Below are 288,358 nucleotides of genomic sequence, written 5' to 3'. Positions count from 1 at the left end.
CTGAGTACTAATTCCCTTTAGTACTCACCAGAGTGCGCTACCCTGACCAATACTCTACACCAACCACAGTGCCCCCCAAGCACCAATGACCGATACACTACAATGACTACAGTGACCTTTCCCAACACTAATGACCATTAACCACTGCTGTCTGCACAATCACCCTTGAGCACACTGACCAATCATCCCACAACCTTACATTAACCATGCTGACAAGGCTGACCGTGGTACCATACTGACCTTAGACCACTACCCTATACTGGTCTGACCACTCTCACCACACCGACCACTAACCTATACTGATCTGACCGCTCTCACCACACCGACCACTACCCTATACTGATCTGACCACTCTCACCGCACTGACCACTACCCTATACTGGTCTGACCACTCTCACCACACTGACCACTACCCTATACTGGTTTGACCACTCTCACCGCACCAACCACTACCCTATACTGGTCTGACCACTCTCACCATACCGACCACTACCCTATACTGGTCTGACCACTCTCACCACACCGACCACTAACCTATACTGGTTTGACCACTCTCACCGCACCGACCACTACCCTATACTGGTCTGACCACTCTCACCGTACTGACCACTACCCTATACTGGTCTGACCACTCTCATCACACCGACCACTACCCTATACTGGTCTGACCACTCTCACCATACCGACCACTACCCTATACTGGTCTGACCACTCTCACCACACTGACCACTAACCTATACTGGTCTGACCACTCTCACCGTACCGACCACTACCCTATACTGGTCTGACCACTCTCACCACACCGACCACTAACCTATACTGATCTGACCACTCTCACCACACCGACCACTACCCTATACTGATCTGACCACCACCATTACAGTGACATTGGTGGGAGGAGTCAGTGATCTAGCAGAAAGACCACGATCGCATTCATCTCCAGCTCCAAAAGGCAGCAGTGTGGCGGTAAGCAGGAGGGCTGCTAATTCATCCTTCTGCTAAAATATTTACCTCTTTCTAAATGACTCCCTCTCACCTCAATTACTGCAGCGTCTGCCTCAGATCCTCCTCAGATCCTCTCAGAAACAACCACCCCCCCTCACCGCCGTTCATCCCGGCCATTCCGCCACCACCCCAGTCGATAACGATCTCCGCCAGACGGGGCTGTAATTGCCTTTCGAATAAGATGCAAAGATTGAGACCTAAAAAAAGGAACCAACACAAAAATATGTGGGGCGGGGGGGGGGGGGGGGGAATAGGGGGCTGATTTCAAGATTTGGCGGCCTATTTCTGAACGAAGTGATCCATCTGGGACCACTAACCACCCCCTCCCCCACGACAGAGCTGGGGTGGCTGGGCACCTGGATGGTCCAATGGGAGGCAGCCTCCCTGATGCCCCCCCCCCCCCCCCCCCCATGCCTTGGTTCCTGCATCAGTGCCGTCTACCGTGATAAAAATCAAATTAGCCGGAAAGTACCAACCGGAAGCCTTTATATCTCAGGTGTTCTGGGGGAGCAGAGCCCCTCAGGAGTGCAGTCTCTGGACCCCCACCCCCGGTGTCCTTGCCAGGTGTCGGCGGAGCTGTGAGAATATTAATGTGAGGTTTGAACACCACGAGCTCAGCCCACTTTGGAGAGCGCCCCCTCCTGGGGATTAGCTATTAGCAACAGCGCCCAACCCCACCCCGCCCCACTCCCAGGGGTAGATGTGGGGCGACAGCGTAGCCTGGACCTCAGGAGTTACTTCCCTCTTGTTTACATCAGGGTGATCTACTTAATGAGACGCTTCAGACACAGGCTGCTCGGAACGTTCCGGGTGACACAGAATACGGACACCAGCCTGTTCCTAATATAACCTTCAAAGTGATTCACTGAGGAGTCTCCTGTGTGCCAACCCCTTTCAGAGCACCTTAGAGAATCAGCCAGGGGGGTTTGAGGGGGTGCCAGTGTTCCTGCTTACCCAAATCAATCTCCTGCGTAACTCATTGAACCCCCCTCCGTTGATGGGTGTCAGGAAGCAGGACATGGGGTGCATACTTCAGAGATCAGCATTTTTGCATAATTTAGGGGTTTTAGGCACATTGTACATACAGATGTCGCATCTCCACAGACAAACGACCACTTAGAGGGCCCCACGCGGTGGTCGCCATGGCGATAAAAACAAGGAACGGTGCCATTAGCCGCAACAGTCCGGAGATGGAGGAGGGAGTAGGACGCGTGCAGGCAGCTCATTGGGAAGTTCACTGAGCCACGTGGCATAATGGTGGGAATACAACTGATTGCGTTAGTACAAAGAAAGACGAAACAGAATCTAATACAGGGGGATGGCAAGGCATCGACGAAAAAACGCACACGAGGAATATGCGGAGGAAGAGTTTTGTTGAACACACTCTCGGGATGCTGAGGTGAGAAACTCGAAGGTGTCGAGCTGAGGTATTTCTGTGCACCAAGCACACAGGCGCTGTGCAGGTTACACCTCATATCACACCCACGCCCTCTAAAAGGTGTGTCTCATTGTATCACACACACATTTGCAAGTTCTAGACCTGGAGATATGGAGGTTTCAGTGGAGGATGTGGCAAAGCTAGAGAAAGATCGCTCTGTGGCACAGTACCTGGGTTCTAGGTTTCACACAGTACAAGGTTCCTGTGCTGTGACCTGAGCAGACACAGGTTTTAAGACCTGAGGTATCATACACACACAGCATGACATGAATGAGAGGCGACACCTGCGTCTTCAAGGTACATTCTGAGACAGCCATGTAGCTGCAGCCTGTCACAACGTCTATTATTTACATGTCAGATTTTAAACAATGTTTTGATTTATTTCATCATCTGTACCCATTTGCTAGGAGCCTGTGTGTGTGTGTGTGTGTGTGTGTATTTTTCTTACTAACGTAATGTCTTCAAGTTGACTTGAGACATAATAACTTGAAACCGGCATCACTCCTGATTATCTGCTGTGAAGGCTGTTAAATTGATTAAACGGGTAAAAATGCAGCTGTTTCCTACATCACCGCAAACTCCCGAATGCAGCTTGACAACGAGAAAAGTGACAACATGGAGAAATAGGAGACAGGGAGATGTATATGCCATTTTACACGGTGTCTTCGTGAAGAAACGCACACAGCGGAACATTATATCTACTGGAAAAAAATTATACGTGGTTTAAGAATTGTACAAATGTTGATGTTAACTGGAAATGAAACGGCAATCTGCGAAATCTCTGTAACGCCAACTAACTTAAGACGACATACTGTGGGATTAATATGTCTGCTCGTGTTATTGGCTGTAGACATCTGATATTAGTTTTTTCTGCCATGATTGTGATTGATGCTAATGCGATAGTCATCATTGACGTACTTGGTCTCTCTTTCTCTCTCTCTCTTTCTCTCCATCATACGGAGCCTCACTCTCACCTCCTTTTACCAAAGTCATTTTTAGACACTCAGCACCACCTCCTGAGTCATCATTGCTTTAAAAATGCTGGCCACCTCGTCCTAGATGCAGGGACCCGAGAGGACCCTGTGGATCCCCTCACACAGAGAAATGCACCCAGGGACTCATACTGTGTCATTTGAAGGGTCATGTTGGCTTGTCTGGGCATTGATTGGCTGGCATATCTCTCAGCCAGCCACTGCCATTTAATCCAGGGCAGAATTAGCTCCTCCCCCAATATGGCTCTCAACGCAGACCTGTGCCAATCCTACGCTCACAGCGAAGCCTTAAATTAACATACATTGCAGCAATCCTAGCAGGCTGATTAATAAGCCTAAGATGATTGGCTGAGTGGCTACGGTTGCCGCTTTCAATGTTATATCTTAATTTGCCACATTGCTGCCAGAGTGAGTTAATGACTGACATGTTGAAACATTCCCTGTACTTGTATGTTCCCTTTGTTCAGGCAGTCATTAACACTTATAACAAGAATGCATGGGATCACAGGGCAGGCAGGAGCAGTTTAATAACTCAGCAGACTGGCTAACAGGCCTTGGTGGTTAATGTTTGCTGAGAATGTACCACTGAGAGAAGAGCAACCAATGAAACTCATACATCCAGCATTCCCTTGTCAAAAATGATTTGACTGGGCAAAGTTACGGCTGTCGTGGGCGCGACTAACACAAATAACAAACGGCACCAAAAAAAGAATGAAATCCTGGGACATTTCTTTGACAACCCAGAAATAAATTCTCCTCTTTTTCTCTCCCCTCCAGGACCATACACCACACTCCCGAACAATTCCTGAAAAATCCAACACGGGCAGCGACCCAAACTCTCGCTCTCCTGCGCCTGGCAGGCAGCGACGTGAAAGAAAACATGGCGGAGTGTGGATGAGCCGACATGCTGGGCGGGAAACAAGCCGAGCGAGAACGGGGGGCTGTTTTCATTTCGTTTTTATATCGGCGGCGGAACAGAAACTGATGATAACGAGAGACAGGAAGAAGCAAAAATAAATACAGCAAGTATTTCCAGGTCGGTGAAAATGAGAGAAACAAAAATAGGAATAAATTTAAATTCAAAGGTGTTTTATTGAGAGGGAAAGAATTGTGTTTTCCGAGAACAATACAAATGTTAAATTTGTCACATATGGGTGGTATTATAATATACTGACAGAAGGGAAAAATGCTAATTATACAGCAGCAGCCAACCAAAGACAGGAAATGAGATGGTTTCTGGTTGTGTGGCACAGGTGCTTGTTTTAACAATCGCTGTTCAGGATTTTACGAAAAAATCCTGCAGATCATTTCAATAAAAATGATCATGATTCCATCCATCCTCCATACAGTACAAGGCGCTGTGCCAGGAAGCAGGGGGTATGAGATAGGAGATGCCCTATATGGCGTGCCAGTCTTTCGCCGGGCACACACGCACATACTGTACACACACACGCGCATACACACACACGCACATACACACACACGCACATACACACACACGCACATACCAAGGTGTAAGTTCACCTAACTGGACTTTTTTTTCCAGCTGTGGGAGGCAATCCATGCAAACAAAGAACATGCAAACAGAGGTGGGGAGGGAAGTGGGCCCCCAACTGTGGGGGTGTGAGGTGACAGTGCGATCCACTGGGCCACCGGGTCACCCAACAATGCTGCCCATCCTGTGCATTGTTACATATACCCCATTGTAGGGGTGAACCTAGGATTTTTTAAGGTGGGGTTCATAAGACGGGCCATTATTTATGCAGAGGGTCCAATGATATATTTTGAATTGGTGAGTGACAGGGGAGGGGGACAATCAGTTTTCAGCTGAAACCAGTGTCTCTGTGGCCCCACCCCTGTATACGCCCCTGTCCCACTGCAATCCATCATAAAATATACAACATGTGCAGTTAACGTTAATTGCCTTCTATTGTAATGATAAATTCCGCTCCGGTTTAGAATACAGGAAGGAAAAGGAATGAGAGGATGTGAGCAGAAGGAGGGAGGGATTCAGGGGCGGCAGGAAGAGAAAGTTTGAGACCAGTGTGGGAGTCAGTGGCCGCACACCAGGGATGAAAGGGGGTGCAACAGATCTTGCTGCTCTCTGCGTGACTCACTCGGCAATAACAAGACTCTTGTTTGAAAGTAGACTCGGTGCGGAGAGCGTATGCAGCCGCCCCGTACAGATCGACGGCCGTTAACAAGAGCCCCCGATGGGAACGGTGCGGATGGGTGTGGATCGTCATCAGAGGCTGGACCGGCCCGCCCCGGGTACCATTCAGCCAGCCTCTACCGTCGCCTAGGCAGCCAAGCAGCTTCTCGTCGTTAAGGTTACCACCACCCCCACATCAAGGGCCCTCCCGATTTGTAAAGAAGACAAACCACTAATGGCTGTTGGTCAGGCCTCTGCGTGCTGTGAGATATTAACGTGCCCATAACCATGAAAGATTCTCATGTATAGTTCATTTTACATTTATGCACATTTCACAAGCTTTCTGAGAATGTTAAGATGCTGTGTATGTAATAGAAATAGAGTTTGATAATAGTGGGGGGGGCAGGCACGACTTAAGAATTTACCTATGCATGATAAATGCCTGAATTCTTCATCTATTTCAGTTTACATTATCAGGATCCGTCAGTTAGGGTGCTTTGAAGTGAACTTCTTTTTCGGAAAAAAGAATTTTTCCGAAAAATCGGAAAAATCACGGGATCATTCTACCAAACCTCTGCAAAATGTTCTTCAAATAATCTTTTTGAAACTAATACAGTTAAAGCTTTTGTTTGGAAAGGAATCAGGAAGTGAAATGAGTGTGTGTAGGCATGTGTTGTGGAGGCGTATGTGCACTTTGACGTCTGCATGTGCGTTTGTGTGTGCGTTTGTGTGTGCGTATGTGTGTGCGTATGTGTGTGCGTATGCATGTGTGTGCTGCCAGATGTGGGGGTGACACCGGCAAAGCTCCAGTGACGCCTTTCAGATGAGGACTGGGAGGATTAATACCTGCGGTGGTATCGGCACGTGCGCGACCTCGTCCTCGACCGGGACAACACCCAGAGAGCAGATGCTGCCCCTCTGCCAAGCCAGGCTGCGCCAGGGAAACAGGCAGGAGCCAGGGGTGGAATTAAATTAGACAGAACTACCTAGGACAAGCTCTGCAAGCCTGTACTGTATGTACGTATATATGGATGGATGGATGGATGGATGGATGGAAGGAAGGATGGAAGACTGGATGGATGGACTGACAAATGGAAGAATGGATGATATCTTCCAAGCACTTATCCTGGTGAGGAAGCATGGATATACCTAAAAAAAAATAGCAGCCCCTTTAGCCAAATTTAATGGCCTTAATTATCATTAAAAAGTGACTGATTTTAAAAATGTCGGTGCATCTGGGCACTTCTTAGTAGGGATACTTTATCCAACTTATAAAAAGTCCCTCAAATTTTTAGAATAGTCATCACATAAACTGTTATAAACATGGGATTTGTATATATCTAAATCTTTGTACCAGGATCATATACAGTATCTAACATAAATCTGTAATTACGTAATCTCCCCGCAGATTAGTTCCTTACAAAATGTTAGTAAATTTGTTGTTTCATTTTGATATTTTCAAAAGGGTGGGGATATATACATTCGGCCAGAGGTTAAAGGTGACAGGTTGATAACCAAGGTGAGACACAGCTGATTCAGAAGCACAACAGTAAACATGCCCCTCGCAGTTTATCAGAATTTACCGGATTGCCAGGATAGAGCTTTGCGTATGGTATTGGCTTCAAACAGTATGAATTAATCATATTAGTATTTTTCGTGATTTCACATAGAACACAATCAAGAAGGTTAGATTTTGTATAGTGAGTATGACATAATTACATAGCAGTGAAGATCAATACACCAGCCTAATTTAGCCTAGACAACACAAGCTATGTTTACTGTTACATTATTTAGATTCTCGCCCAGCCCTTTCATCTCTAATGACTTGCGTAATGTACTATTTCACTCTTTTACTCGTTTATTCAGTTGGTTATTAAAAGGGAATTCCACCCCAAAATTATATTGTCTGCTTTTTTTATCCCAAGCTTTCCAACATATCCTAAGAAAATTGTATTACATGCATCGGAGAATGGGCTGCTGGATTTAAGATGGATTTTCTCTCGTTTTAATGACATTGGAGTATTTCCCTCCAGTTTTTGTTAGAATTCATCCTGCTCTGCTGTCATTGCTGGGTAGACCTGCCGCATTATAAAACTCACAAGTACGAGCGACGTTGATCTTTAATGTCCTCCGCTGATAAATGAGCTCACTATTGAAGTATCGCGATATTTAGATTGCTTTACTAGTTCACTGTGGATAACTTCTGTATTTGACACTACAGGAATGTAAAGAAAAAAAAAATCAACCAGTTTCTTTCTTCCAAGGACAGAATCAGCCTGATTTGGTGTTAATTTCTGCCGCAGTTTTACTTGTTTTACTAACAAGCAAAAAGCAAGGCGTGTCAGTCAAATTTTTGCATGGACACGGTGCCTGGGGTCAGTCTGTGTTTTCATCCACTTAAACCTTAAAATAAAACTCTGTTGATACTCATCTGGAAGACACTGTTCTCCAAAGACATGGGGATGTCACAGCAGATAACAGAAGTGAGATTTGAAGTTGCATTCGGAACAGACAAAATCATTCCTCTGACTACCTTAATGAGGCAATCTGACCCTTTTAACACTTGCTTTTAACACTACAGTACTCTGTCATTTGTTTACCATGATTCTCCCCTTCTGAAAATATTCACATTTCAGAGAATATTTTCCACTAAAGGCCCAGTAATCACATCCTGTTCCATTCACGTTTGTTTCGCGTAGCGAGGCAGCATCCAGAAAGGGAACCTAAAGCCGGACAGGTGTCTAAGCCGGTTTTCTTCAGGTTATCCACTCTGAAAATGGGCAATAGATGGAGCACGGGCAGAATCTTAAAAAAAAAACACTGGGGGGGATGGGGGAGGAGGTTGCCAGATGTGAAAAGCACGATGCATGCATCTGCGGAGTGCAGTGACCACACTTGGGCTGTAGAAGGCAGAATGGACAGGCTGCGATGCGACTTGGCCACCAACAGAGGGGGAGCAGAGGATACCCCAAAGCACGGGATCCCATGACCCGACAGAACCTGGAACGGGCTTTGTGAACCAGATGGCTGGCGGTGCGTTCTGAGAGGGCAGCTCTGTGCTGCATACTGTAATTTCCTGGACCTGGCAGGAGCGATCCTGCAGGTTCTCAAAAGAAAAGACCTTTTTTTTGCATCAGGCTTGGGCTGCAGTGTGGGAAGCTGTGTCAGATGCATGGAAAATGCCAGACTTCTGAACGCAGGTGGCCAGGAGACTCTGGACACCCGCAGCAGGTGTGACAGGTCCGCACGTAACGCTCCGCGGCCCGAATGTCTGTGGGGACCAGCTCTCTGCGCTGTGGTAGCCGTACGGAGAAGGAGGGACCGGCAGAGAATGCTATTTCTGCTGGAATATCATGTCAGTTTTGTTTCATTTCAAATTGGGCGCCAACATCCAGTGATGACAAATCAATAAGAAAAGGACGTGGAATTTTGTTATGAGGAAATGTCTCACATATATTCTATCACAAGATGCGTACAGTAGCTCTAATTTGTGATTTCCAACTTTATTTCTATTTTCAAAATAAATGAAGTTTTTCATTCTGAGCTACATGTTCAATGTAAATTATCATAGAGAGGAAATAGACCCCCGTCAGTGGTTCTGGGGGTGGGTGAAGTTACTGGGTGGCTTGCCCTGTTTGCATGTCACCTCTTCTTGGTTCCCAGCACAACCCCATAATCACAGGATCAACAGCCGCCACCAAGGCCCTGGAATCACACAACCCCCCTCAAAAAAAATCTTTCCCAGTCGTACGAAGGGGCACACACCCGCACGTGAAATCGCACGGGGACGGGCCTACGCCCACAGTGGCACACCAGCCCAATTTCCGTGGTGAAAAGTAGCAGACAGAGATGATGGCAGGTCAGATTTACGAGTCTGGAAAAAACACACAAGGAACGCAATAGGACCCCGAGGAACGATGCGAGACGCCGGTGCAGGGCCGCGGACCACTCACAGAGATGCCCGTGTGGTGATTAATGAACCCCGAATGTCCTGAGAGCGGAACCACTTCTGTCAGCAGCCATCAGAGCGTTTTCCATTGAAAAACCCCAGTGGTGTCATCACAGATGTTTAAAACTACACCTTTCACAGGAAAGGGGCCTCCTCTCTCCTGGAACATTCCGGAATTTAATTAGGCGCCTTTTGATATTAAAACTCGACTCAGTTGAGTTTTTGCTGTTGCCTCCCCTCCTTCCATCTCGCGTAAACACCAGAGCCAGCAAGGCCCAGAAAGGGTGGGGGGAGGGGGGGGGCGGTTTACACCCCTGCTTACTTTCACTTCATGCTCGCCTCAGGCTACGTGCTGCACATGATACCTGAGCACCGGGGTCAGCGAAGATGGCCCTGCAGAGCTTTGCTGTTTGTTTTGTTTCCGGAAAAAATGAAAAAGCAAAAATAAAATCCAGGAAGTAGGTAACTGTATCATTCAGTTTGGCGTTGTTTTGCCAGCACTGTCCACCAGGGCCAGATGTGATACTGCGTGTGATCTGGGTAATTTAAGCAGGACCGTGCAGGAAAAGGAGATTCACCTACAAGAATGCAGGATCCAGAGTATCCACTATTTGTGCCTCCCAGTGGTCACATGGGGTCATGTGGGAAAGCTGATTGGCTGATTGGAGCAGCAGCCGGCAGCCAGCCGACAGACCGATATGAGATGCCAGTGTGGCGGACAGCCCATATCCTCCTTAGTGATTCAAACCCTCATTCCAGCACTTGGAGGAGGGATTTAATCGGCCTTTATTAGCAGACCTGGCCGGATATCACCGTGTTTTTGTGATTTGGCAATGAAGAGATAGGGTCACTGTGGCCATGAGGCAGATGAGGAAGCTCGGGGATCAGGCCCTGCGTGGGATGCAGGGTCTGGGGGGGGGGGGGGGGGCTGGCAACACAGGGGCCCTGTCAGCAGGTGTCTCCCCCGCGACTGGGGCTGTGAGCAAGGGGGCAGCTCTGAGGACAGACGAGATGATTAATGTGGAGGTGTGCCATCACGGCGTGATTAATGTCCCCTGGAGCATGGGCGGAAAGGAGGGGGGAAAAACCCACATTGGAAGAGAATATCTATGCAGATGTGGCTTGGAGAGGCTGCCCTAGGGGCCTGCTAGAGTGCATCAGTATTGTCATGCCCTTTTATCTGGCTAGCAAGGAGTCACATGCATGGCGTGTACAGCCCATGTCACCAGAAAGGTAAAACAATCTGTTCTATATGTCATGTAGCTGCAAATTTGATTAAGAGTGTTAACCACTGTGCCCCTTGTGGCCAGATGTTTGTGGATCCTGCTGGGGTGAGGGACTGGGCTTTAATTGGAGCCGGCCAATCTCAGTGCCAGGGTAGCTGGACACTGTAGACAGCCTCCCTGATTATTCCCATTGGCATAAAACATGTTGAGCTGCAGCAGAAGTACGGTGAACATCTTACAGTGGCAGGAAAACCCAAAGCAACGCTTTTCTCTTGATGGTTTCCCCGGATGGAGTTGGGCTTGATGAAGTTGGTTATCCGTGACTTACATATTGTGTGCCTCGTGGGGGGGGGGGGGAAGCCCCGCCCCCAGAGGCTTTTCCAAGGGAGACAGAGGAATCCACAGCAGCAGCCTGTTCCAGGATCCTCCATCCTGCAGACCCTCAAAATCCAGCCCCCAACCCCACCCCCAGTCACTCATATGTGCTTCCCTGCTGTCGTCTATCATTATCTGCTCATATCTGGTCAATTTCATCCCTTATTGCTTTACTGGCTGACGGGAGGACTGAGTTACAGCGCGATCCACCTGTGTGTAGGACCTCCTAACATCAGCCTCCATCAGTGCCCCGTTCCCTACAGCCTGACAACAAGCTACACCTGATTCCAGGCCACTGTCGGATCCACCTATGAGTTGACCTTCCCTCCATTAGACACCACCAGTGCCTACTACCTATCCTCTAGGTGTGTTAGCATTTTGGCTAGCAGACATGCATGCAAATAAGAGTTAACTGCTGCGTAGCTTCTGTAGCATCAGCACCAATACTCATAATTACTCATGAGAAATGCTAGCCTTGTAGTATTTCTCATGTACCTCCATGGACTTCATGCCCTTGGTATGGTTTTGTGTGTTAATTTATTTTTCAGAATAATGACGTGATACTCTTTTACTGCCTTCTAGTTAACTAGAAACAATCCTGTACGTTAACACGATTTTAAAGTTTGACTTTAAATTATATTGGTCCCCACAATATAATATTAACATAATTCACGCACACACACACACACACACTCCCTCTCTCTCAATGGCCGCATTATTAGGTACCCCAACCACCATAGTTGCACTGTTGTTATTTTTGCACCTGTGGTTCTCCTGTTAGTTCTAACGAATCTGGCCGTTCTCCTCTGACCGCTCTCATTAACAAGGTGTTTTCAGCTGCAGAACTTCCGCTGACTGTATGTTTTTTGTTTATCGCACCATTTTCTGTAGACGTTGTAGTATGTGAGAATCTCAGGAAGGTGCCTGTGATGCTGTAACCACAAGATTTATATTTAAAATCACTTTATTCAGGCACCTTAACTGACCTAATGCTTATCCTCAGAGTAGCTCATTCCATCGATGAAAACAAGACAGTAACATACAGTTAGTAAAATTAATATATGTTGGCAGACCTATGACAAAACGTACATTCTTCAACGCAAAAAAAACTAAATGAAACTGTCAAGAAGTGACAAATTTGAAACGGATCCAATCAGAAGTAGCATCTTTAGTTAGTGTTGATTGTACTTGTGCATGATTATGTAATGTTGATCTAACCATCTTCAATCTCATAAACATCCATCTGACAAGCAGGAGCCATGCGGGTTTGTCAGTAAAGTCTGTCTGTAAACACTTTTGCAATTATATTTATGCCACAGTGGGTTTAAGGTAGGGAAAAACGTACCGACATATGGATACGTTTCACGTTGGATGCGAAAGAAGACAAGCCTCAGTGAAGTGGCAGTAAAGGGTGAAAACAGAACAAAACAGAAAAGTGCATTTCTGACGTGAATAGGAGCAAATACAGCTCTAGAAGAAATTGAGACTACTCCATATTTTTAAAAAAAATCTGCATTGTTAAGTCCGGGTTTAATCCCGGTTCTGCTGGCAGAAGGCTATGCGGAGCAGCAGGTTGCTTCCAGGCTCAAAGTTTCTAAGACAGCAGTTCACAAGAACAAAGTGAAGCAGGGGATACTGGCAATAACAAAAACCAGTCAGAAAGAGGGCAGAAGCAACTTCCTAATGGCAGAGATGACAGTCAACTTATCCGGAGGTGCCTCATAAATCAGAGGACGACCTCAAGTGACTTTCAAAAAGAATGGGAAACATTAAGTGGTGTGAAGTGCTCTGCTAGGACAGTTCATAACAGGCTCCTAAAAGCATAGACCCATAAAGCAAGGAAGAAGCCCTTCATCAATGGGAAACAGAGAATGGCCAAGTTGGAGCACAAAATCTGTATATTTGACACTGAAGCATACCCATTAATTAAGAAATGAGTGAAACAAAAACATTATTCTGTAGTCTCTTCATTTTTTCCAGAGCTGTAGTTCTGAAACAAATAGTTGTCTGAAAAGTTCACTGCCATTGAAATTCACTGTCAAGGATTGAACTAGGTGTAGAAATAATCACAACCCAGTTGGTTTTCACTAGTTGTTTTACAGAGCGGACACTTTAACTTTATTCAAGCTCTAGGCACTGGTGTTATTTCTTTTAATATGAATGAAGGTGCAAGTATTTTGTTTAAGACTACAGTTTAATTTTATTTATGTTTTATTTAATGGTGAATAAAGTCCATTTGCAGCTATTTTAGAATTAGTTCCACATTCCATATTACAGCCTTCACAGTTCAATGCATGTTTAGACCTAATGCCATAATAACATTATGCATTACAGATGTTTCCTTCAGGAATCTGTAGAGAGGATACAGGGAAACTAACCTTTGAGTGTGTATGATTCATTATATATACCAAGTGTCCCCACAATATGATAAAAACCTGTTATTCTCACGTTGTGAGGACCACGTTTTCAATGTTTTGCAGTATTTTGTTTGGTTACTTATGGCTAAAGTTTGGGCTGGGTGGGGGTCAAATCTGTCATTGCTGGGATTAGGGTTTTTCCCTTATTGATGATCCCCACAAACATGGGTGTGTGTGTTGAGGGTGGGGCATGAAAATGTCTTTTGCAAAACGGACACATGGCAAAGAAAATTGGGGAACCTCTGCCCCATAATACTCATTTGCAGCCACATGAGGAGCATTAATGAGCAGCTGTACCCAATAAAGTAGACAATGAGTCCATAGATACATATCGTCAGCTTGCTAGAAATTATGATTTTTCAATGAGCAGTATTCTCAATGAGGCCGCTGTCGTTGTTTCAGATGCCACTTATTTTTCCAACCTAAACATTGTAAATTTCCCCAGAGGCTTGTCTCCTACATACACAGATATATAAATATGTGCAGTATAATCTCAGTTCTGAATCCCCAGGAGCAAATCTAGCCAATTTACCTGCCGTCTTTTATTCTGCCTTATTTAGGCACTCTCCTTTCCCAGGGGGGGTCCATTACTCCAACCAGGAGGGATAATTGAATGAAGAATTGATTTTTACTGCTGGTAATAAAAAGTGGCTGTTATATTTACAAATGACTCGTAATTACAGTCATCTGGAAAGCATCTTGTGGGGTTGGGTGTATGTGTGTGTGTGTGTGGTGGGGGGCGGGGGTGCCTTTAATTAGTGCCCTAACTTAACACACCAGTGGCCGCCGCAATATTCTTGCTCAGCCAAACGTATTGCTTTTGCCGCAATTTGTGACATTGGTGCAACACTTCTGAACTTTCGATAATAATCAATAATCGTCCAATGATACTGTGTTTTCCTTTTATGACTCCATAGTGTAATCTCCTATCAGGCTGCGTTTTGCTTACGTCCCTCCTTTATGTAATCCACCTATCAGGCTGTGCTTTGCTACGTCCCTCCTTGATGTAATCCACCTATCAGGCTGCATTTTGCTTACATGCCCCCTCAGTGTATTCCACCTATCAGGCTGCGTTTTACTTAAATGCCTCCTTGGTGTATTCCACCTATCAGGCTGCATTCTGCTCATACACGTTCTGGCCCTCCCTGGCCTGTGAGCCACGTGTTACCTGTTTGTTTCCTCGTCAGAGACGCGGGCTACGCAGTGCCGCCTGGAGCATACTGATTCAATCTGCTTCCCCCTTTCCCTGACCCATGTGTCACAACCCACCCACCCCCCACCCCACCATTGCAGACAACCAATTATTTTTAATGCATTACCCACACGCAGAGACACAGTCAGGAGCCTAATTATTATTTCTTTAAGGGGGCTGCAAGATTCGGTGATAAAGATAAATAAATTGGTGGATGAATATCCAATGTTTATGTATATGGGTGAAGGCTGTGTGAGTACCACTGTTGGACATGCCATTAGACAAAGACATTGCAGGATGACCTAATGATGTCCCTGAAACTGCACACCGGTCATATTGGAGAGAGGGTTCTTGTTCAGTGATAAATAGCATGACCTTTTTCACTCCACTTACTGCTGTAGATGTAACTTTGGCACAAAGGTGGTTATTTGTTCCTGATGGGGAGCAGGAAAGATAGAGAGAGACATACACACACAGAGACATGCAGCAGGAGAGGGCTGTGCAGCCTGCCCCTCTGTGCTCAGTGCATGCTGGGAAGCCACAGTCACCTGACACGGTTCTATATGCCTCCTCTCTGTCGTCACCCTGCCAGACCAGCTTTAACTTAAAAAGTGAAATCGTCAAACATCGACAATGAGTTTATGCAAATTGCACATGGTAATTTTGCTCCTCGGAATTCAGTGTCTGCCCTTCCCCTGTATTTTAGAAATTACTGTCTAACCAAAATGCTAAATATTTTACCTTATTTCTCCTAATTGGGAAAGATTAGAATTGTAAATATTGGACTGTCTCACAAAGCAATTTCTTCATTCAACATTTTTAGACCGGTTTCTCTTTTTTTCAGAATGAAGCATGTATAATTTGAGTAGATATGTAGAGCAAATCTCTGTGCTGCCTCAAATTTAGGTTTTTCCTAAATCGGTACTTCAGTGGATTGTTAAAAAGTCAAATTTGAAATGGGAGATGTGGTGTTCATGTATAGGGTTACATTTTTATTACTAATAATGGCAGCATTTGTAAGAGAAAAGGCTGTGCTTGTTGTATAGATGGTCATATGGATGACACTGATTAAGGCGGGGTTCCTAGAGACGAGGGCCACTGCCCCTCCCCTTTTACCCAAGCTGCCCCTGAACAATGGCAATCTGATTGGACATGGAAAAACACATGTGATACCTCGAGAGGCCATGCCCAGTCAAGGCCTAGGAAGTTAAACAGTGCAGCCACATGCTACAGCGTAGCCAATGGCGTAACCAGGAATTTCCGAGGGGGGGGGGGGGCACATACCGTGCATGTCCAGCCTTTCTCCTCCTAGTTCCCAGTGCAGCCACAGCAGCATGGCCCAATCTATTCTTGTGTTTCTTAAGAACAGGTTTTTAACAATAAACTGTATATATTTTAAATGGCATAACCACAAACATTTCGGCTAATTTGTTGTGATTACAGTGATTTTATTTTTAATTGCAGAAAACTGAACTTCAGCATGATGTTGAAATTGAAAATACAGTAAACTGATGGTCTATTTGCTGTGCGATTTTTAATTCCTTACAGTACATGGGAACAATTAGTTGTCACCCATGTGCGTGAAACAGCAACAAACCATTACTAACTGTCTCAAGATGTATAAATGAGTAAGTAGGCTCCTAATCATGAGGGGAGGATGCATTTTAATTACTCACGGGATTTCACAATGATGGGGAACACTGCTCATAAACGTAGATATTTCAGAATTTTTCCTACAAAAAGTGTTACATTTTCGTGAGGGGGGGGGGTGTGTACGCACCTCACGCACCATATACTGTATGACTACACCACTGAGCAAGGTGCATTAAGCTATGAAAATTATAACCATTTTGACTGGCTGCTTTTTTGCTGAGCCCTACAATGTAGAGTGGGGTCAGTCATCAGTCTGGAGATATTTATTGTGGACAGTGAAGCACAAAAATCAAATACTGTAAATAGGGCAGAAACAGGAGTAAGGACGGTGTGGCAGATTGGTGGGGAGTTGTGTGATTCGAATACAGCCCAGAAGCTGCGTGTAGAGTTTGCATGCTCTCCCATGAGCCTGTTTGGTGGTTTTCCTCCTACCATTGATGAAGAAACTGGTCCAATTCACGCCTACATGCTGCCATTTCTTTCCCGAGCATTTCAGCAAATAGAACGGACTTGAAACTTGAGGAATCCCGGGAAAACATCATCGCTCTACTCAAAGTATCCAGCTAATATTTAAAAACCAAACTCTACAAACAAAAATATAAGATGACTGTACTTAAATGTCTGGAAATAGTACCATAGTTGGTTTGTTTTGACACGTTATTGACAACAGAAACCTTTGTTACAGAAACTATATTAATAATAAATTAACAGAAGGCCAAAATTTAAGGATGGCAGGCTGATTTTCCTGAGATAAAGACTTCAGGCAAATGCCCTCTGGATTCCTCCCGGCTTGGTTTTATATCTTAGTAAAAATGCATTATCAGCCTAGAGAAAAATAGATCAATATGCTATGGAGAACCTCTCATGAGATCCCAAGCTCTCTGAAGGCTGCTAATTTATAGCCTAGGCTTATTGTTACAAGCAAATATGGGCAGGAAACAGATGGTTCCATGTCCCATTTTCCGGGATTGGCTTAAATCAGGTTTTACAACTGCCCCCCCAGGCTTCTACTGTGATGGGTCACTGAGGAACCACAGGACAGCACGATAACTCATCCCTCTTTCCCTCAACCCTTCATCTCAACAACTGCAAAACAAACCAGGAACTTGAGGTTCCCTTATTCTGTTAGTGAACCGTCAAACACGAGGCACTAAGTCCAAACAATCTGTGCTTCCCTTCCTGCCTGAAGCAGCCATTTCTCCTTGTTACATCTTACGCAGGATTCCGGAATCTTCTCAGGTGCACCTTCAGCATGACAAGTGACTGGTATCTAATGTAGGAGAAAAAATAATTTGTATAACATTATGTCACGTTCTAACACTTTTAAACTTTTTTTTCAACTCATGTAATGCTAGATCTTTGCCAGTCGTCTTTAGACATTAAAAGAATATTCTTTTCACACGCTTCTGTGAACAAAGAATTACAATGGATGTACGGCGGAGAGCCACAGTGAACAGATGGACATGTGAAACCACTTGAAATCCCACCCGGTTCTGCCTGGCTGGCTGGCAGACTCGATCACGCTCTTTATGCTTGTTGGTGTTCATAGTGTGAAAGAATGAATTGCATCGAGTGGTCCTTCCAGCGTGTGTGCATGTGTTTGTATGTTTGGGATTGACTACATGCGAGTTCAGATTGTTACGAATGGGGGCACCTTTGTTTGGGTGTGTACGACACCTGACGGGGGCCTTGTAGGCCAGGGCTGCACCATGCTGGAGGAAATCTATAACCTTTGACCCCAAGCCCTAATGATCACTGGGAATCCCTGGAGTATCAATCAGCTTACTTAATCAATATGTACACAGAGAAAACAACACTTCTGTCATCAGCCTTCCCGCAATTCCATCTCTGTTTTCTTTATTCTGGTTGGGAGATTAAGTGTGGGGGGGTGAGGGGTCAAGTAATTAAATATTCATGTCGAGGAAGGCCCAGACCTAGTCCTCCAGAGTGCAGAGAGGGAGTACAAAGCAAACATTAATGTTTAGTTAATAACCTTTTCTCTGTGGGGCCTGGCTGTAGCAGAGGTGGTTGTGGTACAGAGTGTGTGTTCTCCTGGAAATGCCAGGCTAATTTTGCCTTTATTACTTGTGGGACCAGGAGACGAAACACCACAGTCCTGGAGCAGGGAGAGTTTGGCTCTGCTTTTCTATAGTCACGAGCCGTTTATCAGCTAACCAGTAGCCGCTGTAGACCAGGAGTAAGTACCGGATGTAGGATGTTCATACAGAGACCATTTAAGTCCGAACAGCTAAACACTGTTAAAATATGTCCTTAGCCTTGGAAATGAACAGAGGTGGAGATTTCAGGTCTAGAGAGTACAAATTCAGACCAAGATTTTGTTTCAACCAATCAGTTGAGTATAAAGAGTCACAGTCACAGAGTACTCAACTGGTTGGTTGAAACAAAATCTTGGTCTGGACTTGTAATCTCTGGACCTGAAATCTCCACCTCTGGAAATTAGTGTTTTTGGATCATTAGCCAGACATAATGTTAATTTTTGTTACGCCTGCTTAGGTTTGGATGAACTCATCTGCAGTGGTTTGTTTTGGACTCATTCACAGAGGGTTCTTTAACCTGCATCTGTGTTAACATCTATGGCCCAAACTACCAGAACCCTCTTCACACCTGTGACTCACAGTGATTCCGGGTCGGACTTCACGTCTTGTGAAAGGGAACTTTGGTCATCCAAGATGTATCTGAATTTATGGTCCTCTGGTTTAAACATAAAAATTCTTCGGTTTACTCACATTAATCTGAAGAGCCTTGAGATACTTGCCCAATGGCAATATGGAGAGCACTTTACATGGTCAGAATTATTTTGTCATGTCTTTTGACAGTCTGTAAACAGTAAATTTCATGAGGCTTAACCATCTGTAAAATTCATATATACTTCAGAAGGTTGAGTGTCCTCTTAATGTTCTGCATGTCTGTTTACAATAAATATGAATGAATGTGTTACAGTAGAAACGTTCATTTTTTTGCACAAAAATGCATATTTTCATTCACTTTTAGACATCTCAGGGGTGACTGATACCCATGAGTAGCATGCATAAGGATTAGTTCTCCTCATTGACAGCTTTCCACACGATATCGCTGTGAATTACCGAGGTGGGAGTTTGATATCAGTGACAGTCCGTCTGGCAGGAGCACAGGCAGACCAACCTACCGCTGCACCTGGGACCGCTGGACAAAGCAGATGCCAGACAGCGAGGCCCCAGGAACGGGGCTTGGGCGACCCGGAAGCGGGAGCCATCAATGGAGAAAGCGGCGCTTAATACACAGAAGTCAGGGAGGACGTGTCAGATTGACTGGCGAGTTCTCTGGTATTGACCAGCTGAAACGATTTTTGTTTCTAATGAGCATTTTCTTCAGACAGGAACATGAACTTTTCCTGCGGATCTTATTAAAATAGACTATTGACTGGTTTTAATGATTTATTTTTTGGCACCTCCGTTGCTGACATAGTTATTAACTTAAACATTTAATATTATTAAAATGTATTGTTATCCCTGCAGGGGAAAGGGGAATAAAGAAGATTAGTCTGGTTTTTGTCTTTATCTGACATTATAGTGATGAACCCTTCCTTCAAGATAAGTAATTACTGAGGAAAGCCACCAGAATCTTTTTTTTTTTTTTGCATTTGGGTGTTAGCTTTGTAGTCATGGTTACACAGGGAGTCTGTCGTTTCTAAGCTGTCCATCACACTGGCTATGCAATAATGCTGCCGCTGCCCCCCTCCCCCCCCCAGAACGGACTATAGATGTGTGAGTCTTATATACATAAAGCCCAGCTGTTTATCTCCGTGTCACCAATATAACTCTTCACAAATCCCTTCGCTGTGTTCCTTTTTCACTTCATTGATTTTTTTTCTACGGCAATGATATTTAAACTAACTCAACCAAAGTCAATTCGATTGAAAAATAGGAAGAATTACAAAACGAGAAGAGGCCTTTCACCGTGTCTCATTAATTTGTGTAATTAATAAAGGTATGTGGAGTTTTACTTAGTTCTGAATTTAAAGCTATTGTCTCCTCCACATTATTTTAATAGAGAGGTTTTAATAGAGCTATTTGCTCTGGACTTTGCTGGCTCTCAGCAGTTTCCATTAGTGTCTTTGAGTTTCAAAAATTGGTATTTATATGTAAATTGCCCTCAGGGTTGACCTTACCCTTGTGTGTGTGTGTGTGTGTGTGTGTGTGTGTGTGTGTGTGCGCGTGCGAGCGGGTATGCCTTACCTTGTGGGGACACAATGTCCCCACAATGTGATGAATACCCGTTTTTTTTCCAGGAAACTGGTCCCCATGAGGGAAAACTCAATTTAATAAAAATCTGTGACTGCAATGAAAAACTAAAAATGCAAAATCTCTTGTATTTTCCTTGGATACTTATGGTTATGGTTAGGGCTGGGTAGGGGTTAAGGTTGTCATAGTTAGCGTTAGCATTTTTCCCATAGGAATGTATGAGCGGTCCCCATAAGGATAGGTATATGTGTGTGTGTGTGTGCCTGTTCTCTGTTACATGGACTTTGTTCTCTGTTACATTGACATATTTCGTGAGCCTAAGATATCCTTTTATGATCAGGCACCATTTTGGTTACTCCTCACTGAACTTGCTTTAATAGTGTTAAATAACACATGACCTGCGTGGACCTGTGGTAGAGCACTCAGCATAGCTAAGAATAGAATTATTTCCCCTGCTGAAGGCCAGACGTATGCATGGACTAACCTGGGCTGTAGCCTGGGGCGCCAAGGTGTGGGGGGACAAAAATAACCAAAATGTATGAATTAATGTTCAAAAGCAGGGATCAACATAACTGGTATGCATCCGCAGTATGGAAAGTTAAAATGTGTGGTAATTTCTTATAACAGTACACATGCATTCTATTACCACAGTTTTTTTTTATTATTATAAAAAAACTATTGTTGTAACAGCACAAATGCACATAAAAGATATTCATCTGCAGTTTTGATATTACTGATCTGATCAAGGCCTTTGCAACAAAGACATTGAGAAAAACAACATTTTGAAAAAAATGCATATTTGACCCTATATAACGTTACAGGCTTTCTTTTGTAGGTGATAAAGTCATACTGTTAGTACTATGCATAGCAAAGTTAGTGGTTATTGAGGGTATGTGTTTGAAGGCCACATAGAATCGTTGAAGCTTTTCAGAATTTCGTATGGTGTGCTTTAGTTGCTACCCAGTACAGTAGGCTGGGCTGTATTTTAAAGCTTGACACTGTATAGTACTCTATGTCCTTTGCTTCAGCGGTGAGACTACATCGCGGTATCAATGGAGCCGATGTCTATAGCAATAATGCTCAATGATGTGCTTTCATTGGTCCTCTCATATTTGCCCTGGGGCTTCATGTTTTTTTTTCCATTTTCAGGTTGTTACAGCAACATTTTATGCTTTAAATAGGGTCCCAACAACGACTTTAGCCCTGCCGCTGATCTTATTGTTACAAGCTGAAATAAGTCAAATTGAAGCAGCTGGCTCTCCCTGGCCCCAGCCAGCGGTCGGCCCTTATTTCTGGTCACATGGGGGAGACATGTCCTTATTTGGTCCTTATTTGTGGTCACATGGGACAGACATGTCCTTATTTGGTCCTTATTTGTGGTCACATGGGACAGACAGGTTGAGAACTAAACTGACAGCCACTGCCGTGTAAACATCTGCGTGCTGGTGGATCTCCTGCTCTTAGACAAAGAACAACCTCTTCTTATTGCCTCAACTTCTCAGAGTCTGTTTAAAAACCCGGTAACATTCATCCAATATTAACGGATGTGTGTGAAAGTGGCTCCCGATGAAGTGGTGTAACTGGGAGTCTGAGAACTTCAGCACAAGAGCCTTGATGTTACAAAATCAAATGAGTAATTCTTTTGTAGAGTCTATTATGGGAGCAATGTTAAACCAAAATGCGTTTCATTATTAATGGCCTGTTTCAGTGTTTTATTTTTCAACTTCATTTATGCCTCCATGCTTGTCAGACATGATCAGCTTGTAAGGAGTTTCCTTATGTTTTGTTGACACAAGTTGGAGCATTACGTGCAGACAGAGAAAAATTTAAATTCTAAACAAAGGATCCTAAGCAGGTTGCTAGTTCTCGTGAAATGGGACCAGAACAAGGTGGATGGGAAACAACAATGTTTTGGATCTGTTTGGGAGGCACTAACGAACACTGAGACATGGCTTCCTCAGATGGTAGGCTGATGGAGACGAAGCGATCATCGCTGGCGTCTCTCCAGACAATCATTCAGAAGGTTTATTTGATGGATGCGGAAGAGGGAATTTCATGCTACATCGTTAGATGGAGATGATCTCAGGAAAATAGATTAATGTGCTTCAGTCCCTCTTGGCTCTAATGGAAGAACTGGGAGAAATCCGCGGTAGAACAATCGACCCCACACCGCTGTGGAAGCTCCGGAACCTTCTGTTGCGGGAAGCAGATCGTTGGAAGCATAAATACAGTATTTCCTAAGGCGAACAAAATTGAGGTGGTGCGTTGTCAGTGTACGAAGGGCCTAGTGGGACTGGCTGGCAGAACAAAAGATAAAGACATAACCGAGGGAGAGAGGAGAAAGAGGGTGTGTGCATGTGTGAGCATGTTTGGTTCTGTGATTCTGTGTGAGAGAGCGAGACCTCCCACATACATGTTTGTGTATGTGTGTGCATGTTTGGTTCTGTGATTCTGTGTGAGAGAGCGAGACCTCCCACATACATGTTTGTGTATGTGTGTGCATGTTTGGTTCTGTGATTCTGTGTGAGAGAGCGAGACCTCCCACATACATGTTTGTGTATGTGTGTGCATGTTTGGTTCTGTGTTTTTCTGTGAGAGAGTGAGACCTCCCACATACATGTTTGTGTATGTGTGCGCATGTTTGGTTCTGTGATTCTGTGTGAGAGAGTGAGACCTCCCACATACATGTTTGTGTATGTGTGCGCATGTTTGGTTCTGTGTTTTTTTGTGAGAGAGTGAGACCTCCCACATACATGTTTGTGTATGTGTGCGCATGTTTGGTTCTGTGATTCTGTGTGATAGAGTGAGACCTCCCGCATACATGTATGTGTATGTGTGCGCATGTTTGGTTCTGTGATTCTGTGTGAGAGAGTGAGACCTCCCACATACATGTTTGTGTATGTGTGCGCATGTTTGGTTCTGTGATTCTGTGTGAGAGAGTGAGACCTCCCACATACATGTTTGTGTATGTGTGCGCATGTTTGGTTCTGTGTTTTTTTGTGAGAGAGTGAGACCTCCCACATACATGTTTGTGTATGTGTGCGCATGTTTGGTTCTGTGATTCTGTGTGAGAGAGTGAGACCTCCCGCATACATGTATGTGTATGTGTGCGCATGTTTGGTTCTGTGATTCTGTGTGAGAGAGTGAGACCTCCCGCATACATGTATGTGTATGTGTGCGCATGTTTGGTTCTGTGATTCTGTGTGAGAGAGTGAGACCTCCCACATACATGTTTGTGTATGTGTGCGCATGTTTGGTTCTGTGTGTTTTTGTGAGAGAGTGAGACCTCCCACATACATGTTTGTGTATGTGTGCGCATGTTTGGTACTGTGTTTTTGTGTGAGAGAGTGAGACCTCCCACATACATGTTTGTGTATGTGTGCGCATGTTTGGTTCTGTGTTTTCGTGTGAAAGAGTGAGACCTCCCGCATACATGTATGTGTATGTGTGCGCATGTTTGGTTCTGTGTTTTTGTGTGAAGGAGTGAGACCTCCCGTGTACATGTTTGTGTATGTGTGAGCATGTTTGGTTCTGTGATTCTGTGTGAGAGAGTGAGACCTCCCACATACATGTATGTGTGCGCATGTTTGGTTCTGTGTTTTTGTGTGAGAGAGTGAGACCTCCCACATACATGTATGTGTGCGCATGTTTGGTTCTGTGTTTTTGTGTGAGAGAGTGAGACCTCCCACATACATGTTTGTGTATGTGTGCACATGTTTTGTTCTGTGATTCTGTGTGAGAGAGTGAGACCTCCCACATACATGTTTGTGTATGTGTGCGCATGTTTGGTTCTGTGATTCTGTGTGAGAGAGTGAGACCTCCCGCATACATGTATGTGTATGTGTGCGCATGTTTGGTTCTGTGATTCTGTGTGAGAGAGTGAGACCTCCCACACACATGTTTGTGTATGTGTGCGCATGTTTGGTTCTGTGTGAGAGAGTGAGACCTCCCGCATACATGTTTGTGTATGTGTGCGCATGTTTGGTTCTGTGTTTTTGTGTGAAGGAGTGAGACCTCCCATGTACATGTATGTGTGCGCATGTTTGGTTCTGTGTTTTTGTGTGAGAGAGTGAGACCTCCCACATACATGTATGTGTGCGCATGTTTGGTTCTGTGTTTTTGTGAGAGAGTGAGACCTCCCACATACATGTTTGTGTATGTGTGCGCATGTTTGGTTCTGTGTTTTCGTGTGAAAGAGTGAGACCTCCCGCATACATGTATGTGTATGTGTGCGCATGTTTGGTTCTGTGTTTTTGTGTGAAGGAGTGAGACCTCCCGTGTACATGTTTGTGTATGTGTGAGCATGTTTGGTTCTGTGATTCTGTGTGAGAGAGTGAGACCTCCCACATACATGTATGTGTGCGCATGTTTGGTTCTGTGTTTTTGTGTGAGAGAGTGAGACCTCCCACATACATGTATGTGTGCGCATGTTTGGTTCTGTGTTTTTGTGTGAGAGAGTGAGACCTCCCGTGTACATGTTTGTGTATGTGTGCGCATGTTTGGTTCTGTGTTTTTGTGTGAGATAGTGAGACCTCCCACATACATGTTTGTGTATGTGTGCGCATGTTTGGTTCTGTGTTTTTGTGAGAGAGTGAGACCTCCCACATACATGTTTGTGTATGTGTGCGCATGTTTGGTTCTGTGTTTTCGTGTGAAAGAGTGAGACCTCCCGCATACATGTATGTGTATGTGTGCGCATGTTTGGTTCTGTGTTTTTGTGTGAAGGAGTGAGACCTCCCGTGTACATGTTTGTGTATGTGTGAGCATGTTTGGTTCTGTGATTCTGTGTGAGAGAGTGAGACCTCCCACATACATGTATGTGTGCGCATGTTTGGTTCTGTGTTTTTGTGTGAGAGAGTGAGACCTCCCACATACATGTATGTGTGCGCATGTTTGGTTCTGTGTTTTTGTGTGAGAGAGTGAGACCTCCCACATACATGTTTGTGTATGTGTGCACATGTTTTGTTCTGTGATTCTGTGTGAAGGAGTGAGACCTCCCGTGTACATGTTTGTGTATGTGTGAGCATGTTTGGTTCTGTGATTCTGTGTGAGAGAGTGAGACCTCCCACATACATGTATGTGTGCGCATGTTTGGTTCTGTGTTTTTGTGTGAGAGAGTGAGACCTCCTGTGTACATGTTTGGTTCTGTGGCTGTGTGAGAGATTGCCACATCTTGTACCTGCTGCTGACGGCCGGAACAATGAGTCGATCAAGCAGATTATATATGAACATTGTGATTAAGATTATGTTTACAATGGGAGTGGAAATATACCATTTGTCAGGCAATTTCAGCCTGTAATTGGAGTCTAAACAGGTATTATGGTAATTCGAAATGGAAAATGGTTAATAGATTAAAATTTCAATACATTTCAAGCCTTGGGGCAAAGCCATTAGCATGGTCTAAATTCTTTCCCCTAACTTGCCTGCTTAAATAAAGGTTAGATTGATAAAACTGATAAATATGCTCAAGAAAACAAATCAAGATATGAAATGTCAAGAACAGAATCACTTTCTTCCAGTTACTGTCCTCAGTCTCGAAGTTTACGAGATGATTGTTGTATAATACAGGGTAATTAACTCTGTAGCGATAACATCTTCTCTAAGCTACAACACGCAGACCTATGTAAAAACAAATGTTGATGTTAGTGGCCAAGTAATCATGCATAATTACATAATAATTACATGCGTAGAGAGAGCAATTATTGCCTATGTAAATGCAAACTGTGCAACCAAATGATAAAACATATTGAATATTAGCAAGGGTGACATTTATGGAGTATGACTGTGAAAATGATAACTTTCACTGTTATTGTTATAAGTTGTTGTGTTGCGGTCTCTTGATCCCCGGAGAGTGTCTGATCAGAACAGAATTTTAAAACGTGTAGATGTGTAGAACCTAGTTTAAAGAATGAATTATTAATGCCCATTTAAATATTCTTAATTGAATCCCATCATAAAAATGGTGCTATACCAATATTGATTTTATATATTTTTTTTAAACGAAAGCCAAAAAAGATTACTTTGAAATGGAGCAACTTTTTATCTTCAAAATCCCGCAGTGGAGTGTTTCTGCCAAAAATGACACAGTGTGGTCTTGTTGAGGATGGTTTAATACATAATGGGTTTTATTCAGAAACTGAGATTGGAGGACAGTTTCACTGAGGCAAGAATGAGCTCCACAGGTCTGGGGACTGGGGCGAGTACACCTTGGTGAAGTGTTAAGTATCATGAAACGCACCAATGACCAATGAGATCGCTTTCATCCCACCATGTGACAACCAGGAGTTTAGCAGCACTGATTCTTAGTGCACACTGGGCACTTCTGTGAAACTCTAGTCTGTCTGCTATCCAAATTGGCAAGGGCACAAATATTCAGATAGGGAAGATATCGATGCAAATAGGTATGGTCACATGATTGAAATCTGGGCCAGCAGATGTGAGGTACAAGCCACGCCATGACAAGGATAACATGTCTCGAGCTAACTCCACTTTGTCTTGATTACCCAGAATGCTCTCTTGGAATGGTTGAGCTCCCATAACTGCCTCTCTCGTCATTTGTGACATCTGTCATTCTCTTTCCCAACATCTGCCGCTCCTTCACAGGCTGGTGGCTTTAAGCAGGGTCTGTCCGTGTCATTGTGCGTAGAAAGAAAGGACAATATCCACACAACACCCCCTCTGTTCACTCGGTGCGCGGCGCTGGCGCAGCCAGAAGCACTTACCGTCTGCCGTCCCTTAATTCCCGCTGTCATTTTCCGGCGGCGCAATAGACGTCTCCCTGACAAAGACGGGCCTCGTCCCAAGGCCATTAGGATTCAACGTGCGAGCCCCTCGGAGGCACTCCAGCTGGTGGGTGGCCGACCGGCAGCCCCCCCCCCCCCCCCCCAGATGAGTCAGGAGCACCACCTTGCCGAGCGATAAGCTCCCAGCCTGCTGGAATGAGACTAGCTCGCAGTTTCCGTGGCCCCACCGGCGATACTCCCACTCGAGATTAACGATCGCAATCGGCCAGAGGAGGAAGATGAGTGTAACGGTCAGAGCACACCATGTGCACTCTGTTATCTGGTGGGGGGACCCCAAGCTGGGGACTTATCCCTCCCTCATCTGCCAGGCCACATCTGAACCCTCTGGGTGTGAAATTGATATGTTAATGATGATCCGGCCATACACTTTGTATGAACATAAATCGGAAGCCATGTGACTATTGTAAACTGCCCCATACCTGCTTTAATTGCTGCTACATTTAGCTTCAGTAATCCAATTTAAACAAGGGCCACATTAAACATGAAATGGCCAGTATTTTATGAAAAATATTCGGTGCTCCATCCAGACTAGGTATCACCTAGAGACCAAATGGGAGATAACGAGTATTACAGAATGTTCCATATTCCCCTTAGAATATGTAATCAGTATTTACTGCCACCATTATTCCGTGTGTATGAAGGAATTGTATGTCTTACGTAGTGCTCGTTATGTAGAATGGATAATTCCCCATGCGGGTTAGACTTCCTCCCCCGCCATCGTTCTCACGGCCAGCCATGTCTCTGGGAAGGAGATTACCAGATACACCAATGGGTAACACAGCACCTGATGGAGGGTCAGTCTCCAGCACACCAAACACATCAGGAGCCTGGGGCACTGGGGGCTGTAGCCCCGAACCAATCTGAACAAGCCCCAATTTATTTGTTTAGATCTGATGTTTTAACCACCATACTCCCAGTTTGACACCCCTCGGATAGACAAGGTCTCTGGGCTAAGCCTTTGTTGTTTTAAGATCCTAGTGCCCCCCCCAGTGTACACCCATGTTGAGGCCGCGGCCTGGGACTGAGCAGTAGTCTGGTGATGGAGGATGTCTCACCTTCATGAAGGTATCATCCATGTCAATGAAAATTCAAACTTAAGATTCCTACTGTGGTTATTCAGTTTAAAGCATAGGTCACAAATATTTCTAAACCAAAACAAATATATATATTTTTTCTTACGTCTTTAATTAATTACTTGGCTTTATGGGACACCCATTTTCAGCCTAGGTGGAGAAATGTGCCCCATCAACCTTTTTTAGTATCCGAACTATTCAATATTTCATGTAAAAGTTTTTTTCTCCATAGTCCAAATGAACTCCTTTCCTGCTTATTCACTACGAGTTCAAATCCCACAACTGACAGCTTGACACTGGCAGAAAGCAGAAAAAAACCAGTCAATTCAGCAGCCTGAAGATGGAATGGAAACGTCTGATAGGAAGTGCTCGAGGGCCTGAGCCCTTTGAGCGAATGACACCACGCCTCAGTTCAGACCCTCCTAATGAGGGTAGGAAATCCAAGGGAACTTACTGGAACAACCCCCCCCCTCATCATAAGCAGCTCACAAGAAAACCTGTACTTCATCACAAAGCAACCCCCGCCCCACCGCCCCACTAAATCAAAGCTGTTCCTCTGTATAGACATCAGATATCTAAAAAAGACACATGAAAACATAACTGGATTGCACACAGATGTAATGCGGGTGAAATGGTGGCAAGTGAGAGTGACGAGGGGCGACGTGGGTGTAGCAGATGCCTAACACCCTTGGGTCAGCTCCATGAGCAGGGATGCATTAACGTGCTAGGCTATCATTGACCTGGAGGCTTATGACAACAGGCCAATTTAGCCACCACTCTTCGGGTTAACCGACGCTCCCAGATTGTGGGCTTAGTTTAGCGGTATTATGAAATTACAAGTGAATTAATAGTACATATCCATGCTGTCGAATTTTTCATGGATCAGTGACTTTCTCTGATTCTGAGGGATACCTAGATCAGGGGAACCAAGCAAGCAAATAATGGGTCATCACCTTGACCATGGCAAGTCGAGATCAACCAGCTATTTCAGTGTTTAATCTGAACTATACATCTATCTATTTCCCTGCCTATGATTCGTAAAGCAGAGACCAGCGCATTTGCTAAGTTTCTCAGTTCATAAATAAGCAACGACATTATAAAACGAGAGTAATATATTTGCATTTATGGATCCACTTCAAGGAACGATTTCACTGATTTAATCATCATTTTTCACTATCCTTGTTCCAAGATGGGCCGCACAATTCCTTCCCTTTTAGCTGATCTGAAAATTTTCCAAATGACGAGTTTATTAGCAGGGTTTATGTTGGCTCCGCGCCGGTCTCCCGTGAATGCCGTCATCGCTGTCCTTGCCTCGCCGATCCGCCGAGTGCCTGCGCTGCTGGGGAGCAGACCAGAACGGCCCAGAAAAAGTCTCCCATCAGCCCCCACAGTGTCATCTTATTGGATGCACTAGAATGCACATAGTCTCCGTCTGGACCGGGAATGGGATCCACCTTGAAATGAATCCAAACTGACAGCCATCACTGTACAGGGGTATAGTGCCCTCTTTGCAGAATATCCCTGTACAAATGTAATGTCGACTGAATGATGAATTCTAGCGTGAAGTGGGTGCCAGGCTGCCAGGCGTTTTCTACGCACATTAACGTTTTGTTACGCCTCCACCTTCAGCTTTGGTGCACAATCAAATTCCTCGTCGCTGAATTAAATTCCAGATGCACGGGAATCAACGTGTGCCATTCTGGGAACATACACGCTTCAAGTGTGCCAAATGTGAAATGTAGTTAACAAGACAATAAAAATGAGAGCTACAACACAGGAGTCCGTCCACGTACCATTTTACTAACAAGGACACGTAGTCATAATGTGTTTATGACAGTTTTATAGAGGTGAAACAATGGGCAGTCAATTGTTAAGTGTAACAAATGCTTTTAACAGCAAGCTCAATGTATGTACATTTGAAATGCTGTCATTTGTGAATAATTCACTTACAACCATAGAAACTTCTCCAAATCAATGGGACGCAACAAATATATTTACAAATGCCTGGTTTTCTCCTTGGAAATGATAGCTTATGTTTAGCTTGATTTGTGCTACAGTATATGAAAGGAGATTGGTGATACATCATTTGAGTAGGCGTAATTGAACTTGCCAAAGATTTGTGCAAGCAAACGCAGCAGTAAAAGAAATCTGTCTGCGGAGCAGTTGATAGACTTTAAAGCATTTTTTTATGATTATTTTTAAAATAACTCAACTGTTAGTTTAAAGAATCATCAGTGCCGATAGGAGGCAGCCTAATTGATACTAACTATTGGACATTGTTATGTTAAAAATCCAGAAATGTGAATAATTGAGTTAGAATAAAAGTACATTTTAAATTAAATTGCACAACTTAGTGCATTAATGGTGACAGTTCTCATAATTAGTCTGCCTCATTCTGCCAGAGTGCTTTGGTTTAAAGGCACACTCGACAGCAAGTAGCCAAACTTAACACATTACAAATGGAGGGGGAAATGCTGCTTAAATTATCGTTTTCATTTTTCCTGTGAAATAAATTTGAGCTGGTTTTAACCGAGTCAGAGGTTTCCATGGCTACCAGGACGCGTGTGTTTTGCTGTGGCTGCATCTGAATTGGCCTCTATTAGCAGCTGAAACGCTTCCTCGTCTGACTTTGTGATTCATTACTGGGGGATTCAGGTCCGATTTGTTAGAATTTATCTTGAGTAGTCTATTTTTAAAATCAGGAAAACACTTTGCACGTAGCCATGGCAACGCTAAGCGGCAAAATGGGATTTTTGGGCACATACAAACAGCGGATTTTCACGCGAAAAGGTGCATATCGGGCATGTGAGATGTAAGCGACGGGACCCTGGGAAGGATCCACTGAGGCTGTAGTGGAGTTGGCTTGAGAAACGTTCCAGCATGTAAAATCATCGCCCCAACCGACCCAGTTTGAATAAAATGAGCACAACAGGATGTTAAGAGCAGACCATAATGCCGCACAACTGGGTATGAAATATCACTCTTAAACGCACTCATTATCAGCCTCATTATCATATATATTCCATGCATTTTGTACATATGCAATACACCGATCCAAATTTCGTAATACCAGCATCCCACTGGGCAAAATTTCATAATTTCCATTTCAATAGCTGTATTAAGAAGTAAATGCAGTCAGCTCCAGAATATGAAATATGAGTCTGCTTTGAAATATCGAGTGAGGGTGGTTTCCTACATAAGAACTTAAGGAAGGCAGGGCGAGTCCCGTGTTTACCCAACGTTAATACTTTTTTTCAGCATGGAGCATTGATTTGTTTCCGTTGGGATCCTGGATGGGATGTTCAAACTGACACTGAGGGCTATCTCCGTGAAGGACTGAGATTAGTTTCTGTCTCTTTAAATAGCCTTAAAGGTGCAGAGAAGTGCCTGGACTGTATTCCTTGCTATCACTGCAAACTAGAATAATATTATCAGAGACATGGTTGTATTTTGGATTTAAGGCTCATCGAGCACATGGGCCTTCCTGAGGTCTAGAAAGCAGGCATTACCTTATTTTACCTCTTTTGGCAGTCAAAAGGAATTCGGTGAGCAGACTAAAAGTCTATTTGGTGCTGTTCCGGTTTGAGTGACTGCCCCGTGACAGCCAGTGTGTCTGTTCAAGCTCTCTAGCATGGGAGGAACCCAAATTAGTGTCTCGGACCTTGGAAATCACTCTTTCCTGGATGATGGGGGACGACCCATGAAATTTTAAGAAATGAGCATGAAGACGTTCAGGACATTGTATTTTTCATGCATTGTTGCTGAAGCTTGGGAGGCATGGGGGACATGGGTTATCATTTCCCAGTAAAACCAGCATGTAAACTGGAAAATACAAGGATGTCAATGTAAACCCAAGCAGTCTGCTATTTTTCTTCATTTCCTAATGTTGGGTGCTGTAATTAAAGAGTCACTGCAAAGATCCTCACGGGAATATTTTGATTCTCATTCTCATTTAGAGTCCTTGGTCGACGGCGGTGGCAGGCATGGGTGCAGGGGTGCAGGTAATTGGCTTATGTATTGTTAAGGATATCCCAGAATTACTAGCTCCCTCAGTTTTGTCGCACAATGGCCCGTGTTATTACGGAAGACAATGGCCTCGGAATTCCAGCGGTACAGGAGAACGCACGGCACTCTAATTGCAGTCGGTGGGAAGATTCTCCCAACACGAGCGGGTATTGTTAATCGGGGGCATCTGACAGTTTTAATTGGTGGTTGTCCCACGTTGGCACATGGCGCCGTCCCTTGCTAACGCGCAATTGTGTCGTCTTATGTCAAACACCTTTCTCTGTACCATCTGCTTGCATAACAGCTACAGCAGAAGGTTACTCCAGCCCTGCTCTGTAACACCTGTCTGTGTGTGTGTGTGTGTGTGGGGGGGGGGGGGGGGTCAATATTTAGCATTCACATAAAACATTTATTTCATACTGGTATTAAAAAAGAAACATAAGGAATTTAATGTTAAAATCTCTGGGAAAGTTCCACCATGAGCAGAGGTGGGTGAGCGCTTGGTCTGTCCGATCGATGGGGCCGGTCGGGAGTGCACTCTCTCAAAGAGAAAGCATCAAGCTCACAGAGACGCCATTCCTGTGGCTTTTAAAACTGCTCCAGCACTGGGCTCCGAGTTTCCGCCCCCGTCTCTGAGTTGAGTCGCATCAACAACAAAAGATTAAAAAAAAAAAACAACAGAAAAGTAGAATAAAAACGAAACCAGTGATTGTACTGGCTTTCGAAACATGTGGTGCAGGTCTCGGGTGACGTTTTTTACAGTATTGCTAAATGCTAAATGAATCAGCTAGTTAAAGTTGGGGGGGTTGGGTTTATACATGTAGCAGCTCTGGCTCGACGTTGTGCGAAATGGGCGAGACACACTGTACCCGGTCGTCTGGCCGTGAGGAAGCCCATTAGAGACGAAAGCGGAACAGGCCACCATGCCAGGAGGCTTTTTTCCCGGCCGATGACCGTGTTAACCCCCGTACGACGAGGCGCCTGACAAAATGATTCCATGAATTATTGAAGTTGAACTCGTGAAGTGGATTAGTTCGATATTAACCTCAAAGGGGGGAAAAGGGGGAAAAAAACGGAGATGATGAGAATCACCCCCCGGCCATTTACTCGCTTTAATTAAATCTAAAATGGGAGAGCAGGGCCTCAGCTTTGCGGAGAGCTCGGCTGTAAACTAATGAGCAGACCTTTGATATGCTGCTCACACCGCGCTGGCCCTGGTGACCAGCATCTCCATGAAAAGAAAAAGATGGAGAGATAAATTAGTTCCTTTTTTTCCTTTGAACCTGTGAGTCCGGTGCCAAATCTACTGGACCGAACGGTGGCGGAAAACTTTTGCAATTTCTGGGGGGGAAAAAAAGCAGGTGGAACATTGTTTCTTCTGGATCAGTCAGCACGACACTCCAGAAAGAGCCATTTTAAAATGATAGTGTTTCCATTTAATCAACGAGGGGAGAGTATAGGCATGGGGCCATGTTGCACCAGTACAGTTATGTAAGCTACTTTTGGGAGAAAAAAAACAGGCGAGCAAATGAGTGCCTGTATCGTAGGCGCGCGGAAACCGGGCCCCCGGGGGCCACGGGCCCCCGGTCCAGGGTGGCGGGTAAATCCTGCCACCGAAAGCTGAGGGCAACACTTCTCATAAAACAGCAAACGGGGAGTCGATTAGGGGAACACTGTCACCCGTCTGTTTAGGGACCATAGGCGGGTGGAGGGGGTGCTGGCAGGATGAACAGGCATCTTCGCTACCTGGGGAGGAATTTTAAGGTTGGAGATTGAGGAAATATTGCTGATATCACTAAGGCCAGCCTGCTTCCTTATTGTAAAGCAGCGTTCTTTCAAGTATTATTATTATGAAAAAGTGATGTTCATAAACGTCATCAAATGACTTGTCAATGAAGTGTTTTGTTCTTTCTTCCAGTGATTATATGAGCTTCTGCATTTTGCACTTGACTCGATGTTAGCCCATTAAGATGGGGTGTTAGAGCCGTGGAGGAGAGCGGTGGGCAGGGCGCTCAGGCCGGCCTGAAAAAGGCCCCAGCGAGCCTGGGGAGCACATTATGTGCGATGGCCGTGGGTGTGAGCCGTCCTCTTCTGGCATCTAACACCACACCCAAGATCTAAACAGAAGCAGTTCTAATATTTACTTTCTGTATCATTATTGTGAATTATGGATGCATTATTTAGTTATTATGATGCTCTCTGAGGTAATAACTGCTTTCAGGCATGTTTATGTTCGTTAACTCCGAGGATCTCCACAGACTTCGAGCTGGGAAATTTGGAAAAGTTGTCAGGTGTGACCTCGCAGGGTCAGGTGCAGATGTAACAGACAGCTGCATGGTAACCTGGGTGCTGGTTCTGAAGGTTCCCGGGAGGAATCTCCTAACGTTTGCCAGCTGTTGAATGATTTATAGCTTCATTTGTACCTTGAAAAGGAGCGCAATCCCCAAACAAAGTGTTCTGATGACTGTTCGCCAAAGACTCAAATGGTTCCTGCCCCGGTCCGCTGGAAGAGGGACGATATGCTGACAGTATCCGATAATTAATCCCAGACGTTTGGTCGTTCATTTGGAAATACACAGTGGTGCTGGGAGAATGGGGGAATGAGGAAGATGATGCATCAGAGCCAAGCTTTTCTGGCATTTCATTGATCTGGTAGCTGCACTCACAGACAGGGGGGGGGGGGTCTGGAACAATTTTAAGGACCCCAGTGTAACACTGTGGCCCTAACATAATTGGATTGGTTTGGGGGCCCAATACAATAAGCATTCATGGGGCCCAAAATCTTTAGATTGTTTACACTCATCTTGCACATAGAAGGTCTAAGCCAAGGTCTTGGACCTTGAATTAAGCTGTCTTCCCATGATGCCCCAGTAATAGACAAGCACAGGCACACGAACCCGGATGGCATTCCGGAACTGGAGATGAGTGAGGTCAGCCGGCCGTGAGGTCAGCCGGCCGTGAGGCAGCGATTGCCTCAATCTCATTGTTGTGATTAGGACACTAGTCTGGCGCAGTGGCAGTGCAAACCGCTCGATGCATTGACCCAGGAACAAATCAATGTCTAGCAGGGAAGTTTAATTAGACTGAGAAGAGCATTAAGTATAGGAACACAGCAGTAGGAGAGGTGATGGAACTCCATCTTAACCACAGCCTGTCTCGACATGCGAAATCCCCTCTGTGCAGATCTATTCTTTCTGAAATGACACATGGCTTCCTCCTTCTCCGATGTAATGAGTCAACTGTCATAACGGATATTACTATGGGTAATGAAATTGAAGTGCAAATTTCCAAAACTTAGTCCGTCCACAGGATACATCTTCAAGAAAAGTTCAATTTTGTACAATTGTACAATTTTTGGAAATTTTGTACAATTGAACAATTTTGAAAATCTAACAAAAGCTCTTGGTGTGGTTACATGAGGCGTGAGTGAGTTTTGTTTCCCAATATTGTAACGCATGATGTGGAAGCCTGACCTGAGGTCATTGGTGGTGTCATCCCAAAAAACATCAAATGGACTGAGTTTTGGAAGTCTGCTCTTCAAGTTTTCTGTTTTTCCCCATCCATCTTCTAACTTTTAATCTAGTACAGGGTCAGGGTGAGCCTGGAGTTTATCCCAGTCAGTCCAGAGCCCAAGGCTGGGGAACACTCTCCATCACAGGTCACAGACAGTCATACACCACTGGTAATTTAGAGAGACTAGTTGACCCACCTGCATGTCGTTGGGTTAAAGAAAAGAGATTACCCAGAGAAAGGTTGTGCAACACGAGGAGACCATACACAGCAGGAACCCCCAAAGCAGGAAAAAGAGTAATTCATGATTGAACTTTAGGACTGTAATCAACAGAATCAGAAAGAAGTTGTTTTCCCTTACTTCCTATTGGCTGCGATGGGTAGGCCCCCAATGGATGGATGGATGGATGGATGGATGGATGGATGGATGGATGAATACATTCCCAGTATAATCATCAAATTGTGGCTCGATGACAAGCTAGCCATTCTGAATATATATATATATGTGTGTGTGTGTGTGTGTGTGTGTATATATATATATTTATACACGCACATTCCATACACTGTACAATAGCAATGAGTATTTATCACTGTATAGAAAATAATTATATATATGTATATATGTGCTTGTGTGTGTGTGTGTGCGTGTGTGTGCATATGCATAAATCTGACTATTGTGCAATAGCAATGAGCACTGCATCCAAGTAAAATAAAGAGCGACAGGCATGTGCTTTCACATCGCCGTCCTTCCATGGCCTTTCGGAAATGAAAGACCTCCACAGCAAAACTCGCAGCGCCAGTTTCGAGATGCAAATGAGGCGGATCGATGTGGCTTTCAAGGAAAATCCTGCAGTTGCATCGATGCACAGCGGATTAGGCTTCTCTCTGCCACCCCGGAGCAGAGCAATCATGGAAGCGGCAGATGATGGAGGGGGGGACCGCATCCCGGGGCCACCATATGTGGCCAGTTTTCAGAGAGCAAGCCACAGACACAGTTCAGATTTCCACTGTTTACTTGTGGGGTTTCTGTAAGACTAAAAGTGTTATTTTGCTATTGCTGGCCATTACCGCCTTTTGATCCCCCTATTGTAGGTCGCGGGTGTAACAGTGTTGTTAACAAAACACCTTCACGCCTGGTTTTCAGGAAATCTGACCGATTCCCCTGGGGAGAATCGGCTTTCTAGAAAACCAGTTGCATTAACAGCTGCTAATTCAGAAGCTGGGACCACACAGCTCGATCATTATTGATTATTGTTGCTTGTCCAGTTATAAATCTCACTGCTCCCATGACATAAAATGTAGTATATCAGTTTAGGATAGCAGTGAAGGTTATCTTTCCAGTATACCGGCTTAACTAACGGCGCTTCAACTCCAGGAAGTAAACAAGGGGAGTTACGCTCGTGGGAGGTACATTTTATGGCTCTAGTTTATCCGTCTGGACAAATCAACACGAGCAGGCTGTAAGAGATGTTGATACAGGGAGGGAAAGTAGCAGTGTGAGAGCCGGCAGAATGATAACCGTAAAGTGACGAGGCAGATAACAGCCTGTCAAATATCCGTCGCCTAACGTCAGAGATAGCCAGCACAAGCTACTTTTTAATTAGGTTTTTAAGCAAGATTTAGTGTTTCAGGGGCCGCATAAGTGTGCAAATCGTGCCCCAATATTGACGCGACGCCACCTGTTTGGGAATTATTTACCCCCGCGGGGGGAATTTCCTGAAATGTACTTTGCCAAAATGACTTCCTTCGGCTGATAACATCATTTGAGGGGGGGTGGGGGGTGGATTTGCGACAAACCCATATCAATCACCAACCTGGGAATCTCTCCCACATCTAAAATACACTCTGAGCACTGCTATCCATTTGGAGAGCGTTTATTTCGCAATGAGATCATAATCTGGGATTGACTGAAAATGCCACGGCTATCACTCCGATACGCAGAACATCATTTTCTTGTCACACGGGACACATTTCTACAGCGTGACACGGTGTTCTTATCAGATGGGTATTGAGCTGTTGACAGGCTCTCCTGTCGACAAGGTAAATAAACCCTCTAATAGTGACTGATACGCATATTGCAGAGTTCGGGCTGCATAACGCAATTTATTTGTGCTGAAAATAATGAGTTTCACCCCCCATAGATATTGCTTCTGCCATTATTGCATCTGAAAAACAGTACTGTGCGTATTCGCAGCTTTATAACCAGCGAATGAACAAGTCTGTTTTCTTTCTCATGCCTATAATTTACCTCACTGAGAAATTGATTTGCTTTTTTTTATATATTTGCTTTTTTCCCCCCGAAAGTAGCTAAGAGGAAGTTTAACGCAATATTGAAGAGCTTTGTGTATCTGTGCCCATTATATGGATGTGATCTCATACTTATATTTCCCTTTCTGCACATTCCCACAAGACACACACACACACAGGTTTGTAATTCTATCTTTGTAGTGACTCTCCATTCATTTCTATGGGAAAAACTGTAATCCCAACATGATGTCCTTAACCCTTACCCAGCCCTAACATTAGCCATAATGTTTTTTAATTGCTAAAAGTTACAGATTTTTATAAAATTGCCCCCCCCCCCCCCGATAAAATGGTCCCCACAACTTCAAAATAACACCTTTTATTAAATTGGGGACATTTGTTCCCCACAATGTAATATATACATCGTGCGCGCGTGCACACACACACACACACACACACAATGGGGACTCTCCATTATTTTCTCTGGGGAAAACTCTTATCCCAACAACTTTAACTCCTACCCAGCCCAGTCATTCCTATCACCATTGTTATAGAATTTCTTAATATAAACTTCTACTTAAACCTAAGTCTTTTTCACAAGAAGCAATTCATTAAAGAGATTTACGAAGTGTACCTTGCGTACATTTTGTATGAAGCTATAGCGATATCTTTCCCATATCATTACGAGGCTGACTGTGAAGCTCAGCGCACCCATTAAAGTCAGCCTTGTTAGAGCCAAGTGTTTAATACCTATTATTTATTTGGTTCTTCGGCTCTGCAGCTCGAGGAGGGGTATTTAAGAGGCTTTAACCCCGTTCCAGTGAAAAGGGCACCAAATCTCATCAAACTCCCTTTCAATGGGCCGGGTGACACAATCTCGCCGCGGCTGGAAGCCGTTCTAAACCCCTATTCATTTCGTGCCATTTCTCCAGAACAATGGAGCACACCGGACATTGTGCCTCGCTGTCACCTAAATATAGATGATTAACAGCCCCCCATCTCCAAGACGCCTGCAGAACCCCCCGCAAAACCGGCTCACTGCCATTCTCAGACCTGTTACCGAAATGTCAATTTGCTTAAATGATCTGCTTGTTTTTTTTTTTTTTTTTTTTTTAATCTGAGCCACGGATGAGAACTGTTGAGCATCGTTGGGATAATTAATTGCTTTCTGAGAGACATTCTTTTGTTCTGACTTAAAGGCCAGCGGCCAAACGGCAATCGACAGGCCTCGAGTCGGTACTCAAAGAGGTGCCCGTCTTAGTGTCAGTTTCTCACGGCTTCTCCGCTGGTCCTCAGTCATCGTCTGTCTTTTCTCATCTGCACCTCACGTACCCTAAAGTAACCTCTCTGTACCTCACCTGCCCTGAAGTAACCCCAGTATCTGTTCACCTGTGTCCCTTCCCTTGGCTTACTGGTTTTTAATTTGGTTTTTTCCACCCTTCAACCACACATTTGCACAGGCCCCCCAAGGTTTGGGTAGGCCTTGTTGGCCACTAATAAATAAATAAGCCCCTTCCTTATATAGGAGACGCTGAAGCAGCATGTTCTGATAGTGAGCTAGCTAGCTGCAATCTTCTAAATGTACTCGTAAGCTATTGATTTAGCTTTTGAAACATGGGTGGGGGGGGGAGGTTGCTTCTGAAACAACAAGCCTGCTCCTGTTTACTGCCCCTCAGCTATCCTATTCAAACTTCTCACATGCTTAATTCACCTGCTCCCCGGACCTCCCCTGCCTTTGTCTAATGGCCCTACGCCTCATCCATCTCATGGTACGCACTCCATATGGCTCGGTCTCCTTCACCTCATTCCACGTTTCCTATTCTACCCATTCCAGCCTCTCCATACCCACCTGTGTGCTCACAGCCTCGCCCAACTCCACCACAACGCAGTGTTTCCACAGATCCAGACTACCATCCCCCCTCCCTGAAAGGAGTGGGGGGGTGGGGGGGACTGACAGAAGCTGTGAGATAAGCCACAGAATCGGAGGGGGCCTCGGATCGATACCAGTATGAGTGATAAATTGGACAGATGAAAGGGCGGCATTAGCAAGCGCCTTTTCGGAGGACGAAGCTGGAATTAGCCGAAGCCCTTCAATACCGCATGGCCGCCGCTAACACCTGCCACCTGTTGCATCACCGGGTTCTCGTTCCGCACCTGCTACCATGGCGGAACCAGCTCCATCCGAGGTGCCGTCAGCCAAGTTCCCACCCGCCGCAGACGGGCCCAACCTCACCTTCCCTGAGAAGAGTTTGCCGCATCCACGGCCACGCCCCTCCATTCCAGTCATGTGACCCACTCCCAGTCCATCGTGGTGTCCTGTGGCATTTCAATGTGCCCCACATTTGGGCTTTTCAGTCAGGCATGAGGTGTGAAAAGCAGATGGATGCCTAAACTGCAGCCAAAACAGTTGTGTGTATGGAGGACCGGTCATCTGGTCCGCACATGATGATTAGCGTACAGCTCAGAGCTATTTTATAAAGCTGTAATTTGTCCATCATAAGGCCCCACAAGCTTGGAGCCAGTCCAAGGAAGCTCCAGGCAGGGCTGACATGGACACGATGCCACTTCTTCACACAGAGACTCACACCATGTCAGTTTAAATTAAAAATCACTGGCCACTCACTGGAAGCTCAGCCTAGCAGCACTTGTACCTGAGTTGGCTCCTTGACAGCTGTGTGCTTGTGATGTATCATCTGCCTCAGTTTGAACAAAAGTGTCTGCGATATAAGTAAATGTAATGAAGACGTAAAGGCTTTGGATCATGGTGAAACGACGTGCAAGCAGGGGGAGAACAGGCCGACTCCACATATGTGAAGCAGGGGAGCAAAACAAATTCACTTCATAAATCTATTCACATACAGCTCAGAATGCTTCCAAGTTTCTTTCACTGATCTACACAGTATACTCTACTCTTTCTGATAGTAGAGGTACAGATGGTAGGCATGGTGCTGGTGGTATAGATTATGCTGATGGCACTGAGATGGTAGAGATACTGATGGTGTTGAAGGTACTGGCACTATTGATGGTGCTGATGGTATTGGTACAAGTGATGATGATGGTAAAGATGACAGAGATGGTACAGATGGTACTGATGCTGCAGATTTCTGTGTGTTAGCAAGACCCAGGCAGATGTGCAGATGCCTGTAGTGTGGAAGACAGTAGTCAGTTCTGCATGATTAAAGCTCTAAGTTATGCGGACTTAGTTAAATAGTTCCTGTCTTAAACAGTGCCAGCAGCATCCAAAAGGGTTGGAAAGCATGTCTTAGAAACAAGCAGACTCACAGCGGTCACCTTTGCTAAATGTTCTAAGGAAAAAAAAGTCTTCATTTCACCACTTTATATATGTGTCTGTTTGTTTCTCTGAGCCCGCAGTCAGTCGTTTTTCTTTTTTCTCATACTAACTGGAAGCCTGTTTTTCCCTTGCTGATGTTTTTAATCTGGATCATATTGAGTGTCGAATGTTTCCCTCAGACTTTAAAAGGGCCCTTTCATCTTTCTCCGAATGCCTGTGATATGTTTTGTTCCCGACTTTGAAACTCCCTGCATGCTCTTCCTGCTTTGTGAAATAAGCTACACCGTGTATGTATAAAACATAGAAAAGCACCCTACCGCATGCGACCCACTCTATTAATAATGGATGCCTATTTTAGGGGATATAAATATAATTGTGCTTTTCCAGTGTAAGTAATGGCCTACAACAGCCCTGTGATAGTTAATGATTCTATCCATTTTCAATAATTGCTTATCCAATTAAAGTGGCAGCGAGAAGGGCTGGGTACTGAACCAGGGACAGGGGCAGGCACAGAGCTGGGTACAGGGTTGGGTACAGGGCCAGTTACAGAGCCAGGGATGGGTCTGGGTACTGAACCAGGGACAGAGCCGGGTACAGGGCTGGGTACTGAGCCAGGGACAGGGGCAGGCACAGAGCTGGGTACAGGGTTGGGTACAGGGCCAGTTACAGAGCCAGGGATGGGTCTGGGTACTGAACCAGGGACAGAGCCGGGTACAGGGCTGGGTACTGAGCCAGGGACAGGGGCAGGCACAGAGCTGGGTACAGGGTTGGGTACAGGGCCAGTTACAGAGCCAGGGATGGGTCTGGGTACTGAGCCAGGGACAGAGCCGGGTACAGGGTTGGGAAAAGGGTCTGGTATAGGGATGTTTACAAAGTCAGGGACAGGACCGGTTACAGGGCTGGGTACTGAGCCAGGGACAGGCACAGAGCTGGGTACAGGGCTGGTTACAAAGCCAGGTATAGGGCCAGGCACAGAGCCAAGAACAGGATCGGGAAAAGGGCTAGGTATACGGCTAGTTTCAAAGTCAGGGACAGGACCGGTTACAGGGCTTGGTACTGAGCTGGGCACAAGGCCGGACACAGAGCTGGGTACAGGGTTGGGTACAGAACCAGTAACAAATTCAGGTACAGGGCAGGGCACAGAGCCAAGTACAAAGTCGGGAAAATGGTCAGGTATAGGGCTGGTTACAAAGCCAGGTACAGGACCGGTTACAGGGCTGGGTACTGAGCTGGTGACAAGGCTGGGCACAGAGTCAGGTAAAGGGTTGCATATAGGGTTGGGTACAAGGTCAGGTATAGGGCTTGTTACAAAGCCAGGTACAGGACCGGTTATAGGGCTGGGTACTGAGCTGGGTACAGGGTAGGGTACAGGACTGGTTACAAAGCCAGGTACAGGACCAGGTACAGGGCTGGGTACAGAGTTGTGGACAGGAGGAGACACAGAGATGGATACAGGGTCAGGTATATTGTTGGTTACAAAGCCAGATACAGGGCTGGGTACTGAGCTGGGCACAAGGCCAGGCACAGAGTTTGGTACAAGGTTTTGGTACAGGGCTGGTTACAAAGCTAGGTACAGGACCGGTTACAGTGCTGGGTACTGAGGTGGGGACAAGGCTGGGCACAGAGCTGGGTACAGGGTCGGGTACAGGGCTGGTTACAAAGCCAGATACAGGGCTGGGTACTGAGCTGGGCACAAGGCCAGGCACAGATTTTGGTACAAGGTTTTGGTACAGGGCTGGTTACAAAGCTAGGTACAGGACCGGTTACAGTGCTGGGTACTGAGGTGGGGACAAGGCTGGGCACAGAGCTGGGTACAGGGTCGGGTACAGGGCTGGTTACAAAGCCAGATACAGGGCTGGGTACTGAGCTGGGCACAAGGCCAGGCACAGAGTTTGGTACAAGGTTTTGGTACAGGGCTGGTTACAAAGCTAGGTACAGGGTCGGGTACAGGGCTGGTTACAAAGCCAGATACAGGGCTGGGTACTGAGCTGGGCACAAGGCCAGGCACAGAGTTTGGTACAAGGTTTTGGTACAGGGCTGGTTACAAAGCCAGATACAGGGCTGGGTACTGAGCTGGGCACAAGGCCAGGCACAGAGTTTGGTACAAGGTTTTGGTACAGGGCTGGTTACAAAGCTAGGTACAGGACCGGTTACAGTGCTGGGTACTGAGGTGGGGACAAGGCTGGGCACAGAGCTGGGTACAGGGTCGGGTACAGGGCTGGTTACAAAGCCAGATACAGGGCTGGGTACTGAGCTGGGCACAAGGCCAGGCACAGAGTTTGGTACAAGGTTTTGGTACAGGGCTGGTTACAAAGCTAGGTACAGGACCGGTTACAGGGCTGGGTACTGAGGTGGGGACAAGGCTGGGCACAGAGCTGGGTACAGGGTCGGGTCCAGGGCCGATTACAAAGCCATGTACAGGGCTAGGCACAGAGCCACGTAGAGGGTCAGGAAAAGGGTCTGGTATAGGGCTGGTTACAAAGCCAGGTACAGGACTAGGTACAGAGTTGGGTACTGAGCTGGGTACAGAGTCAGGTATAGGGCGGATTACAAAGCCAGGTACAGGACTGGGTACTGGGCCAAAAATAAGGCCGGGCACAGAGCTGGGTATGGGGTCAGGTACAGGGCTGGCTACAGATATAGGGCTGATTATAAAGCTAGGTACAGGACCAGGTACAGAGCTGGATACTGAGCTGGGTACTGAGCCAGGTACTAGGCTGGGTATAGCCTGGAGATGGCATCATACCTACACACACAGGGGGCACAAGCAATTGCTCTAAGATTACAGTCAATGTATCAATGTAAATTAATTATATTTGCGATTAAATGTGTAATCTATCTTACTAATTGCTATACAGCGCTGATTGTTTCACGGGAATTGCTTTTTTACAACATATACCTTAATTTTCCATTTGAAGCAAGGATAAATAGAGCTCAAAGACATGCATTGATGCAGTCTATGTTTTAGACCCGCCTGAAAGCCAGGTCTCTGCACGGTGATTGGGAGCCATCTCATCAAGACAGGATAAACTACCAATAACATTAATGCTTATGACTGACAAGTTTTACATGTGGCCAGAGGTGGCTCATAATATTCATTCATTCTGTTGCATGCAGGGGTACGGAAGCATTTTGTTAACAGAAGCATTTTGTTAACCCAAAGTGACAATTTATCATTTTGTATGTCATTTTTCACCACTGCCAGTTGTACATATTGTAAAGTCATTATTATGGAGTTTTTGAGTTTGACCATGTGTTTAATTTTCAGTGAAAGTTCAGTGATTTTTAGTGGACTAAGCTAACTAAGCTGTCTGTTCAAAATAGTCCAACCGCTTGACGCTTGATAAGGAGTCATACTGGTATGACAGGATAATAGATAATTTCTTGCAAAAAGAAAGGAGAGTAGAATTTACATATAAGTAGCTGACTGGTTAAAAAAAAACACACACACACACCATTCTAAACATTCCCTTACTGTCAGTGTGTTTTTTTTAATCCCCCTGCATTTACACTGTCTTCTCTGTACTTTATGTAGCACCACACTCCAACGGAACGTTATTTTGCATCACTGTATGCAGTGTACTGAATACGTCAGTGTGACGATAAAGGCCCACTTGACTTGATTTGACTTGAACTGCCTCCCCCATCTGCAGCACCGTCAGGGCACCCAGACAAATGCACGAGGTCGCAGGAGGACCTTGCAAGCTCCTAGTGGCTCAGCCGGAGGATGCTGAGAGACCCATAACCTTGGTGCGCGCGGCATTAACCACACTGAGGGAGCCACTTCGGAGACTTTGGAGTCTGCACTGGTGAAATTGTTAATCATGTGGACAGCTGTTGCCCTTGTCCCCTCCCCCCTACACTCCCTACACACCTGATTCTGTTGATGCAGTCCACCTACAGTACAACCAATGAGGTGGCGTTTGTTTTTGTTTTTTTGTTAAAAACCTGTCACGTTGGACTTGCCTGCTGCCTACCCCTACCGCTCTCACTGTTTACATTGCTTACTATGTTTACACTGCATTACATGTTACATTACACTGTGTCTACATATTTGTAGCGATAATTTTATTTAGTGTGTTGCTGCATGCGCATTATTCTGTACTTCTGATCTGTGTTTTGGTTTAAGGTGTGTTGAGTGGAAGGACATGTAAAGTAGGATTTTTCAATGCACAGTGGAACTGACAAATCTTAAATCTGTGTATTATACTTTAGCCCTGGGGAGGCATGGTGCCACAGTGGTTAGTACTGTTGTCTTGACATTATTGGAACCAGGATTTCAGTTGCCATCATGGCTCCGTGTGTGGAGCTTGCATGTTTTCCCCGTGTTGTTGTGGGGTTTCTTCCAGGTATTCCAGGTTCCCTCACAGTCCAAACATGGTAAGGTAACTGGAGTTACCAAACTGTCCATAGGTATGAATGGTGTAAATTCTATGTCATGGATTGGTACCACATCCTGGGTTATTCCCTGCCATACATCCATAGATTTCAGGCCTGCCTATAGACCCCCATGACTCTAAATAAGACAAGTGGGTGCAGAAGACGAATGGATGGATGCATATTTTAACCCACACATAATTTAAATGTAAGAAAATATGACTCCAAATTACTGCCCTCCTTTCAGTATAACACACGGACAGGTGCCAGTTGCAGTGGTACTCTGGACAGCTCTCCACCCAGCTGAATGGTGGTGTGGTGGTTAGCACTGTTGCCTCACACCTCTGGGATGTGGGTTCGAGTCTCTGCCTGGGTCAAATGTGTGTGGAGTTTGCATATTCTCCCCATGTCATCTTGGGGTTTCCTCTGGGTTCTCCGGTTTCCCCCCACAGTCCAAAGACATGCTGAGGCTAATTGGAGTTACTAAATCGTGAATGGTGTGTGAGTGTGCCCTGCGATGGGCTGGCCCCCAGTCCTGTGTTGTGCCCGTAGCTTCTGGGATATGCTCTGGACCCCCTGCAACCCAGAAGGATAAGTGGGTTGGAAAATGGATGGATGAAATATGACTCAATACCCGGCTATAGAACAATACTATACAATTCAATTTGTGCTACAGTATATGATTTGGTGAACTAAATTAACCAGTTAGACATATTTGTTAATTGCTACTGAAATCAAAATTTAAAATACTTGCTAATTTTATTTGGGTCGATATGTCCCTTTGTTTGGTTTAGCACTGGTGGAGAAATTAAAGCAAGTCTTTCATTAAGGTGTCTGGTTTAACACGTTTGAAGTCTAAATCTTAAAAAAAGTAAACAATTTTTTCAATCAGTAACTTACTTAGGCGCAATTAATTTGGAGCTCAACAGGTCCAAAAACCAACAGATTGCATATGTCACAAAGACCAGCACTGGGATATTCTCCCCTTAAATGTTCATGGAAAACTGCATTCCGGGTCTAATCTAAACTGCTTAATTACTGGGCTTTTATTAAGGTAAATGTACATTCTGTGTCTTCAGGTGCTCATTTTACCCATCCATCCATTTTTTGTACCATTTTCCTGGAGGCTACAGGCACAAGGTGGGGATCAACCCATGATGGGGCACCAACCCATCACAGGGCACACTCACACACCATACACTCACACACCATTCACTCACACACCTACAGGCTATTTGGTAAGTCCAATTAACCTCAGCATGTTTTGGGACTGTGGGGGGAAACTGGAGTACCTGGAGCAAACCCCACGATGACACGGGGAGAACATGCAAACTCTGCACATGGAGCCATGGCAAAGACTCAAACCCAGGTCCCAGAGGCGTGAGGCAACAGTGCTAACCACCGTGCTGCCCCCCTGATTGGACCCATTTGTACTAATGCAGTTAATTAAAGGTACCACATGGATTGCTTCTGGAAACGAGCCACAATGTTCCAGAACAACGAGAGCAGCATTCATGTGGCTAAGAATGGGATCCCCAAAGAACAAGACGGAAACTACTGACTTGCCCTCGAGTTCTTATTTGAATGGCATCAGTTTACATGCAGTTATATAGGCAGACTGAATCATGAAGTTTTCGGGCTAATGATGTGTCGGCGTGGATACAGACATACGTTTACGGAATAAATAGCAAAATTGCGTAGCTGTTCCTAAGTCTTCAGAGATTTCTATTGGTTCTCTGATGGGGGATGTCATGTGATTGGTCCTCACAGGTCATATGCAGACGCAGAAATATGGAGAACTACAGTATTAGCCTCCGAAGAACAGGAAGTCTTAGCCTCAGCTGGAAGAGCCTCCGGCTGTCCTGAAGGGCGGCGCAGTCCATCAGTATGCGTCAGGTCATTGATGGAATTGCTCGAATTTACACTCACGAAACTACGTGACACACATGGTCACATTTTGGTCTGATGGAAGCTCTTTTGAATCGAACAAAATGGACCGATATGTGCTCACCATTCAGTTCAACCCAAAAGATATTTCATCATATTCACTTGTGGTTTTAGTGGCACTGATTTTTGCAAATTTTTGGTGAAGGGCAACAAGAGAAGGTGGCACTGAGGCAATATGTATCTCTGACTGTTAGAATCTCACACAGAAGCGCTACTTTGCAGTTATACAGCCTGCATTTATGTAACACATCCTTTTGAACTAATGGCATCACTGTATAGATCACTTTATATAACTGCTATTTTATTCCCAATCCTCTTTTTTGCACACTTTTTTTTTTTTGGTTGGGTCATGATTGCCAAAATCTTAACATCCTATTTAACTCTGCACCCGTGCCAACAAGAAGATGCCGTAGAAACGGTCTCCATGGTGACTGGCAGCATCTCCCGTCGTTTGGCTCGGGGAAGGCATTCTGAAACTATTTTCCTCCTTCCAGTTTTCTTCAGTTTTGCTACTTCAGTATAAAAAAACTCCTTTCTGCTGCTTTGTGTTTCTCGTCAGACCCAGATCACAATACCCAGGCTTGGCGGTTTTTAAAGTGGGGTTATGGGGACAGAAGTTTGTCAGACACACCTCAGACAGCAGCCTGGAGTGGGCAGCTCTGACATACAGCAGTTACTCAGGCCTATGTGCAGAGAGAAGCACTCTGTGGATCGAATTGTTTAAATGTTGGTATTAGGTAAGCACTAAATGTGTGTAAATTCCATCTTTTCTGATCAACAAGAGCTCACTGGACTCAGAGGCATAATGACCGGACCGGCGGGACGGGCAATGGCCTGGGGCCCTGAGTTGGGAGGGGGGCCCCCCAAGGCGGCCGATTACATAGTGCAATGACAAAGCTGCTCTATTTGTGTATTCTGTTTTTCACAAAAAGTGAAAATAAAGGTCTTGTATTTATTAAATTCTCTTTGTTGATATTATTAATTTGCACTTCCCAGTAAAATAAAGTAAAATAGCAAATAAATTTTACTACGTCATGGGAGGGGCAATTGTAGGGCCGCATGGGGCTTTTTGCCTGGGGCCCTCAGACTCCCTAGAATCGCCTCTGACTGGACTTCTCTAGATCCCATCGCCATTGAAGGAACTGAATGTGGTTCCGCTGAGGATGTCTCGAGCAGAAAAGTTCAGACAAACGCCATTGAAAAAAAGCATGTGTAAGATCACAGCCCGCACTGGGCTCCAGAGGTCTGGGGTGAGGGGGAGATTGTTCTGTAAAGATGTTTCTGCACCTTTCACACAGTTAATTTTGTTTTCCTGGTTCGTTCTTTATTGAATCACACTCAATCCCATGGAAGAGTCGCCTGGCCAATATTTGGTTCATATGAAGTGTTATTGATTGACCGTTGTATGTGGGGTTCCTAGTGAAAGACACTAAAACAGAAGGGTCATTCAGTCACGATGGGCCAGCAGAATAGATGACAGAAGGAAAAATTATTGGTTCAAATAGCTAACCAATGACATTGTAGAGGAGGTGGGTCCAAGCTATTAGAGGAGGCGGGAACAACCAATCAGATATCTTGGTCCCGCCTCCTTCAGTTGCTTGGACCCACCTCCTCTACAATCTGATTAGTTATCTCTCTGAACCTTCTGCCCTCAGAACAATTTTATGCACAGAAAACTCCCACAAGCATTCCATATGGGGAATTAGAACTAAGTTGTTTGTTGTACTGCTCCCCCTACAGGAATGTCAGGCATCTGCAGATTGCCAATGGTTATCAGTGACTGATCTTTTATGGGATGCTATTGGCTCACCTGCTGAGTGATGTCAGACCCGCAGCCCTATAGCAGACAAAAGCTCAGGAGCCTTTATGCTGCTTTGTGTAGCTTGTAGTGCAGCCACAGAGAGGTTTTTACTCCTTCCATGTCCCCCAGCCTGCTGTCTCTCTGCCACAGAAACAAGGGCAGAGAAGGTGAGATGAAAGCAAAGACATAAAAGCTTAATGACATTTAAAGGACGCAGAGCTGCCAGCCAGACCCAGATACACTGTGTCCATATGATGAATCAATTAACATGTCGGCATTGTCAGTTTGCTGTTATCTGGCCGGCGGACTGTTCTCAGCGGGTGATGAACTGGAAAAGAAGTACAGGACAGAATCAGACGAGATACTAATGTAATAGAAATGATGTCAAAGAGAGATACAGTGTGAGGCCGCAGCGACGGGAAATGCTGTGTTCTGCATCCATCTGAGCCAGGACTGCGTCACGGTGAGCCTGGGGCATGGGGCAAGGGGCATGGGGCAAGGGGCATGAGACTCCCTGCATGGGTACCAGTTCATACAGACAAAAATACAGTATATACACACGTGCAAAATGCAGCAATTTGCTGAGGAACATCACTGAAGAAAGTACCTAGGAACAAGTAACATTAATATTGACCTGGGTAACATTAATATTGAGACAATCCCTAAACAGAAAGCCGTTCAAGCAATATAGCAGAGAAATGGCTCGTCTACTCAACATCCCAGCTTCCTCGGTCTTCAATTTTATATATAAAGGAAGACAATTAGATGCAATGTGTTTAAATGTGAAATAACCAAGAGAGACACAAAAGCAATTAATGTAATGGGGGTTAAATCGTGGACGATGAGCTGATGGGCCTGTGAGACGTTGCGTGTTTGTTTTGTGTCAGCGGGAGGAGGCAGAGTGCGGCCCCGGGTTTGAGTGGGGGGGCTGCATTCTGGCCCATTCTCAGCAGCAGGCTGATCGGCTTTAATTACCTTTTGATCTGCGTTAAAGGAGGTGTGGTGCTCGCCTGTAATTAACCATCATGCCGAGATCATCTCATGCCGAATGTCTCACGAAACCCCTCACTCAGGCCTCAGAAGGGTCACCCGTGCAGCAACCCGATTTGGGGGAAGCTCCAGAATGTTCTCCACCATGGTCAGCTGGTCTATAGGCATTTAGGAATCACGTGTGTAGAAATTATTAGTTCAGGTAATTTTTAATATTCTCCACCAATATGTTTGAAATTAATTAAAGTTTAATTAATTATTATTTAATGCTGATTATTAACCGATTGTTATGCCGAATGGTCGGCTCTTCCAAACTCAATTGAAGTATCCCCGTAAGTCTGTTAATGTGAGACTTAAACGGGATTGACTAATTACCAATATCACTTATAACCTAGGTTAGAAGGCTCGTCCAGCGAGCTGCATCATCAGGTAATGTAAACAATTGGTAGCGAAGCTCCCCTCAAGGCCGATGAGAGAGAGTCTCGCGATGTTTCAGGCGAGTTTGAGGTTCAGAGCGTGTAGCAAGATCGCACAGAAGCAGGGACTTAGTGTGGGACACTCAATGACGGAGGCTGAAGTTGTGTAAAAGACATGCATTTATTCCTAACTAACACTACAACTAACATAAGACAGACATTACACCTAACACAAACAACAAACACGAAATAACGGAATAGAACAAACGATGTAATTATGAAAATGCAATGACCGGATTTAAATGAGTAACCTTAAATGGGAAATACTGTTCTGCAAAGCAAGCACAGTTTGTGGAAACACGACCCTAAAGTCTTATAGCAGGTTAACAGAACAGCTTAAGTTGTTAGAATGAAAGGAAGTTGGTTTACTTGGTTGAAGAGTGGGGGGGGGGGGGTCTTGGCAGTTGATGGCAGAGCTGCTGAGCCGATGGCACTCAGGAAGGCGCGGCGTTTGAAGCAGTGGAGTGGAGCCCCTTTGGATTCTCTCTCCTGGTGAAGCTTTGTCTTGGGTGCTGTTCTCTGTTCAGCTGGGCCTTCACCGGAGGGTTTCTTGTGGGCTTCTCGTCTCCCGGGCTGATGTTCTCCTTCGGGCTGATGGTTGTTCTCTGCCCACCTTTGTTCTGAGGTCCAGGTTTTTATGGTCTAAAGTTCATGAATAGGGATGACCAGGAATTCGACTCCTGGCCCAATGGCGGGCTTTCGGAAGGGGGTCTGTATCAGTCCTTTTGGGATTTATGGCCCGACTGATTCTCCCTTTATTGATGATTTTCATTAAGCTGTTATAACTTTTGATACATCCACTTTTATGGTAATCACTGACCAGATTTGGAATCAGGAGTGATTAACAATCAGTTTGATACCAAACATGCCATACCAGCTTCACAGGTACATACCTCATACCATCTGCATTAATTGATTAAACAATTAATTATTTTATCTATGTGACTGATTCACATCAGTATAGGATACAGGGGTTTTGGGTTGCACCTCAACAGATGTTACACTTTGTGCGGATATTACATCAAATATTCATATTACAAACAGCATATCTTATCCATAGATAGGCGTGGCCGTTAGTTTGTGGTAATATCAATATAAGTTGCACATCTGGAAAGAACATATTTTGTTTGGTGTGGCTTATGCCAATTCATCTTCTCCAGAATGGATAAGATACACCTTAATTCAGTTCTTTTAACATAGCATGGTAGAAACAAAGAAACTTGGTGATTGTCCACCAAGATCAGATAAGGACCACAAAGGAATGTTGGAAGAGAAGGGGGGGGGGGGGGGTTTAACAAAGCAGACTCTCTAAAAGTTAGGACACATTGGTTACACTAATTTTCCAGATTCTTCTGGTATACCATGAGAACATATATACAATGGTAGCTATACCTATCTATTTATTTAAATTTATATGTGTTCAAGTGCAAAGGGGTGAAATAGGTGATACTCCGTGAACATGGTTATAAGGGTGGCACACAAAACACTAAGATTGTCTAAGGACACATACAAACATAACCTATCTGTATATTGAGACTAGTAGTCGTGAGTAAATCAATATACAGGGTATACAAAAGCCAAACTTAAATGAAATTTCCTTTAGGGTGTTTGTCTGTTGGGTGAGTGATATGTAAGGCAGAATGTATGGGGAGGGGGTAGTGTGCCAAGTCGAGGGACCCCTGTCCATTAGGTCCACTCTGCTTGTCTGTAGGTCCCTAAATCTTTGGGCAATAAAAGTTGGAGTGCTGGCCTCCCTTGTTATCTGTGTGTGTTTGTGTGTGTTTATGTGTGTAACCCCCCTTTGGTGCCTCTCGTACCAGGCTCGGCCTTGTCTCAGGCCACCTGGAATTTAGGCCCTGTGATATGTGCATGTGTGATCCTACACGTGAGAAGCAGAACAACCCACCATGATCCCGCCCCCGCACCCACCCAGGACCTATTCACAAATGACTTTTAACAACTTAAAGTGATTTAATATTTAATATCACTGCATATAGTTCTTTTAATCTGGCATTCGCTGAGAAGCCTATGTTGCGTTTCCCTGTGTTAGATGCATTCCGGAATTTCTGAGCCACCAGCTGCATTTCTTCTTTCTGACGTGACGGGTCATGTGTGGCTGCTCCAAGGCACTTAATACTCTTACTCCAGCCCTGCGGGTCAGTCGCCTTTTTCTCGGATGACTGCCGAAATGTGGGCAGGTAGCTGAAAGCCTAGATAGCCTTGTAATTCGCTTATGGCTCGCCGCCTCGGCAACGGCGCGGTCACACACTCTGGCGGCATTCAGCCGCCGACGTGCCTGCTGAAGGACGCGGGCCCTTACTCCTGATTTCCGTGACAGAGTGCATGTAAACACAGCGTCATCTGGGCGAGTCGAAATGGGTCCCCAGGTGACACAAGCGGCCTTGACCTGCGATGATGGGCAAGGGAGAGAGAGGCGGGGGGTACGGGACGGTGACAGCGCTGCCACCAGTGAGGCAACCCGCTATTGCGCATCCTCTTGATGGATTTGGGGGGGGGGGGGGGGTCGCTTCGAGTGGGATCTCGAGTATTCGGCTCCGAAAAATTAATTAAGCTTCAGGATAGAGTGATAGACACACCTCAGCGAAAAGAGGCAGGTTTTAAGTCAAATTTTCTTGTCTTATCATAGTATGCAGGCATTCAATGAAACTAAACAGTGTTTGTCCAAGACTTTAAAAACTGCTTTACATATAAGACAACAGGGGCGGCATGGTGATTAACACTGCTGCTTCACGCCTCTGGGATTGGAGTTTCAGTCTCTGCCCTCTCCCTGTGTCATCATGGATTTTCTTCTGGTTTCCCCTCATAGTCCAAACACATGCTATTATAAATTACTGCTGCCAAGGTGTGCGTGTGCACGTGTGCCATGCAATTGATTGACACCCCATCCTGCATTGTTCCCTGCCTTGACCACATAGCATCCGGGATAGGCTCCAGAACCCTGCGATGCTGAAAGCAGGTACAGAAATAGGACGGAACAGAGGCAAGTTATTAATGAAGAAATAAAGATGCTGAACAAATGAGTCAAATTTGACTTTGATTATAATCAGCGTACAGTAGAATACCAGCAGTTTAAAAATAATGTGAAAGGTTTAAATGTCAGAATCTAAAAAAAAAGAGTCAGGTCACAACAGCCAGCACAACCCACACAACCCTGGCAAGAGACAAGCAGTCACTTGCTTACACCATTAGGCGTTGGGAGATCAGCCTAGCATCAACATTATTTAGGGACTGGGGGGAGGGGGGGCACACACTGACCTCCTATAAACTGTACTTCAGGAGGACATAGTACTCAGTGTGCTCCAAACACCAGGGGCGTGTAAGCTGTAAAGGATAACAAGAGGATGTTTGGGAAGAGGAGGCAGCTGCATTGGGTAAGGGGTGGATGTCTGGGAAGAGGAGGGAGCTGCACGGGGTAAGGGGTGGATGTCTGGGAAGAGGAGGGAGCTGCACGGGGTAAGGGGTGGATGTCTGGGAAGAGGAGGCAGCTGCACAGGGTAAGGGGTGGATGTCTGGGAAGAGGAGGGAGCTGCACGGGGTAAGGGGTGGATGTCTGGGAAGAGGAGGGAGCTGCACGGGGTAAGGGGTGGATGTCTGGGAAGAGGAGGGAGCTGCACGGGGTAAGGGGTGGATGTCTGGGAAGAGGAGGGAGCTGCACGGGGTAAGGGGTGGATGTCTGGGAGGAGGAGGCAGCTGCACGGGGTAAGGGGTGGATGTCTGGGAAGAGGAGGCAGCTGCACGGGGTAAGGGGTGGATGTCTGGGAAGAGGAGGGAGCTGCACGGGGTAAGGGGTGGATGTCTGGGAAGAGGAGGGAGCTGCACGGGGTAAGGGGTGGATGTCTGGGAAGAGGAGGGAGCTGCACGGGGTAAGGGGTGGATGTCTGGGAAGAGGAGGGAGCTGCACGGGGTAAGGGGTGGATGTCTGGGAAGAGGAGGGAGCTGCATGGGGTAAGGGGTGGATGTCTGGGAAGAGGAGGCAGCTGCACGGGGTAAGGGGTGGATGTCTGGGAAGAGGAGGGAGCTGCATGGGGTAAGGGGTGGATGTCTGGGAGGAGGAGGCAGCTGTGTAGAGTAACGGATGGATGTTCAGGAAGAGGAGGGAGCTTTGCAAACTTCCCCAAGGTGTAAAAATTACAGCCACTATCAGTTGGTGGGGGGGGGCGGGTATACAGCAAGGATCACATTTATCACCAAAGCCGTGGGTTTGAATCAAAACCAAGGAGCAAAATGTTAAATTTCTCAATGTTCTCTGCTATCAATCGAGTCAAATGAAGTGACTGTTCCGGCAAGGGTGCTTTTAAGGTGACGTGTTTCTTTTTGTTATTTAGTTGGAGTTATTTTAGGGTTCCGTCTTATAATGTCAGTGCTATCAATACATTTATTTCTCATGTTTCTGGACTTTGGATATTAATACAATGAGTGTTTTTCTCATCACTGACTTTTAAAAATGGCCTGCATATAATTACCCTTATGTGATGTTGTCCCCCAGCCCTCTCTAATCAACATGTAATGTTGCTTCTGAATCCTCCGCGTGAATATTAATCGAATATTTCACATAGGAGCCTTGAGCCAAGCTCTATTTTGAGACGCAACCTCCACTCGCCCCCACCATTGCCCCCCCCAGGGAAAAACCAGCCCCAGCATGATAAAGGCAAACCCTGCCCAAACCTCACCTAGTTAATTGCAGAAGAGATAGCATCCTGTTTGCTGGGATGACACACCCAGGTGGCCGGCCTTATTGCACCATGTTGCAGCATCAACGGCCCAATTTGCTCGACATGGCGAGTAAATTGATTTATTTCGACTTAAATCGAGGATTAACAGGTACCAGGGGCACATTTTCCCCCCATTTCATTCATACGTCGCTCAGCTAGAAGTCCGAGGAACAGGGGGATTGTGAGTCCCTGTCGGCCATGGGAGAGCCGAGTCTCACTTGGGTTCCCCATAAAGGTTGCTCATCATCGGCCACCTTCTTCTGTCCTCTGGCTTCCACATGCTGCCATAGCAGAATTGTGCATGTCAGGAGAAGGGGACATGTGATTTATTGACGCTGCCCCTTTAGATACAGGATGATGGAGTCCCCAGTGGGGTGAAGGAGCAGACTGGGAACCTAGTTCCACCATTAGCCTATCCGTATTGGGCACTGGGAGAAGGCCGGGATTAACATCTCAAGGAAGAAGGTCCCAAGTCAGGAGGTGGAGTGTCAGTCAAACGAGACCCCCCGGGCCGTCGCTTTGGATGCATGGATGACAGATTTGAGGCAAAGGAGGAGGATGAGAAGGAGGAGCTATATCTTTCATCCACCTTCTGCCAAAATTAAAACCTTTCCAGTGTCTGTCGTGTGGGAGTGCGATTGAGTGGACAGGGTGGTGTGAATGGATTTCTGTGTCTGTGTGTGAGTCGACGGGTGGACATGGATGGGTGTGAGCAAGTGTGCGCGAGTGTGAGTATGGGTGGGTGCGTATTTCCGAATGCGTTCCTGGTGTGTGTGAGTATTGGTGGGTGCGTATTTCCGAATGCGTTCCCGGTGTGTGCGAGTATGGGTGGGTGCGTATTTCCGAATGCGTTCCCGGTGTGTGCAAATGCGAACGTGAGTGGGTGCCTTTCCCTGGGCGCATACCGGTGGGTGTGTGTGTGGGCAGACCCACATCTGCCAGTGTGTGTGTGTGTGTGTGAACATGTTTCCGGATGTGCGTCTGTGTCTCTTCTCATGTCGTTTGAAATCCTGCTGCCTTTCTAACAACCAAATAAGCCCAATGAGGAGGTGAACAGGAAGTGACAACTATCGACACATCGCGTCAAGCTGTGGCACTCGCTGCTTCTCCTGGGGAACCCTGTGTCACACAGGCTTACAAAGGAAAAGCACAGACGGAGAAACTGACCTTCCTGTCCTCCAGGGACACCAGGGTAGGAAAGCCAATTGTAGTCCAGGACATGAACACTGATCACCATTACAGAGGAACAATACCAACAACACAGCACAGTAAAAATACCAGCAGCCACACACACACACACACACACCCTGCTTCTGTTGTTAGCGTTAACGACTGGTGACAAAACCTTTTTCATGGATGTCAACCAATTTAAGAGGCAATGGTGCACAAACCAATCAGCAGGCGTCCGGGGGGGGGCGAAACAGAGTACTGTCACATTGCGTCTGTGTCCTGGGGGGGGGTGTTTTTGAGTGATGGCCGTGCAAGGCTGACGGCGGCCCAGAATTAGCGGGATGTTTCTCGCCAAAGAAGCTCCCACTGATTTCGTCGCTTGCGGTGGTTTTCGGGGACGTGGAGCTCGCCGTCCCTACGTCCACCCCCTCTGTCACCGCCGCCAGCAGCAATGCCAGCTGGGTACCCACGTCGGATACGGTTTAAGGCCGTGGTCACAGACGGAACACACGAGTAAGCATGCAGACTCCAGTACTGACGCTAACATGCTAACGTAAGCCATTTCCCACAACCATTCACTGATATATTGGTGAACTTTGTGCATTCAGACTGAAGCCAGTCTTTTTAAAAAACAGCATGTACGTGTGCGAATTGTGGATGACCAGATAGATTTTTTTGTTCCTATAATTCGGGAGACCCCCGATGCTGACCCAGTGTCATGGTAAACCAGCAGCTTATCCCAGGAAGTACGATGCTGGGGACGCCCTGTATGGGACATATAGACAGAGGTGGACATTTCAGGTCTAGAAAGTAAAAATCCAAACCAGGATTTTGTTTCAACCAGCCAGTTGAATATAAAGAGTCATAGTCACAGAGTACTCAACTGGTTAGTTGAAACAAAATTTTGGTCTGGATTTTTATTTTCCGGACATGAAATGTCCACCTCTGCATACAGAGGGCAGTTCAGAGACAGCGAGTCTCCTGACCACATGTCTACAGACAGTGGGAGACAGGCAAACACAGCAAGAACAGACAGATCCCACAAAACAGCCCGTCATGGTCCCACAATCCTCCATACCCAAACCAAAACCAGACAAAACTCATAACAAAGCATTTTTCCCACTATTGGCTTTCATTAAGCAACTGGAGTTATTTATTCCATCCCTGCCTTTAAAACTTTTCACCTTTTCACATGCTCCATTATGTCAAATGACTTCCTGCACCTGATTTTGCCTGCATGAAAACGCATCACATGGTTTTTTTCCACTATGAAAGGCTTGTGATGGTCTCTGTAACACCGTCAGGTCTGGCTTGGGCCCCATAATGTAAGGTAATTGCTATTCGGGGACTCTACATACATGGAGATCGGTACAATGACTGTAATTTGCAGAGGAGAGCAGCAGCTGCATGGCGGTCATCAGCGGCTCCTCCGCTCGCGGTAAGGAGCAAAGTGGCCACGTTTGAAAGGTGTCATTTTCCACTGAGAGCATCTGCGTCCTGGTTGGTCTGCAACGCGGAATTCACACGAGGCCTGTAATCACCTAAAGGAGCGTCTCTCGGCCCCGGGGCCCGCGGGGCCAGGGCAAGCTTTTTTGCCTGCCCGGGCGTTTAAGCACTCAGCATTTTAAGGGGAAAATTCCCATAATCCCCTCAACGATTGGCCTACCTGCAGTCATCTGATTGGAGGTACACTCAGCCCATGTGGGTGGGGCCGATTAAGGCCCCCATGCAAGGTTCAGGTGTTAAGTGAGACATGGGATGTAATTATAAGGTACCAACTGAACCAGCAAACACAATGAGGGAACTGGTCAAGGGAGGCAGTACTTACAGTATACCTAACCAGTGACCTAGGTCTCCTGATTACTCAGCGAGGGGATGGCTTAATTACTGCCATGCTTTGTGTTTCATCGCTCCCATTTTGGCAGTTTATGGCGCTGCAATTTTAACGTGTCTCTCGTAACTGACTGAATGCTGTCTTAATAATCCATCCGTCCTCTACGCTGCAGTTGCACTCCGGCATTAATACAGATATGACACGTTTATTAGCCGACCGGAGTCGAGGTTGGTAACGTTATTGCGATCTCTGTTCGCCTAGTTATTTTGCTAGATGGAAATTAAATTATACTGTGCGCCTCACATGTGTGTTACAGTAATGAGTAGAGTGATTTCTCACACAGTAATAAAGGAATTATTAACATCAAACGCGGTGATTACAGAGTCAGCGCTGCTAACGTTGAACATAGCAGCAATAAACTAATGCACCCAGCCTGCCCAGTGTCATGGTTACCGGAGGAATCACTGTCAATTATCATCCTGAAATCAGCTATAAACAACAGCATTGTGGTGTTAGCATTAGCGTAGCACGCGGCGGCTATAAATGGAAGCGGTCGGCTAGCTGATGTCACGTTTCTTGCTAACGAGCCGACGAGGCTGCCATCAGCGGCGCCGTGCCTGCCAGTGACAAGCCGAGGGAGTCGGCGTCCTCACTGTGACACGTGACCGCCGCGGGCCGGCATCGTTAGTGGCACGTGCTGTGGTAGCGGTACCCCGGCCTTACGCCACTGTGGCTGATCGGGGACGACAGTCAGCGTCAGAGCCGCTCTCCCTCAGACAGAATGCATATTTTAAATTTAATATTTCTCATCCTGAGTAGAAGGTGATAGGAGGGAGCGCAAGGAATGAAGAGAAGCTGCTCAGAGTGGAAGGTCGGGAGACGAGTATTTAAACCTCCCCAAGAAAGGCTTCCCGCTTTTTTTGTCCTTTAGGGTCTCTACCTCCAACTCGTTTGCTACAAGATAAATGTGTCCTGCCTTCATGCTTGGTGTGTGAAGCTCATGGGAGTTGAATGGAGATAACCAATTTGAATGGTTATCTCTCAGAACCAATCATTGTTCCTTCTGCCCTCAGAACATTTTTGTGTAAGCAAAACTCCCGGGAGCATGTGTGAAGCAGCTGGACCTCGGCAATAGGTCGCCTCAAAAGCCCCGTCCTCCAAAAGCTCAACCTTTCATGCCCTTTAGTAATAATACATAAGTGTCAAGTCTCACGGTCAGTTTACCCGTGAGGCTCATGATGCTATCTCCAAAATCCAGTTGGCAAGTTTCACTGTCACCCCCCCCCCCCCACCCCAGCTTAAGGAGATTCTCTACTTTTTATGATAATGCCTGCAGAAAACTTGTGGTTCCCATCAGGCACATGTAGTCAGATGCAGGAGATGTTGCCGGCATTCACGTAGACAGCAACACGGGGGGATCCTGGTAGGACCTCAGATATGCTCTCTGTCTCCTCTGACCCCCTCAGTGTAACACACATGAAAGAGAGAAGATGCACTTATTTAGCTCAGACTTGATATGGGCCAATCCAGGCCTTAACCAGTATTATATACAATAAATAATGCTGACATGCATAAATGCTAATCATTAGAACTGTAATCATTGCCTCAAGACCGGGACACTTTCTGGTAAACTTGTCTATAGGTAGACAGCATTCTCAGCTCATAGGAGTTGGGCTTAATTAACATTGTGCAATTAAGCAGTAAGGCATGATGCGGAAAAACACCCTACAGGTCTGCATAGCAAAGAAAATTATACTGTATGGGGTGTCGACTACAGAGAGCACTAACCGGGCCAGGACACAAACAGGCTCCAGCATGGCCCATGGTACTGCGAAGATAAGGAGGCTGTACAGAGTGTAAAAATCTACATCCCTAGGAAAACAACACAACACAAAGCATTCAAAAGAATATGTTACCTGTCAGGGTCGGTGCTCGTTCATCCCTGCCCTGCGCTGGTCACCCTGCTTTCCCCCTCTGTTGTGTAGCTCTAGTCCCTAGTGTGCTTGCCCTGTTCCCAGGGCTGCTGTGTAGCTCAATGTTTTGAGTGTGTATTTCCGAGGTTATAATCCACCAGTCAGGGGTTCTAGACTGGCCAGCAATCACTCCTAACTGTTTCTTTTGGTTTTGGTCTAAGTCTTTCAGCCTCTGTGTTATGTTTCCTAGTTTATTGTGCTGTGTGGTTAATATTTCCCCGTTTTGGTGTTAGAGTTCTCTTGTTCAGTGCTCATTTATTGTAGTTTATTCCATCTGTTGCCTGATGCCCTGCTTCTTTGTTGATTGGTTGATATTGTGATCATCCTACCTGCCCTTTGATAGTCCTGGTTACCTATACCTATACCTGTAGCGCTGGTGAGATCTGGGCATCATGGCATACCTCGAGAGCGCTTCCATAGTCCCGTGTATGTCAGTGTAAATAGCCCTTATATTGTTGTTGTATTGTTATAGTTAATACTTGTATTTCCAGATTGTGGCTTGTATGTTTGCCCGTGTCCTATGTGATCCCTGTCCAATCCTCGTGTGGCCTTAGCTTGTATCTCCCACTGTGTGCGTACATTACGGTTCGGCGTCCGGCCACCTTGTGTTTCCGCTGTGCGTATTTGGGGTTCGGTGCTTGTTAGATGCTGTCACGACTAGCACAGGGAAGCAGGCGAAGGGAGCTGTGGAAACGAACGAAACGGGATTTATTGTGGGCTAACACACTCAAAAACAACATGCAACGTTAATGACCGGACTGGGGAAACAAACTGAAACGCGGACTAAATACATTGAACTAATGACAGCAACAGGAAACAGCTGGTGAACATGGGAAATCCACACGGGGTAGATGAGGGGGCGTGGCACACGGTAGGGTAGGACGAGTGGGGCATGACAGGTGCCTGTTACAGTCCTGTTCAAGACTAAAACAAAGAGTGTGTTCTACCCTGGCAAGCAAGTCTCCTCATCCTTCGTTGCTCTCGTGATGCCTTGGTCCACCTGGCGCTGCAGTATTTAAGTGCTTGCTCTCTTTCTGTTCTTTGCTGTGTCATTGTATAGGTTAGGTTTGTAGTTACCTGAAGTCTGTTCCTGTTACCATGTGTTCTCTTGTGTATTTATTTTGTGATTTCTTTAGTTCAGTTCTGATTGCTCCCATCTTGTTTTTAACCCCATGTGGTCCTTTTTATTTGTACGTTTCCTCATCGTGTTGTCTTTATAATAAACCTCTTTTGTACTGGAGCCAGACCGTGGATCATCCGCTGGTTTTCTGCCTGTGTCATGCCCTGCCATAACAGTTACCCATACATAAAGAAGCCACCAAAATTCAGTATTACATCAAGAATCTGCTGGCATTGTATGTGATTCAGAATCTGGAGACTTCCAAATAGAGATTTCAGTGTTACCAGGGTGGTTCGCTCCACCAAATGTCAATTATCGGATCCTTGATAACACACGACCTCTGTTAGTAGGGCTTGCAGCCTCTGCTTTTAAGGACATGTGGGCATTATGTAGACTCTGCTTTATGGGTTATTAGCTGGAAGGGAGAAGGGTCCCATTAATGTGAACATCACAGCGGGTTGCTACAGTACCAGCTATGAGAAGATGGAGCGTTCCTGTACCAGCGGGCACTGAAAGAGGCCCACAGAGTGGACAAATTCTACTCTGCTAACCGAATCGTGTTCCTAGCAACATTTTGAAATAAATAGCATTTTTTGGCAAATAGAGAGACAATTCTGTGATTACATGTAATTCAGCCCTAATAGATGTTTATGAGTAAAATTCCAGTTTTCAGTCTTATGTCTGTGACAGTTCATTTAATATTGATGGAGTGCCATAAAGATGGCCATAGTTACCACCTGACTGCTAGGGCCTCAGTCAGGTACGAAACAGGGACATCTGCTCTTGTGGAGGTGGGTTAAATCTTGAATAATGGAAGCGGGGCGTGTCGTTCATGCAGGTCCCATCTGCTCACCACTGTACCCGAGCCACCGATTCATGTGGGGCCGCTGAGTTCCATTAGCGCCCCCCTGAATGGGCCCGTTTGCTCGGCGCCGGTCCGCTCCATACCTGCCCGCTAATCCAGTGCTGCCGAATGGCTGTGAAGTGCATCCGGCTCTCTCACCGCTACTCGGTGGAGATCAGACGTGGCGTTCCGGCCTAATCACAAACGGCCGGATGTCAGTAAATTCGGAGGGGTAACAGTGCACTTTGATTCAGGATGGAGTTCTGGGGGGGGGGGAGGGGGGTTTGAAGGAAGGAGAGAGCAAAGATGAGTTGAGGGTATCTCACCTTTTAGGGGACCTCAGTGAGTTAGGCCTCTGTGCCTGTGATTGGACAAGTGCAAGGTCAAATTGTGTCCCCACTGCCCCCAGAAACAGGGTTTTCACACCTCCCTGTCCAAACGCTGCTATCAGCCTAGAATGCTATATCCTGTACTAATTTAGCTTTTATAGCGTCCTAAGCTGATACCAGTGTTCGGACAAGGAGGTGTGAAAACCCTGCTTTTGGGAACAGTGGGTTCTCTTTCTCTGGTGGGATCTTAACCACCCCCCCCCCCCCCAAAATGATCCAGAGGTGCTGAATCTATCACTGATCCTACATTCATACCCCAAGCGTCACTCTAACCTGTATATAATCTGTATGGACAAAAATATTTGGCAAACACCTCATAGTCATTGAATTCAGGCATTTCATTCAGACCCATTGCCACAGGTGTATAAAATCAAGCACCCAGCCATGCAGTCAGGTTTACAAGCATTTGTGGAAGAATGTGTCATTCTGAAGAGGTCAGTGAATTCAAGCATGGTACTGTCATAGGATGCTAGTTTTGCAACAAATCAGTTTGTGAAATTTCTTCACTGCTAGATATTCCACGGTCAAATGTAAGTGGGATTACAGCAAAGTGGTAGCATTTAGGAACAACAGAAACTCAGCCATAAAATGGCAGACCATGTAAAGTAACAGAGCAGGGTCACCAAGTGCTGAGATTTTGGACAATTCTATACTCCCGACTTTGTGGGAATAGTTTGGAGAAGGCCCTTTTCTGTTCCAGCATGACTGTGCCCCAGTGCAAAGTCCATGAAGACATGGTTGGATGAGTTTGGTGTGGAAGAGCTTGACTAGCCTGCACAGAGTCCTGACCTCAACCTCATCAAACACCTTTGGGATGAACTAGAATGGAGACTGCGAGCCAGGCCTTCACTTCCAACATCAGAGCTCGACCTCACAAAAGCTCTTCTGGATAAATGGGCAAAAATTCCCACAGACACACTCCAAAATCTTGCGGAAAGCTTTCTCAGAAGAATGGCAGCTTTTATATTTATTTACCTGTATTTGTGTAAATGGCAAATAAAGCAGCGTTCCATTTTTCAATATTTCATTTAATGTTTTTAAAACTCGGCTTGGTTATACTGGTCAATGATTGGTCTCCTGATGATGGTTAGGGAGAAACAACATGGAATGTCATGTAAACTGACACACTCAGTCTGCCCTTTGTCATGGTTACACTGAGATGTTTTTGTATGGATTGGTTCTCTGAGTCTGTTTGTGTGTGTACTGTATACGATTGACTAAATGTCCTCTTTTTCCTGGACTTATTCTCTTTACTGGGACCTGAAAATTACCTGAATTTTGCTTTTTCTCCACGTTGACATTGGCTTCCTACAGTCGGAAAACTCTATGTGGAAATTTGTGCTGCTTCTCTGCCTCCCATTATGTCCAGTCCTCAATGCCCTTATCAAAAGACGGTCACCATATCTTAAGGGGACATCAGTAGATTCTGAAAAATATACCCTGTTGCCCTCGTTTTAAATTTAATGCCGATTTTTAAAAAAATAAATAAGCTGAAACTGCCAAAACCCTGTTTGTTGGGTATGTTTCCATATGTCTCTGTGTGTTGGCAGGTTTTGCTGGGGTAGATATAATGTCTACTATATGTGTCACATTAAAATGACAGCCAGAGTCCATGAAAATCCGTGAGTAAACAAACACGTATGTGCCGGTGTGTGGGGGTGGGGGGGGGTTATGGAGCATCAGCCATCTCAGTTAGAAGAAGCGAGATTTTAGCAAAACATTCTGTCAAAATACATCTAAAGCAAACTCACTGGGGCTGTCCCTGGTAATCGAGGGTAGGGGGGGGGTTTCTGTGTGGAGACACTGTGCCTGTACTAGACGGTGTCTTGGGGGTAGAAGGTCAGGAACCATCAGCCTGACTGGCATCTCTTAGGTTTAGAGTTGCATGAGCTGTGATCTGTCCGTTACTTTTACCTCTTAGAGCGATTCCCACCAGTGGTTTAAATCAATACGGTCATCATTATTTTAGAGATCCTTTCGTTTCCTTTCAGAACCACCACGAACTGTCCTGTCGACTGCCATGTCCAGGTCAGAGTGGATTTTCCATGTGGATTTTTGTGCCAACCTTTCACTAGGGGCCCCTGAGGCAGCAGCTCAGAGCCAACAGTGTCATTAAACTCACCCAGCACAGTGAGAGTCCAGACCAGAGTTGCTTTTCTACTCTAATTAATGTATATTCCCCTCGAGCCTCCCATACCACCTAGAGAACTTTCCAGCATGACCCGGAAACATAACTGAGCAATTTCCTCAAAACATTTTTTGATGGGACCTACAACGACTTGTTCTCTACATTTGGCTTTTGTTGAGGCCTAGTCTCTCATTCTTGTGATACAGCATGTCACTCAACTTCATGATGCACCATCTCAGTGTTCAAGCCTTGTGACAGTAATTGACGGTCATGTTTCTATAATTTATGTCATTTAATTAATCTCTAGTGCAAAAGCCCAGAAAATCAAAAGATTTTTTGGCCCTCAGTAACTTTTTTTTTAAGCTAAAGCTAATGGTTCTCATGTTCATTTAATATGTGTTGAAGAGCTGATTGTTGACCACTGGGACTGGTAGTGGTACCTCCTATCCAGAGGAGGCAGTGTTACATTCCAGCGACTCCAGAAAGATGCACTCTGGACTTATGGGAAAAGGGGGCTGCCAACCTGAGGGAAGTAATGATGCAGACAATTACCATGCTGATTATTTACACTATATTAGCCTGGTAATCGCTATGTAATTGTACAGAGATACAACACAGAGCCTTGTTAATTCAACAGGTGGCTTACTCTTCACCGTTTAAGCCCACAAAACTATTGGGTTAAGTGGTGTGTTTTGATCTTGCCTGTGACGTTTATTATGAACAGGAAAATGACGAATCTGCTCCTGTTTCCATTGAGCAAGTTAGGGGACCCACAGATAGTCCACATTTTTGCATGGGAGCAAAAATGTGGACGATCTGTAGGTCCCCTAACTGCCTGAAAGGGAGCTCGGAAAAAACACGGACCGGCTGTGAGTCCCCAAGGACCGTACTGGGAAACGCTGAGGTAAACGATTTAGGCTGATACCGGTGTTCAGATGGAGCTGTGGGGAGTGAAAACACTGCTTCTGGGGAAACTGGGCCCCCTTTCATAAATTTGCCTCTTATGCTGCAAGCAACCCATTTAAGAAAGGACAGCAGCAATATCCTGACAACAGAATGTGTGTAGGAAATGCTCTCCAGTGAAATTAACAACTGATTTGGGATCAGGTAACCCTTCTCAAAGTCTGAGTATTCATGAGTCATTAAAACATTAGGAAAGGCTCAGGATCAGTTCCAAAAGGCTTAGTGTATCCACAGTTATCTAATAATCTATTTTTATGTTGAGGCTCCTCTCTCTATATCTTCCTAATGGTCATAACAATTTGGGTACAGTTATGGGTTTTTTTGAAAGCATAAAAAAGTAGTTGTGTTAAGTAAATCACTGATAAAGTGTTAGATAAATGAGTATATTTCAATAATATCTAAGGACAGCTTATGCATGAGATTTGTTGAATGATTATATAGCAGTTTAAGCATAACTTCTTATTTAATGTGGGGTTGACATGAAGCAGGTGACACCCAGGGCAGGATGCTATGACATCACTCGAACACAATAACAGGCTAAGGGCAATTCGGGGTCACCAGTTCACATAACTGCATGTTTTTGGATTACGAGAGGAAACTGGGTTCCGAGAGTCAATCCACACAACACGGGGAGATCATAGAGACTCCACCCAGGCAGACATGATGTGGGATTCAAACCTCCAACGCCAGAGGTATGTGAGGCTACAGCCATACCAACTGAACCACCATGTTATTTCCAGTTTGCGTATATCGACCAACAATCTATTTTTCAGACTACAGTTCAAGAAATTGCATCAAGTAATCTGTTACACCTAAAAATTGTTCACTGATGTTCTGTACAACTACAGTGAACAAACTAGAAGCATAAAACAAAATATACCAGAAAACTTAGCTGCATTAATTTAGCTTTTATATTTAATCTGATTATTAATATATGCATATCGCAGCAATGCTATGGCAGTGATCATATTAAAATGATATACTGTGGGCTTGTTGTTTTATCACTATTATTATGCTCTCCTGGATAAAAGCCCATATTACAGGTAGGAGGAAAAAAAAGCACAAGACGAATGAGTTACTTTATGGCTTTATGATTATAATATTCTTTAAGGCAGCAGGAGCGATTCAACATATTAAAGTATACAGAGGAGCCCCAAATGATGTATACTGCCGAATTTATGTTCAAGAAAGGTCATTTTTCATTAAATCATATGCCGGCTCTTTTGTTGAAGTGATTTATGCATTTTTAAAGATCGAGCTCGGTGTGATGTACTCCGGGTTCTGACAAAATGCTGAGTCTAATACGGGTATCTGGGCTTGGAGATAAGGTCTCAGTCAGAGATCACCTCGCTGGGCCCTTATTCACGATGGCGTTTATGAACCGTTTTGCAGAGAGTCTCCATAAGCCTTGCAGAGCTTGTAGAGGGAGCCACATTAACTGTAAATCAATGTCCCTCCTCGTCCATGTCGGGGTTGAGATAAAAATTAAAGGTCATTTCCATTTGGAATATCGCCTCTTAATGTCACAGCGCTTTTACGGGCCCCATGCGACCGCTTCCGAAAAACCAATAAGGTCGGCATCAGTCAAACGTGCAAGCAGGCTCGGGCAGCCATTCCAGAGGCAAGGAGACCCAGGGAACCTTCCAGAACCCGGCCGCGTTCCACTCCAATCAGAACATTCCAGGCTTCTGACAGCTCTGTGTATGAATAGGTGTACAGTGGGGCAAGATATTAAAGGTGATTGTGCTTCTGGGGGGGAGGAGCCATGAAGTTTAATGAGAGGCTTCTGTATCCACTCCCCTAAAGGGGCCTCTTGGGAATTGTGGAATTATATGTGTGTGGGGGGGGGGGTGTTCCTGAGTGGGGCTCTTTTAGCAAAGCTTAGCCCAGGTTTTGTTATGGGGGGGTTACTAAGAGAGTCATCAAGTGAAGGCGGTGTCCCAATACACAGGGAGGGGTGTGTCCCAAAGTGAAGGGAAGGTGTGTCCCACAGTGCAAGGAGGGGTGTGTCCCAAAGTGAAGGGAAGGTGTGTCCAACAGTACAAGGAGGGGTGTGTCCCAAAGTGAAGGGAAGGTGTGTCCCACAGTGCAAGGAGGGGTGTGTCCCAAAGTGAAGGGAAGGTGTGTCCCACAGTACAGGGAGGGGTGTGTCCCAAAGTGAAGGGAAGGTGTGTCCCACAGTACAGGGAGGGGTGTGTCCCAAAGTGAAGGGAAGGTGTGTCCCACAGTGCAGGGAGGGGTGTGTCCCAAAGTGATGGGAAGGTGTGTCCCACAGTACAGGGAGGGGTGTGTCCCAAAGTGAAGGGAAGGTGTGTCCCACAGTACAGGGAGGGGTGTGTCCCAAAGTGAAGGGAAGGTGTGTCCCACAGTACAGGGAATTTCAAATTTCTGAGCATAACTATATTTCTATAATTGCCTTGTGTATAGGAATGATGCATTCATAAAGCATTATAAACATGGCTACAAATATTTATAAAAAGGCATAACGCATTATAACCATGTTTATTATGCATTATGAATGCTTTATTGGAGCTCTCATCTATAATGTGCTACAGATACGTTCATAATGCAGTACAATGCATCTTTAATTCTTATACCGACCATTATGATGCATTATGAAGATATCTATAGTGCACTATATATGAGAGCTTCACTGGAGTTTATGAGGTATTACAATCAACAGTATAATGCCTTATGACTGTCGATAGATGATGCTGGGATGCTTTAATAATTATTATACCGACCATTATAATGCATTATGAAGGTGTCCATAATGCATTCTAGGTGACAGCTTCATGTAAAGTGTCCCAGAGCACTTAATGCTCTCACTCCAGCCCTGCCCACAGTGGTGGTTAGTGTTTCATGCTAATGGAACAGTCCCAGTCCCAGTTGCTAGAGGTCCAGGTCCTAAGAGATGTGGGTTTGATCTCTGGAGGATGAGCTCTTCAGCGATAGCGATCTGTGTCGTTCGCTTTTGTCTGAATGGGTTACATGTGGCTGTTGACATTACATGGGACACGGCTTTCAGCCGGAATATCTCAGACTGGTCATGTGTCCTCGGAAAACAGATCCTGGGAGAAAACATCAGAGAGCGCTAGCTGTTCGGAGCTCTCCAGAAACGTTATTGTTATTAATGGAATTATAAACAATGATCTATTTAGAATTAACATCCAATCGATGTAAGCAATACAAAACAGGTGTTTTTTCACCATCGTCTGAATGTTAATTAAAACAGACCCTTGATGCGGCGAGCATCTGGGCGCTTTGGATCATAATCCTTTTTTAATTATTTGTTTTTCCATAAAGTTCTGGGCTTTACAGTGATGATTACCAGGATATTAAATTCAGTAGAAAGGCTGTGTGTAATTATGTCCTCGCCAAAGTGTCCCACAAAAGGATGACACTGTACTTTTGTAAAATTAAAGAGTTTTTATTATTATCCTTTTTTTGCTGCCTGGGAAGTCCGCAAGGGGGGCTTGGATTAATTTCTGCCACGAGAGGGGACAGCAGTGATGGAGGGAATAGTAGAATCAGGTGCAAAAAAACGTCACTTTGCAGACGCTCCCTCGTGCTGGCTTGCCGCTCCTCAGGTCTGAAATCCAGGCCTGAGAGGGCCTGTCTGTCTTTAATGGCTGCACATCCAGAGATCTCGTTCCTGGAGGTGGGAGGAAATCCCCCTCTCTGCTGGAGCAGTACCTCTGCCCCTTCTGGGATTTCGCTCACTGGTGTTTGCCTTCAGGCTCAAACCCCCCTCACACCTGACGCCCCAGCAGTACAGTACCCTTGGTAACTGCGTTCATCTGACTCCTGCCCAGTGTGGAGAGAATCAAGGTTCAACCTTGCAGAGCCAGTGCTCTGGTGCCCTTGCTGCTTGTCTTGTGTAACATCACACAGAGGCATGCTAACACACCCCACTGTAAACCAACAGCCACTAGGGGCGCAAAAGAGCATCATGGCCCTAAATGACCAGCAGCCTACAGCTCATTAAATACAGTCAATATGCAGGACAAAGACTGAATATTCTATAATTTAAGAATCATTTTATGGGCAAATCATAGAGGAACCCTTTCTGTTGTCTTTGCTATATGTTAAAAATTTATGCACTTCCATTACCTATTAAATTTTACTCACACCAGGAAAGTGGTGTTTGTAAGCACTTTAGCAGATGTTTTTGTACAAAGCAAAATACAAAAGAGCAGGGTCAGTGTCGCTGGAGTAATTTAGGTTGAGAACCCTGCTTAAAGGCCCAATGGTGATAAGATTACTCTGCTGGGCATGGAAATTGACCCCATAACCTTTCGGAAAAAGGCATAGACCCACTAAGCTATACACTGCCCCCTAATTAGATACATAGGAGTCCTGTTTAGAGTGTCCCCTGCCTCATGCCCGATACTTCTTAAGAGTCTAGATTTATATAAGCATTCGGAAGATGGATGGATGGATAAATAGTCTGTATAGAAGAGCAATTCAAAACTATGACTAGCTTGACAATTTCTCATTAGAGGTTTCATCGCATGCCAAACCTATTTCACAGTCACCTCAAGCAGCATATCACCGGTGAATGACCAGGCTCTGTGTACAGGCACACCCTGAAATTGATGACGGGAAAGGTAGCTGTATTCTAATGCTTTAACAAAGTCAGTACCTGAGCTAAAAAGGACAGTGTCTGTTGTTCCAGTAGAAATCGGTTAGAGAGACCAAAAAGTTTAAAGTTCTGACGTTCAATGGGGCTTAAATGACCACCATGATCCCCATGAGCGAGTGCTTAAGGTCTGGTGTTAAACCGAAGCCGTTTAGATCAAAGCTCCACTGTCCCCATTCTGGTTGGCGATTCCAGTGAATGAGAGCCCACGTAGTCCCAGTGCGCAGTGTCTCCGGGCCCATTGCGGCAGGGGGCTCTCTCCCATACCCTGGCTGATGACACAGTCCCCCACGCGGTGACGCCTCGTGGATCCAGTCAGGTCTCTACTTTAATTATCCTGAAGCACGGCGGTGGTCCACAAGCGTTCATTAACACGCACTTGTGCGGCTCTTTTGGTTTACATTCAGATCACAACCAATATGCGTGAGGGAGGTGGCTGTCTGTCACTCACTCAGAGGCAGAGACGTGTCCCGGGTTTGAATATTCATGGGCGGAGCCGTCGAGAGTCCAGTCTCGCCCGTCCTCAGGCAGAGTTTAACGAGGTGGGGAGCATTCTGCCGGCAGATGACAGTGTGATGGCGGGTGGCAAGTAATTCACAGTGAAGACGGCTCACTTAATGAGCCAAAGACCCCCTGTAGGTGCAGAGTGGACACGTTACTTTATTGACAGTAAATAGGGTCATTTTACAGGTAGCTTATTGTTTAATCTGCCTGAGTTTCTTCAGGGGCAGGTTTGTGCTTCTGGGACCTCAACCCTCCCACAGTGTAGTGTCTATTCCTGACCAACAGGGGGCCCCCCAAACCTCAAGAACCCCATGCAAATGCCCCTGTTAGGGTTTCTTTAACTATGAGAGCTCTTTGAGTTGATCTCTTCACATTGGAGTCTAGATAGTAAAAAGAGTCTTTGTGTGTCTGAACCCAGCTGTCCTGTGAGTGTCTCTGCCCCACCCAGTCGGCTGACCTCCACCCCACAACCTGCTGCCGGAACATTCTACTCTACGTTAGCCAATACAAAGCTTTCGATCTTACTGGAAAGAACCCCAGTGTTGACAAACGTACATTTGTGATGAAGGGAGGTGCACATTTAAATATTCATCAGCTGTTTCTTCACCACTGATGCTAATTACCGTCGTTTTTTTTGACGTTTCCAGTCAAAGAGCTCCAGTCTTGATAGTTCATGAATATTCATAGGCGTGACCTTCAGGAAAACTCATGGAGGCAGAAGAAAACAAAAGTAATCTGTTTTCAGAGGTCACATGGTCCTGCCCACCACTTAAATACCGCCTTTGAAGTTGTCATGTGACTGAGCCCATTGGTATTCCTCCAAGCGGGTCATGTGACCCAACCCACAGTCAAATGTATTTTAGTTTATCCAGTTCCATCTCAGGGTACTAAACACACCAGAGAGCCTTTAGCCGCAACATCCGGACATTCACAAATGCACATTTTTAACTCCCATTCCAACAATAATAATGTGATCTTGTATATCTGCGCATTTTTATACTGGACCTGCAATGGGTAGAGTACATGTATTTAACACGCAGCCAGTAGAATATTAATGCTAGAACTGCAGTGTGTAGAGTACTAAAACTGAACTTACAGTGAGTAGAGTACATGTATTAAACACGCAGTAAGTAGAGCATTTATGCTGGAGCTATAATGTATAGAGTATTAGTACTGGACCTGCAGTGGTTAGTGTATTACTACTGGACCAGCAGTAAGTAGAGTATACGTATTAGACACAGATTGAATAAAATTTCTGTATTTAATCTTCAGTGGATAGAATATCTGTCCCAGACCAGCAGTGGGCAGAGCATCTGAACTCTGTCGATAGGCACAGCCTTCCTGTCCGCCCAGATAGGATGATGGCAAACCGAATGAAAGAGGCCACTGAGGTCCGCACTCAATATGTTTCAGGGGCCTTGAATGAAGTGCTTGTTGCCCCATTGCTTTGGTGAAGGCCCCCTTTGTCAAACTCCATTTTCTTTGTCGCTGTTGTTTTCGTTTTTTCGGAATTCTGCTTTTGCAGTTTTCTTCTGTCGTTTTTTTTTGTTTTGTTTTGTTTTGTTTTGTTTTAATCATGAATCCCTCATCTTGCTCTTTCTGACCGAAGGACTTGTAGGTATTTTATGATATCTTCGGGTGATGGCTTGGGCAAATTTCAGGGCAGCCGTTTATGGAGGACCCACACGCCTCCCACCTGAACCGCCTCGGGTTTAACAGCAGGGTTGAGAACAAGATTTTACCTGAGTGGCAGCTGTAATGAAAACAGGTTATCGTAGTCACAGGATCCTTGAAAGAAAGTGTAATCCATCTTCAAAAAAAGACCCATACAAGGGTTTTACTGAAAAACTACAATTTCAGTTAAACAATTACCTTCCTTGACTCTGACGACATTGACTTCTGTTCACACTCAGATGAGACACTTCCCTACCAAACAAATCCTTTTCTAACTTCAGATGGTAAATGCTGGCATATTCTTCAGAGACAATGGGATCTTTCAGTCGACCGGGGAACCCAGCCTCTTTTGACCATCGGCACAGAGGTTTTGAACAAAGGCTCTTGTTTGGCCCAGTCAGCTAACGATGCACACGGTCACATGGCTGCCGTCGCATGGTCCATGATATCCGTTGCCAGGGCGGGTTACTGGGGGCGGCATAGCCCTGACTGTGGCCACGCCCACCCTCAGTGCTCCCCTCCCCCGAGCCCCACTGTGCTGTGCCAATCCCCACAAAGATGGGGAGCAAAGATGGGGAGATGAAGGGAGCACAGACAGGGGCGTAGGAATGGAGGGGGGTGTACCGTCCAGTATTTAATTTGAATTCACTCACCCTCACCAATGAATAGACCTTTGTATTCAAATTAACAAGTTGTGCTCCCCCCCTCCCCCCACCCAATAACAAACTCTGTCCTATGACACTGAGGACAGATCTGACAAAAAATTGGATCCCACCGCATCTCCTGCCAGTGGCTGGGCTAATATATGAGCCCCTTCTGCAAATCCAGTTATTTTCATTCATTTGGCTGTTTTTCCACCTGCTTTTGGGCGAATGTGTCCCATTGGTCAGTCTCCTACTGGTCAGCCTCCCATTGGTCAGTGTCCACTGCATTAACCCCCACCCATTTCCTATGCAGCTGCCATACAGCGGAAAAACCCCTAGATTCCTCATTAGCCAGAACACCCTCCCCCCCCGCATGAGCAGAGGGGCCAGGTACCTGAGGAGGCCCTCAAAACGGCCTGGATGAAGCACCACAAGCCAGAATCTTGCTGTTACAGCTCCCCCAGGAAAGCCTAAAGCACGCCAAGCCTGCCGCCAGACCCATTGCATTGTTTCGCTGCATCGCTTGCAGGCGATCTGTGCCCCGCCGTCCCCCCGGTCTCCTCCAGCTTGGCAGACCTTGCAAACTCGAGCATCATCGCAGGAGGTCTCCGTGCTTAAAAATAAAAAAAGGACGCTGACTTTAATAATAGCAGAACATCGGCTGACATCAGGAGATGAATGCGGGCTGGCTCTGATGCTGTCACCGCGGGATGCGGACCCGAACCTGGCAGAACGCCGCTCGTCCGTTTCAAAGGGTATTGACGTGTGGGTCACTGCTGTCTCCGAGGCGTCTCGGTACACGGCCCCACCTTTGATGTGTACGGCTGAGAAATATATTCCATTGCCTGGAGGCTGCAGTTGATCTCAGTTATCCGTCCTTGTTCGTCATTGTGAGCAGAGTATGTGTAGGAACATTTTAATGCAAATTTTGGTATTCATCCCCTTTTTTTTACTAACAATGGAAGTGGCGTATTCGTTTTTTGTTATAGCTCGGTGCAAGAAATCGTCCAGCAAAAAGGATTCTTTTTAACAAACAAGAACATGCCAAGTCGTCCAGCTGCTTCTCCGGTACTCGGTCCTAGGGAGCCAGGAGTCTGTCCTAAGCGGCACAGGCAAGGCGGGGAACGCTGGGTACACACACTTTCAGTTTAGTGACAAAAGTCTACCTTATACCATATATTTGGACTGAGGGAAGAAATCTGTGCAACACAGGCAGAAAATGCAGCAGTATCTGTTTTAAAAAAGAGTATCAAGTCCAATTAACAAGATGGGAGTTCTACAAGAAAATCCTTCCATTGCAACTCCATGAGTTGTATGCCCCGCGGTCGACAAAAGAGAGAACGCCCCATCTAAGATTCAGTTGTCCTAAAGTTCTCCACGTGCTGAGATGTGGAGAAAGTAAACAAGGTCTTCACGAGGCCGTCAATCGCGCAGAGATCGTCCGTGATAGAGATGCGCATGGGTTCACCTTGGATGGGTGCTTCCTCCCTGGGCTGTCATTAAAACACAGAACATTTTACGCACTGAAACCCTGCTGGCCTGCTCTGTGGGATTCAGGAATTTATTTCTGTACCACTAAAGACTGACAAGCTCACCCCATTCATTTGGCAATAATCAGGATTTATTACAGTGCACAGCTATATGCCATTGGACTTCACTGGTAAATGAGTAACTAGTGCATTTGTAGAGCAAGCAGGCCTGTCAGGCACCTATAATGGTCTTTCCCTAACAACCTGGTGTGGCTACGAGATATCATCCATCCATCCATCCATCCATCCATTTTCTGAAACCGCTTGTCTTATTCAGGATCATGGGGGTCCGGAGCCTATCCCTGAACCTATGGGCGCAAGGCAGGGAACAACCAAGGATGGGGTGCCAACCCATCACAAGGCACACACAGGATATCAATAAGGAATAAATTAATCAGCACCAGCATGGAACCTGTAAATGGGCCAATACATTGTTCAGAGCTAGACATCTAATAGCAAAATAATCACAATATTACCATTAATCACACTTTAATTTAATCTACCTCCACCTCACCCCCCCGCCCAGGTTCTCCCTAATGGTTCAGTCTGAGTGAGATATTTGTTATAACGTGGTATTTCACCACAATGTCCCACGCAGGTGACATAACCTAGGAGACACAACCATGTCAGACACGTCCCATTGCAGGACCTTGCCTTTTTATGCTGGCTTATTTCCGAAGGGATCCATCCCGATGGGATTTAGGAGTCTGGCTGCTGTTCCTGAGCGGACACAGGGAGGTATTTAGGGATGTATAGCATTTGGGAGAGGCAGCATGCAGCACTGCAACCTCGCCAGCGCAGTCCCTTATTTATAGATCCACTGCCATAAACGGAGATTAGATGGCTTCAGATGTGTTTTATTGTTTTTGGAGAGTGTTTTATATGGTGTGATTTTTAAAAAGCTGGGTGATATTTTAAAGTCCAGTAAAGTTTTATTTTGTACTGTGACTTTCTTGTCCACTTTTATTTCTTTTTTTTTTGTTTGTTTTCTCAATAAAGCAGCATCTGAAGTATGTCTGTCGCAGTCTGGACTATCACACGCAAGATCTATTTCACACACCCTGCCCTGCCAATTTGGGTGATCACAATAAGTGTCTCACTCCCCCCCCTTTCTCTCTCTTTCTCTCTCTCTCTCTAAAAATCTGGAATATCTTTTTTGTTGACGGAAATAAACTGTTTGCTGCTGAGCATCGAAATGCGTTCCAATGATTAAAGACACAGCCGTCTTTCGAAGATGTGACGCAAACAGACACTGAGAAGAACAAGGACATGAATGAATGAAATGAGGTGAATGCTGGCGGGGCATGCAAAGATAGTGGGAAGGGTTAATACCAGAGGCAGCCTGGCTTCCTGTCTTTGCAGGCGAACCGTCTACCCATGATGCCTCGAAAAAAACATAAACCACGTGTGAGCGACTTGCGATCGTTCTCAGGGTAAGGCCATGCCGGCAAATATAAATGGAAATGCATTCTTGGATGTGGCACGAAAATTCTACCTTGGCTTCCAGCACGCTTTCCTTGCTAATGAGACAGGTGACATCGCAAGTTGAGCTTATGCAATAACTGTGGGCCGGGCTTCGATCCCGAGGCTCCTTTCGGAGACCCACTGGTGATGTAGCTAGGCCTCGGTGGGCCATAAGAGAGACAAGGGGTTTGATGTCCTCGTGTCGGCCAACTGGCTGCCTGGGGGATGAGGGCGGGGCTTTGAGGTGGGCACCGCCCCTCTGGATGATTAACAGCATTCAGCCCCAATGGTGCATGAGATATACTTAGGCTCAGGAAACACCTTTCCTGCCCAATCTGCCTTTTTACTAGCCTAGCCAGGCCTACACACATACACACACACACACAAACACAGGATTGCTCAGTACATTTGTCCACAAAAACAGCTGGTAGCAACTGAAATCACAAGGTGGATTCCCAGAAAGGCAGCTGTGGATGCATCATCCAGAGAGGCGCTTAACCTGAACTCTGCAACGCCTTGATTAGAAGCACAGCTGGCTAAACCAGCTTAAACCTATCTAAGAATATTCCTGGGACAGGATCACATTCCCCCATTGACGTTTACAGACGGGTGACTCTTGTGAAATGCAATGCAGTGCAAATGTAGCCAGTTAATTCCATCATCAACGATGTTTTTTAATCTTTGTGTGGACGAACAGGGCGTGAGATATTCTTATCGCATTAATTCCCTGCCCGTCTCCATTGGAGTGCCACGCGAATAACAGCTTAGCGCTAAAGCAGGTCTGCGAATGCGGTATCTGATATCCCTTAGGGGCCTCTGGGAGAACCTTCTAGAAGAGTAGGGTAGGTGGGGCCCTCAGGCGGCGCGTGGGCGGCACGGTTCGGAGCGGGGGTATGGGGGGGGCCATGCCACCAGGGACCAGGAAGCGGCAATGCCCCGACGTGGGTCACAGGCACAGTAAGGGAGCGAGCGGTGAGAAAGACAAGCGAATAAACAAGCGAGGCAGCGGGAGTAAGAATGCGGATCATCCCGGGATCGGCTCACGGCCCCCGCTATTTAGGCTTCCCCGGTTCAGCCCTCCCCCCAGCTACCTTTAATCACCACTTTTCATCACTCCCTCTACTTCTCTCTCGCATCCTTTTATCTTTTCCCTGCTCAGAAGCTCCACCAGAATATCACCTGGCACTGCTGTTGTCCAGTGAATTATGCGTTGGACCCCCCCGACCAGACTACATCTCATCTTCACCTGGGAGTTCAAACCCCAAACTTTGGGTGACCCCTAACCTTAAACGTGCCCCGAGCTCAGCTGTGATGTTGTGATACCCCTACTCAGCACACCCTGGGCTGGGAGTTTCAATCCCCCAACTACACCTCGGAGACCCCAACAGGAGCCTTGATACGGTAGGGGTCACGCGAGCGGGTCGTTATTTCTGGGACGGTTATTAGTGGCACTCCACGATGCAAGGCATGATGGGCCGGGCCCCAACCTCGTTTCAAAAGGGAAACTGATGCCATGACCTTCAGCACTATGGCTGAGTGACACTGATATGCTTCTCTTTACTGAAAACTTCTAAATTAAAAGATACTCAGGATATTGGCTCAGCTAAACAAACAAATAATAGCAAATTAAAATTCCAACGAGTTATACAGTATGGGATTATGGAGGACATGTAGCCTAACCCAGGGTATGGGGCAGGGGTGGAGGAGATGCCCGTCTATCACACACAATCATTCACTACAGATAACTGAGTGACACCATTGTTATTATTATTTTATTTCTTTTGTTCATTCTTTTTTATAACCTTGGGTAAGCTATTTAGGAAAATTGGTGGATTATTATTATTATTATTATTATTATTATTATTATTATTATTATTATTATTATTATTGTTGTTGTTGTTGCTGCTGCTGCTGCTGCTACTGTTGCTGCTGTTGTGGTTTCTATTGTTGTTGCTGCTGTTGTTGTTACTGCTGCTGTTGTTATCTTGACAGCTTTCCGCCGGTATTAAGGCCCTTTTCCAGTGCACTTGGGCCCTGCTAGAGGGGATCACTTCAGTCTTCAGTCCGACGGGCGGCAGCTCAGGAGCAGGGCGGCCATGGGGTCCAGCAGAGTAAGAGCTAAAGGGGACTTTCTGCTTTCAGCAGCTGCATTAACTATGGATACTGTAGGTGTTTCCGAGCTGCCTGAGGTCAAACTCCATTACTGTTATTACTGATGCCACCTCAGTGTTACGCTGATGTTCCTGCTTCCCGTTTAGCTCCCTGTGTATTCTGCCACTGGAATGAGGTCATGTTTCTCAGCGACAGTGTCACAAGGGCAGCGGCTTTATCTGGGGGAAGCCCCCCCCCCCCCCCACCTCACCCCCGGGCCGGATCTCAGAGCTATTTACTACTCGCCACAACAGATGTTCTGAGCAAATAAGCCCTTTTCATTCTTGTTTAACTTCTAATCCTCTTCCAGAAGGCCCTAGGTAGCACTTGGGGCAGGGGGTGCAGATATGTCACTTGTCTCCATGTCCCTGTTTCTGTGGCACTACCATATAACACAGACACAAAATGGCCTGGAACCTTCCTCCCCCTTACATAACCATGACATAAGAGGATATAATATATCTCTGATGCCCCTTTCTTACCATCATTGTCCGATGCTAATAAACTCACTTTACTTTTGTAGGCAAAAGCTTCTATAGACCTCATATATACCCACTTCACATCATAAAATATACATAAACAACTAACAAAACCATAACACTTTTCTGCATCAGAACAACACTTGCACTGCACTGTCTGCATTTAATATATTCTTCACATCCAGTTTACATCAAGTTTGCACCATCATATCTTGTCTTTGTGTCCCTTTTTCTGCACTTTATGTTGTGCAGTATGTGGTTTGTGACGTATATTGTACGATCAAAGTGTATATGTTAGTAAATGTATGTAAAATTATTTAGTAAATTCAGCATCACGGATCTCTGGGAAATCATATTTTATCCCAAACGTACACATATGGACAGAGGGGCTGACAATAAAGATCCCTTGAACCTTGAATCTTGAAAAATCACTAAGCTAATTGCCATGCTAGCAAGCTTCTAGAACATTCTGGAATCCAGTGCCATGAATCTCAGCGAGAGAGGTGAGGTAGCTATTGGACATCCTAGATTTAATAATCTCTGTGGCTGGGTCCCACCATGAGGCCAGTGACCCTCATGGTGGGAATGAGCACATGACCTGCAGTAGCGAGTCACCATGCAGGGGCTATATTAAAGCTTCTCCGCGAGGATGCTTCTCAGAGGAGAACACGCCGGTGTTTGTTTTCTGAATGGAGACTGGAAGCCCGTCCCTGAGTCGCAATGCCGTTGCCCATGGCGCGACACGTCTCCCGGGCGACGAGGGAGAGACACACGTCGTCCTCCGCGGCCGACAGCAGAAAGCGTCCCGTCAGAAGAGCGTTGGCTGCGGTGCCCTCGAATTATGTGAATAATGAATAATCACCTACATAATGAATGCCGGTCGTTTAATAATAATGTCACTTTCATCTGCGCGAGGCCTTTGAAGTGAGCAGCCCAGCTTATCTGTAAAGCGTCCGGAAGTTTCCGCACCTGCCATCAGAGGCACAAACACATCAATGAGATCAATGTGCCGGAGAAACCCTGAAGCGTCTTGGGGCTCCGGAGAAGTCCGGGGGGGGGGGGAGTTGCTGGCTTGGTGGGTGGCTGGGGGAGGGAGGGGGAGGGGGGTCACGCTTCCTGACAAAGCTGTGGGCGGATTACGGCATGTAGCAGGAAAAAAGACATATATCGAGTAAGCGTGTTAAAATCGATTCTGGCAGGATGACCGAGGGATGTGGGGGCTGGGGGAGTTTTAACACAGAGATTTACCGCGTCGCGGCACTGCCAGCCGGCAACGCACCCGCTTTACCGACCACACAATTTCTAGCTCGACATTTGTGGCGGTTTTCCGGCAGGCTCATCAGCTTCACCATATTGACCCAGCAACGATGTGGCGTCACTTTTTAAGCTTGCATCCCAAGGCCGCTAGACCGCATCACTGTGTTCACGGCTCCTTCTCCACAACGGAACGGGTGATTCAGGGACAACAAAACGCCAGTCCTGTTGTGAAAGCCAGTTGCTGCCAAACATAATCCCACATCTTTAGGTTGTAGATTCATAGCTAAGGCAATACTGCTTATTATTGCATGAATTCTGCTTATTATCACATCCAGCAACAGGTTTTTACATAGACCGATAAGGAGTCGATGCTTTCATTCTCCACTGTGATTTGCCTGGCCGGCACTACATATGCGGTTATAGGAAATGAATCAACACTCTTTTGGCCAATCTGATTTGAGAATTCAATAGCGCTTTGGTGTAATATATGTATACTTTACTATGCGTAGTGTACATTTTATTTAGATGCTTTTGTTCAAAGCAATGCAAATCCTATAGAGGCAGCCGGGTCAATCAGTTCCTGGAGCAACTGAGAGGTTCAGGGTCAATGGTGAAATTAACTCTACTGACCTGGGGATTTGAATTGGTGACCTTCTGATGAGCAGCCTGGGGCATCATAGCTGTATGGATAGCCTGACAGAAACAGGGGGCCCAGCACTTGTAGGGGCCCCAAAAATTACCATGGCACATCATGATGAAAAACACATCTACCGAGGGCCTCCCACCCGCTTCTCAGAAAATTTTATGTACGTATGTATATTCAGTGACAAAAAAAGTTAAACACCCAGACGAAGTGGGAAATTAGATGAATCTGCATGTGTTGAAAGGTCATGTTACTGTATCGAAATGATTATAATGTCAGATCAAACGGACAACAGAGTTGGCAGCATGGGCACACTGCTGGTCCTATATCAGTAGGGTGTGGCACCCATAACCCCCCCCCCCTCCCCCTCGGGCTTGGATACATGCGGCTATACGGTGTGGAAGGGAGTCGTACAGCTGTTGTATCCTTTCCTGTGGCAAGTAGGCCCACAGCTGTGATAACTGGCCTGCAGATTGGCACTGGGATGTCCAAGCTGATCCCACATGTTAAACTGTGGAAAGATGGGGGGACCTGGCTGGCCATGGGAGGACCTCAGCGTGACGCAGGCAGTCCATAGACACACGTACCATGTGTGGATGGGCGTTGTCTTGTTGAAAGACTGTACCAGGGTGCTGTCTCAGGAGGGGAAGACATGCAGACGCAGGATGTCACTGACTGTGCTGTCAGGGTCCCACGAATCACTACCAGAGATGACATCTGCATGCCAGGGAATTGCATGATACGACCCCCCCGGCCTCATGCAAGCCCACAATGTGACCCCTATTAAACTCCAGCAAGTGCAGTCTGGAGTCTGGACATGCCAACTCCTTGCAGATCAAAATTCGAAAATACATATAACCATAAATCTTAACTTCTAATCTAAACTTAACTAAAACTAATCATATTCAGGGCAGTGTCCTTAAAATGTCAAGATCACAGGTGTGCACCCTGTGAGGGACTGGCATCCCATCTGCACAGCATGGACGGTAGATGGACGGATTATCGCAAAAACTTAAACATGTCTTTGAGGGAGAAAAAGGGAACACAAGGAAACTCTTTGTTTTGAGGGTGAATCATTTCTGAATCGGCATCTTAAGTGGCTACATTAATAGCCTCTGTAGACTGCCTGCATTGATACAGGGCTGACAGAGAGGGATTCATGGCAGGTTGGACTGTTATAGCTGATGAAGGCCTTAACCAGCCAGTGCTGAAACGGGGACCGACAGAGTGTGATAAAGTGCTGTTTGTATGACCAGGGGACGGTGCTGGGGCCCATAGGGCCTTGCAGGCTCCAGAAGACCCATAGCTCAAGCTAAGCAGCTTCAGCAATCAGCCAGTGCCAGCCAATCGAAACGCTCCTCTTCCGTGGACTCAACAGCGGTCAGCAGGACCGCTACAAGGCTACGGGCACCTTAGGCAAGCTTCACCGCCAGTGCCCCCCCCCTTTTGAGATAAAGTGAAATAAGCTTGCTGGGTCCCCCCCTCTCTCGCAGAAGATGGCACCCCAGACACTGAAAATTCTGGATAAGGGTACCCTATTCTGCTGTGCTGAGATGGGAGTGCAAACCAGCTGTCACAAAGTGTGCATTATTATCCGCAGGCACTCATTCATACAAGAGGAGATGCTTTATTTATTTGTACGAGGTGCAGTGGAATCCATTGGTTTTCATATGTATTGTTCATGGTTTGGGGGCCAGAGCAGAGGGCCAGTCATCGTGTAGAGCCCCCAGAGCAGTTGGGGTTAGGGGCATTGCTCAAGATCCCAATGGCGGTAGGATTACCCTACAAGACACCAAGATGAGAACCCATAACCATCTGGACACCCAGCATCCCTAACCTGACAAAGATCGTAACTGAAAGCCTTTTAAAAGTTATGTAACTCCTGTAAAGCCCCAAGTTTCCTTTCTGCTCTTGGAAACTTCAAAGGATTAAGTCCCATTACTCGGTGAAGTCATCGTGCTGCTCTTCGCTCCAGCGGAATTACGTTAGGCCCTTTTTGCTCTCATCTGCTCCTTGGCTCCATGGTAACCCCAGTGTTTTCTGGGATATCTGCCCAAGGTGGAGGATGTGCATGTTTAAAGGGGAAGAACAACGACCTGAAGCGGACGCGTTACAGGCGGCCAGCTCAGGGAACGGACACTTTCAGTCATGAGACCTTTCCCATGGACTCCATACTGCCCCTCAAAGGCAAAACACAGTAACTACGCCAACACTGAAATTGAGGAAAAGGATATTTTGCTTCGGTTTTAGTGCGGATTTTGTAGTTACTGTAACTTTCACATTTTTTTTCAAAACTGAGCATAGCAGAAATAAGATTTTTTTGTCATGAGCTAAAACAGAGCTTAAGAGACCCGATTTTGATCATTACTCAATTTTGGTAATACATGCAGTTACTGTGTTCTGCCTTCATAGGGCAGTATGGTTCCTGAATATATATTCCAGAATTATAGGTAAAATTTCGTTTGATCCAAAAAAAAACCCCATTACTATATCAGCATTTAAATACCTGTCACTTGATTGCTCTTTTGTGTGTAATAGGCAGGCAGCAGGATGGGCGGCACTGTGGCCTCACTCCAGAGTTGGGGTCATATCCCACCCCAGATTAATGTGTGTGTGGGCTCCACTCCCTCCTTGTACTTGCTCGGGGTTCCTGAAGGTGTTGCTGTTTTGTGCGAGAGTCCAAAGCTACACCGGTAGGATATTCATATCTCTAATTTGCTTTTGTGGTGTGACTGTAGGCCATGCATTGGACTGGAACCCCTGTCCACTGGCTCCCTGCCTCGTACCCTGAGTCCTGTGCCCTTGGCTCAACGCTCCCCGTGACACTGTTTCGGATAAGAGCTGCAGAGGACAGATGTTACGAACATGTGAGCGGTTGCATGTGCGTGACTGATCTGCGGAAGTTGCTTGGCCCCGGGTCTTATCTCGCAAATTTAAATTTACGACGTGGCCGCCCGCCGACCTGCAAGGCACAAGACTCCCACCGCGCACGTCTGAGAGTTTCCCAAAAATCGCTGGACACCTTCAGGATCGTCCTCTAAGGGTCTCACCACGTTTTTTTATGGCACGGCGGATTCTTTCCCAGACGCGTTCAAAACACACTGATAAAATAAAGCAAGAGCCCTCGGAAAAACTGACGGATTTCATGGCCGTGATCCGGGTGTCGCGGGGTTCTGCTGGCCACGCTTGGAATGCCATTCTTCCTGTGATGCCATTTAATTTCCCGTGTGGCTGACAGGGACCTGGAGTGGGGGGGGGGGGGGGTGGTTTCCATTTATCTGAACGGACACGGATGAAGTGGTCCTCTGTTGTTGTATGACAGAGATGGCCAAGTTCAGTAAGGAGCCACCTGTATGGACACCCCTTGCCATCCTCCAAGGCAGTGGGGGTGGGGGTGGGGGGTGGAATACAGGAAGAGAGAGCATATTCCTAAGAAATGCAAAACAGATGCCGGTTATCTCTCGTTTTGCATGTTGCTAGCACGGAGGTATGTGAGTTTCTGTTTCTACTCCATGTTACCATGCCCCCCATTTACACCCACCCTGACTAATTTGTTCCTTTATTTTCCACAATGCTGAGGATCAGTGGGAATTGGGAGGGGGGGGGGGGTCATGTTCCCGCTGGCCACATTGCCAGCAAATCTGCTCCCAATAAAATATCTGGCTGCCAGTGAGAAGCCGCAAGGGTCATGGGATGCCTCAGCTGGGCCCATCAAATTCCCTCCTCCCTCCCTCTGTGTGGGGGAGGGAGGAGAGGGCCAGCGCCTTGGGCTGGGGGGGTCGGAAGAGGCCTCAAGAGGACGGTGACATAGTGGACTCCACACCCTGTATCTCCGCACCAATTCCTCTCTTCTGCGTGTGTAGAGACAGGGTCAAACTGTGGGCGATGCTGCTGTGGGTAGCCTGCTTTTTACGGGGGGGCTCCAGTGAAGCCCTCCAGAAGGACACAGAAACTGTGTCACGTAATATAAATATCTAGGATCCTAGATGAGGAAATTGTCATGTAAATATAGTTCAGACTGTTCACATAGTGAAATAGTGGGTTTGAACCCCAACCCCCCCCCCCCCAGATTTTTCATTTCCAATCAGGTACATAGTCCGGTAGTCAATGAGTTTGAACCCTGCTTTACATATGCACATTAATTTGTCCTTGTTTTGTTGAGAGAACTGTCCATTCCCGAGGGGCTTACGAGTCACGTGACGGGGTGGCGTACACAATGGCGGGGGCAGGCGGTCACCATCCCGAAGCCGGGCGGCCCCTCGGTGTGACGAGCGTGACCGAGCCCTGAGTCACAGTGCAGCCTGTCAGACGGCCTGTCGAGCGGCACGCAGCGGGAACACGCTGCTCCTGCTCACGACGTGCTGTTTCCCTGAGAGCCCCTGGGAGCGACAAACGGGGCCCCGGAACGTTCTGTCCATCAGGGCCAGGCAGAAATCAACCCAGGCCATTTGTATGCGAGAGGAGCGCTGAAGGAGCCTGGGGGGCCGTGGCCCACCCCCCTGCATGGGTTATGCCTAATTTCCCATCAATCCCAGTGGTGAGCTACAGGCGTATGCGGGTCTCCCTCCCGGGGGGTTTCACTGAGATTGCAAGGCGAGGTATCTGAGAGACCCCTAGGCTGACCTCTGGCTGTAGCGCCCCCCCAAAGGGCAATAGAAGAGAACCCAGTTTACTTGATTTGTTTTGATCCCCCCACCAGGGAATGAGGCCTCAGCAGCAGACGTTTAATGAGCGCGTCTTCACGAAGCGGGAAAACAAGGGGCACGGCGGCAAGTCTCCTATGGGTTATTTATAGCCCCCCACCCCCCCTCTGTGGCTCACAGCCTACCCCTCTCAGTTATGAGGAAAAAAAACGTCTATTAACATAACCGGTGTGTGCAGCAGTGTCATATGTGTGCGATTTGCTGGGGGAAAACACTCTAATTCATTTTCTCATTTGCTACAACAGCAAGACATCTTTGTATTTTAGGTTAGTGATCAGTGTATCATCTACTTAATTGGCTGCTCATTGATCACAGGCTGTAACGGTCTCCAGTTAAATATTGGTGGAAATCTGGACCTTTGTGGGGTCAAACTCTGCCACACACCCCGAATCACCTTTCATCCGAGTCACCCTGCTTGCAGTTCCTCTGCACCATTTTTTGTTACCTACTGGTGTCACCAAGGCTGCCCCCCAAATGAGACACTAACTTAGGTTCATGATGTACTGTGGATCTTAAAAGCCCCCCAACTCTACCAGAAAGGGTGTGAGCCAAATACCCATTCAGTAACCCAAGGTTCCCCAATTATCCAACATTGTACTAATTGTCTAATTGTTCATCCATCTTCCGTAACTGCTTCTCAAGTCCTGGCTCGTGGTGATCTTGGAGCCCGTCCCAGGAAGCACAAGGCACAGGAAGAGGACCATGAAGAGGGTGCCAGTCCATCATGAGGTACATTCTCACACACAATGGCGCAGTCTGGGAGATTTAGAGAACCCATTATACCTGGCCATGTGTGTTTGGGCTGCGGGGGGTAATAGGATGCCAAGACGAGCCCTACGCACCCAAACGTGCAGAGCCACGCCACACAGAGCCTGGGATCCAGCCCCCAACATGGGAGGCATTTGGTGGTCTGTAGCTCAGCAGGTGGGGGGTCTGGGACTATTGGTGCTTTTCCACTGGGATACAGGAAGCGAGCTGCACCTAAGCTGTACGCCGAAGAGACCAGTTACAGCACGGTTTCAGCTCACTTCGGTTTTCCACTGCAAACACGTCGGCTCAGTAAAGGCAATGCCGGGCTTGGAAAGCGACAGTGACGAATAGCAGTGTGCGAAATCCAGGGGGGTCCGACATCCCCGAATAACCCATGAGACCCCCTGAACGCCTCAAAACAAAATTTTAAGGGGGCCTCAAGATCAGTATTGCATAACAATAGGGAGATTGGGACCCCCCCCCCCCCCGAATACTGACAGGTATTTCACTCACTGCCGAAGAGATGCTTATTTAATGTTCACACGGTGTACATCATGATTTACTGTGTGCTCATTTCCGCTAGCACATCTGTGAGAATCTCTGTCTTATGTTATCATCAAACACTAGTGGAATTAGCATTAACTTGCGTAAATTTGCATTACGAATTCATTCTGTTCAGCCATTCTCTAGGACTAGGAGTAGGAGGTTGGAAATGTTCAAGTTCCGAGTTACTGGGCATGGATCAATACATCACAATGTGCGATACTACTAATTCATGCATATTGATGCAGATCGCCAGTTCTTTCTTATCTCCATGTATTTCGACCAATCAGATGCTGGCGACGCAGCCAGCTTGGTTTGGTCATGCATTCATGTCACAGTGGGTACAGCTCGGGTACAGCTGGCTTAATTTATGATGGAAATCCTCTTCGTGGTTTGGCTTGGGAATGGATTGATATTTGGTGGAAGTGGAAAAGCATTATATGTCCAGATAGTTGTGGGTTTGAATCCCACAGTTGCAGGAGTAACCCCAACAGCTGCAGGGTCCCTGGCTGATCCTGCTCTCTGACCCTCAGCTTCCCTCACTTGTTGCCAGCACTTCGGACAAAAGTAGCTGTGATACCGACACAGTGTAAATGTTTGAGGCGGTCGCTGCGCTGCCCTCCATTATTAATGCCCGTTTGCCTCTTCACAGGAACGCAGGCAGCCGAATACAATATAGTAATACAAACCTGCCATTTGCTGTCGTTGCCAAAACGCCTTTGCAGCTCTGCTGCACCGGGGACCTTAAAAGCACATTCAGCTGCTCATTTAAATAAAAAGGGAAGGTTTACAGAGACCCAGCTACTGTGTAAGAAAAGGTAAATTATAGAAAAGGCAAAAATAGAAAAAAAAAAGTAAAATCACTAATTTAGAGTGAGCTTGTTCTCCTTCTTATGTATTCCAACTCTCGTTTTGGGGTGTAGAGTTTGTGTGGGTTTGTTTTTAGCAAATGCCCCCAAAATGTGGTAAAACCTGTTACTTTTTACCTTGTGGGGACATTTATAATAATGAATGGAGAGTCCCAACAGTAATAGTGGGTTATGCATAATACAATGTACGTGCAAATGTGTGCTTAAATATGAACGTATGAACATACACGTACATATGTGTGTGTGTATTCCAAAGTGCTTACATGCAAATCCTGCAGCCTGAGGACCCCTGCTGACTGTGAGCGCGACTCAAAAACACACGTGGGCGGAGCTATGCCATGCTGATCCCTCCCCCCGCAACTTGATTGGCTAGGGATGGGCGGCTCCCATCTGCCAGGTGAGAGAAGCAGACTCTCTAGTGGAAACCAAGCCCACTAATCCCACCCGAAGCCCACACCACTGCTTTGGTCACAAGCTGGTACTCAGTGGATCTGGCTGCCTCACGATGGATAAGCTGGTCAGCTAAAGGCCTGAGTAACCTAAGATGAAGTAACGCTAGGAGGTAAGAGTGAAGCTGCCGTCGTTCTTCACCTGTCAGTGACTATTCAGCTTCAACAACCAAAATAAGGAGGCTACAGCGGGTCATGGAGAAACACGGACCCCAGGCATCGCCGGACAACCTGCTTTGATTTGCTACCAGCCATTTTTAATGGCCACACGTGAAAACCACTTACAAAACGTTAATAACATAAGAGCTGGCTGGGAAGTGAAGGGGTGTGGGGTGGGGGCTTTAGTGCTGCCAAGCTAACGCTCTGAGGAGGGTGACTGACCGATGCCCCACGACAGAGAGAGAGGGAAAGAGAGAGAGAGAAGAGAGAGTGCAGAGAGGGCAGCAGAGAGTGGGGAAGTCAGGGAAGAGAGACAAGAGGGCAACGCGGAGGGGCTGCATGCATGCGGCAGGCTGTGGGACGAGCAGGGCGGCTGGGACGCGATGGCAGGAAGTGAGGGCGAGCGATACCCACCGCCCGCACCCTCCCCAACAGCCGCGTGGCTGCAGACACACGCTGGGTGTTCTCTGCGGAACTGCCAGGAGGCAACAGCGAAAGAGAGTGCGAGAGAGGGAGAGAAAGAAGGGGAGAGAGAAGGTGAGAGAGAGAGGAGGAGAGAGAGGGAGCAAGGCAGAGAGAAGGAGAACAGGAGAGGGAAGTGAGAAAGTGAGAGAGAGACAGGGAGAGGGAAGAGAGTGAGGGATGGTGAGAACAAGGAAGGAAAGAAAGAGGAAGGCGAGAGAGGGAAGAGGAGAGCGAGAAAAAGTGAGCCGAGCAGAGCGATTTCTCGCACTTGATCACACGAGTCTCTACAGCCCACACGTTTTCACCAGACACAGCCCGCTGCATCACTTCCCCCCACTGATGCTCCTACCCGGAACGTGTTGCACGTGGACAGACTGGCGAGGCGCCCGCTAGCTGCCCTGTTACCCCTGATAGCAGGCGATAGCCCCTCGCTGGCTGCGGGTGCAGCTTCTGTTTCTCTTCCTGAACAGCCCTTCCCTAGTAGCCCCGCCCCCTCACCCTTTCACTCTTCCCGTACTGTCTCTGGTACTTGACTCCCCTGCCCAGCCCCCCCATCCCTCGGAAGGCCACACCTCCTGATCAGCCACACACTCATCTCTCCGGCCACCTCTCTTTCCAATTTAAATTCTGAAAAAAACAGAATATGCCCATCGGACAAGCCGGAGCAGCGAGTCACAGGGAAGGGTTCTGTCACAATGGCTCACTAATTCTACATTAGTACCACCTTTGTGTGTCATTAAACCCCGTGCATCAGTGTCATGGTCACCATGAGCCTCGAGCCGGTACCTAAAGTCACAGGGCACCAGACAGTGGACACCATGGAAGGAATACCGGTCCATCAGAGGTGGAATGTTGAGGTCCAGAAAGTCCAAATCCAGTTTTGTTTCAACCAATCAGTTGAGTATAAAGAGTCACATTCACAGAATACTCAACTGGTTGGTAGATGCAAAATCTTGGTCTGGATTATTTACTTTCTGAACCTGAACTTTCCACCTCTGCGGTCCATCTAATGACAGGAGGAAACACACACACACACACACATACACACACAGCACATTATAAATTTCTACACATGCAAAGTAAATAACACACATAATCCCTAAAGGTTGCTTATGGATAGAGTATAAAATCAAATGAAACTAATGTGTTGTTGTTAGTTCCGTGGATACTGCAGTAACCTCTCCCGTTCATGGTTATGGGTTTGAATCCCACCTCTGATGTGTATGTGGGCCTGTCTACTTATTCTCTCTGCATGCATTCTATGTGTTTTGGGGTGTGTGTCTATGCGTCATGCACATATTACCCTGTGGGGACCAAATGTCCCCACAATGTGATAGAAACATGCTATTTTGATGTTGTGATGTTGGGGGGACCACCTTTTCAGTCCCCACAAGGGGAAACTCAATTTTATAAAAATCTGTGACTGCAATCAAAAAACTCAAAATGCCAAAATTCTTGTGTTTTGTTTTGTTATTTATGGTTAAGGTTAGGGCTGGGTAGGAGTTAAGGCTATCATTGTTAGAATTAGGTTTTTTCTCATAGAAATGAATGGATGGTACCCAGAAAGATTTGCATACAAATGTGTGTATGTGTGTTTCTGTGTGCATCCTTGTAGATTTGTCTTATATGGATTTCCTCCTGCAGACCCTGCAGTTGGGCTGAGTGAGTGCTGTGTCTAAAGGGCTGCTGTGTGTGTGTGCTGTGATGGACAGGCATTGCATCCATGGTTTACCCCAGCTTTCAGCCCAGGGCTGCCTCCGATTGGCTGTAGGTTTCCTGTGACCCTGTCAGGAATTGTGGCTGAACAGATGCCTATTGTAATGTATTTCATAGTATTTAGTACCGATAAACACACACACACACACACACACACACATATAGCTACCAACCTGTTTGTGATCACCAGTGATTCTGCACCCCCACCTCCCCCCCGGGTAATGTGTGTGAGTCACAGATGTATAGTACAGCAGTCCTAACCCCCCCCACCACCTCAAGTTGGCCAGACAGAGGGCTCAATTTGCCGCACTGATATTCCCACAGGGAGACTGTCCGTCACAGCAGTGCAGACCAACCATGGCCGACAACAAGAGGAGGACAGGCCCATGTGACTCTCAATGCTTGACCAATCGTGGACAGCTTTGGGTCCATGGGCAGCACATCCGTGATGACAAGCAGGTTATCAATCCCTAAGCAAGCCAGTAACCCTACAAGACATGCCAATAATATTTCTCTGTTTCTGGGTTCTGACCATGCATGAATGCCCCATACTGACCATGTTTTATCTTCCTTCCCTTGTCCCGCCCCCCCCCCCACAAAAGAAGACCTGACAGTCAGATTTATTCCACCAGCTCAGCCCCCACGATGGAATCCAGGTCCTGATTTTTCTTCATGTAACACAAAGTAATCTGGAACATTCTCCCAACACATTCAAGCCAGACTCACTCCAGCCGTGAACACTGCTTACATTGTCTTCAAGATACTGACTTATGTTACTGACAGTGGTTAGACCTTCACATTCAATGTGCTTTTAAAGTATAAATTCAGTTTCTGTTTTGGCATTTTTGCCATAAACCCGACTAATGTCAGGTCTTAACGTAAACCAGCCTAACATATTGTGATGTTAGCGGCCTTCTTGACAGGGCCACCTTTGGTTGGTTGTCAGATGAAATTCAAAAAAACATCTCATTGGTCTTATATGGTCTTACATGCAGGTGTGAAGATCTAGGCTACATTCAAGGAATCAAACTTCGCAGGGATAATGAAGACAGGGAGGTTTGTCATGACAGAAGCTAGCTCTATATTTATACTGTAGGCACAGTCTGTCACATCTCTCATCAGATCTAGTTTGGGGAAAAAGGGAAACTAGATTGTCCAGGAGCCAGTGATGTGCAAGTGGCCATCTTTTCATCTAGTATATTGGTTCATTAAGAACATCTCCTGAGCTTCCAAGGGGTAGAATAGCTTGCTAATATGATCACGTATGAGCATGTCACAGATACCCAAAAGGACCAAACCTAGCACAGCTGAGCAGAATGCATTGTCTGTTCTGAAAAAAAGCCTGATTCTGCCAGAATGTCTTGTTCTTTTTTTAAACTGAAACAATTTTATTCCTACATACCGTTGGATCATTCCTGCCATTTCTTAAGGATATAACGGCTTGAATCCCTTGGAACTTTAATTTCAAATTTCCTAGGAACAGAAGACACATCAACAAATACAACCTCATAGATCTGTGTTTCACTATGTGCGTAGCATGATAAGGTTAGTGTATGATTATCAGTGAAAATGGGCCGACTATATGTGTAACAGGGATAATTAATGTACAATTTCATGTGTAACAGGCTGATTAGTTTAAAATTGGTCTCATTTATGTACAATTACATGTGTAACTAGGCTGATTCGCATGAAACCTGGCTCATTTATTTATGATCATAAGTGTAACTGGGCTGATTAATTAAAAATGGAGCTAATATATGCAGTTATAGCTATAGTAATTAAAAAATATTGTATGTAACGGGGCTGGTTTGTTTATACATTTATGTGTAACATTTTGCATCCATTATAGGCGGAACAGGACAGACTGAATTATGGGTATGTATGTAACTGGGATGATTCATTTAAATATTTATTGGTAGCCGTGTTTATTTATGACTGTTTTTGAAATGGGTCAATTGGTTCACATTAAATGTAACCAGCACTGATTTATTTTTGATAGTTTGTGCAACTGGGTTGAGTTATTTATATGTGTGAGGGTGCTGGTGTGTTTAAACCTGCCCGGTGTGTGGGTAGATTGTGTAGAGGTATGTAACCGCCCATATCGGTTTGTGTGTCGACGCAAGGGCAACATGGATGAGTTATGTTGGGGTATTGAGTTAAGTATAATGAATATTTATACAAAAGGTCAGGTCAGTATATAAATGCATGTGCATCAAATGATACTCCCTGTAATGAACAAATTTATGATAATGAATGAATCGGTAATAGGCTATATATATTTACATATGTAACATTCCTGGCTTGCACATAATGACATTGAAAACAGGGATGGTTTGCACACCATTTCACATAAAACAAATTGGGTGAGTGTGTGAGGCTCAGCAGATTAAGCCTGTGTGTGTGATCAGAAGGTTGTTGGTTTGAATTCCATCTCTGGCCCTTAACAACCCCCAAAATGCTCCAGAAGTGCTGCACTTTCAACTGTGTGTGTGTGTGTGTGTTAAAGGAGAGTAAGACGGGAATATGTGAAAAGGAGCATTCCAGGGTACCTGCACTTATGCAAACCAAGCATTGTTCCAGATGACATCGATGTTTGTGGAGGTTGTGCTGTAGCCTCACACCTCCAGGTTGTAGGTTCCATTCCAGCCCTGTGTGCAGTTTGCACACGCTCCTCTGTGTCCTGCTTCCCTCCCACATCGTTGCCTGTGGTGTGTATGCCCTTCCGACAGACTGGGAGCCCATCCCACGATCTGTATAGAACAACGCCCCCCCCACTCTGTGTGTGGAGCTTGGAACCTGGAGCTCCACCATGCACACGTAGACTTCCTCCAGGAGTTCTGGTTTACTCCTGCGGGTCAAAAACATGCCTTTTAGCTGAATCTGTGTCTTAGACTTAACCTTAATGTGGGGCTGTGTGTAGGTGGGTGTCACAAGGTGGACTGGCATCCCATCCAGGGTGTCCTCTGCTTTGGTCCCCTGTGCCGCCTGGATGGGCTTCGGGCTCCTGGATCACCGTGACCCTGCACTAAATAAACAGTTATGGAGAATGGATACAATGGGAAATGAATGTACAGGACACACAGTAAAAGCAACAACCTCCCATCGCCGCACTCCTGAAACACAAACGAAGCCGACATGCATATGATATCGCTTTTAGGCTGGTTTGTGGATGATCACGCAGTAAATGCAATGCCTGACATCTCCAGCTATTATGTCAGAGCAGAAGGGATGTTACCTATATCTGCATGCGTGTTACACATGTGCTTTTGTATCACATGTGCCAGTTAGTGTATTATTCTGCGTGGGACACAGCTGGATTATATAAATGATGGAAGGAGACTTGAGTGCTGCAGTTGTCCTCAGGCGTTACTGTCCTGTGTTTTTAGGACACGTGACACGCACAGTCAAGGCCAGATTTATGCATGGGAGTTGAGCCCTGGGAATTTGTTTTCTAGTTGTTACTGTGGCATTTTATGCTGCAGCTAGGGCCCCAACCATGACTAAAATCACACCCCTCTAAATCCAGCCCTGGACATTGTCATAAATTAGTTATTGTTTTCCTGAGATCGAGGTCCTTTTCAGATTTGTGTGGCTATTAGCATATACGCACTGCATTGGTGTGAAGTCTGTTCGGTGGAGCCCTCTGTGTTAATGTCACGTGAATGGGCATGGGGGGGGGAGTGACCAAGCGCCGAAGCGAAAGTCATCTACGGCAAATGCGTGGCCAAGAAAAGAGCAGGTGAGTGAGAAAAACTGTCAACAGGATGTGGTCACTGTCACTAACAGGAAGTTTAAGCTGACAGTGAAGAGACCCAATGGGAACTGTGTTAAAATGTCTGAAGACAGTTCATAGCCACTGACTTTGTTTGTTACATTATTTAATCCCTTCAAGGATAATTAAATAATCACTTTATAAAATACCCATGGACAAATGAAAATTGTGAGTGATTAAAGGGGAGTTATGGACTTTAGAATCACTTTGTGATTCTGAAATTACTGTGTTAACCAAGTGAACATTAATATTGATATTAAACTGATTTCTAACCCAACCACACACACACACACACACACACACACACACTTTAAGATCTGAGAAGCTATTATCTGAATGCTTTCGCCCGATAAGCAGGAATGCCGTGTTATTAACCAAAGGACACAAACAGCCAAATGAAGATATATAGTACATAAATAGAGAAATATAAAATAAATAAAAGAAATAAGTACACAACTTTGCTTTGATATCTAAGAAAAAACTGACTTGGGGCGATTAATAATGATTATAAAAGGGGACAAGCAGCAAGAAAATAAGGAAATTTAGGGTGGGGGAGGGGGCTAAAGGCTACGCAATTAGCATTAATACATGTCAGTCGGCGGATGCTAAAAACTGGCGTTGTCGCTTCATTCGGGGAGGGGAGACTGTGTACGAAGGGTTGCGTATGTTTCTTAAAAAACGGATAAGGAGGCGCCGTTGTTAATAGCTGAGCTTAATGACGACGCTCCGGATAAAAGATATAGAAAAAATATATATGTTTCAGTTGTAATTGTAATGCAGTGTGTCAGGTTAGGGGACTGAACGGCGCTTTAAAAGCATGGTGGACAACGTATAATATATAGGTGCGGTTAGGGAGCAGTATAGCGCAAGGTTTATTCTGGGGGAGGGGGGAGGCGGAGGGAAGGCTGTGACAAGCGCTTATCAGCCGGAGAAGTAGGACGACTCGCATCGGAGCGCCACTGTCATCTGCAGACGCTTTGGAAGACGCTGTCGCAGCCCTAGCACCGGCTCACAATGGTATCTATAATTTCAGATCTGGATCCCCTGAAAAGCTGGAACGTTTTAAGGTAGGGGGGCTACCCCCAACGTCGACATGCATCTTTTTTATTTTTTGATTTTTTTTTTTTTTATTGCATTTTATTGTTGTTTTGATCTCGATGCGGGCTGCATTGCAGGCGGAAGGGTGATAGTGGAAGTTGTGCGAGAAAGGCGGCGCGATGAAGGGAGGTTTTCTTGCGGGTTGATCGTATTTCTGCGCCCCTAGTTAATCGGGTGGTGGTGGTTCGGGGACGTGTGTGCGGTGGTAACTTAATGATAATATTTTAGGGGTATAATTATGTCGGATCGGGCTTTGGTTGACCCTGATGGAAACAGCATGCCTCACTTCCCCGTGCCCGACATGCAGGCTCGGCGATCTGATTAACACCATCCTCCCCTGAACCTTTTTTGCCCGGTCCGTCGGTGCTCGTTCTGGATGGGTTTCGGGTGGCCGATGAGAAATAACTTCCGCAACTATTACGCGAACCTACCAGTCGGGATCTGCGCAGGGCTTTCAAAGCGGAGCGCCATGCACCGTTCTCGCTATATTAAGGAAGTGATCGGTTATACCACGTATTATTTTTAATATTAGATTTTAAGGCTTTTATTAGGCGTGGCGCTCCAGTGGATATATGCAGAAACGCTCGTTTGCATATGGTAAAATGAATATGTAATTTTTGATCATCCGGAAATGACTTGCCTCTTTAAATATCCTGCCTGTGGAAGGGTGCAGGACTTGAACTTCTGCATTTAGTTGTCTTGCTGTGTTGCACAAAAAGCTGAGTCCCTTTTTAACTGCACGAGGAAGTAGAGTTTCGGCGGCGCATGATTCAACTTCCCGTTATCTCTTCGTGGACGCTGACAGCTGGTCTTCTCTAAAATCAGCTGAGCGCTTTAGATTGATTTAAACCGGAATGCTAATCAACTTTAGTGGGATGAGTAGAATAGACTGACTTTTTATATCTTTCTACGCACCCAGACTTGGCATCTAGGTGATTTCTTTTCCTTTTTCTTTTTGGAAAGCTCCGATAATCCAGTTTTATGGAGATGGCTATCATAGGTAAAGAAACAGATTGGGTGTGGGGAGTAGGTGTTAAAGATTAGTTGCTTTCTCCTTACTTTAAGCCTGTTGGTACATTTCAGATACGGCACCACATTATGACAACCGGGGATGATTCTGGGGCATTTTCTGACCCTGCAATCCCATCGAATCGTCCCCGGCAAGAAATCACCAGAGATCCATTTGGGAAGATGATACGGAGTCATAGATCCGCCGTAATTACAGCTTCTCCTCCTCAGAGGTTCCTCGGAGTTTGGTCATTTCCGTGTGAAAGTGTCCGCCGGATTGAACACGCCGGTGGGAGCAGCGTGTAAGCCCCCGGACGGCACCCCCAGATTCATTTCCAGACGAGCGGTTGTGTAATTTGGCTTCTACGCACCTGTCCCCTGTGATGTGTCACATCGTATCACTATAAGGTTCATTAGGGGGGCCGCTGTCTGACAGCCCATTCGAGTCTGTGCGCTGTAATCTGCTGTTGGGGGGCATTAATAGAAAAGGATATTGGAAGTTGGGGGAAGGAGGTTGTGGGTGGTGAGGGTGGTTGAGGGGGGTGGCTCACTTTCTTTTATTAAACCTCTGAAAACAGGGATTAGTGGGGGGTGGGGGGGACAGGGGGATGGTAATGAAGGAGCAGCTTTGCCCGTTCCCCGATGGTCCCAGACTCTCCGAGCCCCTAGTACTTTCCAGATCGTCGTCTTGCCCCGATTTTGAGCTGCAGTTTCTCCCCGACGTACCACGCGACTCCGTCCTTAATAAGAAATTAATCCGCACACCTATGAGACGACTCCATGCCCCTCGATCTCCCCGCTCCACTTTCCCGCTCCCTCAACCCCGACCAGCGACACCGAGAACCACCCCCCCACAGCAGAATCGGAGCCCCTCCATACTGTTTCTGGGTGTGTGTTAATTATATTACATTTATTTATTTAGTGGATGCTTTTGTCCGAAGTGCCGTACCAGCCAGGCAGATAGTACATTACTGTTCTTTTTAAGAAAAGCCTTTTGGGTGACTCTTATTTCATTTCAATAGCTGTGAAATCAAGCAGAATTAACCCAGATCCATTCGCGATTTTTGTTAATCTCACTTCAGAGGACTTCTGCTTCTGTGTATAATTTCCTCTATGAACTGAAAGACAGGATCTCGGGGTTTTATTAGTGCCGTTGTTATGAGTAACGGCTTGTGTGGCAGTTAATTATTCAGCAGTTAAATGTCGTTACTGCATTGAAATTCCTTCACATCCCCTGTGGTTCCTATCGGATGAGACGTCAAGGCATTCTGTCACTTTTTTTTTTTCTAAAATGCTTCACTAGATTTGATGTCATTTAAGGCAGTTGACAACCGCACACCATACTGCATGTCTGTCGGACTAATCAGTCCGCCGTCTGTAATAATCAGATTTATCACCATTGTGCCTCTCCTCAGAATGATGGATTCACTGCTACTGACGTTACCATCCTCATCCTCCTGTTGTCCGAGGGTGATCCTGTTAGCCATGAGAATTTTGCTCTGGGCGCTTGCATGTTAAGTCGTGATCTTCCCTTTTATCCCAAACCTGTCACTTGTTTATCTGCCGTTTTCTTTGTCACTGGGATCCTGTACCCTTTTTTTTTTTCTGGACAGAATCGGCTGGGACAGGATGCGTTTTGTCGTGTCGCTTTGAAGCCTGTCTTGCACCCGGGGCCGGGCCGTTCACGTTGGGAGGTTCGGAGCCTGCGGTCTTGCCGGGCTGGTGCCGTCGCAGGCAGGCAAAACGGGGATGCTGGACCAGGGAGGCAAGCGAGACCCAGAAATAGAAAATCTGCTCAGTAACACCCCCCGAAGACCTGCGTCGTCCACACGGCAGCTAACTGAACCTCGAGCCTGCCGCTAAGGCAGAATGGCTCATTAATTAATTACGGCAGGATCGGCGTGGAGCTGTACAACGCATTGCAATAACGCACTTTTGAACCGTCCGTTTGTCGTAAACGGGAGGCTGTCTTTTATCTCCTGGAACGATCGGGACAGAATGGAGAATCCACCATGAGCCCCTTCGGGGATAATTAGGCGGCAAATTGGGGGCCGGAGTGTGTCGCAGAATCACAGCGACGCCTCCGAAGCGGCGTTCGCCGGAATGGCGCCCCCTACTGTGTAACAGCATCGGCAGTTGCGGGCACAGGAATGAGAGGTTAAAACACTGAATCCAGCAGAGCCTTGGACCCAGAAGCTAATTAATCCCGTTTAATTAACCCCGCTAATGGACGTGCTCGCTGCCGCCACCAGCGTGGGACTGCAGGTGTGCGGGCGAGGTGGAGGTGGGCCCCTCTGATCTCCCTAATTGTCGGGATGAGATGATAAGCGTCCGTCTACGCGCTGCGGTTCCGTGGGATTACACGCACTCTAATCTGCCGGCACGCTCCTCCAGCTGCCCTGCTAAAAACGGCGTTTGTCAACAGATGCATCTGTCACTCGGCCCTGAAAGGGCTTTTATTTATATTTAGAAATTCAGTTCATTCCTTTTTTTAAAAAAGAATTCCTTGTGGCCTCCTGACCTTTGGAGTGAATCTTTCTAAACCTGGATGCAGTTTGGCATTAAAGTTGAGCCTGAACCTGCACCTACACGTACAGAATTTCTGAAGTTTAAAGTTTAAACGGAGTGTTTTTGCAGGTCTTTGCATGCCAGGACTGAGAGGGGGGCCGGGGGCCGGAATCCGGAGGGCAGCCGTAATGGTTGACAGCACGTGGCAGTAAGGGACGTGAAAGTGTGTTACTTTCAGCTTCGTTTTTTTTTTTGGATTTTTCAACTTGAAAGGAAGGAGTGAGGGATGCTACTGGGAGGGAGGAGACAATTAACACCTATTTAAGTGTGTCAGAGCTGCCGATGAGTCCCAGCCAGGAGAGGGAGGAGGGAAAGCGAGAACTTGCTTTCTGTCGGAGGGTGACGAGGCGTGTGACAGGTCCGCCGGTGCTGTTTTGACTGCGACCCGCATCGAGCGACAGTGGGGAGATCGATTTTGAGACAGAGGTGGATCCTGAAGAGGAGAGGTGGAGATGAAAGGCTAGAAGAATTTGCCCGGTTTACCCTCGCCGCCTTGGTGGGACGGATCGGCCTGGGACCAATCGCTGCGCATTGTGCCCAGAAGCACGGTGACGAGCGTGCGATTTGGCCAATCCCCAATTAGTGTCTGTCGGCGGAACCAAAGCCTCTTACTCTTGAATTCCTTTACCCCCCCCCCATGCCGCACTCTAACAGCCCTTGACTCTTCAGGACCCCCCCTCCTCCCCAGGCGGAATGATAATCTTCCGGGGTGAAATCGGGTGGCAGACGACAGAGGGAGACCGTGAAAGGAGAGAGGAGACACAGGGCACAAAAGTAGAGAGGGATGGAGGTGGAGAAAGAGAGAGATGCTGCGAGGAGAACCAGGAGCCATGGACTCGATTGTCCCTCGCAGTTGCCGTCGCCCCCGGCGACGAGCTTATGGGTCTCGCCACCACTGCCAATCAGGCATTGTTCTGAGTGACACCGGCGGAGCCCCCCCCCCACCGCACCACCACCACCACTTCTTCCAGGTGGGGGTGAGACATTCCGGAGACCTTTCAAATGGAAATCATTACAGACAAATAGCGCTTATGAGGCTGCTGGAGAACATTGCCTTCCTGTGAGGAGGAACATGGCGGTGTCCGGTCTGTCTTTCCCTCTGTTTTGGTCTTGCACTGTGGCCGTGTTTCCTGGGGTCTCTGAGCGACCGGAGGGGCTGCGTCCCACCGGGCGCCTCGCTTTCCCAAGAAGGGTGTAGTGTTGCTGGACGGGGAACAAAGGAAGGCTGACGTCATAGTTTTGGGGGAAAGCTTCGACATGCCGTTCCGTGCTGATCCCCGGGGAAGGCGGGGGGGGGGGCGTTACGTGAACACAGTCTGAGGATACACCCCCCCCCCCCCCCCAAAGGGAGAGTGTGGGGTCTGTTTAATGATGTGCAGCTGGGTTTGGGAGGGGACTGAGCAAGGCTCTTTGGGGTCTTATTTCAGTGCAGGGTTTTAATGAGCTGGGGATTGTCAGATGGTGACCACCCCCCTCATCCCAAACCCAACACACTCCGTAGTTTACGAGGTAGCAAAGACAGCTCGCGTACATGAGTGGGAATTTCAGGTAAAACCAGCAGAGTCCCATTAACTGGCTTTTGGATCGCCAGCCTCATCTCCCCATTAAATCCAGCCGGTGCCGGTGTGCTCCGTCCCTCAAAAACAAGATCCGTCGGGGAGAAGCAGAGCGGCCCAGGTGAAATTACCCAGATTTCCACTCGACCTTCGACTCGGCGTTCGGATTCTGGGAATAAGGACGGGAGAGGGCGGGGTCGCAGGAAGCGGGGAGGGGGGAGGAAAAGCGGAGCCTCATTTGGTGACGCGTGACAGGGACACTGTGCTCTCCGCTTTCGAGAGGGAGAGTAAACATTCGCTTCTCCATCCGCGGCTTCGATTTCCAGCGAGAGCGAGGATGCTGGTAATAAGTGCAGCTGATTAATCCGGAGAAACGTGTGGGCAGCGGCCAAGAAGCTGTCTCCTGCATGCTACCGGTCCTGTCCTCGTGCGGCGTCGGCCTGGCCTGCTTATTATGGGATGTTATCGGCCATAAGGGTTTTGCTGTGATTCGTCGGCACATCTTTGAGAATGTTTGTCGGTTTGGTGTGTGGCTCTGCCTGTGTGCGTGCGTGTGTGTGTGTGCGTGTGTGCATTTTTTTCCCAAGCCCCTCATCTTCAGGGAGGGGCTGAGCCCCCCCAGGACCCCGTGTGCCGGCTACGTGCCCCAGCAACACGCCCTGTCTCGTCATGCTGCCCCCTGGAGGACAATGCTGCAAGCGAACGTGACGTGGCCCTGTCGCTGGAGCACCTCAGGCTCATACTGGTGTCCTGCCACGTTCCTGAGCCCACCCTGACCCCCCATGGAGGACGGAGGGGTGAAGGCGGGATGGAGAAGAAAATAATGGGGACGAGAGAATAGAATGAGGGCAGGGTGAGAGGGGATGGAACGAGATAGGGTGGGGGATGGAAGGATGAGGGAGGGGTTCGTGGTGAAAACAGTGAGGGCTGGATGAGGACAGAATGGAGGACCTAAGGAGGAGGACTGGAGATCAAAAGGAGGGAGACGGCGTGAAGAGAACAGGAAAGAAGGATGATGGCAGGATGGAGAATGAGAACTAGATGGAGGAGAGACAGGAGGGACGATGAGGACTTGATGGGGACTATATGGAGGAGAGAAAGGAGGATGAGGACAGGATGGAGGAAAGAGGGAAGGATGACTGGATGCCCTCCATGATATTCTAACAAGAATGGTTTTCTGTCTCCTGGGATGCTCACGTCAAATGAGACCATTTCCCACCCCCAAAACACCACCACCCCCTACTCAAACATGCCCTGTAAAGGAACAGAAAAAAACTCATTAAGCAGATAAATGTTCACACTCCCAAAGCGACTTGGGCCCACAGGAGAGAGTGAGTGTGGAAGTGGTTAAAATTTATGTCCCTATTCCTTTTCTCCGCACGTAAGCTATGACAGGCGAACTCAGCGCCGTGTGAGACGGCTTAATAAGCGGAGGGGGCCCGCTCCCCCCCGTCGTGGAGTGGAGTGCGACTGGGATCGGGGTGGCAGCTACGAGGCACCGGGGAACACAGCTGCCGCTCCACCGTTACTGATGCTCGTTGAGGGTGAGGGGTTTTCTTCCTCGGTGGGAGATGGAACACGGGGAGTTTTACTTCCATCAAACAGGTCTTTGCCCCCCCACTCTCAGTATATTTTTTTAGTTGGGGGTTGGGGGGTGTTTCTCACCTTTATTCCCTCCCTTCTGACTTAAACTGTCTGTTGCTGTAGTTACTGAGGCCTGGTTCCGCATGGATGTGAATGTATGAGCGTCACAATGGCTATTGTGAGATGTAGCTGATAGGTTTCCCTGATTGTCCATCCACATTGTGGTTAAATGCTTTAAAAAATGCATCTATCCATCCATTTTCTGTAACCGCTTATCCTGTTTAGGGTCCTGGGGGGTTCAGAGCCTGTCCTGCAGGGAATAACCCAGGATGGGGCACCAGCCCATCACAGGCGACACTCACACACCGTCCACACACACATGCACTCCTATGGGCAATCTGTAACTCCAATTAGCCTGGGCATGTTTTGGGACTGTGGGGGGGATACCGGAGTACCCGCAGGAAACCCCACGACGACACGGGGGGAACATGCAAACTCCACACACGGAGCCATGGGGGAAACTCGAACCCGGGCCCCAGAGGTGACAGTACTAAGCGCCACACTGCCCCTATAACAAAAAGCCATTTTCGTTATTTAACAAGCCTGTTGGTTTGCCTGTATTTATTGCTAAATGGTCTTTTGACCAGCTGCATTATCATTAAACTGGCCCAGGCGTTTGGTGGGGTTGGGGTCTGGTTTTTCAAGGTCTGTGACCTCATTAATCCCTCAGGTGTCCTCCAGCCCCCTGACCCTCTTCACCCCCATGGGATTCGCCTTTGCACTGCGACCTGTGGGTCACGCTCTGCTCCGCTGTGATTGGGCTCAGGGCGATGTGACTTCCTGGTCATCCCGGCATGTGTGTGAATGAGTGAGAGTTCTCTGGATCACAGGGTTAATCCTCTCTCAGGGGGGGGGGAACACAGTGCACTCGGACACTGATTACCAGCAATCCATCATATCACACTCTTGTGTGCCTTTGTGTTTCTGTATGTGCTTTGTGTGTGATCTGCATACAAATCCTGGGTCTATGTCAGTCTCAGGGGAGGGGCTGTTTGTACGTCATCAGCTCACACGCGCATCGAATAATGTGGGTGTCTCTGGGGGGGTGAGTCCCATACCCCACCCTCGCTGACAGCTCAGGGCTTGAGACCCAGCCAGTGCGTTAATATAGCAGCGTTTGTCCTGATGTTGCCAGGATACCTCTGTTGTAAATTGTACTCTGTCCCTCTGGTTTTCGTTAGACAAGGGAAACATGGTGAGTAGGTACTCAGCGAGTCCTCACCTAAATAATTCACTAATCTTACTCTGAGAGCCATCAATGAATAGTTAGAATAGTTAGTTGGGAAGTTTTTCTTGCTCTGTTTGGCTTGATCCTGCAAACGGTAGATCGGACTGCAGGCTTGTGAGGTTGGATTAGTGTTGTGTCCCTGTGATTGGCCCCATGGCAGTGTCACTGGGGGGTGGGGGTGGGGCCCCCCAGCTTCACTTCAGATCCTCGTCCTCATTAATCCAGCCTCTCACGGGCTGGATGGCTTTACGTAACCGTCCTCCTGGCTGACCCGCCGTTTCGGGGTCCGCGTCGCGAGTGCCGGAGATTGCTGGTTTCCCCGGGAGCGCGGAGCGCTTCAAGGGCCCTAGAGGCCAGCACCGGCTGTGGATGGCGGCCGCCTCCGTGGGGCATGCCGCGTGCCCCCACCCACGCTCGCCGCTGAGGCGCCATGGCTGAAACGCTCCTCGCCAGTGCTGCGCTAACCGCTAATTGCTAACCCACCACGGGTAGACTCCCGCGTTGCGGCAGACGGCTCTCCACTGGCGTACCTGCCCCTAGTGCTCTGCACCCTCTCCTGCTCGCTACTGACACACTGCGGTGCATGTGGTCACCATGTGTCCCCCTCCCTGGCCGTCACACAAGTGTCATTTCTGACATTCCAAAGCTCCATTGCTGTGATCATTACTGATGTCATGCACTGAAAAAACACCAAACATGCATAGAGCCACACGCACAAAAAACTGCATACATGATCCTAACACATACCATAGCTGTTAGAATTGTGAGAATATAGCATGTTATATAGGAGCTCCGGAATTCAGCCCAGGGAATAAATCAGGAATGTCTCCTATCTGTAAAAAGCTTCCGAATACATATAAACGATGTCTGAATGCGATTAACAGGTAGCATTAATCAGCCAGCGCCAGCTTAAATTAGCCGTTTAATTTGATCTTAAATGTGAAATTAGCCCTTTGAAATGAGGTAATGTGTGAAGCGCAGGTGACCCCCCCCCCCCCCCCACTCATCCTGGGTGGATGCAGTCTACCAGGCTTTTCCTGAAGCTTTTTGGGGGGGGGGGGTGGGTGGGGGGGGGTGGCTGTTCACAATCTACAACAATACTAACGAGAGCATATAGAGTGTGAGGAGGAACATAATGGTATCTATCCATACGTGACAGCGGTAGGTGATCATGTGACCTGGTTTATACGGAGGCGGAGAAGAGACCCAGAGCCCCCTCCCCTCACTGCAGTTAAGTACGACCAGAAGAGTCAGTGAGGCATGATGGGAGAGTGAAGTAGGGCAGTACAAGCAGAGCATTGTGTGGATTAATAATTAAAAGATTACTAAGCATGTGGGGTATCTGGGCTGGGCCCGGGCCCAAAGGGATGCCTTTTATTAAATGGGGCAGTAATATTACTCCCTCCGTTACCGACACGCTTCTGTGCTCCTCACTGCATGACCCCCCCCACCCCCGCCTTTGTGTTCAGAAACAAAGGCATGATTAATTTTTCTGTTTTTTAACTCTTTCACTCTTTTTCATTTTGATGTGTGCCCACCTTGTCCTACAGGGCGGCGCTCTTCAGTCTATGCAGTGTCCTTTGGTTCGTGTTAGGATGTAGACGTCCACTGTTCTCTCCCTTAATGATGCGAAAGGGGGAGGGAGTATGCAGCAATTAAGGGGGGGGGGGGTGGTGGTGGGAGTTGCGTGTTAATTGTGTCGTTCTGAGACTCACCAAAAGGAGGCCGCACCAAATGCCCAGAAGTGTGTGCTGGGGGGGGGTGACGTCACAGATCTAGCAGCAGGTGACGTGTCTCGGCTTGCGTGCCTTGTGGGGTGATCCCGCCGTGTTACCTTGCTAATTACTCTGCTTTGACGACGTTTACGTCCCGGACGTTTAAACCTGTCCTTTGTGCTCTCTACTAATCTGCTTATTGTCAATATTCTGAATATATGACATTAACAAACAAGCATAGCAATGACTTCTCAGTCATGTGACGTTTTTGGCATATCGCAAGGTTTGTGTGCAGCCCCCCCCCCCCCCCCCCACCGGGGATTTGGTGAGGCTGATGGCATTCCTCTGAAGCTGAGGACGGCTTGCTTCTGGAAGGATCCACCGTGCTGCACTCTGAGGAGGCAGAGTGGGGGCTTAGAAAGGGGAGGGAAGAGTTTAAGCCGCTTGTTAATATGTATGTAAATTTTACCGAGTCGCACATCATTCGTCATGGATGCAGCGATGCTGACATTTACGGGCTTATTGTGGGGGGGGGGGTGAGGGAGTGAAATTCATCTCACTCTGTGTTTTATTAATTTATGTTCATTTATACATTTGGGTATTTATTTATTTTTTTGTTCCTGCCGTGCCACAGTGAACGACAGAGGGCGAGCATGGATTCACTCCCCCCCCACCCCCCCCCCCCCCCCACTTGTGCGACAAGTTTAAAGTGAAACTGCAAAAAAGGGGATTATTATGGGGGAGTTGTCTGAAAAGTTTATATATCAGGCTGGATGAGGAAGGATGAAGGTAAACAGACGTGTGGAATCACAGCGACACGGAGACTGCACTGGTTAGTTTCTCACAGATACATGCATGTACACATGCATGCATACACACAGACACATACACACAAAATCGCTGCCTTGGCAAGAATGAATCGACTGTCCAGGGTTAACTGTGATGCCCATTGTTACCATCTTCTCTGTTGAGTATAGATGCATGTGAATGTGAATGGAATGGAAATATGCAGTTTGGTGTCAGTGCTTCGTCGGTTGTCTTCCAGGGGTACGTGACCACTTCCTGTGTGCCAGTTGAGGGCTGGAGGGCGCTGTTGTCCCGTCCAGGGGTGGGGGCAGCCGCGGCAGCCCCATGTCCTCTCTTCTGTTCCTGTCTTTCTCCGGTCGTGCGTGTCGTCTGGCTTTCAGCAGACGCGATGAGATTGTTCAGTCCTGTCTTTGAGGTTTCACGGAAAGGCAATGTGACGTTTACAACCATAAAGGGCTCCACCATCATGACTCGCTGGTCAGCTTGTCAAGGCCTCGGAGCAGTCCTGGACTGGGATTCAAAATCAGCACTGGACTTTTGCCCAGATAAGACCATCAGACATACATATCCACAATACAACTGTATACACGATACAATTTTCCCGTTGGCCCACAGGGGAAAATGCCCAGTTTTTCAGATGGATAGTCTGGGCCTGGAACCTACACCCTCCAGGTGCATAGTGGAGTCACAAGCCAACTCTGAATATTGGGAAATTTTGGAGGGTTATAGACCCCACATGTCATCAGTGGCTCTTGCGTGCTCCTATTTTTCTGGAGTAAACCATACAGGTGTGCTTGGACACTCGGTCTTGGACACCCCAATAGCTTGGTCTAATTCTGCTGCTTCTGGCTGGATTGGAGGCGGCGTGTGGTTCTGTGGACTGTGCCCCCATCCAAAAAGTCTCTGGCTGGAATCCCAAGGCTGGCAGCGTAATCCTTTCACAGTTGGGCCCTTAAGTAAGGCCCTTAACCTGGAAAAACCTCAGGGGTGCCAGATAAATGGCCCGACCCCAAGCTTTACCCTCATTGGACGGGAAGGTGAGTCATGAAGGTGACTGATACAGCATTCCTGTGTAATGGTGAATAAAGTGTCATTATTATAAGAATTGCCACTGCGTCTCAGGCATAAGATGGCTGGGGTTGTGATTCCATGTGGTCTTCACCTTATTTTTCTTTTGGGGGGGGGGGGGGGATTTTGGTTTCCTACAGTGGTTTTCTCAAACCAGAAATGAGTACAGTAAGGGAAGAAAAATCATGCAAGCTGCCCAGTGTGGCTCTGAAATGCGTACAGCGTTGGCCTCGGGGCCGGTACAGCGGGCTTTTCGGGGCTTTCTCTCTCCTTCCGGTGAGTTTAGGCGTTACGGTTTGGGGCGGATGCCGGAATGTGGCCGTTTCCAGCTGCCGTCAAGCGGCTCCTCCTGCGGGTCGGGGAGGGTGGACAGGTTGCTGGGTGAGTAGAATGTTCAAGTAATTATCAAAATCTGGGTTACATCCTAAAAAAAGACCAGGTTGACGCACCAATTAATTTTACGATCTTAAGCTGTAGTCTCCCAGCACATCATCTTCTGCCATCATTTATTTAAAATAGAACATCTCCCCCATCCCCCCTCCTAAAGATGAATGCCCACTCTGGAAAGTTTTAAGGGGTACTATGTCGATCTGACACCGTTTCTCCTGCACCCCCTCCCCCCATGCCATCACCCCAACCATATTCCATTACTATTACTACCAGGTGTCCGTGGTGAATTTGATCATTTGGGGGTGGGTGCTGTGCAGTTTTCCGCTCCAGGTCACTTTATTGCCCCTCAGTACTCTTTCTGCCATCGGAGGTCTCAGCTTCTTTATCCCGCGCAACTCAAACTTGACATCAAGCGAATGACCCCAGAAATAACAGAATAGTTTCTTTAAACACTTAGTGTCTGCTTACATACATAAATTTCTGTTCACAGGAAGCATCGGTAAGGAAAATTAAACTGTTATGTTCCCTTAAAAACTGCCAAAAATCTGTCTGTGAGTTGAGATAATTATCACTGTTGTTCTGTCTTTGCGAGGCTCTCAGCGAGGGAGCTGGCTGCCTCGTTGCAGCCTAATGAGAATGTTTGTTTCCTAACTTGGGCTGACTTTCGTCCTGGGGACCTCGGGGCCCGATGGGGGGGGGCGGGGGGGAGGTTGACATCTATGTGGGGGCAGTCCTGGTGATTGTTATTCTTGAAAAGGGGAGGGTCATCTACCTCTGTGGTGGTCATCTGTGAAGTCGAAAGGTTTTTTTTGGGATTTTACAAATAATCTCTCCATCCATCCATCCATCCATTTTCCATGTCTGCTGTGTCCTGAAGAATGTGGCATGAGCCTGCCGCTTACCCCAGGAATCACAGGGCGCTGGGCAGGGGGACACTCTGGATAGGGTGCCAGTATTTCCCAGATGGTTTCTGTAATTTGTATATATATAAAAGGATGTTTGCTTTCTATTCCAAACAGAAGCTATCGATCATGACCAGGGCCAGAGCAGAGCATGATGGGTAATAAAAGGTCCGATTCCCCGATCGAATCTCCAGCCGGGGCAAATGCCCTTATCTGGGGCTTCAGTTTAGGGAAGCAGCTCAGGAAACTTGATCCGGCGTGGATATGGCCGGCCGGCCGCTCTCCCGGGACCAACCGCGCCTGTCAATGATGTCGGCACGCCTGGATCTCAGCCACACAAAGTCGGATCACTTTAGTTTTTCAGTCGCTTTCGTATTAACCTTTTGTTTATTTTTTATTCTGGCTGTTTACTTTTTGCCCACATCGCCGCCCCAAAGCACGTGAAGAAGAAAACAATTAGGAGTGGATTAAAAGCACAAGCCGTCTCCTCCTGAGACTCCTCTGCCGGCTCCCTAATTGGCTGCCTGCATTTTTCCATCAAATCCACCAGAGAGGGATACAAGACGGGGGGGGTCCCAGGGGAGAGATCCAGGCTGTGACTGAAGTGACTTTTCTGGCAGCCGCCGCCCACGTGGCCCTGCTCCGGCTCGCACAGAGCCTCTTGTCTTCTCGTCCGCCTGCCGTTCTTTCTTGCACGAGTGTCGTTAGTCTTCTTTCGCTCGCGGCTGCTTAGTGGGGCCCTGAATCCAGCCCCTGCTTGTCCTGCCAGTGAACGTGCCCGAGCCAGGAAGGTGTGGCGTGCACAGACACACGCATTGAAACCGAAGCACACACACACACACACACACACAGAGGTTTGTTGTATACCTTTGTGGGGACTCTCCATTCATTTCTATGGACAAAACTCAACATGGCGACCTTAACCCCTACCCAGCCTTAACCATAAGTAACCATGGTCTTTGTTTTTTGATTGCAGTCACAGATTTTTTTAAAACTGAGTTTCCCCATGTGGGGATTGAAAAGGTGGTCCCCACAATGTCAGAATAACAGGTTTATATCACATTGTCGGGGCATTTAGTCCCCACAGTGTAATCTATGCATGTACCCCCCCCACCACACACACACTCCTCGAAACGCACATGCCCGCAAGCTGACAGTGTGTGTTCCACGGGCTGTAACGCCCTCACACGTTCACACATGACCCCCTGTGCTCTGGGCACCCCCACCCGGCGTTGGCCATTACGGCAGTGTGAATGGACACGAAATACAAGCGGACGCTGTAATGTAACCTCTCCCCCCTGAACTCCTCCACACTGTCAGCCCCATTCAGCACATTCCTCCTCTCTGGGAATTCATCACCAACAGGAAGAATCGGGCCCTTTGTGCGGCGCAGTCCACCGATTCGTTACCTAGGAGACAAATTGGTACATCGCCAGGGCATCTCTGTCACCGGGACGCGCACAGTCCGTCCCCGTGCCATGAGGACAGACGGGGGGAGAGGGACGCCACCTTCCTGCACAGTAGTGGGGGGGGGACAGATGTCGGGGGTCACTTGTAGGTAGCGTCGGGCATGTAAAATGAAGGGGTGAGGTGTTGGGGTGAGGATGGGGCTGGATCTTTCCACCTGCAGGTGTAACGGGATCACATTCCACCCCCCCCCCCCAGAGAGCACAGTCGCGTTTCATCCTGGGGGGGTGCTGCTGGACTTCCGGCCCTAAATGATCACACGATGGCAGACCTGCTCCATATTTATTGCCCACCACACCTCCCCTTCAGCTCTGACGCAGATGTTTCACAGACGGGCTGCACCCACCCACCCATCCCCCCCCCCATCCCCCGGCACGATATAATTTTCCCAAAATGGGATGTTTCTTATGAAATCTCGTCATCCTGGCAGATGTGTGATCTTATTACCTCCAGAGGATTCGGCATATATTGCAATGTATATTCTGTCCTCCCCTGTCACCAGGTGAGCCTTTCCGGCATGGGGGGGGGGGGTTTGGGTGCTGCATGGTACTGTGGTATAATTCCATTAGGGCTTACTGCTGTCGCTCATGTGACGGGGGCGGGGGTTAACTCACGAAGTAGCAGCCACCTGACATATTTGAGCGTTAATGTGTTTATGGTGTTGGGGGTTTTTGCACTGGGGGGTTCTCTGTCCCTGAGGATCCACTGCCCACCTTTTCCTACTCACTCCCATGACCCATTCTCGTGAGTCCACAGCACTGCAGAACGGTATTCATCGCAGCAACAGAACAACCACAATATACAAATTAAAATAAACATTATTTACAACTCTTTCTGCTTAAAAATAATTCCGTTTTTTTAACTCAGTTTTTGTTTATCAGATTTCATCATTTTTGAGCCCTCCTGTGCATGCGCTCTCACACTTGCTGTGGCCTCTGTGTCACTCTCGCTGTTTCGCTCCTCTGTGTGTGCGTTTCACCATCCTGCGTCCACAGTGTCATAATTGCCCCCCTTCTCCCCCAGGAGAGTCACTCAGCCATCCCTAAGAGTCTCATAGCAGTGGGGTGGCTCTGTGACCCTTCTCGGGTCATAAATAGCTCACGGTACCTACATGGGGAAGCGTGGTAATTCTTTAAATAAGCAAAAGGCAAAGAGATACCCCCCCCCCCCCCCCACAGACTCCTCTCGTCTGGGGGAGCTTGCCAGGTCAGGGCTGCCGGTCCAGGATGTGTTTCATATACCCCACCATTTTGAACCCTGAACAGCAGCTCCCCCTCTCAGCACGTGACTTCAGAAAAAAAAAAACCAGCCCTTCACAAATCTGGCCCACTGTACGCCTCCAGAGATTATTATGATTTATTGAATCAGGAACATTGTATTATGTGGAACGTGAAAGACACTATTCAGTATGGACAATTAGAAAACGCTGGGACTGGCGGCGGATGGTGACAGCTGACTGCTTTTTATGGGACATAAAGAGGCGATACATCTAGAAATCAACAAGGCGTGAAATGAGAGAGAGAAAGACCACGTCTCGCAGTTAAAATATTTAAGAACAGGGCAATTAGGCAGGTATCCTAACAGGACATCACGGGCAGACGTTGGTGCACGGATGTGTTGGCGGTGGTGATGGGGACCAGCTCAAGGTCCAGCTGGCGAGGGCCATAACCACAATGAAATGTAAATGTAGCACTAAAAGAGATGTGGCTGCCTGAATTAAAACAAATCAGGCTTCCTGCCTGCCTGTAGGGGGCGACGGAGACAGCTGTTCTGTTCTGCCTTCATTCCTTTGGGTGTCAATAGGATAATTAGGTCAGTTAATGGGGCTCCTCTGACAATTAATCTCCGTGGTAGCAGTACAATACGCTCTTTTGTTGTATTATCTTCCTGCTGTATTTCATGGCAAACCACTTTACAATGCCCTGCAGTAATAAAATCTTGTTACCTATTACAATAAAACAAAAGAGGGAAAAAATATATATATTTCGCCAATTTGTCATTAGGATTAAATGAAAGTCGATCGCGCTCACTAAACAGAAGGCTCTCGCTGCTGATTGTCTTCCTGCCTGTGAAGGCTTCCAGGCTTCTGGCTCTCCTATTATCGTAGTGCGGATGCTTTGGAACTCATGCCGCCGTTTGGCCCCCGCTGCCAATGGGGCACCTGCCCCACCTACCCCCCCACAAAGTGAGGCCTGATTGCCCCCTCACCAAATGCTAATGAGCGTCATCTAATAATATCTCAGTATTCTGATTGCTTCAGAATTCCCCCCCTTTCCTTTCTTTCATCCAATTATATTGCTTGAATTTGCCCCTTTCCTTACTTTCGTCCAGTTAGATTGCTGGAATCCTCCCCCTTTACCTTGCTCGCATCCAATTACATTGCGTTTGTAGACAGATGAATCATTTTTTTATTATCCCATCTGCCTTTAGAATTCCCATGATGCCAGTTGCCTTTTGTTCTTCCTCTTTAGTTGGATTCTCACCCCCCCCCCCCCCCCCCCCCACCACCCTTGAACATTTAGACTTCAGTGTTTCTGTGTTCAGTGTTTCTTTCTGTTACATTCAAACCACAGGCAGATGTAAGGGCTTCCTCACCCTGCAGGTTCGAGCCATTAAAAGACGAAAAGAGACCTATGCTGCTTGCTCCCCCCCCCCCCCCCCCACCACACTGCCCTAATTGTCATTGATTTAGTAATGTACTTCCCAGTGATTTAAAGAAACTGTATGTGCACCATCACTGCCCTGAGCTCTGTAATAGAAGCTGGCAACATCGCTAATCTATAAATGATTCTGTGACTTTTTGGGTTTGCACAAAAAACACCAGGTCAGGTGACCAACAATCCTCTGTCCACGGAGACCTAAGGCTTCCCGTTCGGATATGCTGATGACGTTCGTTTGAGGGTTCTGCGTGTCACGGTGTATCAAGGCTGACGCGAGTCACCGCAGCAGTGATGTCATATCACCGCAACCGACGGAGACCCAATATCCCTTTGACTCCAAAGCTGCACATTTCTCGGTGACGTCAGGCCTTTTCATCATCAATTTTCAGGTTTCAAGTTTTGTCGCGTGTTGGGAGTGAAAATCTCATGCCACAATTGCAGGATGCGAGACAGGTGCATAGGGGCATAATAGGATGGAACGCTGAGCAATTAGGGACAAAACAGCAGGATACTGAAAGACATGACAATGCAGGACAGAAGCCAGTACAATACGGGGAGTGAAACAATAAAAATACAATAAGTAGGTGGTGCATCTGGGAAGGATGTATAGATACCCACCAATAAAGTGCAATATTGATAATGGTGTGTGCAATATAATACAATTCAGCAATGACAGATTCAGGTCACTTGTTATTCTGCAAAAATGGCTTTATGAGTCTTGAAATCTTTTATTTTATTATTATCATTTTAAAATCAGCCAGCTGTTTCGTCAACTGGTAAGCAGCGCGCCGGTCTTTCTGGTCCTGCTACTCAGTTTTGACAGGACGGAGCACCCGTTCCCGGCCCCGGCTTCCAGAAACTTAAATGAAAGGAATTACCTTCCAATAATTTCACACAATGTTCAGGAATGAGTTATTTGATCATTGCCTGACATTTACATATCAATTTATTTTCTCCTTATTTTCTCTCGTAGTGTAAAGGTAAATATCACTGTTATTGACGTTTCTTGGGCTGAGACATACTGTCTAATTCACCTGATATTTTTTATCTTATCAGAGTATCTTAATTTTGACAAAGTTCAAAATGAAGCCCCTGTCTTTTGGCCTTCGCGTAATAACTGTGAGATCGGAGGAGGGCAAACGGAATATCACAGAGACGCCCCGTCTGCCTCTGGTTGCTTTCCTCGGTTTGCCGTGAGGGGGTCAGATTGCGCATGTGGCTCCATTTACGCTCAAACAAGAGTGCTGCTCATTATGCCGCAGTGTAATTGCACGTAATTACACGCATGTGACCCACCGGGGCTTGGTGAGCATGTTACTGCAGAGTGTGAAAGATGGTCTGGACATACATACTGTGAGCAATGCTAACCATGGTGCACTCTGTTTCCATCCGGCCACGCCCACCTTTCCTGGCCCCTCCCACCTATAATCAGGATCAGATCCTTATCTAGCCAATCAGCTGTGTCCATGCCAGTGAGCTAAAATCACAATGGCTGAACGAAATGGTCTGAGTCTCTAATTTGTGGTGATGAAAAAAACGACAGCACGTTACGGATGCCCCCCCCCCCCCCCACCAGCGCCTCGTTTTCACCCGTCCTGGCCTATAGGAGTTTCGCTAGCGGCCAGAGACCCTGAAACAGGGGCTGCTGAACTGGAGGTCCAGAAGAAGATTGTGACAGGCACTCTCGCACCAGGACGTGTGGGGAAAAGTGCGCATTATCTTACGGAGTTGTGGTGCGTTCTGTCACTCGCCAGCTGTGTCTTCCCAGAGCTGAACCCCCCACTAATGAGGCCTTGCTGCAGAGCTGCACTTGCATCTAATGAGGTCTCCAGTCCTTTTTTAGGACACGTGCCCCCCCACACTGCTGAATGGGAGTGTCTCAGTCCTGAGGCAGATCCCCCTCCCCCTCCCCACACACACACCGCTTTGCCAGAGGTTTAGCCATATAGGATATGTGATCAGAGCGCCCACATCAAGCCCAGGCCCCCCCAACCCGCTTTGCATCAGGTTTACACCAGCCACGGTAAGCAGGTGAATGTATAGTAAGCAGGAAATGAACAGGAAGTGGCGACTTGTCATTTCCTGTGTGACATCTGTTTGGGAAGCATGTTCACCAGCACTAATAAGAGCTTTAACAAGGGCCGAGTTCCTTAGTGGCACCCAGAAGGATGCTTAGGGTGCTTTTCCGCCACACCAAGTACCCTACTATTCATATGGTCCTTCTGGTAGTTTCCCTTTCCTATTGACTTCTGGTCGAGTACCAGTACCAAATGTGCCGAACCAGCTGGGGTACTTTTTTGGTACTTTGGGGTGCGAAACGCTTTCTTTGTCGATTGATAATGCAAGTAGCTTGCCTCTGAAACACAATACAAACGGCATCTTGAAAACGGGTAGAAAAGTGCCCTTAGAAAGTGCATAAATTGGTGACGGTGAGCTGTCATGTAGGAAGAAAGGGGGTGGGAGAGAAGGCTTAGGGGGCATGGAATGAGGAGCTTTGGGGGGGGGGGGTTCCTTTTTGAGATGTACCCACCAAAGAACAGTGTAAGGTTATAGGTGTTTAAGGCGATGAAATCCAGTGACGGACAAAAAGGCCCGAGTTTGCAAGTATTCAATGACCTATTTAACTGCCCGATTGTTTGTTTTCTTGCCTATGAGGAAGGGGGGGGGGGGGGGTCGCTCAGAAAATAACCTTCTGCGCCTTGGCTTGGGGTGTGATAAGTCTGCACCTGCTCCAGTCGTCCCTGCCCTCCCCCCCCCAAGGCTAATGGGCTTCCTGGGGGCACTGGTAGTAAGCGGGGATCAGCAGCAGATCTCCGCCTCATTGTCTGCTCATTTCAGCGGGGGGGGGGCACACACGCACTCACACTCCTACTACTGACTAGGTCTGGATGATGTAAAGGGGGCGGGGCCGGTCCTTTGACAGACAAGGGCACGGACCTACCAATGACCCCAATTGACTCCCACACTCCCATTAAGTCTAATGTGTCTGAGTTGCACATTAGCCCCCCTGCTCGCAGTGTTAGTGCCCCCGCTTGTCAGGGCTGTGAAATGGCTGTTGGTAGCAGTACAGTCTAACAATATCAGAAATCAGCCCCATTGGCCACGTCTCAGAGGGAGTGATAGACGCAGATGAAAGGATTGCTGCATTTGTCTGTGCAAGCAGCGCCGGTGAGAGGGTGGCGCAGCTCACACGTGCGAAAGTGTAGGTGGACGAGCTCACAAACGCTGTGTCCGTGTCTCTCTCTGCCTAGTCTCACTCATCACTCCTAAAATGATAAATCCTTTATTTGTCATTTGCACAAGTATGAGTATTGGTGAATTGGAATTTTTCTTTTTACCTGTCCCATCTTGCTCTCCATAGCTTGGGTGTCAGTGTGCAGGGTCAGCCAGTGTGCAGGGTCAGCCAGTGTGCAGGGTCAGCCAGTGTGCAGTGCCCCTGTGATTGGGGTTCAGTGGCCTTGCTCAAGGGCCCACAGACTGTTCTGCTGAGGCCAGGACTCAAACCGGCGATCTTCTGATCACGGGCACAGAGACACACAGCCCGCTGAGCCACTCATCCCCCCTCCTCAACCCTCCTTTCTTTTCCTTCACTCTTTCAGCTCTCCCTCCCTCTGCCCTGTTTCGCATCTCTCCTTTCCCTCCTCCTTTCCTCTCTTTCGCTCTGTCTCAGCTTCCCCTCTCTGCCCCATCTTACTCATCCCTCCTTTCCTTCCCTCTTTCTTTTTCTTCACTCTTTCAGCTCCCCCTCCCTCTGCCCTGTTTCGCATCTCTCCTTTCGCTCCTCCTTTCCTCTCTTTCGCTCTGTCTCAGCTTCCCCTCTCTGCCCCATCTTACTCATCCCTCCTTTCCCTCCCTCCCTCTTCCCTCTTTTCCTTCAGTGTGAATAACATCCGCCTCATTCCCCATTGCATGACTCCCTGCTTTAAACATGGCAGTCTCCGACAGTGAGATTGATGTAAATCAGTAGATCGCGGTGTAACAGTGACAGTGTCTTCTCTCCCGACGTCCTGACATTTGCCTGCGTAATTTAAATACGTTTGAGAAGCAAAAATATGGTTTTCCCATAATCCCCCTCAACATGTCTCCCCCAGAATGGATGGATGATGGAGTGGGCAGCCATTTCAACAATTTTTTTTTTTTTCTCCTTCTACGTGACATGTCCAGATCAGCTCTGGTGCATTCTGCAACGCCAAGCGGTTTGGGACATGAACCCAAAAACCCCCAGGGCAGACTCCTGGCCCTCTGCCATTGGCTGGGTCGACTCCATGAGGAGATGAGTGCAGGGCTGCTGAAGAATCTTCTCCAGCATGATCGTGATCGATTTGGGAGCTGAATATCTGCTCCATCTGGCCGAGACTGGAACCGTTAGCATTCTGGCGGGTCACACAGCAGACGGGGTGCAAAGCCCGGGCTGTAATGGGCCACCTGGCTGCTGGAGAACAGGGAGCAAGAGGGGGAAGGAGCAGAGGGAAGTGTGTGTGTGTGTGTGTGTGTGTGTGTGTGTGATGAGAGAGACACACTGTGTGTGTCCGTCAAAGACAGAGGGGAGTATATTCTGCGTTGGGTCATCTGTTCTTTACCATTTTCCTGTTTTTCCATCAAACATTAGGTATATTGTGTTCTTTTTTTATATAGTGTAATGTTTATTAATGTGCTTTGGCAATGCAAATTGTTTGACTTGCCAATAAAGCTTGAGGGATTGAAATGGGGGTACGTGCAAACAGAAAGAGAGGAAGAGCACTGCCCATTTAAACGTAGCCTTCATACTCCCTGACACACGGCCCCTGATGATCCTCGCTGGAATATCCTCAGATTCTGGGTCAGAACTGTAGCATTTGCATGCCGCTTTGGAGCCCATGGTTCTGAGGAGTCCCTGTCCAAATATGGGATTTTTGAGTAGTGAAAATGATCGGATCTGACCGACTGCTCCGGAATGCCTCATTGAATTGCTAATAGCCCCAATAATTGATTTTAAATATATATTACACACACAAACACACACAGACCTTTTGGCTTAGTTGTGACTGTTTAAGATCTGGGATTGATTAAGCAGGTCTTAGTTGGGGAGCTACAGGCCTTGTCAGCTGAGCATGAGCCACAATCCACGTGCTCAGTAACGCAGCCCCAAACGGCCTTTGCTTTGGTGATATAACTTGTGATGGCTAGGAGGGCTTAGACGGCACAGAGCCGCTCTCACAGTGGGGCGTCAGAAGGGCTGTCGTGTCTCAAAATCACCAGGCTTCAAAAGTCCCTGCTCGTTGCTGGTCCTTGACAGAGAAGCCTATGAATGATAGAGAGACCCAAGCGCTGTTGTGTGTCCCCCCCCCTCAGTGTGCCGGCGACCTGCCCCCAGTCTGGAGCTGCTTTTCGGTGCTGCCGGGGCCCTGGAGGGGTGCCAGAGGCCCTCGGAGCTGCTGCATCGACTCGTTTTGTTATGAATGCTCCGTTTGTCCTGCGCTCCCCGGCAGCCGGCTGCGGATAATGCAGTGGCTTCTCAGAACCCGCTTCTGTCTGAGCCGCTGTCATGTGGCAGCGGCTGCCCTCACATCACAAGGCCTCCAGCAGGGGGCCCCCTGCCATTTCGCGTATTTCTGCGAGGGGGGGCTCTGCTTATTGGTTGCATTTGTTACTGACGCTTTTGTTTTTTCACGCTTCAGGGTAAATTTTTATGTGTATGTAGGTTTGCTTAGATCACATTTGGGGACCAAAACGTCCTGAAACTTCTTTACTTTTGGGGACATTTTTCAGGTTGCCTGTTGGATGACCTGACCTTTGTGAATGCAATAAAAAACGTAAAATGCCAAAAGTCTTGTACTTTGTTTGGTTACTTATGGTTAAGGTTAGGGTTAGGGTTGTGTAGTGGTTACGGGTGTCATTGTTGGGATTAGGGATTTTCCCTGGACGGTTCCCACAAAGGCGTGTGTGTGTGTGTGTGTGTGTGTGTGTGTGTGTGTGTGTGTGTACGTCATAGCAGGATGTTGCTTTGGGGATACTACCCCTCTTTTTTGATCTCTACAGTTCTTAGGTTCCGTAAACAAAATGCTTCAGCTTTCTAAAAGCCACTCTCTACCGTTCTGACTGCTTCACTTCTGCAAGTGGGCACGCCAACATCCCGCTTGTCCCTCAAACCAGTTAATGTTTACACGACAAAGTGTTGTGGAACCTTCCGGCACCTTCCATACATCACTCCATAGCTCTGTTCTGATTTAATTCCTCTTACACTGATCTGCCTTTGGTGAAATACCACTCTATCTCACCCGCCGTCGACAGCGTTTGTCCTGGGATCCACATTGCGACGTTTGGGCGTGGGGGAGGTGTGTAGTTAGGGACGAGGGCATAGGGGAGCTCTCCAAAAGGGTGGCACTCTAAGCGCTCACCTTCACCAAGAAAACGTATGAAAGGGATTCTGGAAGGGCTCATTGGTACCTGAGGTGCTGAGGTATCTTGACAGTTCCCACCTTTTGTTTAGTCGTATTTCTGACTGTCACCATTCTCTCTCTCCCCCTTAGGCAGGACACCAGTGAGCTCACCGGAAGCCTACAGAGGTAAGCCTGCTCCAGCCGCCTCTCCCCCAGACCTGCCCCCGGGATGTGAGCCTCACCATGTCTGTGCCTGGAAGCCCTTTCTCATATGCCTGCCACCTGCTGTGGCTCGCTCTGGCCCATAGCTGCTCGGCTACAGGATTTCACAAGGCACTGTGGGTACCGTGTGGTCCATTGGGTTAAACAACTGTACTGGGACCCGGAAAGGTATCGCCTCACATACAGACCCTGCTGGCCAATCTCTGTTAGCCATTACTCACCCCGGAGCATGATGACGTCAGTCGAGAGCAGTGTTTTATTCATGGGCCAGTGGAGCTGCTGAGGACTGTGAGTCTGTATGGGGTGTGTGTACGTGCACTGCCTGCGTGATGCATGTAAGCATCATGTGAATACATTACGTCACGTATCGCTATAGCTAAGAGGCTTGATCCTCATTGGTGCAGAGTGCATTGTTACAGGAAAAGACTGATCAGAGAAAAAGCTATTGATTGGAGAATGGATTGTGCGTTAGCTTTCGTCCAGAGCTGCTATTCACACTGAGGCTCTGTTTAGTCCTATTACACACGCAGAGGGATCAATCACGGCTGTTTACCCTTAATAGCCAACTGTCCATTTGTGAACTGCTGACCGCCATGTGAGGACCGCATTTTCTGAGGCTGTTCAGTGCGGTGCTTCAATTGTGAGCTGCTTTTAGAGCCCACTCCCACAGTGAGCCTTTGTGGAGAAAAAGCCTCATTGATGGTGGTTGTCTAAAAGTCATTTGAGTCATTTAAGGAGGGGGGCACCCTTGAGTAAGTAAGCCCGGGGTGCTTCAGTACCCCCAGCACTTCATAATGGTCCGGAAAGGTCTGAGGGGCAGGACAAGGAACCGGTAGTAAGGTCAAGCAAGCGCAGGATGGAGCTGGAGGAGACGACAGAAAGCACTACTGCAGGAATAGGAAGTAAGGGACCAGAGGGGCAGGCAGTGGGCAAGGTCAGCGGCTGTAGCGAGAGAGAGATGTCTCCTTAGGAAGTGCTAAGTACATGAAGCAATGAACAAGACTCAACACAGTTCATTTTTTGTGTCCTTAAACAATTCCCAAATGCCCATTTAAGGTAGCAGATTCCTTCTCAGGTGCTGATTAAATACAAAGCTGCCCTCTAGTGGACTGGAGGACTCATTGCAAAACCTGTAAACCAGTTCCAGCCTTTCTCATCCACTGTGTATTAGAGTAGTAGGCTCCACTGCTTCTATTTTGCTTCAATACTTCTATAAGAAAGGTTTCGCTCCCCGCAAGTCAGCAAACCTGCACTGTGGCGGCGATAATCTGTGAGCATGGAGGGCCGGGTGTTTACCTTCCCAGAAAATCCTGAACGGTTTGATCTCAGCAAATCCATCAACTGAAAGTGACACAGGAGAGCTGGATGTGGGTCCAAGGGACAGAGACAGAGATGGAAGACTTGAGTGGGGGGTTGACTAATTGCTTCTTTCCATGGCAATGATGTTCTCACAGAGACTAGTGCTCATATTATCAAAGCAGTGTCACTTTGTGGGGACGGCGTTTGTAACTGCTGGAGCTCCTCCAGCTGACACCTTTTATTACGCTTTTACTGACTGGCATTTGCTCAGAGAGCTGATTGATCTGTTCCCGCCCCTGAAGTGAGGTCCAAACCTCCAAAATGCCCCTTGAGCCAAACATGGGCATAAGCGGAAAGGGCGATGGTCTGCCATTTGGCGGAAAAATTCTAGAATGAGACAGTAGGTGTTTGTAATATCCTGTTTGTGGCACTTTGTCAATTTGGACAAAAGGGTCTGCTAAATAAAATCAATGTAAATGCAAGATCGGGAAACTCGTGGATTTGCTTCTGGAATGAACCTCGCCTGGGCACGTTCCTTCCCTCCAACGCACTCTGAATAGTAGGCGAGACGTTAACGTCAAAGCTGCCGAGACGTCGTCACTGGCCAGCAGGGGGGGCTATGTCACACGCCGGTTACTCACCACCTGTGGGTTGGGCCTGTCTGGGCCTCGCTTGTGTGGACACACGATCCGACAGCACTTTTGATGTCATGGGGACCGGGCCGCCCACTCGTCCGCCCGCCAGCCGTGGCGACGCTAAGCTCCTCTCGTCGTTGATTGCGCGTCGCCCCCCAACCGTCCACACCGGGGCCCCCTATGTGGGCGAGAATGCGGGCATCCTGCCGTGAGCGCTTACTCAGGCTCCGCCCACCTCCGCTCCTGCTGGGAGACTGAGGATTTATGATTATGGTCAAGTCGCTGTGAGGATCTCATACTGAACTCTCAGTACCCTGGTGCCCTGGGATAAGGGTCTTGTTCTGTGCAGGCTTCTCCTGAAGGGGGTGTACTTGAGCTTCAGCCTTTCCTTGCCAGAGACTTTTGTGATCGAAAGGCTTAGTTTTTTTTGGGTCTTCTGGGAAAACCAGTGCTTTTTAATGATTGTCTACTTTTATCTACTTTTGATTCAGGAGCATCCCATAATTCTCACCATCAGTTAAACTCTTGTTCCAGAAGAGCCCTGATATCCAGGAAGCTAACAGTGAGCAACAGCCATGGAGTTTCCTGTGATCCTACTGGCTAACTGATGAGACAGGAAGTGATGTCGCCGCTGCCTCCCCTTATTTGTAAACATCCACTGCTGGTAGAGCAGTGGATTTCGGAAGATTGCATTTCATTTCTTTTTCAAGTGACGGGACGACGGGCAAAAGAAAAGCGGTGCGTTTCAGCTTTTCTCCAAAGCATGAGGGAAATGGTGGTCTTTGTTCCCCATCAGCACAGAGTCTGGCTCCCATTCAGTCTTTGCTCTACCCTCCTCCTGCTAGGCTGTCCCTCTCCACGACGCTGGAGGATATGGGACCAGCTTCATACAACATTCACGAGCGGCATTGGCCCGTAATTGGAGCGGGGCCCCAGGTGGCCCCAGGTGGCCCCTAGACTGCTGTCTTGCCAGGAGCTTCATCTGAATGCACATCAGTCACCCCCACCAGCTGACGATTATGCCCCAATACACAGAGCCACTCCTGTGATTGGCTCTCCTGGCAATGGGGTGGGACCATGCATCTGGAACAGGCGACACCTCCTGAGCAGCCTCCCTGCCTCCTCCTCTCGCCTCCTTGTCTGGTCTCATCTTGTTCTCCCATCTCCTGTATCATGCTCCTGTCTCGTCCAGACTTGCTTTTCATTACGAAATGTCCTCCCATCTTGTCTCCCGGAGTTACTGCCGAGGCCTCCCTTGTGGGGCTCCCAGGGGAAGAGTGTCTGGAACTGGGTCCAGACACAGGCTGCGTCATGAAGAGTCAAGGTTTAAGGAAGGAGAATTAGTCATCGGATCAGTACCCTGACATCCTGTCGCCTGCTGCATGGATCACATGGTACAGCAAGGGGGCGCCATTCCACAGATGTATCTCGAGCTCTTTGTCGCCCCCTTGGGGAAGTGCAGCTGGGACCATCTTCTGTGTGACAGCAGCAGCGCTGGGCCGGGCCAAGGCATCTCGGGAACGAGCCTGCATGGGCTGAACATCTGCATACGATCGAGTCTGACGGCTCCCACATCTGCAACATTTCACGTTTATAGAGTCAAGAACATGAGAATTTCTGTCGCCTGCTTCAGTTCTCTCCCATCGTGGTCTCACATGCGGGCCAGCTGGCTTATTTTTGCACGTGTTCCCCTGTGTAGGCGTCAGTCCTGTGGTTATGGCACAGCTAGCCAGGCAGCATTAGCAAATCCCACAGTGGAAATGGGAAGAATTTACATACTGCGCCACCTGTGGTGGCCAGAGGTACTGGGAGTGTTTCTTCATCTTTGGGGACATCTTTCACTCCGTTCCCTTAGGTATCTGACTTATAAATTCATTTCATTTACAAGTTTAACAGAAAATTTATTGTGTGGATTGAAAATAATGAATGTTAATGATGGCCAACAGCTGCAAAATTTTGAACATGAGAAACCAGCCATGAGAAAGAGAGAGTACCACAGAGTGAAGCCAATTGGTCATCATTGGCTCATTAATACGGCCAGCTGCTATTGACTGCTTAGCATAGCTATATGTTATTGGCTGCTTAACATGGCCAGCTGTTATTGGCTCCCTAAGTTGGGCAACTGTTTTTGGTGGCCTAACATGACCAACTGCTATTGGCTCACCTGCAGTAACTTAGAGACATCGTAGCTATCTTCTGTAACTGTTAGCGGAGCCAGTGTATAAAAAAATGCGATGTGGGATACTGCCCCCTTTCTGTGTATTGGGGTCCAGCGGAGCGATCGGGGACAAACAAGGGCAGTCGTTTTCCCAAACAACGGGCTGGCTGAGTGCTCTGCCGGATTTATGCAAATGAGTTCCCAGGAGGTGTGGGGGGGGGAACTATTAAGCCAGAAGAAGGTACGATGTACGGACAGGGGGAGCGGCGGGTGCTAAGCTTGTGGGGGGGGGGGTGGGGGGGATGTTCTCTGTGAACATGCAGAGGAGGCTAATCAAGCTCGCGGCGAAGCCCGGCACTCGCGTCGCAGAGATAAACCGCCACCGCCGCGCAAAGCCGGCCGCGGGGGAACGAGCATCTGCTGGCGCCGAGTGGCGGGCCCGTCATTATCGCCCTCTAAATGTCTGCTCTGCTGCTCTAATCGTTCCTCCGGAGAAGAAAGGGGAACGGAGAGCGGGCCGGCGCAGATCCGAGCAGGCCTGGCGCAGTTCGGCGTGAACGCGAACGGCCCGTATCGCGCTTAAACAACTGCCTGGACGTAACCTTACATCTCCCCTCCTCTCTTCTCAGTATATAAAACAGTCACATACAAAAGAGCTAATATACAAAACTCAATGGGGCGGCTAAAGGGCTTCTGCTGAATAAGTGTCTGGCTGGCTGGCTGGCTGGCTGGTGGTCTCTGGGCTGCGACACACTACGGGGGACCGGAGCACACGCTGCTGTCTCCTTACTTTACGCTCACGGGGCAGGAGGTCACCACGTACATCAGGAGCACAGGATCGCGCCATTGTTGTGTTTTAATTCCGGAGCAGGGACATGTTCTATGTTTATTCATGGGCCACGTTTTTGATGAAGATATTATTCATGGAAAACAGCTAATTACAGGGCCTGTGCCAAAATTAAACTTCCTGCCGCGGCTTAGAAGGAGGTTACCTACTTAGGGTGGCGGCAGGACGGGGGGAGGGAGAAAGCCAGCGGTACTGGGCCAGTCATCAGATGGGGGAGGGGGCAGCTGTGTTAATAAGGCACTGGTGTGGGGGGGGGGGGGGGGGGAAGCCGGGAAGCTGAAGAAAGCGGGGAGGAGATAAGGAGAGGAAGACAAAGGGAAAAGGAGGGAAACTGGCTGTCAGCGTCCAGGAAAATCTGGTGTGTTGAGCATGAGAGAAGTCTTTTTTCAGTTCAATTAGATTATTATCCATCCATCCATCCATCCAGCTCATCCCCTATAGAATTACAGTGAGCTTGGAACCTATGCCAGGAAGAACCTGAACTGTGTTATATGAATAATGGGTTTAATTTATCCATCCATCCATGCCCTCTCATCCAGCACAGCACCGCTGTGAGCCTGGATCCCATCCCGGGGCTGCCGCATGGTCATCCTGCTCCTCACACCTCGCTCAGTGTCACACCATCAGCCAATCATGTGACTCCTTACATATAGTAACATGGATTAAAGGCGGTCAGGCACACAGACACACACAAATGCAGAATTGTGCAATTCTGGCTGTGCAGTTCTGCAGATATTATGACGGATAGTTTGCATTTTCTTTGTTCCCTCTTGACTGAAGTGCGGCACAGTGGAATCCTGGTAGGCGCTGCATCTGGAGACCTGATTACTGTGTCCTCAGTGTGCCTACATTGGTGGTGTCTTTTTTTTTTCCCCCCAGAGTACCAGTGTTGATGCTCAGTGTTAATGAGCTTTACTGTTTATATGGACCTGTAAGAGTGTGTGTATGTTTGTGCTGGTGTGCTTATACCAGGGGTGGCCGATTTCTGAGGGAGGACTGGCCCTCTTTGATTTAATAGCGAACACAACCGGTGCCATCAACAAATGCTTTTAACTAGTGAAAGGTGGCCTCACTGAGTGGAACGACCCTGTCCTTCTCAACATCAGGAGAGAAGTCCGCTTGCCGGATCTCTGCTCCCTCCATCTTTGTCTCACATGTCGTCCCGCGGGTTGATTTGAATGCAAAGGGATTCAGTGACCACTGGGAAACCGTTATTCTCGCAGTGCTAACACTAACCCCAGTGTGGTAGTCTGAATGAGCTCTCAGACTGTTCCGTGTGTGTGTGTGTGTGTGTGTGTGTGTGTGTGTGTGTGTGTGTGTGTGTGCGTGTGCGAATGGCCGGGGGGTGGACGGACATGCAGAATTCCTCCTCCTTCCTGAAATGCATCCCATTCGCTTCAGCTGCATGTTTACAGCCTACCAGGGAATTAAGCAGTTTATATAATCCACACTGGGGTTTTTTTTTATTACAGTACAATTGGGGATGTGGAGTAGGGGTGGGAAGAGGAGTATTCAGTGGGGTGGGGGGGCAGGACCAAACCCAGGCGCCTGAAATGAGTCTCACGTAACCCCAGGTCTCCTCCTCTGGTTCCTCCCGGTGAGCCAGCAGTTGGCTCCAGCAAACCGAGTATAAAGAATAGCAGATGCTGCGAGGACAGGTGGGCCAATTACCGCATTTCCCATCATGCAATGCTCCGCTAAAGCTGTTCAGTCCGGTAACGCAGAGTTTTAGTTGTTGTCACTATTGCATTTTAATACTTTAATGTGTGAAGAAGATGATGGTGAGGATGATGAAATGAGGGGGGGGGGGGTGATTCTGATTATTGCCCATGGATTTGAGTTTGTTCCCCCTTGAAGAGCTTTTTGAAGAGCAGGACATTTTTTCTCCTTAAACTTTTACTTAATATGTGAGTATTTTCGAATCTCGAAGCTGGAGAGTAATGTTGTGAATTGTGCATACCATGTTAATGGCCAAGCAGGATTCCCATATCTCCGAGCCAAACCTGTACCCGGATCTCTCACAAGCTCGTGGTGTAATCCCTCATCATGTGCTTCCACCAGAATCCCATTTCCCTCCAGCCTTCTGCCAAACCACCCCCCCCCCCCAGTCAGATGTAATACCCCTAATGAAGCCCCACCTCATAAAATGTCATTATCAAGTGCATTGTGGGTGTTCCTCCCCTCTACCTTTGTTCACTTATTGCCCCATAGTTTTATTTGAATGAAATATAGACTGCATATGTAATGCTAACTAAAGAGTGTCATCCTGTAATTTTTGAACATTCCAAATATTCCCGACATTCCGAGAGAAAATTCCGAGGTAACATTCGAAGAGAACATTGGGGGAAAATTTTGAGAGAACATTCTGAGAAAACATTGCTGGTGCTGAACGGGCTACCCTCTAAGCTCAGACCTTAAGCCAACCCTCCTGTTTCACACGTTTAACAATCCTTTTCCCTCCGGTCTTCCCGCAGAATAGTCTATAGGCGGCCTGGACAACTGACAAGGAACCCTTTGTAGCTCCTCGTCTAAAAGAGAGACCCATGAATTTACATAAAATGCAAATTTTTTTTCTTTTTCTGGAAAGGGGAATATTCTGCATGGGTTAATCCCCTGCAGGGACAGTCATTGTTTGTACGAAGTCCTTCACCCAGTTTCCTGGGCTCCGCTTAAAGCATTCTGTCGTCTCTCTGACCCCCTCAGTGCTGGATAGGACCGTTCAGACCTTGCTAAAGCAGCCAGTCAGGTGTCGCTTTTCTCTCTTACTCTAAGCTCCAGTTTTGGGGACCTTTTACAGAGAAAGAGCAGTAGCTTCAAGAGAAATGCAGCGTTTTTTCACACAGAAAACTTTCCTGCCAATTATGTACAAGCCTCGCCGACATAAGCAGGCGTGACGGAGGCGTGACGCAGGCGTGTGTCCGTATCGGAGTGTCACCCGCAGGCTGTGAGCATTTGGCCGATTCCCGCTTGCACGCCACCGCCTCTTAATGAGCCATGCTGGGGGAAGTGTCGAGAATCCGGCATTTGCGATTGGCTCTGACACTGTGGGCTGAGCCGAAGCTGCTCTGTGCCGCTCTGCGCTCGGGCACCGCCGATCTCTTTGGGAATACAACTGGGCCGACATCCCGACTCCCTCGGGGTCCAGCTTGGTTGCCGGAACGTTGGCGGAATGTTCACGGCCTCTGTATCTGCAGGCTGCTCGGCATTCCGCGGCAAACTGATTGCCAATCGTTATGCGTCCGTTTGAAGTCCTCTAGTGCAGAGGCGTGCGGTTGAAAAGATGGGTCCTGTGCATAAAGCGCAGCTGATTTCAGAAAAAAAGAAAACCCTTAAATAATTTATCTGTGTTTTGGTGCATTTCTCTAACAAAAAAAAAGAAAACCGCAGAGGAGATCTGGGCTGGGGGGCTGGGGGGCGGTGTGCTCGCTCCTGTGATGGGTGCAGTGGCATACAGATACGGCAGGAGAGGCAGCACCCTGGAACTGAACTTAAACTTGATATGATTACAGCCAATTACTTAATAACTGTAATGATGTCATAATCTTAGTATTATATGAGTATAAAACTTCACTTAGAATGATAACAGCTGATACTGAATACAGATAAAACTATGAAAAACTGTATCATTCTAATTCTAGTATTATCATTAAGATTCAATTCTTTGTCATTGTACATGACAGTACAGCAAGCGATGCGAAACAAAGCGCAAAATTTAACAATTACAAAAAAATGAGAAAATTATTGCCAAATGCAAAAATATGAATATCAAATAAATATCAATTACAATGTACTAATGTGCATGGTGGGCATAGTGCACAAGGTCGACTGTCTGTCACTGAGCGCTTGGATTGAATTAGCGGGAGTTTGTGTGTATCGACTGTGTATCGGGCAGGATCCACTTCGGATGCTCCGGAAAGATGCTCTGTGTCCTCGTTCCGGACAGTGGTGGGGGGTTGGTGTTGTTTTACCAGTGCTCTGTTTAAACAGGACAGTGTGGCAGCCATTGTGCTTCCGTATTGATCTGTAAATCGCCGCCGTTTACGGCCATCGGGCTTCAGATGTCGTTAAAGGAAGATGATGCTTTATGTTGTAAGCCGGTCTTATAGGCAGTCAGAGTGGAAACTGAAGGACCCCATTCGCGGAAAGCCTTGCTTTCAAAGTGTAGCTTTGTTTTTCAGATATAAAGCAATTTCTTTCAAAATCCTTATTTGTTCATAGCGGTAACAGGAAGAGTGGAGGTCACCGAGTTTTGTGTTGTGTTGCCGTAGATATGATCAGCGTAGGACGTTCACTTGTAATGTAAAGAGAGCCCCTCAACATCAAATGCTTTTCCAGTCTCGAAAAGGGCAGCCTGCATAGCTGCATAAAACATGGGTTATCCCCCCCCCCCCCGTCACTCGCCTGTTTTTCAGGTGCCTGGGTGCTTGTGCAGCCCCCCCCCCCCCCCCCACTGGGCCTATCCCTGTCCCCAACTGGTACGCGTGCCCTCCGTGCGAATGAATGCAGCAGGCCTGCCTGACTTCCGCCGCCTTCGGAAATGCAGAAGCGGCAGGATTTCGCTCCTTTCATCCGCACAGCTGCCCCTGAATAAAAGATGGCGGCGGGCAGAGAGAGGCCCCGCGTGACAGCCGTGGCTTTCACAGGGCATGCTGGGAGATTCTCACCATTGTTCTCCACTACCCCGGGGCCACATGCCTGCGAGAAGCTCCGGCCCGCGGGTGACGAAAGACTTCCGACGCAGCAGCCAATGAAATGGCCGACCCCTCCCTCCGCCAACCCCCGCCACCGCACCATCACCGCCCCCCTCCCCTTTCCCTCTACTAGCTAAGAGCCCGCCATGGACTGGGGATCTTGTTTTGCTCCCAGGTTGAAGCAAAGCTTCAGGGGTTACCATGACGACCCCCCCACCACACACACACACACACACACACACACACACACAATGGACAGTAGGGAGAGGTAGGAGAGGGAGCGATGGGATAGATGAGGGTTGCAGTGCTTATCTAGGTCATTCTGGTGAAACATAAACAATGAAATGGGAATTAAAACTGTTTGTTCATCATGGGAGGGTCAGAGAAGTGTTACCCCTCTTTACCGATCTGGTCTGTGGTTGATATTAATGCTGAGCCTGTTTTTAAATGGCAGTCACAATCAAAGCATCTTCGGGGGATGATGTGCTGTATTATGTGTCGGGATATTAAAACAACTGCTGCATCGTACCAGGGAACATCGCACAAGGAGAGGGTGCAATTTAATGGAGTGTAGTGATGCCTTATCGTAAGCTTGAGGAATGAGAGTGAGCTTAACTGAATAAAAATAAATAAATTATTATATGAGCGCAATAAAATACAGCGTGCCTCTTCGAGTCTTTGTTAGCAAGAGCTCAGCTCGACATGGTCAAGAAGTTCTGAAAGGCTGTGGGGTGCGGGGAGGTGCAGAACTGGTTGGTCATGTTCTCTGAAGTGCGTCCCAGCGGCCATGCGGCCCAGCAGCTCGCGGTCTTCAGTCTGGACCCGCTTGCTCCCGTCACTCGGTGACGCTGCTCGCAGATGCTGATCCCGTTCTTTGGCAGAAAACGTGGACGTGCTCCTACATCTCGACATAAATACGCCTCCATAGTTAAAGTAACGTCGGCTGTTGGCTTTTGTACGGTACATTTCTTGCATGTTTTCGCTGCTGTAGGCATGTCTTTATCCTGGGATCTAGATGTATTCATTTGGTGGTTTAAGTGATTTCTGAGTTAATCCGGCTGTATTCCATATCTGCCTATCTGATGCGGGGTCATGGTGATTCTGGAGCAGGTCCCAGGAAAAACAGGACACAGAGCAACGGAGAACAAGGACGGGATGCCAGTCCGTCGCAGGGCACATGCATGCGCACACACACACACACACGCACCCACACATAACTGGGACAGGAACTGCCGCCGCAGCGCCACCCAGTGACTTATTCTCTACAATTTTAAAGAAATATTTGTTTTATATTCTCGAAACAAATATTCACAAATTATGAAAATAACTAAAAAAAAAAAGAGGTTCACGGTATACATTGTGGTGTGGATTTTCACTCATAATATGAATCACAATACCTGGCATCCCATTGAGGGTGTACCCTGCCTTGTGCCCTGTGCATTCTGGGAAAGGCTCCAAGCCCCCTTGTGACCCTGTACTGGGTAAGTGGTTATGGAAAATGGATGGATGAATCATGGCGTGAGAGGAGTGTAGGTTGCCAGTTGCGTCACATAACAGGATATTCGAAAAAATAGATTTTCTCTTATATGTTAACCGCTAATACCAGCTGTGATTTGAGGGAATAAATGTAATTCAGTTAGAATAGTGGATGAAAATATATTGTCCATACTGCTGGTCTGGTGATCATTAGACTGCCTACCCCAGTGCGCAAGTACCAGTGGAGACCTGTCGGGTGAACCTGGGCTGAGCATTTAGGCAGCTATGGGACATAGTGGTTAGAGAGCTTGACTTCGGATGCTACAGAGCTACGGAAGATGTGGCCGCATTCCGCCAAAGTCCGTCCGCGCGTGGGAGTCGTCAGTCCCGATAATGAATTTCACGTGAGTCGCCGCCGCTGCAGCTTCGCACCATTCTGGTCAGAAACGGTGGTTCTTGGAATTATTACGGTGCATTATGGCAAGTCGGCCTGTGAAATGCCCCAGGATGCGCTGAGCAAACACGTTCATCATGGTGAGGGTGCAGACCCTCTCACATCCCGGGGCTGGCGGGTCTGAATGGCCCCCGGCGTGTGAGAATAGGGTCAGGTCACACGGCGTCGCTTGGGCCCGCTCTCCCTCCCTCAGTGCGCTCAGTTCGCCGCTGTTTGCCTTTACAGCACCGCTCTATGCCTGGTTGTCTCCGTAAAAGTCTGCTGGCCCCTTTCCATCTGCTTCTCACCCTGGTCAGCCTTCTGGCCTCTCTGTTCGAGGTCACTGCCACATTTATGCGTTAGCATCCTTGCCTGGAGACAGAGTGGCGATTAGGATTATCTGTCCGTGGCAATTTATGAGACGCGCTTTAAACCCAAGAGGCGTTTTGGGTTATGATGGGCGGCAGATGGCTTTCATACTGGTAAACAAACCGTTTTGTTGAGGGTCGCAAACAACATTTAATTACTACAACCTGGCAGGGAAGACATCTCTACACCAACTGAGGGAGTGTAGCCACACCTACACGCAAAATACGTGTGTATGTGAGTTAACATACAGTCACACTCAGTCCTGGAGACTTGCTATTGATTCCCGTTTTCATATAATTTAACCAAAACCAGCAAAACTTAAGTACAGGTGAACATTCAGAACAAGCAAAACCTTCTAGATGTGTTCAGTTATTAAGTTAAAAAGACGGTTAGAAAAGTGTGGTGTTTCTCTTGTGGGATTGTCACCACAACAGCAGATGTGCTCAACAGATCAACGGATCCACACACACAAAGATCCTATCACATTTTTGAAAAATGATTTTATCGAGAACTCTAACGGCATAAAGATGGAGGGAAGGCTTGTCCTTTTCTCTTTTTGAAGAGTCAGCCTTCCTGATCTCATCAGTAGAGCCGATCTCTACTCCAGTTTTTGGACTGATGGTGATTCAAAAACAGCATAAAAACAGACCGACTTCCCATGTTTTGTTGAAATCGCCTGCAGTAAATCATAACTCCAAGCCCATCCCCTCACTGTACTATCCATCTGAGCGTAAGGGTGTAAATGAACGGCGTATCCCATCCCCTCACTGTACTATCCATCTGAGCGTAAGGGTGTAAATAAACGGCGTATCCCATCCCCTTGCTTTGTTTCGGCAGAATTAAACCATGTCCTGCCTCCTTCCTCTCATTTTGGAGTTAGTCCCATTCTGTTAGTCTATGCCTGTAAACCATCCTCTTCAATTTTGTGTTTTAGTCTGGCAATAAGATAAAAAATAAGATAAAAAAACTTCTATTGTTTTGCTTATTTCTATCAATAAATATAAATTTCCCACCATTTCATTTCCCATGTTTAAGTCTAAAAATAATATAAATTGCCCATTTGACATATTTTTATCTAACAATAAAAATCAATTCAAAAAATAGTATTCTAACGATAAATGTAAAGTCTGCACTGCTCGATTTGCCGTGTTTAAGTCCAGCGGTATAAATAAACCAGTTTTCTGCTTCTAAAAATAGTGGCAGGCTGTAGCCCATCCCGCGGTTCTGCAGACACGGTGACCGCTCTGTTCCCGGAGCCCGAAGCACAGGCTAGGCGGCACGGAGCTTTAGCGTAGGATCTGCCCCGGACAACGTGAGCTGTCAGAGGGGATTATTTCAGCTGGTTGAGTCAGAAGGGGCCCAGTGCTGAGCAGCTTCACACCGAGGGGGGGGAGAGAGAGGGAGGGAGGGACAGGGTGGGTGTGGGGTGTTGGGGGGGGTGGGGGAGCGACAGGGGAAGGTGCAAGAGGAGGGAGAGAGAGAGAGGGAGGGGGAGAGAGGCTGACTGCACGAGAGGGCGGAAGAGCGGCTGTTTGCTGGGAGGTATGAGCGCAGCGGCAATGTTGGAACACTGCAGCCCCTCGGAGCTGGGCTTTGTGCAGGCAGGTCGCGGGGAAGCCGTGCACTGTCCCGCCTCTGTCGCCATCGCCGGGAGGACCGAGGAGCTGGCTCTGAGGTACGCCGCCACCGCTAGCCAGGGCCATCGCCGCCGGGCCCGGGACCGCTGGGTGGGGACGGGATGCAGGGGTGTTTACGGAGTGCCCGGGCCAGCTTGAGCATCACTGCACCTCGCTGTCCTGTTCCAGGGACCCCCCCCCCTCCCCACACCAGCAAACATGCAGCCCACAAAACAGCAACAACAACAAAGGGATGCTGGGGGGCCGCAAAGTGTCGGGCGGGGGGGCGTGGAGTTCACCTTTGGGGCCCCGTATCTGTCGGTGAGACTTACTGTAATACATGTATAACAAAGGTGCTGGAGATGGGGGGGGGGCTCTATATTAGGCCTAAGAGGCACAGACCACAACCCCCGCCCCCCCGACTGTAATCCGCTCTCGTTCCGCATAAACGTGCCGTACCTTTAACAGACGGCCAAACGTGCAAAATGGGCGCCCTACTACCCGAGAGATGTCTGCTTTTGTTTTGATTCTGGTTCCCAGGCGCTTGGGGCGTGCGTGTGTGGGGGGAGGGGGGGCGGGAACTGGGATGCTGAATGCCTCCTCGCTCCCACAATGGGACAGGCCAACAATAGCGCTGTCGGACACCCCGGCGCTGCCGCTCACCTCAGCTGCCTTCTCTCGCTCCTGCCCCCTCCATACCCATAACCCCCCCCCCCCCCCCCCCCCCGTTAGCGATTATGGAAATGAAGCGCTTTTGTGTATCGTTAAGACCATTTCACCGGATTTGTTTTTATGTAGCCCGTGATAAACAAAACGTTAACGCCTCCTGCTTATCACACCATCCGCTTAATATGTCATCCGAAATATCACAGATTAAGTCTGCTGCTTTAAATCTCAGATTTCCGGCTGGTTTTACTATATTCATTTCTTATTAAAGCTTCACACTTATTGTAAACCTCACCATTTCTTCATTACTGTGGCACTGTATCCACCATACCTTCTGTCGGTGCACTTCCTTTGATTAAATTACAAAAAACTGAATTAAACTTATGTTGGTCTAACATCAGGACAACGTCACAAGTCAGTGAGCCTTAATATGTTTGTACTTCTCCTGAATTACACTTTTTAAACCTGTAAAAAACCCTTAAATTCGGTCACTTCATCGTACAGTCACATATGATGTAATATAGCGCTTCACAGTTGCATTGTTAAGCTTTAAGTCTGCATTATGGGCAGGACGTCCCTCTCGCTCATTCTTACATGTATGTAGCTGCCAGTAATGACCTATAAACTGGAGGTGGTGAATATTAGGTATACAAACAGCGTTATCAACATTCATGATCTGCGTCTGCATGCCTGCTTGAGCAATTTCTGCTTATAAATTAAGTCTCTTCTCTTAGGGCTAATTTAAGTATCTCATGTCTGGTTATGTGGTCCTACAGACTGGTAATGTGATACTAATCCGTTTTGTGTTCCTTTATTCCATTTATCTTATATAACCAGTTCATTTGTCCTGCTTGCCAGAATTTGTTTTATACACACACACACACACACACACACACATATATTCTATTGTATATGCTAAATTTCTGCTCATTGTTTTTGTATACATATGTTGAGCTTCTGTTCAAAATACAAATGTGTGTATTTCTATATTTTTCTGTAGTGTGTATTTCTGTGTATTTGTATACACGTTCCTCTTTGCTCTTTGTGTATATATAAGTTTACGGTCACCGTAGGTCTGTGCATATACATGTTTATGTTACATTTCTGTTCACTCTGCATTTGTGTATTTCTATCTTTGACCTGTAGGAGGTGAGACGGTTAATAGCCTGAGCCAGGAGATTGTAGGTTCCTACTCCAGTCGGTAATCCCAGCAAAACTCTTCTGCAAACACAAAACTACATAAAGTGGTACGAGTTCAGGAGTGGTGAACTTACAAGTCACACTGGGTAACAGCGCCACCCTGGTGAACCAAAAATATAAAGTCACTTTGGTTCAATCTACTGCTATACACGGTCCTGTCCCAATAACTGCTTTTCGAGTAGATTTAGCAAAACGCTTACAGGATGACTGATTGGAAAGCAGCGAAGTGTTCACAAGTGGGACAGTAACTAACGCTGTACGCCGTTAAGTGATAGCATGAAAAATAAAGTGATAACTAGTGTTAAAAATAATCTGTATCGTGTCTAGGAGTGATGATTTATGAAAGGTAACGCTTAGCATGGCAGTTAAGGAATTGAATTTGTGACAGGGTTAGATCAGAGCGCTGGCCTTGATCTCATACCGTCAGAAAGGGCACTTCACCTAAATTGCTTCTGTTAGATAAAAATATGAAATCATGAGGTACAGAGGTTTCGGCGGGTAAGATACTTCCGCTAAGTAACCATGCGATGATGGCAGCTTGTACTGCCAATGGCGGTATCGCCAGGCTCGATCGCCGGCTTTTATCTCGACTCCCCGCTGTCTCCGGGTCCTTGTTGTTAAGTAGAGACCACCGTGGGAGAACTCTGAGGACTGATCTGGGATCAGGTGAGGGAGTGGCGAGAGGAGCTGGATGATAGCCTTCCCCGGGAGCCCACTTGATGAAGATGAGGTCTTAATCCACTCGCCATTTTTGCACTCTGGGAACTGGGAGAGGCCAGGAGCCTTGGACAAACGCCGGGTGTCCTTCTGGGAGCTCTCCACAATTTGCAGGCTGTAATTAGTGCCTGAGATGGATTGTCGCCGTGATGAAGTGTGTGAGTTGGCGTGGTGGTGGTTGGGGGGGGGGGGGGGGGCTGAGTTTCACCCCTGAAACTCCAGTGTGTCATATCTGAAAATGGGCCATTAAAGCCCCATCCCACAGGGTAGTTTGTCTGCATTTCTGGCTGAGCGGTAGACCGGAAGTAGGACATGGATCCCACTTCTGCTGAAGCGCACACCGTCGACTGGGAAGAGGGGTTTTTGGAATCATGGCACGTACATTTAACATTAATTTATTTGGCAAATGCTTGCATCCAAAATGATGTACAGCTGAGAAAGCAGAGTCAGATGGTTCCTGGAGGGATTGGGGTTAAGGACCTTACCGGACACGGGAATTGAACTGGCAACCTTCCGATTTCAGGCTTAGCATCCTAACCCACTGTGCCACACACACACCAGCATCCCAGGCTGCTCTTCCGTCCTCTCAGTAGTGGCTCGACACTAATTTCCCAACCTGGGGAGGTTAATTAGCGGCCGTGGGGTGCAAGTTGTGAGCCGTCTCCAGCATCCTGCTATCTTAGGTTGGGTAACCTGGGAATTCTCGGGGGGTGGGGGTGGGGGGTTGGAAGGAGGATGCAGGGGATCATAATTTGTGGAATTTGAAATGGAAATGTGCCAGAGGGGGCAGGGACAGCCACTGAAATGAGAAAAAGGTACGGCTGGAAAGGGAGTACGTTTTTAAAAGTCCCCTTTTAACGGACGGGCAGCAAACAGAACAGGAAGTGATGTTCCCTTGGCCCTAAGTCAGAGTGCGTGTGATGGGGTCAGGCTCCCTAAAAGGGCTGAAATCCCCCCCAGTGTACACAAACCTTCTGGCTTAAGGCAGCATTGCCGATATAGACGTTGCATCTTGTGTGCTCGCACCCTGGAAGGCGGCGGAGCGATTAAGCTGACACAGGCTTGTGACCGCGTTTTAAACTGATAAGTGAAATATTTTATCATGCTTCTATCAAGCAACTGGCCAGATACGATCTCTATGTTGTTTCCTAAAATATGGGAAACTGCTGCTTTAATTCTGACCCATAACCACATATTCCATGCAGGTTGGAACACCGAGCCTGTCCTGCAACGTAGGAAACTGCATGTTGTTAGTAAACACACCCACACACACAGATTAGGGATGTGTATCTTTGTGGGGACTCTCCAATCATTTCTATGGGCATAACCCCAATCCCAACATGACGACCGTAACCCCTACCTAACCTTAACCACAGGTAACCGAACAAAATACAAGACTTTAGGCATTTATAGTTTTTTGATTGTGGTCACAGATTTTTATAAAATTGAGTTTCTTGTTGTGGGGACTGAGAAAATGTCTCCATGTCGCCATACAGGTTTTATCACATTACAGGACATGTATCTGTGTTATCGTAATGCTAGCTGCAGATAAATTAATGAATAAATAAATAGATGAATACATTTTTAAATAAGTGCATGAGAAAGGTTAAGTTCCTCCAGGATATATTTTGTACCCTTTTCTAAAAGCATGCAATTCAATTAGCTTATCTCTGACTTTCCTATAATGCTAATTAGTCTTAATTTTAACTTCTGTTAGTTGTCTTTTTTGTTACAAGCCAATGATGTAACACCAATGTCAAAAACACCAATCACAAATTCCCGTAAAAGATGCATTTTCCGACAGTATACTCAAGCACATAGCAGTCATTAATCACACTAAATTCAATATACCATTAAATACTTTTTTGTTAAACATTATTCTACAATAAAAATAAAATCGTATAACACCAATGACACAGTTAAATGAACTGTGTGAAAAAAACTAACTCAAATGCAAGTTTGTAACTTATAGAATGTGGCGATACTATGTCGTCATTTCAACAGCCTTTCTAACTGTGAACTATGACCTAGGAAGTACTTCTCCACAACTTTTTATACTTTTAAAACACCTTTTTTTTATCCGAACATCCTTGACCTGAAATTAAAGGACAAACATTATTTTGAAATAATTTATAACTATTTTATTTACATATTCGATAGACCTTGTATCTAGCATATTTTAAACCTGAGAAAATAAGTGAAAGATATTTTAATAACTGTAAATGTCACTGAGGCAATATATATGAAGTAGGGGTGTTTATGAAGCCCTTGGCAATTTCAAATAAATTCTGAAAAAAATGTGCAAGTCAATATATAGTCAAACCCTTATACATAATTGGGCAAAAAGTTAATTATGTCTGTTATATGGGCATTCTTATAAAATAAAGATTTCACATAACCGAAAATTCAAGCGACATGTTTGTCACCAGACTTTGTATGTAGAAAAGCTCCATTGCAAAGCGGAAATCACGCTAAAAATAAAATCCCGCAACATACGTTGGGGGAAAAAGGCGTTTCAGGTTCGGTAGTGTCAGGTTTAAGTTCACGTGGTTCGCACCAAGCTGCCACAGTCCCTGCTCTAACATCGTGGGGACACCTTCCTAGATCCCCCCTCCCCATCCCGTCTCACAGTATCAGCAGCGTGATCCGTGACCCGGACAGGAACCCCACTTTACAGCAGAGATCATGGAGTCAGAGCGACGCCTCTCTGCTTTATTTAATCACCGTCACGGTGGGAAAAGGAAAATTCTAGTATCCCTTCCACTCCAACGATTCATTTAACACTTTCTGACAGATAGGGGCCGGGGCGCCTGGGTAGGGCTCCTGTATTGTTCTCACACAGGTTTTATATTGAATAACTAATAATTATCTTCTGCTGAGAATATCCTTATGGTTATCCTTAATTTTTTGCGAGAGAAATTGTGGGAATACACGAAGGGGAAGTGATCAGGATGATGCATAATCACTACAGTAATTATAAGAAGATCGGGGAGAGTGAACACTAGCGAGAGAAGCTTGTTTATCGGTGCAGTTTATTTTAAAAGGAATTTAAAACTTCGGAAATGCCGACGTGGCAAAGCGTGACTTATACAATTACACACAATAACGACCAGCATGTCCACGAATAACCCTTTCGCTGAAATGTAATATTCATCCATTTATTCGACGTTAACCAGATACTTACTAACTCCAACTAATGGAAAACAAAAAGGGGGCTCTGCTCGAAAGCCTTTTGAATGTACTTAGGATCAATTGCCTATAACTCAAGCGACTCTCGAAGCGTGAAAATAAACGTGATCAGTTATGAAGGAGCCTCGGGTCTTCGGGGAACATGACGCCCGGCCGGGCCCCGATGGCAGCGCCTTCTCCCGGACACCTGTATGTAAGCGATCGCGAAGAATTACAGCCCCCAGATGGTGGCAAGGCGTTAAAGGTTACTGTGGCTATTAAGGGGGTGTTACTAAAAGTATCTGGCCGTAATCACGGGTTACAAGAGGGCTGTAAATTTAAGGGATTAACGGCAGAAGACGTTAGATCTAAGGGATCCGGTGCTGAAACCTTACCATATCTGATTTTTTTTTTTTGCTTGCAATTTGAATTAATAGGCATTTCAATATTATTGCAATGTAGAATTTTGCGATATTATTGGTGCTGTTATTCATATTTTTTGTGTTTCTTTTTGGAATACTCTCCCTTAGTCGCCCTTGCAGTTAAGGTCACTTTAAGGTGTGATTGGGCTATGTTTCTGAAACGCAATTCTGTACACACCCGATTCATTCTCGCTGACCCACTCCCACGCTATTTGACCGCCATACCCCTGAAAACATTAGAAACTCGAGTGCGATTTGTTTTGGGGATGTTTTGGGACGGCTTAGGCCGTCAAAATTATTCTTTCCCAGTCTATTATTTTATGCTATTAAAACCAAATGTAAACGCTCTGGGGACATTTAACAATATGCACACAAGCATTATCTGGGAAAGCTCCGTGCACACGTACGTTGTAAAATCATACACGTTATATTTAGTATTAATGTCTGCGCAGCAATTTATGGTGTTTTACACAGATAGCATCCAGCCATCATTATCTGAAAGAAAAAAAAAACAATTCTGCAGGAAGTATAATGGACTCGTTAAAATCATAATCATCATATTCATCATCTAATCATCTCCGTGATCGCGTCTATACGCGACGTCAGTTTTAATTTCTGCAGGCGCGGTGCTGAGCGTTATATTAAAATATGGTGAGATGCCGGCCACGCTCACTGCTCTTCGCGGTGCTTTCTGCTGAGATTTGAAGGGGGGGTCTTGAATATGGCAAATTTATTTTAGCGACCACAGGATCGTGGTGCTCCACGGTTTGGGAGGGGGGGTGTCTTTGCACCTGTTCGCCTCCGTCTTTGCGGCAGCTGTGCCTGACTTGGGGCGCATGTTGCGTGGCGCACGGAGGAGCAACATGAGTGCTTCTTACCGCATGGATTTCCTGCCCGATTTGATGATCGACAGCAGTTTGTTAGTTTCTGCCGACGGGATGTAAGTATATTCATCCCCCACTGTGTTTTCGGGATTAGTGCGAAACTGGTGCATGTGATTGTAATTTGTGTAAACTGGACTCGGTAACATGTCGGATAAGAGTGCCGTAACGGAGACTATAGGGCAGTGTGGGGCAGATCCATAAATTGAAGAAATGGATGTTTTCGGAACATTTAGGAGGACGCTTCAGTTGTGACCGTGGTAAAGTTCCGCGATGGCTGCGGGATTTGCCGTCTGTATTCGGATCAGTCATGTAAAAATGGATGTTTTTCATGCCGTATCTCTTTTTGTGCAACTCGGGTAAATGAGACACCGGCAAAGAGGTTTGCACCGTCACTTAACGTCGGTCCTGGACAAATCGGCTCCTGTCCCGCTGTTTATATTTCCATCCATCGGTCTTGACGGGTTTCTGTTACACTTAATTCCAGATAGATTTTGAACGATTTTATGGACCTTGCCCTGTTTTGTGTGTATGTCTCACGCACTAATCGCAGTAAATCGGGTATTATTACCGTGCGCTAGTTGGTTAGTGTTGCATATGTAACGCCATGCAGAAGCTGCACCCAATTTGTATTTTGAGTATTTTGGTCAATAATTACGTCCTTAGTTGACTAAATTAAGGTTTCCGCTCTGGCATGTATCGCACGTGCCGCTTTAGTTAACCGCAGCAGAATGAGCTTTTGTAGCCGACTAGCAGAATGCGAGTTATACCCGAAATCGGCTCATGCGCATGCGCAGCTCGACATCAACCCAACTTCTTGCGCCAATTGAAACTTCATTACATGATAATGAAACTGTATTTTCAAGAAAAGAAAAACTTGGAGAAGCTTTTCATATAAACTGAGTTTTATACGTTGTATGTTCTGTGCATGGTTGGTAGCCTCTGATCCTGTCTTGCACTTGTTAATGCTCAATCAGCCCAGCGGCGCTTACACGTAATTTGGCTCCCTGACAGCTTCATGATACCCAGCAGTATTATCTACCTTACTTATGTGTCGTTTTGAGCAAAAGAATCTGCCATATAGATAAATTCGTATGTTGTGTGTTTCTAGGCTGCATACATTTGTGTGCTTGTCGTTCTGTAGATAAAATAAGACAGACGTGTTTGTAATCCGTCGTTACTGTGCAGTATTTCAGCACTAAGGATACTTTGCATTATACTTTTCCAGGTCAGAAGACTTAGGAAAATTTCAAGAATTGGCGATTCATTATTATATTCATTCAATTAGAGTGTTAATGAATTTGAATGATGCGATATAATCCCTGCGACCGTTTAAATGTCAAAGTAACCAAAAGGAGGCCTGGGGGTGTTTTCAAAGCAGTTCTTATTTAAACAGGCCTAATATTAATTTTGCCCAGCTTTCACATCGATTACACATCGCCATGCGACGTTCGCAGAAAGGAGCGAGTCAAAAAAATAACAACGTCCCACCGGTGTTCACTCTATGACTGAGAGATGATTCTCCTGTAGTTGTGTGTTTGGTCCCCTGAGGCTAAAAAAATCAATAAAACACCCCACTTGCAATGTCGTCGACCAGTATGTTGATGTGTTGTTGGATGATGATTTTTGGAACTAAATTCCTGCACTCTTTCTTGTGCCATCTGCATGCTGGATCACTGTAAAAATATTACCGGCGTTAGCAGGTTGGACCCCAAGCGCCACCCCCCCCCCAGCTGTTGTGGGTGTGCGGGGGTTATTCCGGCGTGTTCGCATCTGTGTCAACATGGATCCGCATCAGTGCAGAGGCCTTTTAAACCGGATGCTTTAGTGTGTAATCCTTAACACCTGGAGGTGTAGACCCCCCCCCCCCCCCCGATAAGCAACTGAGTTCTGGGCCACTCTCTGCTTTTTTTCTCCCATGATGCAGGGTTTCTGTATAATAATTAAAACAAGGAAGTCCTAATAGTTCGGTGTATTATGGTCCTTTTCTCTATACTTGCATATCGTCGCTGTCCAATGAAATCCGCTTATGTCCACTTTTTACGATCAATGGAATACGCCCATTCTCCTCTGTCTACTGAAAGCATTTGACATCTAATTGACCAATTAAAAGATGTTTTATGAAGTCAGCTATTTATCTAGTGTTTGTTTGTATACTATAACAGTTGCATTGACAATGGTCGTTTGTATGGACCGGCCTACATTTTATAGCTAGCTAACTAACATCAACATTAATTGTGAATGTAAAGTGAGATTAGTTTGTATACTGGTTGTATGAAATTGACCTATTTGCCTCACTAACAATAATCTACATGAGTTCATTTAAAACATTAAACGGTTCCACGGCAGCTGTGTAAAGATAGGTTTCTGTTTGCGGTGTTAAGAGCCTCATTGTGTTGTTTTAGGTTTATTTATTTTTTAAGTAGTTTCTGACAGAGTGCTTTTTCACGTGCCTGAAATAATGGAATTTTAGAGATGCATGTATTTTACTGGAGAGTGTCGACTTACTGGCTCCCAGATAATGGAGTGTACTGGTCTGAAGGCCAGGCAGGATTGTGTGGGGAAAGTGACTTCGGTTTGGTATTGCACACCCATTGCATCGGGCTTGGTCTGACGCGTGCACTAACACACAGATCCGGCTCATAGTTTTACATATTTCCAGTGTGTTACAGACTGACTCTCCGTGTTGCCTGTCCCTGATGGCACTTAAGGCTGGACACAATCTCGGTCCATGTTCCCTTCCTGTATCCACGTAGCGCTCAGGCTATTTTTAGCGTCCTGTCTTCCGCTTGACATTCTGGTTGCTCAGATTCACTGACTTACCGCTGGTGTTCGAGGAAGAACCCCCCCCCCCCCACGCCGATCTGTCTCCGTGGTGCTCCTCCGTCGGCCAACTTAACGCTGCTCGTGTTGTCGCTTTGCATTCTGGGAGCATGGAGGAATGGAACCGCTCAGCTGGCCTTCCAATCCTCTTGCTTGTTCCACACTAATCGTTTGTTTCTCTGTTGTTATTTCTCTGCTTATCTTCATATTGATACGGGGTTGCTTACAGATTTTTAAATGTTATTTTCACCATTCAAAATGACTTTTTTTTGCTTCTCCCCTGATATTTGCTTGATCGCTGTGGTCCCAAGATGACAGCCACAATGTTTTGGTACTTTGTCTTCTGTCTGTCTTTTTGTGGAAATTTAGTCTCTCCAAGCAAACCCAGGAGAGGAACTTGAACTTGCACACTGGACGATTCCATTTATTTTATTTCTACTTATTGCTTTATTTATGCTTTGTGTCGGAATGTATGCACCAGTGCCAAAAATAATTCCTACAACATGCAGAGGTACTTTAATAGAATTTCGGCAATTAACGTTGCCCCCTGCTGGTGAGTGTGCTGAGCGCCGTGAGACCGGGGCAGGGTGGAGTTCACGGTGAGAGACGTTTCCCCTCCCTGTTCCTGCCCTGCGGCTCTGGGCGCTTTGTTTTAAACAGCCTCTCTGGGAGATGTGCCGCCCTTAACCTTTAGCCTCCCTGTGCTCTAGATCTGGCTGGAAAAGAACAATTTTTAAAAGCTCTCTTGTCCCAAAGGACCTACAAACCCCTCCATCCACCAGTTTAGGGATGACACCAAGCCGCTCACTCCTCATGCTCGTTGCTGTGTTTGGGGGTGTGTGTGTGTGCTGTATGGCCCACAGCGGCAGCATTTCCTTGGCAACACACTTCCCACTGCTTGGGGGTGTTAGCCGTGGTGTTGCACAGGGACCTACTGGCCAGTAGGGGGCATAGTGATGAAGGAGGCATCTCTGTCGACCTGTAAGCTGAGTATAAGGCTTTTGAATTCTGTGTATGAGGGGGGTCTTCCCATGTGGTCCCACCTAGCATGAGTCGCCTCCACCTGGGGGGGGTCCTAACCCTACTACAGGTCTAAACCTACAGTTTGCCGCAGTGATTAAGCCTGGTGATGTACGTTTTGTATGAGTCCCCCCTCCCCCAAAACACAGCCTGGTCCCCACAGCTGTCCCCTTTCTCCTGTCATCAGAAGGCAGCCAATTAACACCCCCGGAGTGTCTCTCGCTCTCCGGCGGGCCGACGTCATTCGCTGTGAAGGAATTCGAAATCTGTTATGTTACGCTCACACTTCCTGTGTTTTTGGCTGCCGTGCAGCTTTTGTTGTTGATTGACGCACCCCCTCACCCCCGTTCTGCTGACGCCCCGTGAAAACGGCACCTGCCCCCCCTTCCCTGGGGTGTCTGAACAAGCCCGTTTCACACGCGTGTGCTCTATATGTATATTATGCATGAATAAGGCTTCATGTCCGAATGAGAATATGGGGCCGGACTGGTGCCGGCCATGCCCCTCCCTCATTAACATAATGAAGCGGAGCTGGAACACCCAGTGATCACTGAAATTTTGTCGTTTTTGAACCATAATTAGTCGGAAAACATGATTTTGTAGAGCGATAACGAAATGTAGAGGATTCCAGAAAAGCTCAAAATCCTGCCCCCTTTCCTGGGTCCCCCATGTGGTGTGGGGGCTGCGCTGTGACAATAAGACTGCATTTACCCGCACTCAGCAAAATGAACCCCCCCCCCCTCAGTTTGGCTATGCATGCATGCGGCCCCCACCTTGAGAAGCATCACTGCCTGTGCTCTTCTCTCATTGTATTTATCTGAGGCCTTGTGTGTGTGTGTGTGTGTGTGTGTGTGTGTGTGTGTGTGGGGAGGGGGGGGGTGTTCTTCAGCCTTCTGACCCCGATGGCAGGATGAAAGCTGGGTGCCCCCCCTCCCCCATCGATGACGACACGTTCTCATGGCTATGGGAGCGACGGAGGGTCTCTTGGCATGACATTATGTGGACTCCCTGGCCGGTCCCTAGCCCCCCTTTCTGCCCCCCCAGATATGCCACAGCGTTTTCAGTCCAACACCCCCCCCCCCCATTTGTATTCGCTCCCTGCATTCCCTGGAATGTGGGCCACAGCCCTCCAGCAGCACTGAGACCTGCAGGGGGAGGTGCTGTCAGAGTGCACAACACCCCCCCCCCCCCCCCCCCCCGTTCTGCCGACACTTTATTTAACCATGTGTATTTGTCACCTTTTTCGTGTTCCTGAAGTGTCGGGGGGGGGGGGGGTGACCATCTCTCTGTTGAGCTTGATAAAGCTGCTTTCTCTTACATTTTGGTCAAGCTAAAATTCCAGCAGTAATGAAAGGATTCTGGTCCACTTTCGGTCCCCCCCAGGCTTGAACCCGCAGCCATGGCTTTGCGATTCTGTAACTGCCTGCCCCCCCCCCCACCCCCCGCAACCAGCTGATTTGGATGTGAAGTAATGGTCTGTAGCGAGTTCCCCCCAACCCCAAGGCTGGCGTAAATGCAGCGCTGCGATGTTAAATGGACCCCAGTACCTCCCCTTGTGCCCTAGGCTGCGTCGGGGGGGTGTGTGTGGGGGGGGGGGCAGTCGGTCTGCCGTGCAGCTTCCCTGCAGCTTTTCTGTAAGTCAGTGCCATTTTTATCGTAGACCTTTTTTTTTAGGGGGGGGGGGGGTTCTCCGTCATCCTCACCCCGCTGGCTGCCATAAACAGATGCCTTCTAGAATTTTCTCTCGTCTACGGCCCACACTTGCAAATCGCCTCGTCGGAATCTGGCCGGAGGGTCCGGGTCCTTCTGTGGGCGGTGCCAGCTGCGGGGGTCACCCAATTGCCCTTTACCCGTCGGATTTCCCTGTGCCCACCCAACACAGGTAGCAGTAATTGTCCCCGCAGGATTTTATCAGAGTGCCAGGCGTTCCCCCTCTCCCGCCCCCCCCATGGCATTGCGTCCCGCCGGCTCAGATTCGGCGCTCTCCCTCAGTGCTGGGTTGAAATGGGAACATCTGGTGCCGCTTATGCGATTTCCCCCCCCTCCCTGGAGTTCTGTCATCTGTCCAGCACAGTCCAGCCGCTCGTCGCCCCCGCCTTCCCCGGGGGGGCCCTGGACTCCGAAGTTCTCCCTCAGGTCTCGTATTTTGACCGGCCCCAAGTGTGTTGGTTGAAGTTTCTTTCCCCCCCCCCATGATGGAGTGCTGCACAGTCCCGTTTTGAAGGGTCTTGCACCATCACCTGTTCTCCTTACAAAAGCGTCAAACAGACACATTTTCCCAGGTTATCTCCCCCCCCCCCCCAACTTCCTGCATCCGAGCCAAACCGTGAGGTGTGTTTGCTTAGGTTTGTAAAATCCCACATTTGGCAAGTTATTCTGGGAGCAGCTTGGGGGAGATTCTAAGGTGGGTGGGGTGGTGGTTTAAGTGGTTTGGGGTCGGGGGATAGTAAACACACCCAGCTCTACCACAAGGTCACATTGTGATCCTTCACATCGGCACTTTCTGACATCGAGAGAGAGAAGATGAGCATAAGGAGCGTTTGTAATGTTGGTGATAGCAAGGGGGTGACAGAGGGGGTGCGTGAGCAACGACGGTTTGACATCCTGGTTGATGAGCTCCCTGGGGGGGCCAACCCCCATCATTGTCTGAGGGCTACTTAATGACCCTGACTGGTACTCTCGTCATGCCCCTGAGAAAAGAGGAAAGATGTTGAAGCGGGATGGGGGTAAAGACACGTTTCCCAGCGCCCCTGTCAGTTCATTGCCTGTACACCCCCCCCAGTTGTTAGGGGTGTCTATTCAGGAAGTCGCCATGGTGAAGAGCGAGACCCCTCCCACCGTCCAGCTGCGGGCGGCCGAAGCCACGTTCGCTCTCGCTCTCGCTTTCTCTCTCGCATTCATTAGCGGCCCAGCAGGCCCCTGTGAGCTGCAGCTGATCGGCGAAATGAGAGCGCTTGCGATTTTGGACACCGAAGTGACCTGTCTAAAGTTACACCGCCGCACCCGGCCATAGTGTCTTCAGCTTATACGGCATTTTACAAATAATCCCGTATATCTTAGAGTGCAAGCTTGAAACCACTGATCACTGATTTTTGCCCTGACTGCCCCTTAACTGCTGGGTCACCAGACCCGCCCACAGGCTAACCCATCATAGTTTGGCTACCCAATGACCTTTGGCCTAACCACTAGTTAGCCCACTGACCCTTCCATTGACCACTCCTTGACCATCACCTCGCCTTCTCGACCGTGTCGGTCACAAGGTCATGACGACCGCCATGTTCGCAAAGTGCTGCAGTCTCATCTGAGCCCCAGTTTAGGCCTCTCCCAGACCAGGAGGTCTGTACCTTTGGTTCACGTTGAATGGGCCCAAAGTAGTGGATTCTCGTGGTCTTTATTTAAATGTGGTACTTCAACAGAGTGGTCTGTGGATTGCGTTCAGACCTGGGTGAGTGACACCAGGGGGCGCTGCGCTGTCTGGCGAGGACTGCACTTGACTGACACTTTTCCTTAATGGCCACCCCTTTAAGGTATCCTTTAAGGTGATATTTTTTTAAAGGGGCGCCGACACTCTGCTGCGATAAATATTTCACTCCCTGTAAGCTGAAGGTCACCGTCGGTTCGCTAAGGGTAGCTGAGAACGACGTGTTATTAAATTCCCTTTCAAATCCATTTCCGCTTGACATTAGCTGAGCGAAAATTACACGCTTTTAAAAGTTTTAAAGAGGAGAGAGTACCATCGTGAACCTGGTAATTTACCAGGAGGGGCTCCCTGAATCGTGGATCGGCACCAGGCTGATTCAGACTCCCTCGCAGCACCCCGGAACATTCTGGCTATGGGTCACGTCGTACGGAACGTTCATGACCTTCCTCGTTTACTTTAGTCTTTCTTTTAACAACCATATTTTTTCCTCTGAGAAATTTGTTTTTATAAAATCGCTGAGTTTTTTTTTGTTGTTTTTTTGAAAATGTGATCCAGGCCCCGTTTTGGCTTCACCAAGGTCAGAAACCTTTAATCAAATTGGCTTGTGGACCACATGATGGTTCTGTGGCTTTTGCTTGCGGTTTGAAGTTCTGCTTATCTTGGTGTGTTGGGGGCCTTTGTGACTGAGGGTATACTCACACTCATACTTGACCCTGCCCGAGTGCGTTTGACCACCAAAGCGCGGTTCGTTTGACTAGTGTGAGTGCTCCGAATCCCGCCCGGGCGCGGTTCGTTTGGCCGTCCCTGGCCCGCTTGGAAGAGGTGTGCCAGAGTGCGGTTCGGTTGGACTCGGGCGCGGTTCGCATGTAGTGTGAGCGCTAACCGCGCTGGAGTAGTATTCAAGTGCACACATAATAGCGATGTGTCCCATTGAATACAGGTGTCTTAATACAAGAATGTAGCTAATATTAACCAGCAAGTGATAGTAAGTTACATGATTATTAGCTATAGAACGCTACTGTCATCATTACAAAAAACATTATAAACATTGTATTTCAAATTTCATAATACACTTTTCAATTGTATTCAGTGACATTTCAGTATATTAATTCTCACCTTGCCGATGTACGGGAACTGTAGTCGGTAATCAAAGCTGCAAAGTCCTTGCTGCACTTCAGCTGGTACCTTGCAAACCTCCTCATACAAAGCAGCACGACTGCGTGAAAATTTTCGTGCCACAAAAGCGATAGACCCGTTTAGCAACAGGCTGTGAGAGGGCTGTGGACCACCGCGGACCAAACGACTCAGAATTACTATCAACAAAGTAACCAGAGCGATGGACTCCATTGCGTTCAGCGGGAGCGCCGCTCTTCCTGTTTATCCTGAAACCGTCGCACCATAATGACATAAGCGCGCTCCGGCACGAATGCTGAAACCCTATGTGAGTGCAGGCCAGAGGGGGAGTGGGGAGGGGGGACAATCGTACACCCTGAGTGCTCCGCCATGGCACATGGTTCTGTGGCCTCAGACTGGTACCTAAGGTGGCCCGGCCTCTCGGACACCAGTGCCTGATGGGGTCCATGCTCGCTCGTTTCACACGTCAAACATGCCACCTGTCTAATCTCCCAGCCAGGGAGTTGTTCCGGCCCGAGAGGCCGATCGTGCGGATCCCTTATCTTCCGCTAATGGTTCTGTTTCAGCCCTGTAAACACTGCCATGATTGTCTGGAATGAACACCCCCCTCCACCACCTCCATGTATGCCTGGTACCGACCTGGAGATGGGGGCAGGCTGCAGCTGCCGTGTGATAGGTTGGTGGGCAGTCATATGACTAAATACTCTTGGCACAGTTGGCTCGGAGATTTACGGGGGGGGATCTAAATCGGGGCTGGACGCCAACCTTGAATCACCTAGGGGTGGTGCCCCTTCCCCCGGAGGGAGTGTGTGACCGGGTGTGTGTTCCCAGCCTCACTGGCTGACAGGTGCAGCTATTGCGCTCGCTGCCAGCGCCGGTTACATCAGCGGGGTAATCGCTGGGGCTGAGAGAGCGGCAACGCTGACGTACAAGAGGCGAGACGAGGCCTTTCATATGCAGAGTGGCCCCCTCTTTCACCCCCCCCCCCCCCCCAGAGACTCTGAAATATGGAAATATCTCAGATCAAGTCAATCTGTTACTGAGAATTATGGAACAACTAATGATGTCATTTCCTGTGCTGCTGCTACTCTTCGGTGAAACTGCCAAAACAAGCATTTCCCTGTGTGTTGTATGACTTTGACTGCATGTGACAAATGAAACTTTGTAAACGTAGGGAGGGAGGGGACTGCCGGCTCTGCCTGGCTGGTTGCGGTGTCCCAGGCTCTTGTTCTGTGAGCCCTGTCACCTGGGCGTTCTGGCTTCATTTCAGCAGGGCTGCCATCAGTGATGTAAAGCATTAAGAATCATACACCTCTTTGCGCGCTCCCATGGGGGGGTCCAGTTCACTGTAGATGTCTGCCTGACTCCTCCCCCCCACCCCGGCCCATTAGGAATACGTGTCATGCTTTACCATGATTACTGTGGTTTTACTGGTAACCTGTTTTTTATTTATTTACTGCTTGATATAGTGTGTGTATGTGTGTGGTAGTGGGGGGAGTAAGTGACTTGTCTTAATGCCTCATTGCTCCTTAATGTGTGACCCCCCCCCACGACTCACCCCCCTGCACCCCTCTGTTTTCCAAGCACCCTCCTCCCAGTCACATTCTCTCCCTCTGATTACACTTATTTATACTGAACACCTGCATCCCTTCAGAAAAAAAAAATCATTTTTATGCGTTTGCGTGCGATTGCTCTGACTTGATTAGCACCCCGCGCCCCACAGCCTCGCTAATCCCTTCCAGCCCAGGTGGGCCTCTTCCCAGAGACCCTCCAGACCCTCCCTCCGCCCCCCAGACGTATCGAGCCAATGTGCCGGCACTGTTTTCTGTATTATCTGCGCAAACGAGCAGTCGCTCGATACAGCCTTGCTGGCATCCTGCCTCCATTGCCGGCACCCAGCAGCACCGTTTCTGCGCCATTAATTCCAGCTTCGCTCAGTTAATGTTTCCACCTTGGGCTGGGAAGAATCTCGCTGATTCTGCCCCGCGTCGATTCCGCCACAGTCTGCCAGCCTTATTCCCACATCCTTCCCAAAATTGTACCGCCTGTCCTCATCCTTCTGGGCCTAAGAATGAGAAACCCCAAGGTCCTTACGGAGTGGTGCCCATGGTGTGTGTTCACACACTTGATTGGTCAGTGTCAGGATCTGTTTCAGATGTGTCGGGTGTCTCAATTGGTCACCTTGGATAGTCGGTGAGCCACTGTTCCTAAACCTGCCTTCTGAAATGTCATGGGATAGTACTCTGTGTGTGTGTGTGTGTGTGGGTGTGTGTGTGTGTGTGTTCAAGGCTCAATTGATGAATTTAGCAGGTCCCAGTGTGTCTGTATATTTCTGCTTCTTGTATACGTTTACATATCATCCTCCTTACTTATCCAGAACAGGCTTGTGTATAGTACATTCACTATACACATTTTGATGTCTTCATATTATTTGGTGTCCTCAAGTTAATGTCGACTCTTAACAATAACGAAGACAGCATTCCCCGGAATATTCTGCATACAACTCCATTTCCAAAAAATTTGGGACCCTATGTAAATTGTAAATAAATACAGAATGCAATGATTTACAAATCTTATAAACCATTATTTAATTGAAAATTGAACAAAGACAAATATGAAATGTTGAAACTGATTTTGTTTTTGACAAATCTTTGAATTTGATGCTAGAAATGTTTCAAAAAAGTTGTGACAGGGGCATGTTTATCACTGTGTTGCATCACCTCTTCTTTTAACAACAAACGTTTGGGAACTGAGGAGACCAGTTGCTGGAGTTCTGAAAGTGAAATGTCCCATTCTTGCCCGATATAGGATTTGCCCAGCAGTTCGGGGTCTCCATTGTCGTGTTTTTCATTTAATGATGCACCAAATGTTTTCACTGGATGACAGGTCTGGACTAAGATTATTGACCTTAGTTGCTGTGTTTTATCTGGAGTTAAGCTGACCTTGGGCGGTATACTGGTTCATACCGTAAAACGGTTTTTATTATTGTTATGATATGAATTTTTCGTATACCGCAATGCTTATTTAAATAGCCTAAACAATGTTCGGAAAGTGGCGCAGCTGGAAGCTGTTGGGGGGGGGGGGCTTTTCACTGCTGCACCGCTAAAAATGTACCGTGAAAGATCAGAAATGGAAGATATAGCTGACGCTGGAGTTGAAAATAATGAGACACTGGGTTTGTCAAAAATCGATTCTCAGATGCTAATCAGTATTAAAAATTAGTATCTGACTAGATACCTCTTTCGCCAAACTTCACACAGCACCGCTACAGTGCAGCCCCTCCCCTCTCAATAGCCGCTGAACGCATTTCCGCTGGTTAACACACACACCGAGTTGGCCGAACATGGCATATGCTGCAGTTGAAGGCACTTCGCAAGCTGCTTTATTAAAAAAAAAAGCCTCTATGCAAACAGTGCTACGAAGTTGTGGCGACAGAGTCAAGTAGCACGTCAGACCTGGAGAAGCATCTTAAAGACCGACATCCCGGTCTTTATGAGAAATTTTGCGAGGTCAGTAAAGCTCACATTCCAGCAACACTGAACTATTAAACACTTATGAAAAATGTTAACTTGGCCGGCGAACACCTTAACATTGGCCGTTTATCTGTAAGCAGTTAGCGTACAAGCACCTTAGTCGTCTGTTATCATTAAGGTAGCAGATCGGCGCAATATAGTTAATGTGGGAACAACACAAAAACATAAAATCCTGTAAAATGTAAATGCCCAGTCATACTTTAAAAAAAATACCATTGTATACCGCGAAACTTCGAAAAATACCGTGATATAATTTTTTGGTCATACTGCCCAGCTCTACCTTGGGCATCCTGGGAGACTGCTGGAACATTCCTTACTTGTTCCTTTTTTGAAATGTTTATTTCACATCTGTGCTCTTCATAGTCAAAGAACTTCTTAGGGTCTTAGGGTACTAGATGTTGAATGCATGAGGTGGTGTATGAGGTTTTGGTGTATGAGGTGGGTATGGTTTCAAATTCAAATTCAATTCAAATAAAAAAAAAACTTTATTTGTCCCCAAGGGGCAATTAAAGGCACACAGGGCAGTTGAACAAAGGACACAATGACGTAAAGTGCAACAGTATTTACAGTATTTAGAAGATGCTGTGCAAAATTGCAGTCAATCAGATTTTTGAATATGAGGGTCTGCACCATCTGCAAAAACACCCACCAAAACATTTAGGTAAGGAAGGTGGCATGTCCTTTGTATTGGACTGGCATCCTGTCCAGGGTGCCCGCTGCCTAGTCCCCTGCGATGGACTGGCATCCTGTCCAGTGCCCTGTGCATTCTGGGATAGTCTCCAGCTTCACCGCGACCCAGTAAAGGATAAGCAGTTAACAAAAATGGATTGATGGAATAGATGGAATTGAGTTAAAACTCATGTTAAAATCACCAAATCCTGATATCCCATAACGTTCTTAGATGGAATTTCAAAGGAGTTGGTATCTAAGCTCGGTGGTTGTACCCTGGTGACTTGAGGAGGTCCCCCATCCATTCACCGTCATCTTGTTCTTGCCCAGACCTCTTTCCTTTCTTGTTAAACATTTGCATTAATCAAGGTTTATTTAGTCACATACACAGACATACACGGCACATTTGTGTGAAGTGTGTCACCCAGGATACTGTCCATGCCCCATCTTCATGCTTTACTTCCTGTTTATGAAGGGTGTCGCTACGGTTACAGAGGAGTTGCCGGTTGTCAGGGAGGCCGCGGTTGCCGAGGGGGCGTGACACATTAAGCCGGAGACCCGTCACGTCACGGGGCCGCAGCTCAGCCTTGGCTAGCCGGGGGAAGTCTGGGGGAACAGATGGGCCCGTATGTTCTGGGAGGTCCGGGTGACGCCGGCTGCTGCCTCTTTGTTTCCCTGATCCGTGGTGCCGGTGCTGGTCTTCCTGGACGTCTGGCTGGTTTTCCGTTCTGGTGACTGTCTGGTCCAGCCTGCGGGATATCAGTGTGGCGGGTGGGGTTGGGTCAGAGGTCACAGATTGAATCTGGGGGATTTATTTTTTTATTGATAATGATTTTATAACCTTGTGACTGGTCAGGATGAGCAGTTTGAAGATATATAGATTGACACTTGGTTACCCGCTGGCATCGGGCCTGATCAAAAACATGCCAGTGATCACGTCATTATCCGCAGGCCCCGTCAGAGGGCTAACCGTCCTGCATCCCCTGGTGCTGATATATTGGGCGCGGCCAGGACGCCTTGGTGGGCAGCGATTTCCCTCTTGATATCGACAGCACATTGAAGGAATTAAGCCCTAGAGGCTTGGTAAGAGGGCTCTTAGAGGAAGATCCCAAGGAAATGTGCATCGCTCTCTAAAATTACAAATATGAATCATCTAGGGCAGGTGGCTAAGAGACACCAGTGGCCTTCTGGGAAATTTCTTTTGCCCCTCGAGGTTTCTTCCCTGTCGAATGAAAGCATCATAAAAACTGCTCCGTTTTTATGAGAGCGGCTCTGCTGAATCGGTCCCGAGGAAGGCCAGCCGCTGCAATGCAGGCGTGACTCGCTCACCGCGATCGAAGGAGCATAACCTTCCGTCTGCCTGGCGGGTGGAACGCCGAGGCGTCGCTGCTCACCGGAAGAGTGGATTAGCCCATTTCTTAGGAGGACGCGCCCATTCACTCCTGTCATGGAGCTCACCGCTCGCTTTTGGCTGCCTTTTACGTGTCAATATTTCCCAGCGCGGCGCAACGGCTTGAACAATCAGGTGTCACTGTGCCTTCGCACGCCACCCCCCCCGTTTTCCTTGTGTGTTGGAGCGGTCCTTGTTCCCGTGGGGTGGAGCGAGTTCTCTCACTTTCAGCAGCTGACTGTGAGCAGAATGCAGGGTGTAATCATCTCATACTTACAAATTTCTTCCTTAACATTAAACTATGGGCTTTCATGACAAGAATTCCAGTTGAAATCTAGTCTTGGAAGTCTTATTTTTCGTATAAATACGCACATTAAATTGCTTAATGCTGCACTATGAGGTGTTTTAGTTACTCCTTGCGTGGCTGTCACCTCTTTGCCAGGGTTGTGGGTTTGAATCCCACCTCCAGCAATCTCCCTGTGTTTGGCTCAGATTTCTTCTCTCAGATTATGAGTGTGTGTTTTGTGACTGACTGCCTTTGTGTCCATGGTGTGTCTCTCCTGTGCTATACTGACAATGAATGGTTTCTGATTCCCTACAGCCTGTAAGTGGATAGATAGACGCATGTGGTACATTAATGTATTAGCTGATCAGATGTTTCCTCCCATCTACTCCATGTTGTGTATATCAGAAGACTACGTCTCCCAGTATGCACTGGGCTTTCCGTCAAGCCCCATAGAGCCACCCCACCCCGCAGACACCCCCTTTGCTTCTGCAAACAGACGTCTCGTTAAATGGCTTTTGGCGGAACACCGATCTCTGCTTGGTGAGGCAATCAGGGCAGTTTGTCGACATGCAGGTTCTGATTGCCATGTGGGATAAATAACCAGTCTAATGACTCCGCTTGTGTATACAGTCGATTTAAAAGCCAATACGGAGGTCCAGTGCCAAGCCTGAACCCTGATTGGGTTAACCCTGGGAGGCGGTAACTAGGGAGAATCAAAGTGTGGGCGTGATTGTGGTGCATCATAAATCTCATTGGTTACTTTATCAGCTCCCACTGGGATTAACCAATCAGTAGTTGAGAGGACTCCTGCCTACCATATGCCCAGTGCCCGAGCCACTGTAGTCACAGTGATGATGGCTGAGATGGGTGGGTCCATCTTCTGGTAAAAAGGTACAGATCCCCTGGCAGCTGGGCCGGGTCGGCACCCCACCCCTCATGTTGAGTTGGGGATGTTTGACCCCGGGGAGGGGTGGGCATGCTGACGACATCAAGCTGCCCCTGCATCCCTGACCAGCAGTGGGGAAGGGGGGGGAGGCGAGGGCAGTGGACGGAGCCTCACGATGTTTCCGGAAGTCGGCGCAACGAGGCGGCTCCTCTCCCCGCCAGGACCACAGCAGCAGGCCCTTTGCGCCATGGCTGCCGTTCCCATGGAAACCAGGCAGATGATATTGTCGGGGGAGGGGATTATATAAGGGCTTAACGAGTTAGTGGGATCGGGGCTGTCCTGCCATCCACAGCGGTTCCGGGGCGATCCAAATTGGCGGTGTTGTCGTCTCTGCGAGCTGGTGGGGAGCGGCTGTGCACGGGGGGGGGGCGGTCGGCGAGTTTTTACAGTGTGTGGATCTGAAGCTCTACCGCTTTAATTTGTCATCACTTGCAGAATTAAAGTAATTTGTATAATAATGCCGGAGCGTATTCTGCTAATGTACCCTAGCCGCTCTCACAGCGCTGTCAGCCACCGCATATTAATCTGTTACCATGACGTCGGTTCATCTGCCAATCAGTCACTTTTCATTTGATACACCGCCCCCCCTCACTGGCACACGTTTGCATGTTAAAAAAGTTGATTGGTAAATGGTGTTTTGAGAAGGAGATGGAGGTACGGCCCATGTATGGGAGATCCTGGAAAGTGTGTCTGGATCTTGACTGCACTGATTCACGCTGGTGCTGTAGAAAGACGGGGGTTCTGTTCCTGCCCCAGCCAATAGGAGGGTTCTATTGGCTCCCCCTCCCCCCAGAATATTCTCCTGGAATAGTGAACCTGCCAATCCATCACCTCAGTGAGGATGATGATGGTCATTTAACTGAATGTTAATCCAGGAGAAATGAGGAGATCGGACAGCGGGAATCATCCTGAATATCTTGACTGTTTTTCCCTCCTGTCCTTCTCTCCAGGGGACGTTATTGTTATGGGGGGAGGCTTTGTAGGCGTTGATGACAAAGAGCATGTTGTGATTGGTCGACCCTGGCAGTAGCTGATGCACAGAACCTCATGCACACCTGCCCACACAAGCCCATTGCTTGAGATTCTTTTGTTTCGCCAACCACAGTGGACTTGTGTTCTGGTCACGCATCATGCCCCACCCCAACTCGGCCCCACGCAGACACTGCGGTCCGGCTGCCGCGTTCCACTCTGACGGTCTCGGTCGGGAGCAGCAGTGGGAGCAGGAAGCTGACCTCACAGACTTGTCCTCACGCGGTCCCATTTGAAATCGAGTGAAAATGGGGGGGGGGTCTGTAAATGTCGATAAACATCACAGGAAGGGCCTTGTTCGATTTTACCCTCTGCCACAGGAAGGACAGGCTCTGAACTGCCCCCCCCCCCCCAGCGGCTGGTCCTGCTTGCTAATCAGCTCTCTGCGCACTTTCACTAATTTGATCTGTTCCATGTTGGCGCGCCCCGTTACGCCTCGCCGTGTGGAGTCGCCGTTCTTGCCCCCCCCCGGGAGTGCGCGTCGGAGCCCGTCGGGGTCCTGTGGAGTGCGCCGCTCCCGCCGGCTGCCGTCTGCACACATTTGTCACGCTTCTGTCGCTGCATCAGTTGTTTATTAGCATCCGAACGCTAATAAAGAAAAAAACCAAAGACCTTGAACACGCTTGCTTGGCACCTTAGCGCCCCTGAAGCTATAAACAGTGAATGCAGCACGTGTTGCGTGGAGAGTTTTCATGTATAAAAAGGTTTGTCCAGTTGTCCTCATTGCTTCCTGTAGTGGTGGGCTGCTTGGATGGCATGTTCAGGATGGACTTCTGGGGGAAGCCTAGCTTGCAGTCCAGACAGGTGGTGAGGGTGGGTGGAGACAGTGATGGGGCAAAGACAGGGTGGAGGGGGGTGGAAAAGGGTGGCTGCAGGTGGGTGAAGACAAGGAGGATGGGGTTGGAGGCAGACTGGGCCCCTTCCTTCACTCGATGCTTAATTGTAGGTCAGCCTGCAGAGGTGACTTTTTCGTGGGGGGGGCACACATCAGCATGGCTTCATTAACAGCGTGACATTTTATCTGATAATTTTCCCCAGTCGCTCCTTGGTGTGTCTCCATGGTTACGTTGTACAAATTGAGCGCGTTTTTAGTAATGTTGCCGAACTTGTTTTTTTTTTTGTTCACACCTGATTCTGTTGGTTAATAGGTTTTGTTGTTTGAAATGAGGCTGGATCTGAGGACAGGGAGCTGCTGTCGGAGCTGAGCACAGCACAGCAGCTGAACTCTCAGCAAAAACTCAGCCTACTGTATAAATAAGCAAGTGTGAAAAATGGTAAAATATGTAAATTACTTCTGTCACTTAATCATTTCAAATTAACAAAAGCCAGCCTGTCTGAGCTGTCTGAGGAATATCCTTTGAGATGCTCCTCTATAAAACCAGGGAGACTTTTGACCTTGGAAGGAGGGGGAGATTGTCCTCCAGCACGGGTGGAATGTCTGATAGTCCTGGCTGGATTAGGGAAGAATTTGCCCATGCTGGTCCCTGTCCGCCGGCCCTCCATTCAAGGAAGGGAACTAAAGGGAAATGGGATGGTTTTGGCACACCAACCCCGTTAAAAAGGATGTTGGGGAAAAAATAGTCCACTTAGCAGGAATAGGTGCAGAAGGTTGTAAGGTTTATTAACAAAAATAATAATGAAACAATAGCCCAAAAAAACAGTCTCCCGGGAAAACCATCTACACTAAAGAAAACCAAACACAGGTTTAAAATCACAGCCTCACAGCAAGCTGCCCCCCCCCCCTCTCTCTCCTGGCCTTCACCTTTACCACCTCACCTAACTGGAACCTACCACCTGTTCAGGTAAGCATGGGGTGAGCTGTGCAAAGATAAAACACAAAATTAACTCATACCAAACCAAACAAACCATGGCAGCTATGTTTGACCTCCCACCATGCCTCTGCATTTGGCTGCAGTCTCATAAGGGCTACATAATTACTAACTGGTAATCTTTGATATTCTTCCCCCCCCCTAGTATAACTCAAGTAAGCAGCACCCAAACCTGTCCTCACTCTCCCTAATGAGCAGCTGACTTCCCTGCCTTCCCAGCAGCAGCACAACCAACCACCACATACACAGCAAACTCCCCTAGATAAAGAAAATACAAAACAATTATATTTCATAAACAAACCATATAAATAAGGGAATTGAATCCAGTGAAAAGGAAAAAAAATACCCTTTTCACAGTCCCGTTGTAGAATGTTCTAGAGAGGCATACAGCCTCTATACCGGCAGTAAACTCGCACTCGCAAGTGTCATTGGAGATCTCTCTCCCTTCTCTGAATGCACTGTGGATAGAGGGGGGGGACACACAGTTCTGAAGAACTATTCGGGGGGAGGGGGCTCTCTGATTTGTGCCCCTGATTTTTCCAGGGCGGACGCTCGCGATTACCGGCTCTCTCTCTCTTTATAGCGTAAAGCGTGTCCGGTCCCGTACTGGAAAAATGGAGAATTTCTGTGGATAAATACCGGGCGTCACACCTCGGAATGTGCCGTAGTTTGCGGGCGCATTTAAAAATAAATAAAAAAAGGCTGATGTGGGAAATTTTTAATGGTGGTATTAAAGTGGGACACCGCAAGCTGACTTGGGCACGCAAGGTCTTAAAGCTGAAAATGCAGGCACGTGCCCGGAATGAGGCTGGTCGAGTCGCCGCGGTAATGCCGCCCCAGAGTGGCTCAGATGCCGGACCGCGGATGTGGAATTATTTCCCCAGGAAACGTCAGATGTGATTTTATTTTTGTTTTTCCTTCTCTACGACTTGGAGCAGGCTTGTTTTTTGTTGCAAATGAGATTAATTTGGATTGTGTGGCGTTGCTGATTACGGTTATTAAGCACTCACCTGTCAGCACCCCCCCCCCCCCCCCCCCGAAATAAAAGTCCTTTAAAGGCTGCAGCTGCGAGGGGGGAGGCATCATTTAAATACAGTCTGCTGTGCCCCCGCTGGCTCTGTGACGTCCCCCTTTGTTCTGGCCTCCTCCTGAGGTGCCGCTCCTTAAATATGTGCCAGTACCCCCCACCACCAATGTGTGCAGCCCCCCCCTCCTAAGGGACTGATCCTAAATGTGTCCTGTTATGGCCGAACCCCTTTCGGAGAAATATGGTGTTTTTTTGTTTTTTTTCTCGCTGGGAGGGCACTCACTGATGGGAGAAATGTTTAAGAAAACAGACTGCAGCCCCCACCCCACCCCCAACCAAGTTTGCTCCCCTGCCTCTTCTCCCCCCCCATCCTGTTCGTTCGCAGCTGTGCCGTTCATCGATCCGATTCCCGCCCCCCCCACCCATTCAGCAAAGCTCCAAAATAATCGCCGTTTTGCCATCGCTTCCATTTCGGTGGTGCTTGGCAGACACACTAAGAGGCCGCTGTGTTTGCCAGCAGAGCTTTGCCCAGGATATGGATACGGTCTGTGGTGTTTCTCAGGGGGTGTTTCTGTGGGGTTCTGATGGGGCTATAGGGGCTGATTTTACAGAAACACTTAAGCAGTCTTAGCAGTACTGGGAGGGACGATGACACACAGGCCATTTTTTATTGGCTAATTCGCTGGTTCCCATTGGCTGGTTCAGATTGGCTAGACAGAGCGGTGATTGACAGGGCAGCATAATTGTACCTATCTGGCTGTACCTTATATCCCCTCTAACATGGTCTTAGAAGCAGCTTGGAGGGGTGTGAGCTGTTTGTACACCCGCAGCCCTGATCTGCGTACGATGTGTGGCCACTATAACCAAGGGTGTAACTTTGGGGTGACCATTGGGGGGATTGGCTGGTTTTGATTATTAGGGGAGTTAAACCCCACCCCTCCATAATTTACTCACATGGCTGTCACTCTGGTCTGTAATGTTCCTGTGATTTGTTCATCTGTCTTTTGGTGTGTGTGAGTATGTTTGTGCATGCATGAGAAAACTGGTGACACAGTGAATTAGAGATTAGAGAGATGGGCACGCATGTTATACATGTAACACGTGTAACACCCCGCCTACGTATCTCTCCATAGCAACGGCACCGGCAGCAAGATGAACGGGGCGCTGGAGCATTCGGACCAGCCCGACCCCGACGCCATCAAGATGTTTGTGGGCCAAATCCCACGGTCTTGGTCAGAGAAGGAGCTGAAGGAGCTGTTCGAGCCGTACGGCGCCGTCTACCAGATCAACATCCTCCGAGACCGGAGCCAGAACCCGCCACAGAGCAAAGGTAATGATTCCGGCACGCTCCGATCGCACCTGTCTGACATTTGGTCCCCACAATGTAATACACTCACCTAAAGGATTATTAGGAACACTTGTTCAATTTCTCATTAATGCAATTATCTAATCAACCAATCACATGGCAGTTGCTTCAATGCATTTAGGGGTGTGGTCCTGGTCAAGACAAATCTCCTGAACTCCAAATTGAATGTCAGAATGGGAAAGAAAGGTGATTTAAGCACCTGAGCATTGTTTCTGACCATGTCCATCCCTTTATGACCACCATGTACCCATCCTCTGATGGCTACTTCCAGCAGGATAATGCACCATGTCACAAAGCTCGAATCATTTCAAATTGGTTTCTTGAACATGACAATGAGTTCACTGTACTACAATGGCCCCCACAGTCACCAGATCTCAACCCAATAGAGCATCTTTGGGATGTGGTGGAACGGGAGCTTTGTGCCCTGGATGTGCATCCCACAAATCTCCATCAACTGCAAGAAGCTATCCTATCAATATGGGCCAACATTTCTAAAGAATGCTTTCAGCACCTTGTTGAATCAATGCCACGTAGAATTAAGGCAGTTCTGAAGGCGAAAGGGGGTCAAACACCGTATTAGTATGGTGTTCCTAATAATCCTTTATGTGAGTGTATAATCCTAATACACACACACACACACACACACTGATCTGTCTCCTCTGCCTGTCAGCTCCGTCTCCTCCTCCTCCTTGTTAGTCGTACATCCTGTCCTTCCCGAGGTCGCAGGCTGGTCCCCGTTTCGCCAAGGCTAATGGCTAACCCGCCGTCATCTGTATAAAAGTCATACATACAGCTCTCTCTCTCTATCTCTCTCTCTTTCTCCACCATCTAGTCTGCTTAACTCTGAGTCTGCCGTGACATTGTTGTACTCTTATTACCCATCCATCCATCCATCCATCCATCCAACCGCCGTATTCAGGATCGCAGGCTCTCATTATCTCTGTATTAAATACAGAATTCGGCAGTTATGGATGGCGAGTCCAGGTACTGAGGTGCTATTTCGTGTGAGGGACACGTGCATTAGAACACATGAGTGTCAATGGAGGTCACATGCCTCAAAAACAGTGTGTATTTCGCTGTCTCTGAGGCGCCACCTCCTCAGTGGCTGAACGTCATAGCTTTCCATCTCCATTTGTTTTGCGAAGATGAACCTAAATGCGGGTGTATGATGTCCAGGAATATTGCTGACCACCCGTTGCCTCAGGCAAGAAAAAAAATGATGTACGCTTGTTTGTGGGACAAGCAGCACGAGTTTAATAATTCATGGAGTCACTCCGCATGAATTTGGGCATCTGATGGAACATTCCAGCGGAAGCGTTCTCCCCGATGAACAGGGGGGCTGCGAGTTCACCGACTCCGTGGATTGACGTGACCTACCATTATTGGGTCGCGCCTTGGGTACGTGCGTCGATTAAGCTCGAGTGGAGATGGTCGGGGACACTTCAGAGACGGGGTTCACTCAACCCCGTGTAGGACGGAACACAGGGTGAAGAGGACCGGCTGGATTCGTGTTAAGCGGACGTTGGTCGTGATGTTTTAGACAGTGCTGACTCTAACATGCAAACTCCACGCATGTAGAGCAAGGGTGCTGACCCCAGAACACGCATATGACTGTGAGATCAAATTGTTCCAGCGGTCGTGATGACGATGGGTTTACCGTTCAAACACCGGCATCCCAACCATGTTGTTTTCAGGGGAGCTTGAGTGCACGGGCTCACCCGGGCTGTAGCCCAGGGGCCTCTGCTCAGAAGGGCTCTAAGGAGTTTTCGGGGTCAGTCTTGTTGCAATTCTGACCTGCTTTTTTTCCTACCCTATTTTCGTGTTAATATAATGTTCAGCTGGATTGAAAAATCTACCAAAGAAATATGACCATTCAACAGCGGACTTATAACTGGGAGTTTGATGAGTGAATTTGCTATTAAATTGGTGTTTGTAGCGCACAATAAACTGTACATTTTCCGAGGAGAAAAATGCGGTTTGGGCCGGATTTTTCTGAGAAACCCTTTTCAACAAAAATACACCCGTTTATGTGCAGTGGCATAGATATGGTAATATTAGCATATAGCATTACACCTTTGCTTAGTCTGCTTTAAAAATGTTTTCAACTGTAGTAACCATAGTGACAGTGAAGGGGAAATATTCTGATTTTTGAACCATTCAGATTTGGATGTGACACCCCCACAGATCAGGGGGCGTCTGGGTCATTAAGGATAACCACGGCTCGAGCAGAGGTTCCAGGACGGCCTGCCTGATTTCCTGGAGAGCCCATCTCGGCTCTGGGGGGCATCCTGCTCTACTAGCCATTTCTGTAAGTTGCATCAGACGTGCCATGTTCCCGGGAGCCGTCGGAGCAGAGCTAGGGGCTCCTCTCTCTGCTGTCCGCTGGCATTGTGCAGTCTGAGCTCCTGCTTCCCAGGGGGCGCTAGCACGCACAGAACTGGAATTAGGAGTGATAGAGAGAGGCTGGTGTGTTTTTTTTTTTTTTTAATTATTATTTTAAAAAATAAAAAATAAAAACAGGTTAACATGCTGAGGCTGAGGGCTGCACAGCTGCACAGCCACTAAGAGGCATGCCTGGGGGGGGCGGCTGGGAGTTGCCGGGATTTTTCCTGCTATAGAGACCTTAATGAGATGCTGCTGTCTTACAAACTTGAGTGAGCGATCATTGTAGCGGCCTTAATGTCCCCCTGGAGGATCATGGGAACTCTGGAGAATTTGCACAGAGTCTGATGTGTATTTCTAGTGTCTGCGATCTCTGCATCTCCAGTGGCTCGTGGTTTCCACGTGTGCGACCTTGCATTTCCATCCCTCGGGACCACAGCGGAGCCTTCCCATGATGCATCACACTCTCTATGGGTGTTGTGCTGCACTGGGCCAGTTCTCAGTGTCAGATCAGCGCAGTCGATTGGTTTCTTTGATATTGTACAATGGTTCAGGAGGGGCGGGGGGTAAGGAGGCTTGGATAGTGGGGGTGTAAGGGGGGGTTTGGACAAAGTGAGACATACTGTCTGTAAGTAGGATCGTTCCGGAGTGGATCACGGCTGACCGCAGTGCCGAGTCAGTCAGGGCCGCGGGCAGCCGGTTCCTCACCATCATCTCGCTCTATTAAATTACTTTACGGGTCAGTCTGTGTGGCGCACGGCGCTGTTTCCGTAGCGATGGCATTCCGCGTGTGAAGATCTGAGGGAGGCAGCGTTTTGTTCTCTGTAAAGTAAGCAGACAAGAAGCCCATTAAGTGTGTGCCTTCGTTAATGAATAAAACATCCTTTTTAACTCCGAGAGTGTGCTCTCTCTGTCCTCCAAGCAGGCCCCTCTCTCCTCCATCTCTCTCTCTCCCTCTCTCTCCCTCTCTCTCCCCCATCCTCCACAGTCCTGCTTAACCACATCTCTGCCAAAGGTTTAGTTCTGATCCGGAGCACTGTTTTGGAAACGTGTCCCGCTGTTTCTGACAGGTTGAGAGACTCGTGGTTCTGGTTTGATCCGCCGTAACCCGGCAGAGAGTGAAACACCATGGGCGGGGGGGGTGGGTTGGCTACGATGTGTTCAGTCACACGTACACAGTGTGTGTGTCTGTGTGTATATGTGTGTGTCCACTCTGTAGGGTCGGCCCAATGGGGACAAACCCACCCCTTGGCTGGGTTCCGGTGGCCCGGTGCCAGGCAGTGAGGAGGTGCTGCCCACACTACCAGTCTGTTCTAAACATGCAGGGCACGGGCCAGACGGCCAGACGGCTCGGCCGACACACGGGCGTCCCTGATAGGTGCCGGCGGGCTCGTGAAGGACGCCCACGCACACATGTGGTCACGTTCACCCCGCTGTCAGCGGCAAGCCATACCAGCCTGAGAGACTGAGGCTGTGGGTTTTATTAATGCCCCTGCCTGGCCTCTTTGGCGGGGGGGGCGCGGGGGGCATTGTGCCAAGGCCTCATTAACATGTTAATGTATTCCGATAGATTATCGGCCATAATTGCCAGGGCACACTGGTCACAGCCTCTCCCTGAGGCTGCCCCGGCTTCACCCTTCCTCTTTCTCCCCTGGTGAGGTCACCACGGCCATTAAATGCCACATTTCATCACAGAAAGCCCCCCTTCTCTGCCCAAGACCCCCTCAGCCGCTCCTGTCGCCGCCTACTGTTCCTCACCTCGGCTGCTTGTCTGGTTGGGTGATGAGGACCGCACGTCTCTCTGCCGCTATGTCACCACGAGCGGGAACGTGCGTCTCACTGCCGCTATGTCACCACGAGCGGGAACGCGCGTCTCACTGCCGCTATGTCACCACGAGCGGGAACGCGCGTCTCTCTGCCGCTATGTCACCACGAGCGGGAACGCGCGTCTCACTGCCGCTATGTCACCACGAGCGGGAACGCGCGTCTCTCTGCCGCTATGTCACCACGAGCGGGAACGCGCGTCTCACTGCCGCTATGTCACCACGAGCGGGAACGCGCGTCTCACTGCCGCTATGTCACCACGAGCGGGAACGCGCGTCGCTCTGCCGCTATGTCACCACGAGCGGGAACGCGCGTCTCTCTGCCGCTATGTCACCACGAGCGGGAACGCGCGTCGCTCTGCCGCTATGTCACCACGAGCGGGAACGCGCGTCTCACTGCCGCTATGTCACCACGAGCGGGAACGCGCGTCTCACTGCCGCTATGTCACCACGAGCGGGAACGCGCGTCTCACTGCCGCTATGTCACCACGAGCGGGAACGCGCGTCTCTCTGCCGCTATGTCACCACGAGCGGGAACGCGCGTCTCACTGCCGCTATGTCACCACGAGCGGGAACGCGCGTCTCACTGCCGCTATGTCACCACGAGCGGGAACGCGCGTCTCTCTGCCGCTATGTCACACGAGCGGGAACGCGCGTCTCACTGCCGCTATGTCACCACGAGCGGGAACGCGCGTCTCACTGCCGCTATGTCACCACGAGCGGGAACGCGCGTCGCTCTGCCGCTATGTCACCACGAGCGGGAACGCGCGTCGCTCTGCCGCTATGTCACCACGAGCGGGAACGCGCGTCTCACTGCCGCTATGTCACCACGAGCGGGAACGCGCGTCTCTCTGCCGCTATGTCACCACGAGCGGGAACGCGCGTCTCTCTGCCGCTATGTCACCACGAGCGGGAACGCGCGTCGCTCTGCCGCTATGTCACCACGAGCGGGAACGCGCGTCTCACTGCCGCTATGTCACCACGAGCGGGAACGCGCGTCTCACTGCCGCTATGTCACCACGAGCGGGAACGCGCGTCTCACTGCCGCTATGTCACCACGAGCGGGAACGCGCGTCTCTCTGCCGCTATGTCACCACGAGCGGGAACGCGCGTCTCTCTGCCGCTATGTCACCACGAGCGGGAACGCGCGTCGCTCTGCCGCTATGTCACCACGAGCGGGAACGCGCGTCGCTCTGCCGCTATGTCACCACGAGCGGGAACGCGCGTCTCACTGCCGCTATGTCACCACGAGCGGGAACGCGCGTCTCACTGCCGCTATGTCACCACGAGCGGGAACGCGCGTCTCACTGCCGCTATGTCACCACGAGCGGGAACGCGCGTCGCTCTGCCGCTATGTCACCACAAGCGGCTCTCTGTGAGACAGACCGCAGCTGCCACTTCCAGTCTGTGAGGAAACATGGGCGGGGAGAATGAGCAACGGCGATTCTTTTGCATTTCCTTAGTTTCAGCGCTGAGCCTCATGGGGGGGTGGGGGGCGAGCGTGCTGCTGCAAACAGACTCAGCGAATCCCCGTTAAGTGTTTCCACTCCGCTGCTTCGGAGATAAAAAGCCGCTAATGTGGCTTCTGCACAATTACCGCATAGCCTGGGGACCAGAGTACTGCGCTTTGGCGCATGCAGTGTGAGGCGCATGCAGTGCGGGGGTGTGCTGTGAGCCCCTGTGCCCTTCTCCACAGACAGCCTCCACACACTGGCACCTCTCTGCCTCAGGATGAGTCGCAGGTCACTGCAGTTGCCCTGCTCTTTTACACACCTCTCGTCTGTCCTGTGTCTGCTGTCATCCTTGAACTTGCCGCCAGGGGACCTTTGTGGGCTTGGGGGGGGGGGGGGGGGGGCTGTGGGTAGCCTGAAGCAGAGACTCACTGACACTTGCCCCATCTGGACCTGCATCCCAGCTCTGCCTCTGCTCTCACACTCTGCTTTCCATGGATCCTTGAAACGTTAAAATAGATTTTCAAAATTTAAGGCAATAAAATGTCTGAAAATGCCTTCTTTAGCTATTGGGGATTAAATTCTGCAGACCCACTGAGTAATCATGCCTATATAACAGACCATGACTTATTACATAATCAGATGTATAATTCAGTTGTTGCGCTGCTGACTTCTCCTGCTTTTCTGCGTATGCTCTGTGCTGCTCCTATTTTGTCATTTCACATCCTTATTTTTGAGGGGGCGGGATGCAAGGAAAAGAAAATTCAATTCGACAGAGACAGGGGAGTTGAGGAGCACTGGGACCAGTTGCTTTCAAAGAGCCCGGATATGGAATGTGTCACAAGGCCAATTGTCACATGAATTTGGAGAGGCTCATGGGAGTTTTAGTTACACAAAAATATTCTGAGGGCAGAACAAAAAAACATGGTTGGTTCAGGGAAACAACCAATTAGATTGTAGAAGAGGTGGGCCCAAGCAACTAGAGAAAGAGGGATCAACCAGTCAGGTGTCTTTGTCCTGCCTCCTCTAGTTGCTTGGACCCACCTTCTCTACATTCTGATTGGTTTTCTCTTTGAACCAATCATTTTTTGTTCTACCCCCAGAACATTTTTGTGTAACTAAAACTCCCACGACCATCGGAGAGGCCTCAGTGTGATGTGAGAGTTAGAAGATGTTACTCTGGGTCGTCTGCTGCCGCTCCTGCTGGCCTCAGGGTACAGCAATATCTCACCTCCAGGTGACGTTCAGTCGCTGTTCGTCCTCAGATATTCTGACACCCCAAGTGCCTTGGCTTCCCCAAAGATAAGGCAAGACAGAACTTTACTTATCCCTGTGGGGGGAAATTCATTTCTCCGCAAATAGTAACGCAAAGAGGAAATACAACAAAGGATAAGAAATGAATACAACAAGACGGACAAAAAAATAATATTGCTGTGGTAAATACGGTATAAGTCACTGGCAATGGTATGAGTCTGACTCCAAGCACGCTCGGTTTTTAAAATGCCGCTCCCTAGTTCATCGTACGCCAAGCCACTCGCCTGCGTGGAGATGACGCCACCCCCAGCGAGAGATTTGCTGTCGCTCTCTTCGTTAAAAGAGAGCTGTTGCCGGGGGTGAGGGTTCGTGTCGGATTCCTGCGTCGATCTGTTTGAATAAAAGAACTGGTGACACAGGACATATTAGAGGTCATTTGGGCTTGCTCTGCTGTAAAGAGCTTGAAAAGGGTATTAAAAAACATTGAATTTCATTTTTAAAAGTGCACAGTGGCCCTGACTGGTACTAATATTGTCAAGTTGGCGGTAGTTTGTACAATTTTGCTCCTGAGAACTAAAACTGTGTGGATTTTAATTTTATTAGCTGTGGTTTCTGATGGCTGCAAATGCAGTGATGAAGCCTCTTCTGGTGTTTATATGCGTGCGGCTCCATGTGTGGTTGGTAATGGCTTCAGACGCCACTGTGCCCCATCCCAGCTCCTCCTTTTTATTTTGTTTTATTTCTTTTTGTAGAAGTTTTTCGTATTACTGTGTATATAAAAACGAAACTAATAATTGGTTTTGGCAGGCGGAGTGTCAGTCAAATAGCTTTGTTGATTAAAACCTGTTAGCAAAATTTTGCACTTGGCGTTTTCTTATGCTTTATTGCTAAGTGATGTGCCCCCCCCCTCCCCGACCCCCGCTTTAGGAATGGTTAGTGAGGTCTGGGAAAACCAGAGAGGTTGGTGGATATGAGCCGAATTCTTCCACCAGGAATTCGAGGAGAGCCTCCTGGCAACACTCCCCCCCCCCCCCCCCCCCGTAAAGCTGGTACTGTCCCCCCCTCCCCCCATACAGCTGTTCACTCGGCTCCCCCATGCCTAAAGCTCTGTGCTCCCCATCATGTGCACCTGTTTTTCTCTTTCCACGTTGTCAAGAGAAAAGAAAACTTTTTATTCTGTTCTTCAGATGGCTGACAGACTGGCCTGCCTGGCCATGAGTCGGCTGTGGGGGAGCCTTTCACATTATGAAGTGTAGCTGCACTGCATTATGGGTAGCGTATAAAGAAACCGTTTTCTCAGTGTGGTGTGCAGAGTGGTCAGGTGGTGTAATCAGGCTCTTCTTCAGTGCCACACATGCTCAGGCGCACACACACACACACACAGTGTTTTCTCATTTAGCTAACAGCCCCCCTCCCCCTCGTTCCCCCTTCCACCTTATTCCCTTCATCCCCCCCCCACGAAATTCTGATACTGATCACACTCCAAATGAGTTTAGTGGCAGCCGTGTCCTGTGTCCCTCCAGCACAGTACCACCTGATAACACACACACACACACACACACACACACACACACAGTCAGACACACACACACAGTCAGACACACACACATGCATACACAGACACACACACACGTGTACACACACACACACACACACACATGCACGCTTGCAGCATTTAAAGACACATTATGGCCCATTCTGGGATTTTGGTGAATTGGGGAGCCCATACACAGACACAACCTGGAACGGGCAGGTTCTGCTCTTAAGCGGAACCTCGCAGGAGGTTGTAGTCCCCTCTTTCTCTCCCGGGTCTCTCCTGGCCCGGCCCAGAGCTCTGGTTGGTGATCCAGTAACCCAGGTGAAGAATTTCCAACACGCATGGCCATGTTGGTGATTTGAAAAGGTTCTGAGGGGAGGACACAGCCGCTGAGATTAACTCCGTCCGTATGCTGATCCTTGTGTTCCCCACGGCACCGTGTCGCTGTGTTTTACCGTGTAATGAAACGGGAATTTTCACGGTTCGTTAGCCAGCATCTGCAGAGTGGCCGGTAGCTGGCAGCGTGGCACTGGAGTGCCGTTTACCGCCTCCCCGTCAGCCAGGCTGCAGTGTACCCGCTGCCACGGATGGTACGGCACATAGCTCAGTCCCACGTCACTGGATTTCATTTATATTGAAATAACAATGTTATTTCATCCCCTAGGGGGGCCCTCATCAAGACATGAATGTTTCCAAAAGTGTCTGGAGAGAGACGGCAGCCTTCATATCTGTTAGCATTACCACGGCGATGACAGTGGCCTTGTACCAATGACATTGTTTTGTCTCATCTTGCCACCCCTCACCCCCCCGAGGTTTTCTGCCTCATAATGAAAACACTCATGTCTTGGCAGCAAGAACGCCCTTTCCTCCTCCACCTCCTTTTCTCCTCTCTGCTCCTCTCCTCTCAGCCCCGCAGAAGCCTGGAGATAACGTTTCACGGGACGCTTTCGTTTCGTTCGTTCGGAAACTGCTGCCTGTGATTTGTGATCGTCTCGCCTCTCTGTCTTCGCAGGGTGCTGTTTTGTAACGTTTTACACGCGGAAGGCTGCCCTGGAGGCACAGAATGCTCTACACAACATAAAGACCCTATCTGGGGTGAGTATTCCCACTGTGGGGGGGCCGAGGCTTTGATATAGCGTGTGTGTTTATGTTCGTCTGGGGCCTGTTTCGTCTGGAAATTGTGTGTTTACAAAGAGATGGCATTTATCAGTTTTTACGCAGGGGTAACGTTTGTCTAAATGAGTGCTTGTCCTGTGTTGTCTTTACCTGAGTGAGTATTTGTTTTTGACTGCATTGACCTGAGTTAGGGGTGTTAGGGGTGACTTACCCAGGTTTAGGCCTCCCATTGGTTAGGGGGAAAGAAAGCATTGTGGGTAATTCAGTATGCAGAACATTCCTTCATGGCTCATTTAAACCTCCTTTTAGTGGCCATGTTTTCTGGGTCCGTTACTAACTGGCCACTGACCTGTGATGCCATTTCAGACTCTCATCACAGCGTCTGGTCTGTCCTCGTTGGGTTTTCTCCCAGTGGCACTACTTTCAGATTGCTGTCCGGTGTCACTGTGCGGTGGGATTGAGGAAATGTCGTGCTGGGGACATGAGTGTGTCCTGCTTACACCTAGCTCTCTGTCACAATGCCCAAGACAGCCTCTCACTTCTTATTTTCCACTGTTCCCCTTTTGGGGAGCCACTCAACCTTCTGGGAGACGCTGCGGGATAGGTCCCTGCCTCCCCGGTGCTTTATAAGCTCTCCCGGAGGAATGCTTCTGGCCTGTGTTTCGCTTACAGAATTAGCCACAGAAGCTAGTGGTGTTACATCAAGCCCAAGCTACTGCAATCTGAAGTACTCGCCTCTCTCAGTTTCTATTTTGTATGGCAGCTAGCTGCCTTAGTCAAGGTAAACGCCGCTTTTAGCACGCTTGATATCTCTGTTGTGATGTGTCTTCTAAGCAGCACTGGTCTGGCCTTGTGCGTTGCACTGAGAGAGACAGAGAGTGTCGTTCAAGGATCTTTCTCTACAGGTTAAATACACTCTGGCCACGCCCCCAAAGGGGCGGGCTCTTTGTCTGGGGGGGATGCCTTTCAGAGTCTGATTGGGTACGGCTGCCCAGAAAGCATCTGCTGTGTCCTGACTTCACAGGAGCAGATCTGTGGTCTTGAGCCTTTTCACGGCAGCTTAACAGAAGTTCGATGTGCAGTCTGTGAGCCTGTGATATGAGGTAGCACTCGGAGCAGGTGTGAGCCGGCGGGGGGGCCCGCATCTCTGCCGTTATCGCAAAACCTAATTAATGATGCCCAGCTGGCCCTAGTTGGACTAATTGCTTAGATGGGGGTCTTATAGGGTCAGATGGGTGAATATAGAGGACAGGACTTAGCAGAATGTGCTCGTCCCCTTCTGTAGTATTCTATGGGTTCCTTGTCACTCTTTTGAATTAAGATTTTTTGTTTGTTTCTTTGCTCAACTTGCTTTTCCTAAAAGAACCTTGATCCATTGTTGCATTAACTTGTTTAAACCCCCACCTTGAATTAGACCTCCACCCTCCAGCCTGCCCCAGAAAAGAGCTGAACAACCCTATATTGTATTTCATCCATCCATCCGTCCATCCATCCATCCATCCATCCAGTATAAGGTTAATGTAGGGTTGTGGTGGTCACTGAGCCTGATGCAGGCTGAGTCCCAGAATGGGGTGTTGTTGGTTTTAGTAAAGCCCAGACACATAGAAGCTACCATGCAGATTCCACAGGCACCGTCTTGTACATATGATTTGCCTCGTCTCCCTCTGCACTGGGGGCAGGTGAGGCCTGTGAGACCAGCGTGTTCGTATCCGTGCGGGACCTTCCTCAGCGGACAGCTCAGTGTCGGCCGTCTGTCTCCTGACAGGACCACAGACCAGCTGTGCTGATGTTCAGGCAGCTGGTTCTGAGGAATGTCATGGGCATGACATCAGACAGCCGCAATGACGGGCGCACAAACCCATGAAAGACGGGGAGCTGAATCCCCCCATCCGCGACTGAGATGAGGGGGCAAACACCCGCCCACCTGTGTTCCCACCTGCCGTGCATGAGACAGAGTTGTCTCTCTCTTTTTTGCAGCAAATTTAACGTTTCATTAGCAGCTGCCAGACGTATCAATCTATGCCAGCCCTCCCAGCTGTAATTGTCAGCAACCTGCTGTCCTGCCTGTCCCGGACTCGAGGACACGGGCCGATTGGGCCGGGTCAGGATGCAATCCCTGCTGATGCCCTCTGGCACCTGCCTTACAGCTGCCGGTCTGATAAACCTCTACAGGAGTTTGTCCGTTGAGGGGGGAGGGGGTTAGCGATTACCGAGTGGGCGTCTCAGAAAGGCGGCCCTACACACTTTAAGAACGGATTTTCAAGACGGCCGCTCAACCCACCTACGATCCGGCTCTACGGCCAGAGCCCCCATGTTAATTAACGGAAAATGGCTGACCAGATCTGGTAACCCATTTCAGGAGGAGCCTGAAAACAAAGGATCCGGGTCTTTCATGGGGGGAGGAAGCAGGCTCAGGAATGAAAGAGAGAATCATGTCTGGGGGGAATTTAGCAAGTGTGAGGATCACATAGGGGCCTGTGTGCATATGCACACTGCCCTCAAACATATGGTGTGTGTGTGGTGGTGGTGAGGGGGAAAGAGCAGGGGGAGAGTGATGGGGAAACATTATCACTGAGCAGTTACACACCAGCGGGTCAGATCCAGACTAAACATTATATGGTCAAAAAGGGTCTCATGCGCACACTGGCTACAATGTCGCACACTGGCTACAGTGTCGCACACTGGATACAATGTCACACACTGGCTACAGTGTCCTAAAGCCCATGTCCTTTAGGGGGCCATGCCAGCCCTTACACACCGTCTGACCCTCTGATCGGTTATGCCAAAATTTCCTTCTTCATTTTTAAAATAGAACAACACCTTTAATTTGAAGTGGTGTGCTACCATTTGAGTCCAGCAGGAGGCACCCCCCTTCATTTGATTTTTGCACTCAAAAATCTATTAATCGGAGTTGTAGTTGTGGCGATGGAGTGTGATCTCCTTGCCGAACAGGGGTGGGGAAGGCGGACTTAATGTGGGGGGGGGTTCACCTGCACATCAAAGGCCTCGGGATGGTAGGGGAGCGAGCCACACTTATGGCTGGTGCTCTTTCATGTTTTGACACCCACCTGGTATCCACGTGCCGGTGACAGGGAGAGATCACGCAGAGTGGCCCATCTGTCTGGCTGTCGCATACTCTGTTCGTAATCTCGACTCACGCCACTCGGGCCAGCGCACACCACACCAGCATTTCTGCGTCGACTGACCTCGTGTTAGAGGGATTGTCCTTGTCTCGAGTACAAGGTACCTGAATAAGCCTGCTGGGTCACCCCATCAGCAAGCCAGCCTGACCCTACCCCACAGTGGGGTGGAGGAGGAACGAGCAGGTAATGCGTCCTTAACGTCACGAAAGTAGCAGCTGAGAGCTTGGGGAGGAGTGCGTGCTGTCAATGGCAGGGTAATCCAACAGTACATGCCGGAAAGCAGCAGGGAACAGTGTAGGCCGTGCATGATGATGCCAGTGGGGCAGTCCAGCAGTACATTCTGAAAATCAGTAGGGGGCAGTGTAGGCCGTGCATGATGATGCCAGTGGGGCAGTCCAGCAGTACATTCTGAAAATCAGTAGGGGGCAGTGTAGGACGTGCATGATGATGCCAGCGGGGTAGTCAAACAGTACATACCGGAAAGCAGCAGGAGGCAGTGTAGAGCATGTATGCTGAGGCCAGCAGGGGTAGTGAAACAGTACAAACTAGAATAGGCGTGTGTGTTGATGCAGGGACAGCTGCCAAGCTGCGTGTTTTACGGTGCGGGTGGACTCTAATGACCTGCAACAAGGGGGGGAGGGGCGCTGTGGCCGGGTGTGAAAACCTGTCACCGGGACTGTCCCACGGTACGGGCACGAGCCAAGCTTGTCCTGTCGAGCTGTCAGGTGCACATGGCGGTTTGCTGAGAGGGAGGGGCGCGGCACAGGGGCTGTAATCTGGGTCAGGAGTCTCTCCTGGGTGCGAAGGTGACCGTTCAGTAGACCTTTCCCAACAGTTCCAAGGACTGCAAAAGGTGGTGATTTATGCATTGGCCTCGCCACTTTTCTGCCATATCCTTTGCCTTTTATTAGCTCCACCCTTTTGCCACACTGACTCCGCCCTTTCATGTGCCTTGGCACTGCTCGTTCTGCATGGTGGCCCAGCCCCTTGTCCACAATGCCCCTGCCTTTGGCCCAGTCAGATTTCAAAGAGATCCACATTTGTGTAGGGAGTGTCAAGTGCAGACTGTCCGGGATGGAACAGTTTTGGGTTTAATTGGGTCAGAAATATTATTTGGATAGCCCTGCCGTCTCTGCTATAGCCCCAGCTCAGCAGGCCTCCGTTGGAATGCAGTTGTGACGGCATTTGTAACAGTAACCACAGGATAAGCGGAACCGAAAGCCTGACTGATGTAGGAACTCCGCTTCTGTGTGGAGTTTGTGTTCAGGAGAAGATGAAAGGCTCACGCCCCTTGACTGCAGGGCAGCCTGCGATGCGAAAGCGGTGCTCCCGGGGATACTGGGTAAACTCAGGAGCCGTAAGAAGCCTTGACTTACAGTACCACCTCTCCCTGTGATGGCTACACCACAGCATGCGATGAAAAATCCTGAGCTTTTTAAATTGTGCGGTTTATTAAAAGTAAACTTCTCTGTAGGGGCAGGGGGAGAGTGGAGGTGTTGGAAAAAGCTGTGTGTATCTTACATCCCTGATTAAGTGTCATGCTTACCTTTAGCTCTGCCACAGAGAGAGAAAATGGCTGTATGAAATCAGATGAATGGATGTTGAAAAAATGGACTTACCTGAGTATGGTTCCACATGGTTCCAGGTTTCTGTGGGATGTGTGTGTGTGTGTGTGTGTGTGTGTGTTATGTATAGATGTCCCCTTAAAGCGATAAATCTGCAATCAATAACCTAAAAATGCCAAAAGTCTTGTGTTTTGTTAGGTTCCTTATGGTTAGGGCTGGGTAGGGGTAAAGGTTGTCATTGTTGAGATTAGGGTTTTGCCCATAGAACTGAATGTGTCGTATGAGTCTGTGTGTGTCTGTCTGTGTGGTGGATTATCTGTAGGTGAAATCCTTTTCTGTTCCCCCTCCAGATGCATCATCCCATACAGATGAAGCCAGCAGACAGTGAGAAGTCTAACGGTGAGAGTCTGGGGGGCTGGTGGGGGCGGTGAGGGATCATGGCCGGTTGTGCTGTGTGTGTTAGCGGTCTGATGAGAGTGGGATTTGAGGTGAGGCATTGGATTGAGGAGGTTCAGTAATGACCCTCTCTGTCTTCAATGACCCCACCCTTTCTCTATACTGACCCCGCCCCTTGTCCATATTGCCACACCCTCCCCCAAACTTGGCTCCACCCTATCCATGCATTATGCTCCGCCTTTTCTCTCATTGACTGGCAATTGCAGCCAGCGGGTCCATTACAGGTGGGCTAGTCCACATCGGGAAATAAAGCGAGACTGCTATGGCAGTAAGAACAATACCGCTCGCAGTTACTGAAGGAGAGCAGAGAAGTGTCGAGCTGTCATTTCTGCCGTCAGTGTGTCCTGTATCTGGGTACGGCCTGGGTGGGCCGGCGGTGAATTCAGGACTCTGCTTTCCATGTGTCCTGGATCTGAAGCAGTGTTTACTCAGTAGAGCAAGGCACCTCTAATGAAGCACTTCTTTGATTTGGGTGATATTTATCTTTAGCTTTGATACCAGTGATACGGACAACCTTGACCCCATGACAAAAGGGAGAATATTCCCCGTCCCAGGGAGCAATGGGGTCAGACCCATACAAGGACATGTTGGACGTGACACCAGAGCCCAAATGGATCTGCCAAATTCGCAGTGACAGCTTGATTGATTATATAATTTAATTGTTCACAGGCTCTTATGAGTCACTAGGCCGGCGGTCGTGTCAGAAATTCAGAAGCGGGTGTTTCCTCTATTTGGCATCTTGCCCTATCCCCCCCCAGCAAATTAATTATGTGCCAAAAATTCTCAAATTTTTCTCAAGGGAGTTAGACTATATGTACAAATGGATAAAGGCTTTGAAATAATATGAAACAATATTTTATCTTCTGAGCATCCTGATAGTTTTGCTTAAAACGCACAAAACGGGATCCAACAGCAAAATAAGTGTGATATTGATTTCCCAGAGTGCACCAGGCTGCTTATCTTGCTGGCCTCCTGGTAAGAAGCTGACAGGCTGCTCATTAAAAATGAATTGGATTAACATCGCACAGAATGTGTTGGAGGGCCCACACATGGAATCACAGAGATGGCGATGCGTGTAGCAGTGCGCACACACACATGCAGTCACACACATACAAGTATGTGGGAATTTGCATGTACAGATTTGCACAGGGGCCAAAAACAAATGCCATAACAAACCAACTGTACTTTCTCCCACCACAGGGGGGCACTATGGCACCCATGGTCTTATAATAGCCCCAAGGGGCCACATACAGTAGGCCGGCTTGTTTGTGGAAGAGGAGGCCATAAAACAAAGGGGAGGTGGACGGAATAGGGAGGGGGTCTGGGGGGAAGGAGGATGAGTGGGGTGGGGGGGGGGGGGGCAGGAAACAGCTGGTTTGATGTGGTAATGAGCAGCCGATCACAGGCACCGGCTCACACCCTCTTTATCTCCCCTCCTTTACCATGGCTTCTTTCATCCCCCCCAGCGGTGGAAGACAGGAAGCTCTTCATAGGAATGGTGTCCAAGAAGTGCAACGAGAATGACATCAGGGTGATGTTCTCCGCCTTCGGCCAGATTGAGGAGTGCCGGATCCTGCGTGGGCCCGACGGGCTCAGCAGAGGTAAGAGCGCATCGGTTGGCTGCCATGTGCCCCACCCCCATCCATGGCCCCGCCTCTCCTGCCTTTCTGGCTCCACCCACATACCCCACCTCTCCTATCCGAGGCAGAGTCCTTACACGCCAGGAGTGTCTCACTGCCATTGATTGGTGGGGAGTGAGGGGGCGAGTGGACCTTCTATGTAGAGCTTTCCTGTCCCAATGACATCACAAGCCCAAACTAGGCTTTAAGGATGTGGCCTTGAGGCCAGTCACTAACCCGGCCCTAACGCAGCCTGCCGCTCTACACGTTACACACACACACAATCTGTCCCTCTATCTTTCTCTCTCTCACTTTCTACCACACGCTGGTTTCTGTATAAAACCAGCCATGATTCCCATTGGCGTACTGCATCCCTGTAACTCCCCCACCCCGCAGGAACCACATAAGCGGGGCTGTGAAAAAAGGAAGGAGAAAAGTACCCCTAATGGTGTCTGTCAGCCCCCTGCGGGGGGTCACCGCTATTTTTAAAGCTCTTCTCAGACGCCAGAAGTACAAAGTTGTCAGACTCCCCTCGTCTGTCTCGGCGTGAAGCTGACGCCTTGGTTCCTGTCGTCGGACTCTGCTGCCATCGCTGTTAATGTCGTTGCCGGTTTCTTTTTTTCCATCTTTTGTTATTCTTGTTGTCCATCGCTGTCCCCCCTCTTAACCCCTCTGAGTTACCAGCCTGAGCCTTCCTCTCTGGGAGTGACTGCACTCATTCAGACAGACCCCAGAGCACCCTGTCCCTGCAGAGCTCTCACCTTAAAGCTTAGAGATTTATAGAGGATTATGTCCTGGGTTATGACCGGAGTCGGTTCCATTTTGATGGCACGTGTCCGCTTGAGCGTGCTTCTTTGTGTTGTCTTCCCTCCTCCCCCAGCACACCCCCCTCCCTGCATTCTCCACCTTCCCAGAATCCCTGCCTGCTGCCCCACCCTCTTGCAGCTCGCTGTTTTGTCCTCATGAATATTTCAGCGTTGCCTCCAATGCCTTTAGTCAGCTGTGGCCCCAGAGGGAGGCGACGGCAGGGGGCTGGGTAGGGGGGGGATCTATTTAAGGATGTCACACAGGGAGAAAATTCCATTTTCAGAGTACGGGGAGCCTCCAGACGTTGATAAATAGGCTTCGCAGTCCTTGACATGGGCCGGGCGGCTTGCTGCCGATGCCCCATGGTCTCGTCACCGCGCCGCTGCACGGCCGTATCAATCAGGGCTATAAATACAATGTGGGCCGGTCCGCGGGGGACTCCAGGACCTACCCTACTTTCTGCATGGGGCGGTTCTCCGGGTGCCCTCACCGTATCTCGGTCGCACCCCGCCCCCAACTCCTTCAAATGGCTGCAGAGCAGAGGCAGCAGAGAAATATGGCTTGAAGGAAGCCGTCTGCTGTACTGCAATTCAGCTGGCTGCTAAAAAATCAGCAGTTAAAAAAGGAGAATCAGCCCTGGGTGGGTCAGGCACATGGGCCACATGGTGGCCATTTTGTCAATGGTATTATTGAAATTATTGAACCCTCACTTGTCTGGCATTATATTTGGCACACCTACCCAGCTGCGCTACTGTTGTACAGATGTTTCAGCTGTATGTTCATCTTGTTGGGTGACCTTTTTGGGGTCCCTCACTGGCTGGCATGTGCAGTTCAGCCCGGAGGCAGGCTGGAGGCTGGACATAGACTCATCCCTCAACCTGCCGCTGGGGAATGGGACAAAAAGCCCCACCATCCCCTCGCTCTATCTCTCCATCACTCACTCTTCCGTCGCCTCTCGCCCCGTCACACTCCCCCATCCCCATTTCTTCCTCTCTTCCCTTGTCTCTCTTCATGCCAACCTCCCTCTCTCTCGTCCTCCCCCTTCTCTCTTCCTCTCTGTCCTTCTTTCACCCTTTCTGTTTTGTTCTTCTGCCCCCCTTTTTCCTCTCTGTATCACTCTTTCATCTTCCCACTCTTTCTCTCCTCCTCTTCCCCTCACACTTTATCTCTTTCCTTCCCTCCTGGACCCCCCCCCCCCAGCTCTCCGTGTCTCCCCTTCCATTTTACCTTCCCTTCCTTTTTCTCTCTCTCCTTCCTTCCTCCCTGTCTCCCCTTTCCTATGTTGCTCTCTTTGTTGCACCTTCCCTCCTTCCTAAACCCCACCCCACTCTCTGTGCCTCCCGTCTCTCTGTCCTCCCTTCCCTTCCCTCCCTCCCCGCCTTGTCCCCCTCGTACTGACCGGGGCTCTGTCCTCCACTTGCCTGTAACACCTCTAGAGAGGCATCCTTTCCTCTGACCAGCCTGGCGTGTTAAAATGCCTCTCCAGACACATTGCTCGACTTATCGATCGTCCCCTAGCCGGGTGGTCACAGGCCCATCGATAAGTGGGGATGTCATATTTGCTCCCTGCCATGTTTTAAGAAATGAAAAATTGTTCCTTTCCCATCATATTTTAAATTTGGAGGAATCCGTTCCCATTGGCCCAGGCCTGAATTTTAGGGCATGCAGCAGGCAGTCCCCTGTCATGCCTGTAGGGGGTGCTCACACTCCTCCACAAACCTGAATGGTCTGCACTCTGTCAACATAGCTGACCCTGGGAGCAGTACTCAACCCTGTAATGCTCACTACTCGGGTAAGCAGGGGTCTCTGCACTGCACATGCTCACTGATGCTCTGCTGGATTAACAAATACAGACTGGAGAGGGACTCGTTGACTTGAGTTGTTGTTGTTGTTTGTTGTTGTTGTTTTTTCCCTGTGCCGCCTCCTGTGAACAGTGTCGTCCTCTTATGGGCTGTTCTCCGTGGATTCTCTCGTTTCGGGGTATTTAACAACGACTTGTCCAACCCTCTTGTCTTGTTCTGTTTTCTCTCGTCCTCCCGCTCCTCTCCTGTTGTCCCCCCTACAGGCTGTGCGTTTGTCACGTTTTCTACCAGGGCTATGGCACAGAATGCAATCAAAGCCATGCATCAGTCACAGACTATGGAGGTACTGTACCCTCGGCCCTCTCTCTCTCTCTCTCTTTCTCTCTATCTCACCCTCTCCATTTCTTCTCTGCTGCTCTATGTGCTGGAATTGGTGGGGAAAATGTCATAACCATGGCCATTCAGACTCAAAAAGTAACTCCAAATACATTTACCCATACAGCAGTCAGTGCTGAGATATCAAACGCAAGTACAGTTGCGCTCCTCCTCTCTCTCTCCCTCCCTCTCTCTTTCTCTCTCGCTCCCTCCATCTCAATCTCAATTCCTTCAGCCAATATCAAAACAAACCTGGTTTGCATGGTTATTAGAGCCTGTCCACAAACAGCTGGGACTCCCGGTTATTACACCCATTGTTAAATTAGGCCAGACCCCTGTCAGAGAGATGCATTTGGGCCCCATAACCGTGACCGGTCCCAAGGCCGGGGGGAGTGCAGCACGGGGTCTTGGTGAACTGGTGTGTGCATGCGTGCGTGTGTGTGTGTGTGTGTGTGTACAGTGCTTGATGGTGACACACTGGATGTGCACATGTGTGCGTGCAAGTGTGTCTGCATGCATCTGGCATGTGAACGAAAGGAGATGGGGACATTTTTTTTTTTTTTTTAATTCCAGAGCCATTTTTGGAAAGGAGATTACAAGCCCTGCACACTATGTGTCTGACATAAATAATAAACGTCTCCCTGTCATGAGATCAAGCATTTCATTTATTCCTGTTCTCGAACAGCGTTTACAGAGGAATATTGCACAAGACAATATAACCCATTTTCCCCCCATGTAGAGTGTGAAGACTGTTGCTTAGGGCAAGACAATGGTCATATCTGTCGCATTGTTTACAGTCCCGTTTGGCAATTTAAAATGTAATTACTGCGTGAAAAATGGACATCTCGGAGTTGTATGGGGTTATTGTCAGTTAGTTTTTCCATCACACCCGTTGTCTCGGTGGCTATTCAGAATGCCGGAGGGCAGGTTCGTATCCGGGGTGGGGGGCGGGTGCCTCAAACACTGCAGTGTTGGAAGTTAATGAGTGCAACTGAGGACAGTGGGACTGGGAGCGAGGTGGGTGGGGGTGAGTAGGGACTGGAAGCAGGGTGGGGGGTGGGGTGACTGTGGATGGGGGGGGGTGAACATGATGTGGGGATATTTGGGAGGATGGGGGACTGTGCGTATGATATGGGAAGGAGGTTGTGGATACAATCAAAACAGGAACTTTACATGCACAATGGGGGGGGGGAGCATGTGCAAACATGTGGGGGGCTGTGAGCAAGATGAGGGACAGTGAGTCAGTGGCCAGTAGGAGATTTTCTGTGATCAGATGGCAGATTTATTCTGCTGAAATTTAGGACCAGACTGGGTCAGCTTGCCTCTGCTCCTCCTTTTTCAGCTCATTTGTCTAAACAGTCTGATTTGTTGTATTTCATTCACAGCCATCTTCTCGAGTCCTGCGCAGTCAGACCTGATGTGAGACAGGCCGCCTGTCAACCATAATTAAGGAGGGGCAACATTTTGACACACAATTTCAGCTCTAATTTTCAGCAGACAGGAATAAAATCCTATCAGCTGCCGCTGCCGCTACCCCCACCCCCCTCACCGCCGCCACCTCCCCCGGCTTCCTGGGAAGGCTGCCTTTCTCGCGTGGTGATAGACGCGGTCTGTCTGGATTCAGATCGGATCAGATAAGCCTGTCAGCCTTTTTAGCTTTTCGGCGTCGCCGGGAGCGGGGGATCGGAGTCGGCTTCCCGGCCGCATCTCAGCCATGTTTTTCACCTGGGGATGAGCTTGAGCGTCAAGTCATTAAACGGTACCGTTAAAGGACCATGCGACCCTCCTCATTCTGAGGAAAAGGCATGGAGTACACTGGTCTGTATCCGATCTGTGTCGTCAGTGATTAAGGTTTGTAAGACTGGGGGCTGAACTGGCTCGGATTTGCTAGGGAAGCTTTGTGTGCCCTGGGGGCATGGTGCAAGCAGTACCCCCCCTCCTTCCCCCCAAAAGACTCCTCTGGATGCGTCAGGCAGCCGGGATTTTCAGCTAACGGAATAGAAGGCATCGTTTCTGTAATTAGAGGTAGCTCTCCTGTAGAGTGCAATCTGCACCGGGGGAGGGTGGTATGGGTGGGTGGGTGACTGTCTGTGCCGCACATATGGGAGGGGTGTTCAGGCGTTCACCTGTGAAACAGAATTGCAGAACAGCAAACGCGGAAGCGAAGGGAAATCAGACAGTGAACATTTTTCCATGCAGCTGGAGAGACCTGAGCTGTCAATATGGTGTAGCTGAAGTGTCTTACAGCCAGGGGGCGCCGATGCATCATTGTCAATCACCTCTATTGCCTCCAACCAGCTGACCCAATATTCAGACTGGGAAGAGTACAGACATTGAAAAAGATGACAAATTAAAGATGTGCACTTGCATACATTTCCCATAATGCCTCTTCTGCCAACGCGGTTCTGTAAAGTGACCCGGAAGACAGCCGTGCTCCAAATGCACAGGGGTATCAGAAACTGAGAGCCGCAATCGGGCCGCCTTCCACCCTCCAAATTAACCAGATGCATGCCGCCAAAGTAACCGACAGGATGCTGGTTAAGCCACTGACAGCACTCGCTAATCCCATCCGCTGCGGCTTCCAGAGCCTTAGCACTCACATGACCACCACTGCAGCATAGCATCCTTGTGCAGTGTGCATATATTATAAACACTACGTTTACCATATATGGTTGCAAATACTTTCTATATACTTGTATTCTACATACCACTGTGTATTAATGCTTGCTTCCTCACCACCTTACTTCCTGGTAACCTAGTAAATGCATCTCAGAATGAGGTAAACTCATTTAATGGTGCAGTCTTGTGTGGTGTTTCACACTGTGGCCTCCCAGTGCTGCTGGTAACCCCCCCCCCCCACATAATGCCAGCCCAGTCTGTCTGGCGCGGCCTCCCCGCCCCCGGCATCATGCCGAGTCCTATCAGTCTGTAGGAATGACAGGCAGAGTAATGGGATATTTAGCGGGGTGAGAGCCACACTCCATGGGGGGGCGGCTGGAGGAGAGGCCTGCTGATTGTCACAGCCACCTGAGTTTACTTTCTTTACTTTTAATTTTTCTGAGCTAAGAGGAAGGTGCACTCAGAAAGGTGCCTGGCATCCTGGAGGTGCCTGTACGTGGAAGTATGTGACTCCTGAGGGGGTCGTTTTGGCCTATCGGTGCCGCACACGAGGAGGGTGTCTGTGTTTACACAGGTTACCATGGAAGAGGAGTTGTAGTAGAGCCACAACTGAGCCAAAGCTAGCCCCCCAGTAAAGGGATACCCCAGTGACAGTTGCTGTTGCCATGACAAATGATGTAATATTAATAATGTGTAAAATGTCTGTACTAACTGTGTATTTATGTATATAGTTTCATGTTATATTGCTTTGGTCTTTCTGTAGGCTCCTCTCCCAGTGGCTTTGTGTGACCCTTTTGGCTCTCTTGTCAGTGGCTGTGACTCATATGTGTGGCCCTTTTTGCACTTCTGTCAGTGGTTTTGACTCGTGTGTGACCCTATTGGCTCTCTGGTCAGTGGCTTTGACTTATGTGTGACCCTTTTGGCCCTCTTGTCATTGACTGTGACTCATATGTGTGACCCCTTTGGCACTCTTGTCTGTAGCTTTGACTCGTGTGTGACCTTATAGGCCCTCTTGTCAGTGGCTTTGACTCTGGTGTGACCATATTGGCTCTCTTGTCACTGTCTTTGACTCTTGTGTGACTGCAGGCTCCCTCATCAATGGCTTAGATTTATGTGTGACCCCGTAGACTTCCCTGTTAGTGGCTATGACTCGCCCGTCCTCCTGGATGATGCTTAACTGAGGTTAAAGAGCAACAGGAATGAGGGACTATCCATGTGCCAGCAGTGATTGCTCGCATTGCCCCCCACCCTGGTGATAAGATAATGCTTCCTGTGCATATTAACCAGACATGGTAATTGTTAGCAACCAGTGCAACTGCAGGGAAATTTTTGTGGGAAGCTGGCTTGAGGCATCTAGGGATCCCAGAGCAGAACGTGCCGCTGCATTAGAAAGCGGGTCTGACTTTGCACGCCTGATCCCCAGGATCCTGCTGTGACTCATTCCACACCCTGCTTTCACGTCCATGTGGAGCCCTAGCAGTGCCTCTGCCAGAATGGGCTGCTGGTGGTTTGACGGGGCTCGGTATGATGTGATAGAATTACCGTTATCCAAGTCTGCCCCTCCACTATCAGCCTCCTTGTTGGGCCTCCCCTCTGTCCTGCTGTGGCATATGGAGGGGGCCGTGACTGTGTTTGGGGGGCGGTGGCGTGGGGACCCTTTGAAGCTTGCTTAACAAAGGCCTTCCATCGTTTTATTTCTATCCTTTTTTTTTTTCATGCTGAGATGATGAAATAGTGTGATAATTGTGGAAACAACTCCCTTCTGAAATTGTGGCCCCCGCAGCAGAGATGCGCTCGAGAAGGAATCAGCATGCCTGTATCAGAAGGGGTGTGGTCGCCTCTCTAGGCCCCTAGACATGGGGGTGCTTGTGCGCGTGCCTATCCACGTGAGAGCGTGCGTGTGTGAGATGAGAAGAAATTGCGTTGTCCCTGGTGTTGTGGCGGTCCGTGGTGCCGACTGACCCTCTCCTTTCCTCTGTTGTCCCCGCCCCCCCACACCACCATTGCTCCCCAACAGGGATGCTCCTCACCTATTGTGGTGAAGTTTGCCGATACACAGAAGGACAAGGAACAGCGCCGTCTGCAGCAGCAGCTGGCCCAGCAGATGCAGCAGCTCAACAGTGCCACCACCTGGGGGAACCTGACAGGCCTGGGCGGCCTGACCCCGCAGTATCTGGCAGTAAGAGGCTCCGCCTCCACGTTGCCCATCCTGCACTGCAGCCCCCCAATGTGGGCACCACAGCCTTTCCAATACTCCAAATCCCTCTCGTCTTTGGCCTCATACCATGGGGAGGCTCCCAGACGTGTCCAGAAGTCCGTCTTCTCGATATATTACTGCCATTTATTATGCGCCAGGTGTCAGTGCCCCACTGGTGGCTCCATGAGGCCTCTCAGCTTAAAGGGCTGACAGTGTAATACTTTTATCACCCGACGAGACTGCCACACCAGTTTAAACCCCACTGTCTGGAGACACGTCCGACTGAAACAAAAACTCCCGACAGGCAAGAGGAAAGTATTTGTAAAACAGATGACATTTAAGTGGTCAGAGTCTGCCATCCGTAGTGGGAGCTGAAATGGCACTCTGTCCCTTTAAGTACAGCACATGCTTTACTGCAGGGCTCATGCAGCCTGCAGGTAACTGCACGGGCACTTACCAGTGAGTGACTTTAGTGTGTGATATGAGTATATGTATATTGAGCAAGTGCTTATACACTGAAGCAAATATGGATGCTTGACTCTGCCCTGTCTCTTCCTTCTTCTGTCCTTCTTTCTCTCTCTCCCAAGTTGCTCCAGCAAGCTGCTTCCTCCAGTAACCTGGGAGCCTTCAGCGGCATTCAGCAGATGGCAGGTGAGTTAGATATCTACTGCTCACAGACGCACAGTGATCCACAGACGCACGGCTCTCCCCTCCCCTAGTGACCCACAGCTCTCCCTTCCCCTAGTGACCCACAGACGCACGGCCCCCACCTTCCTCTAGTGACCGACAGATGCACGGCTCTCCCTTCCCCTAGTGACCGACAGACGCACGGCCCCCACCTTCCCCTAGTGACCCACAGACGCACGGCTCTCCCTTCCCCTAGTGACCGACAGACGCACGACCCCCACCTTCCCCTAGTGACCCACAGACGCACGGCCCCCACCTTCCTCTAGTGACCCACAGACGCACGGCCCCCACCTTCCCCTAGTGACCCACAGACGCACGGCTCTCCCTTCCCCTAGTGACCGACAGACGCACGGCCCCCACCTTCCCCTAGTGACCCACAGACGCACGGCTCTCCCTTCCCCTAGTGACCGACAGACGCACGACCCCCACCTTCCCCTAGTGACCCACAGACGCACGGCCCCCACCTTCCTCTAGTGACCCACAGACGCACGGCTCTCCCTTCCCCTAGTGACCCACAGACGCACGGCCCCCACCTTCCCCTAGTGACCGATAGACGCACGGCCCCCACCTTCCTCTAGTGACCGACAGACGCACGGCCCCCACCTTCCCCTAGTGACCCACAGACGCACGGCCCCCACCTTCCCCTAGTGACCGACAGACGCACGGCTCTCCCTTCCTCTAGTGACCCACAGACGCACGGCTCTCCCTTCCCCTAGTGACCCACAGACGCACGGCTCTCCCTTCCCCTAGTGACCCACAGACGCACGGCCCCCACCTTCCTCTAGTGACCGACAGACGCACGGCTCTCCCTTCCCCTAGTGACCCACAGACGCACGGCTCTCCCTTCCCCTAGTGACCCACAGACGCACGGCTCTCCCTTCCCCTAGTGACCCACAGACGCACGGCCCCCACCTTCCTCTAATGACCCACAGACGCACGGCTCTCCCTTTCCCTAGTGACCCACAGACGCACGGCCCCCACCTTCCTCTAATGACCCACAGACGCACGGCTCTCCCTTCCCCTAGTGACCCACAGACGCACGGCCCCCACCTTCCCCTAGTGACCGACAGACGCACGGCCCCCACCTTCCTCTAGTGACCGACAGACGCACAGCCCCCACCTTCCTCTAGTGACCCACGGACACACGACCCTCCATTCCACTTAGACACTACCAGCCCTTGTTCTGCTTTTTATTGGGTATTCCTGCATCATCATTCTGCTGGGGGCTCAGAGATTTGCACATCTTGATGAAGGAATGATTAAAAATATGTGACCGAGAAGAGGTGTGGAGTCAGCAGCAGTGCTTCTGCGCACGCTGTTCAGCCCTGATTGCAGGACCGATCCCTCACATATCCTACAGTACTGCTATGGTATTCATTACGGGGTGCATTTTGTCATGAGGAAGATACCTTCTGATATGGGTAATATGCATTTCATTTGCTTGACATTAAAGGTAAGTTCAGATTTTTCTAGATCATGTGTAAGGACTGTTATCACAGTCAAATGGGCCACAAAGCCATTTCCGTCGGTAGGGAAAATGGGATTATTATAACGAAATGTAGAAATGCAGCTTTCTGCTGAGCATGCTCTCCACCAAAGTGATATATGACATACGGAGAAGTCAGAGGCTCTTTAGTACACACCTGTTCCTCATCCTGACACAGCAAAGGTCAGCTGACTGCCTCCAGCCATTCAGCAGTGGTCTGTGTGGAGGGGGCGGAGTTAACAGTTTGAGGGGATGACACTGATTCGCTTCCGTCCTCTAAGCCTTTTGCTGTTTTTTTATGCTCTTTTCCTTCCTGCTCATTCCTCTAAGAGAAAAATTACTTTATGAAATTCAACCCATTATTCAGTATTTCAGTATTATTCAGTATTCACTATTACTGTCCCCCTGCAGCTTGTTATGGGAGGGGTAGGGGTGGGGGGTTTCAGCAGGAGAGCTGATATGAGATGCAACTTGCAGGCACAGTTATGAGTGTGTGTGTGTGTGTGTGTGTGAAGTCTGACTGGGATGGATACATGTCGGTTTATGAGGAGTCTCTGCTAAAGAAAGGGGATAGAGTGCATATGAAGATCAGTGGCTTGTTTAGTTGGTTAGGGGAGGCCGTATCCACAGCTGCTCACCGCTACTTTTCCTCAGCCTATGCTGGTGCCTGGCCTGCCCTCTCTGCTCCTAATTGTTGGTTGTTTAGCTGCCGGTCAGAGTGTGGGAGAGGAACATTTATAGAAGTCCGTCTGGACAAATTGCCAGCACGGAGGATAGAGGGAGAAAAAATAGTTGCAGAACACTGTGAGTAAAAAAGCTTTATCTTTCTTATTTAGTTTTTTTTTTTTCCACCATCTGACTTGTCAGCGTGAGATTGTATCGGGTTTTGTTATTGATTTAAAATGAAGCTGTAAGTACGGGCCCCCTTTAGCCTGCTTGGTTGGCTTGCTTTGTCACTCGTCATCAAGACTGGGACCTTTTTCAGCTAACTTACCCTGGAATGGGGCTGTTCAGGAGTGCCTAGGGGTTCTCGTCCTGCTTGGAGAGCTGCCCGGTCTCTCTCATTTGCTCACTCGCCGAGAATATGACTGATGAGGAAGTCCACACTCTCTCCCTGAATGATTGTTTAACCTGGGATACAGAGGACAACACCATCTTGTAATAGTTAGCTATGACAGGCTTGCGATTGTGCAGAAGGGCTTAATGCCATGGCTCAAGATGTGGTTTCAAGGTGTATTTCATAATTTAGCTTTACATTCTATGTGGGGCCCTCCCCAGCTGTCTGTATCAATTAGGGACCCCTCCCCCCCAGATGCCCCACCTCCCATGCCTTTTTAATGCCATACCGAATAATACTTGCCAAGCAGAGCTCTGAGTTGTCAATAATCTGGTGGTTGCCCCTTTGTGCTGACTGGGGGATTATGGGATAGGCAATGACCACTCTTCAGTTTAGGGATGGATGGGCAACTCAGCCTAGGTGAGAGAGCTCAAGTCCCGTAGCTCTCCATCTGTCGCTCAGCAACTGGCTCTGATTGGCAGGAGATCCAAGCGCAGGCATCTGTCACCCAGCAACCGGCGCCAATCAGCAGTGGATCCAACCAAGGGCATCTGCTCCCGGTCCTTCTGCAGACACATCTTTGGGCCACGAAGAGCTCAATTAAAGAAGACTAGTGGTGCCCCCCCCCCACCCATAAATCTCGCCCATGTGAAACTATCACAATAATAAGTGGCAGAGATACCATGAAACAAAGTCTGTCCACGATCATGTTACCGTGCACTGCTTCGAGCACCTTTTAAACAAGGTGCCCATAATATGAATGAGGCTCTTGTAGATGTGTGTGTCTTTCATCTTGGTGACCAGTATGTCCCAGTCTTAGTGTGGTCTGCAGTTACAAATAAATGTAGGGCGTATATGACACACAGTAATGAAAACACAGTCCTTACTTAACTCCGTTGCCTGACCAATAACACCCCCCAGGCACCCATTTAATGAGAAAGACCTGGTTAGTTAATGAGAAAGTTGGTTAAAATGTCTGCTAGTTCCAAAAAAAGAACAGGTTCTTTCAAAAACACGGTTACACATTCCTGCCCTACATTCAGCCATGCCTCTCAAGGTGGTGAGGCGGTCTCCTGGTCTGCTCTGCCCAGGTTGACCTTTGCCAGCCTGCCTAATCCGGGCAACCCTCTGACTTCCCTGCGAGGTTCTGCTGGGCCTTTTTATGGTGTTTCTCAATATGCGTACTTGACCATACTTGTGTTCGCGTGTACCCGTTTTATATCATCTTCCAGTGCCGAAGACCAGTTCCAATACTAAGAACACAAGTACACGAGGATGTTAAAAATCCCCAGATGCCGTTCTTGTTTTGCCAAAATATCAAGAATGCATCCTTGTCAGACACCAATCCCATGATTCACTGCACCCCAAGTTTGTTCTTGGGAGGCAAAAAGACCGGACTTGTCAGTACCACAAGTACAATCTTTGCATTCTAGTTATTGCAAATCACCCCTTGATTGTATTCCCAAAACCGGTCCTTCTAGGTCAACTGTTGTTAAAAGCCCAGTTAACCTATGGTAGCAGTGCCATGATTTTTCCCCCCTGCTTTTGGCGGCACTGAGTATCACTTGTGCCCTCCCTTGGAATCCTTTTCCTGTCACTTTGAGATTTCCTCTGTAAGTGTCCGTGAAAATACCCTGTCCTGCTGCCAGCCCTGAAAAGCGCTGTCTTTCACTAACCCCCCCCCGACTGGGTAACGGAGCCCTGGAATGATGCCGTGTGGCGTGATGCTGCAGCCAGTTTCGGCTGTGCATCACCGTCAGAGTGCGGCAGTGTTCTGTGAGTCTTTGTTTCCTGTCTGCTGTTCGTGTGTTTGTGTTTTTTTCTGTGTGTATATGTATATATAAGAAGTATATATACATGGTATATACATGGTGGTGATATATACAGGAGTTGTGTTTCGATTAAGCTCTTCTCATCTGATTGTATGAGCACGCCCCCTGCTGACTTTTTATGACTATTCGGCATGGCCGCCATGCAGTTGGTCAGCCAACCCTTTAAAATACAGGCACGATAACGTTTGCCCCTCCCACAGGCCCGCCGTTCGGAATACCTGGGCTACCAATCCGTGCAGTAATAGGCTATTTGCCTAAATTAATCCCACCCACCGATGGATGCTCCATGGGCTAGACGGGGGCGGCGAACGCTCCACTCCGGGTGTGCAGAGCTATCTTGAGGGAGTGAACCCTGACATGTAGCACGGCACACGAAGTGGTGGCTTCAGAAACTGAAAGAAATTCCCATAATGTGGTGACACTGTCAAGGCCTTCCATATGTGAACGCTGCTGACATACACCGACACATAACCTTAGGCTCCGCAGGTGAATATTACTTTTATTTAAAGTACACCTAGTGGGTTGTTTGCAGCCCTGATCGCCATTGCCCTGGCAATCTCTCCAGGCCTCCTCCCCGTAGCTGTCAGACTTTCTTTGGATCTGCTGAGCAAAGACTGGGGACCCTTCCACTCCCCAACCCAGGCCGCAGGCGAGGCAGGCAGCGGCAGGAGACAGCGAGGTCCGATTTGATGAACCCTCCCTCTCTGGCTCCTCTCTTTAGGTATCAGTGCTCTGCAGTTGCAGAACCTGGCGGCCTTAGCTGCAGCCGCGGCGGCGGCCCAGAGCTCCGCCAGCCCCTCCAGTGCAAACCCCCTGTCCTCCAGCGGGGGCGCCCTCGGAGCGCTGGCCAGCCCAGGTAAACCCGCCCGCAGTGCGGAGTGGAGCAGAATCCCACCTTTGTCTCTGTATCCATCCCATTGTATGCAGTCAGATCGTCACCCACCACCAATTTTTTGTGATGCATATTTAGCTCTGACTGTAAGCGTTCGTTTTCGGCACAACAAGCTTGTTGTTGTGCAACATAGCTCATCATCTGGTCACCGGTCCATTTTGTCTTCATTCCGCATGTCTGCCTGTGTTGCGGTTGCATTTTTTCACCTTCTGGGGGAGGATGGGGAGTTTCCTTTGAATACTTGTCTGGAAACACGCAACCTGTTGTCCAGCAAGATACATTCTGACTGGGGCCATCAGTAGATGGGGTGTCAAGCTCTTGCGGGAAACTCACCCCAGACAGGCACCAGTAGCCAGCGCTGTATGGTCACTGTGTGCCTTACGTAGCTCAAACTGTGTGACACAAGAAGTTAAGTGTGTGGTTCATGTTGTACATCTACCTCCCAATCTCATCAACCACTCTATACATCTACCCGTCTGTCCCAATCTGCCTCTGGCAGTATTCCTGCCAAGCCATGCACCACTCTGACCATCCACCTCTCAATCTCAGACCTGCTTATTCTCAATGTCAGGTCATCTACCACTCTGACTATATAACTTGTCTGTCCTAATCTGAAAGGATACCTTCTTGTTCATTTACCACTTTGACCATCTATCTTAATCTTAGACCATCAGTCTCATACAATCTATCACTAAGTCTCACGCCATGTAACAGTCTGACCTAAGTCTCACCATGTAACTCTCTCAGACCGTCTACCACCCAGACCATCTACCTGTCTGTCCCAGTCTGCCTCTGGCAAAATACTTCTCAGGTCCCCTACCACTCTGACTGCCTGTCTGTCTCAATCTAACTTTGGCAGTATACCTTTCAGGTGATCTACCAGTTTGACCATCTACCTCTCAATCTTAGACTATCAATCTCACACCATCTGTCTCAATCTTAGATCCTCTACCATTCTGCCCATCTACCTCTCTCATACCATTTATGTTAGACCATCTGTTTCTTACCATCTGCCATTCTGACCATATACCTCTGTCTCAGACCATCTGTCTCTAACAATTTATGTCTACCATTGTAATCGTGTAGCTCACAGCATGTAGGACTGTGAAAATCTAGCTCTCAATCTCAGACCGTGTACAACTGTGAACATCTAGCTCTGAGTCAGACCATGTATCACTGAACATCTAGTTCTTAATCTCAAACTATTTAACACTCAGTCTTAGAGTATCTGTCTCTCAATCTCAGATCATCTTCCACTCCAATCATCTAACTCTTGATCTCATACCACCAATTTACCTTAGGGCACCTGATTCTGGCCTTCTACCTACCAGAGCTTTTCAGTTATTCCTGTTGCAATCACAAAGATCGTCCATTTACAGTGTTTATTGCCACTGCCCCCCCACCCCCCAAGTGCTCGCTCTTGTCGCTTCTCCTCCTCCTCTCTCATCTCCCTCCCTCCTGTTACACAACACCACCGGTTGATTAAGCCGACTGCTTGCTGTGGATGGGGGAAGTGACACGAGGAGTGTATGGGCATGGCTGAGAACCAGGCTGAGCATGCGCTAAGCATGGGCCTTTAATTTGCATGACAAAGCATGGGGAATCAGGTGGAGGGGCCACAAGGAGGCATGGTGAGGGGGGTGTCGCTGTGGGTGGGGTTATTAAAATTAAACAAATGGTGTGATTCTTTATTGTAGAATGAGTCTGTCCAAGAATGTGCATGTGGTGTGCGAGTGTGTGTGTGTCAGCTCATGTGGCTGTCTTGTGAGAAGTATGAATTGTTAAACGTCAGCTCCTCCAGTTTGAGATCAGAGAAGTAAGCTTAAGGCAGATTTAACTGCATGTGTGGGTACTAGCGGACCAGACTGCCATCACACTGTCCACGCCATGAAAGAAGGGCACGCAGCCATGCAGTCTCATTTGCCAGCCTACTTTTCTGTCTGCCTGCTTGCTTCCGTGCTCAGTGGCTGCTCCTAGGGACCAACAGGGCTGTTTCAAGGCTGGTCTTGTCACACAGTAACACGACAGGCTTTCCATGAAGGAGAATGTCCCTTGCGTTCCATCTCCTACACGGGCCAATTTCCGGTCCTTTCAGGTCTGTGAGGAGACTCTGTGAATGTTGCTTTAGAATCTGTGTGCAGAAAGACCAGTTTCTGCTGTTGCAAGATATCTACCAATCAAGTGCTGAGATTTTTGTCCCGCCTCCCATCACACACTTTCCAGTATTCACCCATGCCACAAATTACTGTTAGCTGTGAAATTTGATTGTCTTCCAGAAGTGTGTTTTTGTTTACACAGGTCCTGTAAACCGTCATTCACTGAAAAAGTTCTTTGCTTTCCAAATAAATATAGAAACCTGACTCTGAAGCCTCTGGGGAAGATTACAAATAGTCTTCAGTTTGCAGACAGCAATTAAACTGAATAAAATGGAACCACAAAGAAGGTGGACAGGATGTTCCACATCTGGATTATTCCATTAGCCTCTTTCACTCTACATTCAGACCAGATGTTAGCATATCGCTACCCAGAATACAAATGCCTGGGATAACATACTTCATGTGCAGCACCTCCTAATATGGTCATATTTTTTAAATATGAACTGTGGTCAGCACCTCCTAATGATTGAGCAAACTCATGGTGTCTTTACTGAAAATCGGAAGGCTGTTCCACTTGTTACTGGAGGCTACTTTAATCTGTCAGGGGCCTATGAGTTATTGGTTGAGGGTTGTGTATGTCCTCCAATCAGCACTTTGCTCTGCTAACTGGTGCCAGTTGATTGGCTGTTTGACTTAAAGCTGGAGTCAGTGGGGCTATGAGTCAGAAGAACGCATTTGGGAATCTCTTAATCCAGACACACAGACAGTCGTTTGGCACAAAATCAAGTTAACAGTTAACAGTTAAATCAAGGGTCGGTTTTTGGAAGAGGGGTTAAAACGCAGTTGTGATTTGTATTTGTTCCCCTACTTCTCATATGCTGGTGTGATTCCAGTAGAGTTACAGTGAGGACCTCTAGCCTTCTATTCCTAAATCTCTTGCATATCTCTGTCTGTCTGTCCTTCATTTCCCCCCCCCCCCCCCCCCCCCCAGCAGCAGGCACGACAGCCAACTCCAACGCTGGGGCGGCTATGAACTCGCTGACCTCGCTTGGCACCTTGCAGGGCCTTGCCGGTGCCACCGTGGGTCTCAACAACATTAATGCACTAGCAGGTACCGTCAACAGTGAGTATTCAATGTCCATCTGCCGCGGCCCTGCCCACATGCGTCATGTGACCCACACCCGTCATGTGACCCACACCCAGCCGTCGCCCCACATCCCCTACCCCTTGGTTCATAAACAGTAAGACCGCAATGTGCATTTCTGCTGTCCAGCCAGCCATCTTGCAGCTACTTATCCCACACAGGGTGACTGGAATTTCTAAAGCATAACCATCTTTATATAAAAGCCAGATTGTCTCTAGGGATAGATGTTTACTTTCAGATTTATAAAATGGATGCATTTCCATGTCACTGCCACTTTCCACTGTTCATGTCTCTATATATTAAGGCTGGGAGATAAAAATCAAGTGGGTGGTTAGCACTATCCCACCATCTCCATCCACAGCAAGTTACCCACAACCAGTTGGTTACCTACCTAGATAGACTAATCTTACTATTATCATTGTTATTAAAAGGATAAATATCATTCCATTGTAGGCTGTTTCTTGTCCAAAACAGACCATACTCCTTTGTATAGTGTTAGTGTAAAGGACCAGATATGGCTAATTGTCCCAGCTGTCTGCCTCAGGCAAGACTTTTAGATGTCTGACCATCAGTGCGGGGACCTCACGGCAGCCAGTTGACTGGTCCACCACACCAGATTGGTAGGCCTGATTTGTGCTGGTGCCCCCCTCCCCCACGACCCCCAGCCCTGCCACTGCGGTCTCTCTGGCGTCACCATCATTTTGCCAGGGCTGTTCGGTATCTGGCTTGGCTGTCAGCCACACCGTGCGTGAGCATGTGTGTGTGTGTGTGTCTGCTATGCATCACTCTGTAACCTGCGTCACCCTGCCGTTGACAAGCAAACAGCCCTGTCCCGTTATTTTTCTGAGTTCTTTTGTCCTACAAGTTTCATTTAAACACTGTGCATACCCATATCTCTGTGTTTACAGACCTACAGACAGACCTGGGACAGAGAAACTGTACACTAACCATATGTGAAATGGACACACCACCTGTTACCACGATTACAGGATAGTGTAGTCGTTAGTAGTCGCCATCTGGGTGATTACGGTAATCTTATTTGAGCAGCGCCATCGATCCGTCAGCGTTCACACCCTCTCGCGCTCCGCGCCCCCTCGCATCCATGGGTGTGCACCGGTCGATTTCCATCAGCCCAGCTAGCCCATGAATGGCCCGCTTGATTAATACATGCTTTTTCCAGTCTCTTGCGTGTAATTTGAGCTTGTCCGCTATGTGATTAAACCGAAAAGGTCGCAGCTACACCCGCCATAATTGCAAGGCCTTTCCCTGTTTGCGGTCTTTACCACCCCCCCCCCCCCCCACCCCCACCCAGAGCAAAGTGCAGTGTGGTCTAGTTGTGGTCCCTAGGTAGAGGCATTTTCAGAAACACACTGGTTTTCTACCGCCAAGTCTGACCTGCTGTAAATATTGCATCCAGCCAGCAGTGGAGGTGCTATTGGCTTGTCGATACCGGTGGTGTGGTGGTGAAGCTGAGTTCAGGACAGAGTGCTGTGGCTCATGCATGTGTGCAGCAAGGCTGCTTTCTGTGAGGTCCTCTCCTGTGTGCTGCATGGGCGCTCTCCATTCACCTCCAAGTCCCTCTGTGTATGTGTTTGCATGCAGTATGTGGGTTTTGGTACGTATGTGTATGTGTGTTTCTATGTATGTCTGTGTCTGAATGTGTTTCAGTGTGTGTTAAGTGCGTGTGCGTGTTTCTGTGTCCGTTTGTGTTTCTGTGCGTTTTGTAGGCCTGCACAATGTGCAATGTTAATATCAATATCACATGTTATGCACATGCAATTGTCACATCGCAATGACCAAGTTAGGTAGCCGGGTTTAGAGTTTCCACCCATCCTGTTTATTATAGAATTGTCCCCATATTGAAAAATAAAAGGTTGTGTCCTATTATGAACTGATATAGGACATCATTTGTCCCGTATTTCTGTATCCAGACCAAAATACAATTTAATCTGGACCGTACAATCAATCGTTGGCCAATGAGATTCGCTAGAACATTTTTATACTGCCATAGGAAACAAAACTTAGCAAGCTTTACAATTTTAAAGATCATTTTCAAGAGTATCTAAAATGTGTTATAAAAATCCATTTAAAGTTTACTACTGCTGTTTTTGCATGAGCTCTGCATGCGGTTATAATCATTCTCACTCACAGACAGTGTGATATGTTTGCGAGAAATTTAACAAGAATGATTCAGGATGAGAAACACAAACAATAATTGGTGATCAGTCTTCCACTGTATGGAAATATTTTGGATTCCATAGAGACGATACTAAGTAAAAGCAAATGATTTGTCGGCACTGCTTGCTTTGTTTTAGCACAACTCGCAGCAACAGCACCAACTTATTTGATTCTTTTGGTAGATAAGTTCTATTTGGCTGTAGTTCTCAATTTTTTAAAGTTTTATGAATATTGCAGTACTTATCGCAAAAAAAAAAATTCACATATCATGATGTGATTTTTTTTCCCCCAATATTGTGCAGGCCTAGTGTTTAGTGCATGTATTTCTGTGCTTTAGTGTGTGTGTACTACTTTGTGTGTTTAGAGTGTGTGTGTGTGTGTCTCTCTCTCTCTGTATGTTTTTATATGTGTTTAACCATGAGTATGTGGATTTAGTTTGCGTATGTTTCTTTGTGTTTGTGTGTTTTAAGTTTGTGTCTCATTACTTGTGTGTGTGGTTTCTCTGTGTTTCAGTGCGCATGTTTGTTTCTTCTGTATTTCTGTTTCAGTGAGACCATGTTTTGTGTGTGTGTGTGTGTGTGTGTGTGTGTGTGTGTAACACCTGAGGAGACGCGCTGATCAATAAGGTCGATCTTCTTTCTTTATTGTTGGGTTTTATGTAAAGTTGCTCAAATGCTCTCAGGTATGGCGGCCCTGAACGGTGGCCTGGGTGCCGCAGCGCTCACCAATGGCACAGCCGCCTCCGTGGACGCCCTGAGCCAGGCCTACTCAGGGATCCAGCAGTACGCCGCTGCCGCCCTGCCCACGCTCTACAGCCAGTCGCTGCTGCAGCAGCAGGGTGCTGCCGGCAGCCAGAAGGAGGGTGAGTCACCCGAGCCATGAAACAAAACAAAAACAAGTTCCATAAGTGTCCCCCCGCTTACTGCTTCCCCTCCCTCCCTCCATCCTACTCTTTCTGTATTTTCTCTTCCGGTCCCCTCCAATGACCACCTGTTGCAGCCTCTCGCTCCTTCTGGCACCCCCCTGTTGGGAGCCAACTCACACCATATTACATGTTATATCTCCTTCCTCCATCTTTTAGGTCCAGAAGGTGCCAACCTCTTTATCTATCACCTTCCCCAAGAATTCGGGGACCAGGACATCCTGCAGATGTTCATGCCTTTCGGAAACGTGGTCTCCGCTAAAGTCTTCATCGACAAACAGACCAACCTGAGCAAGTGCTTCGGTGCGTAGTCCCCGTTCTGCACTACATGCGATCAGTACATCCATGTCTCAGCCGTGCCATTCTTGTGTCTCTGTGATCACAGGTAATGTCACAGTTTAATGTAGTCAGCAATAATATTACATGTACTCTGGTCTGTACCTTGACCAGCTACCTGGTATGTGGCTGCTCTGATTGGTAATTTCAAGCTTTCAAAACAAAGGCAGGTGGTTGTGTGCTATACACTAATATTATGCACAGGCTGGAAAATCAAGAAGTATGCAGTACAGGGTTTGGCTCACATTGAGTCTGTCCCAAGAAGTATAGGGGCCGAAATGCCAGTAAATCATGGGACTAGCACACACAAGCAGATGCTTTTACAGATGCTAATTCAGTCAAACTGTTTGTCTTTGGGCTGACCGGAATAAATCGGTGTCAACAGTGGGATAACATGCAAAATGCATAGGAATCAAACCTTTTAGCCTACCGAGCCAAAGTAACACCTTTAGAGATGTGACTGTAAAATAAAATGTGTCAATGACAAAACAGTAAAACAAGAAGTTCCATGACACTCTTGCTGCATACTGTTACAACCATATCTCCAGGCTGATAACAGCAGCATCTTTACAACATACCAGTGTTGTGGGTAATGTCTGACAGTGCATTCTTTCATCTGTTATACTACAAGCAGCTGTATGGATCAGATGTTGTCTCATGAGTTTGATCAGAATATTTCAATTACCATGGATGCTCTCTTTATATTCCACCTCTTGTTTCCCATAATTCCAGCCAGTTAGCAACTCTATTTGTCTAAGACAGCACGCATAAGCCACGGTTGTCACAAGTGCTCATTCATATAGCTGGACTGGTTTACAGGAGTAGTGGAGGTTAAGTATGAGAGAGGGAGATTCTCCTGGGTCCTCAGCTTGATAGATTTTTGATCCAAGCCCAGGTCCATCTCAGGTTACTATGTGTGAAATTTTAAAAGGGAATAGGACACTCCTTAGGTGTGGGAGATAGCTGGGATGCCTCATAAATCAAATTACGCTGTCAGAATAGATGAGGTTGTACCTAAATTTGGTAGAAAAGGAGACCCAAGAACCTGAAAAACGGGACATGTCCAAGAATAAAAGGTGCTTGGTAAACTGTACCCATTGTTTCTTTTATTGTCTCTATAATTCACCCAAACCTCAGTCAGCATCTCTCCTTTTCTGCCATGCTCAGCTTAGCCACACGCCCTCTGTCCCTTTATCACCCCGTATAGGCTTTGTGAGTTACGACAATCCGGTGTCGGCGCAGGCCGCCATCCAGGCCATGAACGGCTTCCAAATCGGCATGAAGCGGCTGAAGGTGCAGCTGAAGCGCTCCAAGAATGACAGCAAACCGTACTGATCTTAGCACTAGCCCCTTAGCGCCCCCATGTTAGCACTGCTAGGGTAAGTGCGCGACGAGCCGCGGCTGGGGGGGGGAGGGGGGGTCATGGGGAGGGGCATGGGTGGGAGAGGGGTGGATACTGTGCAGCAACGATTCACCACCAGAGGGAGACACTGTCTCATTTATTTTTGAGCTGTCATTGGGATTGATATGATTTTTCTTATTTTTCACATGACCGCTTCCATTCCCGCATTTTTGATTTTTTAAAATTATATATATATAAATATATATATTGTTTTTAACCTGCGCCTTGAAACAGATACGTAGCTATTACTGGTAGCTTCTGAGTTGTCTGAACGTTTTTTTTTCCCCCAACTGTTTACTGCTACTTAAATTTTGTTGCACCAAACAGACGGAAAATCCACGATGTCTGTCTCCACAAACATGACACCCAATGGACACGTCTGAAATCGGTGTAGACAAAAAGACACACTTTAACCCCGACCCTAGGGCCAGCCTGAAAATCCTGACACTGCTCTTACTTGGCTGGCCTCAGGGTGTTAAAGGGTTAACGTGGTGCCCTGTCAAAGTCAGCAGTAACAGAAGCCCAAATATGTTACCCGATAAATGTGCCAACCGTTAACTTATGTATGCTAGGAATATTTTTATTTAACAAAATTTAACGAAAAAGAACTATTCATTACTTGGTCAGATCACATTGGTCTTTGTTTGAATGCGATATTGTGTAGAACATTTAAAAATAATATATATACATCTTAAATCCGTCTATTGCTACAAAACAAATAGTGTTACGGGGTGGAAACTGAAAATACTTGACGTTTCTTGAAAGATAAAAAAAAATTACAGTACGGAAAGCCACAGGCCTGTAAATTTTATTTGTAAAAAAAGCAGTTCTATTTTTATACAAAAATTTTTACTGCCTCAGAAAACAAACTTTATTTATTGCCTTTTAATTTATTGGGGTACCTGTAGAGCAGAACTCACGGGCGTCGATAAGCTTGTGAAATAGTCTTATTGAAAGCCCAGAGAACATGGAGCCCTCGCTCATCACACATGTGACTGCCGCTCTCCAGAGCCGCTCGGAGGTCACGCCTCCCCGCCCTGCTCTGTATTTTCTTTCCTTCTCTTCCACCACCCCACCCTACCCCATCCCCTCCATCGGTAGTGGTTCTTCAGCTGTCCGGACTCCCATCGTCCCATTCCGTTCCGTCCGTCCGTTTGTTCGTTCGCAAAACCTATCAGTGGCTCTTTTTCCCTTCAAACGAAAATGCCATCCATCCCCATGCCTCTGTTATTTTTCTATTTTTACTTTTTTTTCGGAGGCTTGTTCAAGATGGATCGCTTAGGGTGCTAAGCGTGCTTGTGTGTGTGTATCGAGCGAGCGTGTGCGTGTCCGGTATACATGTGAGGTTAGCCTCTGGCTGCGTGTACGTGTGTTTGTTGTTGTTGTTTTAAATGCAAATTCTAATGTGAATCCTAGCTTTCTGTGATAACCTGGTGATTTGCATTGCTGTTTTGTTTCTTGTGGCCATGATCTGAAATGATGTAGTCTTGCGGCTCTGGCCCCCTGTGTGTAACTCTGTCCTCTCCCTTGTTTTCTCCCTAGAACATCTTCATTCCTGTTAGCTCATCGTTTGCCTAGCATGTCTCCGTGGCGTCCAAAAAAAAAAAAACTCAAACGTCTCATCGTCCAGTCATTGTTTTTCCTGATGTCTTTCTGAGCTCACCTGATCATAACCTGGTCTCCTTCTATTGACCTATTGACCTTTGAACCTAGCTTGACTTTTTGGATTTTTTTTCTCTTTTTTTTTGCATGTGACCTCATTTTGAGCTTTTGAACATTGGAAAAAGGGGAGGGCTGGGGAGGGAAAAAGAAAAAAAACAAATCAATGTGAAAGCGTATCTGTATTCATACATCAGAAGTTTTAGAAACAAAATCAGAAAAAATAGTTTAAAAACAAAACCTGTGGCAAATATTTCTTGGTTGTTCTTTTCCTCTCAGTTTTTGATTTTTTTTAATTTTATTATTATTATTTTTTTCCTTTCTTTTCATGATGGTAAACTTGAAAGTACAATACAGGGATTGACATTAGGTAAAGCTGCTGGCACCACTAGCAATATGAGGCCAGGAGTTACCCATGTCAGTTTCTAGGAAAAATAGACTACTTCCGAACAGTTTTTTAAGAAAAACTGTCTGATTAATATTAGGATCTCTCAGAGCTCTGTAACAGTTTTTACATTTTTCAGGCAGTGTAAAGTTTTTTGATAAGGCCATTTGAAGTGGCTTACTTTCTGATTTAAATCTATATACAAAACCACTTTTTTCTAGAGTAGTTTAAGGTAAAAAAAAATAATAATAATAATTAAAAAAAAGATTTGCCCTGTTTGGGGGGAAAATGCTACCTACTTGTCACCTTTTGCTGAACTGATTCACAGTTAGACAATCCGTGGTTAAATGCACATGAAATTACCTATATTTTATACTGTTTAAATGTATAGAGAAAAAAGAGAAAACAAGTGTAACCTTCGTTTACGTCGGTGCTTTTTGTGGATTTAAGTTGTGGTAACTTCACAGGTCCAAGAGTCTTACGTGTTCCATGTTTTTGAAGACAAGACTAAAAATCGGTTTACTTGAACAATATACTAAGCCTTTCATATTATTGTTATGATTATCATTTTTTTCTTTCTACCAGTCCCTTTTTGCAAAATCTCTTATTGGGTAAATTAGCTATTTGAAATTCAAAAAAAAAAAAAAAAACAGAAAAAAAACAAACCAACAAAAAAAACCGTGTCAGCTTGTGAAGCATCGATGTCATTTTTTTTTTCCTTTCTATTGTGGAAAACAATTTGTAGATGTTTTGTTGTTCAGCAAAATGTGATTTCTTTTCTTATAAAGAAAAAAGCAACATCAGTGGAATTCTGTGCCAAATTCCAGAGGTACTTCCTACATAGAGCTTCAGTGTATTTCGTGTGAACTTATTTGATAACATGGGTATTTTATTACTTCTGTGTTTTGTATGGATCCCTCATATTTAAAGATATAGATTTAAAAAAAGTTTAACTTGCTATTCTGTGGTCTTGTTGCCTGAAAAGTGTTCATGTTTTTTGCTTTTTATTTGTAATGATGTACAAAGTGCCCATGTTTCACAAACGCAAGCACACACACGCACGCACGCACACACACGCAGCTCATGGTCTTCTGGTTTTTCTTTTCAATTGTGGGACCCCTGAAGGTGAGACCCTCCTCAGCCAGCCTTTACCCCTCACTTCCCATGATCCCCCTTACTTCCTCTGTCTCTCACTCACACACCATCTCACAAGGCCTTGGCATGCGGTTGGTTGACCTGCTAGGCTAAAGTGCCAAAATCAAAGCCTTACTTCAAGAGTCTCCTCTTTCTGTCTCCATACTATTAGATCAGTACAGAATCAGTGGCTATGGTTGCCTCTGTTAGTTGGTGACTGGGTTCTTCTTTGTTTACATCCCTGGGGCATGGCACCATAACTCTAGGAATGTTCTAGCTTTAGAGAAGCAGGCCTAGGTCCAGACACTCAACATGCATGACTCGCGTGCCCTTTGCTTAAAATCACGCCAGCAAACCAAGGTTCAGGAGTTCAGAAACCTACCAGACCCCTCTAAGCACACCTAAGAGTATTAACCAGAAACAGTCATCTCCATGTCTTTCTATGATGAAATGCAAATGTTGAGAGACTGTCAATATTAATGTGGAAGTACCTCATTGGTCTGGGACACAAATAATTTTATTTTTTAATGAAACCTGGCAGATGTAAATAAGATGTTATTGTCAAACACAAACGTTACGTTATCAATCTGACAGCCTAAACAGTTTACTCATGCCAAAGTTATTTGTTTACTTGTATAACAGTCTAAAAGTTTACAAGGCACAGGATGACAATCCTGTTGGTTTTTGCAGTGTTGCAATATGTTCTGCACAAACAGATACACACACATACACACGCAGAGGCACACACACCACACAGTCCCTGCCTTGTAGAGACGCGTTTACCGTCGGCAAACCGTGACACCATTTTTTAACGAAACTCACCCACCGCCTTAACTGAAGGGCTGATGTACCTACCAGTGTTTCACACTCGTCTGCCTGTCTCACGCGTCAAAGAGGCTCTTCCTCAGTGATCCCACCCTCAGTGTGCTGGTTGTTGTTCAAATGTAGCCGTAACATTTCTCCTGGGACCACAACTAGGTAAATTTTCATTATTCTGGCTTTTACTGCAGGACATAAGTATTTTTTAAAGCTCCAGAAGCGTTTCCCTTTTGTTTTATTAGTATTAGGATAGTATGAGTGCATAATAGTATTATTACTACTACTATTGCTATATCAGACATCCCACCTCTCCCGGAAGTTCGAGGAGTCTCCCGCAAAGATAACAGCAGATCTGTGACACCCTGGAATGATGCGGGAATGGCGGCGGTTTAAATATGAATTATATTATTAAATTACCGGCGTTAGACGTTTCACCACCTCAGGTGTGGCCCACAATGTCCGCAAATCGTATCTACCCTCTAGCGCTCTTTCCCGCCAAAACGCTCTGCCACTGGAAGTGAGGGATCTCCGCGTGCACATGAATATTTTTTCGCGTTAGTGTGACCACACCTTTAATGCCGGCATATTGTCTAGACATTATAGCGGTATTCAGTATTTTGAAAATCGAAACTATTTCGGTATTTCCAGAAAAGACTTGCCCAGCGCTTGGGAGGTATTTTCGCACGAACAGATTTTTGGACGAAAATGCCACTGTGTATGGTATTACCGTAATATCGCCGAGCCTACCGAGGACCCTCCTCGCGGTTGTCCCTCATCTGCCTCACTGACATTAATATGCCAAAGGTGGGATGTCTGCTATAACAACAACAATTCAAATAATTTATAATTATTTTGTGCATTATTATTATTGACTCTATCATCTACCTATTATAGTAGTACTAATATAGTACAGATGGTAGCATTAACATACTTGTGCTCTTACAGTGATTATTTACTTAAGCTTAATTTTAGATTTTAATAACTTTGAAGAGTATTATGAACAATTGGAAATTTTGTACTGGGAGCCTAGGTTAATTAAAACACGTGTAAGCCAAGACCAAAAACTGATCATTAAGAGGAGAAGATCCCGCGAAGTGCAGGTTGCTCCGCGAAATGCAACCAGGAGAAACTGACGTGAGTTACCTGACGTGACGTGAGTAGTCAAACTTATAGCTTAATAGCTTTTCAAATTGTAAAGACGTCTTAGTGGCATGTCGCTTTCGGCGAATTGCAGGGTTTTCCGCCAGTCTGCTGCATTGCATGTGTGCCCCCTCTCTGCTTGGGTATGGGGGTACAGGCGCCATCGTTTGCCTTTCCCCTAAAAGACTTCCCGCAGTCTTGCCCACATCCCGAGGGACTTTCGAGATTCTTTCCAACAAGGAACGCATTTGCACTCTTCTTTTTCTACAAATTCGGTATAACTGTTTTTGTCTAATCTGTGTATCTGTAATTTATCTGGTTATTAAAACTGTAAATAGCCTACATTTGCAAATGGAAAATTATTGCATGTATAGCACACACACAAACCTGCTTACTTTCAGGTCACCGATTTCACACACTTGTTAATTCACCCGCACATCGGCTCACAGACGCAAACTGCATTGTAGTAAATCTCAGAGCACAATCCTTGTACGGGAACCGTATCTCCGGCTGTCGGTGTTTCGAATCAGGACAAGTCAGTGGCAAGATAGGTCGTCCGTGTTAAATGTTAAAAAGCACAATATTTACTGGCTTACTGTGGAGTCTCTCACCTCAGGGGGGTTTTTACATCAAGCTTGTAGGATCTGAATTTTGTGTCACTGTTTGTTTTTTAATTTTATTTTTTCCTTTATAATTATCTTAAGTGCTATTTAATGACAACGGAATAAAAGCTGTAGTTTCTTTGCATTTCTGGTTTATAATGTCAACATTTTGAGACAAAAATATGTATGTGGTTTCTCTCCTGTGACGTAAGAGCTTGTTGTCTGTGGATTAATATCATTTACTTTATTATTAAGGGTTTGAGTAGTTTTAAGTATTGTCTTGAGAAAAGCCAAAGTCAATGCATTACAGTGGAATATGTCGGTGTGATTTATGTTTGTTTAACAACACTTCAAACTCTGTCATTGGATGGGATTTTAAAAGTACAAAAAAGCAGGATTTCCTATTTCTACAAACAGATTGTACTTATGCATTTTGTAACAGTGGAACTTTTTATACGGAGATTAAAGGAACAAAAAAAATTGGAAAATTGTCTGGCCTCGTCGTGTGGCCGGACCGTGACTGGTTCTCGAGTTTGATTTCTAGCTGGCATGAAGAAAGTTGGGTTTTGATATAAGATTTTCTAGAAGAACTTTGGCTTGATTTCTTTGATCTGTTCTTTTTCCCCTCACCTTTTATTTTGGTTTCTGAAAAGGGGCGGAGAGAGCTGGTTTTCTTTTGACTCATACATAATAATGAAGTTTGTCAATACAGAAGCGGTAAGTTTCATTTAATGTATTGTGCCGTTTACACGATAAAAAAAGATTAGGATTAGACGTATTTAGTCACATTCAGTGGATAAATGTATTAGTTTAACAATGAGAAACAAATTAGAGATTTTTTGCTTTTAGCTGTTTAGACTTTTCTGGTTCTTCTGTCTTTCGCTGTGAACTTAACTGTGTAGCTGGAACAGTCAGACTTATTTTTGTAAACGTATGTTCTTGTGTGATGCAGTTTTTTGCTTCTGTCTCCAATATTAAACCATTTTTCCTAATACTTGTCTCTCTTTGCGTGTTGTGTTGTTCTGGTGCTTGTCCGTGTTGTTGTAATAACATTCCCGCGACCTCCAGTGTCTTCTCGTTCTTCTCCCGTTTCTACTGTCGTTTTCCTCTTTTTCACTTTTTATTTATAAGCTACAGTCGATTCCATCCCAGTGAATGCTCATTCAGTGTCGTATCACGAAACACAGGGAATATACATATGTGACACCTATGCATATTCCTGTGTAATTCACCTTGTGAGCAAATGAAAGAGAGAAAAAAGAAACTCACAAGCATGATGTTTTTTTTTCTTTTCTTTTCTTTTCGCCGTGCCGCCAAACCGCAACTTCGCAATTGCATTGTCAAACGGCCGTGGAGAGAATATAAGTGCTAAAAAAAAAGATGCAGTCTCCAGATCGCTGCTGTAATTAAGACACCATTGGAGTTAGTAGTGAAAGGTAACGCCGCCGGCGAGAGGAGGATCACGTGACGACCTCTCGGGCCGGCCGGCGGAGACCCAAGGGATGTAGCACTTCTCTCCCTGATGAGCGATCGTCCCTCATCAGGAGTCGACTGTACCGTGTCGTCTTTTTTCCTCCTTTTTTTTGTGCCGACACTCTAGCCGTGATTTCCTTTGTCTCTCATCCCTGTCCTGGGTCACTTCTGTGCTGTGTGCCTGTCCTACTGCATCCCCCGGTAGTAATCTCGGTGGCCGCGAGGCTGCCGTAGGAATAAGACGAGTAGATCAGCGGACAGTGTGAATTTAATTAAAGGGAGCGGTCAAACGTGGCACGGCCGGCGGTAACATAGGTATATAGGAAAACGACGAAATTACCGGCAACGTGCATTTTCCCCGCCTTTAAATCTTTCTCTCTCCAAATAGGCCTAGTTTTATTTTTATTATTTATAGGGCGCCAGAGGCTGAAGGCTGCAGTGTAGGCCTATTTGGGGCGTTAGGAAGGGGCGTGAAACTTATGTTAAATTTAGGATGGAAATATGAATTTTAAATAGTATGGTTTGTCCAGTTATAGGTCCATCTAAAGAGAGGAGGAGTTGCCACATCTGTATACAGTAGATTACCAATAGTTTGCACTCTGATGACAGTATAAACAGTGTTGGTTTAGTGTCAGATTGAAGTGTACGCACATTTCCTTACAGTAATCTTCACTGGCCCCTGCTGTTTTGTTGATATATACATTTTATTTTGTGATTTTATTTATCTATTGCCCGATTTCGTATCTATTTGGATCGGGGAAACTCGCCTGCTCACGATCAGACAAATTGGAGCATTTAGAATTCGTTATACTGACTGTTCTCTTAGTAGTTCAATAACAAAAAGGTCCAGAATAATTATCTCTATTTTCACTGGGCCTAGGCTAGCTATATAATGAGTCCACAGCAGTCAATGAACAATGTTGCCAAGTCTGCCTCTTATAAGCGACTTTGGGCTTTTGTTCTGAAGTCGCTAATAATTCCATTGAGTTGCAGGATGCAATTTTTGTGCTTGTTCTTATTTTAAGTTTGTGGTTTTCATCATTAATGAAACAATTGACAGACAGCTGACTGGCTAACCTGCATAAAATAGCTTAAAATTAAACGACATAATGCCATCAAATGCTGCCTTTTGTTTAGGCTATGTGTAACTATGCTTCGGTAGTAATTTCCCCCTGATATCAATAAAGTTGATCTTAGCCATAATCTTATTTAATTTTGCATACTGTCATAACTGTCCATAGATAATGGATGGTATTTTGAACACCATTTATTTGCCGGGTGGTGGGGGGTCTTCACAATATATATATTTTTTTAAGTTACTCTATCATTGCCTCTCCTGATTCACACAACAGTTCACTGGTTTCCTTGCTGGCTAGTTTCAGCCATTTTGGCTAGCTCAGTTAATTTAATCAGTTAATCACTTCATTTAAATTTGAGTGGTTATGGGTTTATTAAGACTTCTTGTTATGCAGATATATCACATAATTTTGCATTCTCTCACCAATAATTTCTTTGTGTTTGATATCGGAGTTCAGTATCCAATAATGTGTGTAAAACGTGCTACAAATGACCATATTTAGTTATTTACTGTCACAGTAACAAAAGAAAATGATAAATTAAAACGTTACAACAATGCCTCCAGTTACGTTTGTTTGCATGTTACATGTACAAGGAACACGCATAATATGGAAAACACAGGACAAACTCTGTTCCATGTGGTCGTGTATATTGGGCTTATTGTTCAGTTTGATTTCACCATCTTACTTTGCACAGTGGGCTTATTTTGGGCTTGTTTTCAGAGCTGAGGTTACTTGTTTGGCTAGTGAAACTTAACACTGGGAATAAAACCTCAAAGGGCGGGGCAGCTAAAACCTGATGTACCACCTGTATTGGATTTAACGAGAAGTGTCAGAAATTCAAGATTATTCCTGCATTGTGCATAAAGGGATGTGGTAAGTAATAAATAATTCCTTGTGACTAATTTAGCTGTTTGTTTTAGTGTTAAATCCTGCACCTCAACACTTGAAGACACTTACACCTGCAGTGTAATTGCACCAAATGAGACAGGCAGCAGCCAATTCGCACTTTAGTGTCGGATTCACTGCCCAGTCGTCGATAAGCAGAGTACGCAACAAGCGCTGACCTTGCAGTTCCCAAAAACATGTCCTTTCGCGTGTAGCATGTATAAATACTCAGGATGACCTCTTTGTTCACAGCATGAGATGGCTTGTCAAGAACTTGGTTGCCGTGCGTGTGCATCTCGCTGCATGGTGCCATGCGAAATAAAGTGCGAGAAATTTTTATATAATACATAACAAAATCAAGCGCGCGTACTTTCGCCAACAAAACCGAGACAAGTGGGTAAGTGGCACAGAACCACGTGATCTCACAAGCCGCCGCTTGTCAAGGTCATGGTTTCACCACTTCGTCAGACACTGCTCACTAAAATCTGGCTCAAGCAAGGTAATGAAAGTCTTTTAAAACCATCAACGAACTGATTTCAAAAATGAGTCACCGTGATTCAGACCTCAGAACCCAAATACAATGATTTTCCAAACTAAGATACATACTTTGGCCATGGCTAGCATATTTGAATCAAACCGAGAAAATCCGTCTCGTAATTAATAACATGATTTGGCTAATGTCGCCGTTCTTGAATCCTTTGAAGGAGACCCCCGCAAATGGTGTAATGTTATCAACACCGCGACAGCAGGCCCTGCTCCTTTACTTTCCTCACCGCAGTCATTGCTGAACCCGTTGATTAAATCAGCTCGGCGGTCCCGATGGAGAGGTGTATCGGCATCAAGGGAAGGAGGGGTGGGCCAGCGGTCCGCCACAGGGCACTCTCCGCTCCCGTGCTGCGTCTACGGTGGACGGACAGCCCGCCTGGCAGAGCTTGCTGCTTTTAATTAAAGTTCCCCGAAGAGCTCTTAACACCCGGAGGGGGAGTTCTAGGAATGGGCACGCACTTGCCACTTTGACTTAATTGTTGCACGTAGTTCATTGCTAGCTTAATTCCGAATTCTCTCAGCACAAGTCCCCCGGAAGATGCTCCTTAGAGTGACCATTAGCACAGAATCAACTAGACTGTTCATTTGGCCCAAAGCTCGTTCTTCCTCTTCACCGGACTCCAATGTCATCTCTTTTTTGAAGTTTTTATTTATCATACTACTGCACATGATGTAGGGTGGAACCGGCATTTTTATTGGTGATAGACAATTGATTCGAAAGGACAAAAGACTAGACTCGTCTTCTCCCTCCCAGTACATAATAAATGACTTCAGGCCACCGAGGCTGGGTCCTCCCAGATGCATCCTGAGACTGACTTTCAAACTAATAAAAGAAACATCATCCATGACAGCTGCTGTCACTGGCCCCTCACCAGAGGTCCTTCTGGAGCCGGTCACAGATCTGAGCTCTCATTTTCTTTCATTTCTTCCACCACTTACCCCCCCCCCCCCCCCCAATCACTGATTGCCCTCCCCCCATCCTGTTGTCCTCCCTCTAGGCCAGCTGTCTTGATGTCTGCAGCCTTGTCCTTCAGTTCCTGCTGGTGAAAAAGGGTGGGAGGGGGCTTGGTCACAGTACACGGAAATGACCACGAGCATCCTTCCTGAGCAGCTCCCTGTAACACCTGGATCAGCAGAGCATGGGCTTGAAGATGAGCCGATTGAACCACTGTTCACCCAGAACAACCGGTGCTCACAGCTTTACTGCACCGTTTGTTTGTGAGTGAAAGCATCCCTGTCCTCTCCTCCCGTTTGCCATCAGCACTAATCCAGCACAGGTTCATGATGAGCCAGGAGTGTATTCCAAAAAAACCACAGCATGGGACATAATGGATGAGATGCCAGTTAATTACAAGGCACAACAAACACACACAGGTACGTATGTTGGTACATTGTTATAAACAAAAGTATTTGCTAAAAAAATTCACACAACCACACTCAAGAGACACCAGGTTCTCTAGTCTGCATGTGTTTGAGTTATAGGTGGAAATCCCTGTGCAAACACAGCTATTTTTAAATGTGTTGGATGATTACAGTATGATAGCAGTCATCATCTGGATAAGTGTAGTGCCTATGGATACGTATATTCTTTTCATTGCACTAATGGCACGAATGTGTCAGATTCTATCACTATCAAATATGGCTCCAGCTCTAAGTGTGTGGCGTTTGCATCTTCTACCCAGGGTCCATCTTCTCCACTTAGCCCAGAGACATGGGTTCAGGTGAAATTCAAATCAAGTTGCGACCAGAGTGTGGGAGTCGGCAGACTGGTGTTCCGTCCACACCGTATCTCACCCCTGCCGTTACAGAAAATGCAAAGGCCGTGATATTTAAAACGGCTACGTCATGCAGAAAGAGTCCCACATGTTAGATGGCAGGAATTTTGGAGAGTAGGACTTCTGAACTCTGTGGATGTATGCTGGCAGGTAAAATGCGAAAAGGGCACAAAATCACCACAGTAGTTAGTGGTGCCACCCTGTTGGCCTCTGGAGGTTATAAATAGATTTGACTTGGAGGAGTGTTGGAGGGGTATAACTGCTGGTGTAACACAATGACAATCAACATGAATATCCCAGAGGGAACCTTTATTTTTTAGCCTGATTGGTAGATGACAGCTCTGTTGTCTGAGTGAGTCAAGTGCTTGTTTGGCATGAGAGGGGTAATGACACCATAGTCGCTGTTGCCATAGAGCTGATGAATTGATTCTGATTGTGGTCTTCAGGTGCTGGAGGCAGGGTGGGGCAGGGAGCAGGGTGGTAGGAGGTCAGATTTCCCTTTAAGCATCGCTGTTTAACATGCATCTTATTTATGAAGATTTTTTTTATTCATGCCAGCCTCTGAATTGAAGAACTGCATCACCTATATTAATAATATTATAAATGATAACACATATTCACATGATAGTTCACAGAGCAGCTAAAAATATATGCAAACAAACCTTTAGGTGTAAAAGAGAATATTTTGATGATTCTCACTATTTATCCCCTTTAATAATTGGAATTTCAGTAGTGTAATACAACAAATTATCCGTATTTCTCTTTGGAAGATTGATCTGACCGCAGCATGCCTCTTTTGGCTAAAATTATTTTTAAATGATGTATTTATACTTTTATCTTAGCTCTCAATGTAAATTTCCGATACAAGTATCTCATATCGTTTAATTGAAATATTGTAGCCAAAACGTGAATCACATGAATTGCTATTATGGTATACTTTGCTGACATCTAGCGACTATATTCGGAGTTACACTATATTAAAAGTAAGGCTCCAATTGACAGCAACCCGGTGGAAAAATTAGGAGGGTTACATTTTTACGATTGCAAAATGATACGATAGTTACCCCCCCCCCCCATTTTTGAGACCGAAAAATTACGAAAATGGATGGGAGGGGAGGGGAGGTGGGGGTGGGAGATTTCATGGCGCTGTGCATTTGCAATGCAATATCCAAATAAATCTTCCATATGCTGTGTATACTAAACTTATGCCAGCGATTTAAAAATAAATTATTACATTTTTTCACACATTAAAGCATACCACCTGTTTTTTTCATCAATGGACTATAAGTAACTGCAGTTTTCCCTATTCTATGGGCCAAATCTGAATAAACCATTCAGAAAACAAGCAGCAGAAGAATGTATATACTTCCAGTCTTCTATTTTCCAAACACAAACTGAACAAAGTAAAAGTACAGCCAACACTGATGTTTTTATTCTGTTACTTCAATGCAACCCCATTTTCTGTGTAAAATGTAAGTAAAAATAGGATGCAACGATTTGCAAATCATATAAACCTGTATTTCATTGAATACAAATATTTCATAGAACAAAGGCAACATGACAAATGTTGAAACTCATTCAACAATAAAACAAATTCCATTGTTTTATTACAAATACATGATGAATTTGAATTTGATGCCAGCAACACGTTTCAATACAGTTGTGACAGGGGCATGTTTATCACTGTGTTGCATCACCGCTTCTTTTAACAACACTGTGTAAACGTTTGGGAACTGAGGAGACCAGTTGCTGGACTGCCCCAAATGCTTTAAATGGTGACAGGTCTGGACTGCAGGCAGGCCAGTCTAGCACTCAAATTCTTCTACTATGGAGCCAGGCTGTTGTAATACACGCAGAATGCGGTTTGGCATTGTCTTGCTGAAATATGCAAAGCCTTCTCTGAAAAGGATGTCTGGATGGCAGCAAATGTTGGTCCGAAACCTGTATATTTCCTATAGCATTAATGCTGCCTTCCCAGACGAACAAGCTTAAAACACTAATGCACGGCCATGCTATCACAAACGCTGGCTTTTGAACTGCCTGCTGATAAGCTTGATGGTCTCTCTCCTCTTTAGCCCAGAGCACGCAGCGTCCATGATTTCCAAAAGGAATTTGTAGTTTTGATTAGTTAGACCCCAGGACAGTTTTCCATTTTGCCTCATTCCATCTGATATGAGACAAACTGTGTTCACAGCCGATGGTTTTTGGAAGTGTTCCTAACCCCACGCAGTGAATTCCACTACAGAATTGTGTCTATTTTTAATGCGGTGCTGCTTGATGACCCGAAGATCACAGGGATCCAATATTAGTTTTCGGCCTTATCCCTTGTGTACACAGATTTCTCCAGATTCTCTGAATCTTTTAATGATATATTGTACCATAGATGATAAAATTCCTGAATTCTTTGCAATATCACATTGAGGAACATTATTCTGAAATTATTGCACTGTTTGCCCACGCAGTGTGTCAGAGTGGTGACCCTCTCCCCATCTCCACTGCACAGAGACCCTGCCTCTCCGGGAGGCTCTTTTTACACCCAGTCATCTTACTGACCTGTTTCCAATTAACCTAATTAGTTGTGAGATATTCAACCACATGTTTTGTTTTCGCATTACACAACTTTTCCGGTCTTTCGTTGCCTCATCCCAACTTTTTTGAACTGTGTTGCTGGCATCAAATTCAAATTGAGCATATATTTGTCATAAAACAATTACATTTCTCAGTTTCAACATTTGATATGTTGTCTTTGTTCTGCTTTTAATTAAATATGGGTTTATACGCTTTGCAAATCATTGCATTCTGTTTTTATTCACATTTTGCACAGCGTCCCAACTTTTTCGAAAACAGTGTTGTAAGTGCTTCATCTGGAAAGTTTTGTTATACTTGCATGTGGCAAGAACCAAGCAGAAAGCCTTGAAAATCTTCCAGCCCAAAATCTGGCCTTTCCTTTGGGAGATTTAGAAGCGAGAAATTCCTCCCTCTGAAAAGGCTGGCATGTCTGTTTAAGAGAAAGCTTAATTACAAAACACCTGCCACCTTCTCTTCCATAAGAACATAAGAAGTTTACAAACGAGAGGAGGCCATTCGCCCCATCAAGTTCGTTTGGGGAGAACTTAACTAATAGCTCAGAGTTGTTAAAATCTTATCTAGCTCTGATTTAAAGGAACCCAGGGTTTTAGCTTGTGCTACACTAGCAAGAAGACTATTCCATACTCTAACTACAGTACATGCTGTGTAAAGAAGTGTTTTCTCAAATTTAATATAAAATGTTCACCCGCTAATTTCCACCTATGGCCACGAGTTCTAGTATTTAAACTAATATTAATTAAAGTAGCCATTTGCCTGAACAGCATCCAGACCTGTTAGAATCTTATATACCTGGATCATGTCCCCCCTTAATCTCCTTTGCACGAGATTCAGCTCAGCTAACCTCTCATCATGAGACATTCCCCACACTGGCGAGAGGGGGACATGGAATTATCAGCATACACACCGAGGTCTTTCTCATAATCAGCTACCTTTATTTCAGTGGAACCCATAAAATATCTGAACTTTATATTTCTGCTCCCTACATGGATTACCTTACATTTATCTACGTCAAATTTCATCTGCCAGGTATCAGCCCAGTCGCTAATTAAATTCTGAGTGGAAGGAAGACATTTTATTTATATTATCATTTATAATAATAATAATTAATTGCTGTTTAGAAGGATCTGAGAAACCCAACAATAAAGCAATGTTTTTTTTAAAGCAACAGCAAGGATCTTGCATGAAACATTTCCCCCCCCAACTGTCGTCGGTACGCCCCCCTTGCCATCTGAGCACACGGCTCTGCAGCTGAGCTCCTGCTGAGCCAAATTAGCTCGCTGACTTCAAGCTATTGACAGGCACAATCAGGGCTAAATAAGACGAAAAATCGCCACACTTTGCAGGGCTTACGAACGAGCGGGAAACTCCAGCAGTCTTGGGCTTTAAATACAACAGATGGGTCATAAATGTCATATTATGCAGCCTTGTGGGGTATAGAAGGATTACATTTCCCTTAAATGTTTTCAGTAGCCACCTCATCAATTAGGTTAGAATGTAATAGAGACGATATATATTGGACAACACAAAGATTAATTTGTTCTGAGTTTATTAAAATTCTGGGGCTAACAGTTCATTGAAGAACTCTCCCTGCCCACACACACACACACACACACACAAACGTTTGTATTGATTCTTTGTGGGGACTGTCCATTCATTTCTATGGGAAAAACTGTAATATTAACAATGACAACATTAACCCCTACCCAACAATAACCTTAACCATAAGTAATCAAACAAAATACAAGGCATTTTTAGTTGTTTGATTGCAGTCACCAATTTTTATAAAATAGTGTTTCCAATTGTGGGGACCAAAAAAATGGTCTCCATAAGATCAAAATAGCAGAGTATGTTTGGTCCCCATAATGTAACACATACATAACCCACCCCACACCACCAAACTAAGTTACTGATTCGTTAAATACCTTACATGTGTGTGTGTGTGTTTATTTCACACGGTACTCTCTGACTGTGGAGTAGCAGAAATAGTGAGTTGGACAAATGAGCACTGAGACATGCAGGCAAGAAGTATTGAATTATTATTTTAGCAGCTAAAAGCTAATTGGATGAAGGAAGTCATTAAATTAAAAATGTTCCCAGCTGCTTAAAAACTGGTTAAATAAAAATTTAAATGCATCACAGCTTATCAGAGATACGTGATAGATATTCTGGAAGACAGAAGATAATGCTATAAGTAACTCAGTTACCATTACACAAAGAATGTGGACTCTGTATGCATGTTGTTTGCATGTTCATGATACAACCAAATAGATAGTATTCTTGAAAAATCAGAATGATCTTTATTTTACATTGAACACAGTCCTATATTTTAACAGTAGTTCTGTAAATACTTATGGTAACACTTATACTTGAGGGGTCACAACTTAGTCGCTACTCAGGAACAAATGAACTAACTAGTTCCTGCATGAAGTACCTGAACTGTCACGATTGATTAATGATGAATGAACATGGGTAATTTGGTGATATTAGAAAGGAACTGACATATTCCAAGCCCTCCTGCAGCAAATCTCAGAAATGCTCACTTTGACTGTTTTGGGCAGTTCATAAAATCCATCAAAATGGGACTGAGGTCTTCCTAGTCTGGGGACCAGGAAGGCCAGGTCATCAGTTTGAGTCCTTCACTCTCATTCTTCACTAGAAGAATCTCCCACATCTATAGGTTTGACTTGTACTATATATTCGTTTTCTGGGAGGCATGGTGGTTCAGGAAGTCCTGTTTGCCTCACGCCTGGCACGCCTGAGGTTTTGAACTCAACTCTGCTGTTCACCTGTGAGATGCTAGTTTGTTCTCTGTCTTGTAAATTACTTCTTGCAGAACATGACAAAAACATGCAATTAGGCCAGGGGTGGCCAATCTTATCTGCAAAGGGCTGGTGTGTATGCAGGTTTTTGGGATAACCTGTAGGTCAGCTGTTCAAACCCAGGTGTGAAGACTCTTTCAGCCAATCAGTCCTCTAATTAGTGACCTAATTAGGGAGTTGCAGCGAAAACCCGCATACACACCTGCCCTTTGCGGATAAGACTGCCCACCCCTGAATTAGGCTAACTGGCCCATCGTCATGTATCCTGTAATGGATTTGCATCCCATCCAGAGTGTGTGCAGACGACTCCTTGTTTCGAAAGTGTTGTCATTATATAACAACTTGGGGCAGTGTGTGGCTCAGGGGGCTAAGCCTCTGTGCCTGTGATCAGAAGGTTCAAACCCTGCCTCAGCACGTCTGTGGGTCCTTGAGCAAGGCCCTTAGCCCCCAGCTCCCTGCTGTGGGAGCCACTTCACAGCCTACAGAGAGCAAGATGGAGGAGGTGTGAAAATAATTTCCCCACGAGGATCAATAAAGTATCAATAATAATACACTGAATCATATTTAATTAGTGAAAATGTCAGTGTCCCAGTATGACACTGTTTTACCTAAAATATCTCGGTCCTGCAGTTTCAAACTCACAAATCCTTAAAAGCTTCTCTAATAAGAGAAGCCGAGTTGTGCAGTGTAACTGACACTAAATTATTACGCGATCTGCGGTTCCAGTAAGCTTCATTTCCATATCTCCTGGAATGCAAGAGCCACACACAAGCAAAAAGGCAAAAGCTTTCGGATTCAACATGGCCGGGAAGGTAATGCCGAGTGGCGGCGCATTGCCACCTGGAGTCGGATGACTCGCACCGCGTCCCGAAGGGGTTTCCACAGCCAGTGCGGGAAGTGGTTCAGTATTTACTTCTGCATGGGGCAGCAGGCTTCCTCGAACAGGAACATGGACATTTTAAACATTAATCCGACCGAGAAAACGGCTTCAGAGACATAAACGAAACGGATACTATCGCATTCGAATAAGGTAATTATGCCGATTTGTTTTTTTTTCTTCCCTAATTAAATTTAAATGTGTAAGTTCATCTATAGTTTTCAGTGCGCATCAGTCAACGCAATCCCATTTCTTCTATATAATGAAAGAGAAGCGGTCGCTTTACTAACCACTATTACAAGCGGAACTACTTCGGTCCCTCTTTTCTGCTGTATCTGAATGACGTGCAGAAATCTGCTGCGTTATACTGGGTGTCTGCACAACATTCCATTTAGACCCGGGATTCCTGAAAACTTTCGCATATTTTCTATTCAATGAGGCCTAACGACAGTCAAGCCCACCGACCACGCTGGCTCACGATTGATTGACACACTATTAGTTTGCAAGAAGGAACGCGATTGGTTAAAGGACACCTATTGAATTATGTGATTGGCCACGGGACATGATTTACGGAATGCGATTGGCTCTGGTGCCCTCGAATTCATTTGATGTGTTTTTTTTTACGTTTATGTTGCTTGTGTTATGTTAATGTAAGGGTATAATGACAGTAGATCTGGGTTACGGGCGTTCATAATAAAATTGTATCCTGTGCTCCGGTGAGGTTTTGCCCGTCTTTTTAGTAGTATGTCTGCTTACCTTTGTTTTGCGGTCTCTAGTTCCGTTCCAACTGCACTGGATAATTGCATTTTGCTGTGTGAGAAACGCAATATTTTAGTCGTATATCTAAAATGTAATGTGAAGTTTCAGCCGACACGTGACATTTCTTACCGTTGAAATGTAACAACGCGCCCAGGGCGTTTTTTACAATTATTGTAGTACTGTGTTACATCAAATCCTGTTTTTTGTGGGCATTTAGAAATACTCTCGGATGGTTAACATCATTAATAAAAGTAAAGTCTAAGCACAGCTGTATGTGTATGTATGTGTGTGTACACACACACACACACACACACACATTAAGGGGTACTGTTAGCAAATGCTACCAAGGTTATTACAGTGTGTCCTGGGGCATGATCCAGCCTCCATTCATGTTCTTTAACCATAAATCAGTACCAAAGATGTAAGACACAATGTAGAATTTAATTTGACAAGATCTCCTCTCTCTCATTCTTATCCAATCATCTGTGCTCCCTATAGTCACTTCTATCTGCTGCAGTGATGGCATCAGTCGTTAGGTAAACTATGTATCACAGGTGCAGAGTGACCGTTAAGCATATGGAATCTTTTTTGCTCTTTATGTGGACAGTGTAGTTCACTATTGAAGTTTTTCCACTGTCTCCAGGAACCGAGCTGTACCACAACACCGTACCGGTTTTACATTGCAATGTATGCGAATCATACCAGAGCTGACCAAGTTGGTTGCGTCACCACCATCTGATTGGTTGAAAGCACGGAGATATCGGTGATCTGCATGGCTTATCTGGACATATTCTGTATATTATTAATTATTATTAGTTTCGCACATCGCAATGTATTAACACATTACCGATAATTCGGAATTTGAAAATTTCCAATTTCCGTACGGAAAGTACGAAATGGATTCGTAATGCAAATTTACACCAGCGAATTCTAATTAAAATCGTGTAATGCGTTCCTTCCCGAAGCATATCCAGCTTTACCTTCTGAATGGTCAAAGCCTTCCTCTGGCGCTTAGGCTCACTACTACCAGAAGGCTTAGAAGATGCAGGAAGCTTGGGAGCCATCGTAGGGCTTAAAACAAAACGAAAACAATCGGACCACAAGCAAGGTACGCGATACGCAGAGAACTGTGACAGGCCGGGGAAAAATCCGCGATATAGCGGGGCGCGATAGATGAACCGCGATATAGCAGGGGATCACTGTACTTGCTAATTGAGTGATAACACTGTTTAATTTCTAAGAACCTTAACATTGGTATTTTTATTTACAGTATGTGCATTGCTTCTTACATAATGGATCCTGAAGCTATTCTGAAAATGTCCGATTTTCCCCTTATAGTTATGGAGAACAAATACGAGGAACAGCTCGGGTGCGGTTTGGTAGCTGTATGCCAGTGGAAAGGCGTTATAATGACTGCATCCTTCACCTCAAGTTTACAGACGGCATGTGTTACAGGCTAGGTCATTACAGAACCATTTTTATTTGCACGAATCAGAACGGGTGATGTGGGTTGGAGTTCCTCATATCTCCAGGGACATTCCAGACGTATAATTTCTGGGGTGTTTCTCAATACCAAGAACGAACTTTGGCACAATGAATCATGGGGTTGTTGTTCGGCAAGGATGCTACCGATGTATCGTTGGGTGAATCTCAATATGAGAACTTGACTGTAGTTGTGTTCTTGTATGTCCGTTTTACGTCATCTTCCATTGACCAGAGGGGTGTTCCACGAAGCAGGAATAAGGGAAAGTCTGACTTATTACGACAAGTCTGGCTCATTTAAGTGGGAGTTCCGTTCCATCAGCGTGTCTTAAATGAACCCCCGCTGGGTTACCATGGTAACTTAGGCGAGTGAACAAGTCTGCTCCGGACCAGGTTAACTGCCATGCTAATAGTTAAGCGTTGTCTCGAAGAACGTCCGAAGTGTGGGAACAGATTCCTAAAAGATCGTTCCATCGGACGAAATTCCGAGCTCTCACTACTCATGCCATGTAATAAATAAAATAAAGCCTATAAAAATTACCTCTTAGCATTCCAATTAATTGCAAAATAATTAAAATAAAAGCATTCCCATATTACAAAGGTCAAATATGAAATGCAATGACTGAAATTGAAAAAAAATCCGTTAAAATAATATGAACAGGAAGATATTTTTATATTTTTAGTCACTGTCTACTTTGAAAGATTACTAGTAAAAAAAAACACCTAGACAAGATACGGTTATTTGTGCAGAACATTTCACGTATTTTACGGAGATCAAATAATACAGAATAACATTATAGGCTACAGTAAGAATGTCACATGAACGAAACCCAAAAGGTTCCCTGTTAGTTATGGGAATTGAACCAGGAACTTTCATGGTGTAAGGTGACAGCATAAACCACTGTACCACCATACCAGGCACTTCTAGCATTTACATAACTTACACATTTAGTCTGTCTGCAATTCTTTGCCAAGCCAACTCCCTGGTTTTATTTATGGCCACAGTATTGCCTTTTTTAGCGATTACATCTTTGTATTCTTCATACAGCTCCATAAGCAGTGTTTGTTCTGCGGTGGAAAAAGACATTGCTCTCGTTTTACACGCTTTCCGACTCATTTGATCTATCTTTCATTCATCCATTCATTTGGGCCTCAAATATATCGGATGTGCGCACTAAGTGAGACTATGTAAGTCTGATTTGTATGAGCCTTGATTAGTTAAAGCTTAATTGCATTAGTGGAACGACATGAGGCTAAGTTTAGAGATGGTGCTAGGTTGAGCTTGACTTTTTTGGGAAAGTGTGGCTTTCTTTAGCTACTTTCATGGAATGCCCCCCAGGTCCAATATCAAGAGCACAAGTTCACGAGGATGGTAAAAATCCCAGGATGTTGGTCTTGCTCCACCCCAAATATCACGGATACATCGGTGGCATCCTAGCTGAACAAGACTAATCCCATGATCAGTTCATTCTTGGAAGACAAGTTAGGAAGACCAGTCAGTATGGTCTTTGCATTCTTGGTACTGAGATTCTCCCCTTGATATTTGGGGCAAGACAAGAACGACATCCGGGGATTTTTACCTTCCTTGACTACCACACCAGAGTGGATTGTGGGAAAATCAGCTGGCTGGGTCAGACATACATTCTAGATGTATCTGAGCAGTCTTGTTATGATAGTATAAGCTGTGCTATCACAGAATCTGCAGATTAAGGAAGGCTAGAAACATGCTTATTCAGTGTCCTCGGTCACCAGAGCTTGTAATTCAACCGCATTATCACATTATTGTACTTTTTAACCTGAAGCTGTTGGCCAGTTTTAAATGATAAATCAGAAAACAGCACATCTGTGGCTCCAAGTGCATCATATAAACAGTACCTCAATAAGTAATGGACTTTGAAAATTGACTCTTACTTCTTAACTTTATTAACTGTGATTGCTGTCTTGGTCTAGTCAGGGATCAGATGGTATAATTTGGTTTAGTGCTGAGATCTCTCCATAGCTCTATTTTCCAGTCTGTTTATCCAGATGAGGGTCTATTAGTGTAATACCTTCTGAAACAGATGGTGGTACAGAGGCCTCCACTGAACCGCTGCATGCTTCTCTGCTCTTCATGCAGTCCACGGGTGTTGGCGCTTCCCAGCCTGCTGTGGAATCAAGACAGAGAGCAGACTTCTTCTGCCTCCGGGGTTCTTCTCTGAGGGGCTGTCAGGATGTTACTGAATAATTGTCTGCTACCCCATGCTTGGCATCTTTCTTAATTAGCAGAGACACTGTGCTGACGCAGGGCATATTTTGTTTATCATCCTATCCATGTGACGTTTCCCCAGCCTCTTCTGCTCTCTTCGCCCTCACCATCATTATCATCAACCAATCATCTATCGTCGACAGAGGTCTGGAGAGTTTGGAGATGACCACCTGGGACAGAGGTCTTGGCTTTTCGAATTGCTGTGTCCTTAACATCAGGATGTAAACATTCACCAAAGAAACAAGCAGGATGACCAACGTGGATTTGTCCAGCTTAATTAGGTAGCTCTGTTGATTCACACAAAGACACATTTGGAAAACTCACATGTGGGGTGATAAGGAAACGTTTCATTTTTTGTTTGTTTACACCTTTCCAGCATGGTGCACTAGCGAGGAACCCGATTCGACTGTGTCCAATCAGGCTGTCACCACAGGGTCATCTCTGCGACATCGCATCATTTCCTGCCCTGGTGTATCTGTGAGGAAATCATCAAATTACTGTTATTACTCTCGCTGCACGGAAATACCCTCACTCATCACCAGATTACTGTTATTTACCCATGGGCGCTGGCTTCTGAGAGGTCACTGATTAAACCGCCACATCCTGGTGCCTGGCCGTCAGCCTGCGGAATGTGAACCACGTGACACAGGCCTGGGCCTTTTGGGCATTGTGCCCTTGTCTGCACATGTGTCTATAATGGTAACCCATGTGGCTCTTCATGTGCGGCAGGTCATGAGGGCCTCCAGGGGTGGATTAGTGGAGAAAAGCCTCACCTGTTTGGGACCTCAGCTTGGCTCCAGCCTCCCGCTATGAGTGAGTACCCTGACTTCCCCTAAATTGATCCATAACCACCTGGTCTCCCAAGCCAGGAGAGCTACCCCTAGTGAGGATTGTGCTGGGGGTGGGATGGTCGTTTCGGTCGCTCAAATCGTCAGAGGTGCATGTCATCCTGGCCTTGATACATGGTTGAGCAGTGCATGATGGGATATGAACCTGGCCTGGATTTATGCTGCTTCCAAATCTGGCAGCTGACTCTCTCTGCTTCTATTGAGCATGGTTTCTTCATGGCTCTGAGTGATAATGAAAGTCTGGGTAGTATATAAACAGCAGGGTAATTTAATTTACATAATCCCTCTGTGCATTGCTACAGGTAAATGAATAAAAGATTCCACGAGTGGGGTAATGAGGTGGGTGTCGCTTAACAAATTGTTTCAGCTTGCAGCCTGGTGACCACTGTAACATTGTAAAATTCAGGTTGGATTTCACAGAGGTGCTGAGATGACCATTACAACTTTGAATGGTTATTGCTATGGCCCTTTTTTATTGTCTCAGCATATTTTATAATATCCATGGAACAATATTATGTACCCTGGGATCAGGGAAAGGCTGCTTGGCTTTGTATTATTAACATGGAACATTGGTTTTCAATGCAGATTCCAACTCTGTGTGTGTGTCTGTGTGGTTTGAGAATGTGACAACAGCCACACAGGAGATTTTGGACATGGGAGGAATGTATTGATTCTTGGTAGCGCTTTTCATTTGCCGAAATTTCCAGTCCTTCATGTGGATGTGGAAACGTTTCTCCATAGTCTGCATCTGCTTTTCTAATTGGGAATCTGCATTTAAATATGTATACGAAGTACTGTGATTAAAATAATCCAATGCCTTTGAAAAGCAACTATTCTTATTTGCACATTAATAATATTTGTTTCATTGTGCCCTGCATGGAGAATGTGTCAGGCATTCCCTGGGTAAATAAAGCTATCTGTACTCTCATACTTTTATCGGTAGTTTGTCAGGCGTAGGGACCTCTGGTTAGTTTCAGAAAACAGAAGCAGTGAATCAATTACGTCACTCAAGGACGTAGAGGCGCGGGGGGGTGGCCTTGCTTGGTGTGCAGCCATAGGCAGGTAGCTGATGAAGGCGTGATTTGTTCCCATTTTCCTGTACAGGAACTGCACCAGTGTTTAATTTCTGAACCACTGTTTCACATTATCCACATCCTGTACAGGAACTGTACCAGTGATTAATTTCTGAACCACTGTTTCACATTATCCACATCCTGTACAGAAGAAATTTGTAGGATAGTGTTTATACCTTTCTAAAATGTTTCTGGAACTTCTGTTTGCTGTTATTTGATATATAATTACTAACTTTTTCCAGTTCATTCTGGAGGTGCTTTTGCTCTGTATTGCTGAAATTATTCCATGAATTCACAACATATGTTCTTATGTTCTTAAGAGACTGTGGGGCTCCCTTCACTGACCTTGTCTGCAGTGTTTGCTTGTGACCATCATGTTTGATCCTGATTGACCTTCAGAGGGAAAACGACCATCAGATGCCCATCATCCATCTGAGTGAAAATCACGGAAAAAAGACATTATGTCGGGAATAAAAATTCACTACAGCAGAAAAACGCACACAGGAGGTGTGTCAAAAAAAGGCCTGGGGAAAAAAACAGTTTTCAGGCTGGATATAGGATAAGGGTGCAAGGTCATCGTAAATTTCTGTGTGTTACAGACAGGTTTTCTGACAGGTGTTTATTAGCCACACAGAGTTAATATGATTTTGTCATTGTGAGGAGGTTAATTGAATTGTTACTTGCGTAACACAGTGGTACACTCCAGTCTTTGTCATTGACATATCGAGGTAATTTACCTAATTACCGTCCCCTGTAGCGAGTGGAGATTTACGCAATAACAAAGCACGTTAATTGGCTGTGGATGAGTCATAGGCAGTGGCGGAAGTGCTGGAGATGGGAAGCACTTCTTGCTTGTTTTTCACAATAAGCACGGCGGGCGGCTGTGAATCATGATGGCGTTCCGAGTCCTTGCTTTTAGGAACAACAGCGCGGCTGGGAACGTCACATTCGACCCACAAGAGGAACCGGGGTCACTTCCTTTGTAAGGTGCTTGGGCAATGAACAGACAAGAGCTGACCCAATAATATACAGTAGGTGTAGAATTTAGACGTCATTCGCAGACCTAGTGGCCTGGTGTTGATGCACTCGTATGCTTAGCTCTAGCCTTTAGCGTCGACTTCTGTAGAGTATTTATTAAGTACTTAGGTTGAATGAAGACCTGCCTATTTTCTGAAGCAGGTCTGGGTGCTTTGAGAGGAGCTTGCCTGTTAGCTAGGGGGGTAATGGAGCACTCCGAGTGCGGATGGGTACCTGTGGACAGGGTGGGTGCGCTAAGCCCCCTACAAAAGTGAACTTTGGGTGATTTCCTGGGTGACGAGCTTGTTGCCCCTCTCAGTTTGCAGGAAGGAACTGAAAGCTGATGTGGAGACTGAGCTGGGCCATTGTAGTGATCTAGGCTTAAGTACTTTCTCTTATGAAAAGAGGGACAAGGCTGTATTCATGGGGAAAAATGAGCTTTGATTGGCAGTGTTGTTGAAAAGGCAAGTACAGGGTAAACATACTTCAATCTTTGATCTCAAATAGCATGAAAAACATTTTCTGTTACTTGATGTATTAATTACTTGATGTACTTGATGTATAAATTACATTCTTATTACATATCTGTTGGAATTTGAAGCTGAATAACTGCATATTAAGATATGGCCATACTTGTTTGCAACTATTGGTGACCATTGTGAAAGCTGGCTGAACGCTTTGCTCAGCATTCCCTTGGAAATTTTTTGGTGGGGGGGGTGGAGATTAATATTTAAAACTATGTATAGCATGACAATGAACTTGACACTGGGAAATTGTTATAGTGCATGTAAAAGTCTGGGCCACTGTAGTAGTCTGACTGGTGTGCCTTCTGTTATGAAAGAGGGAGGAGGCAGGATTCATGGGAAAAATGCGAGTTTTGATTGGCAGTGCGTTTGAAATGACAGGTATAAATGTTAATGTCTGCATGAATGGCTCCAGCATCCGTCTTGACTGCAGGTTACAGGCAAAGTGGAGCCTATGGGCTGGTCTGAAAGGGCCTGAACTCTCGGTCCCACTCTGTTCATACTGGACATTCATTTCCCACTAACCATCCTGCTTGGCCACAGTTTACTCTCTCGATCTCTCGCTCTCTCTCTGCCCTACACACACACACACACACACACACACACCATTTAATCACTCCTTTGAATAGCAGCTCCCTCCATCTCTCTCCACCCTCCATCACTCGCCATCTCTCCAGGACACAGCAGCCGGCTTCTCCACCTTGAAGGTGACAGTCCATTTCCAGCCCCGCCTTGCTCGGATGGAGATGCCGTTTCTGGAATATTCCGGAATGTTTATTTATCTGTTGCTCCGCTGCTGCACTTGTGGGACATTCGGTCACTGAATGTGAGGTGGGGCATGATGAATGGAAAATAAACAGTTTCATATGTGTGTGATAACTGAATAAATATCCTTATGGAAATATAAAGACATTTCTCTAATTGCATGAAGCAAATAAGGACCAGGGTATAGATTGCAGTTGGGAGTGTGTATAGATGTTCTGTTTTGTGCTGCTTTTCCTGTATTGGCGTATATCTTTGTTCATAGGTGATATGCCCATTTTTCTGTCTGTTGATGAACGTGTCATGCAGGTTTTCACCCACAGTCCAAAGACATGCATGTGGGATAATTGATGTCCCTGAATCGCCCAGTTTGTGATTCTCTGTGTCTGAGCATGTACATGTATTGGCCCTCTAATGGACTGGCATCCCATCCAGAGTGCAGTCTACCCCTGCCCTGTGCCCTGTGATGGACTGGCATCCCATTCAGAGTGCCGTCTACCCCTGCCCTGTGCCCTCTAATGGACTGGCATCCCATCCAGAGTGCAGTCTACCCCTGCCCTGTGCCCTGTGATGGACTGGCATCCCATCCAGAGTGCCGTCTACCCCTGCCCTGTGCCCTGTGATGGACTGGCATCCCATCCAGAGTGCCGTCTACCCCTGCCCTGTGCCCTGTGATGGACTGGCATCCCATCCAGAGTGCCGTCTACCCCTGCCCTGTGCCCTGTGATGGACTGGTATCCCATCCAGAGTGCCGTCTACCCCTGCCCTGTGCCCTGTGATGGACTGGCATCCCATCCAGAGTGCCGTCTACCCCTGCCCTGTGCCCTGTGATGGACTGGCATCCCATCCAGAGTGCAGTCTACCCCTGCCCTGTGCCCTGTGATGGACTGGCATCCCATTCAGAGTGCCGTCTACCCCTGCCCTGTGCCCTGTGATGGACTGGCATCCCATCCAGAGTGCAGTCTACCCCTGCCCTGTGCCCTGTGATGGACTGGCATCCCATCCAGAGTGCCGTCTACCCCTGCCCTGTGCCCTGTGATGGACTGGCATCCCATCCAGAGTGCCGTCTACCCCTGCCCTGTGCCCTGTGATGGACTGGCAACACCCATCCAGAGTGCCGTCTACCGGCTGCCCTGTGCCCTGTGATGGACTGGCATCCCATCCAGAGTGCCGTCTACCCCTGCCCTGTGCCCTGTGATGGACTGGCATCCCATCCAGAGTGCCGTCTACCCCTGCCCTGTGCCCTGTGATGGACTGGCATCCCATCCAGAGTGCAGTCTACCCCTGCCCTGTGCCCTGTGATGGACTGGCATCCCATCCAGAGTGCCGTCTACCCCTGCCCTGTGCCCTGTGATGGACTGGCATCCCATCCAGAGTGCCGTCTACCCCTGCCCTGTGCCCTCTGATGGACTGGCATCCCATCCAGAGTGCCGTCTACCCCTGCCCTGTGCCCTGTGATGGACTGGCATCCCATCCAGAGTGCCGTCTACCCCTGCCCTGTGCCCTGTGATGGACTGGCATCCCATCCAGAGTGCCGTCTACCCCTGCCCTGTGCCCTGTGATGGACTGGCAACACCCATCCAGAGTGCCGTCTACCCCTGCCCTGTGCCCTCTGATGGACTGGCATCCCATCCAGAGTGCCGTCTACCCCTGCCCTGTGCCCTCTGATGGACTGGCATCCCATCCAGAGTGCCGTCTACCCCTGCCCTGTGCCCTGTGATGGACTGGCATCCCATCCAGAGTGCCGTCTACCCCTGCCCTGTGCCCTGTGATGGACTGGCATCCCATCCAGAGTGCCGTCTACCCCTGCCCTGTGATGGACTGGCATCCCATCCAGAGTGCCGTCTACCCCTGCCCGGTGCCCTGTGATGGACTGGCATCCCATCCAGAGTGCAGTCTACCCCTGCCCTGTGCCCTGTGATGGACTGGCATCCCATCCAGAATGCCGTCTACCCCTGCCCTGTGCCCTGTGATGGACTGGCATCCCATCCAGAGTGCCGTCTACCCCTGCCCGGTGCCCTGTGATGGACTGGCAACACCCATCCAGAGTGCCGTCTACCCCTGCCCGGTGCCCTGTGATGGACTGGCATCCCATCCAGAGTGCCGTCTACCCCTGCCCGGTGCCCTGTGATGGACTGGCAACACCCATCCAGAGTGCCGTCTACCCCTGCCCTGTGCCCTGTGATGGACTGGCATCCCATCCAGAGTGCCGTCTACCCCTGCCCGGTGCCCTGTGATGGACTGGCATCCCATCCAGAGTGCAGTCTACCCCTGCCCTGTGCCCTGTGATGGACTGGCATCCCATCCAGAGTGCCGTCTACCCCTGCCCTGTGCCCTGTGATGGACTGGCATCCCATCCAGAGTGCCGTCTACCCCTGCCCGGTGCCCTGTGATGGACTGGCATCCCATCCAGAGTGCAGTCTACCCCTGCCCTGTGCCCTGTGATGGACTGGCATCCCATCCAGAGTGCCGTCTACCCCTGCCCTGTGCCCTGTGATGGACTGGCATCCCATCCAGAGTGCCGTCTACCCCTGCCCTGTGCCCTGTGATGGACTGGCATCCCATCCAGAGTGCCGTCTACCCCTGCCCTGTGCCCTGTGATGGACTGGCATCCCATCCAGAGTGCAGTCTACCCCTGCCCTGTGCCCTGTGATGGACTGGCATCCCATTCAGAGTGCCGTCTACCCCTGCCCTGTGCCCTGTGATGGACTGGCATCCCATCCAGAGTGCAGTCTACCCCTGCCCTGTGCCCTGTGATGGACTGGCATCCCATCCAGAGTGCCGTCTACCCCTGCCCTGTGCCCTGTGATGGACTGGCATCCCATCCAGAGTGCCGTCTACCCCTGCCCTGTGCCCTGTGATGGACTGGCAACACCCATCCAGAGTGCCGTCTACCGGCTGCCCTGTGCCCTGTGATGGACTGGCATCCCATCCAGAGTGCCGTCTACCCCTGCCCTGTGCCCTGTGATGGACTGGCATCCCATCCAGAGTGCAGTCTACCCCTGCCCTGTGCCCTGTGATGGACTGGCATCCCATCCAGAGTGCCGTCTACCCCTGCCCTGTGCCCTGTGATGGACTGGCATCCCATCCAGAGTGCCGTCTACCCCTGCCCTGTGCCCTCTGATGGACTGGCATCCCATCCAGAGTGCCGTCTACCCCTGCCCTGTGCCCTGTGATGGACTGGCATCCCATCCAGAGTGCCGTCTACCCCTGCCCTGTGCCCTGTGATGGACTGGCATCCCATCCAGAGTGCCGTCTACCCCTGCCCTGTGCCCTGTGATGGACTGGCATCCCATCCAGAGTGCCGTCTACCCCTGCCCTGTGCCCTGTGATGGACTGGCAACACCCATCCAGAGTGCCGTCTACCCCTGCCCTGTGCCCTCTGATGGACTGGCATCCCATCCAGAGTGCCGTCTACCCCTGCCCTGTGCCCTCTGATGGACTGGCATCCCATCCAGAGTGCCGTCTACCCCTGCCCTGTGCCCTGTGATGGACTGGCATCCCATCCAGAGTGCCGTCTACCCCTGCCCTGTGCCCTGTGATGGACTGGCATCCCATCCAGAGTGCCGTCTACCCCTGCCCTGTGATGGACTGGCATCCCATCCAGAGTGCCGTCTACCCCTGCCCGGTGCCCTGTGATGGACTGGCATCCCATCCAGAGTGCAGTCTACCCCTGCCCTGTGCCCTGTGATGGACTGGCATCCCATCCAGAATGCCGTCTACCCCTGCCCTGTGCCCTGTGATGGACTGGCATCCCATCCAGAGTGCCGTCTACCCCTGCCCGGTGCCCTGTGATGGACTGGCAACACCCATCCAGAGTGCCGTCTACCCCTGCCCGGTGCCCTGTGATGGACTGGCATCCCATCCAGAGTGCCGTCTACCCCTGCCCGGTGCCCTGTGATGGACTGGCAACACCCATCCAGAGTGCCGTCTACCCCTGCCCTGTGCCCTGTGATGGACTGGCATCCCATCCAGAGTGCCGTCTACCCCTGCCCGGTGCCCTGTGATGGACTGGCATCCCATCCAGAGTGCAGTCTACCCCTGCCCTGTGCCCTGTGATGGACTGGCATCCCATCCAGAGTGCCGTCTACCCCTGCCCTGTGCCCTGTGATGGACTGGCATCCCATCCAGAGTGCCGTCTACCCCTGCCCGGTGCCCTGTGATGGACTGGCATCCCATCCAGAGTGCAGTCTACCCCTGCCCTGTGCCCTGTGATGGACTGGCATCCCATCCAGAGTGCCGTCTACCCCTGCCCTGTGCCCTGTGATGGACTGGCATCCCATCCAGAGTGCCGTCTACCCCTGCCCTGTGCCCTGTGATGGACTGGCATCCCATCCAGAGTGCCGTCTACCCCTGCCCTGTGCCCTGTGATGGACTGGCATCCCATCCAGAGTGCCGTCTACCCCTGCCCTGTGCCCTGTGATGCCTGAGGTAGTTTCCAGCCCTCCTCTACTGAATAAGTGGTTCTACAATGGATAAAATTGTCAAGCATACATACATAAAAGTTTTAAATCCAGTGAGTAGATTTAATGGTGTAATGGACAAAAACCTGCTTCTAGATCAAAGATCATTTACATCTAGTGAAAATACAGTGAAACACTATGTTGTTTTATTAAACTAATAATATATTATACATTAAAAGGCAGGCCTTAAACCCTGCACTGAATAAAATAATTTAGAGGTGGATGGATATGTGGGGCAGTAAAATATTCTTGTGTTTTAAAAGTCATTTACTGTGGCATTTTTAAGCATTAGCAAGGGGTATATCGCAATAGATTAGGAAAAACCCATAATCCTGTCAGTGACAATTACACTACTCAGATATTAAACGTGGATCTAACATATATGTGGATCATTTAATCTTTTCATATATGTATTACATTTATATATAAAATTTCCTATTAGAAAGCAATTACTTAGAATTTAATTTACATAATTCAGTACTGTGTTTGATATGCTCCAGCCTGTCTAAGCTCTTTTTAATGAGACGGAAAGAAAATACACGTGTTCTTGAATCTAGATTAGAGAGATGTGTCTGCAGAATACTCATTACTAGCGTTTGTACGGTAATGTCGCTACGGCAGCCGTTTAACATATAGCCATGGTGCTCAGTCTGTTTCTCCAGAAGGAAACGGGTATTTAACTCTCATAATCTCTCGCCAAGTTTATACCATGGTAATAAATATTACGTTGGAGTGCTCTGCTGTAGATATCAACGGCACACTCCTACGCCTGCTGATTTACTGCGCGACGGAGGTGGACAATCATTGTGCAAATTCGCACATGGTGGAAAATGAGGTAACGGTGCATTTCCCGCTCATCAGAAACTGAAGGCGGAGGTGTAGATGTATTGGGGCGGGGGGGTTATTGACAAGCGTGTGTTTATTAGTATCGTTCATTTATTATTCTATTGTCAGCAGCTCTGCTGTGGGCTGTGATGAATGACATGATAATCGCATAACAACGTCGATTTTATTATTCATTTTATGTCGCGAGGGGCATTCTGGGTAATTTTGGCTAGTACTGCAGTGGTCAGTCTTTGAAGCAGCTCAGACTCGTCCATGGTTGTTCATAAGCTTTTGTTTTTATTTTTTTCAACTATTTTGGGGTTAGCATGGGGGTTAAATATTAGAGTCAGCATTATTGTTATTTTTCTGTGGTTTTCTGATACAAATTCAGACGTTCCATTTTGAAAACAGTAGCAGGACTTTTAATTATTGTTATAATAATAATGGTTGCTAAGCTGCAAGAGGTCACTGAGCTGGGGGCATTAGAGGGGCCATGATTCATACAGAAGGGCCAACCAGTAATATGTTTTGAATTGGTGAGTGGCCAATCATCTTTCAGCTGTGGCCAGTGCACCTGTGGCCCCGCCCCAGCACATGGTCCTGTTACTGGGCAAAAACTGGGGGAAAAAAACATTATGTTTTGTGACCTCAAAAGTAATATGTATCCTGCATTGTAGTCCTGGGTTCGATCCCTGCTGTGTTGTCTCAGCAATTTGCAATGAGGAGGTCCAGAGGCTAAAACCTGGTTCTGTATGTGGGTTAGAGGAAGCCTATGTGGAGGTGGAGAAAAGCACTCAAACTCCACGCATTCACACAGAGCCGGGGGGCAGCAATCTGACTCACAGTCCTGGAGGTTTGAGGCCACAGGGTCGACCTTGAAACCCCTTCATCCATCCATCAATTTCCTATCTACTGCAGGGCTGTGGGGGTGGGGGGGCACGAGGGGGAGTCTAGAGCCTATCCTTGAAATGAAGATAATAAAACAACTAAAAAAAACAGTGAATAGAAGTCAATGGCTTTTAATTCTCTTTAATTTAATAACAAAGTACATTTTTACATTAAGGAAAAACCTTTGTGAGTCAAAGATGCTTTTCTCCCTAACCTTTTTTTTTTGCTCCATGATCCTGTTTTTATTATCAAATGCATTTTTGTGTCACCGTGGATTGAAATTTCCTCTTGCTGGAAGGACAGTGACAAAGAAATGACCTCTGGCTCTCACTCACTAACTGAATCCAGATTCAAACCAGTCAAAAGGATTTGTGAAGGAGAAATCACGGTGTGTTGGCCCACAGCCTACCTGGGCCTTAGCAGTTATGGATGGAGAGTAATAAAGAATGATAAAGACAGGGAGATGGCCTGTATATAAAGGCAAAAGGATAAAAAACCAACAGATAGCAAGGAAAGTAGCTTCTCGATCCATTATTGCCAAATGGCTTGGCAATTCCATGCAAAGGTCGACATTACCGTTGAAAAAAAAGTTGTGAGCACAGGAAAAGAACTATTTTTAAAATGTTCACTTATGTCTATATTTCACTACACATAACTGCTCCTATCAAAAATTAAACAAAATTGCAGCCTTCTGCATCGTACAGTGTCACAGAAAGTCTTGGGACATTTGCTTAATTATGTAAACATATTGGTTTCATAACAAAAGTCCATTAACAAAGCAATGTTTAACATATTTGCACGTCATCCGCAGACATTTTCTGTTTGTTACGTGCCACAATTGTTTGACTGATTCATTCATTTCTGTTCTGTTCTGTTGCAATTGTAGCTCCCAAAGGAATACTAAACACAAATGTTTAGTGTTTTATGTTATAACAGCTTTTTTATAGCTATAATTTGGGCTGCAATTTATTACTACTTGAAATGGATGTTTTACTTAAAACCACTAGTTGCTTCTAATGTGATCAATTTTTTTTTATAAAACCAGTACCTTTGCAATATTTTTTTACTGAAGTAACCAAATGTCCCAAGACTTTCTGTGTATATAATTGGTGTGTCCATACACAAAAATATCTGATGTTGTTCTGTTTATATGAAGAAACATTAACAAGGATGTACATGCATTCAGGTTTAGAGGGTATTCTCATTTAATTATTGGTTTTTATTTAGTTACTATTTCAATCATTTTGTATAATAATTAAGCATGCAAGCGTGTGGTTTCTACAGTCTGGAGGACTGGTCTCGTATCCGCAATGCCAGTTTCCTCAATTTTTTTTTTTTTTATGTTCAGATCTATATTTTAGTTTATTCAGGTCTTTTTCATATTACACACATAATACTGGCTACTGCTATCTTAAAAATTCAGTTTGTAGAAAATTTATAGTCTCCCATAAAAGTCTGTCTGTGTGATGTCAAATTCATAAAGTGAAATATTTCTAACTTGCAAAGTTATATATGAAATTTGAGGATTTGTTTGTATTCAACCAAAGACTCATTGATACTAAGCTTGTCCATTTTCTGAGGCATTTCGTTTGCCAATAAGAGTCTAAATGTCAAATCCATAATGCTGGAACTGCCCAGTAACTGTATATTTAATGCTGGGTTTTTCAACATGGGAATTAAAAATGAAGATATATGTAGGACAGCATCATGATGTGTGTGTTTCTCTCTACTACATTTGTGAATTTTATCTTCTGGAAGTACACTGGCATGCGATACAGCAAAAACGTGGAGCACATCACAGGCAGGCAGAGAATAGATATATTCAGACAATACATCACATGAGATCAGACGCATGACTTAGAGATACTAGACCAAATAACAGAGAAGTTGTCGGAGTCCATGTGGTGTAAACCTATGTTCTTTTTCACACTGCTTGTAATCCCTGAAGACAAATTTATTAAGGAGTCTACAATAAGTTACAAAGCACTGAATTATGGCACATCTGTCCATGGTTTCAGGCTACTGTTATTTTTAAACACTGGTGTATTACTGCATAATTTGTCTTCATAGACTAAAATAGGTTTCCTTTATTTGAATGTGATATAATTAGTGCTGAACTTTATGCAGATTCATGAACCGTTTAGTTAAAAAGCCTTGCCAGATAATGAAGCAGAGTAAATTGTTTCACTCAGTGATTAATGTTGACGATTCCCTGGAATGACCTAGAAATGTTGGTGGCTGCTTTGAAATCTAACAAAACAACAGTGTGTTGATGAGGTGCCTTACTATTCTCATGTTACGACTACATGGGGAAGGGGTGGCATAGTCCGTACATTTACATGCACACTAAGAAAATCTAATTACTCTGTTGTTAGTCTGACTAAAACTGGGCTTTTAAAGTACATGTAAACATGTTAGTCTGACTGAAATTGTACTAAATTGAATCTCTCGAAGTTGGACTAAGACACCCAGATATTTCGACTGGGAGTCCATTGTCTGTGGCATGTATACGTTCAATCGGATTCAAAGTGGTCTAGGCAATCTGCGCATGTCCCACATCCCCCCCCCCTCCCCCCCCGGGTTTTGACTTGGAAGTAACAGAAGAAGCCTGGAGCATAGCAGAGGACATACAGCACGTAAGAGATATACAACGCTGTGAAGATGTCCAATTCACAGCTCAACTAAATGGTGCTTTTTCACCGCACCAGGTACCGTACTTTTGGTACTCCAAGAAGGTGCCAAAAGTATGGTAGTTCACGGTGTTGGTTTTCCACTGGTGTAAAAACTGGTACCGGCACCGAATGACGCGAGACGACATGCAATATTAATACCAAAATCACGTGTTATGCACATGCAATTCTTACATAGCTTGTCAGCTAGATTAAGATCAGGCTTTTTCTTTCCTTCAATTTGGCATGGATATTATAGCGCAGGGATTATCAGTCTCGCTAAAATATTTTTACTCTGTCATAGGAAAAAAAAAACCTAGCAAGTTTTGCAATTTTAATGATTATTCATTTTCAAGATTATCTAGTATATGTTTAAAAAGCAGTTTAATGTTCACCTGCTTTTGCATGTGCGCTGCAGGCGTCTCCGAGACAATCATAATGATTTTCATCCTTGCTCTTTAAATCACTCTTAGATGGTTCATGAGACATTTTTGTTGAACTCCTTTTCTGTTTCATAAATACCCCAATATCTATTACAACAAAATCACTTGGCAATATTTGAAAAATTTCCAATGCCGTGCTGTCATAGCATGTTATACAAAATACTTTATTTCTTGTTATGCTATCCTGATCTTGTATTTGTTCTTCCAACCAGCTTGTATCACTTCATTTGTCCACACATCCATTATTATCAATTTTATTATTTTTTACGTCTGTGACGTAATAGGTCAACCGGAAAAAGCCCAATACTGATAAGCTGAAATGAGCCATATCGCCACCTATTGTAGTCAAACATACTTTGGTCAATAAATCGAATTCCCTCCTGTGCATGTGTACTAGGACAAGGACAGTAGGCAGATTAAACAGCATATTCGAGCTATAACTGTTTCTCGAATTAACTGTGCATGTAATTGTCATAGGGTTTCCTCCAGGTACTCCAGTGTCTCCTCACAGTCGCAGAACATGTGGAGGTTAATTGGAGTTCCCAAATTGCCTGTGCGAGTAAATGGCGTGTGTGAGTGTCTCCTGCAATGGCTTGGCACCCCATCCAGGGTTGTTTCTTGCCTTGTGCCCATAGCCTCTGGGATGGACTCCAGAAACCCCATGACCCTGAATAGGACTGGATGGACTGCATACAGTAGGAAAGGCATGCAAACCCCACACATGGACAGCCAAGGCTGAGGTCCCTGGGTCTGAGGTGCGAGGCAAGAGTGCTAATCACTGTACCACCCACTTCTTTTCTATATAATGCTTGTATATTTCTGGCTTATGTGTTTTTTTGGCTTTAAGGTGCCTTGCATGGTATGGGCGGGGGCAGGGGGGTAAATCTGACTTGGGGTTTTGGGTTTGTGGAGCGGATTACTTACGTCAGCCTAGAACTGCCTATATAGACACCTGTGGAAGGTATCCTCATCCATCCATACTGCTTATCCAGTGCAGGGCCACTGTGATCCTCGAGCCTATTCCATGCCAGACAGGACACAAGGCAGGGGGCACCTTGGACGGGATGCCAGATGCAGTCCCACGCATGATTGCACACTGTGGGCAATTAAGAGACATCAGCTCACTAACAATATGCTTTGGGACTGAGGGAGGAAACGGCACAAGCAAGGGGAGAACATGCAACATCCACCCACGAAGCCCGGGGCAATCCTCACCCCTCCCGGGCTGCCCAGTGAGCCACTGTCTTCCTCATAGTGGTGTTATTTTGGCGTTTCCAATAATGGATGTATTTTTGATAATTTAATGGTAGACACTTGACTATATATTATTCTGTCAGTGCCCTTTTGGTGCTGTTGCCCCTTGTCCTGGTCCATTCAATTAGATAAATGCTCATCTCAGTGCTTTTTGAGACACAGACTATTTTACCTCCGGAGTCTTGGCCCCAGAGGTAACCTCACATGTCAAGAGTGGCCCGAGGAAGCAGGTGGCCTGAGAGACAACACTGTGGCCCAGCTTGATCTTTAGAATGTGACGGTCGCATTTCTCACAGAAGCTTTGCCAAGCCGGCACTCTGTAATATCAATACCTGAGTCTTGAATACAGACGAGACCTGGATATGAATAAGGTAGATAATCTGTAGGTTCAATATAAGATTGTGACAATATGGGATGGGGACATTTAAAGTGTGATCCTAGCAAAATTTTATAGTTTTTAAAATTTAAACACAGCGGTTAGTAAGAACTCATTTCCTTCGTGTGATTAAAATTTTACTTTTACGACTGTGGCCAGTTTTAGGTAAGGGAGTAAATTTATTTCACATGATGGCTGTGTAAATCACTATTTATACAAGCCCTCGTTAGATTACATGCCTAAATTCGCAGCTATTTCTCATACCTTCAGGAATGATTAATGATTTATCAAATGATTTATGTTGTTATCTCAGTTCTGCTTTGAGATTGGGGGAAGTCTCTGTGTTTTTCTCTACCCCTGTGTGCCTGTATATGTGTGTGTGTCTGTCTGTTTGTCTATATGTGTCTCTGTCTCTCTCTGTCCCTGTCTCTCTGTCTGTGTGTGTCTCTGTCTCCATTCCTTTGTGTCTATTTGTGTCTCTCTGCCTTTCTCTGTCGTTGTGTGTCTGTGTGTCTCTGTCTCTGTGTGTCTATATGTGTCTCTGTCTGTCTCTGTCCATGTGCGTCTGTCTGTGTGTGTCTGTCTCTGTCTGTCCCTGTCTCTCTGTCTGTGTGTGTTTCTGTCTCCATTCCTGTGTGTCTATTTGTGTCTCTGTCTCTCTCTGTCGTTGTATGTCTGTCTGTGTATGTCTCTGTCTGTCTCTCTGTCCCTGTCTGTCTATGTGTCTCTGTCTCTGTGTGTCTATATGTGTCTCTGTCTGTCTCTGTCCATGTGCGTCTGTCTGTGTGTGTCTCTGTCTCTGTCTGTCCCTGTGTGTGTGTCTGTTTCTGTCTGTCCTTGTGTGTCTGTCTATGTGTGTCTCTGTCTGTCTATGTGTGTCTGTCTGTGTGCGTCTCTGTCTCTGTCTGTCCCTGTGTGTCTCCGTTTCTCTCCCCCTGTGTATTTCGTTATTTTGAGCTTGTGTGTGCTCACACCTCACTCCCCAGTATCCCTCCCTCTATGCCACTCTTGAGTTGGTCTTTGTTTGGGTGTGCTGCTGCATTGTGGGTGTTTTCATCATCACTCTCCGTTCTACCTTTTTGTTTTTCTTGGCATCACCTCCTCCCAGCTACAGCCCACCTGAGTCCACTGGGTCTGTTTTTGGTGTGGCCCTGTTTTTGGTGTGGCCCTGTTTTTGGTGTGGCCCTGTTTTTGGTGTGGCCCTGTTTTTGGCAGTGCCTTGCACCTCCTTAGGTCCCTGTGGCGCAGCCCGGACTGTGGAACCTCAACCTGTCCACATTGCCTTTGCCCCAGGCCTAGCTAGATGATAACATCTGCGCTAATGCAGCCACTCTCTCTGTCTCAAGGCTTAAACTTTCCACTTGGCCACCATCATAACAGGTAACCTTCGGTGAAACCCCATCCAGGTGTGATGGGAAGACGGGGAACCTTGACTGTCGGACATGTCCCGTAATGAGGCATGGCATACAGGAATGGAGAGTACGCTAATGCAAAGGCTAATTAAAAATGACGAGTAACGGCAGTGGGTGGGTTTGTGCTCAGAGGCCAACTATATCTACCTAATCTAAAGACACAGGGCTGACTTAAACTGGGACTAATTAACTTGTGCTGTAATGGGTGTCTTTGAGTGTGTAGGTATGCATGCAGCATTACTTTCCAATTGGGGGGGGGGGGGCATTATTTAAAATGTAGAGACCTTTAGCCCCATGTGACTGTACATGTGACTGACTTCCCCCCCAAACTCCATGGGATTTGATCACAGGTGCCTGAGTGACAGTTTTCTCGGAGGTACTCCAAAATCTCACATGTGATCTTCTCACCATTTCTCATGTTCACTCTGGCCGTACATCACTCACAGCATCATCAGCTGGATAGTGGGGTGGGTGGATGGGACTATAAAATAACCATTTGAGATCAGCCAATTGCTGATGTGTGTTTGAGTTGTCACAGCGCAGCACCATAGTGGAAACAGACTGAATAGAATGGTAATCAGGCAATCAGTGTGTGCCCTGGTGGGAGTGGCATGATGTGCAATGCCAAGCATGGCCTACAGGGGCCAGCAGCAGAGGCAACCTCTGTATGAAGGGATGTTGTGGGCATTATTAAAAAACATGTTCTCTAATGCTTCTATGTTTAACCTGGGGTTAGGGGTGTTGGCATTCTGTGGTGGGGCAAATTGGGTAATGTGGAGACTTGTTCATACTGTATATAAAATATTTGGGCATATGGTCTTGCAACCATCTGCAATCCAACATTAGTGTATTTTTTGTTTGCTTGTACTTTTCCTTTTTGTGGCCAAATAATGATCTTCTGATTTTTTTTTGTCCCCCCTCCAATCTTTGGTTTGTTCCATCTCACTAACATCCCCCTTTCTTTCTTTTCATTCTTTCCATTGTTGTGTTTCCACTCGTTTCAAAGGCCTTGAAGCTTTCCTTCTGGACTCTGGTTGTGCCTTCCCTCTCCCCAAAACCTATGCAGGCAGCTAGAAATATTTTTGTACGTTAATTATCACATCTAGTTCTTTTCTGTGTGAAGAAGACACACATTGGTCCTGTTAATACAGAAAGCTTGTAAGAATTAGCATATTTTTGTAAGGGTGGTAATTGTGGTTAATAGCAGTCTCAAATTTCCTACCTCAGACACAGAAGCTTGTTTTTCATGTAAATCCACAGCGAAGGGTGAAGAATGCGCATCTCTAATGAGCCGTAAGACCTTGTAGTATTTTAACAGTATTCATCATTCATTATCTGTTCTATATTTGTTATCAAGGGTAAGACACACTAAAGGCTGCACAGATTTATGCTCACTCTGAATCTGTGTGGAGGAAGAGGAATTACGAATGTGGTCGTGTAAGGATTTGTGGTTAGAGGGGTGGGGTGTTTAATGACAGACGGACGGCGAGATGATTGGAGAGTTTTGGGGTCAGCTGGGTCAATCCTTCAGATGGGGGAGGAGCCACGATCACTTTCCCTCTTCTAGTCCGACATCCTTTCATTGTTATGATTAACATGCTGTCACAACCGGCAGCACACCAGGGCTTTTAGGGGTGTCTTGCTCTGGGTTCGAAAACCCCAGGGTGGGATGGGTAAGGAGGAGAGCAGTGACGTGGACCGGGGCGGCACCGTGACCCGAGAGACTTAAAGAGGGAGGTGGGACAAGAGGTGTGGCCTGAGAAAACGAGTGTGTGTGTGTGCGCCTTTATGGAGTGTGCAGGAGTGAGCACCTCTAGCCGGTGGTGGTCTAAGCACACTCTAGCTGGACTTTACTCCTTGTCACCCCCCCCCCCCCCCCCCAATTTCACAGGCAGTCAGAGCAAGCAGTGAGAAGGGGGCAGGGGTGGGTGCTGCAGAGCCACTGATCGCTAATTTGAAGAAAGAATGAGAGAGCAAGACAGAGAGAGAGAAATAGAGAGAGAGAGAGAGAGAGGGAGTGAGTGAGCGAGCAAGGCGAGCACTGCCCGCCCGCTTGCGATTCACTCGCTGGCAGCATCCTAGGAGACCTCACTCCGGCTTCGAAGTCTCACACTTATGGATCCTGCATGTGGAGCAAGGCGTGCTTCCCCTGCCACCTGTCACTCGAGGATCGGGGGGCGGGGCCTCTGAGGAAGCAACCCCCGCTGGCGTGTGATGGTCTGCACCCCGCGGGCGAGTGGACTGACGCTCCAGCCATCCTGCCTCAGAGGGACCCGCGTGCGGGGGGGCGGGTAGGGGGTGGCGTCCACGCTGACGAGGGGCTCCGTCTGAATCGGCTGCTCTCCGACCCCTTCGGCCGCCTCCACAGGCCCCGTCCTTCCTTCTCTTCAGCTTTCAGAAGCTGGGATTCCTGCTTCCTGTCGCCAGGGAGACCTTTCCCAAACAAGGGGGGTGGGGACCCCCCAGAAGAGGAGAAGAAGAGAGCGGGGGGCCGTCCCCCTAGTCCTTGATCATTGGGCTCCACATGGCTCCTGCTTGGGGTCCGGCCACGTGGTGGGGGGGCGATGGGGGCCGGGACGGGGCCCCGGGGGCCGCCTGGCGGGACTGATATTGGCAGAAGCTGTGAGACTCGCGCCGGCCGCCCCGTGAAGATGCAGGTGATCCAGATGGTCCGGGAGCTGGTGTCTCCCTCCCGGCGCAGAGCCATCGCCAGCCGCGGAGGTCTGTATGTCTCTGTGTGCAGCGCGTGCTCAGCGCGTGTGTTCAGCATGTGTTCATATGTCTTGGTGTCTGTATTGGCCTTTTCAACATGCCCATGTCCTACATCATGCTCAGTATGTGCATCACATGCGTGTTTTATCTGTTGCTTGTGATCATACGTTTCATATGATGCATGTTTGGGAGTATGAGTTTAGCCAAGATTTTAAGTGTATTCATAAGGTACACAGGTTCATTTATACTTTAATAGTTATATGGATTACTCTCCAGTGTTGAGCTTCTTTCAGGTAGAAATCGATGAGCGCTTATTGGTAGAGAAATGAAATGTCAGGCCCCGGTGGGTGGGATTTCCATGAGTTGTCAATCATGCATCGATTTCGTCCAGTGAGAGCCGGTGGAATTGAAGGTGGTGACCCAGACGAAGCTGCGCCCCCCCCAATTTGGATAGTGTGCAGGGTAATATGTGATGTGATTGATGGATGGCGGCTGAGCCAGGTCTGGCCCGCCTCCACAGGCCAGCTGTGCTCATCCTGAGTGCAGGTGCCATCATAATCTCTGGTCACATGACTGCTTTCTGGTCACATGACTGCTTTCTGGTCACATGACTGCTTTCTGGTCACATGACTGCTTTCCCTCATCTCTTGCCTCTCCCAAGTCCCTTTGCTGGGACACACCAGCAGGAGATGGGCTGGTCGTTTTTCTGAATGCCGCCTGTCCCGTCCGTGGGAATAAGTTTCAACCATGGATTAATTTACCAGTGCTGGGAACTCACCCATTCTGCCCTGGTCCTGTAGTGGTCCTGTAGGGGGGAGGGGGGGGAGCTGAAGAGGTAGTTAAGCACAGCGAGCGGAAATCGAAATGTTTCCTCAGCATATGACACCGTGATCCGTGTCCCAGTGGAAACCCGCCGCCTGCAGAGGTCGCTTCCTCCTCCGGCACAGCAAGGGCGCCGGCGCATTGATGTAACTGCACTTCATCAGACTGTATCTGTTACTTAGCAGAGGACAATCCTGGATTAGCTGTCTGCCACGTTTGGGTCTATGGAAGCAGGACTGCAGAGCTCAGCTCCCCCAACTCCAGGGTTACAAAACCCCCTCACAGCTCTGATGAGCAGGTGGCTTATGGAGCCAGACAGAGGAACTGTGCCCCCCCCCCCCCCCCCCATATGGCATGTACTTTATGTCTTAATAATTTGCATAATGCCAAAATAATCTGATGCAAAATGGTCCCCCATTTCTTCCCCTGTTTCATTTAAGGCCTAAAACACACAAAAATGATTACCAGCCATTGGAAGCCATTGGTGACTGTCTGTCTGCTGTGGTGTGTCAGGATCTGAGACAGTTGGTCACCCATGGGTGCTGTTTTAATCGGTGAAGCTGAGCTCTGCAAATTGGGCTGTATGTGAATCATCGCCTCTGGTTGTGCTGGTGTATTTGAGTGCAAATTTCCAGGATTGACAGGACCTGACCAGGGCCAGCAGGAGCCGACCGTTCCTCAGTGTTGGTCGCTGCTGGTCTTTCACTGTCGACTTGGTGCGTACCCAGCTTCACACAGAAAGGGAGCAGTGTTTATCACAGAGGTGGCTTTCCTGCTCGAAGCCGCAGGGTGAGATTGAGGAGTTACACAGGCAGCATATTGCGACTGGAGAAAATGTCTGCTTCCTGGGGCTCTACACTGAAGAGTCTGTGCACTGGATTCATCAGCTTTTGTTTTGCAAACAGCAGTAATGCCCCCCATCGCTCAATGTATCCGACAGCTACTCCATCTGCAGATACCTCTTCTATTACCCGTCTCTAGACGAGGCTGACGGATCAGAAGCGATGGATGTTCCCTGTCTCGCCGTCTCCTCTATAAAATTGACACAATGGCATTTCTCTCTATATATATAATTTTTAAACACTTGACCTTGAAGCATCAGAATGCTTGATGGCAGTCTGCAGGTCTCTTCGGGAGTCTGGTGACGCTTCACAGACCGAGCGGAGAGGAGCACATGTGACCTTCCGGTCGCCCTTTACCAGTGCAGGTGCTGGCGCTCTTGTGTTTCTTTTTAGGGCCTTTATTGGCCCTGTGACAAACCCTTGGTTGTCATTGGCTCTGACAGCGATGGCAGCTCCATTAACAATGCGGGCAGCTTATTGTGCTCTTATTTTGTACTATTAGTTTTTCTTACTCCGAGCCACTTAGTGGCAGGTAATCAGGAGATCTATTCTCCATTGGAATTAGTATAGCAGTGTGTGTGTGTGTCTGTGTGAGACTAATTGCCCCCACATTTTCAGAAAAACCTGTTATTTTGACTTTGTGGAAACCATTTTATAAAAATCTGCGAATGCAATCAAAAAAAACCAAAAATGCCAAAAGTCTTGTATTTTGTTTGGTTACTTATGGTTAAAGTTAGGGCTGGGTATGGGTTAAGGATGTCATTGTTGGGATTTTTGCCCATAGAAATGAATGGAAATTACCCACATAGATATGAATACAAATGTATTTGAGTATGTATGTGTATGAGAGAGAGAGAGAGCGAGAGAGAGAGAGACAGAGAGAGAGGGAAGCTGACCTCTTGAAATACATGTAGGCATTCGTCAATCTTCCTTTTCTGGTAACTGATGGTTTCCGCTCAGTTCCAAGGGTTTTGAGGCCCTAAATGGTGAAACACCTGCACTGATAACGAGCTCAGGTGTCCTGCTGGCTCACCACAGGTGTTCCTGTTGCAGTTTCCCCCCCAAAGCCCAGTGCACATGGTCACGCCTGGTCAACTCATGGATTACAGTGACCTTTTCCCTTGCTTACATGGATTAACCATTTGTGGTCTGAAGATGTACCAAGAGCAGAAACTTCATCTTGACATTCTGACCCAAATCAGCACAATGGGATTATGAAAAGACCCTTTTCTCCCCGTTAGTACAAGCATGTTTATGTGTAGATGACACATGGATTCCCTTATCAAACTGAGACAGTGTCAGTCACAGACCAGAATCACAGTCTTCAGATCTGACTATTTCGATTATTCATACGAGATGTTTTCTGAACAGATACAGAAACTGTTTCTTAAATTATTCAAATGATATTCTTATGCTGCCGGGAGCAATAATGCACTATTCTGAGTCAATTTGCACAATCTGTTCATGTCCTTTTAAACCTGAACACACTGGATTTTGAATGGATTACTCCATTACACCTCAGTGTATTGATATGAAAAATCATTTGCACTTATTTGCTCAGGATATTTTAGGGAGCACGTTACAGCTAAGTGAGCGTGTTTGCTAGCCACCTGGCTGTAACCGGGCAACACGGTGGCCCAGCGGGTTGTGAATGTGGCTCTGTGTGTGTGTGTGTGTGTGTGTGTGTGTGTGTGTGGAGTTTGCCTGTTCTCCCCAAGTACCTTTGGATATCCCGTGGGTCTCCTGTTCTCTCTCTGAAGTCAAAAAGCCTACAGTTGGGTGAATCTAGGAAGTGATGCTGGTTTGTGTGTCTGTGTAATAAATTGTGTGTGTGTGTGTGAATTATGTTTATGTTACATTGTGGGGACCATATGTTCCCCGCAATATAATAAAAACCTCTTATTTTGTCATTATGGGGACCATTTTTCAGGTCCCCACAAAAATCTGTGAATGCAATCAAAAACTAAAAATGCCAAAGTCTTGCATTTTGTTTGGTTACTTATAGTTAAGGATAATGCTGGGTATTTTCAGATTTTGGTTTTTCCCATATAAATGAATGGAAGGTCCCCACAAAGATATGAGTACAGGTGTGTGTGTGTGTCTGTGTGTGTGTGTGTGTGTGTGTGCGTATGTGTGCGCGCACAGCCCATGGAGCTGGGGGTGAAGGGCCTTGCTCAAAGGCCCACAGACACGCGGCCGTCCCACCGAGGCCGGGGCTTCCCGACCACAGGCACAGGGGCCTACGACTGCACTGCTTTGCCTATCAGATCTGCAGTGGGAAGTTTTAGCTACTTAGCTGACACTGTAGCGCAAATGTCAGCAGTACTTCTGGGTATTTTACCAGAGTATTTCTTGCTGATTAAAGGTACAAAGTGTATCCCCCCTCTGGGGCTTGGGGGGAGGGGGGCAAGTCCTTCAGCCACAACCTGAAGCTTCTGAAACTGATTTCCATGACTTGAACTTGAAAGCGGACTTTTTTTTGGTTAATCCAGACAGTGACAACTTGCACATAGGAAAGCACTGCCCACTTCCCTCTCCTTGTGTGCAGTATACATGTGCGCGTGTGATAGACGTCCTATGTGGCAGGCGTGTGCTACTTCCTCATGAACTGCCGTGACCAGGATAGGTGACACTGCGGCAAATTAGACACAGAGGCTCATACCTATCTTATCACGCAGAATCTGATAATGATTCAAAAGAGAACCTTGCGTACAGTTTGACAATCCTACAGTACACACATACTCTCCTACTTCCATAAAAAGACAAAGAAACAAGTATTAGTTTGTCTCTGAAATGGTTATTGTTTGTGCCTTTTATGCTTTTTTTGTTCCTGGTGCATTGTGCGTGAGGTGTTTCTGCCGAAGTGAAACCAGGTCCTTGAATCCTGAGCACCCTGAAGAGAATCCTGCTTCACGCCTTTCATAAATGGAGACTTCATTTTTTTATTCTGATCTTGTTGGTTTTTTTTTTTTTCCAAGAATTTATTTTGATATAACAGGCCAGAAATTACCCACGCACCTCTCCGGGAAGAGCACTTAAAAGTTTGAATGAGAGGAAAAGAAGCGAATTGCTTTTTTTTCGTTGTTATTTAAACCAACCAGAAACGGTCCTGATAACCGAAAGCTTTCTTTTATTGTCTGTTTTTTTGTTCCTGGTGCAGCGTGTGGCTGCACAGACAATAGCAAGGGCTGTTGTGGTTGTGAAACTCATTCAAGGCTACTGTTAGTTTACATCACTGGAGAGTTGCTGCTGCTTTAAAATGCACTTGATTTGTTTCAGTGAGATGCCTGGCTGTACATTATACAGAAACCAACATGTCACACTCTTTGCTTCTGTCTGCTCTGGGTATTTTACTGGCCTTGTTCAGGTTAAAAGTGTGATAGCAGCCTGTCTGTAACCAGGCAACATGGTAGTTCAATGGGTTTGAATCCCACCCCAGGCTCCGTGTAGGTGGAGTTTGCATCTTTCCTCTCCATCTTCGTGTGTGTTTCATCCTGCAGTCAGATGAATTACATTTCATTTATTGAGCAGACACTTATCCAAATCGACAAGGCAGGATCAGTCAGTTCCTGGAACAAAGAGAACCTTGTTCAGGGACCTGTTGGTGTAATCACTCTGCTGACCCCGGGGTTTGAACCAGCGAGCCACACACTGTCCCCATGCCTCAGTGGTAATATGTGATTGATTGTGTGTGTCTGCGCTGTGATTGGCTGGGTCCCTGCATGTGATTCCTAAGATGGGCTCCAAGCTCACCTTGACCCTGTACTGAGTAAACGATTACGGAAGACGTCTGTCTGGCTGGACAAAGGAATAAAATGTAAAGTAGTTCTGTTGCGCCTTTTGAAAGGAGTCTGCTAAGCAACCAAGTCAATTAATATTCAGCTTTTGGCCTTGGTATTTCAAATCCTTTGAATTGGAATGAGTCTTTGGTTTGGAGAGCGTCTGGCCAGATGCTGAAGATGAGTTTTTATTTCTTTTGCATGAATGACGCATTCATTCCAGGGGAGCATTATGGTTCTTATCTGTTCCCCAGTTCATTGCCCTGCCCCTGAAAAAGGATAAACCCACATGTTGCTCGCATGTCTCACTGACAGTCCCCTACGGGGCCACAAACCCCGATCTCCCCGTCTTTCTGCCGTCTCGGAGGCATTTCCTGTAGAGATGAGGAAACATGAACGGGGAGGGGGAGAATGGGGGGGCTGTGGCCATCCCTGTTCCTCGCCAGCAGCATCTACTTCCCGGATCGCCTGGGCGGGCTTCAATGGACCCCTTGTTTGTTTATGGGCCGGGAATGTGGTGTGTGGGACCGGCGCTGGGCGGACCTTGATGGGTCATGACGCCAGCTCAGGTCTCCTCCCACCCCCTCGGGCTGCTGGAGCTGCCCCGGCTCTCACTTCTGCTTTGGTCTGCCGTGACTGGCGACGGTCCCCCCCCCCCTCCCCGTGTCACTCCCGCTCGTTCTTTCCTCTCGTCTGCACGGATATGCCAGCCGGTGGGCTACTGGTTCTGGGAATGGGGTAAAGGCGGGGTTCTCTGTCACCAATGAGGACCAAAACCCGGGATGGGGCCGCGGAGCGCGCTGGCACCTTGCACAGAGGTAGGACAGAGAGTTACGACAGATAAGACGTGGTGTGTGTGAGTGTGTTTGTATGGGTCACGTCAGGCAACATGTTTGTTTTCACCTGGCTGTTGTGGTGAAACTTGGGCAAAGCTTCTGGCCAGACACACGTCTGCGTGCGACAGCAATCTGGCTAAGGAGGGGTCTGAGCATGCAGCCGACTCTCTCCACATTCCCATCAGGAGGTGCAGTGTCTTTGACTGATTTGTGGCTGGCGGTTGTGGTTGCGGGTGCGACTTTCCAACTGTGCAGCATCACAATTCGTGACTGAGAACCAAACTCAATACGTTAAGCTGCATATACTCACACTCCCACGTAAGTATTTACAAGCACACACACATTCACTCCCTACCACATGAAACTTAAGTCAATTTCTATTAGGGTCATTTACAGGAATCGTCTTGTTTGAGGGTATGTCAACTTGACCTCAACACCCCCCCCCCCCACCCCCCAGATAGTGTGCTGTGTGGTTTATATCTTTTTATTATCATGAACTCTGCTTCTCTGTAGCACCAAAGACCCGAATGTCTCAACTCAGCAAACTCCTTGTAATCCCACAAGTCACTGGGAGGAAATAGGCAGTATATTCATTTCATTCGCTAATTGCATCTATATTTAAAAAATTCTTTTGTTTGTTTGACCCCAAGTGATAACAAAAAATAATAAAGAGGAGTGTGAAAAACGTAGGTACTGCAAATGCTGCTCTCCGTAGTGGAGAAGGTGCTTTGGAAAGATCAGATAAAGGAGAACACTCATTGTGATTTCTCCCTGCGCAAAGCAGTGTGATTTTTCACCAAGTCTTTGAGCAAACTTTAAGTCAGTGAGGTTGAATGTGATCTATCCTGTGTGCAAAGAGACTTAAAAATGTTGCCCTACTGAAGCTGGCCACATATATTAAGATTAAGATCCAGATGGACTTTATTGATCCCAGGGGGAAATTCGGGTGCACATGTGTCCTTTAACAGTGTCCTGTGTCCTAGCTTTCCCTTCTAGTGAGAAACCCTTAAATACTCAGGATCTGTGTCACTTTGCCTCACTAGTCATTAAGAGCACTTTCAGTCCAGTTTCACGTGGACCAATGGAGCACCTGAACAAACCTGAAGATGGAAACACTTTGGTTATATCATTGTGTTAGTGTGTAAGTATCCAAATTACCTGCCATTTCTGACATTCATATCTCTTGTGTGTCCGACAGAATGAACCAGGCTGTGAGCTCCTGGAGGGAGGGTTGGAGGGACAAGTGTGGAGTTTTCAATGCATGAGGTTGTTATGTGGTGCAGAAACAAAAGTGTGGGGTTGACAGGCTTTCCCATGTTTTGTGGTCCAAAATCTCGCAGGATTTTGTTCATGACAGTTACACAAAAGCTGCATTGGTCTTCCCATGTCTTAATATTATAAATGTGTTCTAATAATCTAAGGCTTGAATTTGCTTGAAATGGAAATATTTGATGCCACATCAGTGTTTGAGCGATGCAGAGATGGTCATTGCAGGGTTGTTCACTCAGATCACTTGAGCTTTACAGCATTTTCCTTTGAGCTGATACCGTATGAGCTGATTTTGTTAATCATCCCCCTGCATTTATATCTTTCATTGGTGAATCCGTTTTCTGGGTGGTGCAACAGACAGGAGAGCCCATTGAGTCGATGGTGCCTCCCTCAGCCCGAACAGCCGGTTTACGAGCGGAAAGTGCCGGGCAGAATACACAAGGCGAGCTTGTGTGATGGCGGGGACCCTACCGTGCTCGGGGGACTATGAAGTGGCTCGCAGTGAGGAGATGTGGAAGAACAGCGACATGCGGCTTAAAAGTAATTCTGTGTGCATCAAATGTCAGACAATTTAGTGCTTCCATTCATAATACAAATAGCTGGCGGAATAAGAACAGTCCCTAGTCTTCTAAAGGGTTGAAGCCCTTTTCACAGTGTGGAATTTCAGTCTACAGCGCCGTGGAAACTGTAATCCGATTAAAAAAACTTTCATTTGAGACAAGTTCCCCATTGTATGTCTCCCGTTCCCAAAACATTGGCTACTTGGAGTTGCTCTGCATGTGTTTGGATTGCAGATTGGACCATCTTTCACCCGGAGACCGTTTTGCAGTCCTGTCATAAAAAAGCAGCCGGTCAAGTTGTAAAATAACTCTTTGTTTTGATGCATTGATATTCAGCAAGCTAGCCGCCAACTCAGCCGGCCCGTGCCACGGTTGCTCTGAGCCGTGGAGCGGAGGAAGCAAGTGGGATGGGAATGTTGCCTGCTGTGTACGGGAAGACGTAGTGAATTATTCAGGGCCTTCGTGGTATCTCAGGACACCGAAGGTGCTCTTTATTTCAGAAGATGCTGGGGGAGAGAGCAGTGTGTGTACTAAGCTTGCGTCATTTAGCAAAACAAGCATCATGGGAAGCTTGCATTGTGACATCGCCAAGTCAATGGAAAGCAGCAACTGTCTTGATTAAAATTTTCTGCAGTTATATTGGGATGAGATGAACTTGACCACAGGAACATGATGGTATTTGCCTTGGGACATCTGTAAATGCTTCTGTTTCTGGTGGAATGTCATGCTGGACGGATAAACGGATAAACACAGGGTTTTTTTTCTATTTTTCCTGCGAGGACCATGAGGGATTCTGAGTCTCTGCTCATACCTTTATTTGAGCTTCTGACCGCTGAAACGTGGAGTGGGTTTTGGCTTAGTGGAAGTGATAAAATGCAAATACTCCTTTCCCCACGGTGCAGATCCAGTATGACCAGCGGCCGAGTTTCCATATCTCGGTTCTTGGCCGTCTCGGTGGGTGGCTGAAGTAGTGAATGTAGAATGTCAAAGCCGGAGGTGTGGTTCTAAGCAAAGCCTTTCAAGGATATAAACGGATCCAGAAACAAGCAGCGACCAAGACCCAGAACTGTTAGTATTTTGCATTATTGCTTTATCTGCAGGTATAATGCAGGTGCTGAGTGAGAGGAGCTGGAAGGAGCTTGATGTGCTTTTTTGTGAAACGTCTGCTCTTCTTAAGGATGAATAACACACAAGGCTGCATAAATCTCACCGAGTTAGACCAAGAGGGACTTGGGCTAACCCTCTAACCTTTGTTAGGCTGCTTAAAATGACAGAAATGTCTGTTTTTCAAATGTCAGTTAGAAGTAGAACTGGGAAATACTTAGAAGGAGTGAATGTAGAGACCCAGGCCGGTGACGGGCAGATAACCGACTGCCTCGGTACCAAAAGCACTGTGGATACACATTGAAACATGTACATACATGAGTTAGTCCAGAACTATTTATAGTGCTTTTCAGAAGCACCGAGTTTGTTGTTTGCTGCCTCAAACATTTTAACAGGACTTGCTTTTTTCAGTTTACTGTTCTGCACCTAATTTAAATTTTCCTTTAAATCTGAGGCTTTTTTTTTTTATTTGAATTTTCGTTTGAGAGTGGATGAGGCTGATAACCATGGAAACATTGAACAGGCAGCGAATGACCTGAATCAGGCTAATTAGGAACAAGTCAGCTACAATGTAGCATCTGAACCAGCAACCACGCTACGGGCATCGCCTAGGGAGATGCCACATGGAGCGCCCTGCGTGGTAACCTTCATGAAGAAAGAGACGGAAACTCAAGGAAACGGTGGATGGTTTGTTTCAGGAAGTGAAGCAGCGTTTGACAGCACACAGCTCAGTTTCTGGACCTGTGCAGTGTGACATATGAAGAAAATCACTCATCCAAATGTAACTCAGCAAATCAACAAAGTGATGTCCAAAGACATGCATTTAGGCTAATTGGTGTAGTTAAATTACCCATGGTGAACGTTTCCTGTAATAAGCAGGCATTCTGTCCAGGGTGTTCCCTGCCGTCTGCCCTGTGCTTCCTGGCCTCGGCTCCAGGCTCATCTCAGTTGAATCCTGGATAAGTGCTTGGAAGATGATTGGCTAGTCTATTTTGTCTTTAATTCCCTGACCTTGTGTGTTGAGGATGTGTTCCTATTGTGTCATCGCTGTGCTCACTATTTACTGTTGAAGACCATGATCACAACAAGGATGCAATTTGAGTTTACAGCTTCACCCAGAAGCCGTTTAGGACGTGTCAGTCCTGAGTCAGCTCCTGCCTCCATTCTGCCTCAAGGGTGACCCATCACTGGCTAAGTCATTTGTCCTAAATCACTTTTTAATGAGTGCAGAGTTTGTGAGCCAAACACCTCGTTCCCTGCTTCTACTTACCATTCCATTTGCATTATTTTTTTCCCCCCACGAGATATGATGGCATCATCGCGTCCCTGGCAGTTTCGTTCTGCCATTTCAGGCCTCCTCGGGGCGGCTCAGGAGACTCGGAAACCCTGCAAGGTGTCCGCTTTGAAGAAAGACCAAGCACAGAGCTAAATTTACTCGCTTTCGGGGGGGAAGTGGCATCTGTGCTAATTTCCTGTTGAGGTTCCTTGTGGAAATAAAAGGACGACCTTAGTGTTGTGGAGGTCTCATATCTGCCTCATCTCACCTTGACTAAGACTCTGCTCCAGGGGAGTCTCTCTGCTCGCCTGATGCACGTCGGCAACGGTGAATCTGTGAAGGAGGGAGATGCAGTCCCCATCTGGCAGTGTGGCACTCTTGAGGGAAAGAGGCTTCCCTTGACTGGTGTATTTACTGTTGTTAACGGGCACCAGTCAGCAGGTTTGGTCTCAGGTGGGGAGAAGAACCTCATTAGAGATTTACAAGAAGGGTCTGGCTGATTATTTCTACTGAGGCCTAATTACTGCTTGGCGCCGGACGTTACTTTTGCCTGCACAATTGTGAATGACAGCATGAATCACCACCCACTGCTATATGCAATATCAGTCTGTGAAATTATGCCGTGTTAATACACCAAATTCTTGGTAACACACTCGGAATGCATTTGATTGCTCTAGTTCTGGAAATATACAGGGAAAAATGTCGTTAAGTCATTATTTTTCACTTTTGCAGTATGGACTGCAAAGTGACTGTGATCCTATGTCAGGTTCCTCTGGAAATGGCATTAGCACACAGCGGTGTTTGAGTTACAGTGTGGTCTTCCCACTAAAGCTAACACCCCCCTGCCTTTTGGTTTGTTTTGAATCCCCCCCCCCCCCCCCCAACAGCTTCGGACACGGAACTGGATGCTGCCGCCAAGCTGGATCAGGAGCGGGCTGACATCGTGTCCAAGTATGACCAGGTGAGGAGCGTGGCCCAGTGCTCTGGGGCCACGATATGAGTATGCCCCCCCCCATCTTTGCTGAGGGTTGCCATTATTGCAACAAACCCCCTCTCAGTACTCATCTGAAGAGCTATTTCTTAAGCACTTGCTAGATATCACCCAGCTGAGGTCACAGAACACAATGGTGCTGATTGTCAGACATCCTACATGTTAGTGCCTGTGCTTTGTCTCTGTCATCGTAAAAGCATGTATTTCATTAGGAAAACGCTAATAACCAGAGGTTCACAGGCAAAATAAGCGCAATACAGTGATGGATGTGGAACTGTTTTGTTTTTTACATTTACTGAGCAGACATTTTTGTCCAAAGTGATGTACAAATGAGGATCAGAGAGAAGGATCAATCAGTGTCCCTGGAGTCACTGCCGGATTTAGGTATGGGTGACATGGGCAGGCCCCCAGGGTGGCATCTTTGCCGGGGGGCACGGGGGACCCCCCCACAAAACAAACGAACACGGAAAAATCGGAATGTGACATTCATAATACTGTAATTATAGAGTTTGACAGATATATTGTTGCGTTCTTTTCTGGTTTGTGCAGAATCTTTAACAATAATGTAAATCTAGTCTGCATGCCCGAAGGTGAATTTGTTTGGGTAAGAAAAGGTCTCAGCCATCAGGTGCCCAGTTTAGAAAAAGAAGGAAAGAAAAGGAGGAGAATTGCACAGAAGATAAAGGTATGCAGATAATTAATCTCTTTATGAGAATAATATTAGGCATGTAGTGAAATAGGCCATTATAACACAGTACGTTTGTTAGCCAATAGGGTAATAGTGTAAGAACTAGATTCTCGTTCTTTATTTTTAATTTATATATATTACAGTTAATTTGCATTTGTTACTTCTTTTTGATATTTATGAATCATTTTGTATATATTTATGTATACCATTTTAAATATCATAATTTATTAATATTGTTCCAAATGTCTTAATAAAACTGACAGATGCTGAATGGTTAGTGATTTTTTTCGTTGCCAACGGGGTGGCGGGTGGGAGACGGACAAACATTTTTTGTTGGTAGTGGGGGGGGGGGCAAGGAATGGTTTGCCCAGGTTATAACTGGCACTGCCTGGAGCAAATGGGGTTAAGGGCCCAGTGGTGACATCACTCTGCTACAGGATTTAAATCAATAACCTTCTGATTACCAGGAGTTCTAACTGCACAATCCCAAGCCGGTTCAGTTAAACAATCTGAGTTTTACACAGAGCATTTAATATGGTTGTTTTGTGAAAGGGCACATTGTGGGTTTGATTCACACCACCTGTTCTCTGTGTGCCATTCTGTACTCATGTTCATGTGGGTTTCTTGCAGGTACTCTGGTTGCCTCCCACAGTCCAAAGACAAGGGGTGCAGCCAAAATCGCATACTTGTTTGCTATGCAGTAGGGGAAATACACTATGTGAAGTGAGCAGTGTACTTGAATCCTCAGTATGGATGATATTTTGCAAAAATCCAAAGTGTGCAATCAATGGAAGCTACGCTGTCCCACAAGGCCACTGAAGAACGTTGCTTGCCCAGAAATGTATCTAAAGATGCTGAGGAAGTGCCCATCTGTGTATAAATTTAAATAAAAAAACAAATCTCAGTTATATAAGTTGACTCAAATATGTATTTTTTCATTGATAGTTTTTAACAGTTTTTAACTTTCACAAGGGTCAAGCTACATTGCTTTTAAACGTTCTTGTCAATATGCGAGATGGCAACCTCAGTATGGACATACTGCATAACGGTCGGGTAATAAGCTTCTTACGAAATTCATTGCATACTGTGGAAGTATGCAATTTTGGTCGCATTGTCAGATGGAATGGAAACCGCCTGTCTGGTTTTTCACCTGTTGTGGTATGGGGGCCAGTCGGTGATGACATCACCAGCTAACCACCCTTTTGAAAAGTCAGTTAAGCCAGCCTGTTAACAGGCAGAGGGGAAGCACAGAAGGTTAACTTCTGTGGGACTCTTAGCGTTTCTGAAGTCCTTTTGCTCCTGCAATGGCACTGAAAGGTTCCTCATCCAGCATTTGCGGTCCAACCTTGATAGTTGCTCTATTGGGTCTTATCGATTTCTTTACATTTCTTTACTGCCCACTTTATCCAGCCTTGGCTGCTATTCATTGCAGTCCATTCCCCAGGCGTAATCATTAGCAGTTCCAAATAATGTACTGTATAAACCAAAGGGTGACAAATGCAGCTTTTCCTGTGATATACAGTGATGTCGGGAGTTAATTAAGCGATTGGTTTCTTTGGCATGAAAGAGCTGAAAGAACATAAACTTGCAGGTTCCTGCTGAACTGTTTTGGTCATTAAATATCTCACAGGTATTTAACAACATCTAGGGGCTGTGGTGAGGGGAACAAAGGGACAGAGCTCAACTCAGCCGGTGAGGATTAATGATGGGGATGATTCTGTGCGATCTTGACCTCCAAACCAGCCACAATGTCGTTTGGCTCGTCTGATTAAAATCCATGTGCCAAATATTGAGACGGACATGAAATTGCTGCTGAATCCTTGCTTCTCAATATCAAAGATTTTTTTTTTAACAAACTTATTCCTGAATACAGATTTTTGGGAAGAAAATCATTGGTTTTTATCTGATTTTTGGGACAATTTGTTTATGTCTAGACCAGGCCGAGATTATCAAAAGATGAGTGTGTTATTGTCTTGCCTTGTCTAGATGTCAGGATGTAGAAAAGCTTTATATATCACCTGGTACTGATCTATTTTACTACGTTTGTCTAAAAGCTGTCAGTTAGCTTCCACACTGTTTCTGTGTTTGTGTTGTTTTTAAAATATTTATATATAAAGTAGCACAGGTGGATAGTGCTGAGACGTCACATATCCAAAGTTGTTGGTTTTATTTTACTCAATTTTACAGGTTTGATTTTCTAGTATGGGGTTGGGCTGTTGCTACTCCTTTTGGCACATGGATCATTGACCTAATTTATTTTCCAGTCCAGAGCACATTCCCTAAATGCAGAAGGCAATTCATACATTCATGTTTGTTTTTTCTTGTAAGAACTGAACATGACATCTTTGGCATTTGAGTTCTGGTTCCTGGCCAGTGATCATCTCCAGTGCACCGGGAGAACCCAAAGAAGGACCTCCGGAGGCATAATGAAGTGCCTGATTTTCTTAAGTACATTATTAATTTCTCGAATGTGCAGCCTGTTTCAACAAAACCTCTGGAATAATTTGAGGTGCTCCCCAGAAGCGTCCACATTATGATTCCTCGTAAACTGTTAAGTAGAGCCTACGAAAGTCCGATTCATTCTGTGACTGACTCAGGCCAGTGGTGTCTGCAGCTCAAAGCTGGGGGCACCTTTATAATATGCCCAGGGAGCCTGTGACAGTCATATGTTATAAGTCCCAGGATGGCTACCTCAGGATGGCTGCCTCAGGATGGCTGCCTCAGGATAGCTGCCTCAGGATGGCTGCCTCAGGATAGCTGCCTCAGGATGGCTGCCTCAGGATAGCGGACCCAGGGTAGCTGCCTCAGGATAGCTGCCTCAGGATGGCTGCCTCAGGATAGCTGCCTCAGGATGGCTGCCTCAGGATGGCTGTCCCAGGGTAGCTGCCTCAGGATGGCTGCCTCAGGATGGCTGCCTCAGGATGGCTGCCTCAGGATAGCTGCCTCAGGATGGCTGACTCAGGATGGCTGTCCCAGGGTAGCTGTCCCAGGATAGCTGCCGCAGGATGGCTGCCTCAGGATGGCTGACTCAGGATGGCTGCCTCAGGATGGCTGCCTCAGGATAGCGGACCCAGGATAGCTGCCTCAGGATATCTGCTACAGGATGGCTGTCTCAGGATAGCTGCCTCAGGATGGCTGCCTCAGGATAGCTGCCTCAGGATGGCTGACTCAGGATGGCTGACTCAGGATGGCTGTCCCAGGATAGCTGCCTCAGGATGGCTGACTCAGGATGGCTGCCTCAGGATGGCTGCCTCAGGATAGCGGACCCAGGGTAGCTGCCTCAGGATAGCTGCCTCAGGATGGCTGCCTCAGGATAGCTGCCTCAGGATAGCTGGCTCAGGATGGCTGACTCAGGATGGCTGTCTCAGGGTAGCTGCCTCAGGATGGCTGCCTCAGGATAGCTGCCTCAGGGTAGCTGCCTCAGGATGGCTGCCTCAGGATGGTGGCAGATTTCTGAGCGCCCTGCAGTTGCTCACATGAGCAGACACATCATTTCACCTTAGCTCCAGTCGGGTGAATTGATAACACTGTGGAATTTTAAGTGATTTTCTTTTCTGTGGCCAATGACCAGTGAATCTCAGTGGCTCCGCAGCCTGGGGTTCAGGACAGGGAGTGCTATCCCAGGCCAGCCTGGTGTTCCACTCCACCCTGGTGAGAAAGTAGATCCTCGCACTTTCCTGTTTACATGGAAATATTTTACCCTTTTCTTCCACTTCATCTGCTTTTCTACTTTTGTGGACAACTTGGTCAAATAACATGCTAGAGAAAGATTTGCCGTGTAACTGTATAACAAGGATTTTCTATACATTACGTAATATGTGTGATTTGTAATGTGCTGTGTAGCTCTTGCTCCAATACCACTTACACCTTTACCTGGGCATTCGCTGGCCACACTGATTCCGAGTCGACTCCTCGACAGCACATATGTCTGTACTATGCTATCTGCCTCACTTGTACATCCCTGGACAAAGTGTTTGCTAAATAAGGAAAATGTAAATATTTCTTTTAATCATTTACAAGAATGTTGTCTGACCTTGCTGCCCTGTTTTCTATTGCTTAGAATTCTCTGTGCCTTTATCTTTGGCACTGAGAATTTCTTCACTTATGCAGTATTGCAGGTCGTGACCAGCCGAGGACCATAGCTTGCAGGCTGAGGCTTTAACCTGGATTTTAACATAAAGGCTGCGTCCAGTTTCCAAGTTCAGAACCAACAGACTGTCTAAGAACAGCTTTAGATTGCCTTTTTCCCTTTAAGATGAGGAGGAGCTTCTGAAATGCTGTCTGAAATGCAGTCTGAAATACCGTTTGCCGCTGCAGGGGAAAGAGGGTGCTGTGGTGGAGCCTTGGGAGGACGCCAACTTCCACCTCTACAAGGTGATCGACAGGTTTGGCTTCCTGCAGTAAGTGTTCAGCAGGTGGACCCTGCCGCCCCCGACCTCTGTCTCTCTGCTCCCAAAGAGAAGCCTTTACAGTGTGGGTTGGTCTGTATTTCTGACAGAATTAATGCTTTAGCTAAAGCCTAGTCCATACTTCACTCGTCCATGCGCCGTTATGGTCTGCATGTAGCTGAGCACACCAATGGCGTAGGAGAGAGTGTGATGGGGGGGGGGGGGGCACAACATAATGATTTAAAAACAGGTCCATTTATCAGAGAAGGAACCCACATTAAATATTAGGGGGTAGACATCCCCCAGTCCCTGCCCAGTTTCCATGCCTTTAGAGCGCGTGGTCTTTTGCATATATACTATTTTTGTCTGTGGATGGATATGATTGGCATCAGTGCATGTGTACAGCAGTGATATTCCACCACACCAGCAAATTCCACTTACTGGTACAGTTCCTTGCACATGCATAGTTGAGGTACGCTGTGCAAAAAGTCCACTAGATCCAAAATCTGTACTGTGCACAGACCGTAACAGCATGCAGACAGATGGAGTATGAACTAGGCTTAGCAGGTCAGTGATGTTGGAAAATGTGCCGCCAACTGATAAGCAACAAGAGAAGGAGGGTGACTGTATTATGCATCTGTGCTGAAGACTAATCTAATTCATCAAATGAAATGTTCCACATTTTCTGTCTGTTGGATCATTTGTTGATAGAAATGCGCCCGTCCTTGCGACGAGGTGGTTTTTGTGCATGTCTTTTGGATGTAAGGGCGTGTATTGCCCTTAAGCACCATTGTCTGCAGCTCTGCCAGTTTGGGTTGGAGCGATCCCGCTACGGCCCCTGAAGGGTGTGACTTAGCCGTAATCACCATGTGGCAATATGGGAAATAAGGTCCAGTGGCGAAGTGTCCAGAGGAGGAGAAAGCCTGGGGAAGAAGCCCAAAGTGGGGAGGCTGGATGAGACTGGAAAGGCTATTTCATGAGTGATGCTCTGCAGGGCCAGCTGCCCCCCCACCCCCCCCCCCCCATGATTTTCCAAACTTCCTGTGGCAATCTGCTCGCCACACAGGAAGGACCTGATGAAAAAAACAAAAAACTGGTTTCTTTTGGGCTGGCATTTGCGCTTCTAACTGTCCAGTCATAGAAGCTTCCAGATGGGGCTGGAAGTGCGACAAACCCACTTCTTATCCATGTTTGGCACAGGAAGCTGAAGCTGAGGAGCAAGAGCTGGTCCCCAGTGTCCTGACAACCTGGTGTGGCCACCAGACTCAAGCTGTGCAGCTAGTAATGTTTGAGCAGCTGGGTGAGGGACGAGCCAGACTCACAACAGATAGCCGGGGCACAGAAGGTTACAGATTGTAATCAGTGCTCACTGGCAGTTCTTCATCCAGAAGAGGAAATATAAGTCTTTAAGATCCAAGATAGCTAGAGACACAACCTTTTTAAAAATAAAAAGTTTGCAATTCAATCTTCATTTAGGTTAGTTGTCCGTAGATGTAGCACAAAGCTAAAGATCCGAATCTGTCTAATCGTGTTTAAGACATTTTAATATGGCTGAGAATTTATGCTTGCCCATAAATTTTAAGTTATTCACCCAATTAACTCGGCTCTTGTAGGGGAATAGGAGGAAACGGGAAGCATGGAACATTTTAATGTGTTATTTCCTGTTTGTGTAGCACTTCATGCCTGAATCAGTCCTCTGTTAGGGCCCCAGACAGAAAGTCTTTTGCCGATTTGTTGAATCGATGCTGACCTTTTGTTCACCATGCGCTCGCAGTCAGATGCTTACCTTTCCCGGATGCGAAGCTGAGGTTTCTTGCTGCAGGAAGGCTGGCGCGGCGGATCACATGATGTGGGGAAGAGTGCTTTTTTTGTTAATGGTTCCCCTTGTCAGGGACAGATGGGAATAGGGTGGGCGGGAAGACGTAAAACTCTGTGGGAAAACAAGAATACAGTAGCCAGTTAGGTGGGCAATGAAAAAGTAAAACAGACGCACACAAGCAAACATCATCTTTTTTTTGCCAACGGATATTGGAAGCCGCATAGCAAAATAGAACATAATCATATTTTAAAAATAATGGAATTGTTGGCCAGTGGAATAAATCAGTATGGATCAATCCTGGCTAAGGCACGCACGAGCACACACACGCACACACACACACGCACAATCAGCCACTTCGACCTTTTGCTGACCAGTGTGGAGACTCACACTTTCCCTGAAATCCATCACACCGCCGCTCGTCATCGTTAACGAGCAGCGGCGCTCCGAGCTCTCAACGTTTTTATTTCGCGCTCTGAAAATTGCAGGCTGTCCTCAGCCCTTCCGCGGAGCTTGTGAATATTAATGCATGACTCTGACCTCCTTGCCCTTGACATGCGATTATGTAACCCCGCTGTGTTCCCTCTCTGCGAACAGCGAGACTGAGCTGCCATCCTACGACTCCGTGGAAGAAAAGGTGAATGCGCCGTGGATTCGTTTCGAGTGTCTTGGTCAACGGGAGCGTTTGCAAATTACTTTTTATTTATTCATCTCTACAAAGACAATAGATCATTTTAAGCTCTGTTCACGACACCAGGGACCTCCATTTGCCTAGGCATGGGCTAGGCATTGTTTGTTGCCGGGTTGCCGATTTTGGTCAGCTGGCTGGCGTGAGATTTTCAATTCGAGACGAGTCTGCATTTACACGCATGCAACAGTTTTATTACCTTGTAAATAGTCTGTAGGGTTTGCAAACTACCCCGATGCTTTTGATGTAGCTAATTTTAGGTTTATAATGGAATAATGTACTTTTGCCGTAAGATTGCTTGAGTGAGCATGAAAGTCTGAAAGCATGATTTTCACGCCAGATGCATGACAGTTGGCAACCCTGTTATTGGTTGGCTTCTGAGACTTCATATTAGTCCATCAGTGAACATTGACGTCGTCATAGCTACATGGGTGCATTCCATTCAATGGGTCAAATGGGAACCGTATCGCAACCTGATTTGTACCATTCCGCCGTCTAGCAAAAGCACCAGGAAGTGGAGAGGACTGCGAAATGGCTGAAGATGCTGAAGAACTGGGACAAGTACAAGAGCAGCGACAAGGTGAGAGCACGGAGGTCTGCACCCTGATGAATGCGCCTTTTACGGCCACCAGCACTTTCAGGGAGGCTGCAGCGGGGCTTCGCTGACCTCTGTTCCCAGTTCCCCTGTAAATACAGAAGTAACTTGTTCCTCACACAGAGGAACCTCTGTGCTAGCTCCCCTAATGTGTGGCTACCGTCCAACGCCTGGCCGAAGGTGAACGGGAAGCACAGAGACCCAGGTAGTGCGGTGATGCTAATGTGACGCTAACGATGCTATGAAGTTAGCCGGTGTGCCGATACCTCATGGTCACTTACACAGCGGGGAGCGTGCGAATAGATATATAACTTAATTAAGACACTTTGCTCTATATAGGTTCTGTCGGCGCCTGCCTGTTTAAAAAGAGACATCGATGAAAGATGGTTTCTTCAAAAATGGGAGTTATTGCAGGATGTAATACAGTATATGAAATCCTGGGGGAAATCTCTGTCCGCAAGCAGAGTAGGCTGTGAGCCTTGAGCATTAAACAGACTGGCTGAAATCAAATCATCTCAGTCATGAGTAGGATTGTTTTGCAACTTGGTGTGAAGGTTGGCTTTGAAACTATGTTAACAGTAACAAGGGTGCACTAATTACTGTTTCTGCTCATCCTGTTCTTACTTATCCCAGGCTCATGGTTAAACCCATTAATACAGCTGGATGTTTAGAGTTTGCCAGTTCAGGTTAAGCGTCTCGCTGAGGTGATGCTCAGAAGAGATTCTCCCTGGAATGGAATCAGAGCCTGATGATTTGCAAGAATGTGGTCTCTGGGGCCGCATCACAATATGAACTCTCAGTCGCTGTAATCGGTTACTGTGCCAACGAGCTGAGTGGAGGACAAGTGGGAAAGTAAAATAGGAGGATATAGCAACCCAGAATGCACTGCCCGTGTGCTGTACCGAGGCCCTGTGCATTCCCACCCCGGACTTACAGAGTCTTTTATTTTGGATACCAGTACACCCCCCCCCCCCCATAGTTTTCAATTTTAAAGGTAAGCAAACATCACCTGTGTTTCGTTCACAGCACATTTGACAGCTGAAGGACAGTCAGTATTCCATGCTCCCCTGCAATCATCCTGCCTCACCTTGAGCTCTTGGTGTCCTTGTTGCGTTCATCTTCTTAATAGGAAACATGCCTGTGGGGATGGCTGTGGTTGTGATATCTGTTCCTCCCATGAGGACTGATATGTAACCATCTCCTGGATCGACGGCAGCCCCAGGGAAAGGCCACACTCTCACAGACCCCCTTCCGGTGCCTTCTGATCTTGAAACACCCCGTTCGCCCGTCTTCCCTTCAGTGAGATTACGAGCGAGGCTAGCCAATGGAGGTTGTCCGGGTGACAGATGTTGTATGTGTACAGAGTCACCTGTTGCCATGGTGACAAAAGGCTTCCACGGCCGTAATTAGGAACCCGCTGCTACCTTACAACCTGTGTTCCGAGAATGATAAAATGCTGCACTTCTGGTCATTGTTGAGTAACTCATGCTACAGTTCTACTTAGTATTCTACCTCGACATTCATCATTAGCTCAGCTTCTGCCTAGTCGACCCTATGCCTAGTCGCTTGCTTGACAGCATGTATCATTGTAAAGTGCTATTTACCTTACTTGGATGTCGCTTTGGACAAAGAGTGTCTGCTAAATGAAAGTAAGTGTAGGGCAAAGGTTTGTGGTCCTTCAGAAATGCAGCTTCATATCCCAGGCCCAGACTCTAGAGCATTAAAGAGCAAGTGGGCATGGTGTCATGACCAGTAAGGTACTACCCAGAATCCCTGAGAACAGTCCGGCTTCCACTGGCCTTTCATTTACCAGTAATGTTTTAAGACTGGCAGAAGCCAGTTTAATCAGTAAGGAAGCTGTGGTTTTCGAGTATCGATGTTTGACGAGTGACACGGGTGCCGATGATCCCGTGGCTGTCGCCCTTCTATCGTGCCCTCCGTGATCCCGCGGCTGTGTCGCCGTTCCATCGTGCCCTCCGTGATCCCGCGGCTGTGTCGCCGTTCTATCGTGCCCTCCGTGATCCCGCGGCTGTGTCGCCGTTCCATCGTGCCCTCCGTGATCCCGCGGCTGTGTCGCCGTTCCATCGTGCCCTCCGTGATCCCGCGGCTGTGTCGCCGTTCCATCGTGCCCTCCGTGATCCCGCGGCTGTGTCGCCGTTCCATCGTGCCCTCCGTGATCCCGCGGCTGTGTCGCCGTTCTATCGTGCCCTCCGTGATCCCGCGGCTGTGTCGCCGTTCTATCGTGCCCTCCGTGATCCCGCGGCTGTGTCGCCGTTCTATCGTGCCCTCTGTGATCCCGCGGCTGTCGCCGTTCTATCGTGCCCTCTGTGATCCCGCGGCTGTCGCCGTTCTATCGTGCCCTCTGTGATCCCGCGGCTGTGTCGCCGTTCTATGGTGCCCTCCGTGATCCCGCGGCTGTGTCGCCGTTCTATCGTGCCCTCTGTGATCCCGCGGCTGTCGCCGTTCTATCGTGCCCTCTGTGATCCCGCGGCTGTCGCCGTTCTATCGTGCCCTCTGTGCCCTCTGTGGGCAGGGCTGCTTGGCAGCTGTAATGCAGATGGATGGCCATGTCAGCTGTACTTTTTCACCCACTCCAATTTTGGCAGAAGGTCTCCGTCTTGGGAACGAGGACTGCAGTGACGAAGGGTAGCTGACCCGTCATGGGGATCCAGGGCCTTGATGTGTGTTTGGGTGCTATGTTTTGTGGGGCATCTTTTTTTCATTTTATTGGGTATCAGGGGCTTTTTTGACATTATTAACCTTCTACCCACTGAATCTCCTGCCAGCTGCACTTTCCTTCATGTTCTGGGTTTATGTTTTTTTATACAGCTGGTGAGTTATTTTTGTTATTTACTTGAAATGTACATGTCAGTTCTGTGCCTTTCTCTGAGGGTTCGAGCAGCATAGGTCTGCCGGGTTACGCCGGCATATCGTGAGTCGGGGTTAATGAAATGTCTCTTGCAGGTGCCCCAAAGCATTCTGGGACAGTCTACAGTACTAACATATGGGTCCTGTGTCATTTTGACTTATTGTCCAACACTGCTTGCTGAGATACTGGGACTCTGTCTTGGTTGTAGTACATAGTAATATAAGGAGGCTTTAGTGACGGTTGTGTAATTACTGTATATTGTCTTAAATTGTGTAGTGTAATTATTGTCTTAAAGTTGTAATTATCCTTCTTGTATATACTTCATCATCCATTTGGATGGAGACACTATGTCAACCATGCAAATATTTTTTATTATTTAATTTTAGGTTAGCTTTCTGTTCACATCAGAGAGATCTGGCTTTGATTTTCAAATCTCATAAAAGCTAGTATGTTAGGACATTTGCTCGGTCTCCCTGCTTCCTTGCTGGTGAGGGTGTGGGTCAGGAGAGGGTGTGGGCTTCTGCGGAATGCTATTTGCCTGTCTTCAGAATGTTTGGATTCTTCCTCCACAGCTGGTGAGGAGGATCTACAAGGGCATCCCTCTGCAGCTCAGGGGTCAAGTGTGGTGCCTCCTACTGGACATCCCCAAAATTAAGGAGGAGAAGAAGGACTTTTATGAGGTACAGGAACAGCTGTTCAGGCAGATGGGGGTAGGAGGTCACGACCCAAGGTTCAAAGTGAGGAATTAGCAACAGCTAGCTTCTGTCATATTTTTTTAGTGACGGATGAGTTTTATTAAAGTGTTATTTTAATAGCCGTGTTTACAACATATTTCTTTGGTTCACCACTGTCGGTAGAAGCTGAAGTTACGGGCAAGAGGGACTTCGCCGGACATCCGTCAGATCGACCTGGACGTGAACCGCACGTACCGTGACCACATCATGTTCATGCACCGTTATGACGTCAAGTGAGTGCCGGCGGAGACTGCTCTGCAGGACAGCTCCTTAAGGGGGCGCTGTACTGAGATGCCTGTATCCATGCCTGCTCTGGCCAAAGATTTAGGGAGTGCGAGAGTCAATTAAACCCCAACCACTTTACCTTGACAACAGTGCTGGTTGCCATAGACAGAAGTCTGCTCTGGAAGAATGCTTCCTTTCAAAGTCGGCTTGAAAGCCAGTGAAAAGAATGAAGTCTCAGTGCTTCACTGTAGTTCCTGGATGTACCAATTTCCTTTGACATGTTTTCAGCCTGGTGTTCTCTGACTGGCAGACTGTTAAGTTCTCGTTTTATCCCTCATCCAGTGTTTAAGTACCTTTTCTGAGGAATTATCGAAAGTCTTCCTTGCTGGAGAATGACTGTGGTGCCAAAGAAGCTGGATAATATATTGTTTCCTGGTACTTTAATAAGATTTTATTTCAAATGGTTTGCATGAGAGACATAGAATTAGGAGAGATGTTTGTTTTGTTAGGGTCTCTGGTTTATATGAGGAGAATAGAGGAGAAATGTTAAACAATGTCCTCCACTGGTCTGTTTGTTTTTCTAGTCTTTTTTTCCTTATCGCAAAATGGGTTTTTCACCCATGAACAGAGCATTGCAGAGCAGAAGCAGACATGCATAGTGGTGGGCATGTTGCATGTTGGTTCGAGACCCACAGAGGAACTTGCTGTTGTACCTTTGGGGAAGCTGGGGACCTGATGTGCAGCATGTAGCTCTCGGGGGTAGGGTTAGGGATCTGTGCCAATGTCCAGAAGGTTAGAGGTTTAGATCCCGCAGCTGGAAGAGTAGTCATATCACACCATTGGACCCTTAATCAAGACTGTTATCACTAACTGTTGCAGGGATGCTGACTGGTCATACTCATTAATCTTCACTTGGACAAAAAAACCTGAACGCTAACATAAAAAGTCTGTTACCAATTTCTAAGGACACAGTACTGTACACTTTGCATGTTAAATTTCTTAGTCATTTCTTATCTAGACCTTTTTGTATAATATACAAAGCATCTGAATTATGCTGCTGTATGTGCAAAGTTACTATTGTATACTCCAGGAGTGCTACGTTTCGGACCGATTATTAAAAATGCTAAATTAGCGGCACTGAAAAGTTCCTGTGAGAAACGCTGCATAGATTCCACAGAGACAGCTAACATGTAAGTGAGGCTGGGTGCCCAGATAAAGTGTGGCATTGGCTATACCCAAGCCAAGATTTTAATATTATCTATCCCTAATATTTATAGATATCATTTTATGTGAAATGAATCATTTTCAATATTGTTTTTGGCTTATGCTTCATCAAAGAGCTGCTGCTATCTTCCAACAAGCCCCAGAAATACTCCCATTTACATGTTCACGGCTAATTCACGAATAGTCTAAACTGCGAATTTGAAATTCGCAAACGTGGACTAGGGTAACTGTACGTGTAAAAATGCTCTGTACTGTATAAAGCAAACTGTAAAGATGTGCTTTGAGTGAAAACATTAATTTTCTAAAAAAAATAAAATAAAGAAATGAAATATGATTATGAAATCAGCTGTTTCCCTTGTAATATATTATTATACAGTCAGTGTTTCTATTTTATTAATGATTTGTCTTGTCACATGAGGACCATACATGTCTGCTCAGCAGTGGATGCAGTGATCAGGCCAATTAATTCAAGAAATTAATTTTAAGTATGTAAACATTTGGCACGTCTTACAGTTTGGAAGATAATTATGAGGATTGTTGATTAGAATTTCCCTTGTAGCTTGCATCTGATTGATTGGAGGGAGAGTGCAACAGAGAGTATCGGGCACCGGGGGGCATGATTCAGGCGACGCCCGTGAAGGTGATGCGTTACACCTGCCTTGTGATTCTCTTTCAGGCAGCAGGCCCTGTTCCACGTCCTGACGGCCTACTCCGTGTACAACGCGGTAGGATCAGCACCTGCTACTCTGGGGCATTGTGCATGAACACTAGGGGGCACTTAAGAGCATTAGGAAAGTGTTGTGTTTTTCCATCTCTTCAGTCCTGGGTGGATTGCCTGTCAGTGGCAGAGTACATACTCACACATTACGGGCAGTAGAGAGGATGTATTTATCTACACTGTGTAGTCTTGGCCTGGGGGGGGGGGGGCAGGGTACCTGGTCTATAATGTCGACCAAAATGAACGCACATGTACAAATGATGACAGAAGAATATTCCAGATGCTCATCGACTTATCCTACAGCAGATAGTGAGAACAGCTGAGAAGATCATTGGAGCCTCTCTTCCCTCCATCACAGACACCTATCGCACCCGCTGCATCCACAAAGCCACCAGCATTGTGCAGGACCCCACACACCCCTCACACACACCACTCACAAACACTACTCACCCTCCTGCCTTCTGGCAAGAGGTACCGGAGCATTCAGGCCCTCACTGCCAGACTGTGCAACAGCTTCTTCCCCCAAGCCATCAGACTTCTGAACAATCAGAGACCGGACTGATACACACACACACTTTACACAGTCCACTACCTCAATAACAACCTATTGCACTGTTGAACTTTACACATAGCCTGTCTTACTCTTAAGACGTCTTACTGTCATCTCTTCTATTTCTTCTATTAAACTGTCTTTTGTCTCACTGTTTTTACAATGTATGCACTTTTTGCACACTTGCACTTTATGTAGTCCTGTGTCGATGTAATGTTATATATAGCACCATGGTCCTGGAGGAACGCTGTCTCCTTTCACTATGTACTGTATTACTGTATATGGTTCAAATGACAATAAGAAGCCACTTGACTTGACTTGACTTGAGGTTGTGCTCTGAGGAACTCATTGTAAGTTGAAAATACAGTAAATTGGATATGATAAAATTAAATAAATATTGTCAATGAGTAAATCAATACATACACACACACACTAGTAGCCAAAATTTTGGAAACATCTAGCATTTTTGGTATTATGGCTTAAAAATTACTACACAAATATTGGCGGGAATGTTACAAATATCAGACATTGGATGACTAAATAAGTAATTAGACTTACTGAAATTCAGTTCTGCAGTCTCTAAGAATTGGAAGTGTTTCCACAATTTCAGCCACTAGTGTATACAGTATTTATAGTAGAGCTGTCTGGGTACCCTGCCCTGGGTGGATTTTCTTTGTCTCCTGTCTGGTGTGGGATGGGGAGGTGCTTGGGAATGTGCACAGTGATGAATGATGTGTTACAGTTGTGGTGGTGGTGTTGGGGGGGCGGTAGATCCCGGGCTCCTGATGTTGCAATGCTGGCGGCGTATTGAACAGGTGCGACGTCCCGCCTCTATCTCCATGCAGGAGGTGGGCTACTGCCAGGGCATGAGTCAGATCACAGCGTTGCTCCTCATCTACATGAACGAGGAGGACGCCTTCTGGGCGCTGGTGAAGCTGCTGTCTGGGCAGAAGCACGCCATGCACGGTATGGCTGCCTCCCAGACTCCTGGCGGATCCCGCGGCGCCACTGAAGCCGTCATTAGGAATTACCGTCAGAGCATTTGACCCGTGGACCTTTTCTCCTCAGGGTTCTTCATTCCTGGTTTTCCAAAGCTGATGCGGTTTCAGGAGCACCACGACCGTGTTCTGAAAAAGATGATGCCCAAACTCAAGCAGCACCTGGTGAGGAGGGCAGGGAGGTTCTGGAGGGGTTAGAACACTTTCACATCACACATATATGAAATAGATCAGGGGTAAGATTTGAACCCACAACCCATGTAATTGTCAGACTGCAGTACTACCCAAAGACCTGGGTGCTGGGGAAAGGTTGCTGGTGATGAGTGTCTCCTAGGCAGGCTGAGTCAACTCTTAGGGCAGTTTGTGGCTCTGATGGTTAGGACTGATCAGAAGGTCACCGGTTCAAATCCCAAGACCAACAGTGTGATGCTCCTTTTGGGTCCCCGAACAGGGCGCTGGCCAACCTGACTCTTACTCGTGTTTGTGTCAGTGTGTTTCATGAAGATCAAGACAGGATAAGCAAAAACTCAGGTCCTCCACGGGCACGAATAATTGTCATTATTTTATTCTATTCAATGAACCACCACTCTAACTACATTAAGCTAATATCGTACCCAGTGTTATTATTAAAACTTTCACAAATACTTTACTTACTTTAATAATTTATGCTTCCTGAAAAGTCACTGAATGGATTTGTGATACTAATTAAGCTGAATATTGATTTTTACATCTGCTTGTGCAGATCAGCTCAAACTCTAATATCACATTAGACTTCACAGATGTACTGGCAGTCACACAGCGTCCAGATTTGGGCCCTTCTTTCCCATGAGGGCCCTATGAAAGGAAACAAGATTTTCCAGATCCAGGATGTTAATTATCAATTCCCTTGCGTCTATTTTTGTCCCTCCGCCCAACGATTCTGGTGCACTCCCTGGGGATTTCAGCATGGATGGAATGTCAGATGTAAATTTAATATGGATTTCTGTAAGAGCAACGCAAATCTGGGCTTAGTGTGTAGGAGGGAATATAGGAAGTTAGCACTTAAAATAGCAACAAATTCTTCTCCGGCTACCATGACTGCTATTTCCGGCATGGTGAAGCTGACTGTATTGGACCAAATCCCCTGCCCAATGCAGTTCTACAAAACCACTAAGGCATCATGGATGTTTGGAGGTGAAGAGTTCAGCCCAGATGGGGAAATAAAGGTGCTTTGGATTGATGTGAGAGATTAAAGTTCAGTGTACTTGAGTCAAAATCAGAGAATGGGACTTTCCATGTTTGTGTGTGACCTCAGGCCTTTGTATAACAATCCCGGTCAGCTCAGCTGTTTATTGGCTATCCAGTATTGATGGGCTGTCCTCCTGTTGCAGTTATTGGTGTTTTCATTGGACATAATCTGTATGGTATGCTTCCTTCCCCCCAGGACAATCAAGAAGTGTTCACCAGCCTTTACACCATGAAATGGTTCTTCCAGTGTTTCCTGGACAGGGTGAATATCCTTCCTGCTTCCGTTACCTCCTCATCCTTGTGCCGCCGCTGGTTCTTGGAAAATCTGAGTCAGACTGTTAAAAAATAGCAGACATAGAACGGTAACATGAAGTCAGCTGCTGGTTAATTTGGGAATGAATATGCAGCGCTGATTTTATTGAGTACTGGACAAACTTTAATGAGTTACAACGCTATAGACAATTAAGTCCTTTGTTTCCTCAGAGAGGGAAAACTGCTACACAAAAACACGAAACACATTGTAAATATGGAGATAATTCAGCCATATGATCTCTGTCCTCTCTGATTGCAGACCCCATTCACCTTGACCCTCAGGATTTGGGACATCTACATCCTGGAAGGGGAACGAGTTCTCTCCACCATGTCCTACACCATACTCAAGCTGCACAAAAGTAAGGGCTCACAGGTTCTCCAAGTCAACTGATCTAAGATATAAAGGTTTTTTTGCACCTTAAAATTGAGACCGGAGGTATATTGGAGGCCTCTGGCTCTGAAAATGAAAGCTCTGTATAGGCAGGGAGTGAAAATGTCAGGATTACGGTGAACTGTCAGTCACTCCCTGGTTTAATGCAAAGGGGTTCTATGGACCAGCCAATGAGCAATAAGCAATAAGCCCCATTTCTTCTATACCTGAAGCTCTATAAACGTCTTACACTCCCTATAAGCTCAAGCTCAGTAGAATCTTCTCTGGATCTTCACGCCTTAAACCACAAGACTTCTTAAACTCTGCCGATTGTTACTGTAGGGCAGTGGTTCCCAAACTTTCTCTGCAGGACCCCCCCCTTTTCTAGATAGGAACATTATTGAGCCCCCCCATTCAAACTACACAGGTTCGGATTCAAATTTTATTTGAAATACAACTCCCTTTTCTAATTAAGTGAAACAAATGCAATTACAAAATACAAATGGTGCAATTTCACCACTGTGGGAGAAAAAAGAGCAATCAATTAAAAATAAAAGTTCAGCATAAGTTTGTAATTATGCAAATGCAGATTTAACATTCCTGTTAATATTCATTGGCGTACACAAATTAAAGTTTGTCTTACGTTTACCGCATTTTGTTTTTAATGATAACCGCAGGTTTCAGCCTATACTATAGCACAAAACAACACTAAATCACACCCATTAATTGATAGTCTCCCTGCACTTCATGTAGAAAATTTTAAACCTCGTTTTTCATGATATAGTTAGATTTTATGACCGGCGCTGCAAAACGTCGTCACACGTCACCATGTCACATGGTACAAAAACCTTGCAAGAGCAAGACGACTTAAGACAGATCATACAGCACCTCTCAGCCGGCTGATCAAACTGGAACAGCCTCCGTGACGACACAACTTTGCCCTTATTGGCTGAAGAACGTGACGTTTGTATGACGTTTGTATCCCAGGAAGTTCCGAAGCGTTATCTGCTATTTCTCCTGAATATCACGTAAAGCAGTGAGAACTAGATTTCAGTTAATTTACCTGGCAAAATAAAGTTTAAATAAATTACATAAATGCTCTAACAGTACATGTAAGTTAGTGGTTCATTTATTGTTAGTTACTGTAATATTGCGCTGCTTTATTTGGTTAATCATCCAGTCTGTGAAGAGATTATTTAAGGGTGGCACATGCCCCTGAGGCTATCCCATTGGTGTGCCCCCCCCCCCCCCCCCCCGCAATCCCTCCGCCCCCCAGTTTGGGAACCACTGCTCTAGGTCACCGTTAATTGTTCTGCATTGTTGTTTGACCCATTTTCCTCCTTGATAAAAGGTTCATAATAATTGCCCCCCCACCCCCCCACCAAGTTGCAGCCATTACCCAGGAGAGCAGAATCCAGCGCCCCCTGTTGGTGTGGTTACAGAAAATTATTTCCCAACTCATTTCTGCTAATTAGATCCCAGCCGTGCCTTCTATCAAACCAGAGCATGGCAATGCTGGCACACTGTCAGCGCAACAGTACTCTGGCAAAGTGCCCACTGGGGGCCTCTTGCTTGGGGGGGGAATCACGCTGAAAGGGCCCCTGTCTTAAATTGGCTTACGCAGTGCAGAAACTTCTGGTTTCATCATTTTCCATTCTCACCCTCCCATGCATCTTTGTTATTGTTCCTCTCTCCTCACTTTATACATTAATCTCACTTTCCTTTCTCTCTTCTCTTGCGTTGCCTCTCTTTACATTTGTCTGCCTGTCTGGCCTGATGGCTCCATCTCGCATTGGTACCCTTAGGCTGATCATTCTCCCACATTCTTCCCCTTCTCAGTTCAGTTTACCTTGTCTCTGCCTCAATTTACCTATATCTGTCTGTGCCTGCCTCAGTATGCCTGTCTGTCTGCCTGTCTGTGCCTGCCTCAGTATTCCTGTCTGTCTGCCTGTCTGTGTCTGCCTCAGTATGTCTGTGCCGCCTCAGTGCACTAATGTCTGTCTGTCTGTGCCCATTTCAGTATGTCAGTCTGTCTGTCTCCACCTCAGTAAGTCTATCTGTCTGTGCCCACCTCAGTGCACTCATGTCTGTCTGTCTGTGCCCACCTCAGTATGTCAGTCTGTCTGTCTCCACCTCAGTAAGTCTGTCTGTCTGTGCCCACCTCAGTGCACTCATGTCTGTCTGTCTGTGCCCACCTCAGTACACTCATGTCTGTCTGTGCCCACCTCATACACTCATGTCTGTCTGTGCCCGTGTCGCTCCTTGCATGCCTGTCCTGTACTCCCCTGTTTTACGGCTCCTGTACCCAGCATGCCAGTCCTCCCTTCTGCACATACCCGCACATCCATCCGGTCTCACCCACACTTTCTCGCCTATGCCCCACAGAGCATCTAATGAAGCTCTCCATGGAGGAGCTGGTGGAGTTCCTGCAGGTCACCCTCGCCAAGGACTTCTTCTTCGATGACGACTTTGTCATCGACCAGCTGCAGAACTGCATGTCGGAGCTGAGGCGTTCCAAATTGGAGCTGCCGGCCCCAGGTACTGTTCACCTCCCCCCAATGCTGGGAATATAAAGCCATAGCAACACATTCTACTGCAGGTTCAGCCACATGACTTCAGCTGCTTGTTGCGTTCACAGAATTTATACCCTAGTTATTATCTTGTTGACTCATGTCAGCTCTGATTATACATTAACTGTTAAACCCATGGGAACTCCCTGTCCTACACACTGGGAGTGACATCCGGTGAAGTGGCTGACACTCATATAACACATTCAAACTTCTACAACCTACTGTAGCATCATCCCAAAGCCATTCAAGACACTGACCAGTCATCGAACAGTTGGCAGTATAGACTCCTCTCTGAGCCCAGTATTACTATTCATCACAATTAATGCAAACTAACACTTTAAGACTGTAACATGTGCTGTAACATTTGCTAACTTCCTGTGCAAGCTGTGCTGGCTTCCTGTGTAAGCTTTACTAAGTATCTGTCTGTGTAGACCTTTTGAAGATCTTTTAAGCTCAGCAGCTGTATGGTCATTGTATGTAGACCCGCCCCTTTAGAGGCTGCTAACACTTAACTTAACATGCAGTTTAATCACTTTGCTCTGTCTCTCGTTGTCTCTTTTTCCACCAATCGCAACCAGCCAACAAAACAGTGGGTGGAGCCCAAATCCACTCCTACAACAGCAACCGGTGGGCAAACTTCACAACCCCTCCTCCCAGCTCATCTGTTTGTCAATCCATCTGTCCATCCATTTGATTGACAGCATCAGGGCTCCCACTTCCCACCCCCAAGCGAACATATAATTTTCCTTGCATTTTATAAACACTGCTGCCTCCTGTCCTCTCCTGTCCCCTAATACTAGATTCTGACAGTGATACTGTATTATGATTCATAATGATGAGATTCTAGAAAACATTTACTTGTGCCATTAGGGTTGGGCAACATAAAAAATACATCAATTTATCATCATATAAAATTTAAATGATAAGAAAATGTCGATAAATTGTCAATAAGGATTAGCATTGCTTGCTAGCACACATCAGCCTATCACATCACAAAACGAATGCAATTCCAACCAATCATACAGTAGTCTTTTAAGAAGGGACATCCCATGCCCAATAAATGCACAGTAAGGTTTACTGAGTTAGCAGAGCACACCACCTACTCCTGTTTTGGTAATACATGGTAGAGATTAGCAATCCCTCTGAGGAAACTTCGGTGTCGGTGAAGGAAGCATCAACTCAGCAGCCACTTCTTATAAATATGGGGATATTGCAGATGAACAAAGTAAAAAGATGTTTGTGGTGTGGCAGTTCTTTGGCACTTTGAAGTCCTACACACAGCACACTGGTGCTGCGTAGTGTAAACCCTGCCAAAACCTCTGCCAACTAAAGCTGGAAATACTGTAATCCTATTTTACCACGGGCAACTTTGCCACCCATTAGAACATACACAATGCAAGCTTACAGTCAAAGACACCAGCAATTAGAGTTTCCACTTGTAATGTGAAGAAATATGTGACCCCCCGCCCCACCCCCGGTTATCTGTTTCTGCTCCAGCTCTCCCCCTGATACACACCCCTGCTGAACCCAACATGCCTTACAGTGTGACTGGACAATGCATTGTTCTAGGTCGGTAATAGCGTTTGTTGCAAGGCAGCTTGATTATTTGTAAAATGAACTATAGATAGTAACTGCAGGCCTCCTGTATAGGTTTGTTAAAGAAATTATAGACAGTTAACTATACACAGAAATTAGCAGCCCAGCATCTGATCCTCATAGATGGTGAAAGTGAAGCCATGTGGCCCAGTGTCTGATCCTCATGGAAGCTGAAAGTGAAGCACTGTGGCCCAGTGTCTGATCCTCATGAAAGGTGAAAGTGAAGCACTTTGGCACAGTGTCTGATCCTCATGGATAGTGAAAGTGAAGCACTGTGGCCCAGTGTCTGATCCTCACGGAAGGTGAAAGTGAAGCACTGTGGCCCAGTGTCTGATCCTCATGGAAGGTGAAAGTGAAGCCATATGGCCCAGTGTCTGATCCTCATGGAAGGTGAAAGTGAAGCACTTTGGCCCAGTGTCTGATCCTCATGGAAGGTGTGTGTGTGAGGGGGGGGGGGGGGGGGTGAATTGGGATTACTGCAACGACTTTGTACAGCCTGGAATAGGCTGTGTTTGATCCTTCCTCTCCTTGACCTTGCTGATGGTCCTGCCTCGCTGGTGTTTTTCTCTGTCTGCCAGTTGCCGCCTTCCCCCTAGTTTTATTTTCCGACGGGCTCCAGATGTCGGCTGTGCTTTTGTGAGCTCGCCCAGAGCACATGCCTGTTTCAGTTGCAGGCTAATAGCACCAAAACAGCCTAGCGTGCATAACCGACACCAGTTTTGAAGGGTTTCCTTGTACTTTATCAAAAGTCTACATAAAGGCTGATGTGGCTCCTGATTCCAGACCATTCCTGAAAACTCCCTGCAAATCTCATCCCATTTCTCAACGCACTCCAGAAGATGGAAAATGAAAGAAAAATCAATCTGCAATGTGATATGAAGTACCAGCTCAACATTGTACAATATAGATATTTCAATATAACTGCTGAGCACAAGTATTTTTTCTTTTTTTGCAAAGTACATGCTGGCTCTCTTTCTGCATAATACTCATCATGGTTGATGCTCATGTTGGTGTTCTTGCCCAGGTCCTCCAAAGGCCTTGAGGTTGCGGGTATTATGATGGCACCTGTATTTTGCCTAATAATTAATAGATACATCTTCAGTCACACTGTTCGATATGACTGGAGAGATGAAATTCCCACAATGCAAAGTGCTGTTTAAACGATACAGAAATAACGTGCATCAGTGAAGTGCAGTTTGTGCAGTTTCTTGCACACTCCCACTCACACACAAACACTTTGATGCAACACCTGCAGTAAGCCAGCACTGCCTTGCAGAATACTCTCTGGCCCTTTTCAGGCCTGGCTGTCTCAGCTCGCCTTTCACCTACTCCCACACAGCTTCAGGGGTACTAACAGACGACCTGATTGTGGCATGGAAGCCTTCATGGTCTCCGGCCTACTTGATGTTTTTTTTTAACTGCAGGCGTGATACTCACAACCAGCTGGGAGAAAATCCTACAACAAATTGAACGTGATCGTAGTTGGCCAGCAAACCAACGCCAAAGTCACAAATACCATTTTTCACTAACGTTGAAGCCCAAATAGTGGCATAAGTGTCCAAATATGAAAGACAAGTGAATACTTTGTCTACTTGGCTTTACTGAATGGATAGTTCCAGCTAACAAATGACTTAGCATTAGCACTGTGTTTTGGGAGATGATGTGATTTGTTCTGTGACAGAGTAAACTATCAGCAATAGTTAACGGGCCAGCTGATTCACCTGTCTTCATCTTCAGGTAAAACACTGGATGGAGGGTGAATGTGGCATATCAAATATACCTTAACTGGCTATAAATTAACATGATACGTTACCTTCTAGGATTGGACTCAGAGTTGACGTCATACATTTTGGCATCAGTTTCGAACTCCATATCGCCTAACTTCAACCTTAGGTGAAATTGTAGATAAATAACGTTACTAATCAAATTTACTGTAACTGGACAGAAATGCACATTAACATTACTGGAAGTTACCTTTTGGCATCAGAGATTTTCATTTTTTGTCACAGCTTCAAAGAGATAAGCCACGATTGAATGATCAAGCAGCACTGGAAGTGTCGACTGGCCTTAAACTTTCGACATGGTTCGAAGGCTTCAACAAGGGTGTGTTTTGGGGCGAAAGCTGGTGCAGAAAAAGTGCAGCCAGGTCTGACAGGGGGCAAATCATAAAACACAGGACAAATCGCGTCCTGTATTGCTTCAAAATTGGAAACAGCACTTTATTTTTCGGTACAGGACAATTCTGTAAAATACCAGAAGTGGGGCAGTTCAACCAGAATTGTCAAACACGTCCCTTGGAATGAGCAGCAAGACAGCCAAAGAAAAAGCCCAGCAAGAAACTCTACTGTCAGCATTTTCTAGTGTTATGCCTAGTGACAAAAAGTATTTTGAATGATTCATTTATAAAAATCACATTTCAGTTTACACTCCAAGAATCTGAATCTGCTTCAGGGGAATCCTAAGGGAATTTTAAGCAAAAGTGGAGCACTGACATAAAGAAATAATGACTTGAATTATATTGTGATATATTTCAATGTCGACAGATATGAAAAAAAAACTGTAGTAAAATACTTTGTTATATCGCCTAGCCCTATGTGCCATGTACACTTGCAAAGACTGTAAACCTGAAAAAGATATTTTTGGAATTTAAATTTTTCTTAAAGTAATTTTTTTTTTTCCTGAAAACTAAAAGAAAGAAAAAGTGTCTATTATCAGCTACCAAATGTGCTTGAGTATTGGGACTGAGTTAAGTATCATGCTGCCAAATATTAACATGATTTTAAATAGGTAAATAGGTGCATCTGTGTTCAGGGAGCTGCATGTCAACACACATTACTTCCTGTCTGTTCCACTTCTTGTTGCCCTAAGTGGGTAAGTGTGGCCCTCCCAGAACGTGCCGCCGTGTGGGTTCTGTGCCACCTTTTCAGTGTGGCGTGTAATGGCTACTTCATTCTGGAATCCCAAGCATGTTGCAAAATACAATGTTTTTTTTTTTACATGAATATAAACTTCATGTAAACCACAAATGTAATGTTTTTTTTGAAAACTTCTTAAATTTATTACTTGAACCCCCACCCCCCAAGTTTGTTACTTGAAATGACACTGAAGGTAGACTAAAGAATTATCTGACTTTTAACCCCCCCCCCCCCCCAGGTAAAGAGGATGAGTTTCCGAAGAAGCCCATGGGGCAACTACCCCCCGAGCCCCCAGCCTCTGTTAAGCACATGATCAATGGGCAAAGCCTCAACATCCAGCAGGGGGCAGAGCTGAATCCAGCAGCCGGAGTCTCCCTGGAGCCGAGGACGGATCTAGGGGTGGAGTCTGAGCACCAGAAGGAGCGCCGGGCCAGCAGCCGGGCGAGGAGGGATTCTCTGGAGCGACTTGTGCGCCAACACAGGGCAGAGAAGAAGGAAGCTCTCTCTGGGACGTCTGTGGAGGCGGAGCCTGGAAGACAGCAGCCAATCCCAGGCCAGGCAGCGTCTCAGGCTGCTGCAGCAGCCACCACTAAGTCACTAGACCATACCTTGGCCAACCATAACTCCAGTGTGACTTCCGGTACACACAGGGACATTACGCCCCGTTGGGTGAAGCCCTCCGAGGACAAGCTGGCGGAGGTTGGAAGGGGACTTGCCCTGTCCTCCGGTCAGGGTGGTTTGCTGCTGCCCTCGCTGAATGGAACTGAGGATTCCCATTCTAACCAGCGCTGGCCAGCTTCCAGGTCCCGCTTCTTCCGGCCACGATTCAATCGGGGCTCAAATGCCTCACAGTACGACAATGTGAGTGAGTCCGAGTTGGAAAGCCCAGTACAAGACGAGATGGAGGGACTGCCCGGCCGGACTATTCGAGAAGACAGGCAGCCTCTGCAGAAAAGCAACCCAACCCAAGCTCCCGGGAGCTCCAGAACCAGGCCACAGCCCCAGAAACATGAGTATCAGGTTGATGGGCAGACCCAAAGGCTGGTGGAGTGTTCTGGTTCCTCCTCATCCCAGCATCCTCCAGCACAGCACAGGCTACAGGAGCAGCAGCATAATGCAAGCCTAGAAGAGCACCCTTACGGCCGCGCCCTACGCCCGAACATGCGACCTTCCCTCAATACAGCCTCCACAAGCGCCTTCTACACTAGTCAACCTACTGGGTCCCCTCCAGCACCGTCAGGGCACAGTGCCCAGCTAGACAGCACCTACCTGACACAGCCTACCAAACCTGTTGGCATGTCCACCTACAATCCCAGGGTTGACCACGGACAGGAGGGTTGCATAGCACAGCCAGCACTCCGCAGGCCAGAGTGGCTGGGAGGTGGCAGGGAGTCAGCGGGCCTCACCGCCGAGAATACCCATCCGCCGTGGACCATTCCTAAGTCACCCAGGTTCCAGAAGGCACAAACGTCCCCAGTACAAGAGTTCAACTGCCCTGTTGGGACAGAGGGCCCTCTCCGATACAGGGCACAGTATCAGCAACCGGTGCCCCCAGTGTACGGAGGACCACGCTACAGGCACACTCAAGATCCATTCGCTATGCAGGAGTCCATGTTGATCTGAAACACAGCCGGGACAAAATATTGCGATTTTTCTGGTTTATATAACATCTTTTCCGAAGCTGTGTTGGAACACCATTAGCTTTTGTGGATAGTATTTTGAACTGACTGATTTTTTTTTGTCCTTAAGTGATTGTTGGTAATTAACAGCAGTGCAGTTAATTTTCTGTGCTGTCATAATTTTAAAAGAAATGTACAGTAAGACTAACTTTAATATACTGAACCATTTACAGGTTCATTGCTGACACTGAGGGCATACCCTGCATATTTGTGTCTGTGTGTGTGTGTGTGTATATATATATATATATATATATATATATATATATATATGTGTGTGTGTGTGTATATATATATATATATATATATATATATATATATATATATATATATATATATATATATATATATATTCACACACACACACCTTTATTATTTTTACTGGGTTTTATTCAGATGTCTAATTGAGAGGTGAGTTTATTTTATATGGAAATATATTTTTCCCCCGAATCGGAAATAAAATATAGTTTCAGTGTTATTGTAGCTCAGTGGCTTCAAATACTGTCCTATTTCAGTCATGTTTCCACAGCTCGCATCAGCCCTGTAATCTTACAGATCAAATTAAGATGTAGTAAAGATGCCGCTTTTTGATGGTGAAAGTATATATTCATTTAATCACGAAGTATCTTCAGCTGACAAGCGAACATTGTTCAGTCCCTTTCTATAGCCCGCATATTTTCTGCTGACTCCCTTGAAGATAGTGTAGTAATCTGTCTAGATGTTCCCAGTTCAATTACTCTCACTGCCTGATGCTGAACTCTAGATCATTATTGTTATTTTTATCTGAAGAGTAAACAGGATATTTTTCCCCCTTAAGTACCAATAATGATGTGCTGTAGACTCAAACTAGATGGTAAAACAATGTTACAGACCCATAATATAGACTAAATTATTATGATATTGCAGTTTGCATTTTACAGTATGTGTAACAGATTATAAATATCAGAAAGATGTCTGGGTACACTAACCACAATCGGAGTTTTCTGAGTAAATTGTAAGTGCAGGTGTCTGTATCTAACATAGGCTATATAAATTAACATGTGTTTGTTAATTATCCATATTCACACAGAACTGACAGATCACTGGTAATACAGTAGTTAGACTTCACTTTTTGATTAAATTAGATTTTACTGTCATAATTCATAACTTAGATTATACTGTGTCATGATTCAAACCTATAAATGAGGGAAAATGCATTAGAGTTTTCGACTTTTATAAAAGTGATCATGATAATCCATGTCAGAAGGGTTGATTGAAATGTTAGTTTACAAACCCTGTCGTAGCTCAGTGTCCTCCCTGGCATGGAGCTGATCACATTAACTTTTATTTTTTCTGAAATATGACAGTAAGTAGGCCTTTGTGAGAAGAGTCAGTGCCCTTTCCTTAAAAGGATGTTTAAGACGCTACACTCATTTAAGGCAGACTATAGCATATTTTGACTATAGCATGTTTCCTGTTGGTTTAATTCTTATGCAAATCAGAAACAGCCCTACACTTGTGTGGTTCACGAACTAGTAGTTCCTTTTGAATTATTCCTTTAAGTGAACGAAATAATCTTGGTTGTTTAGCCGATTCCTGCATTTTTCTATACCTGCCAATGAGAAAACATCAAAGCACACAACAAAGGAAAAGTCAGCAACTCTAAACGAATCCTTCAGTCGAACAAACTCATAAGAGCTGATTCATTGAAAGGAAGTACGGCTCCAGACACTAACTAGCAAACACTGTCTGTGTCTTCTAACCTCCCCCCACCCCCCAGGGAGGCCGGGACATTGACTTATTTATCTAACCAGCTGGTCGGTTTATGGCCGGTGTTCCTTCCTGCTGTATCCCTGCCATATCGTTTTTTATGCAGGAATTTTGACCAGGTAGATTGTAACACACATATGCAGGATGAAAATGCAAACATTAGTGTTTGTATATAGATTTTACTATAAACATCTTATTCCAAATCAGTACTGGTGTTATTCCTCCTTTCATTAATCCCGGGACTGTATTAACAGCTGGAGCATGCTGTACTGTGTCCAATTAGCAATTCCTGACACGCTTCATGCACTCCATGTTTTTTTTCCGCTGATCTGTGTTGCGCAGGTCATTATGGGTACGGAGTTCTGTGAACCGTGACTGAACTGCTACGGTATAGCCTCGGTATAATGCAGAAACCAGTAAGGCTAGTTTCTAAAGGTAGGTGTGTTTAGCCAAAGGGGTTTTGCCATTTCCACTGCTAAAATACAAGGGAAACATACATGGGCGCTATTTGCATTCTTCAAAGCCGTTTGTAATGTGTAAAATCCGGCTATGTAGTTTTGTTTCTCTTCATTATATTTGTAACTATTTTAATTTACCTTGTAGCCAGTAACCATTCATCAACGAACTGAATACCACTAATGACACCCGACTCATTAAACCATATATATATATCTCAATAAACCTGAAATTCCAATTTTGATTGTATATTCCTGAGCTACGATGGTGACCGAATTGTACCCAAACTGACATTCATTACATTACATTACATTCACTTGCATTATACCGAGACTGTAATCTTCCATTTACTCATTTACCCAAAGTGACTCACAAGCTGAATATTTACTGCAGCCAAGTAGACTGGGTGCCTTGATAGAGAGGGTGAGAGAAGGTGCTCTTTCCGGGACCCACCACACACCAAACACCTTAGCACCACTGCGAAAATGGACAGCAATCAATGCCAAATCTCATTAGGAAACTGGAGATGTGTGCCGGGACGAAAATGTTGTATCTTACGAGGTTTTATGGAATGTGTATTGTGACTGAAGCGAGGTGAAATGCCGATTTGTGTGGTTTGAGTTCAGATGAGTGTCGAGTACTTGATTTGTAACAAGTTTTTTTATGTGAATGCTAGGCACTTCCAAGGGAGAACTGTGTCCTAATGAATAAAACACCTTTATTGCATGGTCTGTTTATTGAATTCATGTTAGATGCATCACAATTGGGAAACCTTATACAGTATAGCTAAAATATGGTCATAAATATTATTTTTATCTTGATGCCCAGATTTGATTTTTGGCCACTGTAGGTTATTACAATAACAAAATTATCACAGTTAATGACTAAAGGTCTGGAAAATATATGATTTTCATTTCTTTTCATGCACTGTAATTTATAAAATGGAAAATTTTGTGAGTCTTGTAGATTAGGATTATTAAATTTCAAAGAACAAGGCAGCATTAACACATATATATCATTGTCAACTGGAAAACTGCAGTACCTTCGATGTGAGGATATACAAAGCATAGGAAATCAAAAAAGAGAGTTTTCCGTTAAGATTTACACTGTATGCATGCATTTTTAAATAGTGTTATTCCCATGTTAATATACTGATGCTTTAATTATTTGGTCCTGGCATCTAAACAATCACAATTAAAAATATAGATGTATTCTATATAAAATATGTATATGTAAACCCCCCCCCCCCCCTTTGGGTGGCTCAGTGAGCAGTCCTGTCCCCTCACACCTCCTGGCTTGGGGGTTTGAATCCCACATGTCAGTTTCCTGGTCAGACTTCCTCTGGCACTCTGAAAGACATGCAGTTAGGATAATTGTTGTGGTTGGATGATGGACTGATAATATGCTATAGCAGAAGTTCCCTTTAACTTTGTAATCCTTTTCAACTGCTATGACTATTGTCCAATTTTTACTTTGCAGTTATGTTACCCATTATTCATGTTGGCTTTTGACGCTTCTTGCTTGTCTGGTTCTGATGTGGAATCTACTGTTTACTTTCAGGTCCAGAGATCATGCTGAGATGCAGATCATTAGAAACCGTGCTTCGCTCGTTAGGGCCTCGTTAGCAGTTGTCCGTTGGCTCCATTCCTAGTATAATTGTTTATAATAAAGGTGTATGCAAGATTTTCTTTTATTTTTTGCTTTATTTTTTATTCATCTTTAGTTTTGCTGCTTTAAATAGTGGTTTGTTTTGCTGCTATGAATGTTGAAGCGAGCAGTGTGGCCTTGACAGATGGACCCTTGCCTTTTGTTGCTAATGTGGCTGTTAGGCAGCACTACTATGGTGAAAGGCATGGTCAGCCATTTTAATAGGCTAATTGTCCAGGATATGTAGTACCCTCATTAGCCAGCGCTACATTCTGATGGCTCTGTCTGTTAGCAGCAGCTGTGACACCCAGTGGCAGTTCTGGTATACTTGAGCCATCTACTCAGATGTGCAGTTGTGCAGATTCCCTGTGGTGTGTCTTCAATGATGCCATCCTGGGAAATTGGCCCTTGTCTGGATCTGCCCGTAACAGCACCACTGGAAAGATGCCTTCCCATATCCAAGGTACGTTCGATCCTTAAATCAGGAGAAAAATGTATATAAATTGGCCACCAGGGGGAATCGTTTCACCAATTTTGTGGTTCAAGCAATGTGAACGAGCTTTGTTCATGTTTAAAACTTACCTGAGTTTTTTTTTTTTTTTAATCGTTAAGGACGCTTGGGAATTTAAATAGGATGGGGGCCACATCAGCCCGTATGATTTTGTTTCTCGATTAGTGAACTATTGCACTAAGAACTTCTTGGGTTAACAGTTTTTGGCTGTAATATTTAAATCACAGATTTTGTTCCATGACGTTTAGGTGAAGTATGAAATAAATTAGTGTATTTTTGTTACTTGTTGAGAAATGTAAGAATCTGTCTCTCAAACGCTTATAATGTAGAATAGCGGGGAAATAGAATAATATTTCTTAATAAACAACGTGTTCCGCTGGGAACAAAATTTTGTGCAGTACTTTTAAAATCTCACTAGATGACTCTAACTCAGTGCGGAGCAAAAACCACTGGCCGTTAGCCTCGGGTGTCACGTTTCAGATTTCCTTTTATTTCCTTTAGGCCTATTGTCGTTTTAAGTGTAGTTGCATGCATTAAAAAAAAAAAATAAACTTTTCCCTCAGACCGAACATTACTGTAATATACAATGTAAAATATCACAATAATAAGAAGAGTAGGTGGAAAATATTAAAAATATAGAAATAGTTGAATAAATAGGCTACATTCAAAAAAGTTAGTCGCCAAAGTGTCCAGTATTAAAGTGACCAGTGTTGAGAGGGTTGGTTATTGGAGTTTGGGAGAGGAATCTGTACAGCAGCCGGCTGGTCCTAGTTTGGATGCACCTGTACCTTGTGCAGGAGAGAGGATAGGCTGGATCTCTGGTAATGTTGGGGGACCTGCCAGTGAAGAGTTGGTGAGAGGGCAAAGGAGCACCAATGATCTTTTCAACTGACTTCACTATCCTGTTTAAGTTGGTGCTGTTTGAAAGCATTGCCATTACCAAACCAGGAGTAATGCACTAAGTCAGTACAGAGTACAAGGGGCGGGGAGGGGAGGTTTGCCCTCTAGGAGTCGCTATTGCGCCTTCTTAATGACGGCCGTGGATGAAGTCAGGTTCTCTGTCTGGGACACCGCCCCCCCCCCCCCCCCCCCCCCCCCAAAGAACTTAATGCTGCTGTTTGGGTGGCGTCGCTCTATTCCAATCGTCTCTCCATGCAGAAGAATCATCACAATATAAATTGAATGTTATAAAAGATCAAAAAGGCCGTTTCTTAAATGGAAATTAATCTCTAATGTAGAATATGAGCACTAGACATCAATTAAACAGCGTTATGTTAGAGTGTGATCTAGTGTAATGGCAGGGAACAACCCAGACAGGGCGGCAGCCCATCGCAGGGCACGTAGCCTACATGTAATGGTTATAATAACACACATGATTTAAATGTTTCGCGAGGTTGCTCGTCACACTCACTATCTGCGGCCAAAATTCACCATACAGTAAGTCATACCTGTATAAAATAAAGACATGTTGAATGTGAATTAACACTTGCTGTAAAATAATTCCTTGTAGAAAATCCACAAAAGAACGGATTGTGGAAACTTAGAGAAATATGATGTCGTAAGCAAAATATGATTGATGTAATGGCGAGGGTGGAGGCTCGTGTTCCTGCGCCGCTTTCGAAATGGAAGGAGCGCCTCTCGTGTTGCTCCAGAATCCAGGAGGAGCTTGTCACGGTATTTAAATGTTTTTTTTTCTTTTTTATGAAGCTTTAGAGCAGTAAAGTACGCAAGAGTATTTCCTCTAGGAGGACTTACATATAATTTTCAAAAATTAATTTATTTGTGTGAGAACGCTGAAGATCCTATACGACTCCTATACAATAATAAGAAGTTTAAGAAAAGAGAGAGAAAACGAAAGGTACAAACTGAGATGTAAGTATCTTTATAATGCCTTTGACCAAACATGTAAATTTCATGTATTTCAGCAATTCATGGAATGGGTTTAAATGAGATGCGTGTTTATCTAATACAGTTGTGTGAGCTGACCACATCATTACTTATCACCTAACAGATGTCCGAAAATAGTCGTAATATTGAAATACATATTTCAAGAAGTCTGTGTATATGCAGCCTACCCATGACCCCTGCTGAAAGTTTGGCTTCCCGGTCAGTCGGCTTCCTCGGCTGTTCCCAGGGGTCCCCCGAAGCGGGCTGAGTGTGGAGACACTAGCCTCGTCTTTCTGAAATCACTTATTCAGACCTATTGTTACACGTCAGATCACAATTAGGCTACTGCTGGTTATATGCGCTGCCAGTAGAATCTCAGCGGCGGGGAAACCGAGAAAGGGCGGGGGGTGTCTGCTTCAACTATGTCAGCCGGAGAGTGAAAAAATTGACAGTAACAAAAATTATCTTACCGTCTACGTGCAATTGTTAACGTAACGTAAAATATTCATTTTAAAATGGTAGTCTAAGTTTTCAGCGTAGTTTTAGGGTTATGGAGATTTGAAACAAATTAATATTTTGTTTCTTGGCTGTATAGTAATAGTTCCTACAAACTTTAATGTTCAGAAAAAAAAACATTCTTTGAGATATTTAACGATACATATCGTTATTTGAACACGTATCGTTGTTTGAACAGGCAGTGCCAGTGGTTATGCAGTTACGTGTTTTTATTGATAAATGCATTTTTCATTGCCTATTTTTTCTGGATGGAGAAAAAAAAATGTATGTCTTCGTTTAATTTACTTATTTTTTCTTCTTTTTTGAAAAAGAAAAGAGATGCGATATTCTTTGGCGTGAGAAGTGACCTGCGGCGGCGCCTAGTCAGGAGCTGCTTTTAGAATTAAAAATAAAAAACCCCTTTCGTGAGAAGCCGGAAAAGCCGCAAGGCCACCGCACGCAATCAATGGACTTACATGTGCCTGCCGCCGGCTCCCGGTATGGAGGCGGCTGGGCTGCCCAGAATGGCAGAGGGAACACCCAAAACCGCACCAGGCCCGCTGTAAGTCTGTGCTTATTTCCCAGATCACAGACAAACGACTGTTCTTTTTACTTTCACATGTTTTCCTATCTGGAAGAGTTTTAGACTGCTTCTCAGCCAATTTGTAGCGAGTTTCTGTAACAGACGAAGCCTTTCAAGTCTATTATGTATAATTTCTCTGATAGTGCAAGCAGGAAAAGACCGGATTTAAAGGAATAATCCGAGATTAACGATTAAACTGTTGTTCACCATGATGTAATAACAAACAAGGTTAGTGTATCTGTCAGTGTGTGATAAAACGATCCTGATTTTTGTTTAAACAGTGATTCTGTTTGTGTGCCTTGGAGTGTCTGCTAATATTAATTTGCAGATTAATTTAGTGGCTGAATGACACCACAGTACACACTTGCAGCTTTCTTTGCCGTTGTTCACTACTGAATGCTTAAATCAGTGGTAATTCATGTTTCATAATATAATATCCAATGCAGTGCCATATAGACTATCCTGTAATGGTCAGGCCATTACAGGGCATATACCTACTTGAGCTCATTTGTTTTCCCCAGTCTCTCAAGCAAGCAAAAATCATATCATAGTTCAATATCAGCAGTACAGATACCCAGACTAGGGTGTCCCCTACTTCCTGCCCTGGGATAGCCTTCAGGTGGCATCAGTCAGGGCCTCTTAACTCATGTCAGCTTCAGGGAAGATACCTGCCTTCCGTCTCTTCCATCATGTTGAGGGCTTCACCTCAGGGTATTTTGTTAGACTCTGGGGTCCAGTGATCACCCTGTCAGCAGGTGAATCTCCCAAAGGGGACATCAAAGGACTCTATTAGACTCTGGGGTCCAGTGATCATCCTGTCAGCAGGTGACTCTCCCAAAGGGGACATCAAAGGAGTCTCTGGGGTCCAGTGATCACCCTGACAGCAACTGACTCTCCCAAAGATGATATCAAAGGACTCTGTTAGACTCTGGGGTCCAGTGATCACCCTGTCAGCAGGTGACTCTCCCAAAGGGGACATCAAAGGAGTCTCTGGGGTCCAGTGATCACCCTGACAGCAACTGACTCTCCCAAAGATGATATCAAAGGACTCTGTTAGACTCTGGGTTCCAGTGATCACCCTGTCAGCAGGTGACTCTCCCAAAGGGGTCATCAAAGGAACCTATTAGACTCTGGGGTCCAGTGATCACCCTGACAGCAACTGACTCCCCCAAAGATGATATCAAAGGACTCTGTTAGACTCTGGGGTCCAGTGATCATCCTGTCAGCAGGTGACTCTCCTAAAGGGGTCATCAAAGGAACCTATTAGACTCTGGGGTCCAGTGATCACCCTGACAGCAACTGACTCTCCCAAAGATGATTTCAAAGGACTCTGTTAGACTCTGGGGTCCAGTGATCACCCTGTCAGCAGGTGACTCTCCCAAAGGGGTCATCAAAGGAACCTATTAGACTCTGGGGTCCAGTGATCACCCTGACAGCAACTGACTCCCCCAAAGATGATATCAAAGGACTCTGTTAGACTCTGGGGTCCAGTGATCACCCTGTCAGCAGGTGACTCTCCCAAAGGGGTCATCAAAGGAACCTATTAGATTCTGGGGTCCAGTGATCACCCTGACAGCAACTGACTCCCCCAAAGATGATATCAAAGGACTCTGTTAGACTCTGGGGTCCAGTGATCACCCTGTCAGCAGGTGACTCTCCCAAAGGGGACATCAAAGGAGTCTCTGGGGTCCAGTGATCACCCTGACAGCAACTGACTCTCCCAAAGATGATATCAAAGGACTCTGTTAGACTCTGGGGTCCAGTGATCACCCTGTCAGCAGGTGACTCTCCCAAAGGGGTCATCAAAGGAACCTATTAGACTCTGGGGTCCAGTGATCACCCTGACAGCAACTGACTCCCCCAAAGATGATATCAAAGGACTCTGTTAGACTCTGGGGTCCAGTGATCACCCTGTCAGCAGGTGACTCTCCCAAAGGGGTCATCAAAGGAACCTATTAGACTCTGGGGTCCAGTGATCACCCTGACAGCAACTGACTCCCCCAAAGATGATATCAAAGGACTCTGTTAGACTCCGGGGTCCAGTGATCACCCTGTCAGCAGGTGACTCTCCCAAAGGGGACATCAAAGGAGTCTCTGGGGTCCAGTGATCACCCTGACAGCAACTGACTCCCCCAAAGATGATATCAAAAGACTCTTCCAGGATTTCACCTTAGGGCCATCATTGGTTGACAGCTTAATTCAGGGAAAACAGCTGTAATGACAAAAACAGCTACTAGCAGTTTTTGGGTCAGTAAACACAAACAAAGTTGCTTTTTTAATTTTTTGGAAAATTCAAACCATCGGGATAGTGGTACTCAATTTAATAATTTAGTTGCTGGTAAATATTTGTACTGTAAACAGCACAGGTAGTTCTGTAAACCCACATACAAATTATTCAAGAATGACCGAAACAAAATTGCTGGATTTCTTTGAGCTGTCTCCATTTCTTGGGAGAAGGCTGCTAATTATACAGCCTTGTGTGTACTGTGAAATGTGACCTTTTATTGTAGACTATAAACACAGTATTTCTTTTTTGTAAATGTAGAGTTTTGGTAGATGTAGAGTCTGTTTGAGTCTTCATTTCAGCTGCATATTTTGCACACAGCTTGGTTCAAATATCCATTAATAGAATGATACCTGGGGCAATTTACACACTGGGCAGATCTACAGTATTTACTCAAGGAGTGTCGTGCACATGTAGCGCCTGACCTGAGAGATATGATGCAGCCCTTTGAAACAGGCTCAATATTAGTATTAAGTAATTTCTTAAATCATACAGTGAAATCTTGGTATCCTTTACAGCCTTAATGGATTTCAGGATGATTCTTTATGGAGATTTTGTAAAAAGTAGGATGATGAAAGTATAACAGAAATCTTTGCTATATTTGTTACTTCACAGTATTAAATAGTGTGTTGAGGGTAAAAAGGGTAATGTATAGAAATTTTATTTATTGTGACAGTTAAGTTGCAAAAACATCTGTCTGGATTCTGTAAATCAATCTAAGTGTAAATTTTAGTTTTTATTGTATACCTGACTTGCAGTCAAGCTTGTTACATGACCTGATTGCTGTCTTGCTTTTTGTCTGCCACCTGATCTTTTGATCCATACTGTTACTTTTCCTTCCTCTGTATGATTTCTGACCTCTTAATTGACCTCTCAAATCCCCCTTCAGGAGAATGAGAGCCTACGATTCCTGAGTCGAGAGGAGAGG

The 288,358-nt window shown here is 46.9% G+C and overlaps 3 protein-coding genes and 3 long non-coding RNA genes across 32 annotated transcripts in view; 4 read left to right on the top strand and 2 right to left on the bottom strand.

Annotated features, from left to right (window-relative positions):
* The first annotated feature begins 85,364 nt into the window (after positions 1-85,364).
* Positions 85,365-92,938, top strand: LOC111838704 (uncharacterized). Of its 2 annotated transcripts, none has more exons than XR_002836942.2 (2): positions 85,365-91,412; positions 91,559-92,938. It is a non-coding gene; the product is annotated as an uncharacterized lncRNA (long non-coding RNA). The 2 variants fall into 2 exon arrangements; XR_002836941.2 differs by having other exon boundaries at positions 91,556-92,938.
* A 2,396-nt stretch (positions 92,939-95,334) lies between these two features.
* On the top strand, positions 95,335-205,377 carry celf2 (cugbp, Elav-like family member 2). Of its 14 annotated transcripts, XM_023802015.2 has the most exons (15): positions 95,335-95,792; positions 119,346-119,381; positions 160,236-160,432; positions 169,928-170,010; positions 175,090-175,138; positions 176,662-176,796; positions 179,687-179,766; positions 184,435-184,596; positions 185,202-185,265; positions 190,398-190,532; positions 193,656-193,787; positions 196,651-196,848; positions 197,068-197,211; positions 198,452-198,623; positions 200,189-205,377. In XM_023802015.2, the coding sequence occupies exons 1-14, from the start codon at positions 95,740-95,742 to the stop codon at positions 198,577-198,579; spliced, it is 1,596 nt and encodes a 531-aa protein (XP_023657783.1). In that variant the 5' UTR covers positions 95,335-95,739; the 3' UTR covers positions 198,580-198,623; positions 200,189-205,377. The 14 variants fall into 14 exon arrangements, with proteins under 14 accessions (XP_023657783.1, XP_023657781.1, XP_023657775.1 ...); XM_023802013.2 differs by lacking the exons at positions 95,335-95,792; positions 119,346-119,381 and adding an exon at positions 132,802-133,000 and having other exon boundaries at positions 193,659-193,775; positions 196,669-196,848; XM_023802007.2 differs by lacking the exons at positions 95,335-95,792; positions 119,346-119,381 and adding an exon at positions 132,802-133,000 and having other exon boundaries at positions 193,659-193,787.
* On the bottom strand, positions 186,920-188,417 carry LOC140588294 (uncharacterized). The gene is made up of 3 exons (XR_011989645.1): positions 188,148-188,417; positions 187,782-187,918; positions 186,920-187,112 (listed from the first exon to the last, which is right to left on the bottom strand). It is a non-coding gene; the product is annotated as an uncharacterized lncRNA (long non-coding RNA).
* A 3,980-nt stretch (positions 205,378-209,357) lies between the features above and the next one.
* On the top strand, positions 209,358-277,927 carry usp6nl (USP6 N-terminal like). 12 transcript variants are annotated; one of them, XM_023801955.2, is made up of 17 exons: positions 209,358-209,742; positions 220,997-221,195; positions 221,291-221,391; positions 221,644-221,727; positions 251,556-251,629; positions 256,665-256,747; positions 259,149-259,188; positions 259,739-259,819; positions 263,276-263,383; positions 263,561-263,670; positions 265,563-265,611; positions 267,000-267,120; positions 267,223-267,317; positions 268,576-268,641; positions 268,951-269,050; positions 271,447-271,599; positions 276,381-277,927. In XM_023801955.2, exons 4-17 carry the CDS (start codon positions 221,724-221,726, stop codon positions 277,763-277,765), a joined length of 2,469 nt encoding a protein of 822 aa, XP_023657723.2. In that variant the 5' UTR covers positions 209,358-209,742; positions 220,997-221,195; positions 221,291-221,391; positions 221,644-221,723; the 3' UTR covers positions 277,766-277,927. The 12 variants fall into 12 exon arrangements, with proteins under 12 accessions (XP_023657723.2, XP_072566327.1, XP_023657724.2 ...); XM_023801956.2 differs by lacking the exon at positions 209,358-209,742 and adding an exon at positions 216,325-216,581 and having other exon boundaries at positions 221,058-221,195; XM_023801953.2 differs by lacking the exon at positions 209,358-209,742 and adding an exon at positions 216,325-216,581.
* Positions 277,928-281,261: 3,334 nt separating this feature from the next.
* Positions 281,262-284,443, bottom strand: LOC140588293 (uncharacterized). Its single transcript, XR_011989644.1, has 2 exons — positions 284,257-284,443; positions 281,262-282,145 (listed from the first exon to the last, which is right to left on the bottom strand). It is a non-coding gene; the product is annotated as an uncharacterized lncRNA (long non-coding RNA).
* The window catches only part of LOC111838715 (uncharacterized), an 8,142-nt gene continuing 3,065 nt past the window's right edge, over positions 283,282-288,358 (top strand). Inside the window, exons 1-3 of one of the 2 annotated variants that reach the window (XM_023801960.2) lie at positions 283,282-284,053; positions 284,896-285,125; positions 288,320-288,358. The exon at positions 288,320-288,358 is cut by the window's right edge and continues 223 nt beyond it. In XM_023801960.2, coding sequence (XP_023657728.2) covers positions 285,030-285,125; positions 288,320-288,358 — 135 coding nt within the window. In that variant the 5' untranslated portion in view covers positions 283,282-284,053; positions 284,896-285,029. The remainder of the gene's footprint in view (positions 284,054-284,895; positions 285,126-288,319) is intronic. The other variant, XM_023801961.2, reaches the window with a different exon arrangement.

The sequence above is a fragment of the Paramormyrops kingsleyae genome, chromosome 3 (assembly GCF_048594095.1).
Source record: "Paramormyrops kingsleyae isolate MSU_618 chromosome 3, PKINGS_0.4, whole genome shotgun sequence".
In the NCBI taxonomy this organism is placed as follows: domain Eukaryota; kingdom Metazoa; phylum Chordata; class Actinopteri; order Osteoglossiformes; family Mormyridae; genus Paramormyrops; species Paramormyrops kingsleyae.
The sequence above is the reverse complement of the archived record's forward strand: the minus strand, read 5'-3'. Positions and strand labels throughout refer to the sequence as shown.

Excerpts from the sequence above, each read along its gene's own strand:
- celf2 (XM_023802006.2), top strand. The coding sequence starts at position 132,870 with ATGAGCGCAGCGGCAATGTTGGAACACTGCAGCCCCTCGGAGCTGGGC. Across the intron at positions 160,433-169,927 it reads GAACCCGCCACAGAGCAAAG|GGTGCTGTTTTGTAACGTTT; the intron begins GTAATGATTCCG and ends CTGTCTTCGCAG. Across the intron at positions 184,597-185,201 it reads TGACCCCGCAGTATCTGGCA|TTGCTCCAGCAAGCTGCTTC; the intron begins GTAAGAGGCTCC and ends CTCTCTCCCAAG.
- usp6nl (XM_023801950.2), top strand. The coding sequence starts at position 240,120 with ATGCAGGTGATCCAGATGGTCCGGGAGCTGGTGTCTCCCTCCCGGCGC. Across the intron at positions 267,318-268,575 it reads CCAAACTCAAGCAGCACCTG|GACAATCAAGAAGTGTTCAC; the intron begins GTGAGGAGGGCA and ends CCTTCCCCCCAG. Across the intron at positions 268,642-268,950 it reads TCCAGTGTTTCCTGGACAGG|ACCCCATTCACCTTGACCCT; the intron begins GTGAATATCCTT and ends CTCTGATTGCAG.